Source organism: Furipterus horrens, unplaced genomic scaffold (assembly GCF_987537825.1).
Source record: "Furipterus horrens unplaced genomic scaffold, mFurHor1.1.pri manual_scaffold_8, whole genome shotgun sequence".
Taxonomy (NCBI): Eukaryota; Metazoa; Chordata; class Mammalia; order Chiroptera; family Furipteridae; genus Furipterus; species Furipterus horrens.
In genome coordinates, this window is record NW_028327178.1 from 103,883,127 (window position 1) to 104,126,919 (window position 243,793).

The following is a 243,793-nucleotide window of genomic DNA, read 5'->3' on the forward strand; positions in this document are numbered from 1 at the left end:
ACATAGCTTGGTTTTATACAATAGTTTCAGTCCAGAGGACAGCCTGCATAAAAGTGTCCAAACAAGTCCTCATGGCTGGAGGCCAGTACAAAGCACTCTTTACTGCTTGGCTCCCCATTCTCACCTGAGAACCTTCTGGAATGTACTTCTCAGAGCAGATTTGAGACAAAGAATTGACTTAATTGTGGGGTTCACATGAGCCCCCAGCATGTCTTCTTCCATGTGCCGATTTTTTCTCTAAACTGGTTGTGTTTAAGATGCAATAATTACAGCGGTCCCTCTCTATATCACGGTTCACTTATCGCGGCCTCACTGTATCGCGGGATTTTTAAAAATATTATATTTAATTATTCATCGCGGATTTTTTGCTATATTGCGGGATTTTGCGGTCCTGTATACATATGTTGTTAAAGTGACGTAGGTTTAAGAGTGTAGAATACATGTAAGGTTCCTACTTCACGGGGGGTCTAGAATGTAATACCTGCAATAAGTGAGGGAATACCGTACACTCAAATCTGTACAGCCATTTTCCCCCCTGCAGAACTGGTGGAATTTGCAGGTGTTATTCAGCCACAGGACATACTGGGGCAGCACAGTTCTTGCTGTCTGGGCCCAGGAGGACAGCTGGAAGGTTTGGGGCCTGTCTGTTCTTAGATGAATACGCCAGCTGGGTCCAGGGGCAGCAGGTGCCGGTCGGAGCAGGTTTGAATCGCAGCTTCAGCATGCGGCTAGTTTGAACTCTGGCAAGTTTCTTTACCTTTCTGTGCCTTGTTTTTCTCATCTGTGAAATGGGGATAACAACAGTCCGCCCTCAGAGGATTATTCTGACTCGTAAATGAATTACTGTGCATTAAGTACTCCAAACCCTGCCTAGTTCATGAGCTATTATTTATTACATGACGAGTTATATTTGGGGGCTCCCTTCCATGAGAGACGTTGAGAACAGGCAGGGCTTGTCAAACTTTAATGTGCACATGAAACACAGCGGGTCTTGTTTAGATATCGGTTCTTATTCAATAGATCGAAAGTGGGGCCTGAGAGTACACCTGTGACAAGCTGCTGTTCCAAGACCACACTGTGAGGCACAAGGACCTTGAGAACTTAGAGTAAAAATGTAGATTTCCAGGCCCCAGTGTCAACCCACAGATTCAGGGTTATTCTCCAGCCTTAAGATCTCATGGAGTTTGCCCCGACCAAGGTTTAAACCTGCTGGGACCCATCAGCTCTTCCTCCTTCCCTATTTTTCCCCTTGAATGGGGATGTCTATCCTGTGGCTGTCCCACTGTTGTATTTGAGAAGTGTAGAACTTGTCTGGTTCCGGTTCATGCCCACAGAAGAATTTGTCTCAGGATGAGTTGTATCTTGAGTCTCACCCATAATCTTGATATTTAGATGAGACTTTGCAGTTGATACAAGAATGAGTTAAGACTCTGGTCTGTTGGGATAGAATGAATGTATTTTTGCATGTGAGGAGGACATGCATTTTGGGGGGTTGGGGGAAAGAATGAACTGAATCATGTTCCCCCCAAATTCATATGTTGAAGACCTCATCCCTAAGGTGATGGTGTTTATGGATGGAGCCTTTGGGAGGTTATGGGGGTTAGAGGAGGTCATGAGGGTGGGGCCCTCAGGATGGGATTAGTGTCCTTATGAGAAGAGACACCAGAGAGCTTTCTTTTTGCCACGTGAGGATACAATGAGAAGGCAGCCATGTGCAAGGCAGGAAGAGACTGTCACCAGGGCCTGACTACACTGGCACCCCAAGGATCTCGGGCTCCCACCCTCCAGAACTATGAGAAATAAATGTCTGTTGCTTAAGTCCCCCTGGCTGTGGTCTTTTGTTACGGAGCCTGAGCTGACTGGGATACTAGAGGTGGATCTGAATGCTTCGGAGTCTGACTGGCTGGGCTGAGTTAAATTTACTGCTAAGGAAGCTGGGGTTCAAAACTTGAGTGTGGGCGGGAACCAGGCCATTCTTCCCTTAGGGCTCAGGTGTCTCCCTTTCTCCCAGGCTGGGCAGTATGGCTCAGCAGCAGGAGTGCCCCTCTGGGTTTGCCTCTCCTCCTGGTTACAGCCCAGTGACACCTCTGTTGACTCACGGGCCTCATATTAAAGCATCTGTTTCCTTCCTTGGGTTCACATAACCGAGGTCCAGATTTTGCTGCCCAGCATGGCCGGGCTGCAATAGTTGAATGTGCCTGGCCATGGCATATGTTAACAATGCAGCCCCTTCACTGAAAATCTAGTTCTGTTTCTCAGAATGTTCCCTGGAAATATTGAGCTGGAAAAGAGAATTGAATCTGCTCAAGTTCAAATGTGGTTTGCTGTCTTTCAAGCAGAATAGGCCTCTCTACTTGAATTTGTACATCTCCCCGTTGATCATTTTGGTGGACTTGGCTAAAGAAAATGATTTTTTCCTGGAATCAAAACATGATAAAAATGGTCCTCATTTGTAGTAAATTGATGCAGGTAGAACTGAACTTAACCGAATTCCAGAGCAAAGATGAGACAGCAGACTTCTTGTCTTGCACCCCGCCGTTCTGGTGGGAGACTTTAGACTCCAGGGGGCACAGTCTTTTTGGAGAGTCTTTGTCCTCCTTGTCTTTCCAACAAGGACACATCAAACTCTGCATCTGTATTACCTGGTTATTTTCACATAAACCCCAAGCCCCAAGCTCACCTCTTCAGCTACAGAGAGCATTAGCAACTTGCCTAAGGCCACTCAGCAGGTAAGTGGAGAAGCTGGAATTTGAACACAAGTCTAGCCAGCTCTGGAGCCTGTGCACTTTCTACTGTGTAATGCTTGACAAAAAACGGATGAGAGCCAGGACCTAGGGTAGGGGCTGCTCTCTGATTCTTTCCGATTCCTGCCTGCCTGGGAGATGGTGGGAGGGTCTGGGCCTAGGAAAGTTGAGGGAAGTAGGTATAGCTGGTTACGGAATAGAAGAAACAATTCTCTTTCGCCTCCCTCCCTCTCTCCCTTCCTTCCTTCCTTCCTCCCTCCCTCCCTCCCTTCCTTCCTTCCTTCCTCCCTCACTTCTTTCCTTCCTTCCTTCCTTCCTCCCTCCCTTCCCATAAATGTTTCCTGAGAACCCTCTGCAGGGGTCAGCCAGCATTTCCCTAAGGGCCAGGGAGCAAACATTTTAGGCTTTGCAGGCCACAGAGGCCTCAGCTCAGCTGGCACAGGTAAGCTGCCTTAGGCAATATGGAAATGAATTAGCATGATTATGTTCCAAATTTTAGAAAATTAGCATCAGGCTAGAGTTGACCCAGGGGCTATGGTTTGCTGACCTTTATAGGATGGGTGGGAATCAGATCAATAAATAGGAATGTGGGTATTATGATGATGCTACTAATGATAATTGTAAATAATGACCATCAAACAAAAGAGCTCGGAACTGTGCCCCAGGGAAGGGGAGAACCCACCTGAACTTGAATTACACAACATGTACAGTTTCCATCCAATTGCATTTCCTGAGTATTGTGTTTTCCTTCCGAGCATCTCAAAGCAGAGGATTTATACTAGAGGAACTTAATGAAAACCACAAAGAGATCTATGCTTATGCAACAAAATGCCTGGTTTAGCCCACAGTTTTGGGAGAATCATTTGAAAGCGGATTTTGTCCTCATCCAGTCTGGGGCCCACGACCCTATTCTTGTCATTTTAATCGTGTCCTGTGGTTCAGGGGCTTCAGAGACCATGTGGCAGTAACTGAGTGGATATTTAATTCCATTTGCCACTTGGGATCGCTTTCCTGATGCTCTGAGACCAGCTATTCTATGACCACGGGTAACTAAGTGTCTTTAATCAAAGGACTCAATATAAATTTTTAGCCTGCTGTACAGAAGGCCTCTTGGTTATTCTTTATCACGGGGATGCCAGACAGGAATAAAAATTCTCAGTTTTCCCTTTGTTTATTACCTACTTCAAAATCATATTCTATTCTCTAGAATAGAGTTGGGATTTGGGCACATCTGGGTTTAAATTCAATGTAGTTACTCACTTATGGTTTGGGTGACTTGAGATGGTCCGTGTTAACCCCTCAGTGTGTTCGGTTCCTTTCCTGTAAAGCAGACACACGGGGGCCTCTGTCCTTCTCCTTTACTTCACTTCCCACCCTAAATGCAGATGATCACACACATGTCAAGAGCGTTTCTATGTGCCAGAGGCCTTGCAGGAAACATTACAGGCCTTGCAGGAAACATTACAGCCATTGCTGCATGTTGTCACCACAAAGCCCCTATCAAGTTGGAATTACCATCATCTTCATTTTAAAGATAGGGAAACTGAGGCACAGAAAGGAGAAGGACCCTTCTTGTCGAAGTCACAACAGGTAGTGAATGTCAAAGACAGCACCTAAAGACACTGAAGCGGGAGAGGGTCCCTGGGGACATGTGAAGGGACTATAAACAGGACACTGCTTGGCCCTTAGTAGGCACTCAGTACATCACTTATGGAGTGAATTGGGGGAAACACGTCCCTTCTGCCGAATTATCTCTCTTCCATGTGGTGAGCTTCGGGCTTATCAACCAGCTGATATCCCTCCCTCCCCTCTCCCCCCTCCCTCTTTCTCCCCTCTCTGTTTTCTTCACTGTGGCATGGTGAGACTGGGTCAGGAGTTGCCTGGTGCTCAGGAGCATCCCCTAAACATTAGAAGCCTCTACAAGGTCAGGGAGGGTCCCAGAGAGAAGAAAAATAGGGACTAAGCTGTGCTAGACCCTGGGAAAAGCAAAGATGTCCTTCAGGGTTCCATCGAGTATCGGTTTGAATATGTTCAGTGGCAAGTAACAGTATAAGGAAAGAACAGTGCCATGAGCAATTCATAAAGGAGTCTGCAGGTGGGCTACTCCACGTGTGGCTTGGTGGCTTGACTGTGTTATTGAGGACTGAGGTTCTTTCTACTCTTCCACTCCACCATCCCGAAACTGTTGATTTTCCACCCTTAGGCTTGTCCCTCGGTCACAAAGTGGCTGCCACGGCCCCAAGCATCTCACCCTCACACAACCTCCTTAACACGGGGTTAGAAGGAGGCTCCCTCTTGTCACTACCTTCATCAAGGAACAAAAGCCTCACTAGACCGCCACTTGCATCTCATTGTTTAGCACGGGGCTACACACCTTGCCCTAAACCAATCAAACCAAGAAAAGGGGAGTGACATTATCATGCTGGGGACCATTTAAGTTCATTCTCTCGTGCTGGCAGAGGGCATCACTTTCCCTGAATATGCTGGGCCCCACACAAAATTGCGGTTCTATAATCTAAGCAAGAAGGGAGGGATTAGCTGTCCACTAGGCAAAGACCAGCATCCCCCACAAAGAGAGCCACGGTGACAAGTGCCTAAGAAGCAGATCACGTGTCCTCCTCATCTCGCATCAGCCTAAAAGAAGGGGTCTCAGCTCACTTGCATTAGAGACCCCTAAAGGAACTGAGACCAAAGTCCCAGCTCGGAGCAGAGGCAGTGGGCTGTGTATGACTTTAGCAGTCTGTCCCCCAGTTTCTCACATGTAAAATGGGGACACCTCTAGTACCTGCCTCATTGGCTGCTGTGAGGATTAAGTGAATTCGTCGGCAGCCGTCCGTCTCGAGAGACGATGGTGTAGCTTCTTAAGAGTCTATCTGCACCGCCGAGAATGGCTGTGCAGTCCGACTCGGGAGTGACACGGTATCTGTCTCCTCCCGTGTTGAATCGACATCTTGCGATGACGCTGGAGTGTCCTCTCCAGTGAAGCTGAAGCTACAGAGCCTGGGCAGGGTGATATGGAGGGTCTGCTGTTGCCCATGCAGCAGACCCCCCCTCTCTTCGCAGCTGAAGGGTCCAAGGGAAAGACGGAGTCAATACAGCTTGGCTTCAGGTGCGCCGCAGGAGTTGCCGGTGTTGACTACAACGTCAAACCGCCTTAGGGACTCCGGCTCCGGATTTTCTGTCGGGGTTTACTCCCTTAGCCTTTCCCCTGAAGAGGTATGCCGCAAGGCAGCGGAGGTTTTTTGGAGTCAGAGTTTTCCTTCTCTGATGTGCCCTGACTGGAAGATCGAACCAGCGACACTTAGCTCGCAGGCCGACGCTCAATCCACTGAGCCAAACCAGCCAGGGCTAATTAAGTGAATTAATCCGCTTAAAATGCTTAGAATTACACTTAGCGTCTAACACATACTGTATGAGTATTACCTGCTATGTTTAATGGGGCCAGGCAGGTACCATCTGTGGCCGGCACTTTTGGTTTGCCTGGGATGGGGAGGGTTGCTAGAAGGCGGGACTTTCAGTTTTAAGACCAGAACCACCTGGGGCAAGCCGAGATGCGTTGATCACTCGTAGGGAGCACAGGTGAGTGAAGTGGGCTGTCGGGACTAGAGCAGACTGCGGACTGTATGCCTTGGTTACGTCGCTTCCCCTGGTCGTTACTATCTTTCTGACCTGCTGGGGTCAGAGTTGAGTTTTCAGGAGAAGCCAGGCAGCTGGATCTTTTGTGTTAAATCTCTGAGTTTTTACGTACGTCAGTCATTTTTTAAAGACCCACCGCATCACTTTGTTCCAAACAAAACACATTTGCCGACCACGCTGAGCCCTCGGGTTGCCGTTTCACCTTCTCTTCCTCTATTTTCTCCTCTGTCTGTACAGAACGGGGTGTTTCCTGGTTCTGGAAAGTGCACATTTCCTGCCTCCCCAGAGCCGCTCCTTAATTCATTATTTGTTTCTGCAGGAAGTGCAAGAAGGAAATTAAAGACGAAAAATGTTCCGTAGGTTTGGTGGTTACAAGTACAAAAAGATTTCCCCAATAAATATTGTTCCCCATCACTCATTTGTGAAAGCTGCATGATACGAAATTAAACACGGGTGGGGCTGCCGGGGGTGACTGTCACCGTGGCTTGGGGAAAATGAAAGTCATTCATCTCAGGCCAGTGTGACAGACAGGACCATCAGCTTTCTCTGTCACCTCATGGCTGTGGTGAGTGCAGACATTACTTTTTTTTTTTTGCAATGAATTCGTACCAGTCTAATCAGTGGCCTTCGTTTCAGGAATTCAGGGAGGTTTGGGAAGAGGTTGGTGAGTAGTAAGTAGGTAACCCTTCATGAAAGTTCAAGGGCTTATAGAAAACGTTTGGTGAATGCTTATGAAAAATGCACTTGAACTCTCCCCTCGTCTCTGAGTCCCAGGCACCCCCAGGAAAGTCCCCTCTACCCCCACCTCCCCTTCTCATGTTCACATTTGTCTCAGATCAGTCTCAGGGGTGGCTGGTTTCTCAAGGAGTGTTTATAATTGGAACAAGAAGCACTGGTAAGTGGGTCAGCCCTGAATCGGCAATCTCCTGATTGCATTTCTAGAACAGAACAAGAAACAACACAGAATGAAGTTTAATAGACAACATGATTTACTACAGAACCAAAAGTCGAGTACCTAGGAATTAATGTAAGGAAAGACATGCATGCAAAAAAAGAACATAAAGCATTAGAAAGAGAAAAAACAAAAGACATAAGTGGGGAGATACAGAATATTTGTGAATCAGAAAGTCCAATAGCGTTAAGAAGTCAGTTATCCTCACATTAATCTACAGGTACAAGGCAATTCCTCGCTACGTTGACAAGAGCCTCCTTTTGTGTGGATGGAAACTGATAAGCTGATTTAAGTGAAAATGTAAATGTCTAGAAACAACCAAGACAATCCTGAAGAACAAAGTTAAAGAGCATGTACTGCTTCATATTAAGACTAGTAATCAAGGCAGTGTGATACTGGCACAAGGACAGATAAATAGGCAAATGAAAAGAATGGAAAGTTCTAGAAACAGACCCACCGATTACTGTATGAGACAGGTGGCCTTTCAGAGGAGTGGGGAAAGCGTGGCCTCTTCGATAGTATTGCTGGTCAGTCAGCTCCCCGTAAGGGGCATGGACAGGACCAGGTGCTGAGCTGACTTGGCAGGTGTTGGGGCTAGTCAGTCATGTGCAACGCGTGTGATGGAGGGGAGCAGGGATGGAGGTGCCCCGGCAGAGGGGCCCATGCGGCTGCCTTCACGGTCGCTGCCCAGCAGCTTGGGTTCTCTCAGCGCTGCTGTTGTGCTGCCTCTGGCTCACTGACATCCAACCGTCTGTTTACAACAAACCCCCGAGGAGGCTGCCGGGGGAAAGCAAAGCCTGGCACTAAAGACCCATCCTGACAAATCAATTGCTCTGTCAGCAAGAGAGTGGTAGGCTGCAAATAACTAACTGTAAGTCACCTCAGTCCTGCATGCAAGTTGGGGAGTGAATTCAAACACTCCATGCAACGTCTGGGGTCCTGTATCACTTTCTGACCTGGGCCCTCCTTTCAGAAGCTGGGAATTAAGCAGTGAGTGGTGTGGGTAATTTGGGGTCACCAGGAAACCAACGGTCTGGCAGTTGGCAGCATGTCAGCTCAATTCCCGGAACCTCCTGGTGATAATGTCTGTGAGGACATCTGTCATTTTGGCCAACCTAGTCCACTTCCCTCTTCGTCTGCATCTTGATTTCCTTCGGGGGGAACCTCCCCTTCCTGACTCCCAGTCCAATTGGTTCAGCTGGATCTAGCCCCCACGCCCCCCAGATGGGAAGCGGTGCAGAAAGAGAGGTCACTTCCAGAAGTTCCTGCAGGGATTGGATTGATCCTCTTTGGGTCATGGACCCATCCATGCCCCAGTCACTGTGGCAGGGCGGATGGCGGATGGCGGATGGGGCACTCTGATTAGATGGACTTGGGTCACAGGCCACCTCCCTGATGGAGGGGGAGGTTTGAATGGACTCACAGCTGCACCACCCCAGAGGTGGGCTCCCTTCACAAACGATGGGTGGGTGGCCTCCATTCCTGCCTCACTCACAACAGCCTGCGAGGAAGGCACCAGTGCAACCCCCATACCACAGAGACAGAGGGGGGACACACTGGCTTAGTCGCAGTGGGAAGTGGCAGACCGTCCAAAGGGGGGAGAAGTGGACTGTAAGCTCAGCATGGGGCGTCTGTGGGGCTCCACCCCATTTCATGAACCTCTCTTGTGGGGCTCCTCTCCAGGGCAGGGGTGTGACTATGAGGGGGCAGGCTCTTGGATTCCGGTCTCATATATGAATGTTGATGGAAAGAGCACTGATCTTGGAGTCACCGATGAGCTGAGTACATTGGGCAAATGACAGACTTTCTGAGCCTCAGTTTTCCTCATCTGCATAAAGGGAGAAATAGGCGGCTCTACCTGGAAGTTATTCGGAGGATTAAGTGAGTTAATGCGTGCAGAATTCCTTCGTAAACTGTGGTGGCCCCATGGGTTTGATTTTCTCATACGCAACGTGTGTCTGACCCCAGTTCCCTGCAAAGGACGCGCTTGTCTGCTAAGTGTATTGGTTGTCGATGGGTTACGAGTGGCCCTCTGGGACCCAGAGTAGCTCATAGTTGTCACCCACGAAGTGTGCCAGGCACTGTGTCAGGGACTCTCCCCATACAGCCACCTGGCCCTCATGCTGCTCCCTGAGGTGTGCTCACCTGCCTGGATAAGGACACAGGCTCAGAGAGGGGAAGGACTGTGCAGGAGGATGCTCAGCTCACGGGGCAGAGCTGGTGTTTGGAGCCGGGTCTGTCGGATTCAGAACCCTGTGCTCCCCACTGTGCGGTGCAGGGCCTGACTGCGTGGGGAGCAGGGATTCATCTGTGGGAGCCCCCCCAGCCCTGCACGGCTCGGCTGCCCCCTGCAGACGCAGAAAGCATCCATAATGACTGAGCCTGCATGCAAAGCTCCCTTCACAGAAGGCTGCGGGGCTGCGTGCTGAGCTCCAGGAAGGAGACGTGAAAAGCAAGAGCAGCTGGCATCAGACCAGTCTCCGGTACAGGTGGGCGCTGGGAAGTTTCCAACACAGACCTTGAATGTGTGCGGGACCCGCAGGAGTGGTGGCCGAGGTGCCAAACCAAGGAGGTGCCAACCCTCCAGCTCTGGCTCCTCTGTCTCTCCGATTCCAGACTTATCCGGGGTGGACGGAGAGCTAACCTACAGAGCCAATGGCCTTTTTCCTGAGTTGTCAATGGGGCCCATCGTGGGCAGGGATAGTTATTAATACTGCTGACTGATTGCACCCGTAAAGGGTGTGTAAGACCAGGAGCGCAAGCCCTGAAAACAGCAGCAGAAGAGTTCCTCTTTTAACAGAAGGTCCGCAGAGCAGAAGTAGATGGAAACCCTGAAAGCATCACCAGGAACTCAGGCCTTTCCCCGGACACCTCTCTGGGTTGCCCTCTTGCCCTGAGATCTGTCATCTCATAAGATGGTTGCCACAGCGCCAGGCGTGGGTCCTCGCGTCCTCCTGGGAGGGAGCAGGGCCACAGGCCAGAGGCTCGCTCTTTGTGAGCTTGTGTCTTTTCATCGGAGATGACCTGCTTCTTAGAACCTTTGAGAGACCCGCTCCTACGGCCCAGTGACTAGGATGGGGGTACGACCCACCCCAAGTGGCATGGGAGCCTGGGACAAGCCTAGGGCCAGGAGGCAGAGAAGAGAGGGGCTGACCTGGGGGTCAGGGTGGGGCAGTGGGAACACAGCCCCAGGTGTTCCTCCTGTCTGTTCTGGGGGTGACCGGAGGCGTCTTGGAGATGGTTCAGCCCCACCCCCGGTCTTTTGGTTCCTCCACTTACTCACCATGTGGCCACGTATACAGACAGTGATTCAGCCTGTGGAACAGACTGGAATCAAATCCCAGTGGGCATGAACTCCTCTGCAGATGCCCACTCCAACCTAAGTATTTCTGACCCAACTTCTCCTTGATACTTGCTAAGCCTGTCTCACAAAAGTGTGCCCCCCACCGTGAGTCACCAGACACGCTGCCCACCTTCTCATTTAGGGAGGCTAGACTCGCCGTACCACGCCGCCATGAACAAGCTGGAGGTTCAGCAGGGAACAAGCCACTGTCCCTCCCCTCCTGGAGCATGTGGGCAGCAGAGGGCTCAGACAGGTAAACAGACGATCACTGCCCAGAGTGGAAACTTCCACACGCGGGAGGCGAAGAGCAGAGCTGGCAGAAGTATGGGCTGCAGCCAGCCCTCATGGCTAGGAATGCGGGCCTCACCCTCACTGGGTGTCAAAAAGGTGATGTGCAGGAGGAACTAGCCCCTGACCCTGAGGCTGGAGCTCAAGGACCCACTGTACGTGGGATTCTCCAACTCTCTTCCATGGTGGTCTTGGCCGAGTGCCCTCCATGAGCAGCAAGCAGAAGCTGCCATTGCTTGAGCCCTTAACTTCCTGGCCGGGGTGGGTTTGTACAGAATGCAAGTCAAGACCTCTGAGAGTCAGACATCTTTTGGTTTGAGCCTCAGTCTTACCATGTGCACAATCTCTGACAAGTTACTCCTCCTTCCTGAAGTTAGGGTCCAATCTCACGGGCTTGCGGGGAGTTGAACTGAGCGAATGGATGTGGAATTCTGAGCTGCTCAGGGCCTGGCTCCTGGCCAGGTATCCAGAAGGACTACTGTGACCCAGACCCAGCAGGTTATTGCCCCCATGTCACCAATGAGGAAACAGGTTTACGGAGGTGAAGCCCAAGGGGGGGCCATCCACTAACGTGCAGGGCCAACCCTCGACTCTGACCCGACTTCCTGAAACTCAGAGGCATCCTCCAACACGGAGCCCAGAGACTTCTCTAAAAAGCTGAAACTTATCTGATTGCATGACTAATGCATATGCATCGAAGATAATTTAGAAAAGGCAGTTTTGCCAAAAAGAAGAAAATAAAGCTCACCGGCGTTCTCACCACCCAGAGATAGCCATGGCTGACGTGCCACGGTGTATATTTTAAGACTTCAGGGGAAATTTTGAAAACCTAAAACTGAGATGGCTGCGCTGCTTTTATTCAGAGCCTAGGAGCGAGGCGGGGCTGTCAACCTCAGCGCGGCTGCCGTGCTGAGCCCGACAGTTCCCTGTGGTGGGGACCGTCCCGGGCACGGCAGGAGCTTCAGCAGCATCCCGACCTCTGCCCACCTCGTGCCAGTGGCATCCTCCTGAGTCCAGATGACCGAAACTGTCTCTAGTTATTGCCAAGTGGCCCATGGAGGGGGTGCAAATAGGCGTCAGTTGAGAAGAGCTGGGTCCCAGGGTAGATAGAGGCTCTTGAGTCGGCCACACCTGGTTTTCAGTTCCAGCTCAGGTGTAGACTCAGGCGGGCTGGCTGATGGCTCGGAGCCCCACAGGCCTCCTCTGCGAGACAGGGGTCCTATCGGCCCTGCTGGCAGGATTGTAAGAATGAAAGGAGGTGGTGCCTGGGGACACGGAAATCATTCGATATGGGGGATCAGCCAATGGCCTCAGCATCCTCGTGGTTGGTGGCTTCTCTGCTGAGACCTGCCTTAGCAAAACCCCCAAGCAAATCGATGACAAAAGTCCTCACTTGCATTTGGAAAGCCCTTCCCTCCTGAGTGGGCTCTGTGACGTGTTTTAGAACGGCCACAGGCGTGATGGTTAAGAGCGTGGCTCTAGAGCCAGCTGGCCTGGGTGTGCATCCTGTCTCTGTCCCCAGCTGCTAGTGAAAGCTTGGGCAAGTGACGGAACCTTTCTGTGCCTCGGTTTCCTTACCTTTAAAATGAAGGCCCGTGGTGGGTGGTATTACCTACCTCATGGGGTCTCGAGGTTCAGTGAGTTCACCCAGTCAGTGGCTGTATGTCGTCGTCGTCGTCGGCAGCCGTCCGTCTCGAGAGACGATGGTGTAGCTTCTTAAGAGTCTATCTGCACCGCCGAGAATGGCTGTGCAGTCCGACTCGGGAGTGACACGGTATCTGTCTCCTCCCGTGTTGAATCGACATCTTGCGATGACGCTGGAGTGTCCTCTCCAGTGGAGCTGAAGCTACAGAGCCTGGGCAGGGTGATATGGAGGGTCTGCTGTTGCCCATGCAGCAGACCCCCCCTCTCTTCGCAGCTGAAGGGTCCAAGGGAAAGACGGAGTCAATACAGCTTGGCTTCAGGTGCGCCGCAGGAGTTGCCGGTGTTGACTACAACGTCAAACCGCCTTAGGGACTCCGGCTCCGGATTTTCTGTCGGGGTTTACTCCCTTAGCCTTTCCCCTGAAGAGGTATGCCGCAAGGCAGCGGAGGTTTTTTGGAGTCAGAGTTTTCCTTCTCTGATGTGCCCTGACTGGAAGATCGAACCAGCGACACTTAGCTCGCAGGCCAACGCTCAATCCACTGAGCCAAACCAGCCAGTGGCTGTATGAATAAATATTATTATTACATGTGCCTGACCCTGGGGAGGTGACGTGAAGGAAGGGCACCTTGGGAATGACCGAGGTGGGTTCCTGTCGCAGAGACACATGGGCGAGAGAGTAGCTTGAGGAAAGTGCATCATGTGGTTGCCGTCCCCTCAGCTTCTTTCTGGACCCTGGGTGGTGTCACTGTCCCCACTGCCTGAAGGCTGGTAAGTGACAGCTAGCTACCCTTGCGATTGACTGGGACACTGGAGTCCACAGCCCCGGCAAATTACAGTTTAAAAATGTCACTGTGTCCTGGGGGCTCCTAAGTAGTTTTTTTTTTTTTTTAGTTACTTTCTTATTGTGGTAAATAAAATACATTCAATGTAAAATTTCCCCTTTTGGCCATTTTAAGGGTACGACGCGATGGCGTGAAGCATGGTCGCATCGTTGCACATCCATGGCCTCCATCCATCTCCGCAACTTTTAATTCTGCAAAACAGAAACTCTGTCCCCATGAAACAACGCATTTCCGTGTCCCTGTCCTGCCAGCCCTGGGGACCTGTTCCTGCTCTCTGTCTCTGTACACGTGACTAGTGTAGGTATCTCGCATCGGTGGGTTCGTGCAGTGTGCGTCCTTGTGCATCTGGCTTGTTTCACTGAGTGTAATGGCTTCCAGTTTCACCCACGTAGGAGCACGTGTGTGATGTGCTTCCTTATCGAGGCTCAAATGTACGTCACCGTCTGTGTGGGCCTCACTTTGTTTATTCACTCGTCTACGAATGGACACTTGGGTCGTTTCCACCATTTGGCTGCTGTGAATAATGCTGCTATGAACATAGGTGTTCACGTATCTGTTTGAGTCCCTGCTTTCAATTCCTGTAGGTCTATACCCAGACGTGGAATTGTGGGATCATGTGGTAACTCTATTTTTATTTCTTTGAGGAATCTCTATACTCTTTTCCATGGTGGCCGTGCCGTTTTACATTCCCACCAGCAGTGCACGAGGGTTCTGGGTCCTCCACATCCTCACCGATTCTGAGAGTTTTTAGCCCAGCCTCCCTTTGGATTTTTATGCCCTGAAAGCAGTGGAGTGTGTATAAGGTTAGACCCTTTTCTCATAACAACTCTTTGTTTTTTCAGGAGCTTCAAACCTTTCCAAGGAGCAGCTGCAGGTCTGAACGTCACTAGGGCACCGCAGGGTAGGCCAGGCTGAGACCACCCCCGGTCCGTCCGCCAGCCTCCCCTTTTTGCCTTGGTGTTGAACACGGAAGGAGACCGGAGAACCATCTCAGGTCTCCTGAGCTCCTGGGGCCTCTTCCTGCAGAGCAAGCTGTTTGCCCCTCACGGGGCCCCTGTTCACAGGGTGTTGTGTCGGGCAGGGGAGACTGTCCACCTGCGTGGAGGCTCAGGGACACGGGAGTCCCTGCAACTCCTCCCGCCTGCCTCACTCCTGCTGCTCGGGTGCCATCAGCGTGGCCTGGGTTACTAACCCTCTGCTCGTCTGCAGGGCTCAGAGAGCAGAGTGAGGATGAGCCCCTCGGGAGCTCTCCCGCCTGTGCTCAGCAAGGACCTGGGAGGGGCAAGACTACGCACACCATCCTCTCACTTGTCTCGTCTGTCTTTTCACATCTTTCATGGGATAATGCCAGCAGGACGGTTTGGAACAAATGCCGCCCTGTTTTTGCCCTTCCTGTGACACAAGGTGCTCGGTATTGGGTCAATCCTAGCTGTCACCACTTCTCAGCCATGTGGCTTTCAGAGATCCCGCCCACAACTAGGCCTCAATTTCCTCATCACTGACATGGAGATAAGAACAGTACCTTAGGGTTTTTGAGATGATTAAGTGAGCTAACACATGTAAAAGTATTCCACAGAGTGCCAGGCATATCATAAATACGCCATAAATATTAGCCATTATCACTAAACGGAAGGTATCAATCACTCAGCACAATGCCTGACATATTGTGGGCAATAAATTACTACTAGTAAGGCTTCCAACTATTTCTTCAGTTCTGGGTACTGACATCCAATTAATTGTTTTTCCTTCTGCCAGGCCAGCGGTCTCTTGTCTCCTTTATTTAATGGACAAGGGGTGATGAAAATCAATAAGCCAGAAACTACATATCAACAGCGCTATTGGAAGCTACTTGGGGAGATGCCAATGGGGAGTCAGGCCTGGAGGCGGCTGCAATCCGGAAGGATTCCACCTCTAGCTGTTACTGAGGTGTGAAATCACAATACGAGAAGTGAGAAAATGCTGGCAGAATCTCAAGGGCTGGACCAGTGCTCCAAACCCAGTATGGCTAAGTCGATGTTGGCGATGCTTCAGGAAACGATGGTCCTTCTCTTCCTCTGTCCAAAACACCTTCTGTGCTTGTCCACTAAGGGGCCTGCTCCAAAGGCCCTGCTGCTGTCTCGGCAGGAATTGTTTAGCTTGGATTCATGTTCCCTCCCCTAATAACGTTTGCTGCCCCCCCCCCCCCCCCCCCCGTTACCATCATCTGCCAGGCCCTCCATTCTCAAAAGAGCTCAGAAAAGAAGGCATCAGAGTTTCGCCAGCCAGGCTGGCTTTGATCTGATATTTATCAGTGCCTGGCATGCTCGGTAGGGCCGCTTTGATTTTGTGTTTTTAATTCCTGGTGAGCAGCTGGCTTACAGGAAACACATCGTTAAGAGGAGCTTTCAGAAGAAATGGAACTTGGGTGCCAGATTGCTCGTAGGTGGCAGGGACTGAGGACTTGGATCCAGGTTCTACCTCAGTGGATACGCACTTACACAGTGCCACCTGCGGGCTGTGACTCAGCCACCTTTCCGCTCTCATAACCCCACTGCGGGCCAGGTGGTCTGTTCTTAAGAAAACAAGGAAGGACTTGTTCTGTAGGATGGAAACATCAAGACCTTGGCCTCTCCTTTCCTCAGTGTGACTTTATATAGCTATGAAGAGGATCGACTGTGAATAACAGAGACTTAAATGACAGTGACTAGCACAAGGTAAAGGTCTATATCTCTGTCATGGAAGAGTCCAAGAGGAAGCCATGTAGGGCTGGGAGAGCAATTCTGCTTCAAAAAGTCCCCAGGGACTGAGGATCCTTCTAGCTTGTTGGTTCACTATACGTGGCATCCGTCTCCCAGGTCACCTCATTGTCCAAGAAGGCTGCTGAAGCTCCTGCCATCAGGGCTGCATTCCAGCCAACAGGAGAGAGAAAGGGGAAAGACTGGTATGCCCACTCTCTGGAAGGACTCTTCCTAGAAGTTGCACACATCTCTTCCATTCATGTCCAACTGGCCAGCACTTAGTCACATGCCTACTCCTAGCTGCAAGAGAAACTGGGAAATGCAGTCTTTATTCTTAGCAGCCATGTGCTCAGCTACCAAATTTGTAAGCTCTAGTACTAAGAGGGAAAGGAAAATGGTCAGTGGAGAAGAACTAGCATGTAATTTGGGAAAAAACAACAATGAACAACATTGCTGAATGCATCAGAGGGCCTATGTTTGAGTCTCGGATGGCCTTATCACTGCCATGAGTCTCAGTCTCCTCAACTATGCATGCTGAGTTTCATTTCCATTTCAATGCCTTAACACTACACCCTGCGGATTCCTCCTCACCGTTATGTTTGCAGAAGGGCATGAGAATAGCGTGATGGGACATTGGTCCGGTGTTAGGGAAGTGAACGATTGTCATTGGAGTGATCGTCCTCATTCCATTTTTAATTGCAAAGCAACACCCTGGTGCTTAACAGGCCCTCAGCAAGGAAGATACTGAAGGGTAGATGCGACTGTATCACATCTGGTTGTTGAAATAATTGCAGAAGGATCTCCCACCATTAGCCCGTTAGCAGTGGTAAAGAAAGAAATTTCAAAACATTGAGAGGCTGGTGGCACTGGCTCTTCTAATGCATTCAGGACTGGTTAAGACATCATGTTGTTTCCTTGGGAACTTTTTATTTTTTGTTTTTAGTGGTACATAAAATATACCTCATAGCAAATGGTGTTTTCGATGCAATGAAAAATGGTGGTGTGACAAATGGCAATAGTACAAGATGGGTCAAGTTGTTCGTATGGAACATAATACAATAATTAGTAAATAATAATACAAAAATAAACTCTTGTGTTTGGCATACACACTACTGTAAGCCTACTTTTGCCCCAGCCCCCTCCATGTTATGGGGAAACACAACCCAATTCCTTATATAAGGGGTAAGGAGTTGGGAATATTGTAATTTTAAAAGTGTGATCCAAGAAGACCTCATTATCATTATAATTGGTGGTGTTGTCATTATTTACTATTAAGGCCCCAAACTGTCTTACAGAGAGCCTTACTACTCAAAGTGTGGTCCATGGACCAGCTATGATAATTTTAGAGACAACCGACCCCAACTTTGAGTGCAGTGTATAAAAATGGAAGGTATCTGAACGCTACAGAATGCTTCTACCTACTTCAGGGAAATTGGCCTTGGAGGGATTGTTTCGTTGAAGGGACAGAGGGACAGTCTTAGGGATTGGGCCGGTGTTTCGATGCCAGGATGGGAGGCTCCATTCTCTCTCTCTGGTCCACGTGGTCACGCACTTCTGCTGCTGACGGTGGGCCTGCTCCTCTCTCTGGTTCAGTTCCGCAGACTGTGGGGAAGCCCAGGGCCAAGTCTAGTCACATCAACCCAATGCCCTCCTGGGAATGATCGAGAGCATCTCTTTCCCCCTCCCGGAGTTGAATAACAGACCTGATCTGATTGGCTCCTGGCCAGCCAATGGATTTTGGGGGGTTTAAATCAGGTGCCTACCTTTAGTCCAATCAGAAGGAGCTGTGAGCAGTCGAGTTGCTTGATACACTCCAAGCCCCCAGTGGTGGGTTCATTAATGACTCTAGCTGCCTCTGTCCGCTGTGGGGCTGGAGTCTGCAACCCTGGCCTCATGTGTCAGCGCTTCCCACACTGTCACCTCACCCAGGGCTATGTCGACATGCTGCTGACAGCCCCGGTGACAGCGATGATGGTGACGGCAGCAGTTAACAGTTACTGCCTGACTGTGAGCCAGGTGCCACCAGTGCGTTAAGACACTTGATGTCCAGTAATCTTTGGAGAAAATCGGCCCTTTTTGAAATGTGCTGAGAGATCACCTGACCTGTCCACAGCTGGTGAGGTACTAGAGCTGGCCTCTGACCCGGTTCGCCTGGCTCCAGAGCTTACAGCAGGCCCATCTTAAGGAGTTGGGGAAGCGAGACAGAACAATTCCAGGAACAGGTGTCTAGGACTGCTCTGCAGGCTCTGTGACACGATGTCACTGATAAAGAGCCACGTGAGCCAGCTCCCATCAGAGGCTGGCAGCTGCTGTTCAGGCGTGTTTGCAGGGATTAATTTTTCAACCAGAGTCGGTGCATTTACCACCAATGAACACAGACATCGTAATGGCTCTGTTTTTTACCAGCAGGGGTCCTGGAGGACAGGGAAATGTTACTCTGTGCTAGGAGTTGACAAGGTAAAGGAAGAGAATTGAAATTTAATAATAAAAATATTAAGAATGAACGCCTTTTATGACAATATGAGAATACTTATGGAGCACTTACAATGTACCAGGCAGTATTTTAGGTCCTTGACCTGCATCAGCCCACGGTCCCAGCAATCCCGAGAGGTACGCGCTATCATCTACATTTTCAGGCAAGGAAGAGAGGGCAGAGAGGCCAAGAGCTTTGCTTGAAGTCGCAGAGGTGGGAGGAAGCTGAGTGAGTAATTCTCCTGCTCACCTGCCCAGACTCTGTGAAGTAGAGATGCTGTAACATGGTATGGAGTGGAGGGGCTGCGTCCTATGGCACCCCGTTCTCAGCAAGCGCCTCATGCACAAAGATGTCTTGTTTGTTGCTATAAATGGAGTTTCTGGCACTGTAAAATGATTTTTTAAATTTTTCTTAAATTATTTTTAAAATACTTTTTGAATGAAAGATGAGATCAGTAGTGAGGACTTCTCAGAGGAGGAGGCTCTCAGATGGAGCTTGAATGATGGGCACGGGACCAAGAGGGAAGGACAGAGGGAGATGCCCAGAAAAACCTGGGCTCATCCCAGGGTTGCCCAGGAAACTGGCAAACAAGAAAAGTGTTTTCAGGTGGTCAGGAAGGACAGTCGCTTAAATCCGGACATTCCCTCATCTTCCCCACCGGACAGTGACAGACAGGGAAGCAGGGCTGGGCAGCCTTCCTCACTGCCTGCGCCTTCTCCCTCCTGGTGCGTGTGTGCGTTGGCGTGGCGTGTGTGTGCAGGACCAGGGCTCAGTGATGGCGGAGGCAGAATAACTTCCGCAGTGACTGAGGAAGCGTGTTTTACCCGCCTCTCCTCCGGTCCAGGAAAGACCCAGCTAACAAACTTTGAGTAGCGGAACCTGAATCTATCCATCATCCGAATCCCTAGAGACATCTCCCCAAGTTTGCATAATGTTATTTTAGCAAGAGAAGGGCACGTAGTGGCTCCACTGCTCTCAACTCCTGCTGAGTGTCTGTCCATCAGGACCCACAGCTGTGGGACAACTGAAGCGGTAGGAGGAAGAATTCCTTCTGCTAGTGCTGAATTATTCTGCCTCCTCTGATCACGGGTCCCCTTGATGGAAGGGGTGGCCCGCTTTGATGCTTTGATGGTCTGGGAGGGGCTGGGAGGATAGGATAGGATCCTTTTTGGGGTTCTTCACGGCTGACTCACTCCGTGATGATCTCGTGACTGGTTTGGTCTGTTTCCAAAGTTTTGTCCTTGTGCTCTTGGGTAGATCAGTGCTTAGTTGTTCCGGTGTTTAAGGAGTCCTCTTGGTCTCTTTAGTTCATGTCTCAGACACTTGTGGTTTCGTAGTAACTGGTAGCATCTCATTAAGCACCGCTGAGTACCAATAGTCTCACTGGAGCGTCATCTTTGTTTATAGATGAGAAACCAAAGCTCAGGAAGCTTAATTAACTTATCCAAGGTCTTCCAGCAAGGAAGTGGCAGAGGCAGGACTTGAACCCATGCCTGCTTTCCTCCAGAGCCCCTGCTCTTAACCACTGTGCTGTTTTGCCTTCCTGATGCATCCCACACCCAGCTGCTCTGATAACCTCCCTTGTAATAATGTGGCTGGGCTAAGTGTCCCATCCTGGTCTCTCTGGGTAGATACTGCGGTTCCTCCAGGTTGCTAGCTGGAGAATGAGCAAGTCACAGTCCCCACCTGGCCTGCACTGACTTTACCTGCCTGTCCCAGAGAACACTTGAACTTGAAACTCCCTGACAGAGCACTTGAAAGCAGCAGCATGGCTTTGGGAAGCAAATGACCTGGTTGTAAGTTGTGATAACTGCGTGCCCTTGGCCCCCGTCTGACTGCCCTTCTCCAAGCTTCAGGGTCCCCATATAGAAAAGGAAGGTGGTCGCATCCCTGCCTGGAAGGGAACTTGGTGAGGGCTGAAGAAGCTAACGCATGGTTCGCACTTAGCACAAGGCCGAGCACCCAGTAGGGATTTCGTTAACTCTGGTTATGTTCATTGTCACGAGTGCCCAAGACCAGTGTTCTACGGAACAATCTGCACACGAGCGGCAGCCTGCCCAGTGGGGGACAGGAACGCACTTACCACACGTCGCGCCCGGCTCATGGGTACAAGCGGGTTTTAGTGAGTAAGAGGCAGACTCACAGCAGCCATGTTATTCATCATGCCTGCAGGCCGGCCAGCTCTGGCCCCCGGCGCTAAGTCATGGTGAGCTTGTTGAGAAATTTTGGGAAAGCCTGGGGGTCTCATTTCTGTTCTCTCCTCCCATTTTAGCCTTTGTCAATGGCCTCCCAGAAGACCTTGCGAAAGGAAGGCATGGCAAATCGTCTGGCTTTTCCAAACCGCTGGTCATGTCTAGTGGCATCTGTTTGCGTCGTTCAGAGGATGAAATTCCACAGAAGATTCGGGTGAGGTTGGGGTGAAATGAGGGAGGCTCTTGTAGAATTGTCCAGCGAGAAGCAGGGGTAGGGGGCGGCCTGCATGCTGACTCTTCTGTGCAGCAAAACTGGCAGAACGATGAGGGCTCTGGTAACCAGGCTTCATGGAAACATCACATCGCATGTGCATTATGCGGGCTCCGAGTATAGCAGCAGATGGGGCCGGAACCCAAACAGTTGTGTTCTGCCGCTTGGTAGTGAGCCAAGTGTTCCTCACGTGCCCTCCTCCCTGCACTGTCACGGCCCGCTTGTCAGGAAGCATCTCAGTTTATAAACCAGAACCGAGGCTCAGAGATGGCAGGAGCCTTGCTCAGAGCCACACAGCAAGGATGCAGTGAGCGGTCCTAGGATTTGAGCCTCAGCCGGCGGACTCCTGCTTTTACTGCTATAGCTGGGTTGAGCCTGTGACTACTGGGGAAACCGTATGGGCCGGTCATCTGCCTGTACTGGACGGAGCCTGCGGCTAACACACTGTTTTTCACTCCCCTTCCCCATCTTCCAAGGTGCCTAGACCTCATTAGATGTCTCATCTCAGGCAAACAGCTTCTTTTCTTCCAATCTCCTCAGTTTATCGTCTGTAAAATGGGTATAATTGCCACTATTAATAATGCAGGGTATCCTGTGCAGATTAATATCATCTACCCCTCCCCCCCCAATCACATGTCCATCAAAGACCTCTGGCAGCAAGTCCTGTTGCTTTGAGGTTGTTGAAAGCATCCCATTTCTCCTTAGTCCATGGCCTCCTGTGAGTCTGATAATCACTTACCTTTGATCATTAGCCTCATGCTAACTCCAGGGCCCTCTCTGATGGAGCATTTCCAGCTTCGGAGGCACGTTTTGCCCGCTCAGAGCCAGTGCGAGCACCTGTCTTAGCTTAGGCTGATGTGACAAACTATCATAGTTTGGTAGCCGACACAACGGATGTTTCTTTATGTTCTTGAAGTTCCGAAGGCTGGAAGTCCAAGGTCGGGCTGCTGGCATGGTGGGTGGGCTTCGTGGGAGCTCCCTTTGTGACCCGCATTCAGCCCCCTTCCTGCTGTGCCCTCACGTGGCGGAGACAGGGCTCTGGTGTCTGTTTTACTTCTTCTTTTTCAACATATTATTAGAATTTATAAGCAATGTTGCCAGATACAAGATTAGCCCATAAATATCAATAACATTTCTCTACACCAGCAATAAATCAATAGAAAAAAATTACCTTATGATACATGTCTTTTCACATTTTAATGTCTCTGAAACTGGGATGCATCTTACACTGATGACGTGTTAGACTCAAGTGGGTACAGAATCGAAAATAAGACGCCATTCACAACAGCAACAGGTATGATCAAGAGTCCTGGAAACAACGAATGAGACACAAGACCTTCATGCAGAAAACTTGAAACCTCTCATGAAGGACACAAAAGATGATCCAAATAAATGAAATGACTTTCTCTGTTCTCGATGGGATGATTTAATATTATACAGTTGTCAATTCTCCCCAAAATAACCTAAAAATTCAATGCTGTGCCAATAACAATTCCATATGGATTTTTTTTAGAGGAACTCAGAATTTTTATAAGGATTCCAGCCCTGTTGGATCAGGACCACTCCCTTATGGCCTATTCAACCTTTATCACCTGCTCCCAGGTGCTCTGTCCAGATAGAGTCACACCGGGGGTTAGGGATCCAACACAGAAATTTAGGGGGGTACAGTTCAGTCCTCAGCAGTGCCATGGATTTTTTTAAAGTGTTACTGAAGTGTAATTAACAAGTGAAAATTAGATATATTTAAGGTATACAACTTGATGTTTTGCTATATGGTATGGATACCTTGTGAAATGATGTCGTCGTCGTCGGCAGCCGTCCGTCTCGAGAGACGATGGTGTAGCTTCTTAAGAGTCTATCTGCACCGCCGAGAATGGCTGTGCAGTCCGACTCGGGAGTGACACGGTATCTGTCTCCTCCCATGTTGAATCGACATCTTGCGATGGCGCTGGTGTGTCCTCTCCAGTGAAGCTGAAGCTACAGAGCCTGGGCAGGGTGATATGGAGGGTCTGCTGTTGCCCATGCAGCAGACCCCCCCTCTCTTCGCAGCTGAAGGGTCCAAGGGAAAGACGGAGTCAATACAGCTTGGCTTCAGTTGCGCCGCAGGAGTTGCCGGTGTTGACTACAACGTCAAACCGCCTTAGGGACTCCGGCTCCGGATTTTCTGTCGGGGTTTACTCCCTTAGCCTTTCCCCTGAAGAGGTATGCCGCAAGGCAGCGGAGGTTTTTTGGAGTCAGAGTTTTCCTTCTCTGATGTGCCCTGACTGGAAGATCGAACCAGCGACACTTAGCTCGCAGGCCTGTGAAATGATGACCGCAATTAAATTAATACAGCCATCACCTCACAGTTACCATTGTGTGTGTGTGTGTGAGATGAGATGAGATTACTTAACATCTAACCTCTTAGCATTTCCAAGTGTACAATATGGTGTTGCTACCTACAGCCGCCATGTTTGCCGTGCATTTGATCCCTGGAACCTACGGACTGCTGTGGACACTGGGCACCAACCAGTGAGCAAATAAAGACCCTGCCCTCCAGGAGCTCACCTTCCAGGGCTGGGGGTGGGAGGGACAGGAGACACGAGAAACAGGGAAACTGTAGTAGGTTTGCAGGTGGGAGCGGCTGGAGTGAAGACCCCGAGGTGGGACTGTGTTGATGGGTTTGAGACCAGGCATGACGGGAGGAGAGGGTGACAGGCAATGACCACAGAGAGGAGTGAGACCCTCGGGCCCTGCTGGAGCTGATGGCTTTTACTTTCTGTACGTGGAGAAGCTGTTCGAGGCTTTTGAACTGGGGAGTGACGTCTTATTTACAACATGAAAGGGTCGTTCAGGCTGCCACGTGGCAAACAGGTGGTATCAGGACACGCCCAGGTGGAGGTGCTGAGGGCTGTGGCTGGGTATAGCCGTGGACATGGGGAGGCGTGCGCGGGTTCTGGTTGTCTGTTGAAGGTAGAGGTGACAGGGTTGGGTAGGGCGATGGCCAGATCAAAGATGATCAAGGATGACTTTAAGGGCTTTGGTCCGAACACCGGAGCAATGGAGTTGCCACACTCTCAGATGACAGGCTCATCAGGATGAAGGCTGGAGGGGAGGAAAGTCAGGAGTTTGGGTTTGGATATGCAGGGTTTGGGATTGTTTTAGACATCCAAGTGGAGCTGTCAGAGGGACAGTCAGATTTACGGGCCTGGAATTCAGGGGAGAGGCTGGGGATAGGCACCAGATGCAATTTAAAGAGGGATCGTGGTGGAGAGTCCCAAGGAAGAGTCTGACTGAGGACTTGGCCCCGGAACCCTCAGAGGCTTAGATTTGCAGGGAAAAGGATCCAGAGAGGTGGGAGGAGAGGACAATGTGGCCGGGCTGGGGGGCGTGGAGTCCTGGGAGCCAGTGCAGCAGGAATTTCCAGGTGGACAGAGTGTCCACCTGCACCAGGGCGCTGATGAGTGGGATCTGAAGGGAGAACGGCCATTGTATTGGCTACATGGGGTCATTGGGGACCTTCACAAAAGCCGCCTCCGCGCAGGGTGGGAAAGAAGGCCTGAGTGGAGTGGGCTCAGGAGACACCGAGGGGGAGGCTGAGGAAACAGAAGCAGACCCCACGTTGTCCTAAAAGAGTTCACCTGAAATGGGGAGCAGAGAAGTGGGGTGGTAGCCAGAGAAGGGTGTGGGTCCAAATGGGAGCCAGGCCATCAGCTGTGCGTGAGGACAGGCAGACAAGGGATGAGGCAAGGACGAGGTATGAAACTGTCCCCCAGACACCTCCTGGTCGTTGTGGGGATGAAAGGATTCAGCCCAGAGAGAGGACCGAACATCGTTTTACCTGGTGCGACATTTTACTGAGAGAAAGGAATTGCCAAAGATTTTTAATATGTTTCACTGCGTATTAGTAAACATTTCCATTTGGGCTTTCCTACACTAAAAGATGCTTTTAAATAATTGAGAGATTTTTTTTTAAAATTGATTTCATCCCAATATGTCGCATGTTTCTGGAGCATATTGCCGTGTGTGTGTGTTTTGTTAGCAAAAGGAGACCCGAGATTTCTGTTTCCCGTCCCTCCCGGTTCCTTCGTGCACTTCTGTCTTTATGCTTTGCTCCTTCCCGCCTGCGAGCCGCTCCCCCAGGTCTCCAGCAGTTCTGATCTAATAGAAGCCTCTCCCCAGACTACCTGACTCCCGTCTCTCGCTGCCCATATTTATCCTGCCTCAGTAATATTGAAATACTCCCCTCCCGTGCTACTCAAATGCAGCAGCGTCTCTGTTCTGCAGTCATAAAATATAAATTACCTGGCTGGAGTTAACCTCGTTTCCATCTCATTTCCCCAAGAGACAGCCTGAGCTTGCAGAAGGCAGATCTCCCTTTCTTCTGAACAACCCCCAACTTCTTTTCACTCTTTCCTGCCTTTGCTGTCTCCCAACAAAGTAAGCAGTTTCCCACCTCAGGACCTTTGCACGTGCCATTTCTTCCACCTGGGATGCTGTCCCCGCCCTTCACATGCCTGTGTCTTATTTACTCTTCAGCTTACATGTTGCTCCGTGGAGACACCTCTCAACTTTTCCTTCAAAAAGATCCCGCCTTCCATTTTTTTCCCTCTTGCATCTACACTTCATTTGCTTCACAGAAATCGCTACAATTTGAACTGACCTTGCTGGTTGCTTTATTGCCTGACTGAGATATCTGCTCTGCAGGGTGGGAGATCTCCCCTTTTGTGGTTACCCTGGGTCCCCAGTTCCTGGGGCAGGGTAAGAGCAGAGTGGGGCTCCATCAGTGTCATTAACAGATGACCTTTCCCCTTGCCCACCACGGCGCTCTGTGCAATCCATCCTTGTCCACGTTCACCACTGGTACCCGGGTGTCCGGCACATATTGCTGCTCAACAAAGAATTCTTAAAGGCTGGATGAAGTTCACGCACAGCAGTGCCCCCTCACCCACGACGACTTCACACGCTGCTACTTCCCTCTCGCGTTCATCGGCGATTATGGCTCCTTCCTACTGTGTCACCCTGAGACACTTCCGAAGGGCTCCGCTCACCGCTGCCCCGTGAGCTCCCAAAGGCGGCACCAGCTCCGCATTACAGGTGAGGAAGGGGGAGAGCGCGGAAGTCTGAAACCTGCCCGCCTTGTAAGTGCTCAGCGATGGAGCACAGTGGGGACACAGTGGGGCCCGGGGCGGGGGGCGGGGCGTGACAGAACTGTCAGTTATCTGAGCATCGCGTGGGGCACGTTTTTAACTGCCTGACTCAATGTGTCCTTTTAATAACGACTGTCTTGTAACGTCCCCTTTGCTGTCCTAAACTGATATTCATAAACAATATAACTTACATAGACACATATTTTAAAACCTTAATACCATTACAGAAAGGCAATAAATAAAAGGCAAGTAATTTATGTGATATTATGTATTTAAGCGAATGCTTGCCATGACTAAGGAAAATGAGGTGACCATATGCTTTTGCCTGGTACATGAAACAACGTTCAACCAAACCTCTCTGGCACTTTTTGTTTTTTAGAGAAATGGGGACCGCGTGAGACTCACCGTGTGTGACCGTCACAGATGCAGGCCAGGCCACGAGGGTTGTGCTGTGACTCAAATCCCATAAACAGTGTTGCGTGTGGGACATGGGGCCAGCATCCCTGGCCCTTACCCTCTAAATGCCAGTCGTACCCCCAAAATGCCCCTGTGAGTTTCCAAAATGCCTTCTTGGGACAGTTCTATGTCTATTGATACCCACAGGGGTTGGGAGGGCAGGGCTGGGCTGACTTTGAACCCTAGCCTCACCGAGTGTCTTTTTTTTTTCTAAAATGAGGGATCACAAATCTTCCCCCTGAAGGAATATTTGAAGGTGAAATGATCTGATGGGAGTACTGTTCTTGAAGAAGTAATCTGGCTCCTGCAGGCCCCCAACGCCTGCCCGTTCTGTACTCTGCCCCTGGGCAAACTTGTTCTGCAAGGGGCCAGATAAGAAGTACGGTAGGCTCTGCAGGCCATATGGTTTCTGTCGCAGCTACTCGACTCTGTGGTTATAGCAGGAAAACAATTATCAATGATTTTGAAATACATGGGCGTGGCCATGTTCCAATAAAACTTTATTGACAAAAATCAGGTGTTGCGCCGGACGCACCTGTGGGCTGCATAGTTTGCAAATCCCTGCTCTATACCCATACAGGGCCGGTTCACCACTTCGTCTGTCGGCTCAACTGGATTAAAATCTCCCTAGAGTCCATGTTTCTAAGTTTTATCGGATGAGTCAGGAAGAAGAGAGTTATCAACCATGGCTGGAGCAGGCAGGCCCTAAGGCAGTTGCCAGAGATAATGAAGTATCTACAAAGCAGGACAGCCTCTCATCTCCAGCCAGCTGCCTCCCACGGCCTGGGTGGGGGGGAGAGGAGCAGCACTGCTGATGACCAAGTTTGGGGAAGAGGACATCACGGGCTGAGAGAGCGTGGGTGAGGCCGGGTGACATCCCCAGGCAGCTGGCCAAGCCCTGTATCTATCGGGTAGCGTGTTTCTGAGGGTCCCCAGCTCTGCGGAGGGAAGTCCCAATTTGTCTCTTGCATTTCTTGTCTAAAAGTTTCGTGACCATCCAATAAAAGGTGAAAAAGTGAAGTTTAAAAAGGGCCAGAGAGCATCCAGCAAGCCTATTGGAAGCCTGGAATGCTCATCTCCGAGAAAGTGTCATCTGCCTTGAGCTCCCTCCAGCAGTATGTTGTGGGGTTGCCATTTTAAATGGTGGTCGTGGGTGTGGAAACAAGAGGGGACAGTACGGTAGTTCAGAGGTCCCACACTGGCAGCTTGGGACACATTCGTTTCAGTGGTCACAGCACGGGTCTGCTGGCCTAAAATTCGGCTCCCACATAAGAATCCATCTTTTGAGGCTCTCCTGGAAAGCCTGGGACTGTCTCCCACCAGCGCCAGTGGGGGTGGGGGTGGGGGCGCTGAGATGGCTGCTGCCAGGAGTGGGGTGCATGCTTCCATGTGCGGCTGTCCCCTCTCCTGAGGCCTCCAAAGTGAGCTCCTTGCTGCTAAGCTTGGCTCTCTACAGTGGGTCCCGCAGGGAGGAGAGGAGGAACCGGTAAAAATGCCCAGCTAGTCTGCTACAGCCAGGCCCCAATCCCTTTGCCATTCGGGCAAAGACCCCCAGCTCGACAAAGACCCCCAACCCTTCACACAGCCTGCAGGGCCCGGGGTAGCCTCCTCTCTGTCCCCCTCCCTGGCTGCCTTTCTGCACTGTGCCCCCCACTTGCCCACTCAAATGCTGTGTTCCACACACACTGAGCTGCTTTCATTTTGATAAACAACTTATTGAGATCTTTTGTGCTTTTAGGAATCTGGATGATAAATGTGTAATACTGTGGAGACAGACTCATTTCGATTAAGATTGAGTGTGATTGAACTTGACAGAAATTCAAAATAAGCAAAAGGGAAGCTGATTTTCCCCATATCAGGATCCGATGGGAGGCACCCGGGGCCAGGAAGCACAGCAGCTGCATGGGGCCTGGTGACGGAGATGCCTCCTCTCTCGTCACTCTGCTGCATGTGGCCTTGTGACCCAGTATGGCGGCCTCCCAATTCCAGGCCACAGGCTGGAGAGAGGAAGGAAGAAGGAGCCCAGGGGGCAGGCACACCTTCTCTTAAGTGGAGTTCCTGGAAGAGGATTCCTGATCTGTGCTTCTCAGTAAATTCTGACCCATGGGATGACACAAGACCACCTGAGCTGCAAGGAAGCTGGGAAATGTAGTCTTTGTTCCAGGAGGTCGTGCGCCCTTAGAAGAAGGTATAACTACTGCACACCTGCATGGGCCTCCATTAGTCACCAGTGGTCCCTGTCTCCTTTGTTATGAGGGTTTGGATCCAGAATCATCTACCCTTAAAGCTACGCTCTTAACTGTTTTGCTACTCTGCTTCCCAACATGCAGCGCACACAGTAGGCCTGCAATACCTGCTCTTAGTATAATAAGATGCAGACCGGGCTTGGGAGCTCTTGGGAAGTGTGGGTATGCAGGCTACTTCATTAATTTTTTTAGAGGAGAAGTCTAGGAGAGTCTCAGAATTTATAAAATCTCGAGTCTGCCAAGAACGGCTCTTCTTTTAAAATTTAATTGACTTACGTACATACCAGAAAAAGCACTCATTTGAATCATCCAGTTTGATGAGTTTTGACAAATGTGAACACTCTGTCACCTCAATTAAGACACCAAACATTTCCATCACTTCAGAAAAATTCCTTGTATCCCTTTGCAGGCAGCGCCTGACCCCCCATGGCACGCCAGGAGGTCACCGATTGGTGTTCTGTCGTTATATCCTAGTTTTTGCCTATTCTCAAACTTCAGGTGAATGGGATCATGCCATTTGGACCCTGTTCTGTCTCGCTTCTTTAGCTCAGCATTTTGTTTTGCCGAGTAATCCCTGTTATTGTTTATATCGAGACTTTGGTCCTTTTTATTGCCAAGTAGAGTTGCATTGTATGACCATACCTCAGCTTGTTCATCCACTCTCCTGTGGATTGACATTTGGGTTGTTTCCACTTAGCGGCCAATATCGGTAAATCTGCTGTGAGCATTCATGTGCAAGTCTTTTAAGTTTCATTCTCTTATACAAATACTTAAAAGCAGAATTGTTTGGTCATAGGATAGGTAGACGTTGCCCTTCATAATAAACTGCTAACCTGACTTGCAGAGTGGGATGACCACTTTACATTTTTGTGAGCAGTGGGTGGGAGTCCCAGTTGTTCACACCTTCACCAACACTTGGTATTATCAGGTTTGATTTTTTGAACCTGCGCTATACTAATGGGTATGCAGGGGTGTCTCATTGGGGTTTTAGTGTGCATTTCCCTGATATCTGAAGGCACTGACCATCTTCTCACTTGTTTTATGGACCACTTATATCTTCTTTTTTGAAGTGTCTGTTTGAGTCTTTTGCTCATTCTATTATTAGGTTTTTGTCTGATTAATGAGCTGCCAGAGTTCATCATATATTCTGGATACAAGTCCTTTGTCAGATACACAGGGCTGGGCAAAAGGAGGCTTTCAGTCGTTCATATGGAAAAAGACCTGCAGGTTAGGATGATTACAATAGCTTTATTAACTAAAAAAAAAAAAAAAAAAGTCACAACTGTAAACCTACTTTTGCCCACCACTTACTTATTTTAAACATATTCTCCCGGTTTGTGGCTTGCCTTTTAATTTCCTTACTAGGGTCTTTCGATGAGTAGAAAGTCCTAATTTTGATTAATTTGTCCAGTTCATCAGTTTTTCTTTTATGGTTGACACTTCTGTGTCACGGTTTTAAAACACGCTCTGCGCCTGCTGGGTGGCTAATCAGGAAATGTTTGCTCAAATGGCTGGACCCCCTCGGAGCAGGAGTAACTTACACATCTGTAAAGACACGACCTCCCGGGGCTCTCTCTGGTTTGGGGGGCTCGTGTTGGAAGGCTGCTCTCCACTCTGGCCCCCTCACACCCTAGGAGTCAGGCTGATGAAGGGTCCAAATCAGCATCAGCCTGCGCGTGCGCGCGCGCCCTGAAAGCAAGCAAACATTCTGCCTTCGCGGAGTGAGGTTTTTCCGGCGCCTTCTCGGCCTGATATTCTTGGGAAATGTTGCTTCATAAATATTGAATTGTGTCGTTACCCTCGGCCCAGGCCGCCGGCGACGGTTTCCTAGGCATGAATTCGGAGTCATGCAGTAATTACCACTGGAAGTGTTCATTCAAGTCTGAGAGCAGGTTAAATAATGAATAGGAATGTCATTTATTTGTTCTAATTTAGAACCCTCGTCTCTTTTTTTTTTTTCTGGATGAAATTGAATGTCAAGGGGGGGACTCACAGTGAGGGGGCCCTGGGAGTGGAGCAGGGGGCGCAGAGCAGAAGAGTGTGTTGGCTCATGACGTTGGAGAAGGGGTTCTGGTAGGGCAAGCAGGACCCTCTGCCCCTCTAAGGTTGGAGCCGGGCAGCAGTGCTGTGGAGACCAAGGGGGTCATGTGGGCAGAATTGGGGACGTGCCCACTGGCGCTGCTATTCTTACTTCCTCACCGTGGCCATTTCTCACCTTTTCAACATTTTTTCCTTAGAGAGAACTATAAAGTGCAGAACAGCATTAAAGGGAACACCATTTCATCCATTGTCCTGCCACCCAGAGGCAACTGTTATTAGCATTTTGGAGCATTTCTTTTGCTAGTCTTTTTTCTCTGCTGGGTTTTTTTTTTTTAAACACAATCTGAGACCATATATAAATACAGTTGTGTCCTCTGCTGTGTGTGGGCTCACCCTTAGGGATGGAAGCATTGTTGAGTAGGAGCGCTTTAGGGGCAGCAAGCGCTATGGCTCTGGGACCCTTGCCTCTTCCACTGCTGTGTCCCCAGAGTCCAACATGGTGCCTAGCCCGTGGCAGGTGCTCGGTGAGCGTGTGGGAAGGACCAGCCGCTTTCAGTGCCTGCCTTTCACTCCTTAATAACAGCAGCTAACCATATAGGGTGTGTGGTGTGCCAGACCTGAGCTTTAGTGTCTGCCACATTTACGCTGCATAGCACTCTCGTGAGAGACCCTTCCTTTTGTGGCTGAGCGCAGAGACCTTGGAGCAAGTCTGGCAGTGTACTGTCATGCTTGAGAACTTGTGAGCTGGACTGTCTCTCTGGGTTTGTACCCCAGATGCATTGCTTTTTAGCTGTGTGACCTAGGATAAGTCACTAAACCTGTCTGTGCTTTGGTTTCTTCCAGTACAAAAAGACTCTAATAATAGTATCTACATTGTAGAATTGTCAAAAAGATGCAGTGAGATAACTCTGGTCCGAGCCTGGCAAAGAGAAAGTGGTTTGGACTGTTAGCTATAATTACTATTATTCATTATCTGGGTGACCTCAAGCAAGTCATTTGACCTCTGACACTTAGTTCCCTTGCATGGAATATGGAGAGTCATTGTGATCATTGGAATAAGACACGTAAAGAGCAGAGCCCAGAGCCTGGTTCATGGTAGGAGCTCAGCAAAGAACAGTTATTAATATGTACCAAAAAAAAAAGATCTTCCAAGTTCCTACTCCTCCTTCGAAACTCATCTCAAGGGTGACTTCCTCCAGATGTCTTCCTTGATTTCTCTTCTTTTCCCCCCACATCTCCACCACATTCTTTCACTGCTCGGGGTGATCCTCTCATAGCACCTTCATGCTGCTCTCAAATGTTTTAACTGTCTGGGTCCCCACCAGACTCTCAAGTCTTTGAAGGCAGGGACCACCCGTTGGCCCCCACTGTAGGCGCAGACTCCCCTGTCCGACACACAGGGAGGCTCTACAAAGCATCTGGGGGGCGCAGCTCTGAAAGAATGTGGGGGCGGCCAGACAGAGGGCAAGAGCTTTTGTTGGGCCATCTCAGTAAGGGGACGTTGGTTAGCCAAGGCTTCTGGAAAAATTTGCTGTGTGTCATAAATTCCAGCTCTGTTTGGTAATGTTTGGCCAATCTGTCTTTTCCTGACTTAATTCAAAATTGGATGGGAGGGAGAGAAATTTGTCTGAGTGACTCCAAGTTAACACGCTGTAACGATGCTCTGGGAACTGTGTAGCTCGGAACCCCTGATTTTTAGGGAGAGGGGGTAGCTGTGGAAAAGTGACTATTGGATGTTAGGCAGGTTGTCAAGGGACAGAGGTGAGAGGGCTCTGGCTTTTGCCAGAATCCCCAAGTTCTGAATACCCTCTATTACTTGTCTTTAAAATAAACTTCATTGATTAATGTATAATTTATGTACAGCACAATGTATCCATTTTACCCTTACGGTTTGGGTTTTAACAAATGCATATACACCTCTGTAACCACTACCACGATCGAGACATAGAACTTTCTAGCACTCCGGGAAGTGTCCTCATGCCTTTCTGTGGTCAATCCCTTCAGCTCCTGATCTGGGCAGCGACGGATCCTCTTTCTGTCACTGTGAATGGGTTTCGCCCACTGTAGAATTTCCTATGAATGAAATCATATAGAATAGACTCTTTTGTGCCTGGTTTCTTTCATTCAGAATATTGCTTTTGAGAATCCTTTTATGTTGTAAGGTAAGATTTAATCCTGCTTCATCATTATACCAGTCCTTTCCCATAATCCCATGTAGCAGGTGTGGTCCTTGGGGGGCCTGTTCTGACGCTGCCTCTCGGGTGTCTGGCTTAAATGTCCTCTGCTCTGAGATTCCTTCCCCGACCCCCGACGCCCCCACGCCCCAGCTGCCAGAAGTGCTGGCCAGGCGGATGCTGATGCCACACGGCTAACTAATGGCAGAACTGTGTTTGACCCAGGACTGTGTTCCCGAGAACTTGCTCAGGGACTGCTCTTCTCGAGGGCCTCGTAGGTGGACTGTTGTCTTCATCTGTACCCTGATGGCCCCTTCTTGCAGCTCCCACTGCAGTTTTACGGTTGGTTGTTTTCCTGTCTGAATCCTTATCAGTCTGAATTCTTAGCTGCAAATGACAGAATCTACGCCCGCCATTTAAATAAAAAGAAAATGTGTTAAGGGAAGCTTGGTAGTTCACAGACCCTCCACCAGGGTCCTAGTCAGCTTGGAGGCTATGCAGCCAGGAATACAGCTAAACTTTGGATGAATACCACATCCCGGCTGCCCCTGAAAGCCAGGCACCCTCTGCAGAGCTACAGTCTTTGGACACCTGCGTCTCTACTTGCCCCCGTCTGATTGAAGTATCACACAACACTCTCTGACTGGTGAAGCTTGTCACATGACTATGCCCTGGGTGGAAGGGGCGCTGAAAGAATGAGTCTCTAGCTTCTGTCTTAGAAAGGCAGAAATTCCCCCAAATGTGGGAAGGGGATTCAAAAGGAACTAGAGAGCTGTGGCAAGTGTTTCTTATAGGTCCCCCTAGGCTGTGATTTCCTCCAGGGCAGGGAAGGTGTCTGACTTATTTCTGTCTCCCCAACACCTAGAACATGGCAAGTACGGACGGGGTCATTACCAAGGAAGTATATGTGTAGCAGATGAACGAGCACAGAGATGGACAAGTGAGTGTGGACTTGACATAGACAAGACCTCAGGACATCCTGGAGGACGATGCGTTGAGTCATTTCGAGAAATGGTTTCTTGGTTTCAGTTTTTAATCATCGCTTCAAGAGTTGAGGGGGACTCGAGCCTGGGAGCATTTGGGGTCCTCAGAGCTGGGACATCGAGACTCCTTTTCTGAGTGAGGCAGCTCCACGGACTGACCCAGGCACGAATGGGAGTCAAGGCTCTCTGGAAGCAGTGTGTCAGCCACAAGCAGAACCACAGCTCGCCGTGCGCCTGGCCCAGGCCCAGGCGTTAGGGATGAGGAGCAGGTGCGCCCAACCTTTATCAAACACCTGCGATGCTCCAGGCATTCTGTGTTCCCTTACGAAGACTTGCGTCAACCCTTTGAGGTAAGAACTAATATTCCCCTTTTATAGATGAGGAAACTGAGGCTCAGAGAGACTGAGTAACTTGCCTGAGACCATCCAGCTGCTGTGGTTTAGAATTCTGTTTCTGTCGCTAGACTTTTTGATTGAAATCTGACTCTACCACATACTAACTATTGTGCCTTCAGGCAAGTGACTTGGCCCCACGGTGCGTATCTGAGCATTGGAAGTAAGAAGAATTCTGACTTCACAGTGTATTACTCAGATAAAATACGGCAATGCATGGGAAAAACAAACCTAACATGGTGCTTGACATTTATTGATGTCCAATTGTTCCCACACGATTTCTTAAAACAATTATTGTTTCTCCGTTGAATTGCCTTTGCATCTTTGTCAAAAATCAGTTGACTCTATTTGTGTGGGTCAGTTTCTCACTTCTCTGTTCTGGTCCATTGATCTATGTATCTAACCTTTCACCAATCCCTTAGCATCATAATCACTGTTGCTTTAACCCTTTGTGTGCCATGTGTAATTCGAAATTTGGATCAACATGAGAAAAAGTTATATCAATATAGAACCTGAGGTAGAAAAAAAAAAAGCACAAAACATAAAATACGAATTATTCCATTGTTATTTACATTTATAGCCATCGAAAAAAGAGTCGCTGGGAGCGATGCTGGCACTTTTGGGAAACTTTGTCGGCGTCGCTCACAGTGATGTTGGCACTCAAAGGGTTAAGTGAGTCTTGAAATCAAGCGGTGAGATTCCTCCATCTTCATTCTCTTTTTTCCAGAATTGTTCGCCACATATATTTTGACGACCTGTCGTTAGGTGCACATACGTTTAGAATTGTTGTGTCTCCCTGGAGGACGTGATACTGTAACCCTCAGGATCCCTGAAATAGTCTTTGTTCGGAAGTCAGCTTTGTCTGACATTAATGTAGCTACACCAGCTTTCTTTGGTGTGGTGCTTGAGTTCCTGGTATTCCTGACTCACCCACTGAGGGAGCCTGGGAGAAGTGGGGGGAAGAATCTCTTTTTCTCAACATTCCGCGGTCCACACGCTTGCACAGAGCAAGAACGTGACGGGAGCCCGGGTCATGCCCAGCGCTGTCAAGATCCACAGCCCCGCAGCCCCGTGTCTGCAGCCAGACTCCTCGGGGAGACGCAGGCGTGGTGGGAGACCCCCGCGGCTCCTCTAACTTGGAAGTTTCATTGTGCCGCATTTCCAACACCTCTTCACCTTCCAGATTGCGTGACATCCCAGGAACTCACCTTTTAAGGTGCCACGTGGTGTGTGCGCTGGGGTAAAGGTAGAGGGATTAGCTGCAGGGGTCATTTTTATAAAAACGAAGCTCTTTCGCAACCCCTACTGCTGTGTGATTGCACCGTGCGCTGTGAAAGGAGGGGGAAGCGTTCCCAGGTTCAACGGGAAACACGCGAGGGACTAACTGGACGATAGGGACCAAGATCATGGCTGGGAGAGTGAGGGTTCATTCAGCACGCTGCTCTCTGGCCAACTCCTAATTATGGGTATTCTCGTGGAGTTTTAATTTTAACAAGGGTGGAGAGGGCGCAGAGAGGGGAAGGGATGTCACTACCGTCCTCATGTGTATTCAGTCACCAAGAATAGCCTTCCGATTATAATTGAATATCACTGGAGACAGAGTCAGGCTGGCTGGCTGGAAGCTAGCAGATTATCTACCTTCAGAGCCGTGGGGTGGGGTGTGTGTGTGCGTGGGGTGGGGGTGACAGGGAATAGGAGCAGCAGGCTGGAAAAGAAAAGCCCTGTCTGCTCAGCCCCGCTCTGCTCCTGATGGTAATGGCAGCAAAAACAAGAGTCAGGCAGGCCCGAGTTCAAATCCCACCTGCCTGCTGGGTCACACAGCTGTTCTCTGCCTCAGTTTCCTTATCTGTAAAATGAGGATAATACATATTTAGAGCATGCTTGTGAGGGTAAACTGAGGGAATCCATGTACGAGATTTCTCTGATAGTCTTGCTTCTAAAAGTGTGGGTCACAGAGCAGCAGCCCTGGCTTCCCCTGGGAGTTTGTAGGGGATGCACCCTCTCAGGCCCCTCCCAGCTTCTCTGCTCTATCAGGTTATGGTTGATGCCAGCCTGCATTGAGCATATTCCATGTCGGAGGGCACTGGGCTTTCTGTGGTCTCTGTCCTCATTCTCTAAGAGTTTTATTCCCACCCACATTCAACAGTGCTCAGAACACAGAGCGTGTAGGGATGGCCATTTCCTGTCGTTCTGGGGAGCCCTGACCTCTGCCTTGAGCATTGAGGCTGAATTCCTTCCTTGTGTTCACCCACCCCTTCCCCTGCCCAGGGACCAATATGTCCCCATCCCTATGTGCACCTATTAACATCTGCAGATACACAGCCTTTTGGCAACTTAGTCCTCCCCTTTTAAAGTGTACCTAAGGGAGCCCACCATTTAAAGAAACCCCAGGGTGAGCCCTTCTGCAGAGCAAATAATTGCCAACTAATTTATCCATTTTACAAAGCTGCGTTTCTGCTTATTGTGATTTCAGAACAAAGCGGGCTGAGCTGTTGGAAGCTTTAATTATTAACAATACGCAGGATAAAAAAAAAAAATTGGCGTGCTGAAACGGGCCTCTTTTCCTAGTCTCATGAGGGCATCAGAATCACCTGTGGAGCTTTATAGTTTTAGATTATTTAAGTACATAAACCACAAGTGCATAGCTTGATGATATTTACATATGTCTGCACCTGCGTAGTTAGGACTTGGAATGGTTTAGCAACCCTCAAAGCTCCTGGGTGCCCCTCCCTACTCAATAATACTTCCCCAGAGGTTACCATTCTATGATTTCTATTGCATAGATTAAATTTTCCTGCTTTTGAATTTTACATAATGAAATTATACAGTAAATAAGCTTTCATCTCTCGCCAGACTCGTGACTTCCATCAGGAGATAATAGAAAGGCAAACCAAGCTCCATTTCCCTTCCACCGGGGGTTCTTACACTTTGGCCTTCATCACAATCCCCTGTTTCCCACAGCGGTCATTAGAGCCCAGCTTGCCGAGCCTCGCCCCCAGAGTTTCTGATTCAGGGGTGCCTGAGAATCTGCATTCATAACAACTTCCCAGGGGCTGGCGGTCCAGGTTCCACACTTGGAAAACCACCGCCCCTGAGCAATAGCCAGACCTGGACAGATTGGTCCTGGTTTGAGTTTTTGAGAGTATCCTGTGGTCTGTTAGCCTTAGATCTAAGTTGTCAATATAGTTTTTCTGTCCACGTAAGAAACATATAAACCTGCAGAGAATTTTTATGAGTTTATTTGGGCCAGACTGACAACAGTCGCTGGGAAGCAAAATCTCAATGGATTGAGAAAATGTTCCAGAAGGTGGCTGTTTTACCACTTGTCTTACACATCAGAACCAAAAGGGGGTCCCATGAAATTCACTGGTGATAGATCAGGGAGGCAGGAGAAAGCAAAGCCGGGAATTCTCTGAGATGGCATAGAAAGTAAAAGGAACAGACACATTTTTTACATTGGTGGGTGTAGGATAGTTAACAGTGAACATTCACAGCACATAGAGATGGCACGCAGGGAACAAGATAATGTGAGGGGACATTGTGTCCTGGGGGGTCTGGAAAAAAGGGGATTATTGGGACATTCCAAAGGCATGTTATCGTAGATGCAATAGACAGACTCGGTTAAGGTAAACACCAACCTTTGTCGAGGAAGCTGCAGGCCTAGGACATGACTACTTGCTCTGACTCACTTTTAGTTAAGAAGTTTTAATTTCAGGCCATCCTGTGGGGTTACGTTAGGTCTCGGTGTGTAAGGCAGGACTCCCCTGAGCTCATTGGGCTTAGGATGTGGCCCCTTTTTCATCCACATTTCTATGTACCTCCCTGCAAGCTGTGGTCATCTCATCGCTGTTTTGCCTGTTTGGGGGAATATGGGATCCATGGTATCAGCCTTTCTCAGCAATCTCATGCCCTGATTTCTTCTACGGTCCTGGATACAGGGGTAACTAATGGAGACATATTTGTTTTCAGTGTATTTTTAATGAAAAAAAACAATATATTTCTATAGATAGCAGTTCTGAGGCAAAAAGAGCAGAAAGAAGGAACATGCTTCTCTGTAAAGTGCCTCCCGTAGGCCCCCAGCTCACTCAGACCCCATGGGACCATCTCCAGGCTTCTCCTGACTCGCTGATGAAATATAGGGAAGCAGGTTTGCCCCATCGACGCTCCCTCCCAGCCCCCAGCGAAGGGGACTGGCCAGAAACCCCAAGCCCACCTGGAGGCAGTGTCTTGGGGGACACTGAAACCCAGAGGGACCCCCTGGAGCTGTTAACTCTCTTTTGAAGATAAAGATAAAAAACCAACTCAGCTGACTTGGAAGGATGTTTTTATTTTCTAATTTTTTTAAACAAAAATCATTTTAACATCTAGAATATTTTTTAAGGCTTTCCCCATTTCCCTATTTTTAAATGCCTTCTGGCTGCAAGCTACCTGTTAATTTTCCACACGGGTAGCTCTCCCCATGATTCAGCAGCCCACCTTCCCCCAGAGACGTTTTTCTCTAAATGAATGGTTTCCTGTCCTAGCAGACTCATCGCCTTCCTCTATAACATGTTCCTAATGTCTCTTGTACCATCATAAAATAAAATTAAGAGACAGTACAACAATCTATACATACAATTTCAAATGTGTGTGTGTGTGTGTGTGTGTGTGTGTGTCTGTGTGTTGCCATAAGTATAACATATAGGAGAAATAAAATTAATTTCTAGTAAAATATTACATGTGCCAGTGAACAGATGCTCCTGTATAACTGTTAGAAGGTAAGAAGAAGTGCTCACGCAGTGAAGCTTGTACATAGCTCTAGAAAAACAGAAGACAAGAGTTATAAATGCAGAATGATCCAGATTGCACCAGCACTCAAATAATACAATTGGCATTTCTGTTGGTGATGTGATTTTTCAAAGTGGTGAATAGCTTTTCTTAAAACATTAAACCAAAGAGAGGTCTAGTCCTCTCTTGATGTTTACATGATAGTTACATGCCTGAAACATCCAGGATTTGTCCAGTTCATGCAAAAATTCCTTTTTTATAGGTAAATGGGAATTAAGTTCTAGGAGTTAATTTTTTTTTTTTAAGTTTTGCTCCTATGTGAATATCAGGTGGGACAGTCTAAACGTGTGTGGGATTTGGGACAGTTCTTTTTCTGGGGGCCCCCTGAATATTGCAGACCATGTAGCTAGCAGCCCTGCTTACCGCATCCCCCACCCAGGTGCCAGTGAGGCTCCCCATCGTTGCATCAGCCAGTACCTTTCCCGATTTCTGGAGTGCTCACTCAGGCCGTGAGTGCTGATGGAGTAGAAGTGAGAAGACTGTTGAGATGGCTGCTGTGGTCATCAAGGTGAGATGTCACAATAACCCCGTCTAGGACAGGGACCACGGAGACTGAGAGAGAAGTGGGTGCCTTCTGCAAGGAGCATCCAGAGGGCTTGGGTCAGACGTGGCGTGTGTAGGTGCAAGAAAGGGAGATGCCAAGGAGGAGGTGCAGGTTTCTGCCTGGAGCAACTGGGTGGTCCCATTGCCTGCTGTGGAGAAGAAGAGGAAAGCGGGAACAGGCAGAAAGGCCTAGCAAACCACCTTGGACACACCAAGTTTGAGATGCTGGTGAGAGAGCAAGGTAGACATGTCCGAGGTGCCCTTGACGGGTGAGGCTAGGCTTAGAAACCAGGCAGAGACGTAGAGACCCAGTTCAACACCTTGAGGTTGGGTGAGGTCTCCTGGAGAGAGGTACCCAAGGGGCAGGGGAAGAAGGCAGGGCCCAGGGCCCCAACAAACCCTGAAATCTGGACGCCGGGCAGGGGAGACAGCCCCGAGGTCCTCCATCTGCCATTTGTATAAGTCAGGTCTCCCCAGCTTGGTGCTAACGTCCTTGACGCAGGTCTGTAATGAACACGCCACTGTGCCTTGCCCCGCCCCCTGCCCCTTCTTCCTGAACATGATATGGGCTCCCTGCATATTGGTTGTTGGCTGTCCAGGCGTATACTGATCACATTTTGTATTTTCAACTTGGACTTGAAAGCAAGACAAAGCCAATCTGTGCCTGCCATTTGTCTCTTCAACTCTGATGACATTTAGAAATCCTCAGTCAGCTGATGAGCTGGGATTAAGTTGGTGGCTTTCCAAGTTGAGATGCTGGAGGGAACAGCAGCTGGGAGGCAGTGTCGGTGAGCACTGACTGGCTCGAAAGGCCCACGATTAAACTGTTTCACTTCATATCTCATAGAGAGGTCATGTTGTCCATTTTAGCTCAATGAGCCTGCAGCACTATGTAGTCTCACAAAGAAAGAGAAATCTCTGGGTGTCCTGAAGGCCCAGGCCACCAAATGACTAGGGTATTATGAGATTTGGTGCTAGCAAATGTATCAGCCAGCTAATGCCACAACACTACTGCATAACAAACCATCCCTGAATTCTGTGGCTTATAAGGACAATCATTTATGCTAGCTCATATGACTGTGGGCTGCCCGATCAAAGCTGGGCTCTTTGGGGCTTAGATCCAAACCACTTCCCTTTTGGATCAGCGGCCACCTGATGTGTGTTCTTCTCTTGTCAATGGCAAAAGGTCAGGAGCATAAACATATCTGCACTGCTCAAGTCCAATTAACCAAACAAGCAGTATGGCTGAGCCCAAGGTCAAAGAGTAGGGAAACACACTCTGCCTCTCCTGGAGGAACAGCAAAGTCGCATGGGCAGACGGAGTGGTATAAATTGGGGACCCTAATGTAACCTACAAGAGAAGGGATTATAAATTCCCATGCCAACCAGGACAAGGCATGGCACCATAAACCATAAAGATACTGGGCTGCATTGATGCAGGGATATTTTGTGTCAATAAAGATATAGGTATGTTCATCACATCCACAAACTCATATGATTGACCCCATATTTTCTGAAGTGATCTGGCCCTCAATCTTATATTTTCTCACTTCTTATAGAGATGTGGGTACAGAGAATGACTTTTCTACCTTAAGAATACTAAGAACATTGAAAGTGGGTGGGGCTAGGGAGACAATAAGGAATAGTAGGGACTGCGGCAAAGTGGAGAGCAGGTGCCTTCTCTATAGAGCGTAGTTCTCACTAATTTGAGTCCATTGTTGTCAGATGAAAATGCAGGTTCAGCCTGGCCTTGCCTGGCCTGGCCTGGCCTGGCCACAGAGATGTCAAGAGAAGCTGAAAATCCAGATATTTATGTGAAATTTCCAAACTTTAAAATGTCAAGCAAACAAAATCTCTTGACAGGTAGAAAATAAACTAGAGCACAACTTGTACCTTCTGTCCTCCAAGCATAGATTTTATAAGGTTGGTGAGAGCAAGGGCAGGACTTTCTTTTGTTATTTTCCTGGTCCCAAGTGGCCACCAAAGAGAGTGGTTTCTGGACACATCTTTGAAGTCCTAACAGCCAGTTTCCCATTGGGAGTGAGGATGGTGAATTCAAAGATGTTAGAACTCCTTCCTCCTAATTCTCCTGTTCCTATGAAATTTCAATTCCATTTAAACTGCAAGGCACTGGGAGTCTTAATTACTATATTTCTAAAAATTATTCACAATTAGAGTGGGTTTTCAGGAACCAGGCCAATTCTCCCCTGGAACGTATATTGAAAAGCACATTTTAAAAGAATAAAAGCTGCTTTGGGGCAGTGCTGTAATGTGACATCTCCCAGGGTCAGTTTGTCATTGGTTTTTAGCAGAACACAGGTTCTTCCTGGGCTCTTGGCTCTGGCTTGGACCCAAATCAGTCTAAGAACATCAGAATTTCTTCTTGGAGATTGTATGTAGAGTAGCAGTATTTCCCACACTGACAGGGCACATGGTTAGCTGAGCATTTCATTCACTTGACATGTCTGGTGGGAGATCAGTGGGAGACGGAAGTGCTTGGTGGCCAGGTGACTCTGGCATCCCAGAGCCTCTCCAGGCATGTGACTTCCTGCAAGAGGCATGGGACAAAGGTATGCTAGGGGAGCAAGCAGGCCCAGATGACACCCAAGGGGCTGTCTTTTCCTCAAACCCAAACCTCAGGGCCCACAGAACTTCCCTCCCAGGCCAGAGGAGCTGGAGCCAGACACACTGTCCCCTGAAGCTGAGCTGCAAAGATGCGTCTCACCTCTCTGGCCCAGCCCTGGCAACCCAGCCCGCCCGCCGGTCCACTCGCTGTTCCCTGAATGTGCTGTGGCCTCTCATCTCTCATCTTTCCATGTAGCTTGTGCCATCTGCTGGAAGCGACATCACTTCCTTTGCCCGTTTGTCGAGACCCAGCCAATGCAGTCTCATCGGGGGCTCTATCCCCAATGCCCACCCCATGCAGAATCCTTCCCCTCTGAGCTCACGTCTCCCCAGGTGCTGCTAGTGCTTGTCTGCCGCCTCGGAGGCACGGCAGCAATGACTGGAACGCGATGCGTTCATTCTCCTCCTGCTCTCACGGCGTTGCAAGCATCAGTAGTTCAGGGGGGGTATGCGCTGCTTGGTGCAGGGAGCCAGGCTCTTGCTTATCCTATTGCTTCGCCATTCTTAGGGGCGTCTTCACCTGTATGAACCCCGATCCTCACTGTTACCGGGTCTGATCTCCAGCTGGTGGGGAGGCAGGAGGAAGGAGAGGGCATGGCCTCTTTTTCTTAAGGAAGCAGCACTCATTCATTAACTCATTTAACATATATTTATTGAGGTTTGTTTTTCACAAGCTAAACATTGTTTTAGATACTAGAGATTCAGCCATGTAGAATATTTTTAAAAAAATCCTTGCCAGTATGAATTGTATATCCTATTGTGGGAAGAGAGAGAAATTAATCCAATCAAATATAATATATATGCAGGACAGCATGAAAACTACCAGAAAGGAGCAAATTTACTTCTCAGGGAGCTTCCAGTGCAAGGGGGTTGCTTGGGCTGGAGAGGGACGTGTCTGCATTTAGTAGCGGGCAGGTGGATGGTCCGCTGGGGTTACCAGAGGGTAACTGATGACCCAGCAGTGCAGCGCTCCCTCCTGCAGGTGGCGCCGCTGAGCTTGTGCATCGCCACCCGCCTTCGGGAAGACGAAGGATGCTGCCGCAGGGAGGCCACCTGCGCTGGGCTCCCCTTGGAGTCCTTTTATTGGCCTGCACCGCCTCTCATATCTTATCCAGAGCCTGTATCATTCTTGGAGATGGATCATTTTTTTAATCTTCAACAATAGAAGATCTATTTCCCCCAAAGTCTCATATCCTTCATTCTTTCGGGAGCAGAAGCTCATTTCTCCTGGCTTGAATTTAAGCCACTCTTGTCACTTCTTTTTTATTTCCTCATTTGAAATAGCAGGTGGTTCCTTTTTCTTTTTCTTTTTGTTCCCAGGTTTGACAGAGAGCTCTCTGGATGCATTACAGAGCTTTGCTAGTTTCTCTTTCCTGCCCTCCCCTCCCCGCCAGCCCACTGGCCACCTCCTGGGCTAGAAAATGATGTCTCCCTCAGGGCTGTTAAAGGACAGGAACTGTGTAAGTAAGGTCACCAGATTCAGCAAATGAAAATGCAGGACGCCTGTGCCTAATGTGTTTGATAAATTTTTTTTTCAAGTGTAAGTACGTTCCAAACATTGCATGGGAAGCACTTATACTAAAAATATATATATTCTAAAATTTTCACGTGAAACTCAAATTTGTCTGGGTGCCCTGTATTTAATCTGGCAATTCTAATGTAAGGAGCTTAGCAGAGGGCTTGGCACGTAGTCAGGGTGCAGGGCAGGTAATGGCACTGATACGGATTTAAATGTATCCTGACAGGTGCCTCCGCAGGTTGGGGGTAGAGGTGGGTATTCATAAGAAGGGTTTCCTAACACAATTGAGGCTTAGACTGAGTCTTGAAGAACTTCACCCATGGATATATCAAACATTGATTGAGCATCTATTATGTGCCAGGCTTTGTTCTAGGTGTTCGGGAGATGGCAGTGAACAAAACAGATAAAAATTACTGCCCTCGTGGGCTTCATCTATTAGTGGGGGGACAGTCAGTAAAGAAGATAAACGGTATAGCATGTTGGGTCAGTGCTAAGGAGAAAATATAAGGCAAAACAGGGGGCTATCAAGGGTTGGTATGAGTTGAAGTTTGGGAATGAATGGAAAGGAAGATCTTATTGAGAAGTCGACGTAAGTGAAGATGTGAAGGAAGTGAGGGAATGAGCCATGCAGCTATTCAGGGGAAGATCATTCCAGAAAAGAGAAACAGCAGATGCAAAGGTCCTGGGGTGGGAGCATGCCTGATACACCCAAGAAACAGTGAGGAGGCCTGTGTGGCAGGAGTGGGGGTGGGGGGTAAGATAAACAGGAAATGCGCGAATGGGTTGTACAGGATCTTGGGGGACACTTGGCTTTTACTCTGAGTGAGCTGGAGCCGCAGCAGGGCTTTGAATGACATAATGTAACACACATTCAAAGAGGTCCACCGCCGGGCTGCTTGAGGAGGGTCAACTGTGAGGCAGAGACTGGGAACTGCAGGAGTCCAGCCGGGAGAGCATGGTGGTCTGGAAGCTGGGAGGTGTGAATGCATTTTGAACGGAGCACTCAGGATGGTCTGATGGTTCCGATTTGGACCAGGAGAGAGAGAATAGTCATCTAACTTGAACATGTTGGAAAGTTGAGAAAGCAGAAGGATGCCGGCACTGAGGGGACCTTTCTCCAGTGAGCTGAGGGGCTTGTCAGCAGAGCCAGGAACCGGGAAATGGCTTGGAGCAAGGGTGTGACTTCCAGTTCCTCCACCCTCCCACCTGCCTCCCACTGGCCATGCTGTGGGGCTGTTTCTTGCTCATCTCCGGCCCTGACCGCTGCTGTTCAGCGAGGTGATTCCTTCTGGGGGAGGATGCGCTTGCCGCTCAGCTCTGGCCGTTCTCAGCAAGCATAGTGCATCCAGAGAGGTGCTGCCAGTGATGGGCTGACACCTGTGGGGAGCTGAGAGTCCCCTCCCCAACACGATGCAAGGCTGCATCTAGCTGCTGCCACAGTTACCTGTTGCTAACAAACCCCAAACTTAGTGGCTTAAGCGGTAACAGTCATTTTCTTGGCTCACGAGTTAGCCACTAGGGCAAGGGTCACCGAGAAGGCTCATCCGTCTGATGGGCATCAGCCAGGGAGACTTCTGGGGGCCGGAGGACCTTCTGCCCAAAGCTGGCTGCCAGGCTGGCCATTGCTGGGGGCTCTGGAGGGCCACAAGCTTAGGGTTCCTCCCCACATGGTTCTCTCTATGGGGCAGGGCTTCCTCGCAGCCTGGTGGCTTGGGATCTGAGAGTGTGTCCTCAGAGGGTGACCCAGGCAGAGGCTATGTTGCGTGTTGTGACCTTGCCTTAGAAGTCAGGTGGTATCACTGCAGAAGTCACAGCCTTACCCAGTTTCAGGGGAAAGGGACGTAGACACATCATTCTGGGAGAGAAGAGCACATGGGTAGGAAATACTGTTTACGGAAAACACAATCCACCACAGCCACCAACTTGGCAACTCATTGGGAGCAATGACTTGGCCTGAATCCCAGACTAAGGCCCTGGCTCAAAACGGACAGCGTAGGCCCCACTCCAAGGGAGTTCCCAGCCTCACTAAGGGTCCTGACACTACTCAGGAGTGCTGAGTGACGGGCTCAGCAGAGGACATCAGAGCCACACAGAAGGGCTTTCTGAGGAATGCATTTTGAGTGGGGATTTAAATTTAATACATCATCACATTCATCCTTATAGCAATGTGCCAGACTCTCTGGAAAGCACTGTATAAGAATTAAGCCATTTAATTCTTGCAATCTGCCTCTGAGGTAAGGATTGCTGTCATCTCCCCATTGTTCAGATAAAGAAACTGAGGCACAGAGAGGTTCAGTCCCCTGCTCCAGAGGTTACACAGCTAATAATAGCTGAACTGGGATATGAACCCAGCTTGGACAATTAACCATGTGCTATACTCTCTCTAACACCATGTGTGTGTGAGTACATGTGTGTATGCGTAGAGAGGGAAATGTTAACAGCAGGAAAGGTCAGGCTCCTTTGACCCTCATCCCTAAACCTGCTTCTGTCCTTAAAGGCAACTCTTGTCACTTGTTCCAAGTGTGTGTATACAGTTCTCGCCTTACCTGACTCCCCGTAACTGTTGCTCCGTTTGTCCCATGAAACACACACTCCAGTCCCATCGCGCGCAGCATGCTTGCAGCCAGGGGCCACCCTGGCCGGCTCCCTGCCTCTCCCACCAGCAAGGTCACTGGCGCACCACCGAGCCGCCAGGTTTGGCCTCACACCTCTTTCTGCCAGGCGTGCTCATTGGTTCAAATACGAATTTCATGGAAACTGGTACAATGTGAGTGTAAAAGAGTTGTTGTCGCTATGGACACCAAAGCGACAGCGCAGGAAAGTTCAGTAAATGAACTGCTGTGGAATTGCGTAAAGATGGAACAACGAGCAAAGATCGGAGGGCAAATAACACAAGTCTGGAAGGATTCTCCCCTCGGGTTTCTAAATTACTGTATTTAAGGTTTCATTCCTCCTGAAACTGGCCCTGGCAATCATTGCTCTGCCTTAATGAATTAATTTATGCAAGAAGGGTGACATGGTCCGCCAGTGGCTGACGCGAGTGTTAAAAAAAGGCCTTGGCTCTACAGAGAATAGTGAAACCGATACATTGTAAATGAAACACTTAAAGTACAGTTACAGCATAAAACAACCCCGCCCCACTCTAACTAACTTCTTGGCTTTTATCCTCACTAGATAAGAGGACTTCTATATGCATTCATAGAAAATATATCATATTTTTGCAGGGTTTCATTTTACGCAAATGTTATCATATTATGTTAGGACCTCGCCCAAATCGAGGGTGCCTCCAGTGACTTAATTTTTAAAGGTTTCTTTGTTCGTTTGTTTTCAATGAGCAATGCTACAGAGGCTCAAGATGACAAGGGACACCATAATGCAGCTATTAAATGTTTTCACCTCTTTCTTCCACCCAAACTAATATTATTCATCACCCAGAAATGATCCTCATGAGCTCTAGCCTCTGCTGGTGAGGTTTCAGCTTTTTTCTTGAATGTCTGATAGTTTCTGAACATCTGTCTCTACTTCCCCACTCTCTCTGATGCCCCAGTCAGACTTCTGGTGGCCACGGTGGCCGCAGTAACAGGTCGGCACAATGTCAGGAACCAAGTTGAGACAGATTCCATGGACAGCTCTCTCTCTCTCTCTGTCTCTCTCTCAATAGTGACATTGAACAGCTGCCACCATTTCTGGAGAAAGAGGGACTCCTCAGGGGAACTTGGCAAGCATTTCATGTTCCACATGCGGTAATATATGTAAATGACTTTTGGAAAATATTAAGTGATAACTTATTGAAGGATAATCCTCAGTGTGGACTAATCTCATTGCTTTATGCAAATCAGGAGACTTCAGTTTCAGATAAGGAAATTGCCTGAGGGTATCCCAAACTGCCTTCTCTAACACTGTATATTGGAGAACTTTCCATATAAGTTTGTGGAGAAACACCTCATGTTTTTAAAGGGCTGCATCGTATTCCACATTGTGGCAGGAAAAGATTTGACCTAATTGGTATTGATGTACAGTTAGCTTTTTAACAGAGGGACAGGAAGGGAAGTCAGTGGAGAGGCTTTGGTGTCAAGTCCAAGCTCCCGCATGCACTAGCTGTGTGATCTTGGACAAGTCTCTCAACCTCTCTGGGCCTCGGTTCCTCGTTTGTAAAGTGGGGATAGTCATCACATCTCATAGGGGATTAAAAGAGGGAATACATGCAAAGTCTGTAGAACAACATCGGGACATAGTTAGCACTCAGTAAATATTAGCGATATCAGCATTGTGAATATTTTAACGTAACAGGGAAAAACTCACAGTGCGGTGACATAATCATTTTTGTACCCTTCCTCTTCTTCACATCTCCAGGAGTAGGGCTGGGAAGTAGGTTTTAAGCAACTGGCTAACTAGTAAACTTAATATCTGTTAAGAATATATATTTTAAGGGGGAAAAATTAGGACAACTGTGATAGCATAAACCATAAAGCATAAAAAAGAAGTAAAAAAAAAAAAAAGAATAAATAGCTTAGAAAAGGAAAGAAGAAAATTACCCGAGTAATTACTGTCTTTGGACTATTTCCAGTGTAGTTATTTCTTTTTTGAGGGTTTCGTCAGCTGCTATGTCTCTGCACATCTAAGGAGGATTATACCAAATTAAGTTTGTATCCTGATTTTTTTTCTTCTTTTAGTTTTTTTAGGCTTGTTTGAGGTACGGCTGTCAAATACAAACTGTATATATTTAAGATGTACAACATGATGTATACAAACACATTGGGAAATGGGGTCTACATGCTAATGCGCATGCCGAACACCTTGCATAGTTACCATCTGGGTATGTGTGGGGGGGAGAACATGTAACATATCTGTTCACAGATTTCAAGTACAGAATACATATTAACTACCGTCAGCACGCTGTGCATGAGGCCTCCAGAACTCATCCCGTCACTGAAAGTCTGTCCCCTCTGACCAGCACCTCCTTTTGTTTTATTCCCCCCTATTTTTTTGAGCCGGGGTGGGAGAATAAAGGAAGAGGAGGCGGGCAAGTGTGGGAACCATTGTGCTCAGCACAGCCAGAACCAGACACCTCATCACTTTCGTCCAACCTGGAAAAGGAACTCCGTGTCCGAAATTTGAAATCAGCCCGTTGTCGCCCAGGTTAAAGTGACCTCCTCTCGAGGGGTCCCGCGATGTGTTGGGTGTGCCTGTATGGACGCGGGTGTGCCTGGGCTTTCTACATTTCAGACATTTGTCACCGAGAGCTTTGTTCAGAGAGCCAGGCCAGGAAACTCCGCGTCCAGCGGCAGCTTTGATTTCTGAGAGCACAGGAAAGGGCCGTGTTTGATGGAAGAGCGTTTCTCGGCCGCTGACGGAGAAGGAAACGGGCCTCATCCATAATGCATGGCCCTCAGAAGGAAGAGAGGGAAGGCAGTCTAAACGTAGCAGATGCTGGGCAAAGATGACGAGCGATCGAGAGGACCGTTCAGAACAGGCTGGGCCCTTTCCTCAGCGAACTCAGCCTCCCTCTGTTACGCAGGGGAAGGCTCCCGGGGGGGTCATTGGGGTGGGTGGGGGTGTCGGAATCAGAAAGAGCTGCCAAGGAAACTCTTAGGTGGTAAGGAAGAGGTAAGAGAAGAGAGAATGAGACCACATGCCTCCTAGGGACGTTTTCTGCCTTGAAGGGAGCTTAGCTTGACTCAAATATTCTAGATCTTTGTGAGGTTTTATTTTGGGGTCCTCGTTGCGGCTGTTGTGTTCACCAACTGAAATGCAACTACAGAGACCAGGGGAGGGGACGGGGGCCTGACTGAATCACATTGCCCCTGTAAATGTATCACCCAGATGCAGGAAGGAGGCTGTCTGACGCGTCGAACTGTGAGAGCCTGGCGCTATCTGCTCATTGTCCCGTGTTGGTTCAATCCCCGTAGCAGAGGCAGACATCCCAGGGCCCTCTGCTGCTAGAAAAGGGGAGTCCCCCGTGATTACATAACCTTAGTAGAAGTAGGCAGATGTCAGTAAGTTCAGGACTGGGATGTCTTTCTGGATAATGTCTGTCAGGATTGGGGGGTGGGGGGCTTGAGGATGTACTGGGGTTCGCTGGGAAGGTGGAAGGGAGCCATGAGCCAACGGATGCAGGAAGCTTCTAGAAGCTGGAAAAGGCCAGGAAATGAATCCTCCCCGGAAAGAGCACACTTTCGATGATCCATTTCGGACTTCTGACCTCCAGACCAGAAGATCGTGGATTGGTGTGGTTTTCAGCCATAAAGCTTGTGTCGGTCTGTTACAGCGGCATCGGGCGGGCTGCTGCTGCTGCTGTTAGCGCAGACCTGGGAGGCAATGAACTCTGAGACCTTCCCCTGTGGCCTCGGAACTTTCCCTGGGTGACATGGCAGACAGGGGGCTGAGGAGGTGTGTGTGTGACAGACGACTGACATACAGACAGGAGCCAGGGACTGGGGACAGCGGCAAAGGCCATTTCCTCCACAGCCAAGAGTTTTCTCCCCCCTTTTGCTTACAGAAGAACAGTGGGCCCATGGGCAAAATTTGGCTCAGACTCATGCTCTGCTTGGGCTACACGTTATTTTTTCCCAATAATAACTTCTTAATAACAGGAACCATAAAAACAACTAGAATCTACTGAGCTCTTACTGTGGACCAGACACTGTTCTAAAATTTTTACAAATTTTCCCCATCTAATTCTTAAAGCCACAGTAACCATTATAGGCTTGTTAATGGGGATTACAACACCAATATTTTTTTTCCAAAAAGAAAACGACTCACACGCGGTTCACGTCTCTGTTGCCCGTGCCTAGACTAGGGCCTGCAATATGGCACGTGGTCGATAAATAGTTGCTGAGTGAATGAGCCGTAAGGCCTGGTGGGAGAGGCCGATCTGTCACACAAGTAGATTATCATTCCTGACCCTAGGATGTCCCCGGTACAATTTGGGGGGGATGAAATAGCCTCTGGAGTGAGTGTGGTGGCGGGAAAGGCTTTTGTGAGAAGGAGAGCTCCATGCTCAAAGGCGAGGGGAGGAGGTGGGGGTGCCATTGTGAGAAGCAAGTAGCCAGGGGACCGCACAGGGGAAGCCACTCTCGGGGAAGAAAACAGGAAAGACCTGGAAATGGTGAGAAAGCTGGTGTGGCTGGAGCATAAACTCACGGGAAAGTGGGACAAGACGAGTCCCTTGGGATTCAGGCCTGCAACACTGTATGAGTGTCCTCTGGCTGCTGTAACAAATCCCCCTAACCTGGGAGGCTTAAAACCACAGAAACTCGCTCTCCCAGTTGATGGAGCAGTGATTTTATTTTCGTCTTGTTAAACGACAAACAGGACTCCAGAAGACTGAACCGCGTATAAACCGGTCCCCTCAGTACAGCGTTGCCTCCTCCTGTCTCTTCTGCCACGTCTCACCCGGACCTGGCAGGTACCGGTCTCATTAGTCTGATTAGGTTATCAGACTCACACTTCTTTGCTCAAAAATAAGCAAACCCACATAAAACAATGATGATGGTTATCTCAGGAGGAGGGAAGAAACCGTGAAAGTTCTCTGATGTTAGAGGAGCGCGGATTCATACAGCAGGTGCATCAATGCTGATTTTTGAAAAAGAGCGGAGGATAGGAAGCAGGGTGCCCATGTCCCTCCAGCTCTGCGACTGTCCTTCAATCCGGGAGCCGGGCCTCATTTGTGGTCTGAGGTTTGTTGGACCCCTCCAACCCTTGGAAAGTGTGGGGAACTCCACAGACCCCCAGCAAACGTCCCCAGGGTGGGCATCACAGCTCAGATGAGCCACATTCCTCCAGGACAGGTGATGTTAAAAAAAACTTGGGGGGGGGTGTCCTCTGCCCAGATGATTCACCTGCTGATCTTGGGGAACAGGGTGGCCTGGATGCATTCGGCCTGCAGCAGGGTTAGCAGATGCAAAGTGGAAGGTGCTGTATGTGGATTGCAGGATACACCTTCCTAAAGGCATCCTGGAGAATGTTCCGTGGATGAGGCCTGGCATTAGTGATGTATAACGTAGTGCAATGTAGGGGCAGGGAGATCTACCCACGACCTCTCCTCCCGCTCCACCTCCTCCTTCCACATGAACAGACCTCACTGAGTCCTCTCTGTGCCTGTCCCCGTAGCGTCTCTGCACTTCCTGTTTCCTGTACCCAGAATAATCTTCCCAGAGATCTCCATGAGGCAGGCTATCTTTGCCATTCAGCTCCAATGTCACCTCCTTGGGAAGGTGCAATGTCACCTCCCTGCATTAGTGAACTCGGGCTGCCACAGCTGGGTACAGTGCTGCAGTCCAGGGGACTGAAATCACAGAATTCGTTGTCTCACGGTTCTGGAGGCTGGAAGGCCCAAAGCAGGGCATCTGCAGGGCTGGTTTCCTCTGAAGCTTCTCTCCTGGGTCTGAAATCTGGTGTCCATTTCACACGTAACAGCGCATTGCAATTCGGCCGAGTCACGTTAAGTGCCCAAGGGCCGGATGTGGCTTGTGGTTCCATATTGGGCCACATGCCTTTAGTATATATTGGGTTGGCCAAAAAGTCCTTATGTTTTTTCTGTAAAAGACATTTTTCATTTTCACCAGTAACTTCATTGATGGATACTTTGAGTTTGTCGGCTGTCTCCTGCTATTGGCTTCTAGTGGGGACAGGTCAGGGGTGCTGCTAAACATCTTCCAGTGCATAAGACAGAACCAAAGCAAAGAATGATTTGGTCAAAATGTCACTAGTACCAAGAAATTTTACAAACTTCTGACACATTCAATCTCCGTACCCTGCACAAATCTCTTTTTGTATTTCAGTTGCATTTTTACCTTTCTTGACATAATAAAGCATGATACACTGAAAATGTTCCGTATTTTCTTCCATCTTCAATATTAAAATGGCTGCACAAAAATTCACCAGTTTCAATTTTTTTTCTAAATGCACACTGATATGACAGCAGTCACAATACAATCTAACAAAATTGTTTCGAAGGACGTTAAAGACAGTAGAGCCATCATACAGAAAAAACGTAACGGACTTTCTGGCCAACCCCATAAGTTGCAGGAGGGTGGACCCTTACCCTTTTGTTGGGCCCTGTACCTGCCGTGCCCACAGTAGGTGTCCAATATTTTCACAACGACCGAGTGGGTAGAAAATGCGTTATACCTGCCCAACGCTGACTTTGTTCATCAACCAGGGCGGTTTCTCCTCAGAGTTGGGAGACCCTGAAGTCTTGTTACTCCCCAAAAGACTGGAACTGTCACTCCAGCGTATCCCCTTTGCCGTCTCCAACCTAATCCATCCCCCGGTTGGCCTAATGCCAAGTTTCTGAGGCTGTCGGGCCTGCAGCCTTCCTGCTTGTCTGCGCTGTGTGCATTACCCGCGTGAAACTGAGGCGCAGATCCTCACGCCCCAAGAAGACCCCCGGCCAGGAGGGGTGCCGAGGGCACCGTTTTTGTCACGCTGGCAGGAAGTTTGACTTTGGGTGCCTTTCTTGCTGCCTAAACATCAGTCCCGCTGGCGTGAGAAACAACCGCAAATGTATGTATTTATCTACCGCACTGCATTCTGCCCGACTTCTGATCGCTGCCACCGCGCCGTTGAATTACCATTCAGCTCCTAACCGTGCTTCTAAAATCCCATCCCCAGCCTGCTGCGAGCAGCCCCGACTGACAGAGCATTTGTAAGTCTAATTTAGCTCGCTGGTGGTGCAGCATTTCTACAAGGCTGCAAGCCAGGGTGGCTTTGATCTTTTTTGAAGTTCTTTGCGTACAGAATTGTTCATGCGTTGGAGAACCCGGAGCATGCCGGGAGCATTGGCTGTCCCGGCAGGTGCTGGGCCGGGGGAGCCTTGTAGGACCTGGCAAGGAGTTGGCCTGAATGCACATGTGCTGGGATGTCATGGGAATGGTCTGAGCAGAGGAGGAACATGGCCTGAGTTCGGTTCTGCACACAGCGTCCCTCCGGCTGTGAGAACATGGGGAGCAGTGGAAACAGGGGGGAGGCAGGCTCGGGGGTCTGGCCAGTCTGCAAGTCCAGTGGCTTCCCTTAATTCACAGGCCCATCGCCTTCTCTGGAGGTAGGAGAAGGAATTGAGCTCATCAGTTCTTGGGGAGTTTGGGGGGACTTGTCAAGAAGACCCGAACGTGCATACTAAGGATTTTGTTTTCCTGGGACGTGCATAATAAGAATGAATGAGATGCCACCTCAGAAGCTGGGAATGTCTTTTGGAAGAAAGAGGCTTCTTTTATACTATTCTGTAATTTGGAGAGAGTTTTAAATAATTTGAATCTTAAAAAAAAATAAGTCTAAAGATGGTGCCAATCCTCCAGAGAAGGAGTGGGTAGTCATTTAGGCTGGAGGAGTAGAGGAATGTTCCAGAACCCTTTACATTCCCAAGTAGGTGCCCTGCTGCTGCCTGAAATGTCACCATTAGACCCCTTGGGGCCACGCATCACCCTCATCCTGCTTCTTCTCCTCCCTCCCACCTCCTTGGGTTTTTCACCTCAGACACCCGCTGGGCATCTGGTTGCATTTCCTGCTTTCCTCCAGGCCCAGTGATGGGAGACCAGTAGGAGCATAGTGGGAGGAATCCCTGAACCAGAGGTTGGGGGAGAGGAAAGGGGAGTTTGGGGAGTCTTTACAATTGCCCTGAAGCAGCACAGGGCCAGTCATGGGCAGGGGGTAGGGGGTAGGAGGGGGACAGAGTGTTGCAGGCAGCTCTGAGCTCAGCCATTCTTCCTTCCAAACCGCTGGACCTAAGTCTCCTGTCCTGGGAACACTGGGACTGGAAGCAGCAGCTATTTTGGAGACTGGGGCGGGGGGCGGGGGGGGGGAGGGTGGGAATCTCAGGCAGGGCAGCATGGTACAGTAGTTACAAATCTACACTCTGAGGTCCTGGCTCAAAAGTCCAGCCCTATGACTTATGAGATGTGTCAGCTCAGGCAAGTTAGGAAACTTTGCTGGAAATAACAATTCTCCTTACCTCAGAGAGTTATTGGGAGGAGGGAGGGAAATAACCCAGGTAATAGATTTATCAACATAAGGCACAGAGAGGGCAAGACACTTGTCCAAGGTCACACAGCAGATACATGGCATAGCTGGGATTTGAACCCAGGCAGTGTGACTCTGGAACCCACATGCTTAACCACCATCTCTGAAGAGGAGCTTAAAAATGCATGGCCGCGTTTGATCAGCTTGTGTTACTAGTCCACGGAATGGGGAATCAGTTCCTAATTCTGCATTCACCTGCTCCAAAGTGGCTGTGCTCCCTGGATAAGCTCTGCATGTTCATCTATAAACTCAGGAGAGATCTTGCAGGATTCAGCCACCACTGAGCGCCCTGCCCAGAGCCTAGGTCTGCTTCTCTACCCCCATGCACTCTCATCTTTGCCTTGGTTCACCCCTCTGACACCTTCTCCTTTCTAGCCAATAAGCTTGGAACTCTTCTGTTGGTCTAATATTTCGGAAGAACTTGTATCAGACAGGAACTAACTGTTCCTTACATGTTGGGGAATGGGCGGCCTCCCCAGCAAGCAGCAGACTTTCAGTGTCACCTGCATATCGCCTTGCCGCCCCTCCTGCACCCCCGCCTACTCAACCCCAACCAGAAATGTTGTGGGTCTTCCTTTTTAAATTTATGCCCTTTAGAAGCTGTTTTGATCACTTCTTGGTCCCTCTTCAGAGCCTTTAGCAATGCTTGCTTCTTTCTGAGAGGGCGCTTGCTCCCGGGAAATTTGTTGGGCACCCTCTGCGCTGAATGATGCGGGTAACGAAAAGAACCCGTGTCTGGGAAGCCATAGTCCGCAGTTCCCAGCCCCTCCCACGGGTATGGCACCGAGGAGGGGGCAGGGTGGTGGTTTTGGTTCTCGCACATCATAGATGGTGAGCTGAAGTTGGGAGGTGGGACGTTTGCAGAGGAGGGCGGCCCACGCGCTGAGTGGTCTGCGCAAGGGTGTTGTTCCGTGTTTAACAAGCGTCCGCCGTGGGGGTGGAGCCGGGCCCAAGGTCCTCAGCTGTGGCCATTTACAGCTGCAGGGTCATGGAAAGTTCCAGGGGTTACCAGGGCGGGTCTGGGGTGAGAAGGGCACTCATGTCTCAGGGCAGGCGTGAGTTACCAGCCGGTGCGGGTTATTCACACCAGGTGCCAGGACGTAGCATTTGGGACTCCTGGGTTGCAAGCAACAGAAATTGCGTCTGGCTACTTGAAGCAACAAGGGACCGTCTTCATCTGAGCTGTGTGACAGCAAAGAACGAGCATTTATTTGTCACAGTTCTGGAGGCTGGAGGCGTGAGCTCACAGTGTCAACATGGTCGGGCTCTGGGGAGGAGTCTCCCCCAGGGTGCAGAAGGCTTCTCCTCGTGTCCTCGAGTGGCAGATGGAGAGAGAGCTCTCGGGCCTCTTCTTCAACAGGCACTAACCTCGTGTCTGAGGGCTCTACCCTCACGATCTAATCACCACGAGGTCCCACTTCCTAATACCCTCGCACTGGGATCAGGGTTTCAACAAAGGAATATGGGAGGGACATAAACATTCCGTCTGTTGCAGGGACTCGGCTGAAGGACATGGAGGTGGCGCACAGAGTAGGTGGGAGGGTGACCAGCCAGGCCCAGGAAGGGTGGGGAGCAGAGTTCCAGAAACCTCTGTGGCAAGAAATCTTGCTCTGGGGCCCTACTCTGGGGATAGCCTAGACCACCAGCATTTGGGCTCTTGAACCTTCCTGGAGAAAGTCTGGTTGGTCCAGCTTGGGTCACATGTCCTCTTCTTGGAGGGGGGCAGGGCGCCCTGATTGGCAACCCGACCAGGACCCTGTGTGGTGGGGGATGAGTGCTGTTATTGCCAGAAAAAGAGGCAATGGAAGCTGAATAGAGGAAAGCAACAGGTGTCTCATGCAAGTAGAGGAGAGCAGATCAGAGAATGTTCTTGCTAAGCAGGCCCATTACTGAGCAAGTGGAAGTACATGGGCGCAGAGAGGTTCAGAAATTTACCTGTGGTCACAGAGCGGAGTGTTTATTATCACCAAAAATTATCTGGGGCGATCAATTGGTGGGCAATCTTTTCTCCCCCAAACATTGATTTTCTAAGAGAACTTTGCTCCAACAAATGGGCTCAACAGATGCTGGCTAATCTAGTTGTTTTCACTGTACACATACTGTGTGCCAGTCACTCTACGGTGCTGGTGACAAGGTCTCCCTCCCTGCCAACCGCGGCAGCTCATGAGCTCTGGGGACAGGGCCACGTTTTCACTTTCCTGGTGAGCTTCCTATCCTGACACAGCCATCAAAGCCAAATGTCAAAACTGTGTGATTTCCAAGGTTTACTGACATTGCTTTCAAGTGCCGTCATGCAGACAAGACTTTGAATCAAACCAGAATCTGTTTCCTTCCGTGCTACGGCTGTATTTTTGCAACAAGGTGGGGCTCCTCCTTCTTTTTCTGCGACTGTGCTGGACCCTTCCAGCTGACCTGCACATTCCTTAAGTGTCACGCACGCTGAGGGCAGGCACGACACCCGTGTTCAGCGCACACCGCCGTCATCACTGTTGTCACCACGCTGCGTAACTACGAGGCTTTGTGTTTTTAGATGAAATATGGGAAGCTTTGTATTTTTAGATAACGTATACTTTTCCCACATATTATCTCATCTGACTTCACAATAAATCTCGGAACAGAAGCAGAGCGGGGAGAGGGAGACGTTTGCAAGGTGAGGCTCCGCCTCGTCACGACGCTGGTTCCTGGCAGAATCAAGTCTCCTCCACCCTCATTTATTTGGATGCTCATGCAGAGTCTAAATCGTCAAACCACAAATTTAGACATGCAAAAATAATGTACTTTTTTTTTTTTCCCTCCACGGTTGAGCTTAACCTCCCATTCTGCCCAATGGTGGAAATTTTAATCAAGGCAAAGGAGCCATTTCCAGTTTTGTTTTGTTTTCTTGGTCATTTCAGATTTAAATTCAGTTGTGGCAGGGTTCCCGCCCCCACACACACCACAGGGTGGCACCAGGGGCTTGGGCTGGGTCAGCATGGGAGTGGGAGACCGTGTGCTGTTCCGGCCTCAGCCTCCCCCTGCGGGTCTCGGCAGCTGATCTCTGAGCTCCCTCTGGTTTCCAGTGGAGGGACTGACACCAACCCTGTCTGACCCACTCTCTGTCACCTTTTCGCTTTCTTCTAGGGCTTGGGAAACTTCCAGATGCCCCCCTGAACCCTCTGAGACCACAGGAGACAGGAGCTCACAGATTGTCTCATGCTGCCACGTGGGTGAGGGGGGTCATCTGTGGGTCATTGCTGGTCACTTTTGATTATGTCCCTAGCTTGTCAAGTGGGCTTGCTCTGTCTCTGACTGCCAGGACTTGACTGAGAAAGGGAAGGGGAGGGGGGCTTCCTTCAAGGGAAAAACATTTCTTCTCTTTGAACCCCACCCCTTACCCACTTAGCCTCTGGAATCATGCCATTTTAAAGGCATATTCAGCTCTACCCCATATATGTTAGAAGGTTTGTTTCTTTTACCTTCTGTTGAAATGCATTGCCTCTTAAATTATCATTGTTCTGCATTAGATTATGTTGTTTGGATGTAAACACTGGCTTTTGCCCTTTCTCTGCGGGCTCGGCTAGAGCTCTAAAACCTACATCCGGAGACTTTCAGCCTGAGAGCGCTTCCTCTTGACTTGTGGTTGCTGCTGTGGCCTCTCCCACCATGGGAAGGAGGTTCAGTGTGTGCCCCAAATGCAGGGGGAGGATAATGTCCCCAGGCAGAAGTGACATATTAGAAATGATAAATTACAGACATTAATAGCAATACCTCACCTGCCTACAGTAATAATGCTGAGAGAAAGGTTCTTGCTATGATATAAAATAGGATTTCAGAGAAGGCTATTCCTTTAGGTTAATTTTAGGGGGGCTGTGTGAGCTCTGAGAAACCCCCCAATAGTCCATCTCATGTTGAAGCTAATGCTAGGCATAGCAAATGGAATAATTGCCACATCCCTATTCCCATGTCTGTGCAGTGGGTTTCCATAGTCACCTGACCTTTGTGAGATGAAGCAGGACCGCTGTTATTCCTCTTGTGCAGGTGAATGAAGGGGCCTGATCGAGGCCCCCACCCAGGGAGGGAGCAGCCGAGTCCAGATCCTGCCTGACTCTGTGGGACCCACCCTGGTCCCAGAACGGAGGGCCTCTCTCCTTGCAGTCCCGAGAAGCGTGGGTCCCCAGACCCTGTCTGATGCTCTCTGTCACTAAGGAGTCAGCTTTGGTACTCCCTTTCACAGTGGCTGCTCCAAGTATCACACTTACAGGGTGAAGATGCCACCCACGGGCAGTGAGGTTCTAGCACCACTTTATTTTTAATTCATCTTCTCAAAAAAGAAAGTGGGGGCTGTGCAGGGGGCTGGGCTCCTACCTCCAGTCGCCACCCCTTCATCCCAGGGACCGGCTGTGGCTTGAAGTGCCAGGAGAGACTTGGACAAAGAGGAAGAAGGAATCGGCCATGCAACTTCCAGGTCACCTTGTCAGGACCCTGAGAGGGTCTTGATGTCAGTGAGCCCCACGTGTGGGAGGTTTGGAGAATGCCAGGACTTGAGCCTAGCCCCACAGCTTCAATTCCGTAGCTCTGGGGTGGGTCGAGAAGTCAGGTTTTCCCCAAGTCTCCCACCGGGATGCAGTGCAGGGGATCTGCAGATCCCTCTTTGCGAAATCCTACATTAAACCTTCCACCCGCCAGTAACAACTTGGAGGCCCTGCTTAAGGCGGACTCTGGACTTTGAACCAGCCTCAAAGCAGGTTGGAGTAGTGGGACTCAGGAGACCTGGGGCCAAGTTCAAGCCTCATCCTAAGCAAGTCTATGTAGTTTCTCTGAATCACAGTTTTGTCATTCCAAAAACAGGCAGCCACCAATGTGAGGGCCTGAGCTGAGCAAAGTCACTGCAGTCTCCAGTTCACTGTGGCTGGAGCCCAAGGGGAGAGACTGGGCTTCAGAAGGGGGAGGGGCCTCGTCCACCTCCAAGTGTCTGAACTTCTGATTTGGAGTAAGGACTGATGGGAGTGGAGGTAGCAAGATACGTCAACAAGAAATGATGCAAAAGAGTGAGCGAGGATGGGCCCTGACCTAAAAAAGTGCCGCCGTCATTAGAAAGAAGTAAGCTGGAGAGGTAAGAGGGAGGGGATGAAGTGAAGGTCTTGGAGACTGATCCAAGTAGAAGGAATCTGCCCCACCCCTCTGTATGCTTAACATACAGAGCAGTACCTGGCACATGGGAGACTCTCAGAAATAATTATTGGATGAATGAACAATCGAATGAAATATCTTAGTTCTAGACCCTGCCTGGCTATGATGAACAGATGAGATCGTCATAGAAAAGCCCTGGAAACTGGAATAAACTTAGACAGCGTTTTGGCTACTGAAAGAGAGTCCCAATATAGCAATGGCTGCAGAATAATATAAGTTTATCTTTCTCTCTCATGCGGCAGTCTGCATAAGCATATGGGGCTAGTGGGCCCGCTTCCCAATCATCTAAAACCCAGGCTTATTTCTCTTTCTGTTCTTCCATCTTCCACACGTGGTTTCTACGTCATGGCCCAATATAGCTGCTCCAGCTCCTGCGACCACATCTGCATTCCAACCGTCTCCATTTTATCTGCGTGCCAGCCAGTGGCAAAGGAGAAAGAGCATGAACTTTCTCCAGGCACAGGATTCAAAAGTTGTACACATCACTTCTAGTCATACACTGTCAGCCAATACTCAGTTGTATGACCACACCTGGCTACAGGAGAGGCTGGGATTTGCATCTTTATTCCTGTAGTCATAGTCCCAGCTAGAGCATGAGGCTGCTATCCAAACAGAGGAGAGCAAATTAGAGGTGCATCTTCATGAAGTGAAGGTAGGATAAGGAGGAAATCGAGTGTTCCAGGAGGCAAGACTAATGAAGGGCTTTGAGAGTTCAGCAGAACGGGGGGCCATCTGCTTCCAGCAGAATCCACAGGTGAGTCGCCCACCTGGCCAGGAGAAGGAGAGCAGGCAGAAACTTCCAGCCTCAGGGCTTGGCTGAGCTTCCCGAGCAAAGTGTCCTGTTCTGTTAGGTGCAGACTCACCCCTTAGAACTCCTTCCTCACTCTCTTCAAAACTCACCCTTGCCCCACTGTGACCCCCACCCATCAGAGGAAGGGACTTGATGAGGGGAGGGGGGAAGGGCTCCTTGGAATCCTTGTCCTGAGAGAAGAAAGTGAAGCAGAGGTGAGAATGTATCCAAGCCCAGGAGGGTAAACCCTCACCTGTAGCAGACGGGCAGGTGCAGGTAGGAGCACGGGAAACCCGTGAGCAGGGCACAGAGCCAAGGGGAGGGCTGTTCCTGGCTCCATGGAGGTTTGGCCATTGTCTGGCCCTCTTGCTGGGCACAGGGCCAAACGCAGCAGCCTTGGGGCGCTGCAATTGGTTCAATGTGCCCCTGCCCTCCACCCCATCGCCCGGAGAGAGTGGACGACACCGTCGATTTTGCAGATTCTAGAAAGTAATGGTTACTGCTGCCACACTAATGATGCCATGTAATTTGTTGTTGAGCATCAGGTCTGCAGGGGACACCTCTGTTACATTTTCCTGAGGTTTAGAGGGAAATTAAATATGACAAGAGGGTTGCCAGCTGGGGCACCTGCCCAGCGCTTGTGAAATGCGCAGCGTTGTTTTACTGGGAAATGTGATGCTCAGTGGAGAAGCGGCTTCTGATTTCTGTCTGCCTTGAAGCCCCACCCACCCGGCGTAGCCCCCAACACACGGATGTGACTGGGAACCCTTCAACACTAGGGAACCGGGGGCAACAGGGTTGCCACCTTGACTTTTAAGCTCAGGGCAACAACTTTGGGCGGGTCATTTCGGCTCTTGGGGCCTCCGTTTCCTAATCTGTAAAATGGAAAGAACCCCACTTCCTAAGGCTGCGGTTAAATGAGACAATGCACCGCAAACGTGGGGCATTTTTGCATTAGGCACTGGGGCGCACTTCCCGAACATTAGGTGCCGCTTGTGCTGACAATGCGTTGGGGCCAGGACGGAACGCGGGGCACACGTGGGCAGTGCGGGCCAGGGATGGGGGCAGGAGGAAAGGCTTCCGTATCAGCTTATGGGGTGTGGTCCAACCCCCACCTCTGAGAGCAGACAGCGGGCGTTTGCCCCCAACCAACGCTACCCCTTCTGCCTTCCCCGAGCGCCTGGAATTACCTTCAGGTAAGCGCCCCGCCTCTCTCCGGGAGAGCTCTGGGGAAACCTGACCCCACCCCTTCGTTCCTGTGTGGACCCTGATTGGCTCCCAGGGATGCAAGCCCTCATTTCCTGCCCAATCAGGAGTCCAGTCAGGTGCACCTTGTTCCCACGGCGCTCACCAGCCCTGGGATGTGGCTGCGGAGGGTGTACCGTATAGGATGCAGGTGGCTTTGCTGAGGATGCTGCTGAGATGGTCGAGCTAAGAAACAGAAAACACCTGGGGCGCAGATGACATTGGTAAGCCTCGCCGTCCAACCTGGAAGCTCGATCTTACCTGAATGTTCCCTTGGCGTGAACCAGATCCCCTCCATGGCACCAGCCAGTTCAAGTTGCCTTTCTCCGTTCCTTGCAACTAGGTGGTGTAGGACTCTTGAAGCAATTATCTCCTTTCTTGTCTGCCTGGGAGGGGACAGGGACCTCTTTTATTATGCTCTGCAGTTCTCAGCTTCCCGCCAGTGTGTAGCGCACCTCGGGCGCTTAATCATTGTTTGCTGAATTCATAGGACAGCGACTTGCCTCATGAGACCTGCCGTCTCCTTGACAAATGAGATACGTGGATATAAATGTAAATAAGTTGTGAGACAAGCTGTGACCAAGCCTCGGTGCTTGTTCCGCAGGCAATCAGTGTTGTCATACTCGGTCTGCTCCTCGAAGCGACCTCATAAATGCAATCATAAGTGCTGTTTTGCATGAACAGGGCCAACAGCAGGTGACAGACTCCTTCATATGGACCAAATGGACTTTGGGAAAAGATTCACAGAGTGGCAGGGAGGTTTTATTCTTCCGTAAAAAGTAAGCTGGAATTGTATGACAGTAGGAGACAGGCCCTGAACAGTGTTTCACTGGGACACTTGGTTCACGTGGGACAGAACACTGGTTGCACAATGGTTTAAGCAAAGAGAGAGAAAGGGAGAGGAAAGAGAGAATATCTAGCTCGGTGTGAAAGAAACATGTAGGTGCAGACCTGTCGTCAGGCGCACAAGCACAAACAGAACCTCAGCTTCTGGCCGCTGCTCAGGTCTGCTCGGCCTGGGAACAAGGTGGTGACAGCAGCTGCCACTGCATGTCCTCAGGGGCTCCCAGTATGTGGGAAAGGGCTGGGGCTTCCTCCTCCTGCTCTGGCCAGAGTGCCCATTCCAGAACAGTCGCTGTGGCCAGGAAGTGGGGAAGGGGTGTATGCTTTCATTAGTTTAGGTTTCTGTCACAGGCGTCACCCTTCTTGTGGAGCCCCATCATCAGTCCCTAAGACACTGGGGTGCTGCTGCCAGCAGAAGGGGGAGGGGTGATGGGGACACAATCCAGAGCTGTCCACTGCATGTGCCGATGGCGGGGAAAGGTGAAAACGTAGAGGCTGCCCATTCTCACAGCACGCACTCGGGAAGGCCTGCCACTCTCCAGACCCTGTGCGGGGACTATGGGGACAAAGGAGAGGCAGGGCCCAGCCCCGAGCAGCTCACAGCCCAGAGGACAGGTGCGAGTTATTCCTGTTTGGCTTGGGATAAGGAGGGGGCACAGTACTGGGCAGGACCTCTGGGGTCCCCCAGTCCCTTATTCCTTATCTTCCCATTCAGCGTCAGGGACCCAGGTCCCATCAGGGAGATGGAGCTGACGCAGGCCTTGCCCAGCGAGCTCTGGAAGGACCAGGCACGTGGAGCGCACACTGCGTGCTCAGCTGCTTGGTTTCCCAGCATGTCCATAAACGCGTCATGCATTACCAGTTCTCCAAAAGGGGGTGGGGGTCCCTATCCTCATAACCTTCCTGCTGGAGTCAGGGCTGACTGACTCTTAAACGTGCTGGAAGGGAGAACAATGATAATAGGCTTACCAACAGTGATCCCGTGCTGAGCACCTACTATGTGTTAGACTCTGTGCCAGGCACTTGACAAGTTCTTTCAAATCCTCCCACCCTGCCAACTCTTCATTGTGGGGATTTTATCCCCATATTCTCAAGAGACCCCTTAGGTGCAGAGATGATTCCTTTAGAGTGGGGATTGGCAAAGCACAGCCCCTGGGTCAGATCTGGCCCACCATCTGCTTCTGTAAATAAAGTTTTATTGGCACACGACCACAGCCACTCATTTACATAATATCTACATCTCTGCGCTACAAAGGCATAGCCGAGTAGTTGCGACAGAGACCATATGGCCCACAAAGCCTGAAATATTTACTATCTGGCCCTCTACTGAAAAAGTTTGTCTGGTTTAGAGGAAACATATGAACACTTTCTTTTTGCCAGGCTGGAAGTTGGATCGGGAGCGGCTTTGTGCGCCCTGGTGAGGACTTGAGATTGGGCTGGAAAAGCATCGCTACCACAGGGGGTTGGACAGGGAGGGACAGGACTGGATTTGTGTTTCAGGACAACAGTCTGGCTGCCGAGGGGATGTGACTACAGCTAGTGACCCCAGAGGCAGGGATATTTGTTAGGAGTCTGTTGAAATGACCTAGATACGAGAAAAACCCAGCAATTTAGGAGGGAGATTCCACAGAAGTCCACGAGTGATTATCTGGGTTGAGAGGGGGAGAGAGCAATCGGGAAAATATGTAAACGTGGGGAGGGCGGGGTTAGAGGTCTCATTCACTGAACTGAGCTAGGAAATGCGGGTGGAGGGGAAGGGCAGCCGGCGTGGGAAGCAGGGCGTTTCATTTGGGAGGTGTTGTCCTTGAGGGTCTGTCAGATGTCTCAGCTGCAGGTTGGCCTTGGGGTCTGGAGCTCAAAAGGGAGGGACAGGTGTGGGCGGGGAGGTAGAGATTTAGGAGTTTCCAGCAGAGAGATGTTGATGGCATGAAGCGTTCTCCCTGGGTGCTCCTGAGACCCTCTCTTGGGGACCAGGTGAAGCTGCAGCCGGTGAAGGGGGTCCAGAGCCCAGGGAGACCCAGCCCAACCCCCAAACAGCCAGACCCTCCTCCAGGCCTCAAGCAGGGAGAGAACAGCCTACCCACAGTCAGAGATCCCCCAGAGCTGGAGGTTGTCACTGTTCTTGAGAAGCTGACACCTGTCGTGCTGATGAGGCCTTTCTGGTGCCTTGCACGCCCAGCTGTGTTTTTGCTCTGAAGCATTGGCCCCAGGGAGCTGGGCTGCACCCCTACGACACTGTTTTGCTGAGGTTATTTTCTCCTGTGGGCTCAGGTGAGCACTTGCCTGGTGGAGAGAGCTCGCACGGGCGCCAGCTGGTGCCCGGACACCCTTCTGAGCATACACAGCGCCCAGGAGGCTGGCCAGGTGTGGGCCCAGGAACTGAGGGCAGTTGAAAGGCACCCAGCATGCTGGGCCTATTTGCCTCTTAAAGAAGGGGAGGGTGTCTTTTCCCCCCAAAGGTATAACTAGCCCCTCAAATTTATTTTTTGCCTTGAAAGATTTCAAGGCTGCAGGGAACCTCAGGAGGAGTTCAGGGAAGCAGGGCCCTCAAAGCAGGCTGAGTAACTGAGCAGACAGCAGCTCAGACGTCCCTCCACCTGGGAAGAGGCGGTTTCTCGGTCAGAGCTTGGGTTGACTTTGGGTTGGCTTCTGGTTTATCGCCCTCAGTTTTGTCTGCCTGCTCCCCTCTCTCATGGAGAACGTTGCCCAATATTTGCCACGAGACGGTGTAGGGACGGCTGGCAGCGGGCCAGCACAGGCTCTGACCTCAGCGGGTCTGGGAAGTTGGGGAAAGGTGCCTCCCTCCTATGACTGGTACTCTGTGTCCCTAGCCACCTCCTCACGTGTTCTCAACAAGCCAGCTACTGATTCACGCTTGATCCATGAGTCAGAGCGATTTTGGTGGCAGGTGACAAATTCAAGTCCAACTGACTTAAGCATAAAGGGACTGTATTGGCTGGGGCCACTGAAAATTTCAGGAGTGGAGTCTCTGTCAGGTAAAGCTGAATCCAGGTGCTCAGATGATACCAGCAGAAACCTGCCGCTCTCTGTGTCTGGGCTCTGCTGTCCTCTGGGCTGGTCTTATTCTCAGACAGGCTGTCCCTGGGCAGTGGAAGATGGCTGTCAGCTCCCACACTGTGGCTTTACATCCACCTGGCATGACGTTTCCAACAGAGACAGTGCCTCTTTGCTAATTAACCTGCGGGCAAGAGTCCTGGGATTTAATGTCATTGGTCCCAGCTGGAGTCACATGGCCATTTCTAACCAGTCACTGTGGCTAGGAAAATTACTCCTTCTTCGTGGCCATGCCTGGCTCGTGTAGCCAGCTTTGGAGCTGGTGCTGGGATGGGCTCTGTCTGAGCTCCAGGGGCTGAGGTGGGGGGAAGGGTGGTATTCTAGAGGCAGCATTAGGGTTTGTTTAGTCCACAGAAGGGGACAGTGTGCAGGAGGCAGGCAGAAATAACAGATGAGTGTTACACTTGATATGTCTAAGAACAATGATGTGGAAATATTATCTGTGAACTGGACTGGCCTTCATGATACAAAGGAAGGAAGTACTAATACATTGGCGTCCAGTGGGGGGTTGTGTGTGCCGAGGGGGTAGGCAGTGAGGGGAACCAAGATCTCTGGATGTTGGGAACAAAAGCTCCAGAATGGAGTGGGCGACATGGGTCTCCAGGCTTCTTTGTCTTCCTCGCTCCCAAATATTTGAGCATCTGTTCTGTGTCAGGCCATTTGGCACTAGGAACACGGAGAAGAACAAGATGGAAATATTCCCTGCCCTTCAGTGCTTATATTCTCCTCGGGGAGAGAGATAATAAACAAATAAATGGGATCACTTCTAAGCGATGAGCTAGAAAGCAATTGAAGTGTGGGCAAGTGCTTTAGCCAGAGTGGTCAGGGAGGGCTTCTTGGAGGAGGTGATATTTTGGCAGAAACCAAATGATGAGAAGGAGCCAGCCCTGAGAAGAGTGGGGGTGGGGGGGGAGGGACAGCAGGCACAGTGGCCTTGAGGTAGCAAAGAGTCCTAGGTACTCAAGAAATACGCAACAACAGCCACATGCATAGAGTGTGGCAATGGAGAAAGTGCTAGAGACCATAGTAGGGCCGGGCAGGAACAGAAGGGCAGGCCTGGAAGGCCGGGCGAGGAGTTTGGATTTTGGAACCATTGGATGGGAACTGAGCATTGCTGCCTGCTGGGCTCCATGATGGAGCCACGCTGTGGGCCAGGCTACCAGGAGCAGAAGCTCAAGGAAGAAGCACCGCTATCCTTCAGTGCCAACTCTGTACCAGCTGCCATATATGTGTCTGTGTCCCCAAACCTTCCGAGTGACCCTGAGAAGGGTATGATCCCCATTTTACAGGCAAGGAAACTGAGGCTCAGAGAGGTCAGTGGCTTAATGTCTCTGGCCAAACTGGAGTAGGGATACAGTTTGAACTCAGGTCTTTTCAGCCCCTAACCCTTCCCCCTCCACAGTGCCACCTCTCCCCACGCGGCATTGGAACGGGGCCGCGGTCCAAAAGTGATTCACTGCTTTTCTTCCCGCCACCCCTCATTTCCTTTCTTAATTTCCACATTTTGGAGCTGAAGCAGGCTGGTATTTAAATTTGCCAGTGGCAGATGGGGGTGGGGGTGGAGCAGCATTGGCCCTTCAGAGCATGAAGGATGGGAGGCTGAACCCCACCTGGCTGCTGAGGCTGGCAGGACCCCCTAGACCAGATGCTCCCCACAGCCGAAAAGATGGTGGGTAGCACGTGCCAGCGCCTGCCCCCCACCTTCTCCAGGTCCTGAAATGGTTTTGGAGCAGGAAAGAAGAGATGCTTCTCCTAGCACGTAAATGTCACTTCATGCTTTCCTTTTTTTATCAGTGCGCTTGGAAAGTGGCTGCTATCTCCAGAGGAACGGTGCTGGCTTCACCTCCCAAATGCCACCACGGTTGGTTCCGGCACGGGGATTAATAGCAGATGATTTTTACAGCTTTCGCTCTCCCGTGTGTTTGAATTGTGAAAGCCTCCCAGCCAGACACATGAGCGAGTGAGTGGAAGCTGGCTATCAAACATGACCCCTGTGTCCTGTGCCATGGGGACTTTGGGGGCCCCTTCCTGAGCAGCCCGAATTCTGGGATTGCACATGAAATCCCTGACAGGCTGAGGCTTGAGAAATTTGCTGTGGGAGAAAGAGTTCCTATTTCATGCAGACGTGTTGTAGTAGGTGTCTTATTGATTTTTCCTGCCCAATCATTTCTGGAAATAGGATCTTAATTCCCCTGGGGCATTGCTGCTGCCTTTGTCCTTGGTTCTTGCATTTTGGGTGAGGATGAAATCTACCCCAGCTGGCCACCCTCACATTTTGAGGAGTGGCCAAAATATCCAGGCCTGGCCAGTGGAGGTGTTCTCTCCCTGATCATCTTAATGGCTCAGACAGGAACAGGAAACCCAAGCCAGGCCCATAAATTTGGTTTGGAGACTTATATGGGAATTACTAGGAAAGAGAAGTTGTTCTACTCGGAACTCACTGAATGGTAAGAGAGAAACTGGGAGCTGCTGGTAGTCAGAGTTTTGGGGGAGAGTCTCCTTGATAATGAAGTCAACATAGAGGAAAAGAGTTAAAACTTGAGGGAGAGGAAAAGTGGAGTTCCAATGACATCTCTTGAGCACCTGGATCCAGCCATTCCTGAAGCTAATTAACTCTGAATGCAATAGTTACATGATTTCATAAATTTAGTTTGATAGCAAGAGTACTGACTAATACCTATTAATATAATCCCAGCTGTATAAGGCAGCCTTGTCTCTGAGTTCCCCTACCCACGCGTGTGGCTGCAAAGGAATAGCTCATCACAGATAGGGTAGGAGCAATGGTAGACACCGCTTCTTCCCATTCACGCAAACCCTATGGGGCCATCTCTTGAAGGTTCAGCTTTTCTCTGGGGATCCCTGAGAAGGATATTCAAAGTATAAGGGCAGGGCTATCTGCTGGGACAAAGCTGGCAATTGGTGGGAAGGGAGGGACAGGATTCTAGGGTCCATAGAGTGAAGCATGGCCCCATCCCTTGTTTTAACACAGGCACCTCAGTCCTTCCAGGTTGCACTCAGCAAAGGGCCCTTACAAGTGCTTTCGTTCTGCTGACTCATTCCCAGAATGGCACTTGGACTCAGCAAATGCTGACTGAGGACCATGCCAGGTACTGAGGGTTGACAGACTCGGGTCTGGGTTTCTCCATCTTTGCCTCTTAGTGATTGTGGTGTTGAGCAGGGTCTCTGTGCTCTTGGAGCTTCTACATCCTCATCTGAAGACCAGGAATAACAACATTCCTGCTTCAGAGAGCTGTCAGCCCTGGATGTGGCACTCAGTGAGCAACTGTAAGCATTTGGCAGCATTACTATTCCACAGGTGATAATATCCTAGTCCTGGTGGAAGGGATGGGGGTGAATGGAGGTGAATCAAGTTTTGAAGGCAGAGTTCTATAAATGGGTCTTTTCTATGTTATATAGTTGATAAGATGGGCATGAGCCACAAGCACAAGCAGCTCCAGGAGCCCAAGAGAAGTGTTGACTCGTAAGTGGGGTTCACAGAGGGCTTCCAGGAGGAGGTGACCTCAGAGCTAAGTCTTGAGGCTTGAGTAGAAGCTGGCCCAGAGACTAGCAGGGGAAGATGCTTAGGGGCATAACATTAGCAGAAAGTATGCCCCATGTTGAGTTACTGGACTGTGGAATATTGTGGGACATGGGCTTCCGACAGCGAGATTAGAGAGACCAGCAGGGAAACAGAATGGCAAGAGTTTGGTGTGGAGCCTGGGGCAGGGGCAAGTCCTTGGAGGGTTTTCCAATGAAGACGTAGAATGATCAGATTTGAGTTTGGAGAGGTCTATCCCGTTTGCTAGGCGGTGGGAAGAATCGAGGGAGAGGGAGGATGTGGCTGGTAACACATGGACAGAAGCTAATAAGGTCCAGGACTGGGCAGAGGTGACTGTCCAGAGGTGAGAGGCGGAGCCAGAGGTACCTGGTGGGGAGAGGACTCTGCTGGGTGAAACACCGAGGCACCAAGGTTCCCTCCGGACTTTGCTTTCCCTTGACCATGATTCAAAAACCACTTCGCACGTGCCTCACAGAACGAAGTGTTGTTTACCAGGATTTCTAAATGCTGACGTCGTTTCTCCCCAAATTAGCCTCCTCTCTCTCAGCCAAGCTGCCATTTCTTGGCATGTTTGGCCTTGATCAACAGTTGTCTTATTTTTATGTTTTATTTTTGCATCTTCTCATACCTACCCCAACTCTTTAGCTAGACACCTGGTTCTCTAAATCAGCGTCTTTGCCCAAATCTGACCGTCACTGCTGAGAGGCCCTGTCTGGGCCTGACTCCTCCTCCGGGAAACTGGGATGCCTAGAATTATATTGTAGATTTTACTTCCTTTGTTCCAGATCTCAGGAGCTGGAGTGAGGACTCAGTAGGATAATGCAGGTCCATGCCTTAGCCCAGTACCCAGCCCTGTGTGAGCTTCCCTGTTCGCTGGTGGAAAGGGGAGCTGTTTGTTGCACGTTCAGCCACAAGACCACTGTTTACAAGGAGCGTTTGTATCCATCCTCATCCAGTCTAGCCTGGTGGGGACCGCCACCCCGGGGCTCAGAAAGAGCAAGCAGTTTGCTCCGGGTCACCCAGATCTGGGAGTAGCAGCATCAGGGCTGGAAGCTGAGCCTCCAACCTCAAGCACCAGGGTGAGGGGCAGGTTGAGACCAGCAAGGCGCTGGCCTGGGGCGTGACATGGAAGGGGGAACCGAACAGCTCAGTGATTCAGGTCAATTATATTCCAAAACCAAAATCAATTAAAAACAAAACCAAAAGCCCATGACAGATATCCAAAAAGCAAAATACCAAATTTTACACAAAAAGCAGGATCAGTCTGACTGATGTTTTTCCTTTTGCTCAGACTCAGTTTGGCTCAGCATGGACTGCGGCTGACCGTGTGGCCCCCGATGCTGGTGGCCGTGGTGGCCCCATCAGCTGCAGGCTTATATCCTCCCCCAGGAAACACAAGCAGAAACAGTGGACCAGGTTCTCACCAGCTCCGGTGAGCAGGTTTCCCTCCAGAACTGGGAGTCCAACCAGCCTCACCCGATCACAGACAGTGACAGCTGGGAAGGGACCGCCCCTAAAATGTTGGGTGCTGTTTCAGTTCTAAAAAGAGGACTGATGTCAACTATGCAAAAGGACAGATTCTACTGTCCAGAAGTCTGAACGTGAACTAGGAAAGGACATGACCTACGAAAGGGGTCAAAGAAGACTCATGAGGATACAGAGATGGCACATCCTGGAATCAGCAAGTAGGGCTGAGGGACAGAGAACAAGGGAAGGAGGAAGACAGCAGAGGCGTGAGGGGCCAGGCTGGTCCCCGAGGGCTGCCAGGGGAGTGCAGCCTGCACACCCATCTGCTGGCACCCCTGCCGCCAAGCCTTCACAGGGGAACCAGGCAGAGAAGTCCCTTCCTCCTCCAGATCGCCGTGCCTCTCTTGCTCCCTCTCCTGACAGATAGTAACATCTGCCCGGCTCACTAAGGAGAGACGTTTACAGGGCAAAGAAGAGCAGATTTGATGCTGAGAATCAATAACTTGATATCCAGCCCAAAGCCCCAAATTCCATCAGCTGGTGACAGGGCAAAATTACTGTTGTGGTGGCTTGTTTGGGGCTATTTTTTCTGTCCCATTATATTGGTCCAGAATTTTTTAAATGGCAAAGGACAGAAGCCCACTCAAAGGAGATCCAGCAAAAAGGACAATATATTCATTCGTCCACTGTGCAAGTATTACTTGTGCACCTACTGTGTGCCGCACACTGTGTCCTTGGGGGGAGCTCCGTAAACCAGGCACCAAATAAATAAAGAAGGCAATTGCAGACAGTGTTGTGCTCTGAAGACATTGAACAAGGCATGTGAATGACCAGAGCCAGCCGTTGGAAATATGGGTGAAGACTTTCCGGACAGAGGGAAAAATGGCAAGTGCAAACGCCCTGGGATGAGAGTGGAGTGCCACCCGATTGGGGCTCTCGTCTGTCCAACCCAGACTGCCCGACAAGAGCCAGGCCTCTACGTTAGGAAAGGCAAGTGCTCCCTCTAGTGGCTGCAGGGAGGTGAGCCCAGCGCCCTCCAAATGCGCTGGGAGCCCCAGGTCTTTGGTGGGCACAAGGCTTGGTCCCCCCCACCCCCCCCAGCCTGGACTGGCTGGGAAGGGAATCAGTGTGCTCATTAAGAGCTAACACTGATCGGGACTTAACGGTGTGCCCGGGGCCCTTGCGCTCACCTTTCAAACATTAACTCGATCCTCTAGACGGTTCTTCGAAGTTGCTCCCATCATGTGTCCATTTTAATGACGGTGTCATTTGCCCAAGATCATGGGGACAGGAAGTGTGCTTCCAACTGGTGGATTTGGGGACTGTAGAACATTCTCCAAAGCGTTAACTTAGGGAACAATCACACTGATCATGAATTATATATACTTCATATATATATATATGTATATATATATATATACACACTTACTCTTTTGAACTGGCTTATGAAAACAACTTGACCAAGACTCCTTAATCTGAACCGTAAGGAGTCCACAGATAGAGTCTGGAACGCCCCCGGGAATTGGATGTGAAATGCTGGGTGCGTCTCTGCACATTTCCCTGGACAAAGCCCGAAGGTGGGCAAAGGGCTGGGCCCCAAAGACGGAAAAGAGCTTCTGTGTCACGTGGTTTTGCTGCCTCTGTCATGCCGATGTTTTCGTGCTTTGGAGGGAGGGAGGAATCGAATCGATTAGAGGAGACTGTCCCAAAAGCTCATCTGAGCCCTAATTGGCTTGCAATTATCTGAGATTTTTGCATAAATCAGCTTTTGTTTAGCCGTGGAAACTTCTCATTTTTGACACCTACTCAGAGCCTCTCAGAGGTTGGGGAAGACCAGACCTCACTACTTCACATTTTTTAGTGTTTAAGCAGAAAGAGAGGTGAAGATTGCAAATTTTAAGTATTTGTGATTAGCAGGGCAGTGTTTTTTGTTTTTTTTTTTTCACTTCAAGTTCGATGATCAGTCCTCTAAGTTCATTTATAGGTAATCCCAGAAGGTGTTTCAGAGGAACTGGCCATGTGTGTGTGTGTGTGTGTGTGTGTGTGTGTGTTTAACAAACAGTTGAAACACTGTTTACTCAGAGGGGTGTGGAAATTTTTCCAGTGTTTCCTTGGTTACATGTTTTTCTAGGGTGCTAGAGTAGGCTCCACCAAATCATTTTAGCAGTAGTATTTTATAAATTTATAAATCGTTAACCCTAAACCCCCTCCACTCAAAAATCCATAGATTTGGAAATTAATCTTTGTTTACGGCACGTCCATGAACAGCTCATTCATTTCCACAACCACCACATCCATCTTGCCTGGTGCCAGGAGTAGAAGCGCCCGGGGTTTTGGTGGGCAGACAGAGGGGCACCTCCCACAGACTCGCTGGGTCCGGCCTCTTGGGGTTGCCCTCATGTCCTGTCTCAGACACCAGCCGCGGTGACGTCACCCGGTGCCACTGTGTGGAACTCCCCTCCGTGGTGTGTGGTCAGCCCCGGGCCCACAAGTGTCTCCCTTCCTGGGCTTCGGTGTCCTGATGAAGTCACATTTCCTGGGCTGTGGATTCGGTTACCAATCATTGCCCGGCGAACTAGCAGAAGCAACATAAACACTTCTGGAGCCTGAAGCCACCGCAGAGCCGCAGGGGAGGCCCCCCGGGAGGGGCGGGAGGGGGACTTGCTGGCAGCAGTCTGGGCGGTGGAGGGAGTATTTATGAAGGCCTGGAGCTTTTCTGTTAGGGTATACACCGTGGGGAAGGTGGTCCGGGGTGGCAGGCATGCCTGGCTCTACCTGACGCCTAGCTTGTGGGGAAGGGAGAGATGAGGCCGATGTGACTGGGGACAGGCCTGGGTCCCTTGGGGAGTGTGGGTTTTCCACACTCGCACAGAAAGCAGATATGGCAATGGGAGGGTCCCCTTCCAAGGCTAGCAGTGAGTCACTTTTTCCACCACCCCCGGTGCCCCCTCAGAGTCTGCTGTCACACTGAGGTTGTTCTGTGGAATGAGAACAGAGCCTGTCCTTGGTGAAAAGGCAGGTTCTGAGCCCCGCTGAAGGGACTGACCATGCCCTTCCCACTGGCCAGGTGTGAGCAGAGTAGTGGGACCCACCCCCAAACAAAGAGCTATCATTGCACAAGAACTGATCTCCCTTCACAAAGACATTCCCATGAGGCCCTACATAATGCCCCGGCCTAGTACTCCTTCTGGGAACTAGCACTGCCTTCTGGGAGCTTCAGCCTCAAGATCCACATACCCACACACATAAAAACAACAGACTCTGATTTCTCACGGTTCTGGAGGCTGGAAGTTCAAGATCAAGATGCCAGCAGATTTGGTGTCCAGTGAGGACCCACTTCCTGGTTCATAAAAGGCTGTCTTGCTGTGTCCTCAAATGGCGGAGGGTCAAGAGAGCCCTCTGGCTCTTTTTTAAGGGCACTCTTCCCATTCATGAGGGCTCCACCCTCATGACCTAATCACCTCCTCAAGGTGCACCTCCTAATACGATCACAGTGGGGGCAGGATTTTAACAGATGAATTCGGGGGACACAGACGTTCATCACACCAGCCAACACCTGGGCCTGGGAGGAGGAGTGAGCCATCTGTTCCTCCCCTTGTCTTTTTACAGGCAGCCCTAAATGTTCAACTGTTTGGGTCACACCTGTTATTTTTCTGAGATGTATTTTTATTTGCATGCCACTCTCTACTGAAAAGTGTCGAACTCTGAAAATGTAGAACAGTTATGAAACCTAACCACTTTTCCTATGTTTGGTGCCTGTATGGTCTGAAGACAGGTGTGCTAGTTACTGCTGCTTAACAAGTGACCACAAACCTAGTGACTTCAAACAACACACACTTAAAACAATCTCACAGCATCTGTGGCGTGGCTGGTCCACCGCTTCAGCATCTCAGTGTCAGCCAGGGGGTGAGCGGGGCTGGGTCACCTTGCATTGAGGGGCCAGGCTATCTAGCAAAGGAAGGGACTCAGACATCCGACCATGGCTCCTCAAGTCTTGACACCAGGATGAAGCTCCCACTAACACCCACTGGCTGGGAAGGACAAGAAGCCCACATGGGAAGTCATTAAGATCGGGAGCACCTGGCCACATGGGCTTTGGGGAGGGCTCCTTCTGACAGGACAAGTGGTTAAGCTGGGGCCCTTCCAGATCCCAGCAATCCCTTGTGTCTGAGATCGATGGCTGATCACGAACTGGGAGAGCTGGGATGAAAGGTGCACAGCCCGTGTTCAACAGTGACCCCTAGTGGCAGTGAGGGCCAATAACTATGCGGGGGTCAGACTCGTGCAGTTCTGTTTGGAAACCGGACTGACCTCGTTAAACCAAAAAAAATCCCCACCTCACGGGACAGTGGGAGAGGTGAGGAAGTCAGAGGCCCACGAGGAGCTGTTAGGCTTCCTAATGAGACTCTTTAGTTAATGAAAACGTGAAAACAATAGCGAAGTAGTTGAATACCTCATAGGTCAAGCGATGCTGGAATAAACCAGAGTTTAGCAAACTTTCATTGAAGGGACCATATAGTAAATATTGCAGGCTTGCAGACATATGTTTCTGTCCCAACTAAGGAAATCTACTCTTGTAACATAAAAGCAGCCACGGACGATAAGTAGAAGAATGAGCACGGCTGTGTTTGAATAAAACTTTATTTACAAAAACAGTCCGCCCGCAGCCATGGGCATAGTTGGCTGACCCCTGAGATAAACAGCTGAGGTCAGACTTTCCACCTTTTATAAAATAGATTATTTACATCTTGGTAAAATCTTCTTTTCCCCCTTGGGTAAATGAAGTCTCATCCAGGGGCCGGCTAATTGTTCTTTTCTCCTTTAAACAAATAGAGGCTCATCAGCAGGTTTTCTAATTGCTACGTCTTTCTTTGTATAAATGGAGGTACTTATTAATTATTATTTTCTCCTTTAGGATAATGGAGGCTCAGTCGTGGATTTGCTTATTGTTCTTTGGTCTTCTGTTGTACTTGATTCAGTCCCTTCAGCGCGTGCACACACACGTAGGAGCTCAGGAATGCGCTATTTGTGGTTGTAACAGTGAAACTGCTCCTCTGCCGCTCTGAGAGTCTGGAAAAGTTTAAGGATATCAAATAGTATCCGCTGGCATTGTCCACCCGGACACATCACTTCCTAGTGTGCGGGCACTTCCCCCGCGTCTAGCCGCATGATTGCGACACAGGCTCAGGCTGGCATCAGGATTTTCCACTAGACAGCCCGCGCTCGCCAGCCGCCGATCGGAGGGAGTCTGCCCGCAAAGCCTCTGCCAAGTCCCGGGCCTCGGGGGCCAAGTCTGGGGGGGAAACCACCAAGCGATTAGGGAGAACCAAGGAGTCTGGGTCAAAGGCAAAGGGATTCCCTCCCACCCCGGCCCCTCTGCTCTCCAGACAGACCCGCCATTCATCTTGAGTGTATTTCTTAAAGGCTTCAGGCAGAGCTTTAAGTCATGATGTGTAGCTCCCGTAGGTATTTCTCATATGCTCACAGATACTTGACATAGGTACTTGCAAACAGCGAAGCTGTGAATACAGTCTTGGGTTATTATATTTTCAAGTATATAAAACGGGAATTAACCTTTATTTATCGTAGAAGGGTTTGATCTGAGAGAATCATTGGAAGGATGTATCTTAGGGGATTGGCCTTATGCAAATGTGGGAGCTTGCTCAGCAGCCTGTAAGCCTGTTTCTGGAATCTGATGCTGGAGCCTCAGGTCAGCAAGGCGGCCGCCCGAAGGAAGGATGGATGGAGGTGGGAGAGGGCGAGAGCGTCTAACCTGGAACCACGAGGCAAAGCCAGAGCCCTCAAGGACAGACTGCGGGCCCCACCCAAGTGATCTGCAGAAGGTGGGCCCTTCATCACAGAACCAAACAGATACTTGCCCAGGATTTGGAGGCGCTGCCAGAGGAGGCTCACTCCCATGGGCGCTGGAAGCTGCCGGCTCACTGCTGCCCTCGCCAGGCGGACCGGCAGAAGAGCATGGGCGGTGTGGGTGAGCGCTGTCCCCTGCACCCTGCCTCCCAGCATGAAGACAGTGTATCTGCTTCTTCACGTCTACCTTCCAAGTCTTGCCCAAAATGTCTCCCGTGGCCCATGCTCCCCAGAAACTGAGAGGGAAAGAAATTCCGAGAATTCCAACATAGCCGAGTTGACACAATCCAGACCCACCACAATTATTACATTAAAAAAGTAAATGGCTGTAAGCAAATGGATTTGAGCTTTTGTTAGAAAGGTGACTGACTCCCCAGTGTCTGTTTAAATGTAGGCATTTCAAATTTCAAACACGCATACAAAAAGGTCCTGGTGTAGTAGGAGAGGTTCAGGGGTCAGAAAACCTAGATTCAAATTACCAGCTGTATGACTGAGGCCAAGTTACTTAACCTCTCTGAGACTGTATTGCTTCACTCGTAAAATGGGGATTAAAAATACCTACTGTGTATAGACAGTATACACAAGATTTAGCACTGACTGCACATAGTAGATGCTCAATAAATGAAATAGTGACTCTTCAAGGCACAGAACAGTGAGTCGTATCGGGTGGTGGTGTTTTCAGAATGCACCAATCCATCCGAGTTTCACTCACAGGAATGAATACATGGACTATAGCCTTGGGTGCCAGGCAGAATGGGGGTGTTCACTGCCATTTAAATATGACAGTAGTTTGTCCATTTAGTGGCTGAGCTGGGACTAGACACCCAACCTCCTGATATCTAACTTAGGGCACTTGACCATGCAGCCTTGTGTCTCTCCTGCCTGTTGGGACAATCTGGAAGTACTGTGAGGAAGTGGCTTTGTGGTTGGAAGCTGTTGCTTTTTTTTTTTTTTTTAATTTCCCCGTTATTCTGAAGTTGTAGCAAATGATCGGAGAGTCCTCCCCAGGCTGCCTGGGAGAAAGCCTTGTGGGGGAAGTCATGTTTCCCCTGTCCTCAGAGAGGTCTGCCTGTTCCTCACTAAGTTCCACCTGGTCCTGGCCCTTCACTCAGTCACTTATCCAACAAAATGGATTAAGGATGTCTGATGGTCCACGCACTGTTCTAGAAGTGAAAACAAGCAGCAAACAAAACAGGTGGTCCTGCTCTCGTGGTGTTTATAATACATTCTGGTAGGCAGCCTCCAAGATGGTCCCAAGGACCCTTGTGTCCTGGTATTCACAGCCTGGTGTGGTCCCCTCCCCACCTGTATAGGACCGACTTATGTCTTATGCGCACACACACACACACACACACACACACATGCACACACTCACGGCAACGTCTGCATAGTGAGGAGCTGAGGCCTCCTGCCAACCGTCGCGTGAGGGAGCCATCCTGTAAACAGCCTCGGTCGGGCCTTCAGATGGCACAGACCTAGATGACAGTGGACGGCCACAGCGCGAGAGACCCTGAGCCAGAACCACCTGCTATGCTGGCCCCAAATTCCTGACCCGCAGAGACTGTGAGATAACCAGTGTTTGTTGGTTTAAGCCATCATGTATTGGAGTGATTTTTTATGCTGTGTAAGATAACTAGTGTGTTGGGAGAGACAGACAGTGCCCAGAATAACACCAGAGGAAGGGTAAGTGTTATGGGGAAGCAGGGGAGTGGAGCGCATTGCAGTTTTAAGTAAGGTGGTCAGGGAAGGCCTCATGAAGAAGTGGGCAGTGATTAAAGACAGAAAGGAGATGAGGAAGTGAACGGTGTGGGACAGTCTTCCAGGCAGAGAACTCAGCAGGTGCAAAGGCCCTGAGGCACCAGCCTGAATGTGTCAAAGGATCAGCAAAGAGGCCCATGTGGCTGGACCAGGTGAGGGGAAAGATGGTAGCAAATGAGGTCAGAGAGATGATAAGGGCCCAACTGTTAGGTACAGAAAGCCTTGTGATGAGATAAGGACCCTAGTGGCCCAAGGTCCTGGGCATGTTTCAGTGCCAGCCATGGCTCTTCCCATGCATTGTCTTCTTTTGTCCTTACCAAATGGGGTAGACACTGAGACTATCCCCATTTGCCAGATGAGGAAACTGAGGCCTGCAGAGGTTACCTGACTCGCTTGAGGCCACACAATCAGGATGTAGCAGAGCCAGGATTCAAACCCAGGTCCTCACACCTGTGGTCTGGCTATCCAGCTGAAACATGAGTGGGGAGGGAGGAAGGGGATTCTGTCTGTTTCCCTAAGGGATCGTTATACTTCCTGATGCCCTTTGTCTGAGTTGGGATCTGTTGAACCCACGTGGTGGAAGCTAAGTGTGCCTATTTCAGGCCCTGGATTGAACGCAGGTCGTAAATGACCCACCAGAGTAAAATTCGAGATGGATCCAAGGTTCTCAGGATTAGCAAAGAACCTTGGGGAATCTCCAGCCCCAGGAGGAAGCAGGGCCAGTGAGTGAGGCCTACTTGGCAGCCGGGCACCGGCTTGGTCCCATCCCCACAGACATGCATGAATCACTGTGGTGTGGGGGGTTGGGGGAGCATCAGCACGCCGTCTGCCCAGGACAGGCCGTTCCGCAGGTACCCCAGCTCCCACCGTGAGCAGGCACAGTCTGTGGAAAGAGGCTGCGGTGAGGACGCCCTGGCACTCTGCTGTGTTCTGTGCTGCCCCAAATTTACCCGAGGCCTCCTGCCAACCAAGTGGGATCTGGTACATTGGTTTTTTTCCCAAAAAGCCAGTAGAGCACTTTTTGAGAAGCCCGTGGCCCAGATGTTAGGTCTCACTGCTTTCTCTGCGGGCTATGACAATGTTCTGGGTAACATGTATTGACTGTGGACTGAGTGCCGGTATGGTACCAATGTGTACATTGTTCTGTCACATTTGGTCCTTGTCACAGAGCAGAAGGCTGACACAGTCCTATAGGCCAGGGGTGGCCAGGACCAGGCTGGCCATCAGGGACAGGGAGACATGTGGTCAGACCTGGGCCTCTGTTGGAAAGAATTAGCCCACAGCACCTGCCCCCAGGCTGGCTGAGGGAATGGGAGCATTGAGGGACACCTACTGTTGTGGTCAGAGTGACAGGTAGATGGTGGTTCATCTTGGGTGATAGAAAATACTGGGAGCCTGATGGTGGGCAGGTTACTTAGCCGCTCCTGCCTGAGTCTTGGTCATCAGTGGAGCAGGGTTAGAAAATTCTGCCTAGTTGGCATTGCAGAAGTTACATGAGGTAATGATTCAAGACACCCGGAACAAGACAAAAACAAGATTCACACACACATGCACATGATGTATACGTGATATATGCTTTGTATATTACATATATGTCTTTCACCTGTATGCTTTTTATATTCTACTCATATTGTATTGAAACACTGGAGAAGGAGCAGTTTTGGGGTCCAGCCCGGGGCACCAGGAGCGAGGATCGCTTCTGGAATGTTTTTCTCCAGTCCTGTCCCCGGGAAGAAACAAGCCACTCCCAGGAAATGAGAGCCGTCTTGATGGAACTCCCTGCTGCCAGTTGTGGCAAAGGCAAATTACATGATGCGTTTGCTGCCATCTGCAAGTGGCGCCGCCCTCCTGAGAAGTGGCCTCTGCTCAAACCAGCAGGGCCTCTGAAATTGGATGCATCTTGGGATGATTCAGTCCGGGCCCGCGAGCATCTTGACATCATTCGGGGTCTAAACGTTCTGTCTCGCCACTGCAGATGTATAGATTTCAGGGTTTCGAGGGCTCCCAGGGAATTGTGACATATTTGTGGGCTTGAGTCACTTCTTAGCTTTGAGGCGCAATCGTGCCCACTCACGTCATGGCTATTTCAGGAGCTGGCCCAAGGTTCTAACTGTCCCGTGTGTCAAACACGGGTGATGTCATTCTCTGGGATGTTCGTAAGTTTCTGAATCTCAGGTGAGTGAGTGCAGGTTATCCGTGGGGTCATTTTTACACTCTAGAGTAATACTTTTGCCCCCGCTCCTTCTCTGCATCCCGGGCAACCTTTGGCAATGTCCAGAGACATTTTTGGTTGTCACACTCGGTGGGGGGGGGGGGGGGGTGGAGGCCAGAGTGTAGGAGGTGGTCCTGGCATCTAGTGGGTGGAGACCAGAGATGCTGCTGAGCACAGAGATGCAGCACAGCTTGGCCGCACAACAAAGAGTGATCTAGCCCCCAACGTCAACAGCTCCAAGATTAAAAAAGTCTGCTCTAAATTTCCTTTTTAAAAAAAAGATTTTATTTCTTTATTTTCAGAGAGAGGAGAAGGGAGGGAAAGAAACATCACATGTGAGAGGAACATTAGTTGGTTGCCTCTTGCAGGCCCCCAACTGGGGACCTGGCCCACAACCCAGGCATGTGCCCTGACTGGGAATTGAACCGGCAGCCTTTCAGTTCGCAGGCTGGTGCTCAATCCACTGAGCCACACCCGCCAGGGCACTAGATTTCCTTTTTATTGAACAAATTCTGAGTGCCTACTGTATGCCAGGTTCTGATCGGCCCGATGGTTAAAACTGTGAATGAGACCTGCCAGGTTCCTCCCCTCACGGAACTAACATTTTGGTGGAGAAGACAGATAAGAAACCATTATGCAAATAAGTGTATTTCCGAAGATAATTTTAGAGAGTGAAAAATGTTGTGAGAACAGGCCTGTGTGTTTCCACACGCAGTTATTTCCCTTGTACCCGGCACAGTGCTTGGCATGTAGAACAGGGCTCAGTGGGTTTTTAATGATTTCACCGTGGTTGACACGACTCAACTCTGCTGTTGGCTACTGGTCTGCCCTTGGACCCGGTCTTCTTTCTGCGCCTCTGTTTCTTCATCTATAAAATGAGGGCTATCACAGGATCAAATCTTATGATGTGGGGGTCAAATGAAAGAATATGTACAGCACACCTGGAAGATACCTGGCCCAGAGTAAGTGCTCCATAAATGTTAGTGATATTCATTCATTCGTTCATTCATTCATTCCTGCCCCCACCAGGAGTCAACGTTCCTTGCCGACTCCCGGTCTACCTCTGCCCTTCTCCTTCGACAGCTGTGGTGGGTTACAAGCACCGAGCACAGTATAATAGACCTTCCAGAGGAAGATGGTGAGAAAAGGAGCTGGAGAGAAAACGGATGTGACGGAAAGCAGCCCATGCCACCACTGGGACAGACACACATGCATCTCTGGGTCTACAGATGACCCTTCAGGGTCAGCAGGATGCATTGAGCGGGGAGCGTGTCTCGTGGCCAGGCACCTTGGTAGCTTACGCAGGTCCCTGTCGGTTTCAGAACTCTAGATAGATTTTCTTTCCTTCCGTTGCCAACTTCTTCCTTCCTGTGGCCAGTTTCCAAGGGGAAACTATGGTCTAGGCTCTCAGTTCTCCACCTGGGTGAGTCAGGAGTCTTTTGGTCACAAGTAAGAGAATCAATTGGAATGGACATAAGCTGAACAAGGGAATGCATCAGCTCATGAACAGAAAAGTCAGGGCACAGCAGGATTCGGGGTGCAATGTGTCCAGGAACCTCTCTTCCTTGCTCTCACACTCTAGTTTCCTCTGCCTTAGCTGTATTCTCAGGCAAGTCCTTCCCAAGCACTGGCCAAATCGCCCCCCTCCATCTGCACCAATGACTCTGGACTCACATTCGACAAGTTAGAAACTTTAGCTGGAAGACAGCATCTGCTTCCCCATTGTTCCACCAAAAGTTCCGGGGCCAACTCTGATTGGCCCTTCTTGGGTCATGTGTTTATTCCTCAACCAGTGTCTGTAGCCAAGGGGATGTGATGCTTTGATTGGCAAGGCCTGAGTCATGCGCCTGCCCTCTTGTCTGGAAAAAGGGCAGCTCTACCCAAACAACCTAAATCGAAAATGGGGGAGGGGTGTTTTCCCCAAAAGAAAATCAGGGTCTTGTTACAGAAGGTTATAGTCCAAACAACAGATGCCCCATATGCCTTTCCTTTGAGCATAAAACTTAAGGCCTGAAGTCTCCCAACTCTTCCCAACTTAACCCAATGTTGGGTTGATGCTGTTGGCTGGCTTTCATTTTTTTCGGTGAGCAGGTGTCTGCAAGGTGGGCTCTTACACAAGGGACGTTCCCCTAAAAATAGAATGCCCTAGCAAGGGTAGTGCCCGGTTGGGCTCAGTGATCTCCCAGTGCCAACTGCTTCGTAGATATCAACCAGAGACACCCCTCCCCCGCCCCCTCCCCTGGCATGACCTCTTGACCTTACAATTGAGCAAAAGACCCCCGAGATCCTCTTTCTCCACATTAAACTTACCTAAATTTGGAAGTAAGACCATGAAACCAGCTTAAAAATAAAGCATATCCAAGATGAAACCTGACTATAAACAACCTTTTTTTTTTTTTTTAACTGAGATATTTGGATATGCCTGCAACTATTATACTGAGTTGTTTTAAAAAAATTATATACATTTTTAGATGTTTTTAAACGTCTTCCAATGTTACCTGCTTTAAAATAACAGGAGGTAGAAATGAATCCATGAACTTTTTCCTAGTTCAATATTTAATAGAATTAATATAATGAAAACATACAGACTAAACAGGCGATAAAAAACTCTCAAAGGAGGACTGACTTCCAATAGAGCCCATGGTATAATAAGGGCACCAGGAGGAGGAACAGCAGCTCATATACAGTATCGCACGGCTCCCATGACCCAGGCATTGTCCCAAGCACTTCATTGGTATTTCCTAGATACTATTTTTGTCCTCATTTTGCAGATGAGGACACTGAGGCCCGGAGAGGTGAAGCGACTTGGCTAGGGCGACATGGCTAATAAGTGATGAAGCAGGGACTTGAAGTGAACTGACCTAACCCTAGAATCTGGGTCCCTACCTACTGGCCCATAGGCCTATCTGGTTCCCAGCCATTGCATCTTAAGGTGACTTCAGTCTTTCTAGATGGCGGAAGGAGAGGCCACCTCACTTGAACCTGTTTTGAGGTTCATTCAGCAAAGGCTACGTTCCATGACTGCCTGATGTTTTTATAGTTAAGGCTGAAAACCCACACTGGTGAAGGGACTTTCAAACGTTCTTACCCTGCCAGAGTTCTGTTAGCTTGCAATCCTCGGAGGCACTTTGCATATACAGACTTCAAAGCCAATTCTCTCCAGCCTGACGTGACCCAAGCATGCCTCCCAAGCCCCTGGCGCAGATGACAATTGGCAATGAAGCTGTTTTTAACGATTTTTTTTTTAATCAAACCAGAAAAAATGTGCAAATGCTCAAAAAGACTATATATAAACTCCAGCTGTGGCCACTTACCCACATCTAATCCTGCTAATCACATAAACACAAGTTTATCCCCACCCATGGAATACATTCCTGGTTCATCCCCACCTTCTATGGTTCCCACATCCCTGCCCCCACCCCAGCCAACAAAACAGTTTCTTTGTCACTCACAGTTGCTGTAATGAGTATTGTCTGCACGGCCTGCTTCTTTGTTGTGCCCTGTCTGAAGTTATGCTATTAAAAGAGAGGTTTGACTTTTGGGGGAGTCTAAACATCTCAAATGTGTCAGGCTGCATTTGTAAAGATTTCAGAGAAAAAGTCTCACTTCAGATTTCCATTTATAACCAGTTATTTTTATTAGGATTAGGTTTCACTAAATGTAACAAATATGTTATGCCTTAAATAAGATCAAAGTTTATTATTGTATTATAAAAATATTATTAGAGACCCAGATGGCTATCTTTTCTGTTCTGCCATCCTCAGCATGTGACTTCCATCCTCAAGGTCATCTCATGAGTCAAAGTGGCTGCAGCAGCTCCAGCCATCACATTCACCATCTAGGCCAGCAGCCAGAAGAAACTGAGGAGTTAAAGGGCCCTCACACCCTCCCTTTTACAGAACGTTCCTGGCAATAACCTGCCAAAGTTCCTTTTATATCTCTTGGGCAGCTTTATAGTCACGTGGTCATGTCTAGCTGCAAGGGATGCTGAGAAATGTAGTCTTCAGACACTGGCTGACAATCAGCAGTCTCTGCACCATCAGTGATGTAGAGTGACTAGACCAGTCCAGAAAAACTGGAGTTCTGCCTACGCAGCACAGTGCCAGGTACCAAGGAATCCCCTCGTGCTTCTTCCTTTAACCACTGTGTCTTCATTACTTGGGACAAACTCCTTCCTTCCAGAGGGGCTGTGATCTGGGGATAGAAGTGACTTATTGGTTTTAGGTAAATTTGGCTCAGTGAAACCAAAGAGGCCATCTTGTGTTCTTAGGAGTGCATCTCCACGCTCAGCCCCAGAGGCAGCTTAGCCCCATTATAACTCTGTAGCCGAGACTCTGTCCTCTCATCCACAGTCTGCTCGCCTCTCCCCAACTACACTATTAGAAGAGCCTTTCAAGCCTCTGCCATGGGTTTCTGTGTCTCCCTCAATGTGGCGTGACCAGCATATCTATCGGCTCTTCTGCCACTTGCTTTCCTTCTTTCTCTCATCTTAATTTCCCATCAGCTCTTTCTACAATACTAGAGGTTGGCTATAGGGTAGGGGTCTCAGAGGAAGTGGGGTCCCCTCCAGCAGGAGCCCAGTGGAAAGGCCGTGGTGGGGAGGGATAGGTAAAAGAGTTGACCAGCTCTTTCCTAACAAACCGTAGGAGATTCCCACTGGGGCTCAATGCCCAGAGGAGAAAACTTAAGTTAAAGCAGGAGTTCTGAATCAGGGGTGATTCTGCACCACGCCCCGCCCCACCCCTGCCCCAGGGGAATCTGACAACATCTGCAGGCATTTTTGGTTGGCACAGCTGGGGTGGGGGCTTTAACTGGCATTGAGTGGGTAGAAGCCAGGGATGTCACTAAACATCTGACAGCAAGTCACGAAACCTCCATACTGTTGAGGCTGAGATACTCCGGTGAAAAGGACAGAGATGATGTACCTTAACAATCAAGAGCGTGTACTCCGAGGCCAAAGGCTTGGGCTGACATCCCAGCTCCGCCATGTGGCAGGTCCATGACTTGGGGCAGGCCCTGACCACCCTGGCTTGTCTGCGTGTGTGCATACTCGTACTTACCTCTGAGGTTTTCGGAGGGTCGAATGAGCTAAGCCCCATAAAGTGTTTGTACAATACCTGGCACCTGGAACTCGCCCAAGTTTGCAGAGTGGAACCGAGTAAGAGAAAGTCATGTGTATACGTTGGGATTTTCATGCCAAGGTTCGTAACTTCAGCATCCTGTCCTGCGGCTAAAAGGAAAGCCGAGGTTGATTCTGAAGTCGCAAAGCAAGAAACAGAAACCGAATGTGATGATGCAAATGCCGTTCGGTGCCAAACCAAAAGGTGAGGCTGCCCTGGGGAGACGGGAATGCCGCTCCACGGGGCAGAACCCAAGCTGAGCGCAGGAGGGTGGTCGGGATGCAGGCCACCTGGGCTCCTGTCCCCCACACTCCATTAATGCTGAGAGCAGCTCCCCGCTTGACATCGCTTGAGGTCTGGACCTGCCTTTCCTCATCTAGCTTTCTTGTTTGTGTTGGTCCCACGGAGAAGGGGCTCTTTAAGCAAAGACTTGAAGGAGGTGAGAGGAGGAGTTCTTGGTGAACTTCCAGAATTAGCAACACAGCCAGGGAACGAGAGCAAAGGCCCAGAGCAGAAGCTCCTCTGGTATTGTCAGCAGCAGCGTGGCTGGAGCAGGACGAGGAGGAAGGCTGAGTCACAGTGGTGGGACAGGGTGTGCTGGGCCGTGCTGGGCCTGATGGGACGGCATTGGGACCTTTGGTCTGCTCCTGTGGAGAGGAGAAGCTCCTGAGAAGTTTTGAACAGAGTAGGGACAGACAGGATGGGCTTCATTTTAACACAGCCCCCTGCTGTTGCATTGAGAGTGGGCTGGGGTGGGGGGCACCAGGGAGTAGGCAGGGAGCCCAGAGAAGGGGACATTGAGTCCGGGTGCGAGGGGACAGTGTGGGATCAAAGAGGTGGTGGAGGAGGGAGACACTTGGGATATATTTTGAGGCCGAGGCCGGTAGGATTTGCTTGGTGGAGGGGCCGTAAGGGAGACAGTCCCCATCAAAGATGACTCCAAAGGTTGTGGCCTGAGAAACCTGAGTCGGGTTGAATAGTGCCCAGGTCCCAACGCCCTGGAACCAGTGGAGGTGACCTCACTGGGAAATGGGGTCTTTACAGATGTCATTAAGTTAAAGATCCCAAGGCGAGGTCATCCTGGATTTCAGGTGGGCTCGAAATCCAATGACAGATGTCGTTATAAGAAAGGGGGTGACCCAGAGACCCAGAAGAGAAGGGCGTGTGAGGACAGAGGCAGAAACTGGTCCAGGAGCGCAAGGGTCTCTGGGACCCACCAGCAGCTGGGAGGGCGGCAAGGAACGTCTCCTCCCTCAGAGTCCCTGGAAGGCCCCAACCCTGACGGAGTCTGTGGGGGGAGGAGGTTTGCGTGAAAGGCGGGGAGGGCGGGAACCCTGATAAATCCTGTGCAGACAAACCATGAAGGTCAAGTGAGGTGACCCTTGCCGTCACCTGAAACCTTCTCCCCTGACTTTCGGTGCCCAGCCTCGGGTCTCCACCCAGTGCCCCCCAGAAAGGGGGGCATTTTCCTCCCCCGCTGTCTAAAATAGCCCGCTGCCACTTCCTGGGCCCCGTCATCCTGTCTCATCTCCCTCCCGGAATTCTCTGGAATAACCTTATTCTTTGTTTGTTCTTGTCATCTGGCTCCCCCACATCAAGACACACACATGCCCTGAACTGCAATTTGTACGAGGGTGGGGGCGTCTCTGTCTTTATTTCATCTTCTGTTTCTTTGTTTTCCTTTCTTATGCTTTGTTTTCTCTTATGAGTCCCCGGGGGTCAGGCAGTGCCGGGCCCACAGCCGGGCCGTGATAGGGACGCAGGAAGGCAGGGGCTGGGCACTGGGCGATCCCTCTGACACCCTGGATGGTTGGCACTGAAGCTTCGCCGTGCCGACCGCACACCTGGGCCGCTTGTTAAAAATGCCTGTTCTCAAGATTCGGATTCACTAGGTGTCGGTTAGGGCTTGGACATCCGCATTTTTTACAAGATCCCCACGTGATTCCAATGCAGGTGACCTGGGGGGCACGCACTTTGTCAAACGCCATCGTCCCGGCTGCTGTGGAGACGGTACAGTGTACAGGCTGCTGCAGGGACGCTGCCCTCCCGGGACGGGAGTTCCTGCCTGCTGGGGGCTCCGCGGCTTGATGATTGACAGGTCACTTCAACTTGAGGGTCCGACACCCAGCCTCACATCCGGCTCTCGGCCCTTCTCCAAAGCGTTGTCCTTCGGGGTGGGGGGCGGTGCTTCAGAGACAAACGGGGTGTTTCTGCACATATCCCTGTCTGACTCATATGACACTCGGAGGGAGCCAGGAAGAAGCCTCCCAACTGGACGCCCACTCTGCTGCAAGCCCCGGGATAATGTCACTCCGGATGCCTTGTGACTAAACTGCGGCCCCAAGGGCACCCCTGGGTGGGGAAGGGGTGCAGCCCAACATCTTCACAGTTTAAAACCAGACATCTTGAGATGACTTATAAAGCATCGAGCGCACTCAGGGGAAACTCAGATAAAGGCCAGGGCTGGAGGGACGGAGGCAAGGAATGCCGGCCAGGAGCTGCACTTGCAAACTTGACTGATGAAAGGCATGGCTTCCGGAGCCCTAGACAGTTGACATTCAAAACGCTGCTTGACCTTGGGAAAGCAATGAGTCACAAGGCTCCATTGCCTGATGGCTCCCCACCTCCGTGAGCCCCAGGGCGTTTCCATCCTGAGCAGGTCCACTTGGCTGAGGCCAGCTGCTTTTGCCTAAACACCACGAGGCATTTTGTCCTGGGAGCTGACCTTGCTGGGGAGAGGTCAGCTCTCTAGGGAGGACCCGGGATAATAAAGGAGCTTTGCATTTCAAATGGGTCTCAGCTGGCTCCAGGCACGGGGTGGCCGGGGTGGCCGTGGGCATTGACTCCACATGAGAATAAACCTTGTTGGCTTGCGAAGGTGAGGCCAGGGAGAAGCAGACAGCAGAGGGCCAGGAGGCGGGTGGGTGTCTGTCTCTACTTCAACCTGTGCCTGTGAGTAAAGGCGCTAAGACTGGAGTGGCCCCGTAAGCCAGACCGAACAGAAAAAGCTCTAGTCCTTGTTTCTTGTTTCTTCTCCCACATGTGACTTACATGCCCACCTCTAACTGGGCGTGTGGGTTTTCCCTACATCCAACGATTCTCGACCCTAGCTGCCTGTCCTGCAATTCAGTTCAGCTCTGCCACTAATCGAAGATGGCACAGACCCCACGGGTTAAGGGCCCAGAAGACTGTCCCTCTTCAATGCCAACTGCACTTGACTGACAATAAATGGGGGTTCCCACAAACCCCTCCTCAGATTTGAAAATGTGACAGAGCAACTCAGAGTACCAGGAAAATCAGTTAAGTTCCTATTGCTGATTTGTTACAAAGGGTGTTTTAAAGGATATGAATGAACAACCACATAAAGAGGTACATAGGGTGGATCCAGAAGGGTCCTGAGTGTGGGAGCTTCAGACCCCAAGGAGTTGGGGTGTGCCACCCTCCTGGCACGTGGATGTGTTCACCAACTCTGAAGCTGCCTGAATCTCAAACTTTGGGGATTTTTATAGAGGCTTCTTCGTGAAGGCACAATCAATTATTAACTCATTTTCTAACCCCTCTCCCCTCCCCAGAGGATGGGTGTGGGGCTGAAAGTTCCAAGTTTCCAACCACAGTGTGTCTTTCTGGTGACCAGCCCCCATCCAGAGGCCCCCCAGAATCACCTCGTTAGAACAAAAGATGTTCCTGTCTGTCATTCAGGAAATCCTAAGGGATTTAGGGTCTCTGTTGGGAACCAGGATTAAAGACCAAATAGAACAAAAGCTGCCCCCGGCAGCCCCAGTTGTAAGGGTTTTAGGAGTTCTGAGTCAGAAATTGGGGGCAGAAAACAACATCTGTCCTTCCTATCATCTCACGCAGCCTCTAGCTAAGCTCTCTGCAAACGCAGGAGAGAGGGAGCGGCAGGTGGAGAGAGGGGACCTAGGCTGAAGACTTCCAGTCTCTAAGTTGTTAGGGGCCCTTGGGCAACTATGACAATGACAACAATGACAATGACCACAGTCCTAAGGACCCCACTCGTTGAGCCCGTGTCACATGCTAGGCTCTGGGCTAAGCCCTTCCCACACGTTGTCTTATTTCAGCCTCACACTGCAAAGGGCAGAGGCTCCAGAGTTCCACAGAGGTGGGATTCTACCACTTACAAACCAGTGACCTTGAACATGTTACTTGGACTTTGGCAACTTGAAAAGCAGCCATTTATTTATTTGTCTCGTGAATCTGCAGTCTGGGCAGGGCTCGGTGGAGCTGTCTCTACGGGGGGTCAGCCAGGGTGGTCTGCAGGACAGCTTGGGCGTCCTTGGAGGCTCGTCCACTCAGCTTAGGGAGATGCAGAAGCTGATACAGACGCTGATGCAGAAGGTGATGCAGACGCAGACGCAGAGCTGATGCTGATGGAGATAGTTATGCAGAGGCTGACGCTAATGCTGGCTGTCAGCTCAAACATCTGGGACTCCATGGGCAGCTCTATTTCCAGGTAATCTCTTTTCATGGTACGTCCAGCATGGTGGCTTTGGAGTGGGGGAAGACTTCATACGTGGGAGCTCAGGGCTTCAATCTTCCTCTCTCATCCCAATGCCTTTGGACATCCTAATTTTTCTACATGATACATACATCATGAGTAAGAGAAATAAACATGTTATCAGGACCCGCTTCATCACTGTGCAATTGTACCATTGTACATGCCCCGTGCCAGAACGGCCTTGCCCTTGGCACCTTCACCGCCTTAAAATCTGGGCTTTATCTTTGAACTTGTGTTTTGTCAGTGAAGGTCGATGAGTCGAGTTGGCGCGTGCAAGAATCACGCCCGCCGTTCTTTGCCATCCTTTTCCTGGCGCGTTCACTGTTCCCCACGATTCCAGACTTCCATGGTGCCCGCCATGCACGGGGATTCAGGAGCGCTCCAAGCAAGTCCAGGGTAAGCGTGCTACACCCACGGCTGAGTCGTCGCCGGGGCACCGGCAGCCCGGAGAGGCAGGGCTTTCCTTCGGAGCCAGAACTGGCTTTGCGTGTAAAAAGGCGGCAAACACAAGACAAAACAGACACGACAAGGAACGCTTTCTCACGCGTGTCCCTTCCTTGTAGGGTCAGCCGTTTACACAGCCTGTGATTCCTTCCCCTTCCTTACTCATCAGCCCGCAGAAGGTTGAGAGTGTTGGCAGAATGTGTGCGTGTCAAGAAGTGAATACAAAGAGCTCGTTTTGTTTGGCGTTTCCGCTGTCTGGTGAAGACGGAGAACGTGGCCTCCAGGAGACACGTCGTGCGATTTGGGCGATTCTGTGTGTGGATTAAATGCTCTTAAGTTTGTATTTAAAATCAGGCTTGTGCAGGATAAGGACAGTACAAATGCGCGCTCATCACTTAAAATTTAAAAATGTTCTATACTCAGGAAAACATGAAATTGCAAAGAAATAAATACCACGACCAGCCAAGAGGGAGATCACAGAAGAAAGGAAAAAACGATATTTTAGGGCCTTTAGCCCCAGGTAGCGGCCCTGCATTTTCAGTGGGCACTGGGCCTCGCAGGTCACAGAGCGAGTCCCGAGTACCCCATGGAAGGGAACGAGAGGAGAAAGGACTGGGCACAGCCGTGTCTGCAGAGGAAGGGGCTGGCTCCGAGCCCAGGCCTGGTCTCCCCTCACCAATTTGCAGAGAGGAAGGAGCTGGGAGATTTGTTTGCACTCGGTTCAGTTAATCAAGTGGCCCTGGTAGGCATCAGCAGTAACTGAGACTTTATCACAATATTTTCTTTGGCTCCTGGCGTCACCTTGAAGGTGAAGTTTGGTGGGGCCGGGGAGGTAGCAGCTGCTCTGAGCTCACTCCCTCGGGTCCTCCTGGAGACCCGCATGCACAAAGAAAGCTCATTCTTCTGCTCTTAAAAAACAATCAGGCCCTTTCCCTCTCTTATTTATTTTTTCATTTTAAGTCCAATTTAGAAAGGGCCGGGGGCCGTGACTCAGTCCTGCCTCGTGCCCCTCGGAGAGGCTGCAAACGGGAGTGTGGGGCCTCGCTAATCTCCAGGAGCGATATTTATGAGCCGCTGGGAGATGAAGGCACACATGGCTGGTTTTCCTGTTGGAGCAGCCAGGAGCCGTGGCGTGGGGGACCCCACCCCCGGGTGGCCCTGAGGTGGCCCAGTACTCTGCACAGGGACAGCCACGCCATCACAGCTTAGCTTCTCCAAAAGCTTCTTGGCTTCTAGGGCTGGCAAGGGTAGGAAGCCAGGGTGAGGGGTGGCCAGTGGCCATTCCTGGGACTGAGTGAGGAGTCATGGCAACAGCATCCTCAGGCACCCCCCACCGGCCTTGGCCAGATCCGGAGAAGAAAACTCTGGAAGGAAGCCTCGGGCCTGGCGGAGCCTCAGCGGTCAGGAGGACAGGGCGTGGGGCGAGGGGCTTAAGGAACTGGCTCCCTGGGCCATTCTGAAGCTCCCGCTGGAACAGCCTCGAGCACACAGGCAATGGGGGGGCGGGGCGGGGGGGGGGGCTTGGCTTTGCCATCACTTGGGGGTGAGTCTGAATGCCAGTTCACAGTTTCTGATGCACCTCCCTCGTGCGGTTGATACAAGAACACACAGAAGCTCTCAGCGCGTGTGAGTTCTATTCATAATCAATGTGTGTGTACCAGAATCTAAAATGTCCTTATTTTTAAATTTCAGTGTGTCAGACACTGCTCTTTGCCCCCAGAACTGATTTTATCCTTCTTTGATAATAGTACTTCTGGCTTATAGCTGGGTTTGCAGCTGTACCAAATAAACTACACCTCCAGCAACTGTGCAAGACCAAATGACCAAGCTCAGACCAATGCGCCGAGCAGGAATGATGTGGCCAACTGCCAGGCCTCGTCCTCAAAAGCTGCATAGGCCTCCCCCGCCCTTTCTGCTGCTGGTTGAATGCAGACCCAGACGGCGTGATGGTGAACCACTGTGGACTTCTGGGAGGAAAGGAGACAGAGCTAGAGGGAGGGAGGCTGGGTCCCCGGCCTCACAGAGCTTCCACATCCAGCAGTGTATCCTTGAACTGTTCTGGGAGAGAGAAAAAATATCTCTCTCCTTTAGGCTGCTTCTGTTCGGAGTCTCAGGTCATCGGCTAGACCTGTACCCTAGCTAAATTCCTTTGGCAGCTACCTCAAGGTTTAAAATAATTGTGTGGGCTGATACCTAGTATGCCAAACAAAACACCTTGGTGGGCTGGGCACAGTTTGTGGGACAGTTAGTCTACAACCTTGGCCTAAGGTGTGGAAACCTGGCCCAGAAGGATAGGGCTACAAATAAATCAAGTTGGTTTAAGAGAATCAATGTATAAAAGTAATAAAAATTAAACACTCAATAATCTATTGTAAATTGTCCATCCAAGACTGTGCTCAGTCCCCAGGGTGTGTTGGAATGGGTTGGGGACCCTCTCAGATTTGGAGACAGCCCCCTCCTGTGGTTTCTTGGGCATGGTTGCTCTGGGGGAGTCCCCTGGCCCCAGGCCCCCAAGAGCACCGCTGACTCACGCTTCTGTTGCCACAGGGGAGCAGTTCTCCCCAACAGAGTGAGGAGGCCTGCGGTGTCCTTATGGGCAGCCACAAATGAGGGGTCTCCGAGCCACTGAACTGGAGCAGAGCAGAGACTATTGTTTCACCAGAAGAGCGAGGTTTAAGGGATTAGAAGTAAATCCCGACAAGTTGGAAAAAATAAGGCATTACTTCCCGGGGCATGGGTTTCAGCCAACACTGCTCCCTTCTGAGCCTTATATGTTTTTGATGACAGACGCAGAAGCGCAATAGGTAGGAACATGTCCTGACTTCACTGCCACTTACTAGGTGTGTGACCTTGGACAGTTTACATAACCTCTCTGAGCCTCAACTTCCTCATCTGTCAAATGAGAGTACAGGAGTAGTTCCCTTGCAGAGGAGTAAATGAGTGATGGAAGCATTTCATTTGCCTTAGGAATGTTGGACGAAACACTACAAATTAAACACCGCAAACTCGTATTTCCTTATGGTCCACAGCCTTAGCTGCCGTCTCTGTTCCCTGTTGCCGCCGTACCAAAGGATCACATGCTGAATGACCTCAAACAACACAAATGTAGCATTTTGAGTTCTAGAATTCAGAAATCCCAAGGTCAAGTATCAGAAAGGCTGAGTGCCTTCCAGAGGCTCCCGGGGCAGATCCACTGCCTTGCTCTGTCTGGCTTCTAGAGGCCCCCGCGTTCCTTGGCTGTGGATCCTTCCTTCGTCTCTAAAACCAGCCGCCCCTTCAGGTCTCTCCCTCTCTGCCCTCGGCTTCTGTGACCGCATCTCCCTTTAATGGGCCCGAAAAGACATCTTGGGGTGGCGGTTGGTTGGACCGTCATTGTTTAAGGCATATGCAGCAAAGGCCCAAATGACAGTGGCTAAGACAAGATGAATCTCTCCCTTTCAAGACTGGGCTGAAGTGGCATGCCTAACTTCAGACTTCCTTCCACCCAAGAAAAATGAACCTCCGGTTGGTTTAATCCTCTCTGCTTTGGCAATTTGGGGTCTCACTGGCCTGCCTGTGGGCTCTCTGCTCTTGTACCCAACAGCGAGGCTTGCTGGTAGGTGTGCCCTGCCCAGGTATGCAGCCAATCGGAGGAGACCATATAAAGTTGCAGAGGAAACCCATGCCTCTTACAGACTTTCACCAACTTGATCATTTATTTGTAAATGAGAAACAATATTTGAGGGACCTTAAGACATTAGAAGAAAACACATATCACAAAAGGGAAGGATCCAAGTGGATAAACTGATATATGTTACTCTGGAATAAGCAGAGATTAATTCAGGGAAGAGAAGAAAACTTATTTTCATCCGAGTTTGTATCTTCAGGAGGATTTGAGAGACCGCTGTATAGACAAACGTAAGTTGTCGTGAAAATGGGGTAGTCAGAAGAAGGAATCGCTCTTGAAAATGAGAAATATGCCTGCCTTTGAAAATCTCAATGAATGGACTGAGAAATAAAATAGATACGGCCAATGATAACGTTAGCAATCTAGACAACAGACTTGTAGAAATCTCCCAGAACGTAAAACAACAAAGCAGGAAAATTAAAAAGTTGAGACGGAGAGGATAAATCTAGGAGTTCCCACTTCTATAAGATGGAAATTTCAAACGAAGAGAAGAGAGAAAATAGAGCAGAGGGAATAATAAATGAGAACATTTTGCTGAACACCAGGAAAGACGAGTCTTCATATTACATGACTCCTGTTATGATAGACACCTACAGACATTAGGGGAAATTTTAAAACTTTACGAATAAAGAGGCTACCCTATGGTTTTTGGAAATAATAATTTTGAAAGTGGTAAACTGCAGAAGATTGAGAAATCAGATTAACACTAGATTTGTCGTCTATTCAGATGCCAGAAGATGATGGAGACATGTCTTCCTTTTTCTGAGGGTAAAAGATTTTCAGTGTAGGAGTTCCTTATATAGCTAAACAAAACAAAGAGGTCCTTAGACATTCAAGAATTCAGAAGTTCACAATTCATGTAGAAAAAAATATATATATATATATACCCGAGGGTCTATGTTAATCCCCTGGAAAAGAATCTGAGAAAGAGAATGGCCTAACACATTTTTTTTTCCAATTAGCAGTTGACAATTATACAGAAGGCGCAAAGAATACGAGAAAGAACGTAAGAGTGTGTATTAGACCCGACACTTGGAAGAGTCTCCCAGAGCGGGAAAGACCCACTGACTCAGGTGCATTCACACTTAGTTCCTCAGTGGCTGCTGGTTACTTGGTCGTGTTGTGGGGGCTGTGGATTGGTTTTCACTTTTTATAGTCAACCTATTGACAGTTTCAAGGACGATTTAGTTCTAAATTCTAGAACAGAATGATGAGAAATAATAGCTAACATTGATTGAGACCTTTTCGTGGCCCCCATTATGTAGCAGAAACTGTCATTGTCCCCATTCATACCAATGAGGAAACTGGAACACAGAGAGGTTAAGTAACTTGCCCAAAGTGACACAGTATAAAGTGGCAGGAGTGGAATTTGGATTTGGACATACTAACCTCAGGGTTCACAAAGTAAAAATGATGTAACTAACATGCATAGGAGAGAGGGCTGAGGAGAGAGAGAAGTCAGAATAACTACGCTAATTTCCTATCTTCCAATGTTAGGCATCATGCAATATCATCAAAAGTTGGTAAATCAAGTCATAGAAGTAGGCATATTATTAAAAATACATGTTACCAAGCCCTGGCTGCTGTGGCTCAGTGGATTGAGCCTTGGCCTGCAAGCCAAGTATCGCTGGTTCAATTCCCAGTCAGGGCACATGACCAGGTTGCACGTCAGGTCCCCAGTTGGGGGCACGAGTGAGAGGCAACCACCCAGTGATGTTTCTCTTCCTCTCATTCTCCTTTCCCCTCTCTCTAAAAATAAAATAAACAAATAAATAAATTATAAAAAATAAATAAATAAAATTATTTTTTAAAAAAATACATGTTACCATCAGAAAAACTAGAAACGCCAAACCAAGAATTAATACCCCTGGGGAGTGGGCGTGTGAGTGCTCAGGTAGATGACTTTGTATGTTATACTTTTATTATTGAAAAAAAAATTTTACCATGTGCATATATTATTGAAACTAGTTCAAGTCCCCCCCCCAAAAAAAGTTCTCTGAATGTGGTGAGTCATCTTGACAATCCTGGGCGGAAGTTACGCATTTGGGGGTAACCATCATGATAGACCCGAGCCCACCTCTAGCAGCCTGCTCAGCCTGACCCGCGGTCTGTCCAGTCCAGCCTCCTTCCCACTCCTGGGAAAAGTCTGTCTGGCACAGTCGTCCAAGTTCAGAACCTTGGCAGACACCACATTCCAAAGGGAGCCCCAAGACTGCTGGGAAATGGCTATTTGCCCTTTCCCCAGAGGTCAAGGGCGGTAGTTGACGAGGCCCTGGGAGAATCCCAGGGAAGAATTACTGACGTTGTGACTGGAATCATCATTGGGGCTGTTTGGAACGTTTGTAAAACTCTATCTAGGTTTAATAGCATCCTCCAGTTCTCCCGGAAATACTGTGGGAGTGCACTCCAAATTTGGGGTGTCTTCCTGCTCACTTCTTGACTGCCCCCCTGGGTCTGCTCTTCTTTGGCCCACCCATTCATGCCAGGTTCCCAGAGGTCCCTCCTGAGCTGTCGCCTCCACCTCAGGCCCGCTGAGGGTCCCCCACTCCGCCTTCATCGGTCACCTCGCTGCGGTTCTCGCTGTGCGTCCCAGCGGGGCGGCGGTGCCGTCCTCGCTATCTCGGGGAACTGGAGATCCCCTTAATTTCCTCCAGCTGCGTCTCTGCAGGACTGAGGTCATCCGTTCTGGCTCAAGAGGAAAGCAGAGGGTTTGTTGTGTCTTTGTTTCATTCAAATGGTTTGGATGATGACTCACTCAATTTCTTCTTTCTTTCTTTTTATTTAAACCGGGGCACCGTCTGGGAGTCGTTTCTGATTAGAAGTTGACCTCAGAAATATGCTCGCATCATTTTGAAAACATCTTCCAGCACCACAGAAACTGACTCCGCATGAAAAAGGGCACGGTGGACGGGGGCCAGGGCTGGGCGTGTGCGCTTTTGGGGTGGTGCTGGCCGGAATCTGCTCAGGGCACCGGACACACGTATTGACCTGGGTCCAGCTGGCACAATGAGGTCATCATTGTCATCGTCCACAACACGAGCTATAAGGACTATTGAGTTCTTACTATGGCCCATGGGGTTCCTAAGGGAGTCGCATCAGCTGAGCCATTCCCTGCCTCCTGTTCAGGCAGGTACCATTGGGGTCAGGGGTCTGAGTGGCATTGTCAGGTACTGCTCAGGAGCTGGGAAGGTCCGGGTGGAAGGTCAATGCCTTCGACCCACCGGGTTGGGACGATGTAGTGGGCACAGCCATGGATTTCATCAAGAGCACAAAGCCCCAAGGCAAAGGCTGGTCAGCCCCGAGGGAGGGAGGGAACTGCTGAGGGTGTGGGAGAGGGAGGTCAGAGGGGGTGAACGGGGCATCAGTGGGGTCAGAGGTCAGCATTGACAGGAAGGGGAGCAGGAGACTAATTGCACTAACTCATATTCAAAACCTTGAGTGGGCAGGTGGCTGCAGAGGTGGGGGCAGCAGAAAGCTGTGGCTGACCAAGGTCATAGCTCCCTGTTTTCATTATTTGCTTTCCCAGATGGTGCGCGGGGACGGGACAGGCCCATTTCCCCAGGAGTCCACAGATTATTGGGAGAGATGAGGCTCGGAGAACCAGAGTGGGAGAAATCACTTCCAACTGGTGGACTGGGGAGGCAGTTTTGGAGATCGGCAGGGTGGAGAGGGGCACCTGTGTATTTAGGTGAGTTATACAGTACCCCTGTGTGTTCCAGTGGGCGGGGCTGTGAGCTGAGGGAAAGGGAATTCAAGGAACTCTAAATGGTGCGTTAAGGTAGACTGTTAAGGCCTAACCATAGTAGCAGCGATGATACTGGAAGAGAGGCCAGGCGCCCCGGCTCCTCCCGCACCAGCGGCTCATCCGATGGCACCTCCAAGTGGCCTCTCGTGAGCCTTTTTGTGGGATGTTTCAGTGTTGACCGGCCACCTGTGGCTGTCAGTGTAGGATTTCCGGGGCTGCCACAAACTGTCACCAACGGAGTGACCTGGGACAACAGAGAGTACCCTCACAGTTCTGGAGGCGGAAGTTTGAAATCAAGGCATTGGCACATCAATGCTCCCTTCAGAGGCTCTGGGGAGGCCTCTTCCTTGCTTTTTCCAGCTTCTGGGGGCCCCTGGTGCTCCTTGGCTTGTGGCCGCATCGCTCCAGTATCTCTGCCTCCGTCTTCACGTGGCTTCTCCCCTGTGTCTGCGTCTGTTCCTCTTCTACTAAGGACGCTTGTCATTGGATGTAGGGCCCACCCGGATAATCCAGAATGACCTCATCTTGAAATCAGTAACTTAATTACATCCCTAAAGACACTTCCCAAATAAAGTAACATTCACAGTTTTCTAGTGGATGTTTTTTGAGGAGGGAGCACTACAGTCAATAAGGTCTGTTACCCCTGCTAAGGGGGAGCTTCTTGAAAATTAAAACAGTACATCTTCCTCCCTCCCTCCTTTCCTCCCTCCCTTCCTTCCTTCCTTCCTCCCTCCCTTCCTTCCTTCCTTCCTTCCTTCCTTCCTCCCTCCCTTCCTTCCTTCTTTCCTTCCTTCCTTCCTTCCTTCCTTCCCTCCTCCTTTCTTTCCTTCCTTCCTTCCTCCCTCCCTCCTTTCCTTCCTTCCTTCCTTCTTTCCTTCCTTCCTTCCTTCCTTCCTTCCTTCCTTCCCTCCTCCCTTCTTTCCTTCCTTCCTTCCTTCCTTCCTTCTTTCCTTCCTTCCTTCCTCCCTCCCTCCTTTCCTTCCTTCCTTCCTTCTTTCCTTCCTTCCTTCCTTTCCTTCCTTCCTTCCTTCCTTCCTTCCTTCCTTCCTTCCTTCCTTCTTTCCTTCCTTCCTTCCTTCCTTCCTTCCCTCCTCCCTTCTTTCCTTCCTTCCTTCCTTCCTTTCCTTCCTTCCTTCCTTCCTTCCTTCCTTCCTTCCTTCCTTCCTTCCTTCCCTCCTTTCTTCATCCCACAGATATTGAGGGTACACCTGCCATGGCCCAGGCACAGTGCCGGGCCCTGGGGAGACTGACACAGCCTTTGCAGATCATCCCGCCCTCACGGAGCTGACTTTGCGGTACGAGAGGCAGCTGCAACCAATACAGAACCACGACTGCACGTTGCGGTTAGAGCTGCAAGGCAACAAGGGAGGGCAGAGGCCAGTAGGGCTGGGCTGGGGCGGGGGAGGGTGGGCAGCTCCAACCAGGGGTCAGGGAAGGCTTCTCGGAAGACGTGGCACACACATGCTGGACCCTGTATGCTGAGAAGGACCAGGTGGGACCTCCCCGTCCTCACTCTTAGCTGCGTGATCTTGGGCAAGTTGCTCAATCTCTCTGTGCCTCAGTTTCCCTGCATGTGAAAAGGCGATGGGGACAATAGCACTGTCATAGAGCCACCCGAGGACCCAGTGAGTGAACCCATGGGGAGCCCTCAGAACCACTGAGTTCCTAGTACTTGCTCAATAAGCAGTGGCTAATCCTCCTAAAAGCAGAGTGCTCCTCCAACACAATTATTTTTGGTAATAATTTGAAGGATATTTTTTTAAAAGACACCCAAATAGTCATCATGCAAAACTCTGAACCATCTTAGACGTCCTTGCTCCAGTTTTGCAGCTTAACGTCGGGTTGGTGTGAATGAGATCAGAGGGCCTGGCACATCCTGTTCCCTTCAGGGCTGGGGCTCCAACGTCTTTGGAAAGGTCTGGCAGGGTTACCGCGGAGGTTGGCTGCTCTTTCGGACAAAGCAAGTTGAATCTTTTGCCCACCTGCCTCGGCCGGCGGGGCTTGGGGTCCCCTATGGCTTGTTGGCTCAGCAGATGGGCTGCGGTCAGGCTCAAGGCTGTTCTGGGGCGCTGACCAGACAGAGGAGGGGCAGGGAGGCCAGGTGAGATGCTCTTGCGTGGGTCCGGGGACAGCATCCCCAGCTGGCCTCTAGGGGGCAGTGGCGCTCCATCGAGAGCCCCCGTCTGGGTCTTCCAGAGGCTAGAAAGTGCCCTTGGCCTTTAAAACGGGCCTCAGCATTTCGCATAAAGGCAAGTTTCTGCACACACTTATCCTTGGCTGGGCCCAGGGGCTGTATCTCTCACATTCAGATGTTTGGGGGAGCAATGCTCCTTAGAAGGGAAAGTATTTAGTGTCACGGAATGCAGAAATGTTTCTGAAAACGGGAGCGCAATAGCTGTACCCATTAGGGGGCACATTGGGGTTCCAGCCGTCACCCCTCAGCCTGGCCGGGGAAGGAAGTTGGATTTCTGGGGCTCCTAATAGTCACATGGAGAAGATGTGTGTTTCCGCTCTCGTGGTCATGGCCAGATTCAGGTGTTTAGACCCTAAAAGCATATCTCTTTGACCAGTTCTTCATCACCCACCTTAGGGAGCATCTGCTCCTCCTCTCTCTTGCTTGGCAATCAAGGCCCAGCCCCTGGACTCATTTTAATGTAGCACTGAGACCCCAGGGATCTGAGACTCGGGGCAGCAGCCCCGTGGCCACATGGTTCCTCTCTGGGGGCAGAGGTAGGGGTTATGAGCGTATCTGCCCTGGGCACAAGAGTCCTGGGTTCGATCCCAACTGCCAATTCACACCATGCGATCATCAGCATGGGTCCTCCCCGCGCCTCCCACCTCTCCTGAAAAAACGAGAGAGACCTCCTCGTTTGCAGGGTGGCTGTGATTCCTGGACACGATTCCTGGAACAGGCTTAGCACGGTGCCAGGTGTGCCACAGACACTTGCCATAACGCGGCCCCCACCCCTCCCTGCCCCCTCCCAACCTGCCCGAGGGACTCCTTCACTCTGACCAACTACTTCCTGTCTTCCATGCACTTGTTACTTACCTCCTGCTGTGCTCACTCTCTGCAGTCTGTCCTCCCTGCTGCAGCAGAAGCTCTGCTAATGTATCCGAAACACCCTGCTCTAGGCAGATGATGGCCTCAACAAGTCGTTGTGGAGGGCAGGAATGAATGGATGGGAGCTCCTGTCAGTAATCTGGGCCACAGGTTCCCCAGCTGCGCAAGGGGCATGATTGTATTAGAAGTATCAAAGATTGCTTTGGATGGATCACGTGAGCACCTCTGTGTGAGAGCGCCTGGCCTACGCACTCGACAGATGCAAATTCATGCCCCCAGTCAGATTTCAAGGTTGTCTGCAGCTTTAAAAATGCAGGCAGGAGAGTTGCCTCCCCACCAGCCACATTTATACTTTCAACCAGTGAGGTCAAAGTGGGTTCTCTGCACCAGGCTCTCTCACATTGGATCCTCCCAGGTACAAAGTGGGGAGGGAGGAGGTCAGGGAGGGGGACCCAGAGGCTCAGAAAAGTGGAGTCACTCTCCTGTGTGAGGGGCAGCAGGGAGCCCAGGACGGTCTCAGCTATTTCTTTGTTGAAGCAGCTGGGACCTGTGAGTCTCCAGGAGGAGAGCTGGCCCGTGGTGGGTGGTGGAGTACCCATGGTGGTCAAGAGTAAGGGCTTCCGAGGCAGAAGGGTGGACGCAGGCATGAGTCCCAGCTTGGTAGCTTACCCACTGAGTGGCCTCTGGCATGTGACTTCACACCTCTGAGCCTCAGCTTCCTGTGAAGTGGGGGTGATGGCAGCCCCTCCCTCTGAGAGCTGTCTGTGGGAATGTAACCAGCCCAGTAAATAAATGGTTGTTACTGTGCTGAGTTCAAAGCTGCCTCCCACAAAACGTCCATGCCCTAATCCTGGGAACCTGTGAATTTGTGTTTCATGGCGCGGGGGCATTAAGATTGCAGATGGAATTAAGGGTGATCATCAGCTGACCTCATGATGAGGACACTAGCCGGGAGCATGCAGGTGGATGCAATGTGATCACAAGGGCCCTGAATAGTGCAAGAAGGAGGCAGCGAGAAAGGCTCCACCAGCCATTGCTGGCTCTGAAGACGAAGGAAGGGGCCATGGGCCAAGGAGTGCAGGCAGCCCCAGGAGCTGGACAAGGCAGGGAAATCCTAGAGCTTCCAGGAGGAACACAGTCCTGCCAGCAGTGTGATTAGAGCCCAGAGAGGCTTCTGACCTCCCAGATTGCAAGTCTGTGGCGATGTGTCAGAGCACATAGGAATCTCACACAGAAGAGCTGTGTTGGGGCAGTAGTCCCCCTGGGCCTCCCTCTTAAGAGCACAATTTTGCAAAATGAGGAACAATCTCAGACCTATTCACAGTGAATTAAAACTCAGAATCCTGGCCCTTTATCAATGACAAGAGAACTTCAGGTTCATCTAGTTCAGCATTTCAGAATGAGATGTCCCCAAAGTCAGTCCTGAACAATGTTCTGGACGATGGGTCAGGAAAGCTGCACTGGCTGTCCATTTTTTTACATAGATAGTCACAAATTCTTCAGTCCCTTAGAGGCTCTGAGAAGGCCTGCAACCAAAAGCAAAAAAAGAAAAGAGGATCTTTAACTTTCACTCAGCACTTCCAAAGATATTGTACCATAAACCAACTTACAGCAACTCCCCCCATCCCCCAATAACGCCTACTAACAATTCACAAAGCATGCATTTGGTGAAAAGGCTAATTTCATCAAATCATTTCACATGGCATATGAAGAAATCGAAGCCCTGAAAGGTGAAAGGGCACTGGAGAAGCAATCAGCTTAGTGGGAAGACTGTAGGCATTGCAATCAAGGACATGTGGGTTTGCAGCCTGACTCTCTTGCAGCTATAGCCGCATGACTCCAGGGAATTCACATCACTTCCCAGAGCCTCTGTTTCCTAGTCAGTAAAGATAATAAAAGTTCCTGCTTTGCAGAATAGCATGGATGGCTGTCCCAGTCCATTTGGGCTGCCATCACAAAGGACCGGGGCTGCTTGGCTTATAGACAACAGAAATTCATTCTTCACAGTTGTGGGGGCTAGAGGTCTGAGATCAGGGTGCCGGAATTGTCAGGTTCTTGTAACGACCCTCTTCTCATTGTATCCTTATAGGGTGGAAAGAGGGCTCTCTGGGGCCTCTTTTATAAGGATATTAATCTCATTCATGAGGGCTGTACCCTCATGGTCTAATCCCCTCCTCTAATACCATTATGTTAGGGGTTAGGATTTTAATCACAGCGGGCACCTGCCTACCTGGTAGTCAGGGAAGAGTATACATTACTTTCTGTATTTGTTTCCTATTATTGCCGTAACAAATCACCACCAACTCAATGGCTTAAGAGAAGATATATTTTTTATCTTACGTGTCTGGGGGTCAGTAGTCCTAAAATCGAGATGTCTGTAGGGCTGGCCTTCAGGAGGCTCTGGGGGACATCTGTTCCTTGCCTTTTCCAGCTTCAAGAAGCTGCCCGTGTTCCTTGGCTCACACTCCTCCATCCCCTGCCTCTCTCATCACGTCTCTAACTCCGACCCTCCTGCCTCCCTCCTACAGGGACCTTTGTGATTACATTGGGTCCACGTGGAAAATCCAGGATAATCTCCTCCTCTCACAGTTCTTAATTCCATCCCATCTGCAAAGTCCCTTTTGTTGTGTAAGGTGGCATATTCACAGGTTCCAGGCATTAAGACGTGGACGCTTGGGGGCCATCATTCAGCTGACAAGGCTATTCTTACAAGGGCTCCTTTCCTGACCCGCCTCCTGCTGCAGTGGGTTCTCTCTTGCTCCAGCCTGGACACCAAAGGAATGATTTCTTTCTCATTTGGGGTTCTGGTTTGGTCAAGCGCTGGAGAGGTCAGTCCTTCCACCAAGTATCCCCCACCCCCCTCAGACTGTCACCTCCAGACCACACAGGTTGCAGCCAAAAATTCCAGGGAAAACTGATTGGCAACTATACCCATTCATTCATTAAATACTGGAGTGCCTACCCCATGCCCAGCCTCTGGGCACTGTGGGTGCCGCTGTGGCCTGGACAGACCAGGCCCCCCCCTCAGGGAGCAGATCTTCTCAGGGGAGGAAAGACCATCACGGGAGAAGTCATATTCTAGACACAGGTTGTGGAGATGAAGGATGACAAAGGGGTGATTAGTTAGCCGCATGGGGCTGGGGGTGCATCGAGGCTGAATCTGGGGGTTCCAGGTGTGACTGTGGGGTAGACGGTGATATCATTTTCTGAAGGGTTTGCAGGAGAAAAGCAACACTTTGCAGGCATGGGAGTGGCAGCTGAGTTCCATCCTGGGTGTGACGGCATGAAGGGCCCGAGCGAATTCCACGTGGGGTCTCAGCGGCTCAGGGGAGAGCCAAGCTGGACCTAAGGAGCGTGTGCATTGTTTGTCTCAGGGTGGGAAGCAGTGCCATGGGGCCCCATGGACGAGAAGATGAGGACCTCAGGCTGAAGTCTGGGGTGCTTCCATTTTAGCTGGAGAAGAAGAGGGGCCAGTGGGGAGAAGCAGGGAAGTGGGGTATCCTGATCCCAAGAGCGAGGGGACGGGTTCACTGGAGAGAACTCAACAGGGCCAAATGCTGCAGAGAAGTCCCAGAAGAGAGGGATGGAGATGACTCCATTGATTCAGCTTGAGGGGGCCCTGGTGACCTGCGTTTCAGCATTGTCGTGGGGGCAGAAGCCCCGGGGCAGGGGCTGAGGAGGGAGCTGGAGGAGAGGAATCAGGACGAGACCCATCAGCAATTCTTTCTAGAGCCTCAGCTGGGAGGGGTGGCGAGAGCCTGGCTGGCGGCTGGAGGCAGCAGTGGGATGGATGGCTTTTTCTATTTTTATTTCTGGTTTATTTAGGCAGGGGACACCTAGCATGCTTGAATGCGGATGGTTGGGAGCCAGGAGGGGGAAGATAAAGTGGGCAGAGGAGGCTCCTTCCCAATCCTAGGTGGGGGCAGGATGGAGGGGCGGGACGGCCCTTCCTGCAGGAAGGACCCAGGTGCAGGGAGGCCTGGGGGCTGGTGACAGACGGTGACTCCTCGGGCTGGGACTTGCCTCAAATACGTGGGCCCCTGCTCTGGGCAGTGCAGGGATGGGCTGGGCCTACTCATGGTGGCCCCGAGAGCCCCATGAAGGGGTCCTTATAGGGCTTTAAATTTCAGATTGACAGGGTCTGATTTGAGTTTCAGAACCAATGTCTGGCAGCTGATGAATGGGTTGTGGGTGGGGGAGGCGGATGTGCAGGCCCATCTCCGGTTGGGAGCAGGGCTCCCAGAGCATCTACCTGCTTTGCGGAAGTGCAGATAGAAATGTCCATCTTAACTCAAGGTGCCTGATATTCTTAAAGGGGGTGTGTTTTGAGATTAAAGAGCAGAAGCTCTCAGGGGATAGACTGGGCTTGAATCCTGACTCCCTGCCAACAAGCTGTGTGACCTCGGGCTGCTTACTTGACCTCTCTGTGTGTGTTCTGATCATTGCTGTATAACAAATTACCTCCACACTTAGCAGCTTAAAACAGCACATTTTTGATCTCACAGCTTCTGTGAGTTGGGAATCCAGGAGCGGCTTCCCTCGGTCCTCTGTCAGGGTTTCTCATGGGGTTGAGCTGAAGGTCTCATCTGGGGACAAAGTCCTCTGAAGACCCAAGTGGGGCAAGATTCACTTCCAGGCACAATCAGCGGCTGCTAGCAGGATTCGGTTCCTCCTGGGTTGTTGACTGGGGACCTCAGTGCCTCACTGTCTGAGGCCGGAAGCCACCCTGAGTTCCAAGTGGAGTCTGTCAAGTAAGCAGGTGAAAACTGAGCCTGGAATTCAGGGGAGGGATCCAGGCAGGTGGTAAAAAGTGGGGACTCCTATGCACATAGATGGTATTTAAAACCACAAGAGGGGCTGAGATCACCCAGGAAATGCAGTGCAGATAGAAAGGAAGTTCAAGGCTGAGCCTGGGGTGATGGGTGATCCAATGTTAGGAGCAGCTGAGGGTGAGAGGAGCCCAGTGGGAAGAAGAACCAGGGCTTGGAGCCAGTGGGAACCACGTGAAGGACACGCAGCAAGAAAGAAGGAATGGAATCTGCTGCGATTGCTGATCAGTCCAGGGGCGTATGATGCACCATTGACCACTGAATTTAACAATGGCCTGGGGGTCATGGGTAACTCGGATGAGGTGGCGTCAGGGGCCAGGGAAGCTGATGGGAGTGATTCAGGAGAGGAGGGGAGGGGGCAGGCATGGGAGAAAGTGGATACCCAGCATTCAGGTAGTTTTGCTGTAAAGGAGAACAGAGCAAGAAGGCCACAGCTGAAGGGGGTTGTACGCTCAACAGTTATGTTTAAGGTGGGAGAGAGAATTGCACATTTGTGTTGTGGTCGGAAACATGGATGGGGCAGAAGAAAGAGGGAGGATGCTGGGGTGATGTCTTGAGGAGGAAGGAGGGAATGGGGGTGCTGAGATAGAGCAGGGCAGTTACTGAGACTATCAGGGGGAGACAAAGCCGAGCACAGGGGCCCTCATGCTGGCAGGGGCTCACAGCACCTCCGTCCCTAGGAAATAGGAAGCGGGGCCACTGGGAGAGAGGGAGGGTCGGGGGGAGGGGGTGCTGGGAGCTGAAGGAGAAGGCGTGAGTCAGCGGGAAGCGTCAGGAGTAGACGGATGAGGAGAAATGGACTCTGGCATTCAGGCAGTGATAGCAGCCCGTACATCCTGGGTGGTCACGGACGCACGGAGAGTCCATGGTTTTTTGCAGCTACGTTCATGGTTGCAGGTGCAGAGGAATCAGCGTTGGGTTTAACCGCCTTGGACGAGATGCTAAGGCTGGGCCGTGGGACTGAAGCTGGGAAAGGGGAGGAGGGAGCACGTCCAAGGGAAGGTGACAGTGAAAACGTTGTAGGGGCGGAGGTGTGTGGTCACAGGTGGGATATGGAATGATGGGAGGCGGGCACTGGGGAAGGGGAGACGGCCTCAGGGCCCCGAGGGGCTACAGTTATGGGTCATTTCAAGGTCTAGGGCTGCCCCCAGACTGGGAGCCTGGGCATCACCTGGGACCTCGGCAGAAATGCAGATTCTCTGGCCCTGCAGCCCTGAATCAGCATCCCTGGGGCTGGGGCCCGCCATCTGGGCTTTTACAAGCCCCTCAGGTTTTCTGATACGCACCAAAGTTTGAGAACCAGGGCTCCAGGGTTGGATGGCTGAAGGGGGAGGAAAAAAAATCGCAGAACAGGAAGAATTTAAGAAACTGAGAAGTCGGGATGTGGCAGATGAAATGGCCAAAAATTAACACAGGAGTAAAGCAGAAAAAAAAGGGAAGCGTCGTTGCCCAGAAGATGAAATCACCAAGAAATGAGCAACACCCCCCCCCCACCCCGGGTAGAGAGCAGGCTAAAAATGGCAAAAAGGAGCAAGGAAGACACCTATGTGAGGGTGTGGGAGACGGGCGGCCAGCTCCTGAGCTCCTGAGGGGCACAGTGGACAGGCCAGCCCCCCACCCCATGTCCACCTTTTAATCCCTGGCACCTGGGGCTACGTTCCCTTACACCCAGGGACTTGGCAGGTGTGACTGCTGAGCTTCACGTGGGAGGAGTATCCTGGGTCATCCAGGTGGGCCCAATGTTAAAAGAGGGAGGCCAGAGCTTCAGAGGGAATGCCATGCCAGGAGCAGGGGTTGGGGAGGTGATTTCTGGCTTTGAAGATGGAGGGAGGACATGCCCCCACCCTGGACCCCAGGTCAGGAAGTAGATTTTCCCCTGGAGCCCCCAGAAGGAACACAGTCCTGCTGGACACCTTGACCTTCACCCAGGGAGACTGTTTTGGATTTCAGACCTGCAGAAGCGTAAGATAATGAGTTTCTGTTTGTGATCATTTATCAGTCGTCTGCCAGGGCAGAAAGTGAGGTTTGAAAAGCCTCCTGGCATTTTGAGTGGAAGCCAAAGGGGCTTTGGGAGTTGGCTGGGAACAGGGACAAAGGGGTCAGCCCTGAGGACAAAGCGGGGGGCATTGGAGGTGGAAAGGAGTCGAGTCAGGACCCCCAGTGCATGCCTCTGAGGGGGCCTGGCCCTGCTCTGGGCAGTGCTGGGCCCTGCGTAGGACGACCACGGGGGGTGTCCAGGGAGGAGATTTCGGAATGACTCTGCAGGGTCTGCGGGGAGATGGCAGTGGCACCCGAAGGGGCCCGCGCTCCTCTGCCCCCCCTGGAGGCATGCACCGCGGCAGGTGTATCTGGGGAGGAGAGATGGAGAGCAGCGGGCGTGTTAACACAACAGGAGAACGTGGCAAGCAGAGGCCCACGTTCCAGTCGCTCACCTTGCCGAGCAGACTCCCCAGAGTCTGGGCGGCTTTGCCCTTGGCTTCTAAACGGCAGCTGGCCAGCCGCCCTCGTCTCACTTTTCCCCGAGGCGCTGCGGAGCCACAGCGGGGAGATTTTACAGGCAGGAGGGTCCCAGGTGACTGCCAGACGCCAGAAAGCAGACAGACGGCCCGGCAGGCTCGGGGTTCTAGGCAGTTCTGGCCTTCATGGCTGTCTGCAGTGAGGGGCCGGCTGTTTCTAGCAGACGGCCTGGCATACCTGCTGTGTCGTTAGAGGTGAAGACACTGAGCCGAGTGGGACGGAAGAAAGGGCTCTCTTGAGTCAGAGGTTTGGCTTCCAAAATGTGTTAGCCCTGGCCGGAGTGGCACAGTTGGTTGGAGTGTTGTCCTGGGCACCAAAAGTTGTGGGTTCAGTCCCCGGTCGGGGCATATACTGAGGCTGTGGGTTCAATCCTTGGCGGGGTGCTTACAGGAGGCAACACATCAATGTTTTTCTCTCTCATCGATATGTCTCTATCTGTTCCTTCCTCCCTTCCTTCCTCTCTAAAATCAATAAACATATTCTTGGGTGAGGATTTTTTTTAAACGTGTTGAGTAGTAGGGCATGATTCATTTTCCGTGCATTCCGGATGAATCCGTCATTCTGTGTCATGTGGGCACCTCTGTTCACTCGACATACAGTTTTGGAGGACCTACTGTGTGCAAATACTATCTTTGCCCTCATGAAATTTACATGTGTGGGAGACCATATACAAGCAGTGGGTCGTCCAAACAATTTCATGTGTCGCGATGAGTACGGGGTTGGAGCAGGTCCCACGTTACAGCTGGTGCTCAGGGGAGCCCTCTGAGGCGGAGCTATTCGCTTGGAGACCTGAAGAATGAGCCAGGTCTTGGAAGCTCTGGGGCTGGAGCATTTCAGGTGTTAGGAGAGCAGAGACTTGTGGGAACGGGTTGGGTCTGGACCAGGATCAGACGAGAGGCCCCCCGTGTGGCCAGAGGTGGGTCCGGAGAGTGGTCGGCAGGGAAGATCGCTGGAAGTCTTGCCTGACATCTGGATCATTCTAAATGCAAAAGGAAGGCTTTGTGACCAGCACTGTAACAGACTCGAGTGGCTGAGCTGCCTGCTCCAGGTTTGAAATGTTTTTTAAAAAGCGATGTTTGTAAGATGGCAGAAGTTTTCTACCGTCGTTCTCTCACAGAATATTGATTTTCCCCTGGCTTTATTGAGGTGTAATTGACAAAAATGGAAGCTATTTAAAGTGCACATTGTGATGAGCTGATGTAGATATGAGTTGTGAAAAGATTCCCCCAGCCAGTTAATTAACACACCCAGTACTTCACATATTGATCTTTTCTTGTGTGTGAGAACAGTTAAGTTGTACTCTGAGCAAATTTTCATTACAGCTGACCCTCGAACAGCAGGGCTTTGAGCTGCACGAGTCCACTTATATATGCAGGGTGTTTCTTTTTTTTTTTTTCAATAAATGTGCATCCTATAAATGTATTTTCCTTATGATTTTCTTCACACGTTCTTTTCTCTAGTTTACTGTATTGTAAAAATATGGCATATAATACATATAACATACCAACTGTGTGTTCATCAACTGTCCATGTTATCGGGAAGGCGTCTCGTCGAGAGCAGGCTGTGAGTAAAATTGGGGTGGTGGGGGTCAGAAGTTAATACACAGATCTTGGGTTGCATGGAGGTCGGCACTTACCCCCTCGTTGTCAAAGGGCCCAGTGTGTACAGCAGTGTTACCCACTTCAGTCACCATGTTATACCTTAGAATCTCAGAACGTACTCATCTTATAGCTAAACGTGTGCACCCAGGGCCCAGTAACCACTTTTCTACTGTTTCTGTGAGTGTGACTCTTTTTTTCTTAGATTCCACATGTGAGTGCTACCTTGCAGTATTTGTCTCCCTCTGTCTGGCTGACGTCACTGAGCATAGCGCCCTCCAGGTCCATCCACATTGTCACAAATGGCAGAAAGCCTTCTTGTTCGCGGCTGAATAGCTTATGCTGTATACGATATATACCGTGTTTTCTTTATCCATCCATCCATTGACACTTTGGTTGTTTCCATGTCTTGGCTACTGAGAATAATGCTGCAGTGAACATGGTGGGGTGCACATCCCTCCGAGATCCTGTTTTTCTTACCTTGGGACATATACTCGGAAGTGGAATTACTGGATCGTATGGTAGTTCTATTTTTAATTTGTTGAGGGACCTCCGTACCGGTTTCCATAGTGGCTGCGCCAATTTGCATTCCCACCAGCAGTGTATAAACGTTCCCTTTTCTCCACATCCTGGCCAACACTTAGCTCTTGTCTTTTTGATAACACGCAGCCTATCTGATGTGAGGTGATATCTCACTGTGGTTTTGGTTTGCATTTCCCTGAGGACCAGTGAGGTTGAGCACCTTTTTATATACCTGGTGGCCATCTGTGTGTCTTCTTGGGGAAAATGTCAATTCAGTTCCTCTGCCAATTTTTTTTTTTTTTTAATTGGATTGTTTGGGTTATTTTTATTTTTTATTTTTGGCTTCTGAGTTATGAGTTCTTTATATATTTTGGATATTAACCCCTTGTCAGATTTGCACATATTTTCTCCCATTTCATAGGCGGCCTTTTCATTTTGTTGGTTTCCTTTGCTGTGCAGAAGCTTTTTAGTTTGATGCTGTGCGAACAATAAGCTCGGGATGCCTAATGTCTGTCATGGTGACTAGAGTTAACAATCCATATTTGAACTTGGAAGAGAGTAGTTCTCAAGTGTCCCCATCACAAAAAGGAAATCTACTGGAAATCTAAGCAGAGGTGTGATGTGATCCGAGTCTTCCTGAAGCTCCGCCTGGCTGCTGGGAGGACAGCGGGGAACCACTCTGCCACCCAGGAGGTGCGGTATCCGAGGTGGACCCCCGCGACTTGCTGATGTGTGGGGCCTGGGGACAGGAAGCATCCAGTGTCACTCCCCGGTCACCGACTCAGCAACCTCTTAGGTGGTGTTGCCACACGCAGATGGGGAAGACAGGGTATGCTGGGAGGGACAGGGAGGGTGTAAGGGGAGGAGACTGGGAATTGGGGAGACTAGGGGAGGTTTGAGCTAGAAATGGCTTGTAGCCATCAGAGAAGTCACGCAGACAGGTGCCTCTGAGGCTGGAGAGTGTGCATGGTAAGGTGCATGCAAGATCGTCCTAAGAATGCTCTCACTGAAGAGCTGTCCCCACGGCACTCGTGCCCGAGGGCTGTGGACCCGATCTCCCTCCGTAGCTGTCCTCTGACATGGGAGGACCAACGACAATAAGATCAGTGGGTTGTCTTGGGCAGTTTCATCAGTATCTCATAGAAGGCTAGCATCTCCTCCCTCTCTGGTTTCAAAAAAAAAAAAGGTTGGGATCAGATTGTCATTTTATTTTGTGTCTGGAGTTCAGTGACAAGAGTCAGAGTTTAAAATACCTAGTCAACCAAGAATTCCTGGAAACTGTGGCATAGGGCAGGGTTTTCACCTTTTGGTGGTAATTCCGCATCAAGCTGTTTACTGAGTTTGACTTCTGAACTGTACCAGGAGGGCGAAGGGAGCGACAGGTTGGGGGGGAAGCCCTTTCTGCAGAAAGTCTGGTCCACCCCCGTTCATCTTTGTGCCATAAACTGACATGAAATCAACAGCAAACTTGGCTCACCTAGCTCATCACGGCTCCCAGCGCTCCTCAAACAAAAGAAAGAGCTTCGCTCTCATTTCACTTGGTCCCTGTGGCCGGTGCCTTCTTCACACCATGATTTTACATTAGACCAGGTCCTGCCCCCCCCCCCCCCCAAAAAAGTTTCCTTCCGACGTGTGAACCTGAAAGGCCGTATAGGAGTCAGCACTCCGCTTCCTGCTGCAGCTCTCATTCCTTCTTACATCCCCACTAGTTACGAGCCCAGTGTGCTAGCGCATCTCAACTCTTCGGCACACAACTGCACCACGCCGCTGTTCCTGGAAGAAAGCAAGGGACGTTCACAGGTTTGCCAAGTCGCCCCAGGGCGGAGAGATGTCCCATTCTGTTCAGGATTTGAAAACTGGAGAAGCTCACGTTTTTGTCTTGACTGATCTAGTTAGAAAAACTTGGACACCTATTGTCAGAGCTCTGAATCCTTCCTTCCAGATGCTGGGAAAAATGAGGTCCAGTTTTGGGTGAATTTTCCATCTGTTTGCTAAGTGACGGAATAGTGTATCAGTAGTTAATGTTTGTTACTAAGCACGCCATGCCTCTTAAGTGGGGACTTATCCTCGTTTTACATCCGGGGAAACTGAGGCCCGGGCTGGAACTGATTGTGTTTACCAAGCATGGCTCACATATAAATGTTGAACACAGCTTTATGTTTTAAACAACTGGAGAGTTTTATCCTTGTCTGTTTAAGATGATTCTGGGTTTCTATTTAGGAAAAGTGGCATAAGGTTTTCAGAAAGTGAGTTAAAGAAAGTCACTTGTCCACAGCTGCAGCAAAAACCACAAGGGGCCGAGTTGCCCCCCGTGTTGCATGGGCCTGGGCCAATATTTCATGTGGGGCTCCTGACTCCCTAAGCAATGTGAGGCATCCTCAGATCTCAGCGCCGTTCTGGGGGCCCTGTCTCACATGATCCCCCGCAAAAAGTAGTAGAAGTACTTATGGGCTGGCCACGAGGAAGTTCTTCTGGAAACTGGTTTGGACCCTTCAGGGGCAGGTTCTGCAGTTCTTTGGGGCGACTGGTTGACCTTGTGGCCTTAAGGGAAGAAGTGAGAGCTAGCCGGTCCCAGCCACCAGAGGGGACTCCGGGCTTTTCAAGGTGGGTGCTTTCTGCAGCCAACACCTATGCACGGCCCTGTGTGTGCTTGGGGAACCCCACCCACGTGACCCATACAGGAGCGCTGGCTGCAGTTACTGGAAGGGGGCTTGGAAAAGCCCCAAGAAGGCGTTCCAAGAAAAAGGCCGAGGGGTTCCTTAGGCCTGGGCCTGGGGCGGCACCCTGCTTGCCTGGGGCTGAAGGGCAGCACTGAAGAGTGGGATGGAGGAGGGAACAGCAATGACTTCCAAACCTCCTAGGTGCTTCAGCTATGAGGGCAGGTGGGGGAAGCTGCTGTTTAGGGGCAAGCCAACTGGAAAGTTGTAGCATTTACAATATCTAATTCTGTTTGTGGGTTGATGGTAAAGATACCTTTTTTTTTTAAATTTTAAACTTTGGAATTTTGTAAGTTGTTTAACACGTTGCATGCTGGGGGGAATTTAAATGCCTTTTAGAAATGACGAGAATCCTCGCCACCCGTACGCAGTGTGTTAAGGTCTTCCTTCGCCTCCCGAGCGGCCAGCTCAGCCCAGTTCGCTGTAACTGCACCGGGACCCTCTACGAGGGTGCCACCAAGGTAGACGTTATCAATCTGTCTTAACCTGAGTGCTCCTTCTAGAGAGGTCCAGAGATGCAGGTCACAGCAGGGCCACAGGGGACAGAGCGGGGGGGTCATCACACAAATGCAGGTCGACCTGTGTGAGGTGTGAACAGTTCCCACCTCCTAGGGCTTTGGCGAGGAGTGAACACATGCAAGGTGTATGTCCCCGAAGAGGGTCCCTGCTGGATGAGCTCACCATGGAAAAGGGGTATCTGCACAGCCGGCCTCTCTACAGAAGAAAACACACACCGCAGCCGCCCATGCTTTCAGCCGTTTTATTGCTAAACTACCATGATACAAGCCGTATAAAAATACTTTACATATAGCAAAAATAAACTACATTAAACTGGAGATTAAAAACATTTTGCATAGGAATGTGATGTATTCAAACGCCTTTAACTGTCAAGATTTTCAAAGCCACGGCCTCCCAGCGCCCCCAGGGGGGAGAGAGTTTGATTTGCGGGGAGGCCCACCGGGACATTGTCCCACTCAACCTTCTCCCCTCTCCGAGGGCAGCAGAGGCGGTGGGGGCAAGCAAGGGTCTCAGACAATACATGGGGGGGGGGGTGCTAAGCCCATCCCAACCACAGCCAATCAGAAGGCCGAAAGCAGCTTCTCTCGTGGAAGCAGCATCATTTGCATCCAGTACACCCAGGCCCTGAACGAGGCAGGTGGCGTGTATTCTGGTCAGGCAGCAGCTGCCTGGAGGCCGAGTGTTCAGCCTTTTTTCTGGCACCCAACACCCCGTACGGGTCTTAAAGGGGCTTGCTTAGGGAGCCCTCTAGCTCACCAAGCACCAGAAAAGAAAAATTTTTTTTTAACCAACTGAGTTAAGACAGTGATGCTGGCTATAACTCAAGGCACTTGGAAAGCTCAGGGAAATGGATGCTTGCCAACCTCCTTTTCATAAGCGTTTAGTTGGGGTGCAGGAGAACCAGCACGGGCTGGCCTGGCTCTGGGAGACTGAATGCCCAGCCCCCAGCTTCGCAGAGCTGAGGTTAAGATGTGCTGGGCACCCGCTAAAGGTCTGTCCCTCAAAAAAAATAAGGTCAGGAAAGTTTACCCCCCGCTTGTCAAGAACATCACAACACCATGCTTCTCGTAAACGCAAAGTGAACAAAGTCGTTAACCGGACCCCTGACATTCTTTCAATTTTGAAAACTAGAAAACACTTGGGAAGTATCTGTTGACATGAAAATAAACAAATTCTGCCTCCCTTCAGTCCAGAGTGACAATCAAGAACACACGGGCTTCCGATCCGTCTCAGGGTGACAGCTGCCGCCGTGGCCGAGGCTTGGCAGCTTCCTTAGACGAGGTCTTGGCTCCTGGATGGAAACAGGAAAGGCTACACCACCCAGGGCCTCCCGGTTCTTGGAAGGAATCAGCTCCTTCCACCCGAGGCCGTGTCTGCGCTGGGAAACTTTGGGTCTCCTGGGGATAACGGGAGCGGGGGTGATCTACCGGGGTTCAGGCAGCTCTGTAAACGTTAGCCCGCACCGGGGTTTCTGTGAACGGAAGCTCCTCTAGCACCCCGCTGCAACACAGGCAGACCGTTTTTTACTATCCTCTACTTATTGGGGATCTGAACACTTCAATACGATTCTCCTCAGTCACGAGATTGGGGCTCAGAGCTGAAGTCAGGCCGTGTCTGTCTCAGACAAGAAACAGGCGGTTCCCTCTGCCCCAATCCCCCCACCCCCTTTTCTCTGGAAATGATTCAGTCTAGGAGGCAGGTGACTAACAGGCTCTGAGGTGAAGTTTTGTTTTCTGGAATGATTAACACATTTTCAAGAATACATCATTTCTCTTAGGGAAGAAGAAGAAAAAAAAAAACAAAACCCCAACATATATGTAAAAAGAGACACTTGAGAAAAGACTTCTGACCATTTATAAATACTTTTCTAATCCAACGGGGTGCGATAGTTTTGAGGACAGATAAAAAGCATAAAAATACAGATAAGAAAATAAAATTTAATAACATACTAATGAATTTGGATTGCTGTTATATATTATCAAGCAGCAGCATTTCTGTACAATGCAGGAAGACTGGCAGACCCTGGAGACGGACTCCGTCCGGCAACATGGTAGGGGTTTCTGCTGGAAGGAAGCGCTCCACATTTAATTTACCTTGAATGTAGCAAGGGCAAACCCCACCTACCCGAGACCCTTCTGAGCCACGTGCCACACACACACCTTCCCCACTTCGACATCTTGCTCTCTCCTTCCCTTAGAGGACCGGGGGGCCTCTCCCCATCCTGGAAACAGTTCACTAGCATCTGCTCTTCGCCACGTTCCCTCCTGGCCTTTGAAACTGACGAAACTCTCTCGGTGGCTGTCGGTCCTTAACAACGTGTTCTCTCGTGCCTGTCTGTGTCTGGACACAAACGCTTTTGCTTCTCTTTCCTTGGCTGCTTGGGAGAGTTGTTTATCCCTACGATAGCCAGCTAAGACATCTTTGAAAAAGAGGCTCCGGGTGGGAATGACATGTGCGTGTGCGCATGCATCCTATGTACATACAGGGGTCTGAACTAACAGGAGGCCCTTGTCGCCCACGTGGTTAGGTGGTGATGGAAAACGCATCCGTCCTTTCTCACCCCGTGCTCAGTGAAGCTGAGCGGCTGCTACAATAGCAGGAAGGCACTTGGGTCAAACATTCAGATAACTGAGGAAAGGCCAAATTCCCTCATGTGCAAAAAAGAAAAGAAAAAAAAAAAAAAAAGGCTCCGAGCCAGGTCAAGGGAGAACAAATCACTCGCCGATAGCTTGAACTCTTCCCCGGTGACGTCAGTGTTGCTGGAGAGAAAGGTCTTTCGCTAAAACCGCTTGCGGAAGGAACTTTTGTGTTGGGAAGAACTTGGCATCCTGGAAGCTTTGCAGCAGCGGCCACCCTCTGACTGGCGTTCTGTTCGTTTAAAAGAGGTTTTGCTAAACTTTGTGCTTCGGTGGGTGGAGGAGAGGGCCCCTGTTGTTGGGGAAAAATAAATGCTCGATCTTGAGCAAAGGGTTATAGACAGGAGGGTGCACAGGCCCCAACCTGGGCGCTCTGTCCTCTGTTGGGGGCACCACACACAGCAGGCCATGGTCCCCAAGTCCTGCGCTCCCAGCCTGGCTCTCAGGAAGGTTTTTGCCTCTGGGTAACCTTGATGAAGAAGCCAGCACTCACTTAGGAAGCGCACAGCGGGCCCTTAACTGCCTTGCCTCGCTCCTTAGGCTTCCCGTCTAGCAGACTTGATTAGGGAGCCCTGGCAGGGCAGCCTTTGGCAGAGCGCTGGGCACACGTACACCCTGGTGATCACTGGGAAGCCACCGAATGGCTGAGAAATGGTTTGTTCTGGGGTTGGGGGGGTCACACACACCGTACAACTGGTCGGTCCGTCTAAGGGAGGCGCCCCTGGGGGTGGACCTGCTCCCATTCAGGGGAAGACCTGGGCTGGACCAGGCAGCTAATGCAGGCGGGTCTTTGGGACCGAGTGGGGCTCCCAATAGGTTCAGGTCAAAATAAACAATGACCTTTAGGGCCAAATCCTGACCTTGAGGGCCCCACTTTGAGTCCAGACCAGAGAGGGGAGCTCACTCACAAAAATGCTTAGACCTGCCAATTGCCTCATTTCACGATCACTTTACTTAACAAAAAATACCTGTGCTTTTTTTTTTTTTTTTTTTTGTGGGGGCGGCAGGGGAATTGCTTTAGCCCTTTGCCATTCCTTCTGAAAACGCGATGCACATGCTCAAGAATCTTCGTAACTGCTTTATGGACAAGCACCTGGCTGTTAGGAAGAAAGCAAGCGGGGACGTCCAAAAGCTGTTAGGTGGTGGGGTGCAGGAGCCCACCCCGCAGCCTGGGTTACCTTCTCTAGTCCGCGACCACGGGCTGCGGGGTGGGGGGGGGGGGGCGGGGAACGCTGGCCAACAAGGTGCCATCCCCAGCCACCTTGGCCAGCTTTCTGAAGCAGGAAAACAAAAGCATGTACATGTCATAACTTAACGCCAAGAAGTTGGAACAGGGGATCTCGTGTGGGCCAGACAGTTTCACTCCAGAATGAGAATTTAGAAATGCGCGTTAGCTGTGGCCCCACGGTGGCATGAGCAGGTGACCCCTAAAGGTGACAGTCAGGCTTCTCTGTGTTTCTTCAGCCTGTAAGCTGGACCTCGGGCCACGGTCCTTTGCTTGCTCTTTTGGGAGCTCCTTTCCTTCAAAAGGTGCCGGAGCTGGGAAAATGAACCCAGGGCTGCGTCTTCTATCCCCCACCCAGCCTGCGCCCCGAATGCCAGTCGCCCTGTCTGGGGTGCGGTCCGGCGCGCTGTCTTGATCAGAATATGGTTTTGGTCAGCAGGCACTTAAGGTCGGGATGGGACGCCATTCAAGTCAACCGAAGAGGCTCTTTGGGATTTAAAACAAAGCAAAAAAAACAAAAGGCAGAGCGTCCTTGCCGGTGTTTCCAGAGCGAGGTGGCGAGCTCCTGAGGGGAGATCAGCTCTCTGCCAGGACACGGCCCGCGCGTGGACTCCGGGCCGGGACAGGTGCGGCCGGGAAAACCGGTGAGGGGCAGCAGGAGGCTCCGAGGGGACGGGACGGAAGGCGGCCTGCTAACGGCTTCTTCTACGTCTGATTTCTGGTGGGAGGCCCTGAAAACTCCTTCCTGATAATTTCGTTAACTACAAAAGAGAAGAGGGTGGGGGGAGGGAGAGTAGGGGTGAGAGAGAGTGGCACCAAACAAACAGGTCAGATGCGCTTTCCGGAACCCAAAACAATCGGGTGTTTTTTCCCCTCAAAACACACATTTGTTCTCTGCGATAATACATTTGACAGTTTTTCATGTAAGAAACACCTTTCCACATTGTTGTTTTCTGGACAATATTTTGTGCCAAGGATTCGTTGGTGAAAGTTGTCCAAATGGTAACTTAAAAAAAAAAATCATGGCAGCAATGGGATTGGTCCAAGTGGCATGTTTTCAATAATGCCCTTTTCTGTTTACTTAGTGCACTGTAGGCTCTCTACTACTGTGTGCCAGACCCCTTCCACTATTACAACAGCCAGAAAATACCTACTATGTGACTAAAGCAGTTCCTGGACCCACAAAAGGTACAGCTCTCAAAAGAGGGGCGTTTAGAAAGAGTGGGTATGAATACCACAAAGACTGGCCACCAGTGGAAATGTGATCTCTATTCTGCTCAGTTCCCCACCCCCCATGTTGGAGCCTTTAGAAGTAGAGAGTGTCCTCAGAGGAGAATTTTGGCGCCTCTTTCCTCAGGGGAACAGGTGGAATTCTGAGCACGGAGCCCAGAACACAGAGCCGGCCAGCGGCATGAAGGGGCAGCCCTTTCTCCCACTGGGACACTAGTTTCTGGGGTCCAGGCAGTGAGGTCTTAGAATCGTGGATCTAAGACACAAGGTCAGCCCATCCCCCAGGTGTGGGTACAGCTGCGGTTGACAGTGGAATTGTGCTGACCGGCCCCAGGGGTGGCGGAGGAGAGGAGGCAGACCCCGTCGGAGTCCCATCAAAGGTACACATATCTCCCCGCTCTCCTAGTTCTGACACTAAATTCTTCCCACAGTTGCTTCCTATTTTCTTTCTCGTCTTGGCCTGACCTACAGTGAGAGGTGGGAAATGCACAGGGAGTGTTGACGGCTGAGGTTTGCTCATGGTCGCTCCCTGTTCAAGCAGGGTCCTCCTAGATGCAGGGTGCTTTCCCCAGGGAGACCCCGCCTGGATGAGCCCGCACCCCCCGTAAGAGGAGGAGAGTGGATATTAACTGGTTTAGAGCTATACAAGCCAGGCGTGACTCATGGTGCCTCACCCACCTGGCCACGTGACTTTACCTCTCTGTGCCTCGGCTTCCTCATCTGTGAAGGAGGAATCACAATGGTGTGCATGCCCTTCAGGGCTGCGGTGGGGATGCCAGGTACTGACAGACACAAGCTCCTGGCACGTGCCTGGTAAATGAGGTTCTGGAACCGTAGGGGCGATGGTTAGGGATCCCCCGTTCCCCACGTTTGGTGTTGGACTTGGCTGGACCCAGTGCTTTGTGCCAGAAACCAGCCGGGCACAGCTTGCCGCTCTTCAGAGGTATGTGCTCAGCACACACAGGGTGGGAGGTCATGGTCTAGAGCCTGCCAGCCAGGGTTAGACTCCCGCCTCTGCCGCTCCCTCACTGGCTGAGCCCTGCCTGAGTGGCAGAGCTGCTCTGTGCCTCAGCTTCCCCATCAGTACTAGGGTTGTGGAGGAGCTTGGATGAGATAATACAAGTGACACAGTTACCACAGTGCCCAGCGTATAGCAGGTGTTGGTTCACGGAACAGTATGTACGTATGTGTGTGATATGTATGTACAATATATATTAGAATATGATACATGTATGGTAATGGATGAGAAAGTATCTCTTAGAATAACAAGCATTTCCAAAATGTGGACAGGGATCCGAGCACAGGAACTCGGAGGATGAATTCACAGGTTCAGCTAGCCAGCATTCATTGGGCTCTTACTGTGTACCAGGTGCCAGCGGACACCTGGGCACCCCACACAGGAGCCAATGGGAAGGGCTGCCGCCCTGCCCCCCATGAGCCCTGCGGGGCCTGGCAGGCCGGGGCCTTTGTGAGGCCCAGTGAAAGCAGAGCTTTTCAAAGCCCGGATTCTGAAGGGCTTCCTGTTTTCTCAACCTAGGAAACGAGAGGAGTCAGTCCTTAGTGGAAACTTTCCACAGACTCAGCTTTCTAAAAATAGCTGGTAGGCAGAGATGTTGGCATCAGCTCCCCCCCCCAACCCCCAAAAGGGTCGTTTCCCTTGTCAGGATGCAGGGGCTTGGCCGGGGCCCAGATGGGGATGGGCGTGGGGAGACAGAAGCGGGTTTCCCCTTCTGCTTTCTGAGAGCTGCTTTTGGGGAGAAGCTAATAGCTGCGTCTGAAGCTTAGCGAGCCCTGGGCACTTCTCAGGCCTCCCCGCGGTTGGGGGGGCGGAGGGGGCTGTGCAGCGGGGCCCACTCGCACCCCACGGAAACCTCACTGGGTAGAAACCTTCTCTCTGAAACCTCAGAGCTGGCTCCCTGGGTATGAACAGACAGAAAGTTCTAGAGCAGAAAACGCTAGCTGGGGGGTAGCAACCACCACGCAGACACATCATTCTGAAAACGAGCGCTCCAAGGGCCAGGAGTGGGGGTCTCAGCACGACCCCTTCATCCAGGCCCGGGGCTCCTGCCCGCCCGGGGGGCCCCGCCTTTGCCGCCCTTGGCCTCAGTTCTGTGATGTGCACCTGCTCCCTCTGTCTCTGTCTCTCCCACCTCCTGTCCCTTGGGAGAAGGAGGGTCCCCCACTCTGGCCCTGTTGGCGCCTGGCTCTCACATTTTCTGTCTCCCTGAACTCCTCTGTGTGCTTAGGGGCTAAAACCCTGCTCTGAGCCTGGCCTCCCTGCTTCCCCGCAGGCCCTGTGCTCCGGTCCCTGGTCCCCGTGCCTGCTGTGACCTCGTGACCCCGCCTCCTGCTGCCCTCCCCCACCCCCTGCAGGGCAACCACACCAGCTTCCTGTGTCCTGTGGCCGACCCTGCCCAGCTGTGCCTCAGAGCCTCTGCCCTGGCTGCCCTGCCCTTCCCGCTGCTTCTAATGCTTTTCTCCCTCCTTCTTTCAAGGCTGTGCTTGAGCAGAGTGTGCTCTGGGAGCTGCCCTGGTGGCAACCTCCCCCCAACACTGTGCTATTCCCTGATCTCCTCACTTACCAGTTCTTGTCCCCCACTGGACCCCTAGCTCTGTAACAGTGCCTCTGCACACAGGAAGCACTCACTAACATTTATTGATGAATGAGAACAGGGGTGCTTAGCCAGAGGTTACGCTGCACTTTGCCCCCAGGTCAGACTCTGAGGTCATTGCCATCAGCATGTCATTCATTCAATAAATGTTTAGAGCGTCTATCTTATGCCAACCTTTCCTCCCCCCCGCCCCCCCCCCCCCCCGCCCCAAATTGGCCACGTGCGTTCCCTGGCTTGCCCCTCCCCTTGTCCAAACCCTCACTTCTGTCCTGCCCCTGCCCCCCCAGGCCGGCTCACATTCCTCCCACGGGGCCCTCACGCCCTCCAGAAGCAAGCAGCGCTGACCCTTGAACAACACGGGCCAGGACCACGGAGCCCCTGCGCAGGGAAAAACCCACATATCACTTTTTACGCTCCCCCAGAATAACTGCTAATAGCCTCCAGTTGGCCAGGAGCCTTCCTGAATCACGGTCAGTTAGCGTATTTGTAAGCTGTATCTGTTCCTACCATAAAGTAAGCTAGAGAAAAGAAAATGTTATTAAGAAAATCACAAGGAAGAGGAAATACATTTACAGTAGTTATTGAAAAAAAAATTCACCTATATGTAGATCCACGCAGTTCAAACCTGTGTTGTTCAAGGGTCAACTGTCCTGAAGTCTCAAAATGCCTCGCTTGCCCTCCTCTGCCAGGCTATTGGAATCATTGTGCCATGCATGGGACCGTGCACACAGCAGGTGCTAGTGCATGCGCCTCAGCCCACCTCAGGGACCCCACCATCATCAGCCTCGGTCATTTGGGTTAGGGAAGCTGCTTTTCCTTTGCCATCCAATTGACAAATGGGTCACGGGCATCCAGATAGGTTGCCCATCTGTGACTTGTCTGAAGCCTTTTCTCTACAAAAGAATATAAGCCATTTGCATTTGTTGAGGGCTAACTGTGGGCCAGGCACTGCCCAAGGAGCTGGGTTATTTCTCACACCAAATCTAATAATACAATCATGCTTATTTTACAGATGGAGAAATGGAGAGAGGCAGTACCTTGCCATAGCAGGATAAGGGAAGGGATCGGGATTTGAACCTGGGGCCCATTTTATGAACACAGACACTACATGGCAGGTGGTTCAGAGACTGTACTGTTAAGCTCCTTTCTTACGGGGCCTTGGAGTCCCTGGTGTCTTCTGTGTGAGTACACAGCAGGGAAAGCCATGTGCCCAGTGGTTACGTGGTCACCGAGTGTCACTTTCTCAGAACAGAATCGAGGCCAGCGGTGCTGGGTCTGCCACAAGCACCCCTGACCTTTGATTGCCCTTAGAGAGAGGCCCCATGATAAAAACACTGACGGGCGCGTGTCTCCACCTCAGGGTGGCTGCTAAGCCTGAAGCCAGAAAGGAACAGATGAACAGATGCTGATACCTAAAAATTCCACCCTTTCTTTCTTTGAACCTCCAAGTATTTTCAGTATATGACATAAAGTCATTCATATACAAAGAGGTGTTACAAATCAACAAGAAGATATAACTTCCAATAAATGGCTGCAGACGTAAAGAGAATACACGAGGGGTCGCCAAACTTCTTCTATAAAGGGCCAGATAAAAATATTTTTAAGGGGCCACATGGCCCCTTACTTCCTCAGCTCTGCTGTTGAAGCGTGAAAGCAGCCATAGACAGTATGTGAGCAGATGGGCCTGGCTGTATGCCAATAAAACTTCATCTACCAAAACAGGCTGGGGGCCAGATTTGGCCTGAGATGTGCTTTGATGACCCCTAGTATATACCAATGGCAAGGAAAAAGAGAAAAGCAGAGTGTTTTCCTCACCTACTTTTTGGGGGTGGCCATCTGGGGAAGCCAATGCTTCTTCCTGGTATTGAGCAAACAATTCTGGGTTGACCGAGTGTTAAAAGTTCTAAAAACTGAATGGATTGCTGTGAGCACCCCACGCTGCCCCAGGAATTTTCTAATTCACCTGAAGGTGCAGACACCTGTGTGCTGACTGCTTCTGTTAGCTGCACACGGAGGAATGGCCGCTCAGGGCTGCATGCAGAAAACCACACACGTACACTTTCAGGTACAATGTAAGAGACGCTCAAGGGTGATTTTGACTTTGAGGCCTTTCCCCCTTAACTGCTGACTTTGGAACTTAACCCCCTGAGAAAGAAGCAACAGGAAGGGAGTGGATAGACCCCATCCTGCCTCTCTCCCAAACCTCAGGCATGTTTTCTAAAATCTGGTTTAGGCCACGTGAGTGCCCATGCGAGCCTGGGGCCAGCCACAGAGGCCACGGCCAGAAAGGCGCTCAAGTTGGGATGGGAATCAAGGAAGCTGCACACTCTGGGCCAAATCAAAGAGTCTGAGAGCCAACCAGGGTGCGAGGCCCGTCCCCTGCCCTTTTCCCTGGCAGCGCCTTGCTGAACTCACGCCCCAAACCCATGTGGGAGCAGAAAGCGCATGAAGTGTTCTCTGGGTGCTTCTGCCTTTTGTTCAGCTGCTCCTGGGGAAAGCTTCTCTGGAAGCCAAGAGCGAGCCCCAGACCTGTGCCTCGCCTCCCCCATGGCCTTGGGTCTTCCCCCAGAGTTCAGAGGCTCAGCCTGGAACCCCCAGCTGGCCAGCCCCCCGGTCTGGAGGAGGGAGAGTGCGGGTGGGGGGTGGGGAGCGGCTCATGTGAGTCCCCTCAGAGCCTGCAGAACAGACTGGCCAGGCGAAGAAGTGCATTTACAAAGGCCTGTTTGGCTTTACTCTGAGCACTGATATTGCAGATGCATTTCTGTCATCCTGACCCCCTCAGAAGCGAAGCCCTCAGGAGGGAGTCCGGCACCTGGTGGGCACCCAGCAAATGGTCACTGGTGTCACTGTTGCCTTTGCCTATTGACAGTGTTTGATAGTCACAGGTTGAGAAGGTGCCACAGAAAAGCGCCCCTCCTGATGAAGGGTTCACGCTGCCTTTGGGAAGTGGTCTCTCAGCCGGTCCCACCCTCTGGGGAACAGGGTTTTAGAATGTCACCTCGCTGCGTGAGGGTTATTTTTACTGTGTTTTCAGAGTGGGCTGTTGGTGTGATCCCGCTGAGGGCTTCTGGGTCTGGCCTGTGATGTAACGAACCCACTTGCACTGACAAAGGGACCATTCAAAAGCCGCAGCCCAGTGACCTGGGGAGGTGTCAGGAGGCACGGGACTCACCAGCGCTGATGCTGGCTGACTTCCGGTGAGTGCTTGCCATGTGCTGGGCACTGCATGTAACTGAGTCTGATCAGGATGGGCAGAGGTTAAATAACAGCAATAGCGTCTGGACACTTAGGCACAGAGAGGTAAAGCGACATCCCTGCCATCCCACGTGAACCGCACACCCACACAAGCCTCCTGCAGGATGAAGTCTGCTAGCTGCCAGACGCTGCTGTGCAGGCCCCGAATCCACAGTCTGTGGAGGTGGGTCTGTGGCCTGATGCTCAATGGGGGGCTGTGCTGAGCTCAGTGGGAAAGGCACGGCTCTGGTCCTGCACCGAGCAGCCGGGTAAAATGGCCAGATCAAGACCAGAAACGGCTAAGCATGGTAGTAATCTTTGAGAGGGGCTTCCCGGGTGTCATCTGCCTGCACTCTGCTCCACCTCTGATGGAGAGCCTGCCTCACTGGCTACACCAAGCAAAGTGGACAAAACCCCAACAGAGATGGGGAAATAATAGGAGCAGGACTTTCAAATGGGAGCAAGACATAGCTGCATTCTCCCTGGGACGGGGTGACGGAGCCCCTGGGAGAGCATGCAAATTCCCAGAGCCTCATCCCCCGCCTTCCCACCCCAACCTTGAGCCCCAGCCTCACAGACCCAGAGAACACCAGGGGTGTCCCCCAACAGGGGGGTCCCCTGACCAAGTGGTGGGGGTCTGGCCCTTAAGAGCAGGAAATGGTGTCTGTGAGGATGGACTTCAGGTTGTCAAGTTTTCTCGTCAAGAAAACACACAGCTGGAAAACAAAAGGAGAGGCAGAAGATATGAATTACCTTTAACTTTGATTTCTCGGATCAAAGATCACAGTCATTCTGTTTCATAATATGTTTTGTATCCAGCTAAGGTGTGTGTCTATCAGCTCTGAAAAAGATTTGCAAAACCGTTTTTGAGAAGAAGAAAAAAAATTCATGTTCGACCTCTATTATGTTTCCAATACACGCTCGTATCATCCATTTAATGAGGATCTTCTAACTTAGGGCCACTCGGAACCCCGGGATAGAACTTCACACTCTGCCCAAATTCGGTGTCACCTTAACGTCTGTGTCAGAATTAACCCTGAACCAGGGCAGCGGTCCCTGAGATGAGGGGCTTTGGGCAAAGAAATGGGGATCTCTGAGATCAAAGTGCATCAGCAAAACAAGCTTAAAAACAAACAAATCAATCCCCCCCACCCCAAACACAGAACCACCCTGCTCTTGGTTAATTCTGTCATGGAGTCTCAGACGTGGCCACCTAACGAGCTGGCTTCTGCAGCAAAGGACGTCAGGACTTCATGAGGGATCTACTCAAAGGTCACCCTTTTTCTTCTTAGTTGTGACAGAGTGCAGGCATGCAGATTCCTAAGAATGCAGATTTCCTTCCTGTTTCTATGCTCCACATTTTTTTTTAAGAGACTATTTTTATAGCCCCTGCCCCATCAGAGCGCCGAAGGCACTTAAAGAGGACCCAGGAGCAGTGGACTTTACAAACTATTCACTTATGTCCTATTTTCTCTTCACTGTTAAACCACAATCAACTCCTCTACAGCTTTCAAAACATGTATTCTTTCACTCCCCTTTACGTGGCCAGCTGGCAAGGCCAGGGTCCGTTTGGAGTGCCTGCTTTAGAACGAGTTGGAGGTGAGTTTCTCCCAGGGACTGATGGACTCGCACTAGCACGCTTGTTGATTAGCATCAGGAGATAAACCAGGATGTTCTCTTAAGGACAGGCACTCGGTGAGGCTCGCTGGACGCTTACCTCCGAGACATCGAACATTCCCCCTCAGCTCTTTTCTGAGGTCACAGGCCTGAGCTCCCAAATGTTGGGCTCCCAAAAGGCCTGGGGGGGGGGGGTCTGGGGGGGTTCCCCACAGGCTGCTGCAGCCCAGGGCAAACAAACTGCCTCTCCCCCCCCCCCCCCCGCCCCCAGTAGCTGCTGTGACACAGTTGGGACTGCGCACTCCCCAAACTTCCAGGTGCCTGTGGCCTTGAGGCCACGCTCCCACTGTCCTCCTCTAGCTCTGCCACACGTCAGCGTGTTCCCAACCCAAGAGCAGAAGGCCTTCAAATACCACCTGCGGCCTGACAAAGGGCGAATGGGTGTTTTCCAGCCCAGAACTCACGCCTGAACTTCAGACTTAGAGCTCCCTCTGCCCACCAGGCATCTCGCACAGGGCCCACACCAGCCTCCTGACTCCCTCTCACTCCCACGACCCATCCCCCGCTAAAAATAACCCTGTTCCACTTGTCCCCATCACAGGAAACACACTCCCTGCTTCCGGCTGTTCAGGCCCATCTTGGTCACAGCCCACACCCGCTCCATAGACAAATGCTTCTCGATCCACCCTCAGAATACAAGCGGAAGCAGAAACCTCCAGCCCCGCTGTGTACATTACTGCGCAGAACCCTCGGCTGTCACCTTGCCACACGCAGTGCTGGGACCCCTGGTCTCTGCCCAACAGCAGGGGGGTCTGACTGGAACTTAAGGTAGAGCATTTGGCTCAGTTACTTCTGGGGGAAAAAAAGCTCCAAGGGACTCTAATGGCCAGGACATTTTTACTTCATCCACACATGCCCACTCAAGTAGTACTGGTCAGGTATCAGGGGCCAGGCACATCCTCCAAGGTCACGCCCTTGGAGCACCCAACTGGAACTGGGGGGAAACCCAGAGATGAGGCTCTTCACACCACTGGCCAGTACGTGGGTGCTTTGAGGGGGAGTCTCAGTGGGCTCAGAGGGCCAGTCCCCAAAAAGCCAAGCTCGCTCTAACTCCACTCCCTGCCCCACGTCACCCGAGTTCAGAGAGTGCACAGATCATCAAACCCATCTGGGCGTCTGCGGCCTTTTGGGGTGCAGCTTCCTGTTTAGTCATGAAGTTTCACTCTTTTACTGTCTGTCTCTTGGTGGAAGACAGAGCAACCAGAGCCAGGGGAGGGCTTGTATTAATGCAGCTGAGCCCCGAACTTCAACTCCAGACCCAGACACCCCCACCCCCCAGCATCGTTCCTCACAGGTGGCAGTTCCCGGGCCTTCCTGCACCCTCGCAGCCGTCTCGGGACCGGAGGTGGAATCCCCGCTTCTCAGGTCCCCTTACTGAGGCAGAGAGACATGGAGTGACTGGTACGGGGACAGCCCCCGGCGCCGGGCAGAGCCGAGACCAGACCCCAGCTCCATGCTGCCCCAGTGTCTGAAGTTACCGTAGGCCACCTCGGTGACACTGGCAAACCCTCGCAAAGACAGGGAGGGACGCTTCTGGTCCTAGAATCACTGCCCCATTCGGTGGTGGCTCATGAAGCTATAGCGAAAGGCCTACACAGTGATGTTGCATCTTTACAGCCCTAGGCATAAACTGGTGATCGTCCCATGAGCCTTGTGGATCCATTTAGGACACAGACTGGAGGAGGCTCGCTGATCCACCAACACTGGTAATTAACATGAAAGCATATGCTGTCAAAAACACAGACCGAGGACCTGTCACATGGACTAACATTTTGTACAACTAGCCCGCAGCCTTTTGAGAGCACAGATGTGGACGGAATCGCGTAGGGACCCCTGCGTGCGTCTGCACCACAGAGACGATGGGAACGAGAGAGACCAGTCAAAGGAACATCCGTGCGCTGATCCTACCATGAAAACATTGGCGTCTCTCCCAACCAGTAGAGAACTCGCTACCATCTTACCACTGGCCACCGTTTTCCGTAATCACACCTAGGCTTAAATCAGGGGAGAAACGGCCGGGACTTTCCCCAGGCCTCGCGGCCGTACAAGCACGCAGCAGCCGCGGGTGCCGGCCCTGGCCGGAGCCCGGCTTACGCCCGCCCTGCGCCCCGTCCTTTCCCCCAGCTCAGCAGAACCTCTCCTGCTCACATGCAGCTGAGCTGCGCCTCCCGGACCCGGCAACCACACCGCGCTCGGCGGCGACCACAGGAAAGCGGCCGAACACACAGCGCTCGCCTCCTGCTCGGCAGCCGCCCCGTCACGTCCTCAATCCGAAACCTCTGCTGAGCGGCCTCAGCCACAAAGCAAGGACGGCACACTACGTGGTTGCCTTTTTTAAAAAAACAAAAACAAAGACAACAAGGAGACAAAAGTACTCGTGACTCCGTCCCGTTGCCACTCTGGGAAGAAACAGCAATCCAAACCCACGCAGCGGCCCGTGACCACAGATGAGATGATAAAATAAACACCTAATTGTTTGGGAAGCCGTCTTTCTCGGGGGCAGGGGGCAGAGGCATTAATCGAACGCTCATGTTACAGCGTTTGAGTTACCTCTGCACGTGCGTGAAGGTGGAACTGAGACTGGGGGAGGGAAGCGCAGACCCTCCAGTGGGTCAGGAGGTGAAAGCTGGAGCAGCAGGAAGCATGTCCACCGTGAGCTGCGTTCCTCATGTCACAGAACCACACAAAACATCCTCGTGGCCTCCGGGGCAGGTCCAAACCCCTGCCCCCACCCCCGCCGCCTGTCCCACAAGACCTTTCCTGCTGCTTAGAAGGGGCTGGCTGGATAGTTGTCGGGTCTTCCAGCCCAGCCCCCGTCTCACCCTCCCATAAACTCACCTTCCAGATCATTCCATGTCCTGACCAGCTCACCGCGCAACCTCACACTTCCTAAGCCCAACATAAGCCCATCCTGGAAGGAAGCATCCGACTCCCTCCTTCTCCCTCTCATGACGCCTTCACATCTGTCTTATGTAATGTCTTCCAATTCCCTGCTCTCCAAGAGATTTCAACACGTCGGCCTCCCTCTGGAGTCTCCTAGGCATGAGAACGGACTGACCTGCAGTCAGCCTGGGAGTGCAGGCCTGGCCCTACATGTGCGTGGCAAGACCACACTATGGGGTCCTACCCTGGACAAGCCCACCCACCTGCCTGTCTGAGGGAGAGAGAGGGAGAGGTCAAGGGCAGGGCCAAGCACCCTCCCCCTTCCTGGTTCAGCCAAGAGCCTGTGGGGAAACAGAAAGATAAAGTAGGGACCCCCCTGGGCCACCCAGCACTCCCCTTCCAGGCTGGAGCAGGGACCAGACCTCGTAAATTTCCCCGAGTGAGAGTCACAGATCCGGCTCTGACACTTGCTGCTCTCAACTCAAAGGCCTCCCAGAGTGACCGACAAGGACTGTATGTGTGTGACATTACACCAGGTGTCCCTAAGATACAGGAACTCTCCCAGGACATGCAGACAGAGCCTAAACTGATTCATCCCCTGGACCAAACCTTCCACTTGTACAGGACCTGCTGTGGACTGAATTATGTCCCCCAATGTGATGGACTGGGACACAGGGCCTTTGGGAGGTGAATGGGGTTAGATCGGGCCAGGGGGGTGGGGCCCTGATGATGGAATTAGTGCCCTGGTAAGAAGCCCCCCTCTCCGCCCCAGAGGGGGCAGAGTCACAGGGAAACACACTTTTGGGAGCCAGGCTGCTGGGATCCAGACCCCAGACCCCCAGCCAGTACGTCCTGCTGGCCAGGTGAGCCCACCCCTCTCTGCACCTCTCACAGGTGGGCCATCATCGTTCCTGACAAGTTTACAGGGGGTTTCAACAGTTCCAGAGGGAATCAACAAGGCAGCACATGACAGATGCTTCAAATAGGGCCTGGTACTTAGTGAGCACACACACTTATTGAGGGGACGTGTGCTAATCACTGAGCCTCAGTTTCCTCATATGTAAAATGGGAATAATAACGAGCGTCTCAGGTGCTGTGCAACGGATACAGTGGGCACAGTGCCAAGCCAACAAAAAAACATTAGCAGCTGCCCCCGTTCTCACAGTTAATGCGCATTAGCCCACCACAGAGAAAACATTTGGTTAACAGACTGACTGGGACAGACGGCCAGGCCGCCCTCCCTCACCATAGCACTTTCACCTGGGGAGCTATTTCTGCATTTTCAGAGTGGGTGGGCCTGAGGTCGGCTGTGCTCTCGGGGGTGTGTTCTCACATCCTGCAGAGAGGGGCCCCTCCCCGGCCACCCTGCTCGGTGCACTGGCTGCCCTCTGAGTCACCGACACTCTGCAAGCCAGAGGCCTCCGGAAGCCGGCCCAGGCAGCAGGCCCGCACAGCACCCAGCCACCCAGACACCTTACCAGCAAGACCTCAGTGTTTATGAGAAAAATGTGCCATGCTGCATTCCAAACTGTCCCCAGCTCTCGGGATGAGTAAACATGGCAGTTCTGAGGCTCTGGTTTCGAGTGAGAAACTGAGGTGCTAACTGGGAGGGGGGACAGGTAATTGGCAGATGGGGGTGGCAGGTCAGCTTGCAGCCAAGAAAGTGGCAAGGAGGTGGGGAGCACTTGCTCTGAGCTAATGTCTAGGGACACACATTTGTCCTACTCTGGCTAAGCACCACAAGACAGGCCATGACCCCCAGCCCAGCTTTCTGGGGCCTTGATCCAGCACCCTTCCCCGAGCCCGCCCCCCACTGTGAGCCTTCAGGATGCAGAACTCCAAATCCACACGTGACGTGATGCCACTGCTGGGCCAAGAGAGCAGGGCCTGCGGGCAGGAGGCAGAGAGCTGCTCCTCGAGGCCTGACAGGCGACGCCACCTGGAAAGACAGGAGGCAGGCAGCCAAGTTCAGCTCCGCAGCTCCTAAAGGACATGTGTGTTCAGGCTGACGAAGCCAACAGTTCTGTGAGCACATGCCAGTGTCCACAGAAGCTTAGCGTCAGATGGACCAAGGCAAACCCAGAGGGTAGACTAGTACAGGCACAGCCCATGGTTGCCATGGCGACAGATCCTGGGTTTGGGGAAGGGGTGGTGAGGCTCGGGCTACAAGGATCCTACATCACTGGGTTGTAGTAGCCCCACAAGGGCAGGACCCTCATCTCTCATTCATGGCACATAGCCAACACCCAGGACAGAGTCCAGCCCATAGTAGGTGCTCAGTAAAACTATCAAGGAGGGCTGGCTGAGTGAATGAATCAGGTGCAGTGAGATTAAGCCACATACCCAGGTGAGACAGCTACCAAGCGGTTGGGACCTGATTCAAACCTATACGGTCGGGCTCCAGCTCCTGGAAAGTGGGGATTCTGTTGCAATCACAGTCTGGCAAGCAACGCCTGCTTCTTCGCATGCACCTCTGAACCAAGACAGGTCCTTGGGAGACCGAACTTTCATCAGGGTTACGCAGTAGAAATCACCCACGGACCATGTGAGCTAACACACATGTTCACTCTAGTTAAGCCAGGGGATGAGACTTAAGAAGCAAAGAGTGGCTTGTCCCCTTGGGGCCACAAGCCAAGCCCGGGGCACACCCCTAAAAGGTGAGATGGTGCCGGTGCCTCCCGAGACTTGGAGGCAGGATGGGAAAGTAGCATATCCTCAGGAAACCGGAGACGCTTCGAGATGGGAGGGGCTGCCTTTCCATCGAAAGCCCGCCATCCTCCCAGCCCTAAGCATATGTCCACAGAGGCCACCAAGCTTCAAGGGGGTACATGGGCTGCAGGGCCACTTTGAGCTCTTCAGGTGCATCCCAGCCCATGCAACAGAGTCGGTGGCCAGGAACGACAGCAGCCCCTGTGAGAGGTGACTCTACCTTCATTTCAGTTATGAAAAGTGACCTTGAGCAGGTTTTAGAACCCCCTCTCCCCCAAACTCAGTAGTGTACAATGTCCATTTTTTCCCCATTTGAGCTAGTGACTCAGCGATCTAAAGCTGAGGGGCCTGAGAGCTGACCCTAACATATGCACAGAAGGGCAGAAAGCTGGGACCATCTGAGACACTTCTGGGGACCACAAGCTGGGGACTGAGCCGGCCAGAAACCAAGAATCTCTGCAAAGTGACTGTAATGAGGCATTGCTGAGGGGGACAGGAAAACTTGTCTATGGGACGAAGCCAAGAGACCGGAAAGCGGCCCACACCTCTGTGGGAATGATATTCCCAATACCCGTGGGAAAAGGACAGACTTCTCCAGAGAAGACCCTGGACCACCAAGTGAGCTGTATGGAAAACAAGGAAGTCAGAACCACCTCAAACTGGACACAAAAAACCCAACCCCGCATGGATGACAACCCTCAGTGTGAAAGGTGAGACTGGAATGTATTTAGAAGACCATATAGGAGACACTCTTTCCGGCATCAGGGCAGAACAAGATTTCCTAAACCGGTACTTCAGACTTGAGGACATCAGATATCCGCGAGGGCTTGTAGAAGTGTCCGTGGCAAAAACTAAAAGCATTTCCCTTCAGATCAGGAGTACGGGAAGGGGGTCTGCTCCCACCACTCTTCTGCAACACAGTACTGGAAGTCCTAGCCTCAGCAATCAGACAAGAAGAAATAAAGTGGGGGAAAAAGTGTGGATGGCAGGCCCCACCCCTGCCGTTTCTGCCTCAAGAGGTACCATTTCACACACGCGCTACGCAACAACTACTTAAAAACCTCAGAGCCCCTGTGCGGGAGGAGGAGAGCAATGCAGTGACTTCTGTGCTGCTGACGGGAGTGTCAACAGGTAAAACCACTCTGGGAGACAATTTGGTACTGTCTGCTAAGGAGCAGGCGTGTGCGCCCAGTGACCATGCAATTCCACCTGCAGGTACAACCCTGCAGAAACTCCCTGTGTGCGCACACTGGGACCAGAGAAAGAACATTCTAGAAAGCACCGTAATAGCAAAGGGGAAAGACCTGGAAACAAACTGCACCTGTCAATTTACCTGGCTGGTCACAGGTGCCGATAAATCACGCTGGTGGCTGGTGCGTCCTAAGCACTTGCTCTGTGCCAGGCCCTGTCCCAGGCACTCTGTGTGCGTTAATCGTTCCATGTTCACAAGGCCCCGTGGCAGGTGTTACTATTTTTATTCCCATTTTGCAGTTCGGTAAACCAAGGTTGAGGGTGCCGAAGGGACTTGCTCAGAGCCACGCAGCCTGCAGGTGGCTGAGCCTGGATTTAAAAGCAGGCGGTGATTCCAGGGTGCAGACTTAAAACCCTTGCCTGTCTCTCCTGCCCTGCTAATAAACTCTGGTTTAATGGTAAAGACAGAAGCTTTTTGTTCAGGCCTGAAATGATCAGAGTTAACCACTGAAGTTCAAGGAGAGCCTGATTAGGCCACATTATTAAATATTTCTCCTGCCCATACCAGCTGCTGGCTGTTCCTTGGTGTGGATGCGCACACACACCAACACATGTGGCCGTATTGCAAACCACAATGCAAGTGACTCAATCAATGCTTTGACTTGTTTTCTGCCTGGCACATAGTAGGCACTCAGCAAATGTGTCAAGTGGAACTAACAGCAGTGCAAAAAATTTAGGCCAGGATGCCAAACGGCGTGACCACATCCCATCCCAGTTCTGCCTGAGAGACCCACTGGCAGGAATGACCCCCTCTTGGAAATTTAAAACACCCACGGGAGGGGCTCCAATCTTACCAGTCACTCACATTTCAGCTAGATTATCTTAAAAGTTTGCTTGCCTTCCTGGCCCTCTGCCGACACCAGCCACATGGAGGGGACTCTGAGCGCCTAAGAGCTCCCAGAGAACAGCAGGTGCCCAGGCCTGTCATCTGGAGCATGACTTTAGGAAACTCTTTCCAGGGTAGGCCTAGCCACAGTCAGGCGCCAAGAGACCATCTTGGGCTGAGCCCCTGAACCCGAGCTCTGGCATCAAACAGCTGGGGGACTGGATCGGGGAGGGGCCCGTGACCAAAGGGGTGGCAGCTGTGCAAGAGGCAGAAGCCCATCCCCAGAACTTTCTCCCTCACCCACCATAACAGGAAGTCAGCCTGGGTGAGTGGGTAGCCCCTTCCCTGAAAGGGGTCAGGGGTAGGCAGGAGAAGGGAGTGCCAGTTCCTGGGCTGAGGCCTGAACTTCTCAGAAGCCTGGCAGCTTGGAAAACACAGGGCTGGTTTCTGTTTTCCACCCCCCAGAAACGCCTGGACCACAGCAGGATGGAGGCCCTGCTGGCCAGGAGGGAGCCCTGGCAAGGCCTGGGATGCAGACACTGTGCTGTTTACAGAGGGAAGCCATCCCGGTTGTATGCCCATTCCTGGGAGTCCCTAGCCACCTCCCGCTCTGCACCAGCTGGGCGCACGGGGACGCTATCTTCAGGAAGAACAGGGAGCTGAAAGGCAGCAGCAGAATAGGGGACACGTGTACCAGCTGCACCGGTCTCTTGGCACGAAAAGGGGGAGCGAGCTTGCAGGTCTCCCTGCAAAGGGAGTGCTTCTGCGCGCCCAGAGCAAGCCCATGCCAAGCACAACAGAATACCAGAGGAGTGGGAGGGGAAACAGAATGAAGCACCGAGCTGCGAGCGAGCTGATGCTGCCCGGCCGTGCAAGCAGCCTGCTCCTGGGGTTGCACAATCGTTTCCATGGCACTTGGTTTTGCTGTCACAACAACCCCTGGACGGCCCGGGCCTGGGGCAGTGCTGCAGGCTGGAGGCGAGAGACTCATTTTCTAGTGGGCCCAGCGGCCAGCACACACTGGAGGCCTGCCCCAGCCTGGTCTTCGGCCACTGCCTCTGTCCCGTCCGAGGTCTGGAGAGCATGGCATCGAGAGGGAGGCCAGGGACCAGCTGGCGCCTCCCTGTGCAGTTCAGACGGGGATGCGCGTCCCTCAGTGCGACCCCACGAAGTCTCTGCGGGACATTCAAGGTGCCCAGCAATTTTACTTGTGGAAACTCCAGGCCGGGTCATGCCAAGCAACTAAAATGCTCCCATTGCTCTTAGTAAATATGATATAAGTCTTGCTGTAACAGCTGAAGGGGACTGGCTGATATGAATCACTTACCACTTCAAGTTTGCAGCTCTCTTCCTGGAGTTAGAAGTTTATCCCTCTCCCCGCACCCCCACACCCACACCCTGTGTCTTTCAAGCTTTTTTTCGAGCCTTCTGACAAGCTCATGGCCCTAGGTTCCAAAGCTGTCTGTGGAGGCCTGAATTCTAGGACCAGGACACAGACTGTCTCCCAGTTTTTATATGTGATCAAACCTTACTAGCAGGTGCTACAGGGTGTTTTGTTTTGTTTAATTTGCATCCCTGTACTCCCATGCATGTGTGGTATCTTTCCTCGAAAAAAAAGAAAGAAAAAGAAAACGCATGAAGAACATTCATAAATTTACTCACTGGCTGTGTGACCTTGGGTCAGTTACTTAACCTCTCTGAGCTACAGAGTCCTCATCTATAAAATGGAAATAATAGTACATGTCTCACGGGGCTGTTGTAAGGATGACATGAACTAAAATAGCAGTCTTAGAGGAGTGCCACCTGAGTATTAGCTGCTATGATTATTGTTAAAAATAAGTACTTATTATTGATGTGGTGTGATGATGAATAGTTTTAAACCATTTAAGCCCCAGGCAGTATATGATCTCCATTTCTTTCCTGGATAGTCATTCAGCTCCACAAATACGTTCTGAGCATCTCAGGGGCAGGGAGCTTGGCCTGGCTTTGAGCAAAGGGGACATCAGCAGGTGCTGTCAAGGGCCTGCTATGTGCAAAGTCAGCCCAGGGGCACTGGTGGCACAGACAAGTCAGAGACGTTAGTCCTCGTCCCCCAGAAAGCTGGGTTTGAAGCAGGGGAGGAAAAAATACATAGAAACACCTGAAAAGCACATGTGAGAAAGAGCCACCTCAAGAAACCACATGTTCAGGACTCAGAGGAAGAGAAAAACCCTCCGGCTGCAAACAGAAGGGAGTTGGTCGGAGCCTCGAAACACTGGTCTGATTTCCAAGGGCCCGAGAGGGAGAGGATGGCATTCTGGGTGGAGGTGAAGGTGTGGGCAGAGGCTCAGAGGCAAGGAAGTCTCAGCACAGTCCTGTGTCCCACTCCTTTCAAAGCTAAAGGGGTGGGAAAAAAGGACGATTACATCCAAACAGAGGGAGACACACCCCTAAGCAGAACTGAAGCTTTCTAAATCCCCGTTTTTTAACACTGGTATCTACGGTCAATTCCAGGACCTGGAATGTGTCCTCTTTCTAAATAAATAAATAAATTTTAAGTCATACTTGCATGTGTCAGAGAAGCAAAGAAAATCCAAAAAGTGTAAAAACACCAACACGAAGAGGTCTCCTTCCACTCCTGTCCCCAACTGCTCAGGATTCCCCTGTGTGGTTCTAATTAACAGACATTTAGGTGACTCCTGGGCATCTGCTAGTACAAACAGGACTGCAATCAACACCCCTCACCCAGCAGGGTGTCTGGGTGGCCCGGCCAGGGTCCCTGAGGGCGAGGCACATTGTAGTGCCTGAGCAGAGGGCCCAAGCCTGGAACTGGGAAGAAGATGTTGAAAGAGGTTGTCACAGCCCAAACGCAGAGACTGAGACATTTCCACCGCCCTGGGCAGATGAAGATGCCGCCGAGGAAGGCGGTAAAGCTGACAGGCACTCGCTACGGAGCGCTCACTATGTGGCTGACTCCCTTAGCTGTACAGAGAGGGGTGATGGGACCAGAGCAGGGCTGGGGCGGGGGGAGGGGGGGGGGGCTGGGTGTCCCCAGCAGCACCAGCTGAATGTGAGATTCCTGAGCAGTCAGGCTGAGGGTCTGGGGTGAAAGCCCATGATCTGGAGTCTCATCAGACAGGGAGTGAAAAGACCCAAGAGAAGTACAGTACAGTATTTCCTCACTTATCGGGGGCATTACGTTCTAGACCACCCCACCCCCACGACAGGTGAAAATCCACGAAGTAGGAACCTTACATGTATTTTAGTATTTATATATACTTTAAAGCATTATAAACCCTTCCCACACACTTATAAACCGTTCCCAGGCCCTTATTAACCTTTCCCACTCCCTTATTAACCTTTTCCACATTTTTATAAAACACTATTTATATTCTTAAACATATTCTACACTCTTAAACCTACATAACTTTAACAACATACATATACAGTACCACAAAATCCCGCGATAGAGCAAAAAATCCGCGATAAATCATTAAATATAATATTTTTAAAATCCTGCAATACAGTGAGGCCGCGATAAGTGAACCGCGATATAGAGAGGGACATAGTCACGTATTGTGGTTCACTTACCGCGGCCTCACTGTATCGTGGGATTTTTTTAAATGTTATATTTAATTATTTACTCTGTTCTGCTTCCGAACTGACTCAAGATCACTTTCTCACACGCGTGCCTCTGACGGCTCAGCCGGCCACAGGCCTCCAGCCTTGTGACCGGAGACAAAGGGCCCCCTCTCAGCCTGATTTCATGGGTGCGATGCTGAGATGCTGGGCTCTGCCTCCCCAAGGTGCCCATTATGTTATAATTAGTTCCTGTCAAACACAGCCAGCAAGCTGCAACCTTCCACCTGCTGGCAGCTTCCCTCCCCTCCCCGAATCGAATGTAAACCTCATGCTGGGGCCTGTGAGACATTTTGTGGTCCGGCCTGCCCTCAAAATCCCCCTTCCTCTTGGTGACACCAGGCTTCCTTCTGTCCCTGCACACAGGCTTCTTCCCAGCTCTGGCTCTTTGCACAACCTGTTCCTCCTGCCTGGAATTCCCTCCCCCAGCTCCTCCTTCAGGTCTCAGATCCGGGTCCCTTCCTTGGGGAAGCTGTCCCTGACTGTCCCCTCTGAAGTTACTCCCTCTCCTACCATCACCTTGTCTATTTTATCCAGAGCCCTGAGCCCCATCTGAAATTCTTAGTATTTATTGACCAACTTCTAATTAATAGCTTTCTCCCCTAGAGAGTTTCGTCAGGGGAGCAGCCTCACCCACTGCATTCACTGCTGCATCCTAGCACCTGGCACAAAGCCTAGCACACAGTAGGTGTGCATGCATGAATGGGCACCGGGTGATCAGAAGCAAACCAGGAAGGCAGATTATCTAAAAAGGATGTTTCCTGGCAGCCCCCTAAGGCAGCCGGCCCCCAAGGCCATGCTAAAGGAGGCTGTGTCCACCTGGCCAGACCTCCCCAGGACTTGTGGGGTAGCTCACCCAAGGCCACGGGCCAGAAAGGGGCAACGCGAGGCTCCAAGTCCAGCTTCCTTTGACAACTACACATGAACATCTTCTGGCCCCAAAGCCACTGCCCTAGGCTCTCACCGGGGAATGCAGTGCGCACAGCGTGAAACCAGTTTCTGATAGTGTCACACACCAGAGAGCACTGAGGAGCCTCCAGTCTACAAATAACAGCCTTTCTCTAGAGTGGACACCTGCCCTATTCTCCCCAAATCACATAGTTGGGTCAGCACTTGATATTATAAAGCTGTTGATTTCACCAGAATCAGGCACTAAGTCCTTCAGGATAGCAGTTCTTAACAGGTAACAATTCTTCCCCCCGCCCCAGGGGACATTTGGCAATATCTGGAGAACTTTTTGGTTGTCACAGCTGAGATGGGGGTGGTGGGTGCTACTGGCATCTCATGGGTAGGAGCCAGGGGTGCTGCTAAACATGCTATAGTGCACAGGACAGCCCCCACCGCAGAGAATTCTCCGGCCCCAACTGTCGGTAGTGCCGAGGTTGAGAAACCCTGTTTCAGGCAAAGAGGTAATAAAATGTTTGGGGTTCCTGAACTGACCCTGAATTTGAGGAGAATCAGCAATAACTGGCCATTGAAGGCCTTTCAGGTTTTCTTCGTGGTGCTGTTCCCATCTGACATTATAATACATTTATTTAGCTGTTTGTTTGGTAAGCTAGGAGGTAACTCCATGAAGGCAGGGACCTCCCCTGTTTTATGTAGCATGTGTCCCCAGGGCCTAAAAATTATACTTGGCACATGGGATAGATATTTGTGGACCTGATAAAGAAACTCATAAGAATATTAAAGATACAAAATAGCCCACCTCCTTTTGGAGCTGTTTTCCAATTTTATGATCATGCTTCCTTTGTGGAGACCCAAATCCACTCTCCCTGGCTTCCATGAGAACAGGTTTTAACTCTGCACATGGCTGGGTAATGTAAATATATAAACTACATTTCCCAGCCTCCTCTGCAGCTCAGTGTGACCACATGACAAGATTCTGGCCAATGAGGTCTCAGATGAAGAGATGTGTGTGATTTCTGGGTTATACCCTTATGGGGAAAGGGCATACATACCCTCCTTCCCCCCATTTTCTCCTCCCATCCAGCAGCCATTCTGAACAGTGCAGATGAAGGCACCCCCCGCCCCCCCAAGAATGGCAGCATAAGACTGAAGACACCTACTCTTGGCACCTCGGGGCCAGTTCACCAGCCCTGACTGCTTGTGCTTGTACTGTTACATGAGAAAGAAATCCCCAGTCTTATTTAAGATACTGTCCCTTTGGGTTTCAGTTAGGGCCGCACACCCTACATCCTAATCAATCCATAACCTCCCCCTGCCCTGCAAACTCCAACTATTCCTTCACACTTAAAGACTCCTTGAGGCGACAAGTATGCATGTAGAATTATTCCTTCCTCGAAGCCTCAGAATATCTGAGTGCATTGCTACACCAGGGAAAGAGGAAGTCATAGTATCTCGATCTATCCAACTATAAGGACAAAAGGAACTACCAAAAAAGAAGTCCATTAAAATCTTAAAACATCAATTATGCTTAAATCTATGAATTCATAATAGTACCCACCCCCCACCCCCCAAAGAAAAACCCTAACTGAGCACCATTGGAGGATGTTCATGAACTGACCCATTATTTTAAAAACTGGTAACTGAAGGGAAAGAGTCAAGCATTCATCCTGCTTTTCCTATATGAATTCTGCCATTGTTGATGAAGGGAAGTCTCTCTTTACAGAAGTTTTCCAGCCGGCAGGAGAGGAAGGGAAGACAGAATGAGAAGAGAACGCCACCATTTTGCAATTACGGCACCACTGAATGAGTGGAGCAGGGCAATAACTGTCAACAGACGTCGCCCGGAGAGAGGTGACCTGACATCACGTGCTACGTGACAGGAGGATACGCCCCGTCTGTGAGGCGGTCTTGCCAGAAGCAATTGCACGCCAGTCATTTAAGCGTCTAGAACAGCAATTTTCCACCTTTTTCATCCCATAGCACACATAAACTACTTAAATTCTGTGGCACACCGAAAAATATATTTATTGCCAATACGACAAATAATAGGTGTAATTTTGGTTCCTTCACATTGGGCAGCTATTGCTGTGTTGGCTGTTTGTCATTTTTGTATTCAGTGCCCCGGACTGAATTGTCAGGTAGTGCAGGTTTTAAAAATTCTCACGGCACACTGGTCGAAAGTTGCTGCTTTAGAATCAACTGCCAAATTACAGGAAATACAGAGGACAGAGGAACGGGGTAAACCTCGCCGTGGGGGAATAAGCGGTAAAAGCCAGAGTGTGAGAAATTCTACAGGGCAAACAACCTGGTTTCTTCAAATAATGGTGATAAAACAAAAGAAAGACACGACTATTTAAAGGGAGCACTTCCAGACTCAAAGAGACTCAGCAACCGAGGCATCCACTTGCAACGGGCGGGCCTCGTCTGGATCCTGATTCAAACTATAAAATAATAAAAATAACACAAAGAAGAAAAAGACTTAATTTTATGTATGAGACAATCATACATGGAAGTTTAAACTGGATATTTCATGGGACAGCCAGTTCCATGGAGAGTTTACACACTGATTATTTCTTGATATTAATTTTCATTGTTTCATGCAGGCTAATGGTATTATGAGTATTTTCAGAATCCCCTTATTCAGAGATACAGCCTAATTCTTTTACACATGAAATGACATGGTTTTGATATCTAAGACCTTTGAGGTCTAGGATTTGTATCGAAATACGGCTATGGAATGGAGGTGACAAATGACAGAGGTACAGACAAAATGAGATTAGCTGGGAGGTGATAACAGCTGGTGCGCAGGTACACTGTGCTACTCTCTATAGGTTCAAAATATTTCATAATAAAAGGTTTTCAAAAATCTTACTCCTGGCCACAAGGAAGGAGCAAGAAGAAAGGTAGAAGGGGTCAACACCTCCAAAGCTCCCACTGTGTGCCTGGGGCTGCGTTAGTCAGTCACAGATATGAGGGACACAGAAGAGAGGTCACACAGGCAAATGCCTAACCGACCACCGTCTCCAGGAGACCGGAGGGAGCTGGGGGACAAGGCCAAGGACGTGCTTCTGTCTAAAGGAGCCTTGACTTTGGCTCCCGGTAGCCACTATGTAGAACGTGGGGCCTGGGGCAGCCAGATCCTCAGCTTTTCCAAGGAAAGCCGGAAATCTGTATTTTTATGTGCAATCTCCTGGTTTTTAAACACTGGCATCTAATCCAAATATTTTTTTAAATTACTGTGTGGGCCAAACAAAATATCTGCAGGCAGGGCGCAGCCCATGAAACGCCCGCGGGCCACCCCTGTTCCAAGTCCTGAAGCAGACCACAACTCAGTCCATCTGTAAGAAGCAGAGAGGGTGCATTAATCAACTTGGGGTCGGTTCTTTTTCAGTCATCCAATAAACTGAGAACTGAAAAGGCACCATCAGCTTCCAGAAATCTATAAGAACCGGCTGCTGAACATTTTGAACGAGGCCTCCCCATCGTTGGCTGATGCAGCAGACCCTCCACTTGGTCCAGGGTCTTGGAAACTAACCACCAGGGAGTGGTCTTTCAACATGCCCAGGATGGTGGAACTAACAGGCTTCAGATGAAACCCATTTGTTGGTGTGCAGAATGCCCGGGACTAAAGTCCAAACCGCCTACAACAGACAACCCCGTCATAAAATCAAGTTGGGGTGTTGTGCATGCATTGGAAAATGAGCGGGGAGCCCCCCACTTTGCTTGCCTTGAGGCAGATGTCATCCTGAAACCTGAAGGGCTCCTCCTTCAACTTCAGGCCTCACTTTGCCTCTGGCTTCACCCAGAGAAAGACGCTTGCCATCCTGGATGGGCAAAACAGGCCGCAGCCCAACCTTTATAAACACAGTCTCAGCTTAACCAGATTCTCGCGTCAGTACCAAATTAAAGAGGTGTCAAGAATGCAGGGAGGGGAGCCGAAGAAATGGTTTCATCATTCCCAAGAACAAAGCTCCTCTTTTTTTTTTTTTTTTTTTTCTGAAAAGGTAGAAAGTAGAAGAAAACCCGTGCTAAAATAAAGTTAAATAGATCCAGGGTGAGAAGAGAGTCCAAAACGATTCTGTGTCAGCGGACACAAAATGCACCTAATTCTCAGCTCTGCAGAATAGGGCAAAACCAGAACGATTTAATAGAAGAAGGCTGTTTATTCTGGAAAAATAAAGCTTCGTTATTTATCCAAGATGGGTTTATTGATGACAGAGAAGGGAAGGAGCACGGAGAAACACTTAGTATTGAAGTGAGGCCTAACCACCGTCCTCCCTCTCCTTCACGGACTCCAATAACTAAAGCGTTTTGATTTCAAATGCTACGTTCCTCACGAGGAAAAAAAAAACGTTACCGCTAGAGCTGAGGAAGTTATGTATGCTTTAACATCACTTTGGATCCATTCTTTTTTTTTTAGGCCTCTGATAAATGCAAGGCACAAAACTTCTGGATTCTCTTGGGTCAAGGTCTCGGATGAGTGAGGACCCATCACAACGACCGACCTGCACCCCCTTGCATGTCACCCGGAACGAGCAGCGCCCCCCAGCTCGCGCTGGCTCACTACGGGAGAAAGTCAATGGCAGCACGTCTGTGCTCTGGGCTCTTATGAATGAAAGTTCAGAAGGGCCTTTAAGGAAGTTGTGGATGCTGACCTACCCATAAATCTTGCTTCTTGGGTCCCCTTATTCCTCCAGAAGGACAGGCACTTGTTGCCACACGAGAATAACCTCATTCGGAGGTGGGAATTCCATGCAGCACAAAGGACTCAGAATCGTTGAAAGCACAGGTTTGGACGAATGAGTCTGGGGCCACCGGATGACACCAATGATGTCTCCCTTTGTCCTCTTTGCTGGGCTCGGTCTGTTCTTCGTGGGTCAGATGCTGCTCTGGAATGAGGGCTGGGTGGACAGCAAGTCTGAGAATGCACTTTCTTGTGGTTTGGTGGCTTCTGACCTCAAGATGCAACAGCACATTCCTTTGGAAACATCTGCTTCGCAGAATTTAGAGAGATGGCTGAGCCTCCGTGGGTCTGGAGCGCGCCAGCAACGCTTGAGGTTAAAGGAGAGCTACGTGACCCAGCTGGGAACTGAGGTTCTTCAAAAGAGAGACAAAGTAAAACGCCCCTGGAGCCAGGTACCTGCCTGATGTGCACTCTCCTGGGAGAGGGACAAGGACCTGTGACGAGGCCAGTCACAGACTTGCTGCAGGCACTGAGTGGCCCCAATGACAGATCCTGACCTGCTGAACAAAGCCACGCTGGCCACAGGATGCTCCCTCCTTCTCGGGCCCTTTCCCCTTTCCTGTGCCTTGGAGGGTGCGTCTTCTGTCCTTTCTTCCCTGGCCTGTATCTCACGCCCCGGCACATCCAGCTTCGGGTCAAGAAGCTTTTCAAAGGACACCCTTGGCCCCTCTGCCCACAGCACAGCCAGCAACATGGTCCACTGGTCCACGGTCTGCCAGGTGAGCACAGCAGGGACGCACTCGCTGGACTTCCCAGCTGTCCCTGGGCCAAGCGCATCATCTCCCTCATGCAGGTCAACATCCCAAAGGGCTGGAAGCATGGGAGGGGTGGGTGGGCCTGTGCTCTGGGGCCTTGCCCTGCAAGTGCACCCACGTGGAAGACTTGCAGCATGAAGGTAAGCGGTCCCCATCTCCAAAGACAAGGACAGCCCATTTTTTAATTCTCCTATAAAAACGTTTTAAAATTTTTTGAACCACATCCTATAAGATGTCAATTAAACTCATAAACCAATAAATAAATATAGGAGCTAACGCTTGTCGAGGATCACTTTGCCGAGGCTGTTCTGAGCAGATGAGGTGCAATCACTCATTTCACGTGACCCACAGCCCATGGGGAGGCGTTAGAATCATCTCCACTGTCCAGATGGGGAAACGGGGGGCGCAGCAAGGCCAGTAACCTGCCCAAGGTCACAGATGCGTGGGGGAGATGACACTGAGCGCTCGTGTCTTAGGGACACATGGTGAGTAAATACTGCGGAGAAAAAAAAGAGCACCCATCAGGCCAGGCCACTACACGGCGCGTGTCTCATGCAGAGGGCTGACCCCAAGGCAGCAGCCAGCTCCATGGAAATCCCACGTGGTGTGATCCGCTCTTCCCAATGCACCAGGGGTGATTCCAAAGATGGAGAGAAACTCTCGGCAGTCAGCTGCCCTCCCCGGGCGAGCTCGGTGGTGGTCATTGTAACCTGCTGGGTTCTTTCACTGGTGGGAAGATACAGGCCTTGGGGAAGGACAGCAGGACCCTTCTGGCCCCCAGGTGAAGAGGACCAGTGGGTCGGTTACAGCCCGAAACCCAGTCCCCAGTCCCGGCCCGGCCCAGACCAGCTCCTGCCCCGGGGCTCTTTGCTGCTTGTTTTTCACCATTTTCTTCTCAAATGCAGAAGCCCCCAGCCTTTCCGCGGCCAAAGCCAAGGGGAAGCCTGGAGAAGGCACCACAAGAAACTCGAAGGGAAGCCGTGCTAGTACGGGCGTCATGGTCATTGTCAATGGAGCAAGTATTCACTGTGGCCCATCTTTGAGGAGCCTTATACCCTTGGCTGGCAACTCCAAGTCCAGATCTTCATGGCTCTTTGGCAGTTTGAGTATCTGAGCGGGAGGTACAGTTGTCATGGCCCAGAGTTCAGGTCGGCGGCCCAAACAGGGGTCAGAGCAGCTCACACCCAAACAGCCTGCTGCTCCTGGGGTCTACTGCCCGGATCCCCGGGAACTAGGCACATTCTTCAGTCGTGAGAGCAGGTCCCAAGGTCAGAAGATCTACAATGAGCTACACTTAGAACTGTCTCCCACGCACTGCTGTGGGCGTGAGTGCAGGCACGCTTACGCCTGACCTTCCACGCGAGCCCCAAGAGAAGAGCGCTCGGTGCTCACAGAAGTTTTATTCATAACACTGGAAACAACGCAGATGTCCATCAGCAGGAACATGGCTTTAGATATCATCCCCCAGCGCCTCTCTCACTGGCCCGGGCCCACACGGCACAAACAACCCCCGCCCCCCTTTGATAAAGGTGCCCTGGCGGTGAAAGGCATGGCTGCCCTTCATTCTAGGCAAACAGAAGTGGCAAGAACTACTGGTGAGCAGATCACGTTTTGGCAATTCCGGTTACACATGAAGGGGCCACACGCGTGAAAGGGTGCAGTGCCCTTGGTAAAATGCGCCGCCCCTCCATCACACTCCTGCTGCAAGGCTCGCCTGCGTCGTATCTGGCTTGGTCTGACATGAAGTAAGCCCCTTCTTTTCCAACTCTTGCCTCCCTGTAATTCATTTTCCAAACGCAGCCAGAGTGATCTTTTCAAAGGCTAAGTCAAATCACATGCTGCTGCAGCCCGAAATCCGCCAATGCTAGGCCGCTCCTCAGACCTCTTAGCCACCGCCCTTGCTGTTCCCTCTCCCTAAAACACCCTTCCCTCACATCGTCCCTGAGCCCACTTCCTCAGACCGGCCTCGCTGTGCACTTGGTCTGAGGGGGCCAACGTCATCCTATCCAGCCACATGCCAGCTCCTAACGTAGTTGTCATTTCCCTCATGGCTTTTATAGTCACCTGAAATATGCTTAGTTATCACCTTACCTTACATGCTGATGTCTAGCCCTACAGAAAAAAAAATAATAATAAATCTACGGGAGTAAGGATTTCGCCTGACTTGTTCACCATTGTATCCCTGAGTCCCAGACAGTGCCAGGCACAGAGAAGGCCGTGGGGGAGGCGGGGGGAGTGGGGAGTGGGGCGCTAAGGACAGGAAGGGGTTGGAGGGGAGAGGAGTGGAGGGAGGAAGTGGGGAGGGAAGAATTCATTCACAGAATCATGTGACCACTGGGAACTGCTGGTGTTTCCCAGGGACAACCAGGGACTTCAGAAGAAGACATTACTTACAGAAGGGGAAAGGGAGCAGAGGAAAACGGGTGAGTGTGCACTTATTTCAGAACCAAGAAAAAGGGCCTGCCGCGGGGTGAGCGGAGGAGTAGCAGAGACAGGGCCTGAGGACGCATTCTGCCCTGGAACATCACTTACTCTGCTAGTTCCAAAAGAAGACTTTTTGAAAACGTCTCAAGCCCTTGGCGTGGAGAAAGTTGAAAGTTGCATTTCGGAGTTCCAAGAAAAAACAGAGCCCAGACAGACAGCGTCTGTGCGCAGGAATGCAGCTTGGGGAGAGGACAGAGAGAGGAAAAGCAGATGGAACACAATGCCGCCAGGTGGGACCGCAGACAAGACACCGAATGGTGAGCAAAGGGCCGGGAGCAGGTGACCGAACACCGGGGGAGTCCCCAGATCGCAGGCGAGCGGCGCAGTCCGCTGCTCGATACCTGTCTGCGTCTGGACCACGTCCCCTGGTCTGTGGAACTCTCCCTGGACCTCGGAACGCTCATCTCAGCTTTCGCGAAGTCCCCAAGAAAAGTCTACTTTGCTAAAATCCTAAGGCAAATAGAGGGTCCCTGAGAAACAGCCACAGGCTGGAGTTTGTGTAGCCAGATACGTATTTTGTGGGGGAGACCCCCTTTGGAGCCATCAAGGAAAGGGGCAGAGAAGGACCTGAAAACCTATGATGTCTCCTAGCCAGAGCAGAGAAATGACCCGGGAACTCCCAGTTCACCGGTCAGCAATAAACGCAAAGCAGCAAACTGAGCAGAGTGAGTCCCCACCCACAAAGCCAACGCGGCATCAGAACGTTCCATGGCCACAGGAAGACCCAGTAGAGGGATCCGAAATTCCAGCGCTAGGAGACCAGACTGCAGCCACCTCTTCCTGATGGCTACAGGGTGGTGCAGGTGGGGCCTTACCTTGGGGACAATCGGAGGGTCCTGTGTTGGGCAGAACCTTGGGGACAATGTTGGTCAAGCACTGGACATGCCACCAGCATCCACACTGCTGCCCTTCGGGGCCCCCAGGAATGCGAAGGCCAAGAACTGAGAAGCCTGCATATGGCACAGGGGGACGGGGCAGCTCGGGCGTCGTCAACCTGACACTTCCTCGTGTTCTTTGTCCCCCATGTTGGGGGGGGCTATCCCAGGCCTGCCCACGCCGGGCACAATACTGTGAACAGGGCCCCGGGAGCTGGGCACTCCCTTATCTGTCACCTGGGCTGTGCCACATCCCCTTATGGTAGAGATGTATAATGTCCAGGAAAGGCTCAGGGAAGGCCCACGGTATGTGAGTTTTTATAAAGCTTGGTTTAAATGAATTTTTTCAGCTTTTCCAAAGTACAGCATAAGGAATATAGTGGACGATATTGTAATGGCTATGTATGGTGCCTGGTGGGTACTGGAAATATTGGGGAGATTGCTTTGTAGTATCCCCTCACTTATTGCAGGTATTACGTTCCAGACCCCCTGCGAAGTAGGAACCTTACATGTATTCTACACTCTTAAACCTACGTAACTTTAACAACATACGTATACAGTACCGCAAGATCCCGCGATAGAGCGAAAAATCCGCGATAAATAATTAAATATAATATTTTTAAAAGTCCCGCGATACAGTGAGGCCGCGATCAGTGAACCATGATACAGCGAGGGACCACTGTATATGATTGTCTAGCCCCTGTGCTGTACACCTGAAACTAATACAGAATAATACTGAATGCCAACTGGAACTAAAAAATAAAATTTCATTTAAAAAAGAAAAGCCTCACATCAGACGATGCTTCCTCCAATCCCATGGAACTGTGCAGAATGCTCTTAAGAAAAGGCTCCATCAGGAGAAGCAATTCCACTTTGTCGCCACTCAGTTCTCCAAGACATGTTCAGGCCGGCACGTGTACTGACCCGCCCGGCATTCCTTCTCACCTGAGCCTGCCCGTGTTTAGAACAACACTCAGGAGGCCAGAGAAGGCCTCCGTTCTCAGCTGCTTCCTCTAAGACGTTGGCTCCTGTGTGAACCGGGAGCATCTCTGTGGGTCTGGGGCTGTGATGGACACGCCAAGGCGACTCCTGACCATGACAGGCCCACTGGGATATTCGTGGGTCACAAAGAGCCGGGGCACGGACTAACCCCTGCCCCTCCCCAAGGCGCTCACCGCTTGTCTTTACTGTGGGGTATGGGCAGGGTGGGAGGGGCTGGCACATTTCTCATCCTGGACGTGGAACCAACACTGGACACAGAGTGACCTGGGGAAAGTGACCGGCCCTGTTCAGGCACTCATTTATTTATAAAGCACCTCAGCCCTGACACGTGCCCCCAGGTGCACGTGGAGGGAGGTCTGGTTACAGCCACATTTCATGTATCCGCTCGCAACAGGCATTCTGTATCAAACGTTCCACGTCACGCTCTCCTTTAAAACAGGCACCCCAAATTTATCTCAGCCATTTTGGGTGTAATTTGTTCAAGAATGAATTGCACGTGGATCTGCCTTTCAAAACCAAGCCCCGTGACCCTAACTCAGGCTGTGTTTGATTATTCAGGATTAGACAGATCAATCATTAATGCAGCAAAACCTCGAGGTCAATCTTGTTAGCCACGTGGGGCGGTCTGACCCCACACATACAAAGTGGCCCTAGAGATCTTTGCTTGATGCATTTGGGGGAAGTTTCTGATCGTTTCACTAGCGAGAGGATGTGGAAACTTCTAGAAGTCAGAGTGCCCCCAGATAACACAACTCATCAAAACTTTTCATAGAGTAAAAGTCACTGATCTCTGAGTAAGCACCAGAAGAATTCCTGCCACTCCAGGACCTGATACCCAGTACCTGGTCTTTATCATAACTCCCGTGGCGATGCTGAAGCTTCCTGCCTTACTTCCTGCTCCTTGGCTGGGTTCTCCAGGGTAAAGTTTCCTAAATAACTGAGGTTACAGGATGCACCAGATGCTGCTGTCTCTAAAGTGTGAGGCTGGAGCTGTGGGTGGCAGCGGGCAGTATAGGTTTTCCTTCTCCATGAAGAAACCCAAACCTCCCGTTTTCCTGTGTCTGGATTCCCCAGGGGAAGGCAGCTGGCTGATCCCAGGTGAGTGTCACAGACCAGTGTCACCTGCCGAGCCGCTCCAACAAGACTACCCTGCAGTCGGGCCCCCCACTAACACACTCAGGCACCTACAGACTCACACAAAGCCACCTCCGCACTGGTCCCCGGCCTCACCACGCCATCAGCCGGGCTCCCCACAACGGAAGCCCACTGTTTCCCTCCCATCAATGCGCCGCTCTGTTCCGCAAGCATGCAGCGGCGAGATGCCTGCGGCCCGCCTGCAAGCCCCCATTCACGCTCCCCTCTCACAGAGCCACTCTTCAATGAACTTTCTCCTTCTCCTTTCTCTGCCCAGCCTCCCCCCACCCCCCCAATACACAAAAGAGGGTTATCAAGTGTTGTTTTTGTCTCTACAGGAATAAAAGGTTAGCTTTCCTTCCTTTCTGTTTTCCTAGCCTGGGTCTAAATTGGGCAAATGGAAAGCGAGTGGAAGCAGTTAAACTGACCCAGTTCATGACCCGGGGGACACTCCTGTGGCCAGAACATTTGCTCTTTCTCTTACGACGATTCTGGGGCGGGAGGGGGCGGGGGCATCATAACTCTTACCACCCACCCCGGAAGTCCTGCTGGGAAATGATTCATGCACAGAATGAATCATGATGCCTTAAGGGTCATCTTATTCAACCCCTTAAATCACAGAAGGGACACTGAGGCCCAAAGGGGTAAAGGAGATACGCAGGCCACATAGTGAACTGGGGGATGCTCGGGGCACCGTCCTTGGGCTCAATAAGAAACACGGGCATCTTACCGTCATCCAGGTAGGTCTGATCCAAGTTCTGCTCCTGTTTAATCGTCACTCCTGAAGGCAATACTTCCTTTTGGTCACTGACTGGGGGTCCGTTTTTGGCGGCTCTTTGGCTTGGGGCATTCTGCTGTTGAATGACTGTGGGGTAGGACCCCGGGCTAAGCCTCTGACCTTGACTGACGGGGGGCGGGGCGGGCCTGGCAGTGCCCGGTGCGAAATTCTCGCAGTACATGATGTGCTGGAACTCCTGGTGGCTCCCGCAGCGCAGCTGCTGGTTGGTGGGTGAGTAGTGGATCACCGGAGAGGCCTGCTGGGTGGCCGGAGAGGAGTGGAGCAGGGCCGCACCTTGGCCCTGGGAGCCGGCGTGCACCAGCACGGAGCGGTGGGCGTCCGCGAGGGACAGGGGCGTCGTCATGAGGGCCGGCTGCTGGTAGCCTAGCAGGCTGGGGCTCAGGCTCTTGCTCCGTTGGTACAAGACGGCCGCTGGGCTCTGCTGCTGGTAGTGGGCATCGGGGGACGACAGCCCTGAGCGGAACTGCTGGCAGGGAGCCATGGTGGCCACGAGGCAGGAGGGGGACTCGGCCACCCTGGGGTGCTGTGGGTAGTAAGGCTGGCTCCCCAGGCCCCCGTGGGCAGGACTGCAGATCAAGGTGGGGTCATATTCATCTGTGGGCTCCGTCTTGATGGCTGGGACTGCGAGAAAAGCACACGGGGTGCACCATTCTTAGTGAGCCACAAATGTGCACAGAATGTTAGCAGACGGAAGTTGGGAACTTGGCCTTGGGAGTCCAAACAGGCAGATCAAACAGTCAGCGCTGTCATTTGTTAGCCTTGGGCAAGAGGCCCCCTGTGCAACGGTCTTAGGGCAGAAACCTAACCCTGGGCCATGATTTTGAACTCCGTACAGGTCTTTCCCATAGTGGAGAGGTGGTCTGTGACTCGCAGGTCTGTCTCAGCCCTGGGACCTCGGTAGCCTTCTTCCGGGAGGCGAGCTCAGAGAAGAATGCTTGATTTAAAATCACGCCTCCGCCTCCACCCTCTGCCCTACCCGTTCCCATCCCCCACGCTGGCTTGTTCTTCATGAAACTTATCACCCCCTGAAATATCCTGCATACCAGACATGCTCATTTACCAGAACACACCCCCACTAGGATGTCAGCCCCTCAAAGGGAGGGGTTTTGCTTTTTTCTTTTTGTCTCTTTGTTCACGGCTGAGTCCTCAACACCTAAAACAGTGCCTGGAACTTAACTGACACTCAGAATATTTTATGGACAAGGATGGGGGGGAATGTCAGCCTCCTTAGTCCTATAGTGCTTCGGGGGAATGAGGCCTGCGGGCTTGGGCGTCAGTTTCCCCACCTGTGCCTTGGCACTAACGAGCACACGCCCCCTGTGGGGCTGTGGAGGGGATCAGAGGAGCTGCGCGTGGGAAGCACGAAGCACAGCGCCTGGCATACAGCGAGTTCGCGTTGCTGTTATCTTAGGAGTAGTATTACTGCTGCTGCTGCTACTGTCAGTGGTGCTATGGGTGCTGTCCTCTCTCCCCACCTAGGAGAGCCACCAGAATTTCTCCGTCTCCAACATCCAGTCCCAGGAACTGAGGAATCAGCTTTCCTTTCACTGAATTAAATGAATTGGTGACAAAACAGTAATCAAGTGGCCCATTCCCCGCCCCCCGCCCCCCGCCCGGGGTTGGGGGTTGAAAGAGGCAACGAAGTGAAGCATCTAAAGCAAAAATGCAGTTTTGACATCAGCCACAGAAATCACTTCTCAAGATGCCACTCAAAGGCCATCATCTCCATTGCCGGCCTAACTTGGGGGCAGAGTTCTCGCTCAGGCCACGCTCAGACAGCTACGTGCCCATGGGGCCTGGGGAGGCCTCGCCGCCACAAAGGAGGGGAGGTGACTATCTCCACAGTTTTAGGTCCCATTAGGACACTGTCATTCACGACATGTCACGTCAGTCCTGGGCTGGGACCACACAAACCTGTGGACACACCCCACCAAAGCCAAGGCCCCCCAAGGCCAAGCTCAGGACCGCCCCTTGTTTTCATGCTTCTAGCGGCTGAGACTCCGTGTGAGACTGTCACAGCACAGCAAGTGTACTCTGCGTGACACCGTCAGGTTACAGGTTTTCAGTCATGCCAAGGTGGCCCGTGGGCCTGTCTCAAGCCTTGGGAAGCTCGCAGCCTGTTTCTGCAGCCCCATCATAATCCGGCATGTTGACAATGTGTATATAATCGATTGCCTGAGACCCTCTGTTAGGGCATCTGCTCCTCGAGGGCAGGGCTTTTTATCTGTTTTGTTCACTGCGGGGCCTCAAGCTCAGAACAGTACCAGGTACTCAGGTATTTTCTGGACAAGTGAATGAATAAAAAATGGCACTTCTCACCCTTTGTGGCACCGCAGTACTTAGTGGGAATGAGCCCTCCTGGCCTGGTTATCTACCCAGGAACGTGGCCACAGGGTGACTGCCCACACACAGTGGGGTCAACCACAGATTCCACAGGTTTCAGGGCTTAGTCACCTCTGCCCCTTTCATGATCAAATCTAAGACAGGACAGGGGCCGCCAGCTCTGCAGCCTCTGCGGACCACGTCCACACGTGCCTCTCCCAGAGGAGAATATTAACAGCAATAATAGCTCATGTCATCCGTGTCAGTTCACCTCCTGTTTCCTGTGCTAAGCACTTCTGTGCACTTGAGTCTGTAACTCTTCTAAAAAGGGTACCATCTGAGAGGTGAGGAAACCGAGGCTCAGAAAGGTTGAGTCATGGGCCCAACGCCGCCCAGCTGGCAGAAGGCATCGTGTGTCCCCACCGCCACGCTCATGCCGCCTCCCCCACCGCAGGGTCCTTCGGGGAGAACCCCTCACCTGGGTGGTAGGTGAAGTGCTGAGGCTGACTCCGCTTTCTCTTCCCATTGATGACGTAGAAGTTCACCTTCACCGAGGTGCGGGTGTGCTTGTTCCGATACTCGGGGATCTCAACAAAAAGCATGTTCTGGAAGGAAGGAGCTGTCATTAACTTCCCCACGATAACATCTAAATTCCTATCCGACCTGGCGGGTGTGGCTCAGTGGATTGGGTGCCGGCCTGTGAGCCAAAGGGTCACTGATTCGATTCCCAGTCAGGGCACCTGCCTGGGTTGTGGGCCAGGCTCCCCGTTGGGAGGAGTGCAAAAGGGAACCACACATCATGTTTCTCTCCCTCTATTTCTCTCTCCCTTCCCCTCTTTCTAAAAATAAATAAATAAAATATAAAAAAATAAAATAAAAATAAATAAATTCCTATCCAAGGCCCCAGGTACGTCAAGCCAGCCCATCTACACAGAGTCAGGACACACTCCACATGTGTACAGGTGAAATTCTATTCAAGGGGAATTTGGCTTTCCAGCCTCAGCAAAGCAAGAACTGCCACTAACTCTATCAGAGTATATTAAGATGCCACCATGACAAATGAGAGGGCCTGGCGCTCGAGGGGTGTTTAATTCAGTCGCCAATACGATGCTACTGAGGGCCTGTGAGGCCCAAGCACCGGGATTTTGATGCAGGAAAGGAAAAGGGGGCAAAGAGAACATGAGGGAGGAGGCGGGAAAAGCAACGGAGCACTCGGCCGTCTTGTGCGGGGGCTTACAGGTTGGCTCTTGTCTTTATCCACTGTGGCCTCCATCTCCCAAATTTGCTGCCCATCTGGAAAAAGGAAAAAAGGACACAGGCTTCGTTGGAACGACCGGACACCAAAGACTTCAGACCAAAACTCACCAATTTCTGTTTATCTCGGTTTTTGCGTGATATCGTTTCGGTAAGGCGGATAGGTGTGTTTGTGTTACGCAGGTGTTTATGGGCACATACGTATTTTTATTTTCATATATGTATATTGTTTTTGCAAAGGAAACATATGGTAACAATGGAAAACAGTAGAAAATAAGGGGAAAAGCTGCCTGTCATCCCAGCCCCATTATCTTTTTCTCTACATCCGAATACTTATATATCTTTCATTCTTTAAAAAAAAATAATAGTATTGTTATACATTACATTTTACTACATGCTTTGTTCAACCAAAGACTATTGCCAAAGTGCCCCACTACAGATTCCTGGCTGTCCCAGACACAGCTTCTTGGCTGTCTGAGACCAGAGGTGGCTCAAGCAGTCTGTCCTAAGACGTCCTGGCTTATGAGTCACTGGACAGAATGAAAACACGGGAGCCAACCCTCCACCTTCCAGTCAATAGACAGCCTGGATCTCCCACGACTCACGGCGACAGTGGACGAGAAGTTTCGCTCCATAGTAACCTCTCTCCTTCACTGGAGCACAGCATGAGCTCCCCCATTTGGGGCTGACAAGCCAGGCCAAACAAAACTCGGTATTTGCAAATAATAGAGGTCTTTTGCTGAGCACCTACATTGGCCGCTGGGCAGTTCTGGGCTCAAACAAATCATTTCCACCAGTGTTTCCAGGGTGTTTTGTGGGAACACTGGCTCTGAAGATTATTAAATGGGTTTACGAGAATAGGAAACAAATTCTACCAGCTAATAAGCATTTGGAAAAATACTGAGTCAAAGTCACTTGGGTTTCTTTACTGCAGGACTTCTCAGAGCCTTTAACTTGCTCATGTGCAGCGTGATTCTCCAAGGTGGGCTAGGGTACGTACCGTGTCCCAACATTTGGTCAAACTCCCCCACTTACACAATTATGTAAGTTTCAGGCGTACAGCATTAGAATTCAACACCTGTGTACAGTACGAGCTGATCACCCCAAAAGTCTAGTTACTATCCATCACTGCACCGCTGACCCTCCCCCCACTTTCACCTACCTCCCAAGCCCTTCCCCTCGATTAGCCACTGGTCTGTTCCTGTTCTCTGTATCTATGAGTTTGTTTTTGTTTTGTTTTGTTTTGCATCTTTTAGATTCCCAAATGGTGAGATCATACAGTTTTTGTCTTCCTCTCTCTGACGTCTTTCACTCAGCATTATACCCTGAGGTCCCACCCTAGGCTCCCCTTTTTAACACACAGCTATTAGCATCTTCTGGGATAGGTTAGCTTTGAACCTGTACCGTCTTGGCTCTCAAGGTTCAACCAAAGAAACCTGGTATCTGTGCGTTATTTGCACTTTCTAGTATAGAATATATTTCCCAAAATAATAAATAAGAGGTCTTGCGATTGCTACCAAAGCGAATGCAGTCTAGGTGATCTTAACGCCGAACGAGCCACGACGCAGCTAGAGCCTCTGCACCGCATCAGGCCGCAAGCCTTGGCCTCACCGGTCCCTGTCGGGGGGACCAAGTAGTAGCCCTCACCCTCTCCTCAACACCCAACAACATGCAGGTGCCCAGCAAACGTCTCATGTCGGAGCAAACGCAAGTGCCAGCGGTTCCCAGGGCTGCTGATGGGGCCAAGAAAAGCCACCGCCATCAGTCTCAGTCACAACCCAATGGGCAGCCGGGGAAGGAGCCCATTCTTTCAAAGGGAGCGGAGGTCCATTGGGAGGAAACGACCCAAGTGTCCATCAGCAAATAAACGAATAAATAAAATGTGGTCTATATGCATAATGGACTGTTATTGAGCCTTCAAAGGGAAGGAGATTCTGACATGCTACCACACTCATAGACCTTGGACCATTATGTTAAGTGAAACAAACCAGACAAAAAGGACCAATACTCTACGATCCCACTTATATGACGTCCACAGGGTGGGCAGAGTCATAGGCATGAAAAAAAAATGCAGGTTACTAGGGACTCGGGGGAGGAGGCGAGGAGAGTTATTTTTAATGGGTGCAGAGCTTCTGTTTCAAAAAATAAAAATGTTCTGAACGTAAATCGTGGGGATGGTTATGCAACCTTGTGGATGTATTTAATGCCACTTACAAATGGTTAAAACGGTCAATAATATATTATGTGTATTTTACCACAATTTTTTAAAAAAACCAACTGGCCTCACCCCCAGAGACCTGGCTTGTTTTGTGGCCCCTGGAGTAGCTTAGAGGTTTTTTTTTAAATTAGCTGCTGCCATTTCAAAATGATATTTCACCTAAAAATGCAGATTTTGCTCTTGAAAAAAATCCAGACGACCTGGCTGTTCTGGGCACCCACACTGGAACCTGACCGGGTAGGGCATCCTCTCCAGATGGTGCCACGACCCTTCCTTTCCCAGGGCACCCCGGCCCTGACCTCCACATCCGTGTGCCCTTCCTCCGTGGGCCTTTGAGAGACAGACAGGTGCCACCTGCCACAGTCTCGTGAGGAGAACAGGTGTCCTCCCATTGGGATGTGCCTGACGTCATTCTCACGACTAGAGAACCTCTGACCCAATGCTGTCTCGGTCACTGCCCTCCGCTGCTGCTCAGCCCCTCCCAGACCAAGGACCCCTGGCTCTCTGTCAGGATGGGCAACAACTTGCATTCCTTTCTCCTGGGCCGTGGGCCCCTTGCTGTCAGGACTTGACCTTCCCTTCTCTTGCCGATCAGAGCCTTGTGCCCTGGAGAAGCGCCCTGAGCCACCAGGCGGCCCAGTCTCCTTTGAGGACCCCAGGGTGCCCTCAGGGGCCTCTCCACTGGGCTCACAGGGACATCCCCAGCCACCTCTCACGCAGAAGCCCTCCCCTCCCTGCCCCTCTCTGGGCTCCGGTCAGGGCAAACGGGACCTGACAGGCAGCCGGGCAGCCGCCAGGCCACGAGCCTGTGCCCAGCGCTTGCAGAGCTCCTGACATCGAGCAGCGTGGGGTCAGAGGAGACAGAGGAACGCCTGCTCCCTCACTCCAGGGCTCTCCCAGGCCCTCAGCAGCCCGTGTGCCATGACCCTGAGCCTTCCTGAGCATGTTTTGCAGCCAGAACGGACATCCCTCTGTGTGTCCCCATTCCATTCCTGTGTACCCCGGGTCTGGAGTAGACAAACCTGGCTTCAAACCCCTGATTTTTCCCCCAGTTAACTGTGTGAACTTGGAAATGACCCTTCATCTGTCTTTGCTTCTTATCCAAAGTATGGGGAAATGATAGCACCTTAACCTCACGGGGGTCAGTCTGAGATAATAGACCCCAGGCAGGAAGTGTCCAGCAGACACGGGCAAACATTATTATGAAGGCCCATGGAGACAGATTATTGAAATAATGTCATTTGAATCTTTGTTGCATGCATTCCAAAGCATTGGAATAAAATATTGGGAAAAACCACCAACATTTTCTAATCAAAAAATAATACATGGTCTGGTGATTATCAATACTTTTGCCTGTGGGCATAGGCGGAAGGAAACTTACAAAGGGACACTATCTGATATGGGAGGCAGGTGGCAGACTGCCTGACTTTCCTTCCTGGTGCTTGTCCCTGTTATGTCACCTTTGAGAGAGAGAGAGAGAGAACTCTTGGGAATGAGAAATCAAAACCTAACCATTTACAAATTAAAGCTGAGTCCCCATCTTCTTTTGCACGCACAGGTTTTAGAGCCCAAAGGGCAGCCTGGTGAGTCCCGCCTGGTCGTGCACCTCGAGAGGGGTCTGCACTCAGTTCTGAACAAACAAGTCCCCAACAGGAAGTGAAAGCTCAAACTGCTATCCTCGATTTTATGTGGCACGTGGAACACATACTCAAGGGGGCTGGTCCCTCAGGGAGCTGTGCTTTGTCCCCGGTGCTATGTATCTGGCACATAACAGATGCTCAATAAACACTGGCAGACTCAAGGAACAAACAGCCAACGCTCAGAAAGTGTCCGACGACAGACCTCTTCGGCAAAAAGACCCAACAAAGAGAAATCACCGAGCCCTGGCTGAAGACTCCTTTTGGGAACTGACTGATGAGGAGGAGCCTGGAATCCGGGTGCTGACAAGAAATCAAAGGCACCCAGAGCAACTCAGCCCTGAGTTCTGTTGAAACCCACCTCCCGTCCCACACCCAGGCCTGAGCCCCTGGGAAAGCCTGCCCAGAACGGAAGAGGCCCGGGGAGACCAAGTATGCTTCTACTGCTCTGGGCAGAGATGAAATAAAGGACGTCGGTCTCCTGAGCAGATGTTCGGGCAAACGTCCCCCATCCTAAATTAACAGGGCCTGGCAGCCAGCTCGACAAAGGCCCTTCCAAGTCTTACTCAGAGAGGAAGAAGAAAGGGCCAACTTCTCTGGGCAAAGAGGCTGGATCTAGAGAAGACTTAGCGAGAGTCTGCAGGAACACAAAAAAGAAAGAAAAGGAGGGTGGGGGGCGTGCCCGGCTGGATTCACTTCAGAGCCTGCGCTGTCACTTGGCGACAGTCCAGACGCACAACAGCCAGACAACCCGCACATGTGCAGATGCCCCCCACCCCCCCACGTACACTTGAACTGGTTTAATCGTTTCTCTTTGCAGGCTGCTCGGGATCCCCACGTTGGAGCAAAGTGTCAGGGAGCGGGGGTGGCGTGGAGCCTGGAGTCTTAGCACTCGGCCTCAGTGAGCCGGGGGCTCCTGTCCACGCTCACGGGAGGAACTGGGGGGCCTTCAGGAGGAGGAGGAAAGTGAATCCGTCCTCACTTGGGCCGCACGCGGGCCACTGGGCTCCAGGCAACAGGGAGGAGATCAAAGTGTCAGTTTGGGTTAGGAGACCGTGTGTGACACGTCCCAGTCCTGGCTTTCAAAAATCAGCGAAATGAAGATGGTAGAAGTAATTTTGGTTGCTTTACAACTACTAATGAGGAGAAAAACGTGTACTCCCTGGATACACAGACTTAATGAGCCAAGCAGATGGGGGGGCGGGGATCAGGAGGGTCCCCTTAGCTTAGCATTTCACCCACCTGAATGGCACACCTGCCCGCATGTGTTCAGTGAGATCTGGGAGGCTCTGGACCCCCAACACCTCCCCTCTCTCCTCCTGCTCCACCACATTCTCCGTGGGCTCACCCCCTCTGTTCCCCACCTGGACAACTGCCTCCCAGCTTCTACTTGTCCCCCCAACCCCAAGCCCATTCTTCATCCAGATTGCAAGAGCCATCTTTAAAATATGTCACACCGCAACTCCCCCGCCCCCCGCCCTTAAAAGCCTCCAACAGCTATTCCTTGCTGTGGGAATTAAAACCCAAGCTCCCCACCATGCCCACAGGATCCGGCCGGAACCCATCCTCACCCACCCATCTCACACTGCACCAGCTGCCTGGGCCTGCTTTCAGTTCCTCAAATGCCCCAGGCTCATCCCCACCGGGGGCCATGGCACTGGGCGGTTCCTTCTGCCTGGGCCATTCTTATATAGTCCACCAGTTCCCTCTTCCCTGGTTTTAAGGCTGTGTGCAAAGTCACCACCTCAGGGAAGCCCTCCCTGACCACTCTCTCCAGAGTTGCCAGATTTAACAAATAAAAATACAGGTAATCCAGTTCAATTTGAATTTCAGAAAACAATGCATAGTTGTTGCTGTTGTTGTTATTTACTACAGGGATGTCTCAAACTCGGTGCCATTGCACGGAACATATTCTCACTCAAGAAATTCATTATTTGTCTGAGATTTGGATCTAACTGAACATCCTGTATTTTCCTCTCAGACTTTTTGCCCATGACCTGGTTTCACTGTCCTCAAAGCACCTTCCCTAGCTCAAAGCGACCTGCTTATAAACAAGTTTCAGACTGTCCACCTCCTGAAGGCAGGGACCTCATCTATCATGTGTCCCCAGTACCTAGCACAGCGCCTGCACATAGTAGGTGCTCAATAAATATATGGGGAATGAGGATGAAAGCCCTGGGCCCGAGTGAGCGAAGCCAAGGCTAAAAGGGCATCACTCAGTCATCTTACAGAGGTCGGGTGTCAGCTCGTCCTTCATCCCATCCCACACAACATGCCTCTCGGGAATGAGCTGTCATCAATAGATGACCTGCACCAGCCCTCTGCTGACTAGCTATCACCTGCAGGGAGTCAGTCACCCTTGCTGTGTGAATTGGTCTCCCATCTGTAAGGTGGGGACAGGGAATGGGCCTAAGTCAAGCTCCCTCCATGTCCAGCCATGATGGCAGGAGTCCCTGGTCTGGGGTGACAGGAGGGGAGAAACGCACCTGTGCTGGGAAGGACTCTTCTCCCAGTCAAGAAACCTACGTGGCCCCGCCTGTCCCTGTGGGAAGTAAACTGAGCTCCCAGGGGACGCACAGAAAGTCAGCTGACATTTCCAGAGCACCTACTATGTGCTCAACACTTTCAGATCCCTGATCTTTTATCGCAATAACACTACCAAGCCCGTTTTAGAGGTGGGGAACGTGAGTCTCAAAGCACAAGGCAAGTCTGCCAATGGGCCCAAATCCAGCCTGCTTACTCCTTAAACACGCAATCTCAAAAATGTAGAAGAAAGCATAGAAAATGGTGTGAGATAGTTCACTACTAAAAGACATTATGACTTTCTTGGGAGGGGTGAGGGGAATTCCGACCTGCTAATTGCAAATTATACAATGGCCTGTTGGCACACAGAAGAATTTCTGACGGTGGCAATGCTAGGACCCGAGAGGACTCACTTCTCTGTGCCCTCTTTCCAAGTAGCGAACTGCAGGGTGCTTCCTTCCCCTCAAGAGTCTGTTCTTACACGCAAAGGACTGAAGTCTGGGCAAATACTTGGCTCTCTGAAAATGAGACCTTTTTCTCCATCCCCAGTGGGGCTTCAGAGTGGGGGCCTGACCTCTGTCTTCGGAGGCCAGCGTTACGTCCCAGCCAGCTGTGAGCGGGGGCCTCCAGACCAGGGGGCCGAGGACACTGCAGACATGAGTCACCCAGGGCAAAGGTCTGCAGAGCCTCAGTGGTGGCCCAGCCCCGTCTGGGGCTGACCTTTCCCAGAGGGAAGCCCAATCTGGAGGGACACCCATCCCAAATCTATTGTTTCAGAAAGCGCCTCCCTGGGTGAACCCACAGAGACCAACATCAGGTGGAAGGCGGCAGCGTTTTCTCCAAGATGGTTCAACTTTTCCAGGATACTAATTCATGGAAATATACTTAATTTAGCAAAAAAAAAAAAAAAAAAAAAAAATTATTTTAAGTAAATGCATTTCTATTTATTAAACGAAGCTCAAAATATAACCTTTGGGAACCTCCAAGTAATAAAATGACTCATACTAGGATATGATGACTCAGTGGGGGAGAGGGAATTCCGCTGCCCACGCCTCCTCTCTAAAAAATCAATTTGCCCTCTCAACAGGTGACGGGGGCCTCTGCCATCAGACCGATCCAAGAAAATCGTCCAACAAAACAAAACACAAATTCTCTTCAAGCTATTTAAGCTTCAAAGCTGAGTTAGCCGATGCAGGCACATGTCCAACCTACACCCCCACAGGAGAGAGAGCCAGGGAGCTACTTGGCGGGGGCTGGGGGCCCCAAATTAAGAAAGATTTACCAACTGAAAAATTCCAAAACTCTGTGTCATGTGGAGGAAGCTTCCAAAACATTGGATCCCACCCAGGCGCGGGGAATCACTCAAAGCCATGGCAACCTCGTTTCCGCTGCCACATCACTTATTTTTCTGCCCTTAGATTTTTTCCTGTTTTTGCAATGTTTTGCTGGGACCCCCGACTCCGCCTGGGGCCTGGGCGGCCAGGGGCCAGGGTGACCAGCTGAAGTCAGGAACAGCCTGGACTTCGCAGCATGAACTTTGCTGGAAAGGTTACACATTTTTTACATTTCAGAGAACATATAAAGGCTTTTCAGCCATCACCGAGAATGGTAAATAGGAAATAGCCCGGTGGTTCTGTTTGGTTTCTGTTTGTCCTCTTGGGTGCGATAAGAGAGATTACTCAGGGGGTTGATGACAAATGTTGCTTGGGCTTCCAGCTCTGTCACCAGCTGTGGGTTGACCTGGGACCCATGACTTGATCTCCAGGAGACTCAGTTACCTCATCTGTAAAATGGAGATAACGCCACCCCCCTCTCGGGGCCAGTGTGACAATGAAAAGAGATGACGCATTCATTCAGCAATATATATGAGCACCTACTGTGTGCCAGGGATGATTCTAGATGCTGCAGACACAGTCACAAACACCACATCCCTGACCTCAAGGAACTAAGAGTCTAGCGCAGGAGACCAGGTAATAAATGAGCGCATGGAGAGACGAGATCACCTCAGTCGTGCTAAATGCCCCCAAGAAAACAGCGCAGGATGATGGGACAGGAGCTGACAGGGGGGTAGCGGGGGATGACCAACTTCGAGGGGGGGCGGAGGCGAAGGAACCGGTGGATGCCGCCTCAGAGAGAAAGGACAGAAGAACATTTTATGGAGAAAAAGCAGAAGCCACAGCTCCAAGACAGAAGCCAGCATGAGTGTTTGGGGACAGAATGGAGCCATGTAGAGACATCAAGTGAGCAAGGAGCAAGGAGGGAAGAGTCAAAAAAGCTGAACTCAGAGGTGATGGGCAAGGGCCAGGTCCTGCTGGCTCTTGGGAGCCCTGAAAATAACTAAAAACAGTCATCCGGATAACAGAACCATCAGCACGATTGCTGCTGCTATAAATAAGGGGCCCTTTTCCGAAACACCGAGCTTCTCTCTAACGTCGGGAGCACCGTGCCGCCCCTCTCCTCCTGCTTTCCCGCCGCGCTCCAACCTGTCGTCCCGCTGCAGTGGAGACCGCCAGCCCCATTTCGGTCCACGGCTATAAAAAGAAGGCTGGGCTGATGGTGCCCATGACCCAACGTGGGGGCTAAGATTAGCCCTGGAGGCTGTCACCTTTCCTTAATGTGAGAACCAGCTGGGCTTCCCCTTGCCTTGGAAAACTTCAGCTGTTCCGCCCCACCCCGCCTTGCAGGGCCTTTGCCGGCCAAGCTGTCCATGGAGATGGGAACGGGGATGCATTTTGGAAAAAAGTACTTGAGCAACAGGGATTCCCCCTGCAAAAGGCGGCTCTGGGCGGGGAGGCCAGTGCTTAGGGACAAGAGATCAGGATCAGCTCCCCGTAAATGCAAAGCAAGCTCTGCCCTCTGGCACAGCCACCAAGAGCCAGGCAGCCCGCCAGGGAAGCCCACCGCTCCTCGGGAGGTTCGGGGAGGTCTCGGATAGCCCTGCTTGTCTGCGGGCGTCCATCCAGGAACCGCATCCAGCTGGGATGCTTTGTTACACGTGAAAGGGTTCGAATTGCATCCTCGTGACCCCAGTGACCCACTGCAGAAGTCAAGGCTCTATCTCGCCGCAAAATTATTCTAGTCAGTGGCTCAGGGCAGCTGCAAGGTGTTCAGCCAAAGGAACAGGGTTCTAAGTTTCTTCAGAGCAAAACAGCTAACAGTCAAGGGGGCAGACTCTGGCGTCACACCCGACACTGCCATTGGCCATCTGTGTGATCGTCTCTGAGTTCCTTACCCTCTCGGTGCTCAGTTTCTCATTAGTAAAACTGGGAGAGCAGTAGCTCTCTGGTAGGACTGTCATGCTTAGGACAAATCCTGGCACACAGTTTATTATTATTATGTTTTTTTCAATGTCTTTTGGTTCCATGAGCTAAAATCTTACTCATCCTTGTCCTTCCACAGACTAAATACAATGATAATAATAGAAGCTAACATTACCAAGCAGCTACAAAGCGCCAAGCTCTCCAAAAAGGGCCTAATGTGGATGACCTCATGTAACCTTCTCAGCTTTCAGGAGAAGTCAATCATCCCCACATTACCAACGAGGAACGCCAGCTCCAAGAGGTGAAGTGATTTCCCCGGGCAGGGCGCCAAAGCTACTCACTAAATGCAGATCGTGGATTCGAACCCAGGCCGTCTGGCCTCAGAGTCTGCGCCTGTAACCGCCCCCGCAGGCAGCAGCCCCAGAGCTTGCACCTGGAGCGGCATGTGTCGAATAGACAACGTGAATGGCCCGAGCTGTGATAATACTGGACAGACCCTAAAAATGATAACAGATACCCAATGAGCGCTCTCTGCACACTAAGGCCACGCTGCTTGTTGAGGCATTTAACCCTAAGGGGCCAGCGAAGACTGTTACCATCTCATTCTGCAGAGGGAGGCTGAGAAACTGGATGATGAGTCCCCTGACTTCTTTGCTGTCTGCCTCCCACAGGTGGGTTAGAGAAGACAGCATGTGGCAAGCAGTAGGCAAGGGTCTCCCATTGACAGGTCCAGTCACAGGGAGCTATTAACATTACTCATCTTATCAACAGGCCGCTTTCCAAAGTTGAAACAGGCCCTGAGTTTTCATCCCTTTAAGAGGTAAACTGTGAAATTTCTTCAGAGGCCAAAAGAAGAAAAGCTAGAAAGTATATACCATTTATTCATTCATTCATTCATTCAACAAATACTTAACTGAGCCCCTCAAGTAGCTTCACAAGAACGTGAGTTCCCTGGATGGCGGGAAGCTGGCGGGCTCGTACCATGGGGATCTTGGTGGGACCTGACCTCCGAGTCATCCCTACACGGTCCCATTGCCCACTCCCAACAGAAACTGCCAACCTGGGCAGAGATAACAAGACACTGTATGCTATTAGCATGTCCTCCTCTGCTAATAAGGCATTCGGAAGCCATATACTTCTTGTGAAAGTCAGCAGAAGACCAATGGATGGTTTTCTGGTACAGGAGAGGCATCAGAACCGAAGAGGCTAATTTCATAGCACTCTCCTGCTCAAGAACTCATCATGACTCCCTATTACCTTACCCATGTGCAGCCTGAACCAAGGTTCTGTCTCCACCTGGCATTGGAAGACCTCTCCAGAGGCGGGTTTAATGGCGGGCGCACCGGGCACGCGCACTGGGCCCCGACTTCTGAAGGGTCCCGCAAAACCATGTATTTTTGTTTTCCCTGTCTCTCTCTCTTTTTTTAAGGGGCCCAATATTTTCTTCTGCGCCCGGGGCCTCAACTGACCTTAATCCGCCTCTGGACCTCTCTGTTCTGGCCTCTGCCTGCTCAGCGAAGCATTTCCCCACCTTAAACAGCCTCTACTTCAGCAATTGGTTTGTGAGCCTCACAAATTCCTGCTATAGAAAATACGTTACATTGTTTCACCACCTGAAAAATAAGCCTCCCCCAGGACACTTAAAAAGGTGCCACTCCCCTTGAATCCACTACACGACATACAGGAAATAAACAAAACAAATCGCATTAGCTAACACCAAGCACTTACTATATACCAAGAGTTTTATAAATACTGAACATACAATGAACATGCCATGAATCTCATGATGACCCTATGAGGTGGCACTGTTGTCATCCCCACCATACAGATGAGGAAATTGTTGCCCAGAGAAGGTAAGTAACTTGCTCAAGGTCACCCAGCTAGAAAGTAGTGGAGCTGGGTTTTGAACACAAGCAGACCGGCTCAAGAGCGTTGGGTGCTCATCTAGCAGACAAAATGAACGCGGAAGATGTTAATCACTGAATTACTTATACACCAGAGCTGGAAGCAGCCTAATGCCCAATACAAGGGGAATGAAGTGTGGACAAACATACAACAGAATGCAATGCATGCATTTCCATGTCTGCAGTCCTCACCCCTCGCCACACGACCCCTGACCGGCCCCTCCCAAGCTCATCTCCAGACCCCACGGCCACAGCCTGCCCGCAGGCCTTTTTCAATTCTGCCTCGTGTAGGGCTTCCCAAGTGGCCGGTCACAGGGCCCATCCCAAGAGAAAGCTTTGTGTGAACTGGGAAGAAGTGCCCTTCCCCTCTGACACCCTGCTTCCCGCTATCAGCAGGTACTTAGTAAGAATAGAGCCGGGACACCTCCCGTTTGAAGGGCAGGCCCCAGAGGAGCTGCCCCTGTGCTGGGACAAGCCCTGCAGCTAGACAACCTGCCTCTTAGAGCCTCCGGATCATCCTAAAGGCAATAAACAAAGAAACAAACATCAACGCCCCTTTGAATTAACCTACTGAAACCACGTCCATTAGGAAAAACAAAACAAAAACACTAGGTCTAGCATCCATAGCTAACAAGCAATTGCATAACCTGATATTTTTCCTACTTCTGATCAGTTTCTCTTTATCACATCCTCACGGACAAAACACATTACCAGCCGTGCATGCAAGAAAGAATACCACACGGCCAATAAACAGAAACATAAAACTTCTCACAGCAAAGGAATGTAAAGGAAAAAGAAGGATCAATTCAGCAAACTTTTTAAATTCAAAAAATGGCATTTCTGGGAAGGGGGGAGACCAGTACTGATGTGTATCAGCCGGGAGTTCCAATTTGTAGATTTCTGGAAGTTAGCAATCCATATGAAAAACCCTCAAAATGACTCTCCAGAATTCCACTGCTAGGAATACATCATAAATAAGCAAACAAGATGCACATGGAGATTCATGTCAACAAGATGAATTAATCTTAAAAGTATAAGATTAATCACAACATGATTTATAATAAAAATATAAGTAGCCAATGTTTATCAGCTTACAATATACCTGGTGCTGTTAGAATTGTTTGACATGTAGTAACTCACTTAACCCTGTGATAACCCTCTTGTTAGTATCATTCTATACACGAGAAAATAGAGGCACAGAGAGGTTAGATAATTTGCCTAAGTCACACAGCAAACAAGCAGCAGAGCCAGATGTAAACCCAGGACATCCAGGCCCAGAGCAGATATACTTAATCACCATACTGTCTGGCCTCCCTTCTTGATAACAGTAAAAAAATGAAAAAGTTTACCTCTCTATGTGAAAAAGTAATTTAGAAAAAAGAATTGGGGGTGGGAGGGGCCAACCTTATCATCCCGTGAAGCAACCCAGGATCAGCTAAAACACATTCGGGCACATTTGTGTAATCGTGAGCTGTGTCCACATCGAAATCACATGGGAGGAAAAAGGCATTGTGTGAAACTCTACACAGTGAGACCTGCCCCCAAGTCAATGCTGCTTAGAACCAAAAGACAGTGACTTCTGTATGGTGCCAGGGGACAAAACGAGCTGGAAAGGGCCCTGACCTGTGGTCTTCTCCGTGAACACGACCTTGGACTCGGCCGTGAAGTTCTGTCCCGTGAGAATCATCTGCTGGCCGCCGTAGACCAGGCAGCTGTCGATGTCTTGTCTTTCCACCATGGGCAGCTCGTGGGCGGATCGCTGGGCTGAGGACAGAGGACAAGGAGTCACTGTGAGGACACTCGAGAGAGGCTTTCTGATTTCACGGCCGCAGCGAGCCAGGACACGCACTGCCCGCCTCTGCCACCTGTCGCCAGCGCTCAGGGGGGAACCGCCACCCCCGCCAACCTGCCTCTGCGGATGTTATATTCTTGAAAAAGTGCCCCAAGTTATTTGAGCAAATTTCCTGTTAACATGTTTTGTTTTGTTTTCCCCTGAATCAAGGCCCGGGGGCCTGTCCTCCTTATAGAAGGGAAGGGAGGATGAAAATCTGATTACTTGTATGAAAGGATGGGCAAGACTGTACTCTCCCCTTCTGCATTTGGTCTCTGCCACCACCTTGAGGGCGCACACGTGTGACAGGCTGGACCGGGTTCCTGAAGGGTGTAGATCTATTCGCTTTGAAGCTTATTTACATTTCTGGATACTGTCTTCCAGACACCCCTGATCTGCCCCCACCATCTCTCTGACCTCACGCCCGAGAATTTCCCCTTGCTAGAAGGATGCTGCCCCAGCCATCCTTCTAGAACGTTCTGTCTCTCAGACACCCTCAGCACACTGCATATTTGAGGGTGCGCATTTTTAGGTGCCTCTCCCTGGAAGGTTCCTCCCTGATTACCTGCAATGGCTCCCTACCTTTCTCACTACTTGCAGGTTTCTATTCCCCTCAAAGAGGCTGCCCAACCCTGACCCTCCCACCCTCCTCCCCCTGCAGTTAAAACAGCAGCTCCCTGTCCGTCTGTCCGTCCGTCCGTGCGCGCGCGCGCGTGTGTGTGTGTGTGTGTGTGTGTGTGTCTTCCTCACTGGTCTTTATCCTGTTTTGTTTCCTCCAAAGAACTTTCCACTTGCAGGTACATAACACGTAGTGTTATTGGTTTAGGTTTTTCTCTCCCCCCACCAGAACGTAAGCTCCAGGAGGGAGGGACTTTGCTTTGTGTATGACTGTAAGCCTAGGGCTGGGAACAGTGCCTAGGAGGTACCTGGGAGGGAGGGAGGGAGAGGGGGAGGGAGGGATGGATGGAGGAATGGATGGATGAATGGGAGGACAGATGCACAGATGAACAAATGGATGGATGGAAGGATGGACAAATGGACAAACGGATGGGTGGATGGATGGACGGACAGATGAACAGACAGATGATGGATTGAGGGGGATAGATATGGATATATCTTGGCACGCCTATCTGTCTCTCTCTCCACATCTGTATCTGCAGTAATGAAAGACGGAAGAACGGGCAGGCCTATGCTGAGCGTTTTACCGTCATGATATACTTGAATGTTCACAACGACTTTCTGAGGAAGGAAGTATTAGAATTAGGCACATTTGCAATAAATTCAACTAAAAAAAATCATGCACCTTTGACTGGGGAGAAAATTAAAGCTGAGAGAGGTCAGGTCACCACATGGCCAAGGTCATGTGGCAAGGCTGAGATGTGAACCCCCCGAAGCTGAGATTCCCCATCCCTTCGCCACTCCAGCCAGGCTCCACGTCCTCCTCCAGGAAAGAGTGGAGACCCTCTCCAGCCACCCTCCCTGGGCAGTGCGCGAAACGGGTCCCAGCCAGCATGAGGGGCCCATCTGCTCAGGCCTCGCCTTGGCAGCGTGGGCCGGAGAGGCCGGTCCGCCCCTTGGTGAGTCACCCTGAGCTCCTGGCCTTCCTCCCAGAGCCCGGGAACCGGGCAGAGGGCCAGCCCTTTCCGTGCCAGGGCCCCGTGGACCTCCCCATCCGGGAGCTGGGGCTGCAGCCGTGGGAGGCCTGAGGCCCAAAACTCCCCCTCACCACCCCCACCCCCACCCCACCCCCCCGCCCCGCTGGCCTGAGCCTCCAGGTGGTGAGGACCCCACCCCCACCCCCCCGGAGCTCCACAGAAACCAGCTCCTTCAGGAGCAACCGTGCACTTGGCAACATTTAAGGAATCTGCTGTGGACCAGCCAGAGGCTCCCAGACACTTCACTGCGAACTGTGAACCCCAGGACTCACAACGACCCCTGCCGGTCCCCATCCCAGCCAGCCCAGGCTCTCTGTCCCGGGGCTGCCAGTTACGAGTGTATATTAAAAAGGCCTGTCCACAGAAGCTAATTTCTCCCACATGGGCTGGGTTATTAATCCTTTCTTTCAATGTATGCATTTTGTATGATTTCCTAATTGAGCTGCTACAAATGGAGGTTTATTAGCAGTGAAAAAAAAAAAAAAAAACCAGCAGCCACATCGCCTGGAAAAGCAGGTCCCAGCTTTTAAGTTCTGCCTTTGATGAGTTTGCGGGGGAGGGGACCGCGGACAGCTTGTGGCCCCAGGGATGGGCGGGGAGGTGGTAGGAGTCCTCTGTCCCATTTTGCAGGTGGAAAGCCTGAGTCATTGCTACTGGGTGAGCTGGCCAGGGATTCTTGGCCAGCCAGGCCAGGGACCGGCCGTGGCCGTGAGCGCTCGGGGCTGGGCGGGAGGCCGGCTGGGCCAGCTGCTCGGTGAATCACTGTGCACTGCTGTGAACACAGCTTTATTTCCTAAAGCAGCCTCGCTGCTGCTCCCTTCAAAGCCCAGCCGTTTCAAGCCACCAACCGATTCCTTTGCGAAACGTGCACTGCACACCCTGCCCCCTTACCAGAAGGAGAGCTATATTTTTAAACGAAAATTTAAAGAAAACAACATAAGGCCAGTCCAGCTTCTGTAAGCTTTCATGCGTCCTTCCAGTCCTGCAACTCAAAGTGCAGGGGCCAGGAGCAGCAGCTCAGAGGGGAGCTTGTTAGAGATGCGGAGCCTCGGGCCCCACCCAGACCTACAAACCCAAACCTGCAGCTTAACAGTGAGTCCAGGTGATGCCTGTGTGCTGTCAGGCTTGAGAAGCGCTGCTTGGCTCTGGTGGCACCTGAGCATCAGGGGGGCAGGATTCAGCTGACACCCCCAGGCCCTCCTTCTAGAGCAGCGTTTCTCACACTGACATCTGGGCTGGGTCATTCTGTGCGGTGGGGGCCGTCCTGTGCATTGCAGGGCTCTGAGCAGCACCCCTGGCCTCCCCCCCACTGGATGCCAGTAGCACCCTTTCCTGTGGACAGCTGACATTGCCGCTGGGCACAGCTGGCTGTCCCCTGGGGAGAAGGCAGCCCAAAGTGTCCCTGGTCGAAAACTGTTGTTCTAGAGATTCTGACTTCAGGGGTCTGAGGGGAGGACACCAACATAATTTTGTTTTTTGAAAAGCACCCTTTAATGTTCCGATGGGCCACCCCAGGTTTGATCTGAGGTGCCATCTCAGCAGGTCCCTAGAAGCCAATGGAGAATCCTGGGTACTGTTGCCGGAGTTCTGGGGTCAGAAGGCCTTGGTTTCAAGTCCTACCTCTGCCAGCTCCCTGCTATGTGACCCTGGGCAAGTCACTTCCCCTCTCTTAGGGATGGATGCCTTCTCTGTGAAATCCTAACAGGTGACCAGAGGAGAGGGGAGTGGAAGGGGTGGGGTTGGGGGTGCGGGGATGGGGAATAAAGGGGAAGGGGAGTAAGAGGTACAAACCTCCAGTTATTAAAAAAAAGTCACAAGGATGTAACTACAGCACAGGGGAAAACAGTCAATATTATCCTAACAACTTCGTGTGGTGACAGATGGTTACGAGACTCATTATGGCGATCACGTCGTTAAGGAATATAAACGTTGAATCATTATGCCATACACCTGACACTAACAGAATATTGTATGTTAACTATACTTTATTATTATTTTTAAATAATTTATTTGTTTATTTGTTGATTTTTAGAGAAAGGGGAAAGGAGAAAGAGGGGGAGAGAAACATCACTGTGTGCTTGCCTCTCACTCACGCCCCCAACTGGGGACCTGACGTGCAACCTAGTCATGTGCCCTGACTGGGAATCGAACCAGCGACACTTGGCCCGCAGGTCGATGCTCAATCCACTGAGCCACAGCAGCCAGGGCCTAACTATACTTCAATAAAAAAGAAAAAAATTATACTATTGGAAGACAAAACATTAGTAGGATAATATTTTCAATGGATTTTAGAAAATATCAATTGTGAACCCAGACAAAATATTTCTGAGAATGATAAAATAAAGACATCACAGAGAAAAAAATTATAATAGGTAACATCCTACCAGTGCCTGCCCCCTGTGGTCATCCTGCAAGCCCTGTAAGAGACGCTGCCAGTAAACATTTGGTACAACATCTAATACCAACCGCCCAGATGTCCAGCAGGGGATGAACGGGTGAACAAAACGTGGTCTCTCATACAAAAATATTGTTCAGCCACAAAAGGAATGAAGGGCTGACACAGGCTACAACATGGATGAACCTTGAAAACGTTATGCGCCCTGGCCGGTGGCTCAGCTGGTTGGAGCACCATCCCATACACAAAAGGCTGCCAGTTCGATCCCCGGTCAGGGCACATGCTTAGGTTGCGGGTTTGATCCCAGGTCAGGGCATGTATGGAACGCAACTGATTGATGTTTCTCTCTCACATGGATGTTTCTCTCTCTCTCTTTCCCTTCGTCTCTCTCTCTAAAATCAACAAACATCTCCTCCCATGAGGATTAAAACAAACAAACAAAAACAGAAAAACTTATCATGAGTGGCAGGAGCCAGACACAAAAGGACACATACCATACGATCCCATTTAAATGAAATGTTCAGAACGGGCCACTCCGCAGAGACAGAAAGCAGACTGGTGGTTGCCAGGGTCCGCGGAGTGTCTGCTAATGGCTATGGGGTTTCTTTCGGGAGGTGGTTAGAACGTTCTGGAACTAGCTAGTGGCGGCAGCTGCACAACACTGTGAATGTACTTAATGACACCGAATTGTACATTTTTAAGTGGTTAAAATGGTAAATTTTGTGTTATGTGTGTTTTACCACAATTAAATATATATCTAATGTGAGACAAAAACACTCAGCCAGTGCCTCACACATGGTCCCCACTCAAGAAACCAGCCCTGACTCCCATTAACTTTCCAAATGCCACTTTCTTTCTTGCTCAGACATGTTCAGAATGTCTGCTCATTGGGGACCTTTTTAAACTCTTAATAAAGGAAAACACAATGAGTAGCATTGCGCAGACAGAGAAAGACAGGCTCAGGACCCAGCTCCATCAAGGGGCAGCCCCAGCCAGGGTGAAGCCTGTCATGGGAGACACGTCTCAGTCCCCCCCCCGAAGTCCCCCCACCTCCGCAAGGCAATCCCTGGGCGGGACTTCCCAGCTCTAAACCTCAGTGCCTCCGTCTGGAAAAGGGGGCTGTTAACAGAGCCACCTCACAAGTCGTGGTGAGGCCTGAAAGAGAGGATTCACAAATAGTGTGTTTGGCTCAATAAATCCGGGCCAGCAAGTTTAATGACACCCAAAGCTGCAGTTTCGTGAGCAGTTTCTAGGCGCCAGGCACCCGCTCCGTGTCTTACGTTGTCTGTGCCCCCACACAGGTGCTGACCACATCCACGCATATCGCTGCTCCCATCACAGTGGTTCTTGGTGGATCCCCAACCGCAACCCAGGTTTCTTGACCCCGATTGTTAGCTTTTCCCCAAGTGAGGCCCCCAAGGCAGCCGCATCAGCCCGTTGGGGGAGGCGCTTAATAAAAACGCAGACACTCGGGCAGCGCCCCTGACCCGCTGGCTGCTCTCGAATCTCCTAAACGTGGCTGGACGTTTGCATTTGCATTTTAACTATCTTTTCAGGTGAGTCAAGTTTCGCACTTAAGGGGCCACCTGAGGACAAGGGGACCTCCTCCAGGGGAGGCCCTGGCATCCCGAGAGAGCCCCGTGGCCAAGCAAACGAACCCAATTAGCCTCCAAAAGAGGAACAGAGGAGAGGCAAACAGCAGCCGAAATAACCCTCCTGGGGTCCACTTCCCTCTCTCTCTGTCTCTGATGCAAGCTCTAACACCTATGGCTGCTAATTGGGGTGACACCACCTGGGGCCTGTGGGAGGGCTCTCAGGAAGCCACCGGGCTGCAGTGCCACCTTCATCAGCCCCTGACACCCATGCAACATTCCAACCATCAGCGATTCCAGACCATCCAGCCCATAGCTCCTGCCACGTTCTAACCAAACCAGGGGCCCCCGTTTTCAAGCCATCCCAAGGGCCTCGGTCTCACCTACGGAGCAGTCTAGACCCTCTGCTCCTGCACAAGCTTCGAGGTGGCCCTCACCAGGAGATTTCCCCAGGCTTCCCTCCTGCCCCCGGATTCTGGCACATCATAAAGCGGCTTGGGGTTCCTGTGTTTTATGAGCTCTGAATCAACAGGGCGCTGTTGGTTTAACCAGTTTGGGTGTTTACTTTCGCCAGCAACAGTGGCTGACGGGGAACAGAGTCGCAGTGGCCAGGCCCCACGAGGGAAGGTCACACAGGCGCGGGGTCCTCCCAGCTGGCCTGAGTCGGCCTGGACATGGGACGTTACTGCCTCCCTGTCTGCAGTTCACTCAGTCATAGGGGTGCGTGGCCAAGAATTACAGTCTCCCCAAGAGAGACAGAAGAGGCTGGTCAGGAAAATTCGTTTATGCAGAGAGGGCGAGTTCTGCTAATAAGAGCAAATAATTACATTTTAGAGAGTGCCTTCAATTCCAGGCTCTTCATACCTACATTTTTGTTTATGTTGCAAAATACACATGCGACGAGGCAATTTAGAGGGGTGGGTCAAGCTATGGATGGTGCCAGGTGAATGGCCAAGGTCAAAGCCCAGCTCAGTGACATCCTAACTTTGGGACCTTGGGAAAGTCACTTAATCTGTGCTTCTTTTTTCACCTTTAAAATGGGAAAACTCATGGTTCCAACCTCAGAGGGCTGTTTACAGATTAAATGAGCTAATGCATAGGAAGTGTGTGGTACCTTGTCAGGGCTCAATGAATGTTATGTTTATTTTTTATTGCTAAACTGCAGGAGGTCACAAAGCAGGAATTATTCCCACTTTGGAGGTGAGGGCACGGAGTCTCCCAGAGGAGACGGGATGTGTCTGAGAGCTCACAGCCAAGTCAGGCCGAGGGGTAGAATGTGAGCCCAGACAGTGGGATTCCACTACCTCAAGGGGCCCCTTCTCAGTAAAACGGAGGAGGACCCAGTGGGAAAGCAGCCGGCCAGCCTCGGCAAGAAGGGTCCTCCCTTCGCTCTCATTCTGGCTCCCACGCTCCCCGCCCCTGGCCGCAGCGCTCCAGCTGCTGTAAACCTGTCTTGTCTCTTCGTCAGGCCCCTGTCCTTGGCTGTGAGCCTGGCCCCGCTGCGCCTGGCCTGGCCTAGAATACCGTGCTGACTCAGGTCTCGCCGGGGAGGGGCCCTGAGCAGGGCCAGGGGACAGGCCCCTGAGGCCCTCACCCCCACCCTGCCCATTCCTGAGTCTTCCCTGGAAGTGGGAGAGTTTGGTCAGAGGAAACCAGCCCCTCCCAGTGGGGGGGTCCCCTCTGTGAGGGACCTGCCAACATTCACACCGTGGGCGCGGGGCGCTGGGCGCGGGGTGCGGGGTGCGTGAATGCACAGGGTCTGCAGGGCCTGAGACCACCTGCCAGTCTGCACAGCACCACGCCCTGGGCAGGAGCTACCATTTTTCTCTCCTGATGAGAGGGTTACTGAACCATTCCACCGTGCTGACGGCCAGCCCTGCCACATATTCCTGCATGTCTCCACATAACGAGTCCTTCCTGAGGGCTCCATGAACCCCCATTTGACTGCGAAGCTGCCAAGGGACCCAGGACTCGGGCTTTACACCCAGTTCTCTGCTCCATCCCTGGCCAGCGTGTGACCACAGCAAATCACCTAACCCTGCGGAACCTCCACCCGCAGGAACGGAAGCTCCCAGAAGGCAGCATTTCACACCTCCAACGCTCGCGGGCACAGGTCGGTGGCCAATAAATATTTCTGAGTGAATGGCTGAGTCTTCTGAGACTCCGATGAGGATGGAGCAAGTTCATACATGTGACAGCCAGGCAAACCGAAAGGCTTCCATAACGGGTGGGTCTGCCTTCCTCGGCCCTGCGTAACTAGCTCTATGATCAGGAACCCGTGTCAACCAGCAGAAAAGCCACCCCAACCCTGGGCTCCCCCAAACCCAGCTCCTCTGCCGTCGCCCGCAGCCGACCCACTGCAGGGCCAGATAGCCATCAAGATGTCTTCTCAGCAGCAGCGTGTGCTGACTACCTGCCCACTTCCCTGAAACAATTTGTGTGTGTTACACTCCCACGCCTGCCTGCTGCTGCCTGGGCCCTGCTCTCTCAGCAGCGACAAAGTGGCAAAGTAGGTGTGTAACATCTACTCTGCGGAGCTACAGGGGCGGGCTGCCAGCAGGAGAGTCTGAGACACGTCCCAAGAGAGGTTGTTCTGCTGGGATGAGATCGGTACTATTCCTATTTCTAGTGAATGGATGGGGAAACTGAGGCCCTGGGTGTTAAGTAACTTCCCCAGGACTGAACAGCCAGTAAGTGCCCGAGGCAGAATTCGAACCCAGGTGCACACTCCTAATCGCCACTCTAAACAATGGACCTCACACCACATACAAAATTTAATCCAAAACAAATTGTATCGCTAAACCTAAAAGCCAGAATCAAAAAGCTTCTAGAAGAAAACAGAAGAGAATATCTTTGCGAAGAATATCTTAGGCAGAGATTTCTTGGCAGGGGGTGCGGTGGGGGACGTAAAGAACACTAATTCGGAAAGAAAAGAAAATGACAAATTAGACTTCATCAAAATGAAACATTGGTGTCCACAATAAGACACAATTAAGAAAATTAATAGGCAAGCCACAGACTGGGGGGAAATGTTCATAATACGTATATCTGACAAAGGACTCGTATTCAGAATACGAAAAGAACTACTGTCTATCAACGATAGAAATAAGAGTAACTCAACAGAAAACGGACAAAAGCTTTGAGCAGACACCTTCCCTAAGAAGACTTACAGACAGCCAACAGGCACACGGATTGGATCCCAGAAGCTTCGTCGTCAGGGAAATGGAAATTTTGCCTATGCACAAGGAGATACCATTTTACATTCACTAGAACGGCTGCAATTAACAAGACTATCGAAACCAAATGTTTGTGCGGGTGGGGAACGCTCACACAATCTCCTGCAGAGTGAAAATACAAAAATCGAAACATGTACCTTCCCTATAACCCAGCCGTTCCATTTCAGGGTGCTCAGCCGAGGGAGATAAAGTGCCTGTCCACAAAAGGCCTTCAGCCAGACTGTTCACAACAGCCTCATCCGTGGTACTCAAACCCCAGAAACAACCCAAATGTTTACCAATGGGAAGTAAACACTGGTTACACTCGTACAATTGAATATCATTCACGTGGTAACAGCAACAGATCACAAAGACACCGGCGGAGCACAGGTGGCCGCAGGCCAGAGAGGACATGCTGTGTAAGTCCACTAAATGGCATTCTAGCACAGGGAAAGCCACCCTACGGGCACAGGAATTGGATCAGAGGTGGGCCTGGGGGTGGGCGGCTGGGATGTGGCACTGACTGAGGGTAGTGGGGACTCTCGGGGCCCAAGGGCGTGCTCTGTGTCTTGTTTTGAGTGGTGATGACACCGCTACAGACATTTGTCCAAAGCCATCGAACCGAAGAGTCACAGCCTGTGCAGTTCATTGTATCTTAATTAACTCCCCGCAGAACCTATTTCTGTGGAGAGAGCGAAAGGACCATGTGAGAAACCCATTTTCTGGTCCATGCCGTGTCCCTACCCCCCAATTCCTGCAAAATGAGGAGAGGGAGTGCCCACGCTGTGCCCTGAGTGGGCAGGGCCTGGTGGAAACCTGCTCTAGCCATTTTTTGAAATGGGATGAACAGAGACCCCCCTTTGCAGAGGACCCACGCGGGTAGAGAGGTATTTGCACCTACAGACGCCTCTGTCACAGCTTCTCACTGCCTTTCTGTCCTGCCAGGCAGCCTGGAGACACTTGTTTTCACACTCTTTTTTTTTTTTTTTTTTTTTTTTTTACAAACATTCTATGTGCAGACGGCCCTGGCTAACCCCTGATGGTCCCTACCCTGTGAGGTCAGAGGTCAGGGCAAAGCATCTTCCTCAAAAGGCCTCAGATGAGGAAGAGTTAACCAAGTGATGGAAAGAGGGGTGGGGCAGAGAGGGCAGCAAAGGCAAGGCCAGGGTCTTAAACTCTGCCCCACCTCAAAATCCTTGGGGGGGTTAGGGAGGGAGGCTCTAAGAGTCTCCACGCAGACCAGCCAAATCAGAGGCTCTGCAGTAGAATCTGGGCATCATTTTTTTTTTTTTCCAAAACTCTCTAAGTGACTCCCAGTTTGAGAACCAGTGATCTGGATGGAGGTGACCGAATAAAGAAGGAAAGCCTACAAGTCACAGGAAGATCCTCGTGGATGCAGGAACCGAGGAACAGGGAGGAAAGTGAAGTCAAGAAATGTGGCTGAGAAGTTGTAGTAAGCGTAGTGCCTCCACCAAAACCCCCATCCACCCAGAACCTCGGAATGCAGTCTCATTTATTAACAGGGCTTTTGAAGATGTAAACAAGGATGGAGATGGAGTCACCCGGGATCAGGGTGGGCCCTAAATCCAATGACGGTGTCCTTAGAAGAGACAGGAAAGGACTCACTGAGAAGCAGGCCATGTGAACACGGAGGCAGAGACTTGAGTGGTGTGTCTACAAGCCAAGGGGCCCTGGGGCCGGCTGGCCACCGCTGGGAGCTAGGAGAGAGACGTGGGACAGAGTCTCCCGCACAGCCTCGGGAAGGAACCAACCCTGCCCCCACTTCGATTCCAGGCTTCTGGCCTCCGGATCTGTGACGGAACACATTTCTGTTGCTTTAAGCCTTCCAGTTGGTGGCCATTGGTTATGCCACCCCTGGGAGACTCACGCAAGAGGGAAGCAAGGACTCAGCCGCCCCGGGGCATGTGGAGTTGAAGCTGGGCACAGGGAGGGGGCCCAGTGTGAGGGGGAGCAGTGCCCCGTTCCAAGGCGACCAGGAGAGGGAAGGCCAGGCGACAGCTGCAATCCGTGGGTCGGGTCGTCTGGCTGTTGGAGATGATAAGTCTGTGCCCTTCTGACCTCTCCCACGTTCTTAGAAAAGTGGGCGGCAGGGCTATCTGCCTGGAGTGGGAATGGGGTGACGGCAGCGTCCAGAGCCGAGAAGACTGGGAGGGTTCAAAATACTCTCTCCTGAGAGTAAGCAAGGGGACTCAAAGTATCTCCTTGGCCACACGGAAGATCTAGTGACATGGGAGGCGCTCGGCTGTGCAAAGGTGAGACGTGACCTCTGGCACGCTGGCCTGCAAATGCAGAAAAGGAATCTGCACATCTAGCAGGTAAGTCCACCTTCCAGACAGTGGCCTCCAGTAGTTTGGTCAAGCCTGTTCTACTAGACTCGGAGAACCCGCCCTTGATCCCTCAGATGTTACACAGAAGATGCCTGCAAAGTAAATAAGTTAGCCTTGCAAATAAGTGCCAGCCCACAGACTGTTTCTCTTACCCACTCACTCTCCCCGAGGGCTACGCACAAAATCAATGAGTCAGTAAATATTCCTTGGACACATACTGTGCCAATCCATGTGATGGACTAATTATCAACAGATATTTACGAAATATCTCCTGAAGGATTGCACAGTAAGACAATTAGTCAATAAATACTTATAGAACTACCAGGCACTGGTCTAGAAATGAGGACAAAGAAGAAAATGAAAGTCACAGAAGATTCTGGGTGAAAGAAATAGTGGCCAATTGGTAGCTCAATGTGGTATTGCAGGAAAGAGTGGTGTTCTAGAAACCAGAAGAAGACGGCATTTCATAGAACTCGAAGGCTGGAGACTCTGGGCTATCTCCCTCCGGAATAAAAATGAGTGACTCACTTCACCAAGAAAGTCTCAGTTTCCTTATCTCTCAAAACGAGGTAGTTGAATCAGCCAAATGCTTTCTCAAAATTAAAAAAAAAAAGAAAACAAAAAAACCCTAAATTCAAGGCTCAAACAACTTTTTAATGCCCGGAAGTTCTTGCTGGAGATGCTTGTGGTTCAGTGATGATCCTTACAGCCACAGATTGATACAAAATAAGTTGACTTGAGGGACCCAAAGATGGAGAGAAACAAGGACTCCCGTGTATGGTCCTTCCTGAGGCCATCTGTTCCCCACCTTGCTAGTAACCACAGCCCCATCCTGGAGAGTGAGTCACTTGCCAGAAAAGGGAGACCTTATCTTCTCAAAAGGCCCCAAATCACAGAGGAAGAGCCCGAGTTTCCTTCCCAAGACATCTTCAGATGTTTGCAACCAAGGCCAGGGTGGGGCAGCCACCATGACTAGCACTCAGAGGACAGGGGTGGGTCTGCCGGGTAAAGGAGGGGAATTCCAGTGTTTCTGAGATGCTGGTTTTCACACTTGTCTTCCCTTGTGGTCTTCCTTTTCTGACATCGGAGCACAGACTCACCACCACATGCAGCCCGACCCACCTCTTGACTCCCAAGGCTGGAAGAAATCAGAGAGCTTCTTCTTCCATTTCCAAAAACCCACCAAGACCAAGTTCTGGCTTCTCTCTCAAAGAGGGTCCATCCACTCTCCCTGCTGGCTTCTGATCCTAAGGGCCAGTCTTTCTCAACCCTTTCTGCATAAAATATTCATGCTGGCCCTTTACTCATTAGTATCTCATTAAGGGTACCTTCAATTAATCAAAGCCATGTACAGGTTTTATCTGTTCCCAAGGAGCACTTTGAATTTGTTGCCACTTTTTAAAATCAGGAGACTTTGCCCTATCTTAAAAAGTTAGAAGAGCCGGTCACAATGAGTCTACATTCCCACGTGGACAAACTGTCTGGAGTTGAGTAACAACAGCCCATTTAGATGGGGAATGTGCCTTTCTGGTCCCCAGTCTCCGCCACTCCCTATTGCTGCCCACTTGGCCCACTTTACTCATTTCTGTGGCTTCCCCAGCCTCTATAGGAAACTGACTTTGTGACACCTAGTTATGGTACAGTGCCCAATAATAGGGAAAAAAATCTGAAACATAATGGAATATGGAACGTGATTATAACAACATAAAATTCTTAAAAGAGGTTAAGAAGATAATATAAACAGCTTTTGTTTCTGAAAAAAAATGTTCACGTTTTTGTTCTTTAGGCTCTTAAAAATGATTTCTAACCTCTCAAAAACTGGACAACGAGCTTTGCCCCTCCCACTGCAAAACCAACAACAGAACTTGCAAAAAGCACCTAAGAATGAGCTTGAAGCAGCCGCTTCTTTCAAAGCCGGAGAGAAATGAGCCCGGTTTCCGTCTGGAGCCCTTCCCATGGGCAGGTCTTAGCCACTGCAGACTGGATTCGGAAGCCCTTCTGCATCTTTGTTTGGGTGTCTTTATTTCTACCAGGCTGTAGCTCGTTGAGGACAGAGAAAACGTCTCGCTCATTTGCAGACCCCCCAGCATAGCACTGGACACCAGGGGAATTCTCAGGAAACCACTCGGGGTGGGCTGAGGGTGACGGGGGGGGAGCGTGGCTCTCAGGTGCCCCAGCTCTCGTTGAAATCCCGACCCTGCCGCGTTCTCGCTGTGTTACCCCACCCCCCCATCTCCCTCCCTCCTCTTCTACAAAGTGTGCATCACGACAGGCGCCAGCTATGACCAAGGCTGGCTGTGAGTCTTCAGGAAGCTATAAAGCTCGGCGAGCAAGGGCCACGGTGACATCGCTGCTATTCTTACCGCAAGAACAGCAGAGGAGAAGAACAAGAGGGCGCGGTGTGCAGTGAACTCCCTCCAACTACATCCACCCCTTGGGAGACCCAGAACAGCATTTATCCATCTCCAATCCTCTAAACAGGGCTGTAGGCTACTCATTAGCTGTATTATTTTTTAATTTCCTGTGAGGCTACAAAACCCTCCACAGAGTAAATAGAAGCAGAGAGAAACCCTTAAATGTGCTCTGGCTCTGGCCCCTTTGGCCCGTGTGGGTCCTGTGTATTCTTGCCCTGGGTGCCTTGCCGCTGCGGGGGCGGCACGGTTGGGGGGTGGGCAGTGGTGTGCTGTGAGGTTACCCACAGTCCTGCTTCCCAAAGAGCCAACTTACAGCACTCGATGGGGTTCGATGCAGTCTGCAGGGAGATGATCCTCCCACTGGCCTCTGGGATGTGCACCCGGAAGACCAGCCTGACCCGCGTGTTCTTCCTGCCGATGTCAGTCTCCCCTTTGCGCAGCTCGATGTCCGCGTTCCTCAGCTTCAGGATGCCTGCGCAGTCGATGCTGCCGGGAGGTTGAAAACCCCACTTAAAACCGAGCGCCTTAGTGAGCAGGAGGGATCACCCACAAAATCACCTTTGTCAGGTTAGCCAAATAGTTCTTCGGCCAGACACAGGAAGAAACGGCAATATCCTGATAAATATGCCAGCTGGGGAGTCACACCAGGCGCGGGTAAAACACCTGTGAAGTCACTGGAGAACTCCCAGTGGAAATTACTGCTCTGGGGAGGCTTTTCATGCCAACTTTTTGCCTCTCAAAGTATCTGAAAAACTCAAACGCACAACTGGCAAAAATTGCTTCTAGACTATTCCGTAGATACAACTAGTGTATCAGCATTAACATCTCAAATTTGATAAACGCACTGTGGTTACGCAGGAATGCATTCTTGTTCTTAGGATATGCACATGGAAGTACCTTTAGAAGTCCACAGGCATGATTTCTGCAACTCTCAAATGGTGCAGAAAAATGGAGAGAGTGATAAAGAAAACACGAAAAATGTTAACAACTGGCAAACCTGAGTGAACAGTATACAGGAGGTCTTTGTATGATTTTGCAGATTTTCTGTAAGTTTGAGGGGTTTTTCTTTTTTTCCTAAAAAGCTTTTTTTGACTCCAACACATGGGTGCGATGATTCCCAAATGTTAGCCACACGCAAATTACTTGGTGCGTTTTGACCTCTCTGCATCATTGTTTAATAATTTTCTTTAGGTCAACTAAATCGTTTAAATGTAAATGCATTTAGTCTCATCCCAACCAACATAATCCAAAGATGCGTAAGTATTCTTCCTCCCAATACACATGAAAAACATCTAGGTAAAGACCTGTCCAAATAGACACTTTTAAAATAGTGATCTCTCTGGGTCCATCACAGGCTGGAACCACCATCCCCTGCTGCTCCCACCAAGTCCCCTCCCCCAAATCCCCGTCATGTGCCCCCCCCAATCCCCCTCAAGACCCACTGCCCTCAGCCCCAGTCCTTACGTTGCCCGCATGTTGTTTTTGGGCTCCAGCGGGATCTCCAGGACTTTGGTGTTGCCCACAATCTTCTCATAGCTGGTGGTGGTGACGGTTTTTCCCGTGATCCGGTGTACCTGATAGAAGGCGTGGGGTTTGAGGATGCGCTCATCGGCTGTCCCAATGAAGATCTGCAGCCCCAGGGGCTTGTTTTCCATGTAGCCATGGAGCTGGGGGGAGAGAGAACAAAATCAAATTATTACAGCGCCACTGACGTGCAGGGTGTGGTGGTGAAGTTGAGAAACAGAAAGATCAGGCAGCAGAAAGGACACACGATTGCTGCTCCATCTGGAGCAATGGCGATTGGGACGCGACCTTGATGCCCAGCCAGAGGGGACCGTTTCAATAAGATACAGGGATCTTCTCTATATTGAAAAATTAAGCAGCCATAAGAAAAAACGTGGTAGATCAGAATTTCATTTATGAAGAAAGAGCCAGAAACTATGCTTCAGTGGCAGTTGGGGGGTGTCCAGGGTGGGGGGAATTTTGCATGGTAGTGAGGATAGAAAATAATCAGAAGAGATAAACCTGAGCTCTTGACAATGGTTGTCTGGGAAGGGGAAGACCAGAAGAACCAACTTCCGCTTTTTCCATGCCTGCATGGCCATGAACAAGTTTGAATTTGTAACTTAAAAAAAAAAAACAAAAAACCACCAAGGCAAAAGTACCAACATCTAAGTCAAAAGAAAATGAAAGCCTGGAAGAAAAGTGTACAACACAGAGCAGACAAAACATGAATACACAGAATATAGAAAGAAGGCCTGCATGTGAGTAACTCAAGGACGCAACTCCCCCACCATCCTATTTAAAGCCGAGTGCCACCCCCACGTGGCTCTCCCTACCTCCTTCTTTTCCTTCTTATCCCATCTAACATATTTCCTCAATTCCTTTTGTTTAGGTCTTCCCCCCACACCTCAGCTATCACCACTTTGGGGGCAGGGTTGTCTGTTTCTTCAACTTGCCACAAAATCCCTAGCACCTAGAATACTGCCTGGCGCAGGGCAGACATCTAGCACCTATTTGCTGAGTGAATTAATGAAACTATCCACCAGAAAAAATGAGCAAGCGATTTGAACAGGCAATTCACAGAAAAACAAAGAGCCACTGGCATAGAAAAGATACTCAGTGTGACTTGTAAACAGGAAAACGCAAGTTAAACCACCATGAGATGCCATTTTTCACCTTTAGATTGGCACACATGTATGTATTTGATCATATCAAGTGTTTTGCAGGCTGTGGGGACACCGGCACTGTCATGCAGCTGATAGGAACAAACTGCTATAACTATTTTAAAGAGTGTTGGAGTGACAGCTGCTAAAACTAAAAATACATACTCCCTATTACCCAGTAATTCCATTTCTCAGAATGTTCCCCAGCAGAAATAAATATTGTGCCTGCAGGAGAGATACACAAATGTGTTTACTATGAAAAAAAAAAAAAGGACCAATAAATCAATAGGCTTAGAGGCAGTATGAGACTTTCAGAGTATGAAAGACTGCAACAATTCACAAATAATAATAAGGTAGAGATCTATGGGCTGGTCTAGAAAGATCTAAGACATCCTATTGAAAGGGAAAAGCAATTTGTAGAAAAATATGGGTAGTATGATACAACTTCCTTTCAAAATGCTGAATCTTTTCAATCCACCCTTTTATATACATGTGAACGCCACAGGAAAAGATGTAGAAGGATGCATTCCAAACTGAGCACACCATGATCCCTTGTAGGGATGGGGGAGGAGATCAACATTAAGAATCTCGGTCAGAGGACTTCCAATTTATTCACAATGTTATAGGAAGAATATATTCCTGGAAACTTATGTAAATTAACATGGGTTTTGAAAAATACATAAAGGAAAAATTTGTATTGAGCTGAGAGTTTGAAGATGGGTTCCTGTCTTGCTACTTCCCAGCTGAGAAACACTGGGCAAATCACTGAATCCTTTCCTGCAAAGTAAGGAGGACTGTGCTGTAACTTGTCATAGTTGTGGGTCACTAGCCACCACTGGCTGGTGGCCACGGTTGTGGGCATCACACACATGGAACACTGTCGTCATCAAGGGAAGATCTATTGGACAACGCTGGCCCAGAAAGACGGAATTCTCTCCTCCTCGTCTACAAGCTACACAAAGAGCTGAGCTGGAAATGGAGCAGAGCCAGGTGACCACCTTTTTTATAATCTGCGAGGCCGACGCCCATGACATGTACCTATGTGTCTGACACACACCCAAGAGGCACCCTGGGGCCAAGACGGAAACCCAAGTCAGGGCCTCTTATCTTTCTCCTCCATGCAAATGGAAGAACAGGACACTGTTCTCGGTGGCAAAAATCAAAGGCAGGAGGACAGGGTTGAGAAGAGATTTTGTTTGCACTTCGCATTTGGAGCCAAGATAAATACGTTTCCTCATCTTGCCTCCGGGATTTATTAGGAATTGGTAAACACAGCATCACGTGTGCAGAAGAACGTAGGCAGATAGTGCGCCCCGATGCTCTGAGGTCCCTTCCTCCTCTTGCAACAGAAGAGAGGAAATTGCAGGCGGAGTGTATTCGTGGTAATCATCCAGGGAACACCTGCAGATAAAATCTGTCATGTCCCCGCAGCCCCACCTGAATCCAGCTACCTCTGTCCCCTCCCCTGATGGCACACGTAGTCAACACCCACATTTGCCTCTCCCTGGAGTGACTACCACTGCCCACTAACTGGCCTCTTGCTGCTCTTTCACAGAACAGCCCAGTGATCTTTTAAAAATACAAATCAGGCCGTGATGCTCCTCAGCTTACAAGCCTCCAAAGACTTCCTGTGGCCTTAGAATAAAATTGAAACTTATGCCATGGTCTGTGAAGCTTCAGAGAGCCCAGCTTCTCTCTTCTCCCTCCACCCCATTAGGCTCCTGCCAATGCCAGTCATCCTTCTGGTCCCCAAGCATATCAAGCTCCACGTGACCTCAGGGCCTTTGCACAGCCATCTCCTCGGCTTGGAATAGTCTCCCACAGATACGTTTAGTTCTTGGATCTCCAAGTCTTTCTGAAACCACATTATTTACACACACCCAGAGCCAGAGCCAGTTCTTTCAGCCCTGCAAGAGCCCACTGGTAAATTTTTAGGAATTTTCAGAGCCAGTTGACATTATTTTGGTAGCTTGAAATCTGCCATGGTAGGAATATTTACACCACACAAATTGGCAAATGCTACAAATCTGGCTCACTTCCCCCTCCAAGGTTGCATGTCAAGCATTCACTAGCACACCGCTGGAACAGTTGCGTCTTTACCATCTGAAATTTTCTTGTTAGTTATTTATTTGCTTAGTGTCTCTCTCTCGCACCTGAACATGAGGTTCACGGTAGCAGGAACCTTGTTTATTTTGTCCAAAGTGATCGATATGCATGGTGAATGAATGATCACCACTACCACCAACAAATGCAGCAGCGAAGTGTCCCCTTCTCTCAGGCCAGGCCCCGCACTCAACGTCTTACCAGTACTCTAACAACTCTAGGGAGGGCGCGCCCATGTTACAGGTGAGGAGACTGAGGCTTGCAAAGGTCAGGCCACTTGTTCCAGTCACTGCTGTGAGCAGAGGGCTGAGCCAGGTTGTGAACGCCGGCTCTTCCAGGCTCCGAGTCCACACCCTTCACTGACACACCCTGCACGTCCCTGGCCTCTGCTCTATGTCCCTGCGCTCTGATCTATGACTACAGGCCAGAGAGTGCCGGTCGGGCCCTCAAAGGAAACATAAGAAGTGCTCAATTATAAGATCGAGAGTGTTCTTCCTGCTGAACAAGAGAGAGGAAAAGGGAGGTGGAGAAAGGAAGGGAAATAAACGGCAACCAAAATATATGCACATAGAGTTGTCCCTTGAGAGCGACACCCTTCTCCTTTAAGGAGGACCACCCTGGGCTCCAGAGCAGGCCCTGGAGGGGCTGAACTAGCTGGCACACAGTGAGCAGGTGGAACCCGCCCCACCTTGGTCAGTGTCCCCTCCCCCGGTAACACCAGGGAGGGGGTGAGACAGCAGAAAGAAGAAAGGACTTCCCATGTGGTTGGATGTGCATGGATCTCAAACCTCGCTCTGCTCCGTAGTAGCTGCGTGCCTTTGGAGCAGGGACCCCCCCACGCTGAGTCTCCATCTGCTCCTATAAAACAGGGACATCACCTCCCACACCCCCGGGCTCTTCCAAAGATGGAATAAGACAGCCTCTGAAGGGCCCCAAAGCACAACACCCAGTCGGTGCCCGTGAGACGAGAATTTTCCTTGTCATCAGAGGATGATGCAAATCAGTACGAGGAGGCGGTATCGCAGGACGGAATGGGAAGGTGAAGAATAAACCTGAAAGTCCCACCAAGTGAAAAACAACCCAAAACATCCTCCTGGGTGGCGAAGGCCAGGCACCAGCCCCGGTCCCCAGAGTGGGCCGCTCAGACGCCAACGTGAACACTGGGCGACGAGACCGCGCGCGCATCCTGCACGCAGAGAGCGGTTTCCCTCTGCCCGCCACCTCTCCTGCCCTGGAAGGCGCTAGAAGGGGCTCAGGCCCTGACTGCTCAGTGTGCTTATTCTGGAAGGGCCTTCAGCTCTCTGAAGATTTGGTACAAAGCTATTTACTGGCTTCTCCAAAAAAATGAGTGATCCAGGTCTGGCAAATACCACACGATGGCTTGGGATGGCGAGGTCCCAAACGTCCTGTTGTCCCCATTTTAGGGACACCTTGGTCCGAGGACCTCTCTCCAGTCTCCTCCAAAGGTGAGGTCTTCTCAAGGGCGTGGGCAAGCAGGGTTGCCTTCCAGCCCCAGCAGGTAGCAGCTGCAACCTCCGGGCTCAAGGTCAGCCGGTCTCCAAAGCAAAAGAGGCTCCACTTCCCACAGCCGAGGGGAGAGGGAAAGTTTCCTGCTTCTTGGAACCTCCCAGGCTGTCAGCCAGGTTCCCAGACGCAGGGGTGCTTCTGTTGCACCTTAGGAGGGCTGATGCCAGGGCAGGGATGCACACAGCTGGTTGACTCTGCACGGCCGCGCTCCAAGGAATGCAGGGCGCTCGATCCCTTTTCTGGGTGAGAAAGCTGAGGCTCTGAAGGGAGACATGCCCTGCCTGTGACCCTATAGCTCACAAGCCATCGGGTGGGACCCCAAGGATGAGGGGATAGTTGCTTCCTCTGTGCCACAGCTGACCCCTGACTCAGAAAACGGTCACCTCTCCAAAGTCTGGACGGTGCGGGATGAGACAGGTGGGCCCGCCCCTCCAGCGCAGCAAGAGCGAGCCAGAGGGGAACATCTCAGGGATCCACAGCGCCACAGAGAGAGCTCATCCGACCACCCTGCCCCAACCTCCCGCTCTGCCCACTCTTACCCTGTTGCACAGATTAAAGGCATTGGCATTTGTTGATTCTTGCTTTTCCTTGGTCTTGTTACAAAAGTTGACAAGGGTTCATTCATCGCAGGAAAAAATAGACAATATAAAAATACAGAAATGACACAGAAAATACTCCCCCCAAATAAGTATCTCAGGGTACGTCCTTCCAGATTTTTCTTCTAGGCACATGGATAAACATACTTGGGATCCTACTGCTCATATCGTTTCCACTTAACAATAACAGTAGGACCATTTCCCCTCGCTCTTAAGTCTTGTTTTATGAGACAATCTCACGTGACAGCCTAGTATTTCCCAGCACACAGACCGGCAGAAGGTGAGGGAGGTGCCCTTGGCGCCTGATTTAAGGAGGCACTGGATCCCAGGGTCATGCAACGGCAAGGTGGGCACCTGAGAGTAAATTCTGCTCCCCCCTCTCTCCCCTACCCACCGTGTGCCTCACGTGGCCCTCCAGGTCACAGTCCTGGGGGTTCCACCCTAGGTACGACCAGAGTTTCATCTTACCACTACAGTGGGGCATTTAGGTGGTTTCAGACTTCCCCGTTACAGGCAGTGAGAACTCTGGTAAATGAACCTTCCCCGAGCACAGTTTCTCTATCAACTCTGCCCAGAGCTTTTTAAACACTCTCAGATGGACGGCGCTGCCACCAAATCCAGAAACGTGGGACTGATTTTCAAAATGGCAACGGGCCAAAGAAACTGTTTCGAATTTTACTAAAATCAAACTTTAACAATGTTAAGTAGCATTTTTTTTTGTTGTTGTTGAATTTGGAATATTAGGAAATTGGTATCATCCTCAAAGATTTCACTCTGAAAGAACAGAAAAGCCCCTGGGCGTGTTTTATTGCAGTTCCCCATTGCCACAGAGCGCATAGAGACACGGTCTGTACAGACACACATGGGTCCCAGATTTAGCCTGTATTTTTGGATGCAAAAGTCCCAGAACATACCTGCCACCCCAGCCCTATGCCCGTCCCTCACACATGTGTGCACGCGTGTGCACACACGCATCAGGGAATCTAGTTCATCGTTTTTCTCTCATCTCCATCCTCCCAACAAGCCTTCCATATTCCGCTAATGAGCACATGTTAATAACTTCATTGAAAATCCCAGTTCTTGGCACCTCCCCCTGCCTCCCGCCACATTGGACGCATCTCAAAGTCCTGTCAATCCTGCTTCCTCAAGTCCACTCTCGCCTCCTCCATCACTTCTTCCTTCCTGAAAACAACTGTCCAAGCTACCACCATTTCTCTCTGGAAGGGTTTCCCTGCCTCTCCTCTAGTCCTCACCCACCGTTGTCCATCCTGGACCAGAATGACCTTCAAATTCAGTTGGCCTTCAATCAACTACTCTCAGCTCCCATTGGCTACGAGGCCCTGCGTGACCTGGCCACGCCCCTCATCACATCCCATCCCCTCCCCACATTCTTCTCTGTGTCTGGTTTTTCAGGAACAATCCCCCTCCCTCCTCTTCCTCCCCCGCTTTTTTCCTCATTAATTCCTAGTTATACTGAAGAGCGTGGCTCAAATATTATTTCACAAGAAAATCTTTCCTTGCTTCCCAGATGAGGCGGGGCCTGGGGCCTCCCGGTACTAGTCTTCTTTGTTGTGTTTGTCATTAACTGCAAGATATAATTAGTTACCCAATTAGCCATTGCATGTCTGCCTTTCCATTTTGTTACAGTTCTATGAATTCTTCAACTGCCCTTTACAGAAGAGGAAACTGAGGCTCAGAGACGCAAGGCTGCCGACCAGGCAGGCGGCGGGGCAGGGCTCTGAAGCCAGGCCCGGCTGCAGGAGGAATGCTTCCGTCCTCTGCTCGGGGGGACCCACGCAAAAGACCACACGGGTGCCACCCAGGCAACACTTGACCTGGTTGAAATATGGACACATAAGAGCAGAGTCTGCGGAAATAGGTTCCTCCCTGATCCGTGGCAGGCAGTCCTGCAGTTATCGTTCCAATTTACGAATGTGCAACTCCCTTTCATGTTGTAGTCCCACCACGAGTGCGTGGGTTATTTTATGGCTGTCCCGGCACGAGGTGTGGAAACGGCTGAGGACAAGGTTATCCAGGCAGCAAGAGATTGGAGACGATCTAAAGGCCCATCAAAAGAGTTCTAGCTAAACCCCAGCCGGGTGGCCCCACCGCTTGGAGCATCATCCTGTCCACCAAAAGGTGTAGGTTTGATTTCTGGTCAGGGCATGTACCTAGGCTGCAGGTTCGGTCCCTGGTTGGGGTGCATGTGGGAGGCAACCAATCAGTGTTCCTCTCTCACATCCATTTTTCTCTTTCTCTCTCTCTCCCTTTCCCCCCAATCCCTCCCTCCCTTCCTCTCTCTCTAAAATCAATAAAACATATACCTAGGTGAGGATTTTTTTAAAAAAGAGTACCAGTAATGTCACTAGTGGTATGTTATGGAATATAATGCTGTGATAAAAAAGAATGAATATGCTAGGGGCCAACATGACAGTTAATATGAATGACACCCCCTGGAGGTGGGCAGTGAACAACCTGGGAATCCAAGGGAGCCTTTTTTACACTGATACAGAATATTCACCAAAATATACCACAACAAGCACAAATACATCTATTCATGTTAAGGGGGGGGTGTCTGTATGTGTGTCTAACCAAAATAAAATTTGAAAGTAGAAATCAGGCTCTATTAACAAACGTCCACTGGATTTGGCTCAGTCTCAGGGAGGAGCTGTGTTATACCAGGAGCTCCTGGTTGTAGTTCCCTGGACTACGACACAAAAAGTATTCTTCAACACAAAAATGATTTTCTGAAATGTGTAGCCTAACAAAAAGGAAAGCCAGAGCATTCACTTCAAGAAAGAGACCCTCCTCTGCTTTTCTCTTTATGAATCTTGACATTTCCCTAAAGGCCACAAGAAAGAAGACTAAGGCGAGGAAGGTGCAGATGCATGTGCGATCCCTCCTCCCGTTCTGAAAGAAGAGTGAAGCCCCAGGCCCCACCCACCACAACCCCAAGGGCGGGAGTTCAAGGTGGAGGGAGGCCTTCAGCAAAGGAAGAGGCCGGCCGAGGTGCCAGCGGGCTCCTTCCATTCAGGGTGTGGGCCTCTGTCTGTCAAAGAGAGAAGCAAACCACACACCACATCCAGTCGCAGAGCAAGCCTTGCTGCCTCGACGTTCAGAACCCATCCAGAACCGAACTGCTTCTCGCCAGCCTCACTCTCACCAGCGTGGTCTGACCTACCATCACCTCTTCCCTGACTGTTACAGGGAACAGTCTCCAGGCCTGTCTCCCGCCTGGACCATCGGAGTAGACCCCTCAGTGGGCCCGCCTCCCGCCTGCACTGGTGCGATATCCTCCTTCCTGGTCTCCCTGCTTCCATCGCCACCCACCTTGCCCCCTCCACCTGTATAGTCTTCTCTACACAGCATCTAGAATGTTCTTTTTTTATTTAAATAAGTTATTTATTTATTCATTTGTTTATTTATTTATCTTTAGAGAGAAGGGAAAGGAGAAAGAGAGGGAGAGAAACATCACTGTGTGGTTGCCTCTCACTCGCACCCCCAACTGGGGACCTGACATGCAACCGAGTCATGTGCCCTGACTGGGAATCGAACCAGCGACACTTGGTTCTCAGGCCGATGCTTAGAATGTTCTTTAAAAATGTGTTAGATCTTATTGCTCGTTGGCTCAAACTCCCCCCCCAAAACAAACATCTTACTCAGATCAAAAGCCATGGTCTATAAGGATCGGGGCCCCCTCTTTTCCATCTCCAGCCCTGCTCCCTCCTTCACTGCAGCCACACTGGCTTCATCCTCAAACGCATCCCAGGCATGCTCCTGACTCAGGGTCCCAACACGGAGTGGTCCCTCTGCTCGGGCTGTTCTTCCCCATATCCACAGGGCTCATCCCTTTCTCCACTAAAACCTTCCCCCGGATGACCCGATGGGAGAGGCTGTCCCCAACCATGACCCCAGTAGGGCACCCCTCTTCATGAGCCTCCTCTGCTTTACAGTGCAGCAGCTGTTAACCACCACCTGACATTGCCTCATAGATTTCTTTTTTGAACTTCTTCTGCCTCTCCCACTAGAACTTCAGCAGCTTATCTGTGTTGTTTACGGAGGCACCTGGAGTGTCTATGACGCCACGCAGGTGCTTGACTCGTGAGCAACCCTGCAGGGGGTGGGGGGGAGCTCAACAGCAGGGGCCTGAGCGGCTGCAATTGCCCCCACCCTCCCCTGCCCCGGGACGAAGAGCTGTTCTGCCGCCCACACTGGCTCTGCTCCAGCTCAGGCCATTGCCTTCCCGGCCCATGGCGACCCCCGTGCCGTGCCCAGCGTGGGCAGGCCGTGGCTGGCCACACGGCTGATACCTGGGCTGCCCTGTTCCAGAGGGGACAGCCTCTGCAGGGTGTGATGACAAAGGAGCCCCGTGTCTGCTCTCTGGCCCAAGCTGGGATCCCGCGGGCCGGAAGTGTCCCCGGCCTGGCAGAAGACCTCTGTGACCAGCAGTGAACAGATGCCCCGCCCCCCGCATCCAGATAGGGCCATGTTTTGAAATCACACGATGAGCCATCCAAAAAGAATTAGCCATTTCGCACAGGCTCGAAAACAAGTCAGTCTCTCTCGGTATTCTAAATTAAGAATCAAGTCATTCTATATTTCTCACATCACTGGAAATTAAAAACAGACATATCTACCGCACAGCAAGCACGCTCACTAAAGGGACGCTTGATGGCCTGGAGCACGCTAAATTTGTTTCCAATTACCATGTCCACATTTGAAACCCCGAGGAAGCCATAGAAAACCGTGTGGAGAGATCAGAGGCGAGGCCCGTTAGCCTAATGGGATTCAGGACCAAAGGCTGCACCCCAGCCCCCTCCCCCCGACAGCCTCCCCCAGGGGTCCTTGAACAAAGAAACTGGATCACTGGGCCGCACCTCCTCCAGTCGGGGTCGGGCCCACCAGCTTTCCCTTCTCCACCCCCCGCCTACCCCTCTCCACCCTCAGCCCCCAGCTCTGGTCCCCCCAACAGAAATGTTAGCCCGGCTCTGGCTCCCCTACCCCCCAGCAGCCCCGACCAGCTCGCTCTGCCGGCCAAGGAGCGACTGACTCATCCGCAGATGAGTCTGGAAGTCCTGGGCTGAAGTATGCAAGCCTTCTCTGAGTTGACCTTTGGAGGAGTTGCGGTTTCTTGTTTTTTTGTTTGTTTGTTTTTTTTAAGAAGCCAAACAAGTGCCCTCACATCTCCTCTCTGTATCCCTCTGGGGCAGGGCCAGACCGCCTGGGGCTACATCTGGGCCCCAGCACGTACGCTGTCCCGAGAGGGAAGTCAGTGTACTGCCCCAGGCCTCAGCCTCTTCACCTGTAAAGGGGACCCGTGACACGGCAAGCTCACTGGGCTGCTGGGAGGATCAAACAAGTTACGCACAGAGCGTGTAGCTCACACTCAATAAATGTTAACTTTTATGGCTGTTCCTCCACCGATGGCTGGGTGTCTTTTGACAATTAAATTCCTCTTCTCTAGTCTCAGTTCTTGGAAGGAAATCTTCCAGGTTGTCTCTTGGCTCTAAAATGTATGACTCCCCAGGTACATTTAAAATAAAATCCAAAGTCCTCAGCACAGCCTACAAGGCCCTGCCTGATGTGGCCCTTGCCCACGTCACCAGCCTCGTCTCTCCGAGTCTTGTCCAGCCACTTGGGCCCCCTTGCTGCGCCTTAACCAGGCCGAGTTGGTTCCTACCTCAGGGCCTTTGCATTTGCTGTTCCCTCTCCCTAAAACACTCTCTCCCCCCAGGTCTTCCCAGTGCGGGCTCCTCCTCAGTCTTCAGGTGCCAGCCTAAATGCAAGGCCTTCCCCGGGCAGCCTGGCTACAGCAGCGCCTGCCCCTCACCTTCCTGGGGAGTCCCTTCCTGACAGTAATAAGTGTTGTACTTTGTATTTGCTTATTGTCTGTCTCCATCCACCCACTGCTGGCATGAAAGTTCGTTCAGCCCTGCGCGCTAGCACTCTGAACAGTACCTGGCCTAGAGCAGATGTTCAATAAATATTTTCTGAATAAATAAATGAACAGATTAACTCTCAGCTTCCTATGTGGCTCAACATATTGCCGCGTGAGTCATCCTCCAGTGACCTTGAGCAAGAAGACTTATTCATGTCTGGGAGAGAATCCCCACGTTCAGAGTCTGCCTAAATTCACTACCATTTGAGCCAGTCTGCTGGAATGTGCCTCGCCATGAAAGGGACATATTATGCCAGGCCCATCCCGTTGGAAGTCAACGAGGAGACAAACTCCGGCTGTCTCTTCTGCAGGCAGCATCTGGGGACTGACACAGGGAGAGACTGAGTCAAAAGTGCAGCGACCTGGCAGCCTCGGGGAGACAGGGAGGGATGAGCGAGGCAAAGGCAACGCCCCCCGCCGCCTGCGTTCACCCAAAGACCAGACGACAAGAGACAGCATGCTTCACAAACATTTCTCCAGGAGCCTCTGGCTTAGGGCACCGCCCTGATACTGGGGAACAAAGTGTCTGCTGTCTGCAGGGTCCTGGGCCCTGGGAGAAGCAGGGAAGGGGAAGAAGAAGGAATCCTCCTGGAGGGGGCAATGGAGAACTGAAGGCAGCTCATGAAACCTCTATCCGACCCTGACCAGGGATACCCAACGCAGCATCGTGAACACCCCCAGGATGGCGGGACAAGAATCCCACAGCGCCAGCCCCAAAGGCAGCCCCCTCAGAACACTTTGATAAAATATCCCTAAGATCCTGCTTATCCACATCCCATAAATGTCCCACCACAGACAGGGACTCTGGGTGAGGCCAAAGCCACGGCCCTTCCTCCTTCACTGCGGTCGAAAGCTGAAAAAGGACCCCGAGGTGGGTGGGAAAAGGCTGAGCCCACCAAGGCATTAAAAAGGTGTGTTATCCCCAATCAAATCACAACCCTCGCCCCCCCCGATGCAAGGGCCCCACAGGTCTGCCTGGATCCTGACCAAGAATTCTGAGTCACTTTTGCCACAAGGGGGAAAAAAGGGAGAGGGCAGACGTGATGTGTACCTTTCCGCGTGCTATTTTGGGATTTTAAGATCCAATTTCTTTCATTTCAAAGGGTCGGTTTTTGGAGGGCTCTGCAGAACTTCTGTGCCCTGCACACGGCCAGACGGCCCTGAGACGGGCCTCTGGCGGTGACCTGCAAGGGGCGGGGCTCCCTGGCAGTGCCACAGATCCCATCATCCAGGAACAAGGAGCCCGTTCTTGTGCGGAGCTGCAGGGGGCCCGGCTTTCATAGTGTGATGGAGACACGTGGGCCCGTCCAGCCGGACTCACCTCTTCAAGGAGGCCTCGCTCATTCACTCACTCATTCACTCATTTGGTCATTCATTCATTCATTCACTCAATCATTCCTTTGCTCATTTGGTCATTCATTCATTCACTCATTCATTCACTCGTTTTGTCGTTCATTCATTCACTCATTCATTCATTTGCTCATTCGGTCATATGTTCATTCACTCATTCATTCGTTCACTTGTTTGGTCATTTAGTCATTCACTCATTCATTCATTTGTTTGGTCATTCATTCATTCACTCATTCATTCAGCAGAAAGCCTCTCGCCCAAAGGAGGCTATTCTGGAAGCTGATCTTCAGAGCAGTTACTACATGCCCCTTTGGTGAAGAATCGGGTCCCTCTCTGGGTGGATGGTAATGGATGGTAACCTTTGGGATTATCGTTGGCCCACCATGTATTTAAGATGTAGAGTTAAGAAAACTAGTGAATTGGGATTTTTCAGCTTCAACACTACTGACCAGGGTTGACTACTGATCCGGGGACCAGCTCATCCTCTGCTGCGGGGCCGCCCTGTGCCCTGCAGCAGCATCTCTGGTCTCTACCTCCTAGATGCCAGGAACCCGCCCCCGACGCAATGCCCCAACCCAGTTGCATTGACCACAAGTGTCCTTGGACCTTGTCAAATGTTCCTTGAGGGACAAACTCACTCCACTGAGAACCACTCGTCAAATAAGCTGACATTGTGGGCAGGGGGCACTTTCTGCAGCGAGTCTGCACTGGAAGCCTGTCCTGGTCCATCAGAAAGAGGTACTGGCAGACCCCCAGAGGAGACCTGTAATCCTCGACTTCTCACCTGCTCCTCCGCCTCCCTGGGTCCCCCACCCCCACGATCTCTTGCCTGGAGCAGAGCGCCCACCCCCTTGATGACCTCCCTACTCTTCTCTTGTTCCTCACCCTAAACAGACTCCCCACAAGCAGCCAGAGGGATCTTTTTATAGCAAATCAGACCACATCACTCCTCCGCTTAAAACCCACCAGTGGCTTCTAGGTGCAGAGAAGGGTTAAGTTCAAATTCCACATCCTACATCATCTGATTCCTTCTTCTCCCTCCAGCTTTATCTCCTACTTCTCCTTCCTGTAACCACAGCAGACAACCACATGGCCCCTTGTCAGTCCTCAAACACCCAAGCTCTGCAGCCTCAGGGCCTTTGCACCTGCCACTCCGTCTATGTGGACTGCTCTTTCCGTGATTCTGGTCTGCCCGGTTCCTTATTGCCATTCAAATACCAGCTTAAAGGAACCCATCCTTGGAGAGGAACCCTGTGACTACCTCAAAATAAAATGTCCCCCCAGTCCTTCTCTCCTATTACCCACTTTTTCTCTTTAAAACACTTCATTGTGATCCAAACTCACCTCATTTATGGTTCAACCTGTTCAGTGTCTGTTTCCTCACTGAAATAAACACCTCCTTTTTCTCCTTCACCTGGACTCAGAGACTGGCACTTAGTAGGTACCTAATTAGTCATTAATGAGTGAGTCATCTGTATATTCTAAATATTCTACATTAACCGTACATTACCTTTGTTATTAAAAAAAAAACATATTGAAAAGTAATCATAGCTTCCCCTTGCCCAGCACTCTGAGCACCGACCTTTAAAGGCCCCTGGCACCTGCCATCACTGTGGCTCCTTGGAGCAGTGACTTTCCCCCTTTCTCATCTCTTGGCACATATAAACTCGTTCTAAAATTCCGCGGCATACCAAAAATTATATTAATTTTTTGCTGATCTAACCAAAAACATAGGTGTAATTTTGATTCAGTCACACCAATCACCTATTGCTGTATTGACCACGGTCGCTTTCCTTGACAATCTAAGGGAAAAGAGGCCAGTGCCCCTGACTAAACAGGTATTGCACGCTTTAAAAATTCTTGCGGCCCGCCTGTTGAAAACCGCTGCCTTAGAACCTGCTCTAAGTGCAAAGGCCAGAAGGATCAGGGTGCTCATCTGGATTTTACAGATGAGGAAACCAAGGTGCGGGTTCATTCACGCTTTTTCTAACTGCAAGGTGCCTGCGATGGGCCACCCATCGTTCTAGGTGCTGGAAGTCAGCACTTAAATAGGCAGGACTAGCAGAGGGAAGGCTGGGGATTTTGACGTTTGGGCACAGACTTTGAAAAGAGACTCTCTAAGGACCCTGGGGACCATGCACCACAGGGGACTTATCCCATCCTTCCATCTGGTGGCACCTCCGTGACCTTTCCCAAAGCCCTGTCCCATCTCCAACTTTAATAGTCACCTGTCTATAGACCACAGGCTATGGAAAATCAGTTAACAAATGAAGGACCACATCTGTCCAAACTTTAAAACTGTACTACCAAAGCAGCGTGACAATATATTTTGTCAAGGCCATCTGCTGTGGCAGAGGCCACAGGCTCCCTGCTATCCATTTTCCTGTCCTTAGTAACAGGATCCCAATGATCTCAGGGGGCCGTGGGAGGGGCTGAGAGCGCAGCTGCACTTCCCGGCCTCCTCTGCAGATGGATGGTCCAAGTCAATAAGATGTAGGCAAAAGTATGGAGAGGACCTGCAGAAAGGTCCCTGAGTGGAAGCTCAGCTAGCTGGGGTCGGGGTGGGGGTGGCGGGGTCCCTTTGGCCTTGTCTCCTTTCTTCCTTAGAATTCCACTGCTTGGAATATGGATGTGATGGCAGCAGCCCCAGCAGTCATTTTGGACTGTGAGGTAACCTTGAGTGGAACAGGAAGAGAGAAGAAGCCTGGATTCCTGATGACTTCCTGGGATTTGGATGCCCCACCTCTAGACTTCCCAGATAAGAGAATACATTTTTGAGTGTTCGAGCAACAGTCATTTTGGGTTTGTTTTAGATGCAACTAAACCTAAGCCGAATAGGAAGACCCATCATCCCACCGCGGTACCATCATCCCCTCAGCTGTATCTCAAGGGCAACAGGACAACCAGGCTTAGGTAAGCCTCAGCTTTTAAAAAACTCAGGTGCAAATAGCAGCTATATCAGTCTGCTTTACCAAAGGCAAAGCACTGAAAGTGAATCTAAAAGAAACGGCCGTACAGGAAAAGTCAAACAGTCCAACTGCTCAGCAACACATCGGGAAACGACACACACGTTGGTCTGGGAGCCCCCTCGCCCTCTTACGCAGAATCCGAATGAGCGGCGAGAAAGGTATTCCCAAAAGGGGAAGTGAGTGGGGACCAGGCGTCTGTCTGCCACATGCAGCAGTGACCATGCTGCTGGCTAGAAATAAAACTGCTGCTTACTTTCTGTCTGGTTTCTGAATTGCTTTGTCCTGGGTGAAGGGTGCCAGGCCTGGCAGCTTTCTAAAATTTTAAAGTTCAACTCAAGTCAACACGTATTTGTTGAGCACTGCCTAGTCACCAAAAAAGCCATGCTAGGGGAGCTTTGCATAGCAGCGGGATGCTATAACTCATCATAAGCCCAATAATAATGACGGTAACAGCCAGTACTGTATTCAATGCTTGCTAAGCATTGGGCATTGTTTTAAGTGCTGATATCAACTCATCCACCCCTCATGACAACCCCATGAAGTAGGTACTGGTATTTCATACAAGAAGGAGCTGGGGTACAGAGAGGTTCGGCCATTTGTTCGTGGCCCCACAACCAGGAGAGAAGCAGCCAGCGTTCCAGCTTGGGCAGGCCTAGCTCGTAGGCCCATTCTCCCGACCACTGTATGATAATCCTGCTCCTGTCCCCCCCAGAAGTGGGGAGAAAGCACACCCACAGTGCTCCCCAAACCTCGGTCACTCTGCAGCCACATTCCTGATCTATGTCTGGCCTGCTGGTGACAAGATCTTTGTCTTTCGAATTTCATTCCTATTTTTACTTATAGAAACTTATCTTCAAAGAAACGTCATGGTGCTACCACACCCAGGAAACCAGGGACATCAGCTGGAAAGTAAAGATGCCTATAAATGCACAAGAAAAAGAAAAGTACCGATAAATAATTATAAATGTTTTAAAATGCTACTTCCTATAAAATTCACCTGTGCTCTCTCCAGAGAACCACGGTTTACAGAACACTGCTCTACAGAGCCCGTCACAGTGCAGATGGGGGGCCCTGGGCCGGAGCCCGTACAACTTGGAGAGACTACCTAGGTAGGGCAGGGCCAGACCCAGGAGAGGCTCGGCACCCCGGTGCTTGAGAAGCCGAGAAGAGCTGCTGAGGACTTACCTCCGAGAAGAGGAAGTACCCCTACCCCACATGTCCTAGAGGAGTCCTGTGCAGAGAAGGGAATGGAAACAAAATCAACCAGCGTAACAACCTTGATGGGCTTTCCTGAAACTGAACTGCATTTGTCCAGGCAGCGCTGATCTGCCTTGCTCTGTGGGGTACACAGCGCCGGGCCACGAAATGCTCGGCAACGACGTCTCCGAGGGGAAAGGCCTGATGTGCAGCGTTTGCCCATTTCCGTGGTGTCAATACCCCCACCGCGGCTGATCTCAAGCCGTCACTGCGCTGTCACCGGGAGGAGATGCGTGGAGCCCGCCGTTCCATGCCGCTTCCGCCACACGATACAATGGGTGTGCGTAACCTCGCGTGGATCACGGGAAGAGGAGGTGGGACCCCTGCCGCGAGCCCACACACTCTGGCTCGGGCACACCCTCGGGGATACGTGGGTCTGTGTGCACACCTGTCCGCGGGAATTCCTCCTTATGCATCCGTCTGCCCACTTCTCTCTCTCTCTCTCTCCTCCCACCGATGGAGGGTCCACACGTGGGCACGCACATGTGCTCGCCCCTGGCCCCGCTCCATGAAAGGAGTAAGGTCCTTGCTATGGTCCGGTCCCCTCTCCACCTCGCTCCCTTCGTATCACTATTGCTCCCCTTGTCCTCTGTGCTCCCCAGCAGTGCCAGCGACACCCCTGGGCTCACCGGCCCCAGCTCCCTTCGGCCTGGGGAAAGCCGTATCCTGGCCCCGAGGCTCCGGCCTCCTCCTCACCCCAGCAGGAGCTAGAGTCTGGTCTTTAAATCCAATCACACACATCTTCCTGTCTAGACAAGGCCGCTGGCTGCCAGGGCCCCGGAGTGAATGAATTCACAGCCCTGCGCGCCCCGCCACTGCTGTGCTCATCCCATGCTCCCCCCACCGCGCACTGGGCTCCCCACGGAGCTCCGCACGCTGCCCCGAAGGCCAGGGGACTCCACGCAGCCTCGGCATGGTGCTCGGCTCACCCCAGAGCCACCAAGGAGACTGCTCCAGGGTCGGGCAGGATGGGCATGGGTGCGGCGTGGCATATGGCGTGCCGGCGCCCGGCGCTCGGCCTGCCAAGAGTCATTCATCATTTTTTTGTTGAAAAGTGGGAAAACAAACAACAAAAACGCAGCCTGGCCTCATTTAATGTGAAGCAAATACAAAAGCCACAGGAGAAAGCCTTTCCTCTGTGTGCTTCCCTTTTCCGGCCCAGAAACACCAACAAGCCAAGATAAGGGCATTGTGGGGGCCCCTAGACTCTTTCAAAGGCTTGGCACCCACCCACCCCCAGGCCCACTCCTGCCGCAGAGGGCCCGCTGGAGCCGCGGTGGGAGCGGGAGGTGGCCAAGGCTCCGTGCCAGGGACTTGGAAGAGGTCTAAGGCTCACGCAACAGAAGGGAGGGAGCTTGGCCTGTCAAGAGGGTGATAAAGCGTCTCCTTATCGGAAGCTTTCCTTTCAACTGCCTCCAAGAGAGCGCCAGGCTGGGCCCCTGTCAAGGCCTAGCATGTTCCTTTCATGTCGTCCTGTATCTCCACCGCCCCTCCCCCCACCCCGGCCATCCTGTGCCCCCCCGCCCCCCTGTTGGGTCATTGATGTATCCGCATGTGCACAGTGTTGCAGAGTCAATGCTGGAATTAGCGGCTTAGGGCCAGCATCTCGATGCACTAATGTGCCTCCAAGCCTGGGCCTCCGGTTTTCCATGTGGCATCTGCAAAGTCACCCAAACCATCTGGGCCCTGGCTTTGCCATCAGGAAACCAGAAGCAATTTCCAAGCAGGAGAACCCAGTAGTGTAGACCAGGGGCTTGGGGGTTGGTGAACTCCAGCTCAAGCCCCACTGCTGAATGCGCTGGTTGTTGACCTTGGGCAAGTCACTCAGACCGTCCGAAAATGCTGCCACACGTGTGACATGGAAGAACAGGGGCGCATAAGGTGTTACACAGGCAGCTCTTCAGACAGTGCCGGGACATAGTAAGTGCTCAGTAAGCCTCATCCAGCATCCTCATGGCTATAATTCTCACTGTGTTCTCATGGGGCTGTTGTGGACGTGGAATGAGGTTCCGTGGCTTCATGTCAGGTCTGCACGATGGGAAAGTGATACACCTGAGAAATAGTTTGGGTCTTACAGGCAATTCGCTCCCGGGGTGAATGTCGCAGATGGACACGGTGAATTGATGTCCTCTTGGGGAAAAGGAGCCTCTTGCTATTTGACTTAATTTGCCAGGCCCTGGGCACAGCCAGATGCTCCATCTAGGAGGCTCTGAAGACACAGCAACCTGGCCCAAAGCTGCAGGACAACCTGGCCGTCCAATTCCCCAAGAGGCCACGGTGCTCTCAGACAGGGACACAGTCCAGAGGACTGAAGGCAGCCTGGCCTGTGCAGGGTCCCTTCATTGTGCCCATGCCGGCACCATGCTCTCCCACTGAGATGGGTACAAACCCCTTGCCAAGAGCCCAGCCCAGGACACGGTGACTCTGATTTGGCACGTCTCAGATCTAAGATTTGTCAAAGCTATAAAGTACTGGCCCCCATTTGTACAAGGGGATACCAGCAGGTACCATTTCACGGGCTATGGTGAGGATTAGGTAATATAAGATCTGTAAAATGCTTGGAATGGTGTCTGACACAGAGTAAGTGCTCAGTAAGTGTCAGTAGTGACCATCATTAGCATTGCCATCATTAATTTCAAGCCTTTCTCTCAGGCAGCCCCATGTTACCATTAGTTTATTTGGTTTATTAGTCCTCCTTAGACTATGAGACCTAGAGAGAGGATGGGGCGCAGGCTTCCCTGCCCCCCACCCCTTGAAAAGCTCTGCACCAGGCTCCATCTGTCAGTTCAGAGAGGCTAAGCAAGCTGCCTGAGGCCCCCAGCTCAGAAGGGGAGCAACTGGGAATCACCGCTACACCTGCTCCTGTTTCCTCTTTGTCTCAGAGTTTTCCTTTTACTTTCAAGTGGAAACATGACACACATCAGTGATTCACTCCCATTTCACTCTTGAGAGGTCTGTATGCCCCTCCCTCCCACCTTATTTAACGTCCCAAGGCCCTTTCCCTTTGCTACTGTTTTTGGATCTTTGTCCATTCCGTTTAACACGTCTCCATCCGAGTCCTGAGACTCAGGGCCCATATGGTTTAAGGGGCTGGAACTCAGCTGCCATCAACGAGGCCCCTGCAGCGTCTTTCCACAGTGAGTGAGAAGTTCTCGCCTCCCTGGCAGGATGCTGAGAGGCTGGGAAGCCACCGTTTGCCAAGAAGAACGCTTTGAAGGAGAGGGAAATGAAGTCTGTTGTAAGAAGGAAAAGCTCACTCTAACTCCTCAAGGATTAGCGAGGCCCGGGTGGCTGCCCCAGCACTAACATCCTCCATCCGCTGAGGAAGATGGCCCGTGAGATGTGACAGCCACACGCTGTACCGGAGGCGACAGCCAGCGGATGTGCCCGCCTTCCGCAAGTCACCCACACTTGGGAACGAGGCCAGAAGAGGCCGTAAAATGGATACCCCCTTGCTGGACAGGCATTGGGTTGGTAGCGATGACCTCCAGATGGGCAAAGTCAGACCCACCCCAACTCTGTAGGGACAGAATGCCAGTGAGCCCCAACGTGTCCTTTTTTTTTTTTTAATTAAAAAAAAAATTATTTTATCCTCACCCTTTTTTCATTGTTTTGTTTTTTGCTTAAAGAGAGAAGAAGGGAGAGAAAGAAGAACATTGACGTGAGAGAGAAACATCAGTTGCCGCCTGCATGTGCCCAGACTGGGGATCATATGTGCCCGAACAGGAGATCAGACCTGCAACCTAGATATGTGCCCTGACCGGGAACTGAACCCACAACCTTTCGGTTAACGGGATGATGCTCCAACCAACGGAGCCATACCGGCCAGGGTCTGAAGCTTCCTCCCTTACAGGGATTTGAATGTGACCAGATTATTCAGTTCAAAGAGCATTAGAACTCCCTCTGTTCTTAGCAGCTCAGCTGGGGTTTGGCAGATGGGGCCAAGAAGTGCTGAAAAGCCTCCCACTGAGAACTGTCACTCCCATTCTGGCCCTGAGAGGGAACAGGGGCCTGGCCACATGGCAGGACTTACATCCAGGACCCTCACACATCACAGCTGCCCAATGTCTACCTCCCTCCTAGCCAGCACGTTCCAAGGTCATGGGGAGGGCAGCAATGACCTGCCTAACAATGCCCACCAGTGGGCCCAAAGTCAAGGGGCACCTAGGCCAATTCTTCTGCTCCCTTGGCAAGAAAAATAACAAATCTACCAAAAATTCACATAAAATGAACATGCACACACACGCAAGACACACAGGTGTGTAAGAAAGAACGAGACACGGACTCTCCAGATACACACTCCCAGCATCGCTTTGGGTCACTGTCTGAATCTAACTTGATCCTTATTTTGTACAACCCCATTCTGCATTTTTCTCTGACTGACAGTACTTGGCAGAGACCCCTGGCTGAGCACTCACCCACCTTTGTTGTAACACCAGCACATAAACCCACATTCAGATGCTTCCCGCATAACGGACACTCCCTCCCAGGCCAGTTTCTGCTTCCACAAGCTTGGGCCCCCTCCCCTGGGCTGGGGAGGGGGTTATCCAAACAGGAAGGGGATGGAGCAAGATCTGGGAGGCAGCCTGTGCAGACAGTGTGCACAATACACAAGCCTGGTGCCTTGTTCAGAGACGGACTCCGGGACCCCAAGCCTAGCACAGTCCTAAAAGCATAAGTTCAAAGTTAAACTTAGACACACGCAAAGCTGAAGCCCCAAGGGGGACTCAGAGCTCAACAACAATCCTCTCTTTGACTGCAAAACCACAAGGGAACACCCACGGCATACTTCTTGTTTAAAAAAGGAAAGTGAAAAATAAGGTTTTTTTCTTCTTCTTCTTAATCATTATAAAACTAACGGGTGCCCAGTCCATCAAGTCACGACTTCTGTTTGCCTCGGGCGAGCTCAAGTCACGCTGGGCAGAGAGATGAGGGACAGAGGAAGCCTGGGCCTGTCCCCGTGAACTGAATTGGTCCTTCTTCGTGGCTGTCACTTCCTTCCTCCACTTCCTGTAGCACAGGAAAGCTGCTGAGAAACTGCCCACGTCTGCACATCCATCCCCCACACTGCCAGGGCACCGTTCGTCCATCTGCGGGGCCCAAGCGACCTGGAGCTCACCAATGCCTCCAAGGGACAGGGGTGATGCTCACTCAACCGTCATTCACTCAACAGATTAGGAGCCTACTATGTGACAGGCAATGTACTTGGGACTGGGATAGAGCAATGATGGAGGGTAGATGGGTATTTAAGTGGGAGAGAGGGGGGAAGGAAAGGAGGGAAGAAAGAAAGAAAAACATATCTCACTATAAAAAGCAACAGAAGTAGAGGGGCAGAGGATGACATGGGAAGGGCTTGCTATTTGAATAGAGAAATCAGGGATGGCTTCTCTGAGGAGGTGACAATTGTAGCGAGACCTGCGAGAAGCAGAGAGGAGAGTCATGGGAGATATCTGGGGGAACGGACTCACAAGTGCAAAGGCCCTGAGGCAGAGCCTACCTGGAGTGTTTGGGGAACAGCAGGAGGTCAGTAGAGCAGGAGTGGAGTAAGCGAGGCAGAGTAGAGAGGCAGCGGGAGCAGATGACACAGAGCCCTCCAGCCTTTGGGGAGGAGTTTCTGTGTACTGAGTGGAAGGGGAGACACAGGGGGATTCAAACCAGACAAGTGAGGGGGACCAATTTACAATTCGAACAGATTTCTCTGGCTGCTACACGGGGGCCAGACTGGAGAAGGGGCACAAGTGGAGAGAGGGAAACTAGTTAGGGGCTATAGCTGTCACCCAAGGGTGGTATGACGACTGGTTGGCCCCCCAAAGCAAAGGGAAGGTGGTAAGATGGTTGAGTCGGTGGCCCCCAGAGGACCAGCCCCTCCCTCGCTGACACGGATACCCAGACCTGGGACAGAGGCTAACAGGTAAACAGGATGCGTGTCAACGTGCACAAAGCAAAGAGAAGTGCATAAGAAGAAAGAGATCAGAAATCGGAAATGGTTCCACGCAGAGTCTACGTCAGCCTCGCCCTGGGCAAGTCCCGTACTTCTCTGGGATTCGGTGTTCTCATGGGCAAGGCAGCAAGACCCAGTCCGGGGGGTTGCAGGGGGAAATGTGAGCCCCTGCTTAGACAACGCCTGGCCTGTGACATGTGCTCAATAAATCATACATGCCTGTGCTGTCGCTCTGCCAGCTTCACTCCTGTTGTTCTCTTTATAACTCTCCTAGCCTCCATCTGGCGACCTGTGACCTGATGCTGATGGCCTCTCCAGCACTCAGGGACCATGAATGAGACAGCCAGAAAGCCTGGTCCATAGAAAGCCCCGAGGAAAACAGTAACTGGAGCCCTCGATAAAATGCTACATGAATCGGACACGCCAATCATTCAGCTAGATGGTGTCTAGGTCTCCTGCTAGTTCGATCATCCCCAAACTCTGGAAAAAAAAAAAAAAAAAAAAAAAAAAAAACCAGAAAACAGCTTCAAGCCCCTGAATACATCGACTCTGGAGCAAGGAAGCCATGCGTGTTAAGGCCGGTTGAGTTGAAGAGCCCCTGAAACTCCTGCCTCAAAGTGAACAAAGCATATAGCAAGCCCTTCTCCTCAGGGGATACCTGTGACCCTGAGTCATAGAATCAGGTACGTTTAGGCACAAGAGGAGCTCACAGAGCACTAACCCCCTCATTTTGGAGCCGAGCACGCACAGCTCAGAGAGGGCAGGTGTGTGGGCTGAGGTTGCACAGCAAGACACCAGCAGAGGTGGAAGCCAGCAGGGCCCCCTCCCTGTCCCCGCCAGTCTGGTGGGTGAGAGCGCGGGAAGGAGAAAGCAACGAACACCCCATCTACGAGAAAGAGGACAGGGGAGTCGGGATATCTTCAGAGGAGCAGAAATGCCTTTCTTGCTACCCAACGTTAAATGTAAATGCCTCACTGGGTAAGTCGGCTGGGCAACCGGAGCACAGCCACAACGGTCCGTGACCCCCACACACTCGCACTCCGTTGTTCTCTCTTTTTAAGAACGGTATCAGCAGAGCCACTGCCGAGCTGCCTGGCACTTCTGTGCAGATTAGCAAGAGACACTTCCCCTGCACCCTCAGAAGGCCGGCGTCACAGCACCGTCTTGATGAACACGCAAATGTGAACGGCGTCCTCATGATATGCGGCGCGCTCATGGATGGGGGGCACGGTCTATACGACCCACCCCGGGACACCCGGAAGGCTTCCCGGGGCTGTGAGTTGGAGACCTCTGTCTACATTCCAGGGTCTTCCTTACAAGAGGCGCTAAACTGCCACCGCAAATGTCATGGGGAAACAACAACAACAAAAAAAAACACATTCGTTGTCCATGCGTGACTCCTAATCAGACCTGCTTGCTCCCACCTCTGAACTGATGCCCAAAGTGGACCCCAAGAAAGCATCTGCCTTAGGACCGTGACACTGGTGTTTCTCTTTCCTGCAACACTTTGTCCCCAAGAGAGTGGCACAGCTCACTGTCTCACGGCCCTCGAAATTCTGGTTAAATGTCACCTGTTCAGAAAGTTCTTTCCTAAACAGCATCCTCACCACCTCATAATGGTCTTCCATCGCCTCCCGCCCCTTATTTTCCTTCCTGCTGCTTTTTCCCACCGGACCAATTGGAAAGGTATTGTTTGTGGGAAGTCTCCCTCCACCAGAACGCCAGCTCCGTGAGTGCATGTCTGTCCCACTCTCTACTCTTATCTCCAGCAGCAAACTTTTTCTGTAAAGGACAAGAGAGTAAACAGTTTAGGTTTCCTGGGCCTAAAAATACAGTCTCTGTCCCAAGGACTCATCCCTGCCACGGTCGTGAAAAAAGCAGCTGCATGCACTAGAGAAATCAATGGGCATGGCTGTGCTCCAGTGAAACTTTATTCAGAAGAATGGATGGAGGGCCAGATTTGGCTGGCACCATTCAAGGACCACTGTCCCAGGATAAGGCAGACTGTGACTCCACAGGCCTCCGTGGCACCTGACATGCTAGGCTTTGAACAAGCTCCCAGGGGGGCCTGTGCCCCAAACAGAGTGGGGAGCACCCAGTACAGTGCCTGCCAGGCGGTCAAAGCCCAATGAATATTTGTTGACTAAATAAGAGAGAAGCGGAAAAACACTCATAACTCAACCCTTTTCTTGCTACTGTTTAACCAGAGCATCCAGCTCTTGCTGATAGCATCCGCTGACTTTATCTTCAGAGTTTCACCTTCCGCTGGGGGAGGAGGGACAGAGGCAGAGAGGTGGGACTCGGTCAGTGCGTGCTGATGCATTATTATTTTGTCACTAAGCCTGTGGTCAGGTATATCTGAGGCCTTACAAACATTTGCCCAAGGCAGGTTTCAAAAGCTGTATTCCTTAGAACAGTATTTACAGTTTCATAACAAATGTCAGCTGAGCAAGACAGGATTCCCTAACAGGGCCCTAAGCTCCCCGAGGAAAGGTCTCTTTGGTTACATAAACGATGTCGAGCAGAGCAGCTTAGCGTCACTTTCTATTTGGAAAATCAAACGTGATGCCTTTTTAAGCTCAACAGTTAATAACTGCCTCGATCATTTTATTGAGAATTTGAAGTGTACGGGGCATCCTGCCAAGTCTTTTATAAATTACAATGTTGATGACGGTGACGACAACAATGAAGAGAACCACAAGGACAGACACAGACCCCTCTGGAAGGGGCCTCAGGGAAAAGAGGAAGCTGCCCAGGGATGGGCAGGGGGGGGGGAAGGGGGGGGGCAGGCCTTGCCTGTACAGCTTTTGCATCTTTGAAATTCTGCACCACGTGAACACATTTCCTCCCCCGAAAACCAATTTATAAAAGAAACCAGAGAAGTCTGCACGTAGTACTGTATTAATTACATTACACACAGTCTCATCTCCTGCAGAAATCCTCTAAGATAAGGAACATTCTGTCCAATCTGCCAATAGGGAAACTGATGCTCCAGGAGATCAGATCACCCTTGTTCACAGTCAAATCACCAGTGTGGGTGAGAACTCAGGCTGAAGGTCAGGTCGGTCCCAGGACCAGCTAACCATAGGTCTGAGCATCACGGATTGCACTTGGAACCTGACCGCCTGGCAAGGCTGATGTCTTGGAGCCCAAGTGCAGGCTACAGTGGCCTCCCAGGGTGGGCTTCTCAGCCTCTGGGTTCTCACACGGGGAGGAGCTCAGGACTGTCAACAGAAGCCACAGTCCACTGCGGCCCCAGGGAAGCTGCCCTTAACCACAAGCCAGCTATTGTTCTGCAACTGGGAAGGGCCTGCTGGCCGCTGCGCCAAACACAGGATGGGAAGGAAGCCAGGTGGGGGCGGGGGGGAGACACCGATGGAGCCAGGAGCCTGAGCTACCTGACAAGGGAAAAATTTGACTTGACGCTCGACCAGACTGGAGTTCCTAAATTTTTCAAAATAACATTTAAGTGATCATAAAAGGCCATAGGAGCAGCCAGGAAAATTATCTCAGGATCATTAAAGGTTTCTGTTTCTTCTTTGTGGCCTGACTAGTTTGGAGTACAGGCTGTGGAGCTAAATCATCGAGTTTCAGTTCCTGGCCCACCCACTTCCTGTGTGACCTTAGGCAAGTTACTTAACCTCTCTGTGTCCCCAAGTACTGCCTAGAAATAATGGTAGCATTATGTCCATTTATACATAGAAAGCACTTAAAACAGTTCCCAATCTTATTCAGATCTTGGGAAATGCTGGTTTCCCCCCTGTCAGGAAAACAACCTGATGCAGACTTGACTATGTCAACAGGGCAAGAGCTGAGTACTCTGAGCTGAAGGGTGCATGTGTGGGGGAAAGACTCAAAGGGAACAGGCCAAAGCAATAACAGCTCTTCTCTGCAGGTGAAAAAGACTGCTGTTTGGGTTTTAAATAACGCATGCATATTAAAGCAAGAAAAACATAAAATATAATAATGGAATAAAAATTCAGGGAGCAGATCCACATATATACATTTATATACATATATGCGTGCATACATATATACATGGTGTTAATGTACCCACGTATGTGTATATTTTTATATTAAAATATAATTTGTATATGCATACACACCCATGCAACCTTTTCAAACCTGTGTCAGAAGGTCCAGAATCTCCTCCTCCTTAGCAGTGGGCAAGCAGGTGCAGAAGGAAGTGAATGACAAGAAGAAGAAACAATAATGCTGGGCCCATGTTGCATGCCAGGCCCAGTTCTATTCACTTTAGGTGGCAGGCATTAGCATCATCCCCGCTGATGAGCTGTGTGACCTTGAGCCCCAGTTTCCTCATCTGTAAATGGGGTTAAACACAGCTCCACTACCTTCTTCACCTGGCACACAGGAAAAACTTGGTCCACGTCAGTCTCTTGGTCACCAGTGACCATGTGCTCCTTGGGGAAGGCACTCAATGCCTCTGAGCCTCAGTTTCCCTGTTTCCAGAGCAGAAACAGCATGCCTGCCTGAGCTACGCCATGTGGCATGCTGGTCACATAGTAGGTGCTCAATAAACAAGTGTGTTGGGGGTCAGAGTCAGCCCACAGTCTCCCAGGAGGCTCAGAACAAGCAGCTGTCACCTCCGCACTATCTCCAGTCTAGAGAATAGCTCTGCTGCTCTTACAGAGAGAGGAGGGCCCCTGCTGGAAGCCATCCTTATTTTCCTCCCCATCCCTCCCCACGGTCCAGGTAACGACTTTGTTGTCTGTCAGTGGAGCTGACACCTTCCGAGACAGTTGTGAGTCTCATTCAAGGGGCCAAATTAGAAAATGCTGACTGTTCAATAATCAGGTCTTGCCCCCACACATACCTGTCACACCCACAGAGCACCCAGAAGGGAGCAAACTGGCTCGGGGCGGCCAGAGGGGGCCCAGGTGGAGTCTCAGCGCCCTCGCTCCTGTGGCGTGCTGGAGCTAACAGGCGCGTGAAATCCACCTGCAGCAGATGCCTTCCATCTCTCGGGGCCAGAGGAAGTCTTTGGTCCCCTCCATGGAGAAAGCAGTGGTGAGCGCAGGATCCAAATGCTCAGTGCTGGGTCCAGAACACGATCACAGAGCCAGCTGGGCACTGCCCTGAGCTGCTGCAGGGAAGCCTTTTGCCAGCCCGGGTCCACTTCACCCTGATATTGACCCCCAGCAGGGGGGTTGCACAGCAGCCAGACCTCAGGATGCTCTGTGCTGGGGCTCAACACTGAGCCGTCTGGGAGTGGGTAATGGAGCAATGAACAGGTGAGTGGAAAGATGCGGACGGAGAAACCGAAGGCCAAGGTCAGGGCTCCGGTGCTTACGGGCTGTCTGAGCTTAAGGAAGTGATGTTAGCTCCCCCGAGCTCCCTTATCCGTCTGCACAATGGGAATAACAGCCCCAATTCAGGGTGGGCATGCAAGGATGAACTAGGATCATATACGTAACAAACGACGTGTAAATAAACAGCGTGCTCTCAATGTCTACCCTAGTTTAGCCTCAGATTTGGTTAAATCAACCAGAGAAAAGCTAAACGGGCCGGGATCTAATCTCGGGCTAACAGAGCTCAAAAGATCCCAAAGTCATGTCAATCACTGTATTTCTCAAGAAAGAAATACGGATCAAATGCCTGCTTGGTGCCAAAGAGCGCGCTGGGCATGTTTGTTTAGAATCCTAACAACTCTCGACAAAACTAAACAAATCTACAAATAAGGGTCCTTCTTGCGTTAGCAGTTGAAGAGAGTGTAGGTGACCCAGTTACCCGGAGTCTCAAAGCTAATGAACGTAAAGATGGCCTCACTCCAAATCCCCGGCTCTTCCTACTTCCCAGAAGCGGCCCCGTCCAAGGGTCCGTGCAGACTCCAGCTTCAGATCTCCTGGGTCCAAGTCACTGCCACTGCTCCCCAGATGGGTGACATCAGGCAAGTTGCCTAACCAACCGCTCTGTGTCCCAGCGTCCTTGTCTGGAAAAGGAGAGTCGAGATTCTCCCACCTACACTCCATGGCATCGCCGCGAAGATTAAGTAGGTCACTCGGAGGGAAGGACACCGTGAGTGGGGCTTTCATCTCAGCACCGCGGTGCCCAGCCCATAGGAGGGACCCAAAAAATTGTGCAACGCGCCAAGTTTCCTCTTTGTGTTCCCATTGTTCACCAGACATATTGCAAGCCTGGGACTTAATCTCTCTTTCGGGAACAATGGTTTCTCCAAGATTCTGGGAGCTTTCTGTTTCCTGCCTACATCTGGGAGCAATGTTTTACTGATGCTCACTCACGACGATTTATCTTTAATAGGAGCTGAAAGCCCCTCTTGCCTTACCATCAGGGCGTCTTAGGCCTGAAGCCGGTAACATCCAACCCCGCTCCTTCTTGTCACCCCACAACTTTGCCTGCACCAGCCCCCACCCTGGAAATCCTCTCCTCTCTTCTATACCAGGCTCGCCCTGGGAGGCCAAGGTCGCACACCGGGGGACACATCTGGTCCACAGATGCACTTGGTTTGGACTGCACTTGTTTAAAAAAAGCTTCCTGAATTAATTGTTAGCGTTATAATCAAAAGACTAGTACAGATGAGGAGCGCGTGGTGAGGATCACTCAGCATCCCCACCCACCCCATCTCCATCTTTAAGGGGAGATAGGCTCCTTCTGAACTAGGAGGAGTCTCAGTGGGGACAAGCAGGGTCACTCGATTCTGGGCACTCCTCCCGAAGACTATAGCCACACATGCCTCTCACCCATAGCCAAACTCAAAAACTTCAGTTAGCCCGACTTCCAAAATACACCCAGAATCTAATCATTTCTAATGGTCTCCACCCCCAACCCTGGCCCAGTCACCATACTCTCTGGCCTGAACCCACTGCAGCAGCAACTCACCCCTCTCCCTGCTTCTCCCCTCGACCCCCACGCAGTCCATTCTCATCAGCACAGTAGCCAGAGGGATCCTGCAGAGACCCCACCCCTCGATTCCCACCTCCCTGAGATGGAGCCTAAGACCCAAATCCACCCATCCTCTTTCCTCTGGGCCTCTGTCCCCTTCCTTCTCCTCTGTCCGTCACCCTGCTCTTCCCACGCAGGCCTCCTCTGTTTCTAGACTGCGTCTGGCTTGGTCCCAAAGTCCCTGCAGCCAACAGCACCTGCCCCAGATCCTTGAACCTTCTATTGCTCCGTCTCCTTCTTTGCTCATATGCCACCTCCTCAGGAAGGCCTCCCTGACCACTCCCGGTTCCCCTTGCCCTACTAGTTTTCCCATAGTACTTATCGCCTCTCCACATTCTATTTCATTTTCCAATTGATGAGATTTATGGTTTATCTCTCCACAGCCAGAACATCAGCTCTACAGGGGCAGGAGTAGTCTGTCTGTTTTGTTCACGGCCGTATTCCCAGAGTCTGGAATGGTGCCTGGCCCGCAGAAGGTGCTTGGGGAATGTTCTACGCACCGAATCAATGAGCAAAGACACCCCCAGTGATCTCAGAACACATGCCCCCACAGGGGCGTGAGCCGTGAATCTTTACTTCACTCTGCGTTCCCGTCTCTTTCCAGAAGGCCTGATGAAACTTTCTGGAGAAGCAAACATAGCAGCCCTGATCAAGGCAAATCAGTATCAGCAAGACCTGCTCCCTGTCTCACATTTTAAAAACGGGGGGCAGGGCCTCACCAAGCACCACATTCTATCAGTCAAATGGAAGCCACCAGGCCCAGCCAACTGCTGGAGGGGGGCTGCTCACCGTCAGGACTCCAGCTTTGCCGGGTGAGAAGACCCGTCCTGGCTTCTTTCTCCCCTTAGACATAATTTAAAGTGAGTAGCAAATGGGAGAAGAGCTAAAATCCAAAAGGATGAAAAACACACTCTCGGAATCCCTTTCACAAGTTGAAAGCTTGGAGACTGGACCAGCCTCCTCCAGGTTGGGGGGGAGGCAGTAACCTGAACAGGTGCACCCCTGCCCCTCCACCCGCCCCCGCCGCTCTTCACCCTGCAAGGCTTGTTATTCTTCCTACCCGGGATGAAACAGAGATCAGGTTTCTGCATCTGTAAGGAAGTTCTCCTGAAGGAATGACCCATGTTTTTTCCATATGTCTGAACAGCTGTTTGAAAGAATCTAGAGCCCTGTTTTTGAAGGTGTGCACTATGGGCAAACATTCTCCTATTCTGATCGCTTTCTACTGAAAAGGATGGCTTTCTGATCATTTTTTTTTTTTTTCAGTTGAAAACATGAGTGGTGAGCATAACATTTTTTGAAAGGAATATAATGAAGTGTCCTGTCCCCCAAATTTCTATACAGAAACGTGGTTCAAGGGTCTGGAAGCTGGCAGGGGAAGGATGAAAATGACCATGGCATTATACAGGCCACTTTCAACTGGGGCATTGTTAGGTCCCTGAATGGATCCCGTGAAGAGCAATGGAAACGCTTCCAGCGCACCCTTACAGAGCTGCCTGTGAATGGGCGTTTTGTCCCCCTTGGGACCCCCGCATCCTGTCCTGAAACAGAATGAGGACATGATGGCAGGGTCCCGCCAGAGGCATGTGGCTCTTTTGAGGTGAATCAAGGGGTTCCTTTTCTGTTCTGAACGCAACAGGTCAAATTTAGGGCAAAGAGTTAAGAGTCCCTGTAGGGAGCCATCAATGTGTCCTAGTTCGATGGGGTCCAGAACTTTATATGGGAGAGGCCGTCCAGACCAGGCTGCTTACAGGGCTCCCTCGCTAGCTGGACAGTTCTTAGAAATCATAAAAGTATAGCCTCGCTCTTATCTCTCTATTTGATAAACCTTGAAATAGCGCTGTCCTTATTTACCCCCAGAGCATATGAACGTGGTATTTGTCTTGAGCCAAATCTAACCCAAAGGTTGATTTAATAGCTAAAACTTCATAATCAGTAATGTCACATAAAAATTCAGAATCCTAGCTCCCCTTGAAAATGAAAAAAAAAAAAAAAACTGTAGAAGCTGGCAATGTGGGTCCCACATATGGCACAACCTATGGGGCTGAAGAGTAGCTGCCTCCCTGAGCTGAGGCACACACGTGACCGGGCCCTACTCCCCACCACCCCCTATTGCACCCTGATACTTGGCCAATTCAGTCATTTCCTTTCACTGCCTGACCCCCACAAGCTTTTCAGTTTATGATCCTGTTTCTCCAACCTCTTCTTTGATTCTCCCCTCAGTTCACTGCTCCTGGGGAGAGGTGCCAGTTGCTATAGAGGGTGTGAGGAATAAATCTAGACACGTGGATACGCGCCATGCCCACCCGTGATGGTGCAGGTGGCCCTGTGTCACTCCACAGGCCAGACGGCTGGAGAGTCAGGACTGGGCTTCTGAGCTCCAGGTTCACATACCCACTGCCTACCTGACATCTTTGCTTGGGTGCCTCACAAGTCCTTCCTTCTTCCTACATCCCAGCCGGACTTGTAATCATCCCCTAAGAAACAACTTCTTCCCACATGGCATAAAACCCCACCCCCTGCCCAGGTGCTCCTTCGCGTCCCCCATCTAAGCCAGCACCAAGGGCACCAAGTGTGGAGGCTCCTCCCGCTGCCACCTCCTCAGCCTCACCACCTCCATTCCTCACTTGCCACTGCCACAGCCCATCCAATTACCTCGCTGCTGCTTCCCTTTGCCCTTCTGGCCCACTCTCTACAGAGAAGACGGAGGGATCCTAAAACGATTAAATCAGAATCATCTTCCTCCCCTACTCAGAGCTCATCACTCACTTCCCCTTGTCCTGGAATAATATCCGAGCTCCCCACGTGGGCTGATGAGTCTTGTGTGCTCTGAGAACCCATCACCCTCCAAGCTAAACTCAAGGGACACTGACCCTCCTCCAGCACTTCAGACATACCAAGCTCTTCCCTTCCCCAGGGCCTTTGCATGTGCTGGCTCTGTGCAAAGAACACTCTCCTACCACCATCAAAAGAGAAAGCAAACGACACAACAGAGAAAGGAAGGCCGTCCTTCTTCTCTTTGCTGGCTCCAGCACCTGCTCCAGGTCCCAGCTGGTAAGTTACATCCTCAGCAAGACCCTCCCTCTAAAGCAGGTCTTCTGAGAACTCTCTCAGCATGGTTGTGTTGAAGGAGTTATCCCCAAGTTGTGAATACGACAGATGAGCTCCTAAATTGGCCATCACGTCTCACCTAAGAGGCCACCTGTCATTCCAGACTGCCCATGTCTGGCCTCCCTGACCCACCTGCACCTCAGCAACGGTCACACCAAAGCATCCTGGTCTCCTTTGCACCTGCAGTGTCCCTGAGCTCCAGCAGGGCAGCAGCCGTGCCCATCCCACCCATCATTATCCTATAGCCCAGCACACAGCAGATCCTCAACGAAGAATTTGCCAAATGAATGAGTCATGAGATCTGAAATGCATTTAAGGTTTGGAACAAACTTTCTTCCAAGATCAAGTGACATTCAGGACAAAAAAAAAAAAAGAAAAGAAAAGTAACAGCTGAACATAGCATATGCTTTTAAGATTTTAAGTTTTCTATTTAAAGGAAGAGACTAAAATGGTCTTGTACTCAGTTTATTTACACATAAAGAGGAGCATAAAACCACTAGACATGCAAAAAAAGATTAAGTTTTATAGTGTGACAAATAAAAAAGAGAAGGGTGGGGACCAATAATTGAGAGGGGGACAAGGGGCTGCGGTGAGTACAAAAATAGAAACAGATGGCAAGATAAAGCCAGAGAGAGATCAAGAGAGAAACCAGCAGAAGATTCTAGGCAAGGCACAAACCAGGGCTTCGTTGCCCTTCTGGGAACAAAAGAACACTCTCCAGATTTCGAAAGGGGTTTTCGCACCTACTTAAAGGTTAAGAACACTTGTCTTCGTAAAGTCCCTCTCTTCTTTATTTGTCAAAGAAGTTTTTTAAAAAACTGACTACCTACGCTAAAAATCAGGAGTTAGCACATTTCATTTTGAAGAGCACAGAAACGAGGCAAATGATTTGTTTAAAAGATACTTCGCACTTCGTGTCTTTCACAGGTGACTACAGGTTTTTAAGTCATACATTGAGTTTCCAAAGTTACGAGCAAGAATAAGAATGGGTCTTTGAGGGCTGCTGGAAAGAAGGACATGAATGTCAAGGGCCATAGAGAGGGTATCTTTGGAACTGCACATTCAGCCCATTCTCTTCTCTGGAACTTTCCACGGCCCCAGCCCTGATGAATGAGCAAGCAAAGCTTACACCGTACATGCACTGGCCTCCCTGGCCAAGCTAACTGGGCCGGTGGTGGGCGCCCTGCCCAACCAGGGCCCATTATAATCTCCCTGAGAATCAGGATCTGGGCTCCCAGGAGCTGGTGAGGGGGCTGGAACGGGGACAGCGTTATCAAATGCATAGGCAGGCAGTATGAGCGTGTCCCCACCAGGCTTTCTCTGCCTGGTGAGAGCGAAAAGGCAGGGAAGGCTAGTCTGCAGAGACACGGAAGATGAGGGAAATGGCGTAGCAGGCACAGCCAGACGCCCGGGCTACATCTAATGTTCACCACTCAGCAACTGTGACCTTGAGTGAGTTCCTTAACAACTCCTTGACTGGACCATAAGCTGCTCCATCGGGTTCTTTTGGAGATTAAATCAGTGAACATACAGAGCACTGGGACCGGGTTCTGACATGCGCTAAATGCTATTATTATCATCTGGCCGATAAACTGTAAGCCCATGAGGGTGAGGGTTTCCGGCTGTTCTGTTTGCACCCTATCCCAGAATCCAGAACCACATCTGGTACAGAGTCATGCCCAACAAAGTTCGCTGAGTGATCAGAGAATGAAGAAACCCTAAGAGAACGGAGTCTTCTAACTCCTCTCCTTATCTCAGCTACTACTCCCAAAGGAGCAATCAGAGAGGGGTCTTATCACAGCCCAAATCACATCCTGTTTCTTCACGCTACTTGCCACAATGTGTAACTTTATCATGTGTGTGATTAGTCAATGACTCTCCCCCTAGAACATGAGCTCCATGATGAAAGAGATCATAACTTCTGTTTTATTCTTCAATGTATTTCAGTATCAAGTACGGTGTACGGCAAAAGTAGGTGCCCAGCAAACGCTCGCAGAATAAACCCGCTTGTTGAAAGGATTGACCGAGCAAAGAAGACGTGGACAGTGACTTCCCAGGTCTGGGCTCTTCTTGAATTGACTCTGCTGGCCTGGTTTTATGCGTTGGTCTCACACAATCCTCCTTTTCTAATCTCCTTTGCACTTAGTTTCTCTATTACTACCAAAGGATTTGACTCCAGGACACGGACTAACGCCACCCTCCAAGCCAGGAGGATCCCATCCTAACAGAGAAGCCTTTAGAGGAAGATAATAAAATCCAGAGTCTCTACCATGCCCAGTGTATATCACCATGACAATGTCAGAACACAGTCGACAATTACTAGACATGCGAAGAAAGAGGACAACGTGACTCATGGGCAGGGAGAAGGCACAGTGAAGAGAAACAGATCCCAAGATGGTTGTGATGTCAGATTTAGAAAAAGCAACGGCCAGGACTTAAAAGTTCCTAATAGTCTCATAAAAGCCCTTAACCAGGTGAGCACAGCCAAAGCACTGGGAAGATTTGGGGTTTTCGCATTTGTGTGTTTGTATCTGAGCTCTGGTCATATCATACAGCTTCTAAATGAGTAGTTTCCAGAGAGACTCAAGAATCTGTATTTTTAACAGCCATTCTAGAGAGTTCTGATGGAAAGTTGCTTCAGCTGCTTATCATAGAATTTGAATCATATATTTATATACTTTAAGGCAAATATTTAAAAAGTTAAGCTAATTTAAATGTACTGAAGGTCTATTTGAGTTGGTTGGTGGGCACTAGTCAGCAGCTGCTGGTTAACCAGACTATATAATTAAGACTATTTCAAATCCAATTATTTTTGGAGGAAAACAAATACTTCTTTACTTATTTTGAGAAAAAAATTTGAGGTTATGTTGAAAGCCACAGACATAAAAGATAACTGTTAAGAAAAAAACAGGAGGAAATGTTCATGGCATAATGTAAAGTAAAAAAAAAAAGAACTAAGAGTACAAATTACTATAACATCAAGTGTATAAATGTATGGTAATAGACATTGTAATTTTTGTGAATAGAAAACATGGCAACAGGAAATATATCAAACTGTTAATAATAACTATCTTAGGTAGTTTGACTATGTGTAGTTTTAAAATGTTCCTACTTCAAAAGCAAATTGATTTTCCCCTATAAACTCTCATCTGAAGTTTAAACACAAAACGATGGCTTTAGAAACCTTCTGTCAATATACAAATGTCTGCTAAACTCTAGCAGCTTCTCAATCAGAAAGAGAAGGGAAGAAGTAGCTGAAGCGTGAATATCATTTCTATCCTTAACCAGCTCAAGAAGACTTCCTCCTCTGGCTTCTTGGAGCTGCATTAGCTCCAGACACTAATTCAGTCTTCAATTTCCCTTCCCATAGAGGAGTAAAAGGCTTAGCACACCCCTCAGCCTGACAGGCAACAGGCAGGGGCCAGCAGAAGCAAATCACTCAGTAACAAATGAGGAACACAAAATAGAAAGAATTCAAGTCCATACCTGAACCACAGGGTGGCCCCCAGTTGGAGCCTTGACGGCCCCTCGGCTGCCTTCCGTCTCATAGTGAGCCCGGTGATGGGGCTTGGGCTGCACCTCAATCCGCAGCTCATAGGAGCCTGACTGGTGGGAGAGCGGCCACTCCAGCGGAGGCAGGGACGCAGTCACTGGGATACTGAAGAACGAAAGAGAATCAGTCATATGGACAATAAACGGGAATCGACCAACCTGTACAATAAGCGTAAATGGCCCCTTTTTTGGAAATCATGTCCGCTGGGCTTATGAAGAAAATGCTGGCTGTTGGGAGGCACGTATTTCTCAGCCATGACAGGAAAGGTATCACCTTCTCCTTTGCTTTCTCATCCACCTCGATGAAGCCAGGATGGCTGACATCTCCACTCATGACGCTCATTTCATTATATTCTAGTTCTAACATGCTTCTAACTGCAGTACCTTCTTTTTCTCTGAGAATTCTGAAGAGCATCACCTGCCATCGCTAAACAACACGTAGCGAGGATGTTTCCCTCTTCACTTGAGCGGGAGAAGGAGCACAAAAGTGAAGAGCAGGGGCCCCACGTATGTCACTGACTTGCCATGTGACTTCAGGCACGTGACTTCACTTTCTTATCCTCAGCTGCCTATCACCACATAACAAATGACTGCGTTGTCTCGGTTCTTATTTCTATGTATGATCATCTCAATTAAATGTAACTTTGAGAGAGAGAGGACCTTTCCAGTCACAGGTATGATTTATCTGTCAAGTGTAGAACATCCAACCACGGAGAGGTGTCTGGTTTTGGAATGGATGGGCCACACCACTCAGACTCCCTAATATTAAATGGAGAGTCAAGGTCAAGAACGTGTCTGGGGTTACACACCCAAGTTCAAGTCCCAGCACCACCTCTGAATACCTGTGAGGCTTTAAGCAAATATCTTCATCTCCCTAGGCCTTAGAGATAGCCACAATCAGTGCTCTGAAATTATTTGCTATAATTGTTTCCTGTATAGATTGACTATTTCAAATAAATAGTTATTTCCCGTAGACAATCTGAGTTAGTTACCATATTGGATATACATGCCTTTGCATCTGAGATTGTAAGATATTTGAGGGCGTGCCATTAAGTTTCATTTTATAATATCACAAGATCTCAAAGAGGGTTCGGCACACACAACAGGCATATGACATAGGATTAGAATTCTGTCACTTAAGAGCTGACGGAGGTCTTCACGATCTATCTAGATCGTGTACTCCTTCAGAGCCTTGGAGAACCTAAAGACATTTCCCAAGATCCCAGAGCAAGACACAGCCAAGGCTCTAACTTATATCTCTTGTCTTCCAGCGCAGAGCTCCATCCACGTATCTATACTGCCCCTTTATCTTACTAATTTCTTTCAAATGGGTCCAAGAAATTATCTCCCTTATGGAAGGACTCCAGAACAATGCCTGACATTGGATAGGTTCTCAGTGAGTATTCAGTGGGTGAGTGGACACATGGATGGATGGATGATGAACGGTTTTATTTCAAAGAAAGAACCTCTGTATATTCAAAGTAGCTTTGAAGTTGCAAATGCATGGATTTGTGTCAATACAACCTGAATTTTCACATATGGCAGAAATCATTAATCCAATCGGCTATTCTTTCCCATTAAGTCCAGAGCTGCTAGAACCTGACATTATCAACTTGACCTAGTTAAGCGCTTGCAGTGAAGCTAATCTCATCCCTTCCCGATCATAGCAATAACAGAGAGAATAGGAGGGGATGGTATCCCATAAACTCTGGTAGTGCCAGAGTCCTACTGGAACTCACAATCCAATTAAAATTATATCTTCACTATGCAAGCAGATCTCCATTCCTTCCTTCCCGCCACACTGCCTCCTGAAGCCCCTCTTACTCTGAAGTTGTAGGGTCCCCAAAGTGCCTTTATTTCTACCTAGTTACAGGCCAACATGCTTCCAAGCTTCCACCTACAGCCAAGGTACCACAGGTGTTAAATACTCTTATTCTCATGGTCTATGCAAGTTCAAAAAATTTTAAGTTTGCAAAATAAGGCTCATTTTTTAAAAAATCACTTCACTTCTGTGTCTTTTGAGATATCAAAAAATTTAGTGAGAAGATTCAGTGGGAAATCCCTTATTTTGTTTGTTCTGGAATAAGTCTTTGACAAGTGAAGTAAAATATTAAGCATCAGACCATTGGGGCCAGTCTGAAACCCTGCATTTGAATTCCAGTCCGCTGCTGAGTTGAGATAGATATTATCATGGCCCCCAGCCTCTCAGTCCTACAGGAAATTCTTGCAAATGTCTCACCGGCTGGCACGCATTGACACTTGGGAGGGAATAAAGGACTGAAACACATCAGAACCTCTCAGATCAAGCCACAGAATGGAGAGGGAAGAATTTCATACACAACAGTCTCAGATAAATGCATTACAACCATATTTTAAACTAATGTTCCTCCCCATTCCCAATCATTAGATAAGTCATGTTTTGGGGACTGATCTGTAGCAGGAAGAACAGGAGTCAGGAATCCTGGATTCTAATTTCCAACTTGGCCATGAACTAGCTGTGTGATCACGGGCCTGTCACTTCCCCTCTTTGGGACCCGGTTTCTCAGCCTGCGCCAGGAGTCGGTCTGGATCAGCTTTTCCTAAGGTGGTACCGCGAAACGTTAGTCAAAGCGCTCAGAACTCCGAGGCCAGATGATCTTTGAAATCACTGCACATCCTGTTGAAGCTGAGAGTGGCCCCCGCACAAAGGCATCTCTTTAACTCTGCTGAACCCAGAAACTCCTTCCCTTGAGGAACACAGATTGGCAGCAGGGTTCTTAGAACTTGCTTTGGAGGAAACGTCAGACTGGAAGCTTCTACGGTCCATTCTGGTCCGGTGTGGAGTTAGCCAGGCCCAGCTAACAGGGCCTGGGGCGACGCTCAACCCCACAGCGGTCAGACTCTCTCTCCCCTTATGTATTTTGGTATTCGATATTTTATTTGAAAAAAAAGGGGGATTTCCATTTGCTGAAATCAAACAACACATTGGAAACCACGGGGATAATGATAAAAGCGTAAGCCTTCATCTTCTTCATCTCACACAGCAGAGAGAATAATATCTGCGCCTCACCACTGTGTGCTTCATTTTTCTTATCATCAGAGTAACAATAATACCGAGCCGGGTTTATGTGAGAATTAAATGAAATAATATTGGGTTGGCCAAAAAGTTCATTTAGTTTTTTCAGTCACATGGCTCTAGTCGCACTTGGTTGCCTTTAGCTTCATGGGAAACAATTTTGTTAGATTGTGACAGGTGTCGTATCAGCGTGCATTTTTTAAAAAATTATCAAAACAGGTGAATTTTTGTGTAGCCATTTTAATATTGAAGATGGAAGAAAATACACAACATTTTTGGCACGTTATGTTGTATGATTTCAAGAAAGGTGAAAAACAACTGAAACACACACAGAAAGACGTGTGCAGCGTCTGGAGAAGGTGCTGTGACTCATCAAACGTGTCAGGAGTGGTTTGTGAAGTTTTGTGCTGGAGATTTCTCGCCAGACAATGCTCCACGGTCGGGTAGACCCACTGAAGTTGATAGCAAGCCAATCCAGACAGTCATTGAGAACAATCGGTGTTACACCATGCAGGAGACAGCCAACACACTCAAAATATCCAAATCAATAAAGTTCTTGGTGAAAATGAAAAATGTCTTTTATTTTTTGGAAAAATAATACGGACTTTTTGGCCAACCCAATACTTGAACAAATGAATGAATGAACGAACAATGAGCTCGTCACCACACGAGCAATCACGGGCAGCCCATGACTACACCCCCATAGCCACCACCCTCCCCAGTTAGTCACGTACACCTGTACCCATTTTCGATTGGTCAACAACAGCTCAGAGAGCCTGACGTCCTTCCCAGGATCGCACAGCCAGTCAATGGGGGGCCACGCTGCAAATGAACCCCATGCTCTGAACCCCACGCTCACAGCCGGAAGACCTCTTACCGCTAAACCCTGGAACGATGTGTTTTCCAAGCCCGACTCACCTGCAGATGGGAATCGCGGGCACCAGCTGCTTGGGCCACGTGGGAGGCATCAGCAAGATGGACTCGGGGGCGGAGTTCCTCCTCTCCTCCTGCTCGCAGGGCCCCAGGAACTCCATGGTCGGGTAGATGTGGCGAGGCAGGCCGGCCTTGGACGGGGCGGCAGACACCGGCGACGGGTCTGGGCTGGTCTTCCACATCTTGGGGGGGATCCCACAAGGTGATTCCGAAGTGAGGCTGTTCAGGGCATCCATGAGGACGGCAGAGCCAGCCGTTGGGGGGTACCCAGCGGGGGGGCCGTCGTCCGGGGGCTGCGGCGAGGGGCTGCGTGAGCGCTGGGGTGAGGCTCCGGGCAGGGGAGCAACCAAGGCCCCGGCACACGAATGCCTCCGCTTGGCACCAGGCGACGAGGAGCGGGAGGCCGGACGGGGCACGGGCGAGTGGCGGCCCAGGCAGCTGTCCTCAGCGAGGCTGGTTCGAGGTGACATTATTGGCGAGGTTCTGGGGGAATAATGAGCAGGGATGTTTTGAAACTGGGGACACAGGTCGTCGGGCCCGCCGTTATTGGGCGAGACGCAGGGCGAGGTGTAGGGGGAGAAGGTGTCGGAAATGAAGCTGGCAGAGGAGCCGCTGCTAGCGGGGCTCAAGCAAAGCGGCTCGCGGTAGCCCTCGAAGCCGGGCACGGGCAGCGTGAACCTCGGGCTGGCGGCCACCCCCGCCAGGGGTGCCTGCTCCCCCAGGAGGCCAGTGTCTCTCATGCGGAGGGCCCCCCCTGCCTGCATCAGTTCGTGGGATGGAGTGATCTCGATCCGAGGGCTCAGGCCCGAGGCCCCCGCTGGCTTGGCCGGACTCAGAAAGTTCTGGGGCCCTACCCTATCCGGCTCTCCGAATCGGCCGGGGGGCTCGCCAGAGAGACTGCCCAAGGAGCTGTATGGCTTGAGGCCATAGTCCAGGACATCGTCATGGTATGCAAGTCCGGAGTGTGGGCTGGCGACCTTATGTGCATTCGGTTCTTCTGGAAAGAGAAGGGGGGAGGGGGGGTCTTTTTAAGCCTCTAAAACAGAACTCCCAGTGCAGAGCAATCACAGGTTGGGTTTGTTTCCTGTTTTTTCTTTTATTATTATTATTATTATTATTATTATTTTAATTCCCACCAGCCAAACCCCAAGCTGGAACCTCCTTCCCTCACCAGAAGGAAAGACAGGCCACACCATCCCAGATTCCTTGAAGGGTGAGATCCAAGTGGGAAGGCTTTAGGGCAGGTGCCCCGAGCACAGCTTGGCCGAGCCGGGCAGCCTCAGCCAACGGCCGGGGGGCCCTTAGAAGAAATAAGTTTTATCTCGCAACCTACTGCACACCACCATGTTCACCCTCAACTGAAACAAAGGGTCCCCAAACAATACTTACCCTGCCACATGCCATATACTTTGTTTAAATATTGGTCACAACCCATTCAACAGATGGCCTGTCCCACCAGTGGGTCATGACGCACAGTTTGGAAATCTGGGGTCTAGGCCTCCCTCCTCGTTCTGCATGCCTAACACAGATCCAGGACGCAGAGGGACGCTGCACGGGCCTGGAGTCCATGGGGCTCTGGGATCCAATCCCAAATATTCGTGCCCGAGCGTAAGAAGTAGCTTTAGGGCAGAGCCAGGACTCCTGACTCATGTCTCATCTCACATGCCATTTTACAAGTAAGGAAACTGAGGCCCTGGGACGGGGAGAGATTCACCCTAAGACACAGAATTAGCAGCATGAGGAATCCCACCAACACTTGGCTTGCAAACGCCGGGCTCTGGCTACAGAGTCTCCCAAACTATCAGAACCAGCAGGTGGAGAATGCCCCGATTCTTTCCTTCAGAGGGGCCCCCTAGCTCAGACTCCTGCTGCCACCCGGAAGGGACCCACGGCTGGACAGTGGAATTAGTGAGGGAACTAGCTATCCATTCCGGCCACCCCTCACCCATTCCTCCTTCAGTCTCCGCAGCTGAACAGAGGTCCTTCCACCCTCTCTGTCATGCCAGTATGTCTAACCCATCAGGAAATCCTGACCACTCTGTTACTTATAAATATGCATCCCCCCCCCCCACACACACACACACTACAACCCACCCCAGTCCAGGCCACCGTCCTCTCCCACCTGGACCACTGGGGTCACCTCTTGCCTGGCTTCCCTCCCATCTCCGCCCTCGCCCTGGATGGTCCGTTCTCCACACAGCAGTCTTTTGAAACATCCATTTGTGAAATCCACTTTAAAGGCGTTCCCTGACACTTTAGATGTGGTCTAAAATCCTTATCCCTGGGCCCTGGCCCGTTGGGCGCCTGCCTCCCATCTCTCCCCACTTTTCCCAGCCTGACTCCACGCCAGCCCAGCTGACACCTTTGCTTTGCTTCAAGCACAGTGTGCCGCCGAGTTCTTGAATGTGTTTTTCCCTCCGCCGAGGAACACACCCCCACCCCGCCAAGGCCTCACTTGGCTACTTCCCTTAATTCCTACATGTGTCTGCTCAGCCAACCACCACCTCCTTATGTTGGTCCATCAAAGAGATGGTCTCCGTCCTCGCCCCAGCATTTTTTTCCACCCCTTTTCCATGACATCTTTTCTCCACTGACACCAGTGACCGGCTCACATCACACCAGATAGTTATCTGCTAAGGGAATTCCATATCCCTAGACCAGGGCAGGCAAACCACAGTCCCTGGGCCAAGACCGGCCCACAGATTGTGTTCATAAAGTTTTATTGAGACACAGCTGCTCCTCTTTCCTTACGTATGGTCTGTGGCTTGCTTCTGCACGACAGCAGCAGAGTTGGTAGCTGTGACAGACCATGTGGTCCCCAAAGCCTAACGTATCCGCTCTCTGGCCCTTTATTAAAGTCCAGGAGCCCTACACCAGAGTCTACCCTCTACCCGGGTCGGAACCACGTCCATCACTGAGGAACACGGTTTGCCCAGCACCTGGCACGGGTGCTTGTAGGCCCTGCGCAAATGTTTGTTGAGTGACTAAGCAAATGAGTAAACGAAAGAATCATGGCCAAGGGCCTGCCAGACATAAGTGGGACCTCTTCCTAAAGTTGTGGAACAGGCCCGTTTGGGGGAGTAGGTGGCTGCACAGGCAACCCTCAAACTCCTTGGTGCCCTTTCTGGGCCATGCTGGAGCACGTGCTGTCTAATTTAGCCAAGCTGACCTTAAAGGGTCCGAATGGTGCCCCACCCCAGGTGAGAGCCCAGAAGTGACTTCCCATAGCTCTTAGGGTAAAGTTAAACAACCCCAATGAGGACGGCCTGGCCAGGCCCTGCCTGCCCACCTAGCCTCACCTCTCTCGCTGAACTCTAGCCAAACGGGCTTTCTGTTCATAGAAACCACTGAGCTCCTTTCTGCCTCAGGACCTTTGCACTCGCTGTTCCCACAACCTCAGCTGCTCTGTTCTTACCTATACTCAGGCCCCTTCTCTACATAACTAAAGCCACTCCCTCCCTCTAGGTAAAGTATCACAGGCCTGGAAAGGCTTCCTGGCCGCCTTGACTAGATCAGATTCCATCCATACTTCCCTGCTCTGCTCCACGCGCTTCTTACAATTCCAGTTATTTGTTTATCGTTGGCCTCTCCTCCCTCTTCCAGCTCCACCCCCCCCCCCCAATCAGTCAACTCCATGAGGACGTTCTCCCTCCCCACTGTATTCCTAGCACATGGACAGGACCGGCCACAAAGCAAGCCCTCAAAAAAAAAAAAAAAAAAAAAAGTATCTGTTGGTCGGATGAACAAAAAAATAAAAAATAAGTTCAGAGAAGTCTGTGTGAAATATTGAATTAAACTACTACGCAAAGACGCTACTGTCCAAACCAAAAGGTAGGAAGAAGGTCATTTGGTAATATCTATGAAAATGACAAACACACATATCCTTGGAAGCAAGCAATGCCACACTTAGTAACTGATCCTGCAGATAAAGTCTCCTATGTACGTGCAGAATGAAGTGTGCATAAGAGGAGTGCGTGCGGCTCTGTATGTAATCCCAAAGGACTACAGCGACCTGGTGTCCATCAGCTGGGGACGGGTTAAATTCTGGTGCGTTCATACAGGGGGATACAATACAGCTATAGAAAGGGATGAAAGAGTTCTTTCTGCATGGAAATGGAATGGCCACAAGATAAAGTGTTAAAAGAGAAAAGGAAAATGCATACAGTATGCATGTGTGGTCACGCGCGCACACGCGCACACACACACACACAATGCGGCCAAAAGTTACAGGAAACAGGGACTTCCTCCAGGGAGGGGAACTAAGTAATTAGGGGGCAGTAGTCTGGCAGAAAGGGGACTCTGATTTCTGTAGTACCCTGAGAAAAGAAACATGGTTTCCCCAAGAAACATGTTCTTATTTTATTTTAAAGGTAGTGGTGACATAACATGACAGACAGTAATGACACCCTGGTTTTAGGAAGCAGGAGACTGAGTTAGTCCTACTCTGCCGCTAACTAGCTGTGTAACTTTGGAGACGTCTCCCCTCCAACCAGCTGTACGGCTCAACCTCCTCACTGATACCAGGATGGCATTGGACGGGATCAGTCTCCTTGTTTGCTTCTGTCAAATCCTCTGATTTTTCTAGCTAGACTCTAGGGTCAAGCATTCCTGTGAAGCTGCAGGTCACTATCAACTGGGATTTGTACGTGCGCACACGCACTCATACACGCCTTCCTGGCAGGTAACAGAGCATAGATTTTTAGTCTACAAAGAGATTAATGTCAAATCCATAACAACATTCTGATAATCCACTACCCTGTGAGCCAGCAAAACAAAACACCAAAGATCTCCTAGCAAAAATGCCGGCCTTATCAGAAACACTGCATTACATCTTATCAGAAACAGCCGGTCAGGACTGATGGGAAAAGTGGCAGAGCTCAGCCATGTGATCACGGGTCACGCACGCCCCCGGCAGTGGTGAGAAGCAGAAAGGCCGCGGGGCTGAGCAGAAGCATCTGAAGCATTTACACTGGTTTTAATGATAATCCAAGCGGCTGAGTTTTTCTCTTCTTTTCCTTCCCTGAGATTCTGAAAGCTGAACAGCAAGCAGGAAAAACGAAGGTAATTGATAATCATTTAATTCTCGGGCTTCCGGCTATCGGACAGGAAGTCTCCCAGACCAAGGGCTTGTCCCTAAAACATTTCGGTGGCTAGGATCCTTCGCCGTTTCTCCTTCAACAGCTGCCAGCTTCCCAGACAGCACTCTTCACCGTCACCACGGTGCCCACACAGCCCTGGGTGAAGTCAGTTCCATCACAGAGCCACCACATTTCCTCAGAAAGGGTGCCAAAAATGCTGCTTTTCTGACCGCTCGCCTGATCTTTGCTGTAGCCCATCCTGTACCACCGCTAAACATGACTTATTTAATATTTCTATTTAAACCCATTCGCACGCTACTTTTTTTGTTGTTTTTAAAGGGGAAACCTTCCACCACTACCACAAATGGAAAATCAGTGTCACCTCCATAAATGGAAGGTAGAGTAAAAATACAATAAAAATAAAAGTTACTAAATTCGAGTGCGAGGCTGTGGCCGGCCCAAGGCTCTGAGCCGGAGGCACAAGCACTACGTACAGACTTGGAGTGCAGGGTTCCACAAGTCTTGCCAAATGTTATACACCCTTGGAACAATCAAGATGCGGGGCATTTCTGTGACCCCAGAAAGGCTGATGTTTTTAAAGCTGGAGGTGAGCGGAGAAAGGGGCAAGTATCCGAGAGGAAAGGTGTGAAAGACACAATAGCATCTCATGGAGACTCCACCCCTTCTGACTAGTTCAAAGACACAGAGATGGCTCTCATTATAAGCGAGGTCCTCAACAGTGGGCCCCACAAAACCATCTCACCTGCCATGGAAGGTCACTGGCCCGCCATGGAGGCATCAGCACTCAAAGAGGAAGAAAGTGAAATCAGGGATGGGAGATGCCAAGGTTGCTGTTCTAGGTCCTCTGTGCCTCCATGCCTTTGCATGTGCTGTTCCCCTTGCCCAGAACTCCCTTCCATACCTCCTCTCCTCACTATTTGTCCATCAAGAGTCCACTTGGGCCACCTCTTCCTGACAGCACTCCCTCATTTCTCCAGGCCAGATCAGTCAGCAATTCTCCCACGTTCCTAGAATCTAGAAAGTCATCTAGATTCTAGTAAGGTCTTTTGATTGTAGATTCACTGGTCTCTCTCTCCTCTAGACTGAGATTTTTGAAGGCAGAAGGGGTTAATAATAATAATAATAGCAGCAGCAAAAGCAGCTAACATTTTGAGAACTCAAGTGCCAGACACTATTGTAAACACATTACACATTGTGACTTATTTAATCCTTACAATGACCTGTGAGGGAGGCACGGTTTCGTTCCTGTTCACAGAGCAGGACACAGACACAGAGAGGTGAATTAACCTGCCTGAAGTCCCACAGCATGAACCGAGGCAGACCTGAGAGTACCCTCAGCCACTGGGCCAGGGATCCTCAGCCTCGGAACTACCGCCATTTGGGACCCAGCAATTCTTAGTTGTGGGGGCCAGTAGCACCCGCCCCTGCAGTTGTGACAACCGAGAAATGTCTCCCGGCATTGCCAAATGTCTCCCGCGAGGCAGAACGGCCCCCAGCAGCCCCGTACCTCATCAGGGCTGGCACAACACAGAGGCCCACCCCTCTGGACGTATCCACCCGTGAGTCATGCTCTCAGACCTGAATGACTCAGAGCAGAGACATGTGTTCACCGTCAGCCCTCGGTGTCACTCTGGCAACACACACCCGAAAGTCCCAACTACCATCACCCTTCCCTTTAGTATGTCCCCAGTGCTCACCCAACACCCAGGTGCCGGGAAGGTTTGGGGAGACCTCTGGCCTCTCTCAGAAACTGCAGGACAGGATGGGTGGGGAGGCCACTCCAGTCCCGTCTCTGCAAGGAGTCTGTCCTAAGATCCAGGTCTCAGTCAACACTCAGTGTTAGGGAACCCCAGCTCTGCTGTCCAACCCCCCACCTCTGTGATCTGGGGGAACCTCTGAGTCCTCGTGTATTGCATGGTGACAGTGTCAGTGACCACACCAACCTGAGAGTTCACCTAACCCACACAAAGCCCAGGACACATGGAATAAAACACTCAATAAATGCAGCCTACTGGTATATTATTATGGAAGGAAGAACCATTTAAGTAAATATTCTGCCCTTTCTCTGCTCTCACTGGTTTATTTTACAATAACGTGATGGTTATTGTAGCCGCCAATGGCTTTAAAAGCTTTTTAAAAAGGAAAGAAATTTTTATAAAAATAAAATGGATTCATCAACACTTTGGGAATTCTTTTCAGCATAGATTCTGCCAGACTTCCGAAAATCTGTGGCGTAGGTAAAGCATGCTGCCAACATTATCTCCATTTCATGCGTTGTACACTTCCCTGGGCTACCTGAGGGCTGAGCGACTAAATTTTACCCAAGTGTGAATGACTCCGCGAGCTACTTGCAATAACAAAAATGGTAATAGCTAACACAGCCGTACTGTTTACTTCAAACCAAGAACCACTGCATATATTTAACATATATTTATACGTTTGTCCCACAAGAACCCTATTAAGCAGGTGATACAGTTTCCTCATTTTAGAAATGGAGAAAATGAGGCTCAGAGAGGGTGATTCATTTGCCCAAGGTCACACAGCTTCTGAGTGGCAGAGCTGGGATTCAGTCTCGGGCAGCTGGGTCCTCTACCCCCCAAATCATTACTCTGTCCTGCTTCTCATGAAAGGGTCTATTTCCTGGATGGTGACACCGTCACCCCAACACAGGGAAATGGGGTGTCTCCAGAAGAGAAACTGCTCTGAGGGACCCCATCAGGAGGAAGTTGCTCCAACAACTAAAGACACGAATTCCTTTCTTCTGGAACGTTCACAGTCCCTCCATTTGCCACAGGACTGAGTCAACGATTATTTTAAAAGTCACACTCAGGCCACCTGGTGGTCTCTGCCAGCGCCTGTCCTCCGGGAGCCTCCTGCGGCCTGTTGCTCACCCTCGGGGACACGCAGCCAAGTCTGAGGCCGCCATTCAGTGGCAACTGACCAGCCAACAGATCGCTTTTGAAAAGAGGAACAGCAAGAGAACATCTTCTCCGCCGGGAATTACAGGCGGGTGGAATTTTCAGGAAGCAGAACAGAATGACTGAAATAGAAACCCAGCGAGGGAACCTACAGGAGGCAGCTGTTGTCTGGGGGGAGGCGACAATATGAACAGTGCTTTCAGGCTTGAAGGACAGGAAGGAGAAGACCCAGGGCACGGGCTGGAGGCCGGGTGCCCCTCGGACCAGCAGCAGGCCCCAGAGCTGCGGTCCATCCTCATCTGAGGTGATGGGCACACCCTCTCGATGAGCTCACACCCCCAGGTGGTACGAGTCCCAGGCCCCAGGTTTAAGACATCACAGTCTGTTGCCATGGCAACACCTAGGCTGCCCAACCTGGAGATGCACAATATGCCACTGGAGGAAAGGGGAGATGGAAAGGACCCTGCCTCCCGCCAGTCTGACGGCTCTCGTCACTTCCAGACGCAAGGAGTCGTCGAAAGGAACAGGAAGGTGGATGGACTTTTCATCTAGCAGCTGCACCACCTATTGGAAAGACCTCCTTTGAAAAGCTGCAGATCGCCATCAAGTAATAAATTCAACGCTCAGCAAACTTTCCAAAAGCCCCCCCACCCCCACGCACACACAGGACGGTGATTCCATTCCTAGTCAATGAGGCGTGTGTATTAATAGCGACGGAGAATCAGGTTGTCACTGCTGTCACTGCTGTCATTCAGAGATGACACATACAGACGCAGGGCACGAAAGGCAAAACATTCCATCCAGATAAGTCAGTCCCAGAAAGGGGACGGGGGCAGCTTACGCTCCTGTGTCACAACGTGGAGCCACTGGAAAAAGCTCCCTTGAACGCTCTGCTCTTCGCTGACCTTGCCACCTAAGACAGCTGCCTGCCTTCACCAGACAGGGCAGAAAGGAGGGCTCCGTCCCGCTGCCCAGGCAGCCTGCCACGAGGCCAGGCGCCCAGGACACAGGACGGGGACGATTTGCAAGCAACGAGCCTCACAGACTGGCTGCTGGCGTGGCTGGCTGCAAAAACACATGCTCTACCCGCTGACACGTATTCCTTTTGCAGAGAAGTCGAGAAGCGGGTGGAATCTGCAACTCCACTTGCTTCAAGATCAGCTCTCAGATGGGGCGGCAGGGCCAGGCCCCTGGGAGGGGCCAGGTCTCATCACCAGTCTCAAACTGGGATGAAAAGAACCATCTCTTGCTGGTTTAAAGTCCTTCTGTGGGGCCCTCCTGCCTTCAAGCAATTCAGAGACCTTCCTCTTTCTATTCATTTAAGCAGCTGATCTTCACTGTGTTGCCAGCTTTCGTGGGTACTGTCTCCCTCTCCACAGCTTAGAACCAGCCTGGGAGGCAGGTGCTGCCAACCCCTCTGTTACAGATGAGGAAACTGAGGCTCGGGTGCAGGGAGTCACTAAAGCAATCTAGGGCAGAGCTGGGATTCAGCCTGAGGCACCATTCCCATGCAGCAAAGTGCACAAACATGAATGAACATCTCATGTCTTTCAACATGCCTGTGTACCTGTGTATCCACCATGCAAGGTATAGAACACTTCCATCCTGCCAGAGGTTCCTCTGTGGCCTCACCCAGCCAGAAACCCTCACCCAGGGAGGGGGGCCCACCAGCCTGTCTCACCCACAGACTGGGGTTTGCCTGCTCTTGACCGTCACAGAAATAGCATCTAACAGGATGCACGTGTCACGGCTCTCACTCAAGAGTATATCTCAGATCCATCCATGTTGGAGGCAGCCACGTTTCTTTTTTGACGCTGGGTGGTATTCTATGGCCTGGATGCACCACCCTTTATTCATCTAAGCAGTCAGTCATTTGAGATTAAACGTGTGACACAGAGAAGTCCGTTTCTCGCAGAAGACAGCCGCCCCCACCCCCAACACTACAAGGCATGGCAGCCGGCAGGACGCGGGCAGCTTCCTCACCAAAAGAAGGAGGAAAGCTCTGGTCAGAAAAACTGACCAGAAATAGACCAGATAATCCTCCCTCAGAAACTGAACTGACCCTGGCCCCACCCATGGCTCCCTCAAAGGCCTGCCCAAGAGGACATGGGTCGGGGGACAGTCCCCTTCCCCTCTCTTCACCCTCAGCAAGAACCCCTCCCCTTTACGCCAGCACCTCAAACAGCTTCATGCCTGCTGAATCCCACGCCCCTCCACCCCCTGCACAGGCTGGTTTCCCCCTTTCTCTCAGCCAGTTTGAGACCCAAATGGAAACTTCCCCTGGAAGACAGCAAGGCCCCTGCAACCCTTGGCCAGGGGCGGAGATTTAAAATTAATACCTTATTGACTGACAGGTTCTTTATTTACACTTTCCCTCAGGAGCTTTGATTTCCGTGCCATGTTCCCGGGAGCTGGCACACTTCATCAGTAGCCCCTGCCAATCCTGGTCATTAATGACATTCCTCCTTTCTCCATGGTAACGGAGTGATGTCACCCGTTGAGGACTTCAGACCTGCAGCCCACCTTCTTGGGATCCCACAGGTACACAGCCCCGTTCTGTAATCTTTGCAATAACGGCCGCGGGCATCGCGGACTTCGGGTGGGTGTTTTCTTTCTGCCGCTGCCCTCAGTTAACATGCCCCCCCTGCAGGCATGCCCAAGCAGGTTTGGTTTAATAAGAACCTTCATAAATCCTGAGCTTCACAGGCGACTTTCTTCCCTTCAGAAAGCTCACCCAGGCATGGCGCCATTAAAATTCACATGGGACGGGCTGGCGTTTAGAAATGCCTCTCGGTAACTATTAACACAAGCCCTGCTCAAAAACACTTTCCCCAAACCTCAGATCAGGGTGCACTGCAGGGAGGGTCTCGAATGCCAACGCAGAAAAAGTGACGTCTCTGCCCTGCGTATAGCTTACTGTCTGCTTTTGGTAGATTTCTTTTATAGAGGAAAAAAAAAAGAAAAAGAGCATTAAAAGTCCAAGGCAAGGGAAACAGAAAAATAATAATAAACAAATGGGAGTACCTCAAACTAAAGAGTTTTTTGCACAGCAAAGAAAACCATCAACAAAATGAAAAGACAACCCACTGAATGGGAGAATATATTTACCGATGATATATCAGATAAGGGGTTAATATTCAAAATTTACAGAGAACATATAAAACTCAACACCAAAAGAATAAACAATCCAATTAAAAAATGGGCAAAGGACCTGAATAGACACTTCTCCAAAGAAGACATACAGATGGCCAACAGACATATGAAAAGATGCTCAGCGTCTCTCACTCATCATCACAAAGATGCAAATTAAAACCACAATGACATATCACCTCACACCTGTCAGAACGGCTGTCATCAACAAATCAACAAACAACAAGTGTTGATGGGGACGTGGAGAAAAGGGAACCCTCGTGCATTGCTGGTGGGAATGCAGACTGGTGCAGCCACTGTGGAAAGCAGTATGGAATTACTTCAAAAAATAAAAAATGAAAGAAATCCGAAACACCAATACGAAAGAATACATGCACCCCTGTGTTCATTGCAATGTTATTTACAATCACCAAGATTTGGAAGCAACCCAGTAAATGAGTGGATAAGAAAGCTGTGCTACATTTTCACGATGGAATACTACTCAGCCATAAAAATAAAAAGAAGGCAATCTTACCGTGTGTGACAGCGTGGATTATTATGCTAAGGGAAGGAAGCCAGTCAGAGAAAGACAAAGACCATATGATTTCACTCATGTGTGGAATCTAACGAACAGACTAAACTAACCAAGAAGACAGAAACAGACTCATAGACACAGAGAACAGACTGACAGCTGTCGACAGGGTTTGGGGGGGGGGGGGGCTGAGTGAAAAATGTAAAGGAATTAAGCAAATGAAAACACACACACACACACACACAGACAGACGCAGGCAGCGGCATGGTGATGACCAGAGGGAAAGGGGGGTGATGGGAGGAGACTTGATTTGGGGTAGGGAACACACAGTATGATATAATGATGTCCTGGAGAACTGTCCACGTGAAACCTATATAATTTTGTTAACGAATGCCACCCCAACAAATTCAATCAAAAGCTTTAAAAAGTAAAAGGGCACATGGCTTCGGGGCTAAATACCAGTTCACAGGATGCAAGGGACAGAGGAACAGGTCCCAAGGCACCACACGTATTCCACAGGCAAAATCCAGAATGTGGGGAACTGCATGGGGAAAATGACCTTTCTCTTCAACAAATGGCAGGAAAACAGGCTGGTGGGAACTGTTACAGAAGAAAAGAGCCGGAGCCACGGTGTCAACCAAATACAATGAGAGGGTCTGGTTTGGATCTTGGTTCAAACAAGTGAACCACTAAAAAGATACTTGTGAGACAGGCAGGGAATTGGAACCCTGGACATCTGACGTGAACTGTTCTTTCTCAGGTTTGAGAATGCTATTTGATTTTTCCCAAGAGTCCTCTCTTTGAGAGCTCCATGCCCACCTATTTATTAATAAGAGAGCAACCCTGTGTTGGTCATTGAAGCTGGGCGAAGGCAACATGGGAGTTAAGCGGACCACCATGTCTACTTTTCCATATTTTGGAAAAAGTTCACACTACAAGTCCAGGGAAGAGTCAAAAGCCGTTCCTCTTGCTTTGGGGGTACCCTTGGTGGCTCTGCTCCAGGTAGGGAAGCAGACAGCATTCCTTGGCCCCTCCCAGCAAGAGCCCCAGGGTCAAGTCTTGCCTTCCTCCTTGAGCTCAGTTTGGGAACAATCACGAAAAATAAAACAAGAAAAAAAGACACCAAACCTCACAGCAGCCCAGGGAAGCTGAGTTTGGCCGAGCCCTGCGGAACCCTGGCTGTTTCCTGTACTGGGGCAGGAGAAAGGAGGAGGTCCCTTTGTGGAGGGAAGCCACAGGCATCTCTCACGCTGCTGCGCTTCCCTCCCGGGTCTGCCTCTCCCTGGCACCCGGGCACTGGCTCAGGGGGGTCGACCCCATGGGGACAGGGCAGGACACCTGGGGAGGGGCAGCCACGGGGCACCTCCCAGCCTTGGAGCCTGGACCACCAAGGACAGGCCTGCAGCCAGCCAAGCTCTGTAGCTGAGGAGGGGGCCAGATGAGCTCTTCAAGTCAGTACCAAATGTGCAGCAGACGCCAGATCCCTTGCTGTGGCCCCGACCCCGTCACAGCAGCCAGTGGCTCCTCTTCAGTGACAGCAAAAGGCTCTTCCTTCTGGACCACTTTCTCTCAAGGCTCTGGGCACATTAAAGGCCGCGGCAAAGACTCTCCCCTCCGAGGGGTCCATGCCCTCAGCAAGTCAGGAGAGCTAGAAGATCCCTCAGAGCCCCCCACCACTGCCATCCAGCACCCATGCAGCCCCGCTGCTGGCGCGAGAACCCCCCCGCCTCACGGAAACGTCACATCGGCCCTGGGATCCCCATTTCACAGATGAGAAAACAGAGCCCAGAGACTCCAAATCGGTGCCCGCGGGCATACGACTACTAAAGGCCCACACAACCATTCCTCCATTTCGTTGGCAGTTATTTATTTGCGTGCTTGCTAAGGCCAGGTTCTTTGGCTAGGCCAAGGTCATGCAGACAGAAGGCAACGAAGTCAGAACTGCAAGCCAGGATTCTCCGATTTCAGACCTGGTGCTCTGACTGGCTGAGCCCATGGCCTCTGGAGTTAGGGGAACATGTCCCCCAGGAGGCACGCATGACCACCCAAGGGGAGGCAGGAAGAAGTATAAAAGCAGCAGCACTCCCATCTCTGCGGCCCTCTCCCTTTTTTATTTTTGCGGCATATTGCATCAGGGTGCAATCCCGTTAGGGCGGCATTGAACAACATATGACTGGTAACTACGTAAGGAGCAAACGTAAGGGGCGATGCACCCCAGGCTACTGTACTCGGGCTCCATCAACGCTGGAGTCGGTGACATTCTGGCTGAGCTGTGGTGCTGAGGGTGGGGTCTCGGGACCCAACCTGCCTGGGTCCAAGGCCTGCTCCGACACTTATCACTGCCCAGCTCTCAACAAAGTGACCCCCGATGACTTCACTGGTTCGGGTGTGGCTGGGAGATTCGCATGTGCAGCCAGGACTGACGGCCCCTGGCCACCAACACTGGATTTTTCAAATCACGTCAACCCCCTCAACCTTACAGGACTAGAAAACCTTGGGAACTAACCCAGATAAGACCGCTTGAAGGTTTTAAGAGCTCACCTTCCAGTCAAAATCTAAGGCCACCTCAAAAACAGAGGGCTTTTCATCTGGAAGGGGGGACAACATGTGTTCAATAGTAAAGACTGCTTCAGGCCGCTTCCTCCTCGTTTCCTTTGCCTCCCTGACAATTCCGCGCCTGCCCGCGCCTCTCCAGCTGCACCTGGAGACACTATTTGTACAAGCAGGCTCATTAAGGCCTGTCCTTAACTTGACACAGACGACGTCTCTGAATGTCACATGCTGGCAAACCTGCTTGCTTAGCGTAGACCTCTATTTTTAGTAAGCACCAAAAAAAAAAAAAAAAAAAAAAAGAAGAAAAAGAACCATGATATTATATCCTAGCACCTCATTTGTCCCTGTTTGTTTACCAGGCTGTGTGTCTCACAGAGGCCCGGGGGCCAGGCGAGGGCAGGCCCACATCTAATTTGTCCCTATGCCCCCACAGGGCCTGGCACCAAACCAGTATTCAGGGAGTGTTTGCTGAGGGAGTGAGGTTTTCATTGTTCCCCGTGAGTGGGCTGAGAGCAGGTGTTCCTGAGCTGAAGTGCTGGCGACATTAGGGAATGGGCTTTCGCAGGGACTGTGTGGGCCTCTACCTGAGCGTGGCACAGCGGGCAGTGGGGGGCAGGGGGGCCTGTGGAGCCGGGGCGGGGTGTGCTCCTGCACGGTAGGCGTGCACACGTGCTCTGATGGGGGGTGCGTACTCAGGATCCATGGCTTTCATCAGCACCTTTAAGGGGCTGTGACCCAAAAAGTTTAAGGATCACTGGAGTAGACGCTGCAAGCTATGGCCAGGAGTCTGTTTTCCCTTCTGAAAGGGCAAACTGAGCAATATGTGTGTGAGCTTCCCAGGAATCAAAGGAGGGGTGCACCAGACCTACTGAGGCAGACCACAAGTGAGCACTCCCAACGTGTCAGTCCCCAACACAGCCCAGAGGACACCTGGCATCTCTGGAGGTGACTAGGCACTCCCAGTACCCATCTGCCTCTTTCAGTGCATCAGAATTGGGAGAAGGAAGAATCCACTGAATTCCCAAGCATGTGCAGGGAATTAAACTTCTGATCTGTCAGAAAGCCAGCATTGTCCCTAGTCTGAGGAGCCCCAGTCAGGACTCCCATGCCCTGTCCCCATTCATTCTGTTACAATGTACTTAGCTACCTCCCTCAGTAGAAAAAAAAGAGAAGAATCTGCTTTGCATGCCTCTAGGCAAATAAATTTGAAAATCTAGACAGATGGAATGAATAATCTCTTTAAAAGATACAATTTACCAAAACTGGCTCCAGTAGAGATACAAAGTGTGGAGACCATTTCCCACAGACACGGTAGAGAAAATGATCCTGGGACGACCCCATAAAAAGGCACCAGGTCCGCATGGCTTCACAGGCGAATTCTATCACAACCCCAGAAACTGGTTAGTCCCAACAATACACTGTTCCTGAGCATAGAAAATAAAAGACGCTTGAACATGATAGCACACAAAAAGGGACATTACAAATATCACTCATGAAGACTGCTGAAAGAAAGCTTCAAATGTTCCCAAACCAACATGGGTCCCGCCCACATAAGAAAATAATACACAGTGACCAAGTGAGGTTTGTACCAGCAATGTTTCAATATAAATCAACATATTAAGATCTAAGAATAAAACCATATCTTTTCATCGGTGCTAAAAAGTATGACATAATTCAACTCCCATTCCTAATCAAAACTCTCAAGAAAATAGGAATGGATGGATACTTCCTGACATAATTAAATACATACAACTCAATCCTCAAGCCAACGCTAGAGATACTTCTGCTGGGGTCAGAAACCAGGAAGGAGGCCTACCATTTCCACGACTATGAGGAGGCTGCTGGCGATATCAGCCAATGCAATCAGACGAGAGAAACAATTAGAGGCTCTAGCTCAGGGAGGGAGAGGCCAGTTCTTACTCTCTACTCCATCCCCAGGATACGTGCTGAATAGTTATTTGGATGAGTAAATGAATAATGATGGCTCACATTACTTGAGCACCTCTAGTAACAAAATGAGGGATTTACCAAAATGTTAGTAGCAAATCATACTGTTCATTGATTTAAATGGATTAACCCATCCAAGGCAAACAACTTTATGAGGTAAGTACTATTACTTCAGCCATTTGACTGATAGGCAAACAGGGGTCCAGAGAGGTTAAATGACTTGCCCAAGAACACTGTTGGTAACTGTCTTAAATTCTAGTGTTGCCATGGTGCCAGGCCCCTTATAAACCATTTCACATGTGTCTCCCAACCAAGGAGGGAATGAGGAACCCTCTAGAATGCAGGCTCTGAAGCAGGTCTGCCAGGTTCGTATTTTAGTTCTGCCATTTACCAGCTCTGACTTCTTGGAACAATCCCTTCCCCTGTGTCTTAGCGTGCTCCTGTATAAAATGCGGTGACAACCATGCCTACCTGCTAGGGTTGGAGGAGTTATTACGTGAGCTAATAAGTGTCTGCTACGTGCTAAGGTTCCATAAAATGAGCACGACTTCCCTCAAATTCCCTAAGTACCTTCACCGATTTCTGACATCTGTCCCCTTAGCTGGCCTTCTCCTTCCATGGGTTTTGCCAAGCTCAAATTCAGAGTTAAAGGTAACACCTCACCTGCATCACCATGATATTGTCACCTGAGACAAAGGCCAATAGCAGGACAGGGATCAGTGTCGGCCCTTGGGGAGTTCCACCACCCGGAAGCACAGAGAGGAGATGTCCTATTCACATCTGCGTAAGCCAGAGCCAGATGCACATCTGGGGCAGCCCACTTGAACCTCTCACGGTTTGCGATGTCCCTTCTGAGCCATGACATTTCTGTGCTGCCTACCTCCCAGCAAGGTGTCATTTTTTTTACAGATTCCAGAGCATACTTCCCCGTCCCTTATGCCAGGGGGCACACAGTCGCTTCTTTTCAAAGAGCACAGTTTGGGAAAGAGTGACTTCACTGGAGACACCTGACAAACCCTACCTCGGCCAGGTCCTCAAGGTCATCGTCAACAGTAATAAGTCATGTGGACAGTGGGGACCCCAGCTAGGACGTGACGGAAATGGAAGCTTTACCTCCGTGGTCTTCCTCCCCCAAATCCATGACCCCTGTCTAAGCATGAGAAAAACATGAGAAAGACCCTAAGTGTGGAACAGTCTACAATATACCTAACCAGTACACCTCAAAACGGTCGGCTCATAGAACACAAAGTTTGAATCTGAATAAAGTATAAACTTTAGGTCATAATAATGTATCATTATTGGTTCATTAATTATAACAATACTAATACTAATGGAACATGTTATTAATATGGGAAAGTGGGTGTTGGGCGTATAGGAACTCTTTGTATTATCTTTACAACTTTGTGTAAATCTAAAACCGTTCCAAAAAATAAAGTTTATTTAAAAAAAAAAAAAAAAAAACAGGTTCCGGGGCTTTCACTGTGGGCATTTAGACACCCATCTGGCGGCCACTAGGCACCACTGCCAAGAAAAACTATAAAAAGCACCTCCCATCAGATTTGGCTTGGAAACTATTTCCCCGGAAATCAACCCCCTGCCAAAAAAAAAAAAAAAAAAAAAAAAAAAAAGCCGATTATGAATCCAGGAGGGGTGTATGTGTTAGTTCTCTGCAAAACATGACTTTAATCTTAACGAACAGAAGAACCACTGATGCTGGAGGGATCATGTGCAGATTCTTACTCGTATCCTTTCAAAGCAAAGGATGGCCTCCAGATTGCAACTCGAGAAGACTGGTCCCTCTGGCGGGCTAATTATTTCCATCTCCAGCCAAAATACAGAATAATTACTAATTACTGTCTTCACTTGGTATCCACGTGAGGGGGACCCCTGAGGTCAAAGCAAGCCCCTCACCTAAGGTGGCCAGTGAAGACAGCACAGAAGGGTAGTTAAACCTCATTCACCTGCCTCTCTACCTAGGAGTGTGTCTGGGAAAGAGCGAGCCCCCACCCCCACCCCGAGCAGGTGGGTGAACAGGCAGCCTACACCAGCCAGCCAGCACAGCCCCTCCCTGCACTCCGCAGGCCCCCAAGCCCGCGTGCATCTGGAAGTTACCAGCAAACCTACCCCCGAGGCTGCAACAAGTATGGGTGAGGTTGGGCTGTCAAAATCAGGAAGCCTGGTTGGGTTTTTTGTTTTTTTTTCCAAGACAACCTGCTAACCAGAAAAATACAGCGAGGCTGGGTGTGCGGCCTCCCCCTCCTCCTTCTGACAAAGGCTCCTGCCCAGCACGTGAAGTAACAGCCCAGCCCGGGGACGTCCCCAGCCCCCAGCCGCAGAGGGCACTGGAAGGCACAGACCCGCAGGCAGGTTCTTGCGGCAGGGTCTGGCTGAATCCACAGGCCAGCACCCCCTCGGCCCCCTCCCAGCCCCCACATCCACTCTGACGGTGGGGTGCGGCGGATCGCTTGAAGCAGCTCAGACTGATCACCGGGCTGACTGGCAAAGCCGGCAGCAGGGAGGAAATGGGCCGGCCTCCCGACGGCGAAGTCAAACCACACTCCCGTGTTAGACACAGACAGCCTCTTCCTTGGTTTCAACACAAAGTCCCCAACAAACTCCCCCGGTGCCTGCAGGGGAGGGGGCACCAGCGTTCACCTGCCCTTATAATTAGGCTCAGTGGCAGCCTCTTCCCTACCAGTAGCTCCATTCTTTGGCCTCCTCGCCTCCCCCCTCCAAAGGGGACGCAGTGGCTTCCCTTGCCCTCTGACTACGCAGGCGAGAGGCCAGCTGAGCCCCCTTCTACCCGCTGCCACCTCCACCCTCGGGGAGAAGTTACGAGTAATTGGAAACTGACGCCCTACCGTGCAAGGGTGAACCTACCGCCCCCTAAGGGTGGCAGCAGTCCCCGATGCCTCGTGCCCTCCCTCTCACCTGGGGACAGGCACCCCCTCACCAAGCCCCCCAGAAGTGGGACATCTGGAGCAGAGGGGCCCTGTGCCCACTCCCCAGGCCTAAGCCCCAGCCCGGACTGGGGGGCCAGGCCCGGGGGGGGGGGGCCTCCACCGACCTTCTATAGGATTCAAATAGTCATAGTTGAAGAGGATGGAGAAGTCCAGCTCGTCTTGGGGGCTGCCCCCGGGCTCGTGGCCCAGGGTATCCCCTCCATCGGGGTCTGGCTGCTGCTCCGGAGCTTCCATGGCGCGCAAGGAGGCCAGAGGGCTGCAGGGCCAGGGGCGAGGGCAGACTCAGCACCCTCCTGGGCCCTTCGCCGGGGGTGGCAAAGTGGCAGGAAGCAGGCGGAGAGGCGGGTGGAGCGGCCGGGGTCACTGTCCTCGCAGGGACAAACGCCGGTGTGGGACGGCGCGCCTGGGGAGCTGAGCAGCAGCCGCGGCGCAGCACGAGCTTCCTGCTCCGGGAGGCACCTGTTGCAGCCCTGGGAGGGGGAGGGCGGGGACAGGGCGGCCAGGCCAGCGGGGGCGGGGCCGCCACCCAGGGACCCAGGGGCGGGAGCGGGAGGCGGGCGGCCCAGGCTAGCCAGCGCCCCAGAGGAAGGAGGCCGCCCGCCTGCTGCCCCGGCCCCCAGTTTAGCCACCGGCGGGGGACCACAGCCCAGGGCGCAGGCACAGACGCTCTGGGAGACCACTGCCCGCCACCCTCCGGGGGTGAGCGCTGCTGGCCTTGTCCCACCCGGAGTCCAGACAAGAAAGCTGCTGCCACTCCTAGTTTTGCCCTGCTGACTGGCGATCCCAGTCCGTCCCCTCTCTCCTTCTCCACGCGGCAGACCTGCAACTGCGCGTGCCTCTGAGCGCCCACAGCTGTGGCGTGATTTCCCCGAGAGCTCAGTCTCAATTTCCCAGGGCCTGGGAGAGAATCACAGGTACTCAAAGCACAAGTCCCATCTATGCCCCTTGGCCGACCACCTGTCGAGTGCCAGGTGCCAGGGACCCAGCATGAATGGGAGGCTGCGGCCCTGGAAAACTCAGGTTCTGGGGGGCGGTGGGGGACACAGGCATGGAGGAAACGCCCAGGCAACAAAGATGATCTCCGGTAAGGTGCCAGGAGAGGGCTCACCAGGGGCATGGGGTAGACTGGGGAGGCTTCAGTGACCTGAAGGACCTCTCTGGGAAGGAGACGTTTGCAGGAACCTGGTGGATGGGTGGATCAGGGGGTAGACTGGTCTGGCAGTGAGAACCAAAAGAAAGCAAAAGCCAGTGGGAACTTGGCGTGTCGGG

The 243,793-nt window shown here is 50.9% G+C and overlaps 1 protein-coding gene across 1 annotated transcript; it reads right to left on the reverse strand.

Moving 5' to 3' along the window:
- Nucleotides 1-118,660: 118,660 nt before the first annotated feature.
- NFATC2 (nuclear factor of activated T cells 2) lies at nt 118,661-242,944 on the reverse strand. Its single transcript, XM_090285321.1, has 10 exons — nt 242,629-242,944; nt 223,369-224,380; nt 219,330-219,501; nt 182,929-183,131; nt 181,778-181,950; nt 167,638-167,778; nt 154,456-154,511; nt 153,697-153,823; nt 150,828-151,517; nt 118,661-118,918 (listed from the first exon to the last, which is right to left on the reverse strand). Exons 1-10 carry the CDS (start codon nt 242,756-242,758, stop codon nt 118,863-118,865), a joined length of 2,760 nt encoding a protein of 919 aa, XP_090141447.1. The 5' UTR covers nt 242,759-242,944; the 3' UTR covers nt 118,661-118,862.
- Between the last annotated feature and the right edge of the window lie 849 nt (nt 242,945-243,793).

Coding starts and splice junctions, on each gene's coding strand:
- NFATC2 (XM_090285321.1), bottom strand. CDS start 242,758: ATGGAAGCTCCGGAGCAGCAGCCAGACCCCGATGGAGGGGATACCCTG. Junction 181,951..182,928: donor AAAAACAACATGCGGGCAAC/GTAAGGACTGGG, acceptor ACCTCCCGGCAG/CATCGACTGCGCAGGCATCC. Junction 151,518..153,696: donor GCACTTCACCTACCACCCAG/GTGAGGGGTTCT, acceptor CTTTTCTCGCAG/TCCCAGCCATCAAGACGGAG.